General features: G+C 39.3%; 5 protein-coding genes across 12 annotated transcripts in view; 4 read left to right on the top strand and 1 right to left on the bottom strand.

Moving 5' to 3' along the window:
* DAB2 (DAB adaptor protein 2) overlaps nucleotides 1-17,450 on the top strand; it is a 24,193-nt gene extending 6,743 nt beyond the window's left edge. Inside the window, exons 1-15 of one of the 3 annotated variants that reach the window (XM_051643228.1) lie at nucleotides 2,893-2,911; nucleotides 4,829-4,948; nucleotides 6,085-6,224; nucleotides 6,903-7,001; nucleotides 7,293-7,424; nucleotides 8,346-8,429; nucleotides 8,674-8,697; nucleotides 8,965-9,012; nucleotides 9,193-9,255; nucleotides 11,062-11,697; nucleotides 12,546-12,699; nucleotides 13,300-13,827; nucleotides 14,319-14,404; nucleotides 15,222-15,289; nucleotides 16,010-17,450. In XM_051643228.1, coding sequence (XP_051499188.1) covers nucleotides 4,855-4,948; nucleotides 6,085-6,224; nucleotides 6,903-7,001; nucleotides 7,293-7,424; nucleotides 8,346-8,429; nucleotides 8,674-8,697; nucleotides 8,965-9,012; nucleotides 9,193-9,255; nucleotides 11,062-11,697; nucleotides 12,546-12,699; nucleotides 13,300-13,827; nucleotides 14,319-14,404; nucleotides 15,222-15,284 — 2,151 coding nt within the window. In that variant the 5' untranslated portion in view covers nucleotides 2,893-2,911; nucleotides 4,829-4,854 and the 3' untranslated portion in view covers nucleotides 15,285-15,289; nucleotides 16,010-17,450. Of the gene's footprint in view, nucleotides 1-2,892; nucleotides 2,912-4,828; nucleotides 4,949-6,084; nucleotides 6,225-6,902; nucleotides 7,002-7,292; nucleotides 7,425-8,345; nucleotides 8,430-8,673; nucleotides 8,698-8,964; nucleotides 9,013-9,192; nucleotides 9,256-11,061; nucleotides 11,698-12,545; nucleotides 12,700-13,299; nucleotides 13,828-14,318; nucleotides 14,405-15,221; nucleotides 15,290-16,009 lie in introns of those variants that run through there. The other 2 variants (XM_051643229.1, XM_051643226.1) reach the window with 2 other exon arrangements.
* Nucleotides 17,451-27,021: 9,571 nt separating this feature from the next.
* On the top strand, nucleotides 27,022-46,528 carry C9 (complement C9). 2 transcript variants are annotated; one of them, XM_051642995.1, is made up of 12 exons: nucleotides 27,022-27,143; nucleotides 32,748-32,865; nucleotides 33,449-33,596; nucleotides 36,215-36,362; nucleotides 38,055-38,193; nucleotides 39,312-39,530; nucleotides 41,409-41,649; nucleotides 42,989-43,117; nucleotides 43,576-43,754; nucleotides 43,960-44,188; nucleotides 45,020-45,199; nucleotides 46,376-46,528. In XM_051642995.1, exons 1-11 carry the CDS (start codon nucleotides 27,058-27,060, stop codon nucleotides 45,178-45,180), a joined length of 1,797 nt encoding a protein of 598 aa, XP_051498955.1. In that variant the 5' UTR covers nucleotides 27,022-27,057; the 3' UTR covers nucleotides 45,181-45,199; nucleotides 46,376-46,528. The 2 variants fall into 2 exon arrangements, with proteins under 2 accessions (XP_051498955.1, XP_051498956.1); XM_051642996.1 differs by lacking the exons at nucleotides 27,022-27,143; nucleotides 33,449-33,596 and adding an exon at nucleotides 31,743-31,857.
* Nucleotides 46,529-59,603: 13,075 nt separating this feature from the next.
* Nucleotides 59,604-107,355, top strand: FYB1 (FYN binding protein 1). Of its 2 annotated transcripts, XM_051643374.1 has the most exons (19): nucleotides 59,604-59,735; nucleotides 65,313-66,591; nucleotides 78,992-79,172; nucleotides 81,185-81,234; nucleotides 82,356-82,375; nucleotides 83,155-83,201; nucleotides 84,987-85,104; nucleotides 86,550-86,706; nucleotides 88,607-88,751; nucleotides 91,601-91,629; nucleotides 92,816-92,885; nucleotides 93,430-93,570; nucleotides 96,815-96,846; nucleotides 97,928-97,997; nucleotides 99,438-99,543; nucleotides 99,856-100,018; nucleotides 103,248-103,281; nucleotides 104,779-104,810; nucleotides 104,926-107,355. In XM_051643374.1, exons 2-19 carry the CDS (start codon nucleotides 65,340-65,342, stop codon nucleotides 104,946-104,948), a joined length of 2,670 nt encoding a protein of 889 aa, XP_051499334.1. In that variant the 5' UTR covers nucleotides 59,604-59,735; nucleotides 65,313-65,339; the 3' UTR covers nucleotides 104,949-107,355. The 2 variants fall into 2 exon arrangements, with proteins under 2 accessions (XP_051499334.1, XP_051499336.1); XM_051643376.1 differs by lacking the exon at nucleotides 93,430-93,570.
* Nucleotides 107,356-116,544: 9,189 nt separating this feature from the next.
* On the top strand, nucleotides 116,545-215,463 carry RICTOR (RPTOR independent companion of MTOR complex 2). 2 transcript variants are annotated; one of them, XM_051642372.1, is made up of 38 exons: nucleotides 116,545-116,615; nucleotides 116,780-116,827; nucleotides 135,413-135,510; nucleotides 146,004-146,068; nucleotides 150,945-151,076; nucleotides 152,191-152,254; nucleotides 156,545-156,671; nucleotides 157,622-157,791; nucleotides 158,040-158,107; nucleotides 159,306-159,373; nucleotides 161,659-161,741; nucleotides 162,409-162,496; nucleotides 163,446-163,536; nucleotides 163,673-163,739; nucleotides 163,852-163,932; nucleotides 173,488-173,588; nucleotides 176,004-176,166; nucleotides 176,555-176,656; nucleotides 179,030-179,076; nucleotides 181,204-181,339; nucleotides 181,913-182,112; nucleotides 183,135-183,261; nucleotides 190,062-190,226; nucleotides 190,682-190,758; nucleotides 190,869-190,947; nucleotides 191,778-191,887; nucleotides 194,271-194,358; nucleotides 195,136-195,228; nucleotides 196,129-196,235; nucleotides 196,891-197,120; nucleotides 197,560-198,592; nucleotides 201,928-202,105; nucleotides 205,198-205,282; nucleotides 205,742-205,963; nucleotides 206,607-206,759; nucleotides 209,222-209,345; nucleotides 210,257-210,395; nucleotides 210,567-215,463. In XM_051642372.1, the coding sequence occupies exons 1-38, from the start codon at nucleotides 116,567-116,569 to the stop codon at nucleotides 210,639-210,641; spliced, it is 5,133 nt and encodes a 1,710-aa protein (XP_051498332.1). In that variant the 5' UTR covers nucleotides 116,545-116,566; the 3' UTR covers nucleotides 210,642-215,463. The 2 variants fall into 2 exon arrangements, with proteins under 2 accessions (XP_051498332.1, XP_051498331.1); XM_051642371.1 differs by having other exon boundaries at nucleotides 205,730-205,963.
* Nucleotides 215,464-215,486: 23 nt separating this feature from the next.
* On the bottom strand, nucleotides 215,487-247,894 carry OSMR (oncostatin M receptor). Of its 3 annotated transcripts, XM_051642373.1 has the most exons (20): nucleotides 247,818-247,859; nucleotides 246,919-247,054; nucleotides 244,684-244,800; nucleotides 239,133-239,229; nucleotides 235,818-235,981; nucleotides 233,007-233,166; nucleotides 232,050-232,331; nucleotides 231,372-231,501; nucleotides 229,946-230,103; nucleotides 227,731-227,867; nucleotides 226,409-226,562; nucleotides 225,821-225,897; nucleotides 225,199-225,415; nucleotides 224,420-224,620; nucleotides 223,180-223,281; nucleotides 222,585-222,764; nucleotides 220,744-220,908; nucleotides 219,469-219,547; nucleotides 219,116-219,188; nucleotides 215,487-218,308 (listed from the first exon to the last, which is right to left on the bottom strand). In XM_051642373.1, the coding sequence occupies exons 4-20, from the start codon at nucleotides 239,203-239,205 to the stop codon at nucleotides 217,859-217,861; spliced, it is 2,802 nt and encodes a 933-aa protein (XP_051498333.1). In that variant the 5' UTR covers nucleotides 239,206-239,229; nucleotides 244,684-244,800; nucleotides 246,919-247,054; nucleotides 247,818-247,859; the 3' UTR covers nucleotides 215,487-217,858. The 3 variants fall into 3 exon arrangements, with proteins under 3 accessions (XP_051498333.1, XP_051498335.1, XP_051498336.1); XM_051642375.1 differs by lacking the exons at nucleotides 244,684-244,800; nucleotides 246,919-247,054 and having other exon boundaries at nucleotides 247,818-247,894; XM_051642376.1 differs by lacking the exons at nucleotides 239,133-239,229; nucleotides 244,684-244,800; nucleotides 246,919-247,054; nucleotides 247,818-247,859 and adding an exon at nucleotides 237,713-237,852.
* Nucleotides 247,895-288,358: the final 40,464 nt, after the last annotated feature.

The following is a 288,358-nucleotide window of genomic DNA, read 5'->3' as shown; positions in this document are numbered from 1 at the left end:
CATTATGCCAAGCAAGTGATCTCTTAACCGGAAATCATGTTTCTGGTTCAGGCTGTAGATAGTTAGACAGTTAAGGCTATTTGAACCTGAGCTGAAAATACTGGTCTTGATTTTCCTGCTATCAAAGAATTGCAGGAGCAGCTGAGTGATGGGAATATCACTACTGCAGACCTTACTGATAGAGGAAATTGCAGACAGCCTCACTTGTCAGGCAAGGTAGGTCAATATCCCTTTCAGTTGTATTTCTTACAAGACTAACCATGGGGCCTTGGGTTAGACTTAGTAGTATAAGAACCTGGATTTAGTCATCTTTCTGGCAAAGGATGCTGCTCTTGCATTCCAGACATGGCATGAAGTGGAAGGAAACAAATCCCAAGCTGTCTATGATCTCTTCTACCACTTGTCTTCAAGCAGGTACTTGTTATGTCTAAGTGTGAACAATACATGTCAGGCTTAATCTACCTGAAAGGCTAGTATTGTTAATGTGTTGTATACTAGTCACTGGCTATGCTAGCTCCTAACAGAGTAATTTTATTATTTTAATAGAGGAAACAAATATAATGCTTGCATCTGAACAAGCAGCTGGAATTTTCCATCTAAATCATAGTAATATTATGTCATGTTACAGAAGGTTTATTCAACCTGAACTCTTAGACACTGTCAGATGTTAGAGCAATGGGTGTTCTAGTAATGAACAAAATACTTATGATATTTTGTTTGACTACTCAGCATGAATGACCCTGTTTAAAAGGCAAAAGTCTGAATAGCACATTCATGTTTTTGATTTATTGACGCATGCCTAGTGCTTCTTAAAGCTACTTGGGGCTCTACTATTGCATCAGGAACTAGACAGAAAATGTGGTAGTCAGTTATGCACATGGAGCTTTGTTAGATGCAAAGGTAAATCAGTCATACAAGGGCTCACACAAATGCACTATTATACTTCCTATGTGGGTAGAATTCTGCTAGTCAAGATAATTCATTATTAGTAAATGTATCTGGCTTTACAGATTTGACTTGCTAGTCATATGTATTGCTGTTTAGCCTTTTCTATTTCCTCAGCCTGAAAAACTGAAGTCTTGAATTCACTCAAGTGGACAGCTTGTTTATCAGCCTTCTTTAGATAGCTCTCCTGTCATTAACTTGATGGCTAGAGAAAGTTCTAAGGATATGTTGTGCAGGTCCTAATACAACCTTCTAACCAGAAGGACTTGACTAACTCCTCAAGAAGGTGGGGGAGAGGGAACAACCTGCTTTGGAAGCATGTTCAGCACTTGAACTACAGCTGTGCTTCCGGTACTACTTCATCCTAGCAAGTTATATAGCACTTGACAATAAAAGCTTCTCTTGTCCTCTTCTGGCCTCTCAGATTCTAATTTGAGGTTAATATTTACATGCAGTAACCTTTCAAGCTGAATCACATAGTGCATTACCAAGGGACAAAGAAGGAGCACAAGCTGTGAAAAAGACAAGGTATTAAACTGCTGAGCAGGTGTTTAGTTTATTTGCTTTGCTGCTGAGTTTTTCAGTGTCACTAACCTCTTCTCAGACAAGCTTTCATCAACATTGAGGCATCTATCTTTATGTGAGGGGAAAAAGCCTGTCTGTTGGGTTAGGATTATTGTCCAGGCTTTAAATCCAATGACAGACTGCAGCCATAAGGAAGATTCTCAATGTTCTGTGCACAGGACAGAAATATAATCATTAAGGGTAGCTGTCATGTTGGCCCCACAATTATCCCACAAATAAGGGATAATTGTGAAAGCATCTCTTAAGGTAAATGAAATGTTTCTCAACAGAATTGTTTGGCATGTGCTTGAAGTCTTGCTAAGAAACAGGTATTTCAAGGGTGACTTATCACTACCAACAATTTTCCTTGTAGGGAGTTCAGAGAAGACATCAACAGCACAGTATGCACAAAGTCATAAGACTGACTTTCTCAGGGGACATGTGTGGAAATTAAGTATAATGCTTGAATGTAGAGCTGTCTGACTTGAGACAATAGGTAACAAGGCCTTACTTCAAGGCCTATGTGTGGAGGACATAAAATGGTGTGTATTTAGTGATACAGGCAAGCTTGGGACACTTGTTCCAGGATAGCAACGTCCATAAATCTGCAGTCTAAGATTTTTGAATAGTGCATGTAGCATAGTAGTTAAAATGGGCAGTACTATTGCATAGCAAGTAATTAAGCTGAGGTGATAGCAACAGACTTAGGTACATGGAGAAGATTCAAAAGCCATCACTTCAGTCTGCTGGCATATGTTGCTGTGGGAATTATCTTATTCCTCATTATGCAAGGCATGGTTGTCCTTGCATAAAAGCCCATGCATCTCTAACCCTGCCTTACTGCTGGCTGGCTCTTTTCAGATGAACTCAGAACTTGAGTGTAACAGAACAGTTCTAGTCTCATGTTGCCTTACTCCTGCAGTCTGAGTAAGGAAATACTAGAGGAATGAGTAATGTGAAAAAGAGCCTACAAGCAAGTGCAAGAACTACAAACAGAAGATTTTAGCTTCATTTTAGCTACTCGCATGTAGAGCACATCAGCACTTTCTGTTATAAACCAAACTGAAGTGTGACAAAGCCCTTATGCAGCTTTAACCTGGGTCTAAAGCACAGAATCCAAATTTAGTTGTGGATGAAACTCATGTATGCCAGATTAGATTACTGCTAGCTCAAACTGAATAATGTTGCTTACTCTTGCCCCAGTGAAATTGAAAGGAAAAGCTTGAGGTGGTTTTGTGCTAGTCATGTGGCTTAACTAAGATGTCAGGAAGTTAACTATATAAAATACAAACATGCATTCTTAGTCTCTCAAATTTTCTTTTTCCAGAGGTAGGATTCTCAAAGATGCTGAGCTCTCCAAAGATAGGATAAACAACTGTCATACACTGTGAACTCTCACCAGGTGAGCTGAGCTGTGCCAGACCTCAGATAGGACAGTATGTCCTGTAAACTGGCCAAAAAGCCCTCACTCACCTTCTCAAATTGCATTGCTAGCACTGAGAATGAGATTCTCCATAGTAAGACTGGTATTTGCAAGGATGCAGCCAGACTTGTGTGCATCCCTGCTCATCTTACTCCACCTTGGGATTTTGTGCTGTCAGTCTCTACAACTAAGTGATCTGGCTTCCATAGGATGGAAGTGCTTAATGTTTTCAACGGGCATGCCTCTTTTTAGCACTGGTGCAAATATCTGGCAAAATCCCTGTTGGCTTTAATAGTTTTCTCCCTTGCTCCTTTGGGCACTCAAGCCACTCTTCCCATGATAACACTTCCTAAATTACTATAGCTTGCTATAGCAACTCTAAGACCTAGTTTTACTCAGAACCACTTGACATTTTCATAGAGCACATTTGTTCCCTTGCATCGGGTGTTCCCTAGCTGTGGCCTGATAAATTGCTTACAGAGGAGAAAAGATGTAGTTGCCAGAGATATTTCCCATATTAACACTTTATTTTTTTATTTACTTGAGCGATGCTAAATGCAATTTACAATCCACCTGGTAAGTAGCTATATCTAACTTTTTGTGTACTAACAGTAAGTTCCCTAAAGCCCTCCCTGATGGCTGAATGGAAATAGAGGCCTTACGGGTGAAATTCTCTCTTAAAAACACAGGAATTTGTGTTCTTCCTAGGTTAAGAATCTGTGCGGCATTGATGTCCATTAGTCTGTTAGTGGCAGACTGGATGAGTCTGTCTTGTAGATATTGACTTAGTAACTGAGACAAGAGGGGAAGGCAGGATTGAAAGCAAAGCCTTGAAAGGAACTTCCAGGTATTGGATAAAGAATTAGGCAAATGCAAAATGGGCTTTTGAGAATTACAAGCTTCTATGGCCAGAGGATATGCAATGCTTCAGCACTTGTATCTGGGTACATGGTGTCTCAAATGGTGTGCTGGATAAAAGGGACTAACTGAAGCCACTGAAATATCTCAGACAGAAGATTCATAGAACAGTTTCTGTAGCAGATGTAAATGTCCAGTTCTTTCTGGCTGGGTATAGATCATCTTCAGAATGTAGGAGTCTCTCTGTTTGGGAAGAGCTTCAGCTGTGAAGGAACAAAATGTGGTGACTGCAGACTATTTTTTTTTTTAATGGATCTTGTATCTCAGAGGCAAAAGTGTTTCATGGCATAGGGTTAAGAGAGTTAAGTCATACTAGTCCATAGTTTCTGTTTATGTGCAGGTTTTCTTAAATGTAAAGTTACTTGATTACTGTTAAGGTAAGGGTGTGGGAGTTTTGTTGTCTTTTTCCTGGAGCAGTCTTATGTGCAGCCTAAAGAACTTGTTCACTTTTACCTGTTGGGTGGTATAACATCAGCCTTATGCTAATTATAGGAACCTGAAAAAAATCTGTCTTCTTTTGGGTATTCTGGTGTCTTCTTCATGGGTGTTTGGAACAGATCCTAGAAAAATAGTTCTTGCATTCTCTCTTTTGCTACTACAAAGACTCATCTGGTAGTGCTGAAGGAGAATGGAGCAAAATATCTGAAGTTCTATAAATAGCTTTAAAGGCTAAAAAGCTAACGGCTGACAGATTAAACAAGGTGATGCAAGTACAGCCTGTGGATATAGGTCAGTGTGATCTACTGATTAGGTATTACTGAGGTGATGATTCATCACCTAATGGCCATATCTTTGTAGCCTTAGAGGAATAATCAGGGAGTCAGACTTCTATATTATCACTACTAAAGCTTTCAGGCATTAGTGGGCTTTAGTGTTCCACAGAACAAAACTGGACTAACAGGTCAAATAAGAATATTTCTTCTTCAAGGTAAAGCTTTAAATCTGCCTACTAATTATTTGGATTTTTAAAAACCACAGCAAACATAGCTGGCCATCACCTCATCATGTCTACTGAAGATGAAACTAGTACTATCAACATCCCACCTGAGCAACACACTCCACCAAAAGCACAAAATTCAAAGAAAGAAAAAAAGAAAGGTAAGAAATGCTTACCTCCAAACCCCTCCTCTAGTCAGTGTCCTTTATCTTTTGCAGTTGCCTGAAACTAAGATCACTCTCACGGCATAGTTAAAATAACTGAGGTTTCAAGCTGACTGGAAGAGTGAGTAAATAAGCTAGAAGACAAGCTTTTAGCTTGAAAGATTTTTTTTTTCTAGCTTTAAGTTCTAAAGCTCTTAGTTTGCCTGTCAAGCTCAGCAAGTGAGACATTTAACAAGTTAGGAAAGCCCAGTGAAGTCAAAGCCTCCTGAGGAGGTGATCAGACCTAGGATGATCCAGGTAGCTCAGTCTGAACCTGAATTCACTTCTTCCCCTCCTTCCAGAGAGGGGGTGATGTGCTGGGCACAGATACAGATTCTAGTCCAGAGAAGCTAGAAAACTCACTTCATGAGAATTATTGTAGATGAGATAATAGAGTTTTTGATAGATTAGGTCATGTAAATGTAATCACCTTCTACAGAAATGCATGCCTTGGTATGCACTCAGTGTTGATCATGCAGAGAATAAAAGCAGTTCAGAGAAGCAGTGGCAACAGCAGAAATAGCAAATTCACTAAAATTCCAAATTATTACAGGAATAGACATACTAGGGCTTATTGTAGAAATGATGGTTCTGATAGAAAGTTTGAGCACAGGAAGGAGGAGATTATTACACAATAAGAAGAAATGTGATTGTACCAGAACTGGAGGCTAACCATCTGAAAGGCTTATTGGAAATAACGTATGGTCATGGGAAGGAAGTACCATTTCTGCTTGATGTTTTTTGCTTAGCACTTATATCTGCATGGTTGTTGCCTATAAATACGTCAGTATTTTATGTGGCAAACAGTTGTTTTGAAGTCCCCAAATATTAAGCATTGGGCTCTGCTCTTTGAACTGAGGCCAGATTCTGTAAGAACACTGTGACCTTAAAAGAATAACTATCTTGCAGTTCACACAGTATTGGAAAGACTAAGGGTTGTTAGTCAGCAATACTCAAGGGACAATTTTAATATGTACATACATGGTACAGTTTTTAAAAGGTTTCAAAGCCACTATGTAGATATTTCTAAAATAAAAAAAATAAATAAAAAAAAAAAATCCCACAAACCCCCCAAAAATTTTCTCTGTTTCCAGGACCCGAAAAGACTTATGAATCTCTCTTGGGCAGATTCAAAGGTGATGGTGTAAGATACAAAGCTAAACTGATTGGCATTGATGATGTACCAGAGGCAAGAGGAGACAAAATGAGTCAGGATTCGATGATGAAACTGAAGGTAAGGGCTTCAACTGGCACATCAGAAACAAATCTTGGGTACCCTTCAGAAAGAAGATCAAATGGTGATTTTGGCATAACCTGAAATACAGCTTCCTGGTAACAGTAATAACAGTTATAACTCTGTGGTCAAAGAAATGTGTTACCCAAATAACTTGGAACTACTCCTTCGGGTCTCTTTATATGCATTCAGTGTGGATGATATTAGTATGAGCTTGGGTTTTGAATGGGGAGAGGAGAGCTCTGTGCAATTGAACACTGACCTCAGAGCACAAGTTGGCATCCTTTGGCAATAGTAGCACCAAGAGATATAGATAATCTAAAGAACAAATGAGATCTTGCAGCAACAAAAATTATTCCATCTGGAACATTCATAAAGCTTCAATCAGGCCAGGAAAGCTGGTAAAGATGCTGCTACTTCAGCAGTTCTGTGAGCTAAGATAAGTTTGAAGCTCCAAAACAATTACAGAGGGAACACAGTCTAGTTCTGAGGTATCACTTCAAACCTACTCAGGCATATGTTGCAAGAGGAATGCTGCACTAGCTGCACAGTTGCACAGGAATAACTACGTTAGTGCTAGTACAGTCACAGCCATCAGTCCATGAGGAATGTAAGGAAATTATTTAAAGCTCAGTCTAGCAGAAATAACAATAATACTTTGGTATTAATAATTTTTAGGGAATGGCAGTGGCAGCTCGTTCCCAGGGTCATCACAAACAGAAGATCTGGGTGAACATCTCCCTCTCTGGTATCAAGATAGTAGATGAGAAAACTGGGGTAAGATACCATTTATTCTCTTACTGTGATTCTTAAAGCAAGTGAAGTGCTGGGAAGTTAGACCAATCTGAACTAGGTTACTTAATGGCATCATGCTCTCCTCCCACATATAAAAACTGGCTTGTGAAATGGGTTGTAATGTTGAAGCTTCTTGCCAGAAAGGTAACTACATCCTATTGCCATTAGTCAAAGGCAGCCTGCTAGCAGTCTCCATCATTCTACTACATCTACTACAGAGAACAGCAGCTATTGTGTCTCCAGCAATTTAAACCAATAGCTATTCTTTTCTAGGTCATAGAGCATGAACATTCAGTAAACAAAATCTCCTTTATTGCTCGGGATGTAACAGACAATCGTGCTTTTGGCTATATATGTGGAGGAGAAGGCCAGCACCAATTTTTCGCTATAAAAACAGCACAACAGGTATGGTTTAGACACCCTTTCCACTTGCTATGAGTAATGGTATTGTTTAAACACCTAACATGTGATACAAGGGTAGTGTTTTGCTGGTAGCCGTATGAGGCACAGGGAGTTACCAGTACCTTCCTCCTTGAGGAAGGCATTAGGAAGAGACTGTATCACCAAGGGCTTCTATCTTGTTCAGCTTCTCTGTAGTCCAGAATAAAAACATTCAAGTAGCCTTGCTTGCTATGATTAACCTTTCTTGACGTGTCGGTGCACCATGGAAGGTGTTAGTGAGCTGAACAGAGATATTATCATAGAATTGTTTTGGTTGAAGAAGACCTTTAAAATCAAGTCCAAGCATTAACATAGCATTACCAAGTCCAGCACTAAACCACATCCCTAAGCACCACATCTACACAGCCTTTAAATATCTCTTTGGGATGGTGACCACCTTCCTGTGCAGCCTGTTCCAGTGCCTGTCAATTGTTTCAGTGAAAAAAAATATCTTAATATCCAATCTAAACCTCCCCTTGCACAACCAGAGGCTGTTTCCTCTTGTTCTATTGCTTGTTACTTGGGAGAAGAGACCAACACTCACATTGTCATGGGCTTTCCTATACAGTGGCTATTTACTGTCAGTGAGAATGTTAATTATTTAGTCAAATATCCAGATCTTCATAAAACCACAGAATGGTTTGGGTTGGAATACAATCACTTTTCCTGTGGAGTTAACAACAGTTCTAAGGTGGTTGTGCCTCATTATCCTTGGAAACTCTATAAGCTCTCTTGTGTGAAGACTAGACAGTCCTTTAAACTCTTGCTTTTCTTAATATCTCAACTTCACTCATGCACCATTTAGGCAAGTTTGGCTTGCTGCACAGCTTCAGTAGAAGCCCAGGGAGCAGTAGTACGTGGCCTGAAATCAACATTGTTTTTCAGGCTGAGCCTCTAGTTGTTGATCTTAAGGACCTTTTTCAACTAATATATAATATGAAGAAGAAGGAAGAAGATGACAAGAAAAAGGTAAGAAAATTACAGAAACTGTATTTCTGTGTAGAAATATGGGTTGGTTAAGCTTTGGCTTGGCTTTTGGACTCCTTAAGACTTGACACTAAGGTGTGTCTCAGTATAGGATCATTTAAAGCTCTTGGTTGGTAGTTGTACCAGCAGTTTGATTACCTCCTAGATCTGGTCAGCTCTCCAAAGTGAGAGGCTTTGGATATTCTACATGATGTATAGCTACTAAAAGCCTTCTTTTCTTCCTTAGTGTGAAGAAGCAAGTAAGACTGAGGTAAGTCACACCGACTCGGCCTCCCTCGATTAGGTATACTGCTGCAACACAACTAGCTTTTACTTCCTTTATACTGCTAGCATTATGGAGACAATGTTAGGCGCCCAATTACAGTGGAAGTAAAAGGGGCCCAATAACTAGTACTGTGTAGTGAGTTCCCTTATGCTGCTGCTTTCCATCATTTCCTCTTTGAAGCCTGAAAGTCCCTTGCTTAAGGCAGGTTTTGACATTCCAATTATTGCTGACACTGCTATCCATCTATTACAGGAAGGTAGTGAAGCACTACCTGCTGATGAAGCTGACAAAATGAAACTGGTAGGTTACATTTTAAAATTTATGCTGATAGTAATAAGGATTGTATAACTGACTATCTCCACACATTGTGTGGAAAATGCAGTATTTATACATGTGCTTAGAGTATCGGCGTAATGCTTGATTCTTGATCTTGCAAGAACTCTAACAGGTATTAATTCTTTCAATATTTCTGGTTTCAAGGGAGTTGACCAGATGGAGTTGTTTGGGGATATGTCGACACCTCCTGATATGAGCAGTCCCACAGTAAGTAAAACTTAGCTGTCTTGGATCTTGCTTTGAGAACAAACTTAGTCTTAGTAATAAGATCTGGTTTTACTTTATTGGTTTCTGGTTTCACTGAGACATCTGTCCAGCTGTTACCAGTCTACTAGTGTCTTAGGGTTGTAATGGTATCTGTAGTAACTAGAGTAATGTCTTTCTTATCCAGCAGAGTTCACTTGAGACTGTGTGACAGAGATAATCCTGTATTGTTTGTCACAGAATCATAGAATGGTTTGGGTTGGAAGGGACCATAAAGATCATCTAGTTCCAACCTCCCTGCCATGGGCAGGGTCACTTTCCGCTAGACCAAGTTGCTCCAAGCCTCATCCAACCTGGCCTTGAACACTGCCAGGGAGGGAGCATCCACAGCTTCCCTGGGCAACCTCTTCCTATGTCTCACCACTGTCACAGTCAAGACCTTTTTTCCCAATATCTGATCTAAATCTACCCTCTTTCAGTTTAAAACCATTGCCCCTTTTCCTGTCACTACATTGTAAAAAATCCCTCCCCAGCTTTCCTGTAGGCCCTCTAAAAGTACTGGAAGGCCCCTATAAGTCTCCCTGGTGCCTTCTCTTTTTTGCTAAACAGCCCCAACTCTCTTAGACTATCCTCACAGGGGAAGTACTCTAGCTCCTTGATCATCCTTATGGCCCTCCTGTGGACCAACTCAAACAGGTCCATATCTTTCTTACGCTGGGGGCCACAGAACTGTACACAGTACTCCAGGTGGGGTCTCATGAGAGCAGAGTAAAGGGGGAGAATCACAAACTGTGATCTGCTGGCTACATTTCTTTAGATGCAGCCCAGGATGCAATTGGCTTTTCTGTGTGAATGCATCTTGCCAGTTAGTGTTTGGTTTTCCATCCACTATTACTTCCAAATGCTTGTCCACAGAGCTGCTCTCAATCCATTTTCCACCTAGCCCATACCCATGTTTGAGATTGCCATGACCTATGGGTAGGAACCTTGTACCTGGCTTTGTTGAACTTCATGAGGTTCACACCAACCCACCTCTATAGTCTGATGTCTTAGAAATGTCTCTGCTGCTGTGGGAGCTATTACCAAAACTCTGCTAAAGATCTTTAAAGCTGATACTCATTTTAGGGATAAGTGAATTCTTAAGTCCCTCAGAGTGGACTCCTGGCTGTTCTAAATGAGTAGCCCTAGCTCAAGGTGTGGCCTAACTCTGTAAAAGTGAGTGAAAAACATGTCATAGTTCAGTATAACTCAAAAAAAGCCTATGCACTTATTCTGGCACCATGAGCCACGATCAGCCACGATATAATCACTGCCTTCAGTCCATCTAATAACCATCTTATCTTACTGCCTGCTTGGTAGAGAGGTGACATGTTAATACCTTCCACCAGCATATAGCTCTCCAGTCTTACTCAGAAACTGGGACTGCAACTTTGAAGTCTCATTGATGTAATGTGGTTTCATAACTTCTCAAAACAAAAGACTAGAACTCAAACAGCCTAGGTGTAACTAGTGTTTTATGTCTGTAGTTTCTAGGCTGTAGAACAAGCATTTGACATTTAACAAATAAATCTTAAGTGCTTTTATCATTGAGTTTATGAAACTAAGTAGATGTGATTTGACCACAACTAGTAATGTTTGTCTTAATGGCTTATAAGATGAAGCTACAGTGCAACTTCACTGTGATGTTGAATACATTGAATTTTTATTAGTATAACATATTGGATACTAGGATCTCTTTGCATGAGCATGTAAGTTCTTGAGCATGTAAGTCTTACATAAAACTAACTTTTTTTCTTTCTGAACAAATAGGAAGCTAAAGAGATCCTGTTAGTGGATCTAAATTCTGAAATTGAGACCAAACAGACTTTTGTAAAAGAGGACCTCTTCTCGAATGACATCGCAACCTCTCTTCCACAACCAAAGCTGCAGACACCCTTCTTGTCTGAGGGTTCTTTCTCTGCCAGTCTCACCTTCTTTCCCACACCTAATCCAGACCCCTTCCGTGATGATCCTTTTGCACAGCCAGAGCAATCATCAACACCTTCATTTGATTCTCTGAAATCTGCTGATCAGAAGAAGGAAACTCTGAGTACCTTGGCATCGGTGGGTAATGGTACTTCAAATGGTGATATTGACTACTTTGGTAAACAGTTTGACCAGATTTCTAATAGAACTGGCAAACAAGAAGTACTGACAAGCCAGTGGCCACTTGAGAGTAAGTCTCCTGCAGCAAGAACGCTAAATGGGGTACCCGAGAGAGAACAGAATGGCTTTCTTAAAGGCCCATCAAACCTGTTTGTGGAAGGTCCTTCCAAAGAAGTATCTCTGCAGAATGGAGTAAAGCTGGATTCTGAAAGCAATTTCCAGCTCATGCCACATGAGTCTATAACAATTAGCCCACCACCACAAAGTACCAAGCCAGGAAGAGGAAGGAGGTCTGTCAAGGTGAACAATATTCAAGTAAATAATTAAAAAATCAAATAACATGCATGCTCTTATTTAGAGGAGCCGGGTGAAGGAAGCTTTTCTTTGTACTGTGTAGCTGGCTAAATAGCTTTACAACACATTCACTTCTACCTGCCTTGCTTGCTCTAACCTGTTTGCAGGCTTGGTACATTCTAACATTCATGAGTGCTTCACAGTAGCTATGTTTACTAAATTATATACTTTCTTCCTTAATGCTGCCATACTCTGTAAAGGTCTGGTAAGTATGCTGCTTTGCATATTGACACTTGATACAATGCCAGAACCTGTTATGATAGCTGTATGCCCATCAACCTGTGGTTTTGTAACAGCAAGGTAGTAGTGCTTACAGAAACCTACGTCGTTTCTCCGTACTTGCCTACTGCGGGCAATCTCACTGACTTGCTTGATTAGAAACAGGGTGGCTCTGTGTGAGATGCATTCATCCTGCATTCAAATGATTCAAAACTCTATTGCTGACCTTACCATAACTGCAGACATCACTGCAACTGAGCAGGAATGTTTAGGGGGGGTGGGGGGCATGGAGGTCAGAGGAGAAGCTCATTATAATAGCAAATAATTCAGTCACTAAGTCTTATTCTTCTGCTGTTGACTTGTGACTACTATGCATTGTACCTACTTAGTGCCATGCATCTGTGTAGACATGATTAAAATGGTGAGGCTAGAAACTCTTGATCTCTAAAGTATATAGCAAAGCACTCCGCTCTAACTCAAATGAAGGCTTGTAGCTCTGGGCTAAGGAGGCTTGATCATGCTAGCATGTGTTCTGCCATGCCATCTCACAAAGTGTTATGTTGTTTCTTTTCTAGACTGCATCAAATGATTTATTTAGCTCAGACTTCTTTGTGCCGACTGCAGAGAACCTTAGCTTGACCCCAGTGTCACAAACTGGATCTGTGTCTTCTAGTCCACTGGACCTCTTCAAAACAAATCCTACCGTAGCACCTCCATTGGCTGGTCTAGGTTAGTTCAAAAAGTGAAGGTCTTGCTCCAATCTAAGATATCTGGTGACACCAAAACAAGAAGTTTTAGTTTTCCTTTACTTCATGTGTACTGCCAGGCCCTTTAATCCATGTGTTGTCTGCCCTAAACTGTTAAGTTATGTGACTAGAGGTCTCAAATCTGCATTCCTTAACTGGAAAAGTTTTTTTTTGCTTAAACTTTGACACCAGATTGCTGCTTCAGGTTCACAAGATTCAAGTGAGCCAAGTACAACTCAGGAGGCAATGGTAACACTGCTACAGAATCTTAATAATAACTTACACACTAGTAACTATACAGCAAGTGCATCTGTCATTTCTGTGCTAAGACTAAGTATGTTCCTCCTTCTGTTATACGAACCTCAATTCTGTTCATTCAGGACTGAAATTGAGCAAATGAAAAAAAGTTAACTCCCTCATCTCCTCTTCCCCTCAATTGACGTGATTTTTAAGTGTAAATCAACAGATTTTTGCAAACAGTACATGAAAATTGTTTTGCTGGTATCCTCAGTGGAATTTATACACTTCTGCTTGAGGTCTTCATATCACTGAAGTGCTGTAACAAAAATCTCCCCCCTCCCAGGTGGCTTGTCAATAACTTCATCACCATGGAGTGTACAGACACCTGTCTTCACTCAGGCAGCATCAGTCTTTCCTGGGTCTATGATGCCTGCTCAGCCTACAGGATTTACTCAACCACTTGCCTTTGGCACTCAAGCAGCTCCAAGCTGGAACCAGCCTCCATCTTTTACTCCAGCAGTTACTCAGTCCTCTGGTCTCTGGGCACAGCCAGCACAAGTTCCATCTAGTCCATGGGCACAGCCACCCAGTGCTGGAAATCCCTTCCAGAGTAGTGTGTTCCCATCTTCAATGCTGCCTGCTCAGACACCATCTGTACTGCCCTCTGTGTCAACAACAGCTAGCCCACCTCAGCCACCACCTAGAACTGTACCTCAGAAAGAGCTCTCCAAGAAAGAGAGTGATGCTTTTATTGCTTTGGATCCACTTGGTGATAAAGAGATGAAGGATGTCAAGGAAATGTTCAAAGACTTCCAGCTGACAAAGCCACCTGCAGTACCAGCAAGAAGAGGAGAGCAGCAAAGCATTTCAGGTGCTTCTGGAGCTTTCAGCAGTTATTTTAGTAGTAAAGTTAGGCATTCCTCAAGATAGTACAGATTATGACAGGGAAGCTAGCAAGCTGTCTGCCAGAATGACTGGGAACATCTTTTTTTCTTTTGCTTGTATAGTTGCTCAGGGATTAGAGTAGCCAATCTCTAGTCTCTTCTGATAGAACTAAAAATTTTATTTAACGGTTACTGAAACAGAAGGTTGAAGGACTGTCTCCCTTAATGTTGTAGAACAGATCAGTGTCAGTGGGCAAACACTGACACCTAGTGCTTAAACGGCTTGGGGTAAACTAGGTGTGTTCAATCTTTGAAGTCCCATCTAGTGTCGTGAGAAACAAGCAGGAAATAAAAAGGTCACTCAGAGAAACTTGTGTAGGTTTTTTATCTAATGGGATGATCTTTGGCATTGCTATACAGGCAGAGCTGAGTAGTTGTTAAGCTGTTAAGTGGTTCTAACAGTGTGTCTTTTCCTCAGAACCGCCAAAGCCTGTTCCCCGAAAAAGTGTTTTGCCAGCTGATAGTCTGTTTGAAAGTGAGGCAGACAATTCCAATGACTCATCTGTAAGTAGTAATAAATAAGTAATTATAAAACCCAACAAAATAACAACAACAAAAAACCCACAAAAACCCAGCCTTTCTTCCTCCTTAACAGAGGTGCTTGTATTTGAGCGTGGCCTTAGTTCTGGCTTTAGAGGCCATGGAACAAAACTTCTTGCATATCTAAATTAAAATTTAATCCAACAGAGATAATTTGTTTTAAGAAGGCTGACAATATATGTTTCCATTTGGCTTGGGTCTATAGCCCAGTTCCCCAAGCTGCTAGCCCTAGTAGGAAGTTTTTCAGTATTGGCAGCTTCTACAAAAGAGTGTAAAATGTAGCTGCAGAAGTCTTCCACTTAGATTATACTCACTGTTCTGCGGAGCAGACTGGGTAGGGCAGACTGTGCATCTCTCTTGCTGAACAAATGGAGGCTCCCATGTTCAGTACCCCCTGAGAGAGGTTGTCATTCAATTTGGGACACAGCACTTGAAGTCCTTGGTGAAAAGCCTGGATGAATTCCAGAATACTGACTTAAGACATCTAGTGTTTGGCTAAAACAGATCTCATCATGACTACACTGGCTTGGCTCCAAATGAATATTCGGTAAGCACACATGGCTTTTCTGGAAGGTATCTTAGGCCTCAAGCTAGGATAACTGCTAACATGGCTTGAGAGCCCTTTTCTCTTATTAAAGCAGTAGTGTTAATGCATATTAAGTAGGGGCCCTGCAGTATTCTTTCCAGAAGGGGCTTGAAACAGGAACTAGGTGATACAGCCATGGAGCGTAAACCTGGTGAAACCTGGAAGCCCACTAACAGCCTGTGTCTCTTTCCCTAGAAGGAATCTCAGAAGCCACCTTATGATCCTTTTGGTGATCCTTTTGGCAACCCATTTGCATAGATCAGGTAAGTCCTCCACTAATAAGACAACCTACTTTATTGTCCAAAATGGATTTGGAAAACCTTTGGTAAAGAGCTGGCTAAAAACAACACTAGACTAATGCTTCTCTGAAGTATGGCAAATAGTCCCTAGAAGAACACTTTTGGTTAAGTACCTTTACTTAGGCTTGTACATAGCTGCATTCTGGCTAAGCCTAGCCAGCTTTACTTTCTTAGAAATAAAGATTTTATTCTTCCACAGACTTAAGTCTCAAGGCCATAATAGATCTACACTTCTTTTCCTTGAACAAAGTTAATGAGTATGTGCTGCAAAACTTAGAGGTGCTGACTATATTCCTTCAGATGTCTCTTCAGGAGAGTGCTAGCACACAATGACCTATACAACTTTCTGAAGTGTAATCCCCTAAATAGTTGTAAGTTGTACTCTGCAATAATTTGAGTAAAAACACAGTAAGTAAGGGTGGTTATGAGAGCTTTTGTTTTTAGAAATTATTGTAACTCAAATTTGCATACCATTGACCAGAGAACATGAACTGTCAAGCTAACAAATACATTCTTCTGCCAAACACTGTAGTCCTCTGAAATGCTGTCTGGTTTATAACCAAAGAAATGTGTCACTATTTATTGTTTTAGTTTTGTTCTCAGTTGGCTCTAAGCTAACTTATGCAAAAAAAAAACTAACTAACTTACAGCCATCCTGACCCTACGTCCTTTTTGTCATACTAGGCATAACCGGACAAGGACAACAAGAATAACTGGACCTCGTCTCAACGTGATTTTTCTGCATGTTTCACTTTGCTGTCTGCCCACTCTTGTTGCTGTTCTGTGATGTTTGTGATCTAAAACATATCCAGACAGATTTAAATATGAACCCTCAACATGATGTGAAGATAATTCAGGGCAAAGCGAGTAGTCCAATAGCATTGGACTTATGATGGAGACCCAAATTCAAACTGGTGGATGTTAACTTTACTTTAGTTCTTTGCAAGAATGGATTAGCAACACCATGTCATGCATCTTGTAAACACAGTCAGCACAATTTCACTTTGTGTAGCACTTGGCTGTCCTAAAATACAGGAACTCAATGTACCTGGGGAAGAAGTGTTACCTTCACATAAGGGAAATGAATTAGTAGCTGAAACTCCACACCTTAAACAACTAGGTCAGTTGCCTGTTATCAAAACAGCAGCCAGTTGTAAAGTTAAGTGGACACTACTCAGTTCTAATTGGTGACTGAAGATATTACTCGATGTCTGAGCCACAAAGATGTAAATTGTGATAAGGAGAAAAAAATTATAATAATCCAATACTTGTCTATTTAACTAAGGTAAAAGTATCATTCTGCCATAAATGTGTAATAACTGGAGTCTGTAATGGAACTGCTGGAGTCCTGAGTACTAGAGATCTACACTATAGGGTCTGAAACTGAAACACTTCCTGCAGAACATTGAGGTAGTCATGGACACTAACTGTTGTCTTGGTGCTCATAGGGCTTTTTTTTCCAGGGAGGGAAACCTACCAGGATTATTTTGCTGTTAGGGTGGCTTGGCAGATAAAGTGGAACAAGCAGATAAGTTTCTTGCATATATCTCAGTAAATATCACTGATGTTGCCCAGTTTGAGTTGTCACATGGTGTACTGTGGCATGTTTCCAGCATGCTATAAAAAAAAATGACAATCATGGCTTCACTCCATGCCTAGATTTCTTGAAGGGGATATAACACCTCTGTGCCATTAATGTGAGACAATCTTGAAAACTGTGCCTTTTTTAAAAGAACCTCTTTACTAACAGATCTTTAAATCAGTTGGTTATACCTGACTGTAACAGCTACATTCTTGGCCAGTGGTGATGACTGATGTGCCAGAGGTTTTTCTATTAATACTAAGTATAAACTTGAAGTAGTATCGTTAAATCAAATGTCTAAGCAATTGCTGAACTGGAGAGCTAAGAAAGTCAACTTGAAATCAGCTTTAGTACCCAATTCAGCCAGTAATGCAATTAGTTTTGTATATAAACCTCTTGCACTTTCTGTAATTCAAAAAAAGCTATGAATTTAAATATTTGTCTCAAACTGGAAATGTAGAAACTTATGGATGTTATATGAACTGTAGTATCTCAAGTGATGTTTCCTAATGACATTAAACAGAAGCAACTCTTCATGCCAAATGAACATCAATGTGGCGGTTGATTCTGTAGTGTATAAATCAATCTTGTGGACTAGTTGACACTAGGAGTTTCAGAGCCTGCTAAGAACTGTTTCTCACAAGTTCTTATTCTAGCTGTTCAATAGCTAGGTATTAAGTCTCTCTGTAGTTTCTTGCATCATGCCTGTTCAACAAATGCTGTCCCACAGTAGAAAAATAACATCCCCAGCTGACCTAGTAAATAGTCACTAGAAGCTCATCCCATTAACTGTTCAGCTGGACTTTCTCCTACTGAAGATACTCTTTTGCTCCCTTTCCCAAGGCCATGGAAGATGGGCACATAAATTGTATTATATTAAGAAGCTTCATTAATCACACAGAATCACACAGAATCTTATGGGTTGGAAGGGACCTTGAAAGATCATCTAGTCCAACCCCCCTGCCAGAGCAGGGTCACCTACAGCACATCACACAGGAAAGTGTTCAGGCAGGTTTTGAATGTCTCCAGCCAAGGAGACTCCACAACCTCTCTGGGCAGCCTGTTCCAGGGCTCTGTCACTCTGACAGAAATGAAGTTTTTTTTCTGATGTTCACATGGAACCTCCTGTGCTCCACTTTGCACCCATTGCCCCTTGTCCTATCACTAGACATCACTGAAAAAAGCCTGGCTCCATCCTCCTGACACTCACCCTTAACATATTTGTAAACATTAATGAGGTTACCCCTCAGTCTCCTCTTCTCCAAGCTCAAGAGACCCAGCTCCCTCAGCCTTTCCTCATAAGGGAGATGTTCCCCTCCCTTCAACATCTTTGTGGCTCTGTGCTGGACTCTTTCAAGCAGTTCCCTGTCCTTCTTGAACTGAGGGGCCCAGAACTGGACACAATATTCCAGATGCAGCCTCACCAAGGCAGAATGGAGGGGGAGGAGAACCTCTCTTGACCACCCCCTTTCTAATGCACCCCAGGATGCCATTGGCCTTCTTGGCCACAAGGCCACATTGCTGGCTCATGGTCATCCTCCTGTCTACCATGACCCCCAGGTCCCTTTCTCCTACACTGAGCTCCAGCAGGTCAGCCCCTAACCTGTACTGGGACATGGCGTTGTTCTTCCCCAGATGTAAGACTCTACACTTGCCCTTGTTGAATTTCATCAGGTTTCTCCCCACCCAACTCTCCAGCCTGTCCAGGTCTCACTGAATGGCAGCACAGCCTTCTGGTGTGTCAGCCACTCCTCCCAGTTCAGTGTCATCAGCAAACTTGCTGAGGGCACACTCTGTTCCCTCATCCAGGGTCGTTGACAAAAATATTGAATAGTACTGGTCCCAGTACTGACCCCTGAGGGACTCCACTAGTCACAGACCTCCAACTAGATTCTGTCCTGTTGACCACAACTCTCTGCCTTCTTCCTTTCAACCAGTTCATGATCCACCTCACTACCTGATCATCAAGACCACACTTCCTCAGCATATCTACGAGGATGCTGTGGGAGACAGTGTCAAATGCTCTACTGAAATCAAGACAAACCACATCTTCTGCCCTACCATCATCTATCCACCTAGTTACTTCCTCATAAAAGGCTATAAGGTTGGTCAAACATGACTTCCCCTTGGTAAAACCATGCTGACTGCTCTTAATGACCCCCTCATCCTTGATATGCCTAGAGATAGTGCCAAGAACAAGTTGTTCCATCACCTTTCCAGGGATGGAGATGAGGCTGACCAGTCTGTAGTTACCCAGGTCCTCCTTCTTGCCCTTCTTGTAGCCTGGAGTGACATTTGCTATCCTCCAGTCCTCAGGCACCTCTCCTGTTGCCCACAGCTTACCAAAGATGATGGAGAGTGGCCTAGCAATGACCTCCACCAGCTCCTTCAGCACCCACAGGTTCATTCCATCCGGATCCATCGATTTATGGATGTCCAGTTTGCTTAACTGATCCCTAACCCAATCCTCATCTACCAAAGCAAACTCCTCCTTCATCCTGACTTCTTCTGGGGCTTTAGGGATCTGGGGCTTCTGGGGACAGTATGCAGCAGTAAAGACCGAGGCAAAGAAGGCATTCAGTACCTCTGCCTTCTTTCTATCCTCTGTCACCAGGGCACCCACCTCACTCAGCAGTGGGCCTATGTTGCCTCCAGTGTTAGTTCTATCTGCAGTGTATTTGAAGAAGCCCTTTCTATTGTCTTTGAGCTCACTAGCAAGATTTAGTTCCAAGGAGGCCTTAGCTTTCCTAACTGCCTCCCTACATCCTCTGATAACAGTCCTATATTCCTCCCAAGTGGGCCAGCCCCTCCTTCCATGATCTATAGATTCTCTTTTTCCACTTGAGGTTTCCCAGCAGATCCTTGTTTAACCATGCAGGTCTCCTGGCTCCCTTACTTGATTTCCTACCCATTGGGATGCTCTGATCCTGAGCTTGCAAGAAGTGGTCCTTGAATGTTGACCAACTATCTTGAGCCCATTTACCATCTAGTACTCTGTCCCATGGGACTTCTCTTAACACCTGATTGAAGAGGCCAAAGTTGGCCCTGTGGAAGTCCAGGGATCTGGTCCTGCTAGGTATTCTGTTCCTCCCACACAGGATCCTGCACTCCACCATCTCGTGATCACTGCAGCCAAGGCTGCCATTGACCATCACCGCTCCAACCAGACCCTTCTTGTTGGTGAGCACAAGATCCAGCAGCACTCCTCTCCTAGTTTGTTTGTCCACCATTTGTATCACGAAGTTATCATTGATGCACTGAGGAACCTCCTAGATTGTGAATGGCTGGCTGTGTAGGCCTTCCAGCAAATACCTGGGTAGTTAAATTCCCCCATGAGGACCAAGGCCTGTAGTTGCAAGGCTGCCTTCAGCTGCCTGTAGAAAGCCTCAACTCCCTTGTCCTGATCAGGAGGTCTGTAATAGACCCCCACAGCTGTATCTCCCATGCCAGCCTGCCCCTTAATTCGTACCCACAGACTTTCCACTTGCTTCTCATCGGCCCCCGGACAGAGCTCAGTACATTCTGGTGGCTCTCTCACATAAAGAGCAACTCCACCACCTCGCTTCGCTGACCTGTCTTTCCTAAAGAAGACATAGCCATCCATGACCACATTCCAGTCATGTGAGCTGTCCCAACATGTCTCTGTAACGATAATAACCCTTAGAGCACACACAGACTTCTAACTCCTCCTGTTTGTTCCCCATGCTGCCTGCATGGGTGTGCAGGCATTTCAGGGAGCGAGCTGAGCACGCTGGTGGCACCCTTGGGAGGCGGGAGGCCTTCTGGTCTTCATTAATACTAGAACAATGCCCCACCAGTTCAAACCCAGCTACAACCCGCTCCCACTTTGAATCTAGTTTAAAGCTCTGTGAATGAGCCCTGCTAACTCCTGCCCTAGGACATTTGTCCCCTGCAGGACAGGGTCTTCCCATCCAATGCCAGCAGGCCTGGTGTCCTGGAAATCAAACCACCCAGCAGTTTTGTCCCCTACCCCCACCAAGTCTAGTTTAAAGCTCTCTCAATGGGCCCTGCTAACTCCTGGCAAAGAATCCTCTTCCCCCTTTTTGATAGCTCTATGCCATTGTTTGCTAGCAGACCTGGTAAACATGTAAACATCTCCATGAGCGAAAAACCCAAAGTTCATGGCACCAGCTTCTAAGCCATACATGAATCAGTTGTGTTTTCCTAGTCCTTTACTTTCAAGCCAGCAAAACTGGAGTGGCATCTTTTCTGATTTAGTCAAGGACAGACTGGAACAGGCCCCTTGCTCTACCATGTAAGTCCACAACAAGAAAAGAGCATAAGGGTTATGATACCCGGCAGAAAAACTGACAATATGTTAAAGATGCCTCTGACAGAGTATGTACCTGGACAACGTTAATCGGCTAATTTGAACAGTGGTACCTAATTCGAACAGTGATATCAGATCTATAAAAAGAGGGCAAGTTTTGCAGGCCCGGGGCTCTCTGCCTGCCCGGGAGGAGACCCTGCTGCAGCACCAGAAGCTGCCTGGAACCCAGCGCCGCTCCCTGCAGGAGCCGAGAGGGCAGGGAGGGCTGCCCGGCAGCCGCTGCCCGGAGAAGCCCAGGGGGGGGCTCCTGTGCCCTCTCCGCGGGGAGCCAGCCCGCTCCCGAGGGATCGCTGCTGCCCGGAGCCTGCCTGGCTGGAGCCTGTCCGGCTGGAGCTGCCCGAGCCGAGCACCGGAGCTGCAGCCAAACCGGACCGGAGCCCGCAGCTGCCCGCCCGGCCCGCCTGCCGCTCTGCCCCGGGACTGGAGCCCCCGCGGCTCACGGAGCAGCCGCGTCCGCCTGCCGGCCTGCCTGCTGCTGGGGGCCGGCCCCGGTACCGGGAAGCCCGACGGACGTGCCGCCCAGCCCTGCCGCCCAGCCCTGCCGCCCAGCCCTGCCCGCTGGAAAGAAGCTGCATCCCAGGAACCACACGCTACGGAAGGGGAAACGCGCGCGCGCACACACACACTCTTTACACCCGCGCACACACTCTTTACACACGCGTGTGCACACACACTCTTTACACACGCACATACTCTTTACACACGCACACTCACACTCACACACACTTTACACACACACACTCACACTCACATTCACACATTCTCTAACTTCCCTGCCGGGCTCAACTCCTACCATTTTATTCCATAGATTCCACACCTCTCCCTCGGACCGTACATTTAACAAGACCCATAATGCTTTTGAATTATTTCCCTGACATATCCCTAGCCAACCTTTCCTGAACCTTGGTCCCTCCGTTTGTGTTAACCCCTAATAAACCAGTTAATTCGTAAACTAAACATCGGCCTCAGTAGCAATTGGTGGCCGTGGTGAGGGCAGTGGTTCTAGTCTCCGCTCTCAGGTTCAGTCCCATAGCGATCGACCCTCTGCCCTCGGTTTGTTTTAAGGACCCCTCCACGCTGGGGGGGTGAGGGAAGTCGCGGAAGACCCTGACAGCCAGGAGCCTCTGTGACAGCATCGGACCGCCTCAGTCCCTCTGGGTGGCCTCCCTTCTCTCCAGTGTGTCAACCACACCACAAAGCTTGGTGTGGTCAGCAGACTTGGTGTGGGTGCACTCAATGCCACTGTACGTGTTCCTGAAAAAGATGTCAAACACCACCAATACCAGAAATGACCCCAGAGCAGCACCCCTTGTCACCAGTCTCTGTTTGGACATGGAGCCATTGACTACAATCCTTTGCATGCAGCCATCCAGCCAATTCCTTATCCACAGAGCGGTCCATCCATCAAATCAATATCTCCCCACTTTAGAGGTGAAGAAGTCATGTTTGGCACTGTTGAAGACTTCACGCAAGTCCAGATAGATAACATCAGTTGCTTTTCCCTTGTCCACTGACACTATGACCCCACCATAATAAGCCATCGAATTTGTGAGGCACAATTTGCCCTTGGTGAAGTCATGTTGGTTGCTACCAACCACCTCATGTTTTCCATAGCATAGTTTCCAGGAGTATCTGCTTCATGGTCTAGCTGGGTGTACAGGTGAGACTGATGTGACTGTAGTTCCCTAGGTCTTCTTTTTTAATCTTTTTTAAAATGGGGGTTATTTTTCCCCTTTTCCAGTCAGTGGGAACTTCACCAGACAGACACAACTTCTTACATAGGATGGATAACGGCTGAACAACTTCCTCCACCAGTTCCCTCGGGAACCATGGATTGATCTCATCAGGTCCCATGAATCTCTGCACTTTCAGGTTCATTAGATGGTGTACAACCTACTCTTCCACAGAGGATGGATCTTCCTTCTCCTAACCCCTGCCTTTGCCTTCCACAACATGGGTGGGGTGACTAGACCCCTTGCTGGTGAAGACTAACACAAAAAAGCTGTTGAGAAACTGAGCTGTCTCCTAGTTTCTTCTGGAGGGCACCCACAGTTTCCCTAGTCTTCCTTTTATCATTTGACTTACCTGTAGAAGCTTTTCTTGTTGCGCTAAATGTCCCCAGCCAGATTTAATTCCATCAGGGCTTTAGCTTTCAACTGATCCCTGGCTGCTTAGACTTCTTTGTACTCCTCCCAAGGTGCAAGTCCTTCCTTATACTCTCTGTAGACTTCCTTTTTACATCTTCTCTGTCTTCTCTGGCAAATGCTCCAGCCTCATCGCAAAGGCCACAGCAGGTGACAGAAGGGACTGGGAGACCAAAGCACCCCCCACTGTAGGAGAAGTAGAGGTTCATGAGCATCTAAAGAACCTGAAGGTGCACAAGTCTATGGGACCTGATGGGATTCAGCCACAGGTCCTGAGGGAGCTGACAGATGCAGTTGCTAAGCCTCTGTCCATCATATTTGAGAGGTCATGGTGGTCTGGTGAGGTTCCTGCTCACTGGAAAAAAGGGAACATAGCCCCTATTTTTAAGAAGGGGGGAAAAGAAAGACCTGGGGAACTACAGGCCAGTCAGTCTCACCTCTATGAGTCTCTCCTCTCAAGATTATGGCACAGATCCTCCTGGAAAATCTGCTAAGGCACTTGGAAAATAAGGAGGTGACTGGTGACAGCCAGCATGGCTTCACTAAGGGCAAGTCATGCCTGACCAATTTAGTGGCCTGCTATAACAAGACTACAGAGATGGTGGATGGTAGCAGAGCAACTGGTGTCATCTGCCTGGATTTGTGCAAGGCGTTTGACACTGTCCCACATGACATCCTGGTCTCCAAGCTGACAAGACATGGATTTGACAGATGGACCACTCAGTGGATAAGAGGTTGGCTGGATGGTCACACCCAGAGAGTTGTGGTCAATGGCTCAATGTCCAAATGGAGGCAGGTGGTGTCCCTCAGGGGTCAGTACTGGGACCAGGGCTGTTCAACATCCTTGTTGGAGACATGGACAGTGGGATTGACTGTATCCTCAGCAGGTTTGCTGATGATACCAAGCTGTGTGGTATGGTTGACACCTTGCAGGGAAGGGACACCATCCAGAGGAATCTTGACAGGCTGGAGAGGTGGGCCAGTGCCAACCTCATGAAGTTCAACAAGGCCAAGTGCAAGGTCCTGCACCTGGGCCAGTGCAACCCCAGGCACAAATACAGGCTGGGAGTAGAATGCCTGGAGAGCAGTCCTGAGGAGAAGGACTTGGGGGTGGTAGTAGATGAGCAGCTTGACATGAGCCACCAGTGTGTGCTGGAGCCCAGAGAGCCAAACACATTTTGGGCTGCGTCAAAAGAAGTGTGGCCAGCAGGGCCAGGGAGGTGATTCTGCCCCTCTACTCTTCTCTGGTCAGACCCCACCTGGAGTGCTGTGTACAGCTCTGGTGCCCTCAGCACAGGAAAGGCATGGAGTTCTTGGAAAGGATCCAGAGAAGGGCCATGAAGATGATCAAAGGGCTGGAGCACCTCTGCTATGGAGACAGGCTGAGGGAGTTGGAGCTGTTCGGCCTGGAGAAGGGAAGGCTCCAGGGAGACCTTGAGCACCTCCCAGAACCTGAAGGGGGCCTACAGGGAAGCTGGGGAGAAAGTTTTCACCAGAGACAATGGTGATAGGAAAAGTGGTAACGCTTTTAAACTGGAAGAGGATAAATTTAGGTTAGATATCAGGAAGAAATTCTTCACCATGAGGGTAGGAAGGCACTGGAATAGGTTGCCCAGGGAGGTTGTGGATGCCCCCTCCCTAGAGGTGTTCAAGGCCAGGATGAATGAGGCTTTGTGCAGTCTGGTCTAGTGTGAGCTGTCCCTCCTCATAGCTGGGCAGTTGGAAACTAATGATATTTAAGGTCCTTTCCAACCTTAACCATTCTGTGATTCTATGATCTAAGTGTGTCCAGGAGCTCCTTGTTCATCCATGCAGGCCTCCTGGAATTCTTGTCTGCCTTCCTCTTTGTCAGAACGCATTGCTCCTGAGCTTGAAGGATGTCATCCTTTAATATTAACCAGCATTCTTGGGCTCCTCTCCCCTCCAGGGCTTTATCCCCTGGTATCCTACCAAGCAGAGCCCTGAGGAGGTTGAACTCTGCTCTTCTGAAGTCCAAGGGCTGTGATCCTGCACATGATCCTGAACTCCACCATCTCATGGTCACTACAGCCAAGGTTGCCCCCAACCTCCATATCCTCAACCAGTCCCTCTTTATTTGTCAGTGCAAGGTACAAAATTACTCCTTTCGGTTTTGGGTCCTCCACCCCCTAAGTTATTGCCAGTGCACTGCAGGAACCTCCTGGACTGTGTGTGCCTGGCTGCGTAGCCTTTCCAGCAAATGTCAGGGTAATTGAAGCCTCCCATGAGAAACAGAGCCTGTGATTGTGAGCCTACTTTCAGCTGTCTGCAGAAGGGCTCGTCAGCTTCCTAATCCTGGTCAGGTGGCATGGCAACATGTAATTTAGTACTCAAAGATACCATTAGAACTTTAAAAAACAACAACAACCACAACAACAAAACTTTCTTGGTGCTTGAATGAAGGAACACCTTTACCAGCATTTGACTTAAGCATATAATGACCATTTTCAAGCTAAAATTAACAGTCCTACTTTGCCAAATTTTTGCTGTAGCTGTCAGAAAGATCATTAAGAGCTGGTTAGCAGGACCTCTTACAAGCTGGCCCAAGATGGTTGTTGATCTGCTAGTTTACTCTGATTTAGTGTCTATATTAATGAACTGTGAACTGTGGCGGTTTATATTGCATCAATTGAGAAAGGTTTTATGAAACAATTCAGATTACAACTCTCTGTGTTTTGTATTCTTGCTCAGCAAATGAGAATATTGCCACTGAACTCATTAACATGGACTGTGGCTGCATCAGATTTAAGTGTCTCTAAATTAAATTATCCCAAATTAAGGACTTAATAAGGGGAAAAAAAATGCCTGCCCTATTTCACACTCTCCCCTCTCACTGCCACAAAAGGAAATAACAGAAAAGCAAGTTTTTTACTTGCCCATGGTAATTTGGAATGTCCTTACACTAGATTAATATTTTAAGCTTGCATGCAGAAATACTTAATTCTGAACTGCTAATCAGCAGGTTATTGAAGACTTACTTCTGTCTTGTGACTGTGTCCAACACATGATGCCTCAAATTTGGGTTACAGCAAAGTATTGACCAGGAATGCCCTTCTAGCCTGTGGTTTGGTTTTTGGTGACAGAATGGAGGCTAGAAGAGATTTAGGCTCCTTCAAAACCACAAAGAATTGTGTGTTGTTCTTCCATATTGGCTGAGAAAGGAAGGAAAAGGAATCTTGGGACTTTATTCCTCCAAAACTCCAAAAGAGAATTCCGAGGATGTTAGACACTGAACTTGTAAACAGCACTGATTTAGGAACTCTTTGTTCTTTACATGAGTCACTGCTATGGCAGCTTTCTGTTGGGGATTTAATGGTTCTCTAATTAAATGGAAGATGTCTTTCCCATATTTAAAAGGCATTAGTAAACAAAAATGTTGGTTTTTTTTTAATCTTTAAACTACTTTATACTATTTCCCAATCTCCTTTCTGGAAAAAGTAGAATTTTCTGAAAAGTGGACTTTAGAGCACTTAACATAAGGCTGTTCTGGCCAGTAATTGGCCAGTACCTGGCCAGTAACCGGCATTCTGAAGTAAGCAACTGCTTTTTATTTGTTCTCTTGGTAATAAATAACAAATGGAACAAATAAATAAATTACAAATGTAGTCATGGCAATTCTTGTCTAGTAAGATACAAAATGAGGAATGTGCATGTTACTCTGCTGCTTATATCCATACTATGCAGTTTAGAGGTGGTTGCCTTGCTTTTGGGGAAAAGCAGAAGGTAAGTGTCCCTGGTCTTTTGCAGATGTCCATACTAATATTGTTTCTAACAGAGAGCATAAACATCCAAGGCAGACATTTCTAATTTTACCTTGCTCAGGTATCCAATTAAAAAAAAAATGCTTCTTGATGTATTTCCAGGAGCCAAATAGAAATGGTTTATCCATTTGTTTTGGTTGTATGTGGCACATAAAAGGGACTGGTAGGAGTTGACTGCAGCTCAAGAACCTGTTTTCTATTGCATGCTTAGTGTGAAAATCCAATGTAATCTCAGTCTGTTTCTTTCTGAAGTTGTACAGTTTTATGTTGACAGTACTTCTTTCCCTATTTGAAGACTCCTGGTCTGCCTACTTCTAATTCTTTGGACATATAGCCTTTGCTTTTTCACTGTAAGTATCACTAGAAAAAGAACTTTAGGCTTAGTCTCTACAAAAATATCATACAAAAAACAACTAAAGAGCTACAGTACCTAAAATAGAGCTACATAGTCTATTTATGAGAGTGGCCATTACTAAGTAGTGAAAGGATGTGAATTTTGTAATAGATATATGTACAGTAAGTATAAATTGTGATCCATCTCCTTTAAGACTTAAATTGCAGTATATGAAGCATTTTGTGATTACATGAATATGATCTGAACAGCAAGGTGTCGCATTGTGCACATGTCTAGGCCTAAGGGTAGCTGCAGCTGTTATTGCTTGAAATACCTGAACATATCTTGAAAAGCAGTCTTCAAAACTATACAGATTTCTCAGATTGCTACTTCCCTCTATTATTATTATTATTATTATTATTATTATTATTATTATTATTATTATTATTATTATTATTATTTCAGCATTCTGATCCAGTTAAAGCACAGTTTAATATATTCAGGAAGAAACACTCTGTCTAGAAGACATTATTACAGAGACTGTATAACAGGGAATGTGGGTCAGCTGCTTGATTTCACATCATACCAAAAACTGTAGCTTTATGAAGGTGCTACAGTTGGCAAAATCATGCCCTCATGTCGTGCTATCATGTCTTCAAATTCAAGAAATGCATGCCCTCTCTCTTGATCAGTGCTAATAGTCAAAGCAAGACTGTTTCTGGAGTCAGTTTTGTAACTGATTAACAGAACAGCTCTATGTTTTGATGTATGAATCAGTAACAAATTAGTGAAGTTGTGTGGCCTGAGCAATTCCAGACAACGTGCAAGCAATTTTGTGTAGTAATTCTGAAATGGCTTTTTCTTTCCAAAGAGCACTCTTCGGTCCCTCAAACCTCCCCAGTACTGGGTAACAGAGAAGGTGTTTCAAGTGTGATGCATTTCTCTGAAATTCTTGCTCCCAGCTGGTACCTTCAGTTACATTCTTTGCTATCTCCTGTTTCAGCATGGAGTTTCATGGATTTCGGTAACTCTTTCTCCCCAGATTTAGTATCAAAGAATCACAGAATAGTCATTGTTGGAAAGGACCTCTGAGATCACCGAGTCTTACCATAAAAAAAAACCCAAACAAAAAAAACACCATGAACCACACACCCCCCAAAAATCCAACAAACACAAAACCCACAATCTCAGAGCATGCAATGAAATTCCTCATCTACACATTTCTTGAATATATCTAAGGAAGATGACTGCACTAATTCCCTGGGCAGGCTGTTTCAGTGCCTGAACACTCTTTCAGTATGGAAATTCTTCCTAATATCCAATCTGAAGCGTCCTCTGGTCTGTCATTTATTCACTTGGTGAATGGGGGTGACAAGCTTGCCAGTTTTCCTAATGTATTTGTTTTTCTAAACAATTATACTGAATAAATCACTCCTTTCATATGTAAGCCTTTGAATTTCCAGATCAAGATGTATAGTGGATGCATTGTTGATGTTTCACAGTTTATGAGACTAATTTGCAATGAGCTTTTCCAGGTATTTTTCATCTTGTCTAACCTTCTCTAACTTTAACCAAGTAAACAAAATTCCCTAAAGCTAGGTCTACAGCAAATCACATCGACCTTCTACACTAACCTGAAGCAGGCCTGGGGTGAGGGATGTGTGTAAATAACTGAATTAATATTCTCACAGAAGTTGCTCAGTTGTGATTATCTGAAAGCCTGTGCCACTTGAAAGCTGGCTTAAAGGCTACCATCAATTGTGGTTACAAACAGTTGATGATACAACTTTCATCTCCATTGAAATGTTCAACTAAGCCTATTTTGTCTGGGATTTTTATTTTAGACTCAACAACTTTTAGGAACCTTTGGAAGACTCTTTGGGATCTGTCCTAGCTTGAGTTTCATTGTTCCTTTAGGCACTCCTCTTAGACACTGTGCTTCATTTTTCATTCTTACTACCTGCAAATAATTTTGGCTGCATTTTTTAAGTAATTATATAAAAGTTCAGAAATAGATTTCACTGTAAAATTCTACAGTACCAAAATACCTGATAATTGCTAGAAATAAGATTTCCATCTGCCTTCAGAAATCTGATTAGGTGCTTCAATATATCATTAAGGTCTAGTGTTTAATTGTTCCCACTCCTGCTGTCTTCATGGGCAACCTGTCAGTCTTCACCCAAGATGCCAAAATAGATGTTGTTACTCAGAATTTTACAGTCCTATATAAGTAAGGAGATGGAAAGGTCATATATGCAGCTAACTTTGCAGATACAGGAAGTAACAAGCTGATTCTCACCCATTTGCTAAACCAGTAGATTTTTATTTCTTTTCTCCATTGATGTTACTGTCATGCTGAGGAGTGGAAAAATACTTAATAGAATACTGTAAATCAACTTTTCAAATCAGTGCCTGTTTATTATGAAGTTACGGTAAATTGTAGTATTGCTAAAGTATTTGTAAGGTGAGCTAATTACAGAAGGAGCAATTGTTTTTGAAAAGATTGAAGAGCTACATCAAACTTCAAATATATTACAACTTTCTAGAATTTCACAGAACTGTAGAATACACTGAAAAATCTAGGTAGGAAAGGACCCTTGGAGATCTTTTAAAATGTTCTATTCAAAGCAGGATTTTAGATTAGGTTATCCAGGGGTCCTGACAAACATTTGTGAGTATTTTCTAGGAAGGACATTTTGTCATTTCCTTGGGTAACCTATTCCAATGTCTAACTGAAGAGCACCTTCAGGTGGAATTATAATTTTAAAAATCTCTATCAGTTTCCAGGGTGAAGTGTAATTCTGATGTATGTAAGCGTGCATGCTTTGTCAGTATTTGAAACACACACACCTCACAGAGTTTTTTGGGTTCTGTAAACATCAACAGCACTGGGGAAACACAGCTGGCCCTTTAGTGGGCATATGAAAGTAGACTAAAAGGGTCAGATTGAATAATAGAATCACAGAATGGTTTGGGTTGGAAGGGACGTTAAATATCATCTAGTTACAAGCCCCCTGCCATTGGCAAAGACACCTTCCACTAGATCAAGTTGCTCCAAGCCTCATCCAACCTGGTCTTGAACACTGCCAGGGAGAGGGCATCCACAGCTCCTCTGGGCAACCTGTTCCAGTGTCTCACCACCCTCATAGTGAAGAATTTCTTCCTAATGTCTAGACTAAATCTCCTCTCTTCAAATTTTAATCCATAATCCCTTCTTCTCTCTCTACAAGTCCTAGTAAAAAGTCACTAGTAAAAGTATTGTGATTAATCCAATCAGTATTTTTGAGTCAAAGAGACAGCTGATCCATTGCCTTATTCCTGATAGCAATCATTAAAGGATGCTCAGCGACATGTGTAAGAACAAGACAGGTATTCAATGCCATCTACCAAATTCCAAGTGCTTTCAGCTGTCAAACAGTGGCTGGATTTAGGTGCTCAGAATCCACCAGAGAATTAACAAAAATAAACTTTTCACAAGTTTGGCTCTGCATTCTTTATCAGGTACCCCAGTTCCTAGTGCCAAGCACACAGCAAAGCTTCACACTTCCCCACCAGCTAAGAGTTTGGGAGAACGGACAGAATTAATAAATTTTTATCTCATTTCTGCTGCGCATAGATATTGGGTATATTTGTGCTTTTAGCTGTTTCTTCTTTTTCAAAATCTTGCCTATTAAAAGCAGTATCTTCAGCCAAGTATCAGTTTACTGGAGGCCCTATCTTGAGGTCAGGAGACTTCTGGTAACAGAATTGTTTAGGAGCAGCAGGCAAGACAGTGGGAGTGCGTGGTAAAAATTATTCCAGCAGCAGCTGCGGTGTGTGTTTATCGCTGGTGTGTGTGTGACAGAGGAAAGTTTGAAGCATCAGAGCCAGCAGAGTCAGCTGGGTGTATAAAAGGTTTCCCAACAACCCTGTGATCCTTGAGCTGTTTAAGAATCAATAGCTGGGAAGAGACACAGGTCTTTATCAACTTATTACACATGTAACCCAAATGCACAATAAATGACACCAGAAAGCTGAACCAACTGGTATATCTGTCTTGTCCAAACTGCAGATTTCTCAATCTTGTGGAATCAGGTTGCATTTGTTTGGACTCCTGACATATTTGTATGGAGGAAGTGGGTCAAAGACTGGGGGGCAAGGTCAGCCCTGTCTGCAACAGAAGTATGCATCACACTGCAGGAGCTGCAGACCTGCCCACCAGCTGGGCTCAGGAAAGGCAGGCCCATGGTAGAGCAGAGGCAACATAATTAACCTGGAAATGTGCAGAGAGAAAATTGCTTCACAGGGGATGAATACTCAACATGTAAGGCCAAATTGGAATAAATGACAGAGAGCAAAACAGGTAAGTTAGACTTTAATGCTCCTCCATTCCTCTGCTTTCCAGCAGTTACCTCCAAAAACAAGGTCGCCAGTAAACTGTTGGCCTTGTTTGTTTTTGTGGGGTTTTTTTAATTAACAAGTCACCCCACAATGCCTCAGTGTTTAATGTCTAACTGTGAGTGCTTGGAAGAAATTTGATTTATATGTAGTGATGGCCTTTCACTTACTGAAAGCCAGGAGTTTCATGGTCTTTAAAACTGAACACCAAAATGAAGAGGCACTCTAGAAAACACAGGCCTAACTGGCAAAGTAGTCAACTTAGCAAGATAAAGAATACTTAGATAGCTAAATCATTTATTTTTTCTAACTATATGTTACCTTATTAGCAAATAATACCTTTATTTATGATCCTTCTTTTTCCTCAGGAAAGCATTCAAACTTTTACCTAGGCTTAAGGGCAACCCCAATAAAGTTAATAAGCTAAAAAATCACAAAGAAATGTATTGAAGTGCTGCATCAACTTGAGATGTGCTGCTGTGCCTTTGTCTTCAGCTGTAGGTATGGACAACACAGCCACTCTCTGAATAGAGGATTTGCAGGTGTTCTCTGTGCATTATTGTTTCTTTCTCTTCAACATGACCCACCAGAAGAGCATGAGTACACATGAAGATCTAAAAAGGGAAAAGAACTGGATTATTAAGTCTTCAAAGTTTTTTTAATGTAATTTTAAACCAGTAAAGAATTTAAAATTAGGCAGCTGATTATACATCTAAGTACCAAGTGCTGCTGTGAAACTGAAGTAGAAAACAGCCTGAAGATGCTTTCAAAACATTAGTCTATACTTTAAGTACAAACTCAAATGTGATTTTAGTGTACTGCCCATCACTGTACTGGAATGTTTTTTTTTGACAGCCTTTCAGAAAAAGCTTCCCACAGAGGAACCAGAGAACTGAATGCTCCACTTCCAATAGATTGCAAACTGAGCAGCTGGAGCGTGTGGGGGCCCTGTGACCCATGCACCTATCAAAGGGTAAGCTGTAAGTGGAAGTCTTGGTTCCAAAGCCACAACCAAAGGTACATTATCTGTCTGCCTTTTGGCTATAGGGAAATACCAGATTGCAACTCTTAATAGCATATGTTCATGATGTTCTCTTTAAAAATGTTTTTGTTGATAGATATTCCCTGGTTTTGCCACATGGATGTTATTAGAGAACATTATTTTTAAATACATTTTCCCTTTAAATTTTTTTTTTTCTAAAGCAGATTTTTATTTTCTTGGGGGAGTTCTTCTGACACTTCAAAAAAAAACTGAAGACTTGAAAGCATTTAGAATATATATGAGGCATTTCTTCCTTCAATTGAAAAAAAAAAAAACACAATATAATAGTGAAATAAACTATATAATTCAAACCACATATCTGCATATTTTCAAATATATTTTTATTCATTCAATGTTCCTGTACACCATGAGCTGTGCCTATGGATTTTCAACCAAAAATTCACTACAGAAAATGCTTCATTTTGAAAAGTTCTAAGTTCAGCTGGAAATCCCTCAGTTCTGGTAGTTTCCTTTACTCTGTAAGCAATATTAATAGTGTTACTTGTCTTTCAAGTTCCGCTCTAGAAGTATTGAAAGATTTGGACAGTTTGGTGGAAAACCATGCCTTGAGGCCTTAGGAGATACACAAAGCTGCAAAACCAGCCAAGTCTGTCCTGAAGAAACAGAACCAGATTGTGGTACTGACTTTCAATGCGATTCTGGTAGGTTTTGTTTTCTTGCCATAGCGAGTTATGCAATAACTCAGGAAAAAACATTTTACTTGTTCTGTACAGAATTGAAATCAGTTTCCATTGAAGTCAAAACACATAAACAACAAGAGAGAGATAATTCAGTGTTTTTTTAGTTATGGATGATTTTCTGGTGCAGTGCCTTGCTGCTGGGTTTAAACACAGTCCCTAGGATGTAGACAGGTGGGTTGCAAAGCCACAGTACCAAAACCACAACATGAACAATGCCAGCAAAGGGGCACATTTCTCTCATCTCCCATTATGATTTTAATCAAGTTTAAATTCTTCTATAATTTCTACTCCATGGTTAAAACAGGACTGCAAGATGAATGTCTTTTTTTTCTAGCATAACTACTTCACATTCTACACAATCACTATGTTTTATGAAAAATCAATCACAGAATCATAGGATGGTTTGGGTTGACCACTGAGGAATGGGACTCATCACTGATCTCCACTTGGACATCGAGCTGTTGACCACAACCCTTTGAGGGCAACCAGCACTGAATAGTCCATCCACCAACACCACTCATCTCCAATTTAGATTCAAGGATATTGTGCAGGGCAGTATCAAATACTTTGCACAAGTCCAGGCAGATGACGTCAATTTCTTTTCCCTTGTCCACTAACACTGTGACCTCATAATAAAAGGCCACCAAATATGTCAGGCGTGGTTTGCCCTCGGTGAAACCATGTTGGTTGCCGCCAACCACTTCCATGTGCCTTACAAGAGCCTTCAGAAGGATCTGCTCCATGATCTTGCTGGGCACAGAGGTGAAGCTGACTGGCCTGTAGTTATCTGGTCGAATTTTTTTTTCCCCTTTTTAAAAATGGGGATTATGTTTCCCCTCTTCCAGTCAGTGGGAACTTCACCAGACTGACTTGATTTCTTTAATAGGATGGATAGTGGCTCAGCAACTTCATCTGCCATTTCCCTTGGGACTCACAGGTGGATCTTGTCAGGTCCCATGGATTTGTGCACTTTCAGGTTCTTTAAATGGTCTCAAACCTGATCTACCCCTGCTTTGGGTGGTTCTTCATTCTCCCAGTCCCTGCCTTTGCCTTCCATGTCCTGGGCGATGTGGCTTGAGCCTTTGCTTGTGAAGACTGAGTCAATCAAATCATCGAGTACCTCAGCCTTCTCCATATTCCAGGTAACTTCATCCTAGTCTCCTTTGCCTGCCCTTTGAAAAGACTTTCCATTTGTATCCTTCCAACACTCCAGTCCCAGGAGTTATTCCACCATCTCTCACTGATGCAAGTAAGATCATAGCCCAGCAAACACGTGTGTGTAACTCCTCTTGTTTATTCCCCATACTACATGCTTTTGTACAGCGGCATTTAGCTGGGCCCTCAATGACACTGACTTACTGGCTGGAGTGGCTGAAATTCCTTCGTGTTACAATTCGAGTGCTCTTTGGCTGACCTGTGATCCTTATCCAGGCTCTTGGTATCTGTTGTTGGCACTTGCATCGAACTGATAAGAAGTAGGATGGATTGAGGTTCCACTCCCCCAACAACTTTCATTCAAAGCCCACTTCACCTGCTTGGCAAGCCTAAGACCAAAGATGCTCTTCCCCTTTCTGACAGATGAACCATCATCCCCCAGTAGATCCGGTTTCTCAAAGTCAGTCACTGGGAAGAACTACAACTGAAGGAATTTGAACAAAATGGATAGCGGGTTCTACTGACCAAAGTGGTATCATAGATGCTAGCTGGAGATCAGAATGCCTCTAGATCCAAAACAAGTTGTAGATTTGTAAAATGATATAAGTATGGCATATGAATGAGTGTAGCATTTGAAATTCATCATAAATCAAAATAAAACAGAAAAAGTTAATAGTAATAAAACTAGTGAAAACATAAAAGGAAAGATGGTAAGTTGATTTTGAGTCCCCAGCCATTGTCAGTATTGTCTTTATCTCACATACTGTGAAGTACACGTATAGAAAGAAAAGTTAGATAGTATGTGTTTAACAACTAGATCACAGCCATTGTGTGACACAGGTGAGACAGTAGATATCAATTGTTCTTTTATTACGCTAGGGCTAAATTCACCTCAAATATTTTAATCCTGTAGGAAAAAAAATCAGTCTTTTAAAACCTGTGATACACAACCTCAGGAGAATTACTGTTTTACTCTTGCTTTATAAGAGAAATCACTATAGTTGAGAATACTACAGTGCCCATAATATTCAAATAATATAGTTCAAATAGCAACAATTTAAATAATTTAGAAATAATTCTTGGTTTATACTGAATTAATATTTTCCTGTATTATTTCACTACTTCTTTTTTAAAAATCCACTAGTCGCTAAAGTTTAATATAGAAACAATCACAGGAGCTAACAAGTTTCTGCAAATGACAGCAGTCATGTCATTTTTCTTGGCCATACTAGTAAATTCCTAATTAAACACAGTAGCATGGGTGGGAGGAGGAACATTTGAAAGAGGCAAAGTGCAGGAATTTAATTATTTTTTACAATAATAGAAATAGATGAAGATCTCAAAATAGAGGAGCTGTAGGTGTTACTTAGAGTCCATCTTGGAAAAAAAATATGCACTCATTTCATGTTTTATTCATTGATTAGGTCGATGTATAAAGCGGCGACTTGTGTGTAATGTAGATAATGACTGTGGAGACTTTTCTGATGAAGATGCTTGTGAATCCGAACCAAAATCACCATGCCGTAACCATGATATTGATGTGTCTGAAATTGGAAGGGCTGCAGGCCAAGGGTATGTAATGAATAAAAAAATATTATTGGGCCTTTTGAAGAGTCTAGGACTGTCTCCAAAGGCAGCTGAAAACACTGGGGCACACCAACATTGCCAAAAGTGAAATATGAGTCATGTTCACATTTGTATTCAGAAATGGTACGTAGCTTTTGGAAGAACACCTAACATGTTTTATTTTGTATACTTAAGAAGGATAAAATATTTATACAGACAGTGTAAAGCAATCATTAAGTTAATACACAGAATCAAATACAGATGTTACATGAATTTACTCACAATACTTATTATTTAAATGTAAACTTATAGTTAGATAGGCATAGTGCACGTGTTATTTCATAATGAATCAGCCATCCCCAAGTACTTTACCAACATGCACGTGTAAAAGGGAGAAAATATATCCTGATAATTTATACAATGGCAATGCCTTACTGCAACACTCTGCCTGCAGCTTTTGTTATTGCATTCTTCATTTTCCAGATCTTTGTTGTTTACAGGAGTTTCTTCATTAATCTAAGTAAAAAAAATTACATTTCTATTCTTAGACCCTGCTGGATTTCTTTCTTTTCAAACAAAAAGAAAGTGTGACATACTGTTTTATCTACAAATGGAGTTAGAAAGCAGCCATCCAAGCAGCTATACCTGAACAGATGAAAATGATAGTGAACTACAGCACCACCTTATGTTTAAATGAGAAGGATGCAGCCTTTTAATTTGCTTTTGATTACAGTATTATTGCACAAGAGCAAAAAAGCTATCCTGGGGAAGCAAGCCATGCACTTAGGCATTTTTAGAACTGGCTTCTTTATTATTTCCATCTTAATCTATTACTAAAGTTTTCCATGAGAAAATATTGTATAGATTAATTGATAATAACTTTCTACACTCAGACAGGTACACAAACATGGATCAGACATAAATACTGGAAACACTGAAAATTCAACTCTATGAAACAGACTCAGAAGGGAAAAAAAAAATGTAGAATCCTCCAAGGAGCAGTTATTTTTTGAATTATCTCTTGTATATTGGTACCTATACACATAGAGATATACAGCCAATATGCCTTCTCTGGATTTGTAATGGTTCAAATTTCCTCTCTTCTGCTCCAGTGAATACTATTACTTCACCAGATCACACTCTAGGAGAAGAGAAAAGGATATGAGTAGCTGTATGTTCCTTCTACAGATTTGATGGATCTTGTAAACACTTGATACCTAAGTTTCTACCAGCATAAGTTAAGTTGTTGGATGGCATGGGGGGAGGTGGAACAAAAACAAACAAACAAACAAACAAAAACCAACAAACAAACAAAAAAACAGGTTCAAAATAGCTGTGGAGATGTCCCTTTTAAACCAAAAAGGAAAGCTTCCACACAAATACTTTTGTCAAAAATCAATGTTCCTTACCTCCTTTTATTCCTAAGGTTCTCACTGTGTTTGATGTCTGATATGTTTATTTCTTATACATGCCCCTGAAAGTGCTTTACAAAAGATGTATCCTCGCATTCATTAAACAGATGAGAGGACCACAAATGATGAGACAAGCTGCTGTGGATGAACCAGGATTCAGTTCAACAGATATAGTCTCCATCTCTTACAAAATCTGACTGTTCCCTTCATAATACCATTGTCTACAGGCTATGAGTGCTGATACCTCCTCTTTTTAAGCATAACCTCTCCTGAATTTATCTTCTAGAATCAATGCTTTAGGGATGCAGCCAATGGCCAGCCCATTTGACAATGAATTTTTCAACGGACTTTGTGAACGAGTGCGTGATGGAAACACACGGACATACTACCGCAAGCCGTGGAACGTGGCTGTTCTCATTTATGATGTGAGTCTGAGTCTTTCTGTGCAAACTAAGATGTATTTAACTAAATGCTGAATCTTGACATGCTTTTGCAAGACTCAACAGGTTGCCCAGGAAGTTATGAAAGCCTCACACCTAGAAGTGTTCAAGACCAGGTTGGATGGGGCCCTGAGCAACCTGATCTAGAGGGAGGGGTCCCTGCCCATGCAGGGGTGTTGAAACTACATGATCTTTTAAGTTCCCTTCCAACCCAAATCATTCTATGATTCTGTGATGAACACAATACCAAACTGTCACTGGGCAGAGCAGAAATCCAGATGCTTTTTCAAGGACACTCAAAAAACACTGATAAGAAGGCAGAAATAACATTATGATACTCCGGTCCTGTCTGGGTTTTCTAATCAGAGCTGACTTCCTCTGTTTCACTGAAAAAAAATACTAATAGGCTTTTGAGATTCAGACTGACATCCAGTAAGATTTGAGAAACAAAAATATTTATGATCATACAAACACCATTGCCAGGTGCCTATGAAATGTTTTGTCTATCACTGTTAAGTAGGAACTTCATAGAACAATTACAATTTCATTCATATCCTGCCCAAAAGGAGTAAATCAGAGATCATTAATCGTATTTGATTCTGATGCCTAACCATTTTCAGTTACTAAAACTCTATGTTCCACTTAAACACACAAAAATCAACACTGAAATTTGTATTCTGAATTAGCTATTGTCTGCTATAAGAAAATAAAGCAAAATCATAATTCTGATTCATTTCAGTTGTCAGGACCTATTAGCAAATCTTCTCCGCATTCTAGGAAGGAGATGGGGTCTGCTGTTCCTTACATGTTAAGGAACTGTTGACACATAAATTACTTCTACAGTGTTGCATGCTGAGATTTAACACTCACTGAAATACTTTCACTGCAGTTTTCTGTTCACTTTTTGAACCATTGAACTGATCCAGATGAAGTGGTTTGAGGAGGGAGTGGTATTTTTGTTTATTTCCTTTTAAAAGAAAATAGAGCTGTAAGAAAGTGTATTGCTGAGCTATGTAAAACATGCAACATTAAAGTCCTACATAGATTTTTCTATTACTGCTTGTTTTGTTTTCTCATACAACCTTTTCCTTATCTTTTCTAAGACAAAAGCAGACAAAAGCTTCACATCTGTGTACTACCATGACCGTGTCAAAATGTTACGAGAGGTTTACATAGAAAAACAAAAATACTTTAATGCTGATATGTCTCTCAAATACACACCTACTGAAGGAAGTAAAAAAAATTATTCAGGAGTAGACTTCAAGTATCACTATAACAAGAATTCAACCTTACATTCTTTCCTGAAAAGCTTCACAGAAAGGGTAAGTTTAATCAAGCCAAAGGTTTTGATGTAAGTATTTTAGAAACAAGAAAATTTAGACAGTGTTAGAATAACACAATATTAATCTAAGTATTTTAATTACCTTCTCCTTTTTTGTCATTTATTCACAGAAATGAAATACTGGCAATACTAGGGTTAAGATTTAGGATGTAGCTAAAGGGTAACCAAATGTAGCTTTGTTTCTCCACTGTTTACCCTTGACTACCCTTGACTAGCAACCACCCTCATCTTCAACAGAAGCTTGATGTTAGAAACCATCTCTGATCTCATTTCAATTAGTGAGCAGCTCTGCACCACGTGCAAGGTAAAATAGATCATCCTCAACTAATTAAACTTTTATAACTGATCAGTTAGAATAATACTGAAGAGAAATGTCTGTACCATAAAGAGAAGCTGACACACAACACTGACTTTGCATTGGCAAGAGTTTTCTTGGGATCGAAAAGCACCACTTAAATCTCAAATTCATCTCCACAGATTTAAAATACTAAGTTTTGTAGCTCAGGGTATATTACACGCTGCTCATCATCTAATGGCCTGTAATAAGAGTTTTGGCCTCAAATTCTTTTTGGAGATTTGTCTATCAGAAAATGAGTTGTGATCTGTCACTGACAGATGTCCGTCACCATTGCTGCAGGTTAGTGGAGTGGCAGTCGGTGGTGGAGAAACCCTCCAGGGCTCACCTGCAAGTTAAAGCCAGGAGCAGATCAAGGACAGTAAGAATTTTTGTACATGCTGAATGGCAGGAATGCTTGCACCCACAAAAATTTCCTCACAGACATCAAGATGACTGAAGATTTCTGTCAGTTCTAAGCAACATCTGAGTTAGAAGTTCAAGAACCTTTAATTGGTGCCAGCTAATGTGATGATCACTTGCTAGATCCCTTTTACCTACCTCCTGTTAGATGCTATTGTCAAGGGAGTCACATAAGTGCTGCAGATAACCATGGGGCTTGGAAGGCATGTGTTTGCTTAGAGTCTTAAGTGCAACTGTTTCACAAGGTGTCTTGTTTTACCAGAAGCACTATGTCCTACTTTAGTTCATTATATTAAACTATCTGCAGAGTAATTTATGAAAATATCAATCACTAACCTAGAGTCAAAATGTATGTATGGGTCTAATGCCTCAAAAGCATTTTTTTTCTGATTAATTTTCATTTTATTATGTTATTGTTTGTTGTTTTGTTGTGGTTTTTTTTGGAGCTGCACCCTTCTTTCTGACAGTCTGGGAATAATAGACAAGTTGTCGCTTATCCTTTCTTGTCCCGTACCACATCTGTTGTTTTGGTTTAAAGTTGTCCTTGAGAAGCAAGTCTGTTTTAGTTTGTAAGCTGGGAATAATCAGGAGAGGCCTTCGCTGGCTTAAAAGGCATTTTGTTTAGACTTATGTGGGGAAGAAAATAACAGTTTCCCACATCCAGGAAAAGAGAAAACTTAATTCTGCTCTGACTATAAACAAAAACAAACATTCATCTAACCTCAATGGGCAGCTTCTGTTTTCTAGTGAGCTATAAGGAATTACTTTTCAATGTTACTAAAGTCAGAAAGGCCCTTTCACTAGATACTGTACTTCAAGATCATGTTGTCAAGTAGATCACAAAGGTCTTGCTGATATTAGGTAGGGGGAATGTTCTGCAAAACTGGAAGAACTGAAATGATCTTAATCTACTGCTGCTTCCTCAGTTTACATTGGAGAACTTTCAGTTTTAATTAAAAAAGTTGTGCCTGTTCCAAAATGTTACATTGCATGCCATGTTTAAAGATTTTGTGGTTTCTTTATAAGTAAAATAGAACAGATCTTTCTGCTGTGCTGCATACCAGAATGGCACTCTCACCTGCATTGTCTCCCTTCATTCAGAACCAAACCTTTCTGCATGTAAAAGGGAAGATTCAGCTGGGAAGATTCCAAATGCGGAGTCGTGATCTTCGTTTCACAGATAGTTTCCTTGATGATCTAAACCTTCTGCCTGCTGAATATGATAAGGGGGAATATTTCAAATTCCTAGAAGATTATGGAACTCACTATGCAGTCTCTGCAACTGTAGGAGGAAAATACGAACTTGTGTATGTGCTGGATAACTACGCTATGTCTGAAATAGGTATGCTTTCTGTTGGCTTTGCTATGTTATGCAGATTATCACCAAGTCTCCAGTCATGCAAAGACAAGCACAAGGATATATTTGTGTATATGGAGCAGTACTGAAAACAGCACAGTTCAGTGAGTGCTGCTAGTGGCACACCAGTGATATTACAGAACTAGATGAGTTCAAAAGACATTAACCTCCAAAACTATTTGAAACCCTTTTTTTTCTCAGTCTGTAAGTGAGAAATAAAAATCTTAAAGAAACCTCTTCAAAATATTAGCAATGCTAATTGGTGTGACACGGTTTGCAGGAGATTTCCAACGCCTAGAAAATCTGCCCAAACCTTAAATCAAATTTGCTAGTTGGTACCTTCATGTGTTACAATCATTCTAACCTTATGGTGGTGGCAAAAAAAAATGAATAAATTTAAGAACTTCCTAGAAATCATACGGTGCGTTTGAGTGTGTTGAAACAGGTTTTGTAGACTTTAACATTAACACTGGGATTTTCCTTACCCTCCGTAAGATGTGGAAGTATCAAATTCATCCTCCCTTATGTGCACTTCAGATATATGTGGTTTTGTGATTGATTAAAGTGATCACTCTGGAATAGAGGTAGAAAAGGCAATTCTCATGCTGATTTTGTATATCAGAAAGTAAGTACCTGCTGCATGCAGCACCAATAAGAATATTGCTATAAGATGTTCAGACATGGGGCAAAAATGTCATTTAACTTATCCCACTATCACTGTTCAGCACCTGGAGATTGTGGTGCTGGATTGTTTTTTTAAGTATCCATCTTAAGCAAATCTCTTGCTGTACACAAAAGTGAGCTTCCAAATGATATATTTGAGTTTAATAAATAGAAAGGAGATGTAGGAGGCAGCAAAGTGTATAGGAGGATTAGAATTAATGGGAACAGAGTACTTGTAAGAGATTAATGTCCTTGTGTCCTTGATTATCTCAATGGGAAAAAGGAGCGGAGAAACATGTTTTGAGGCTGGGAAAGAGACACTGGGAGGTTGGAACAATTTAGCACATAAAAAAAGATCAAATTATAAACAGGTGAAAAAGATAAAATTCCAATAAGATATATGGAAAGAGGGGTCTCCAGAGGGACATCTGCTTTCAGTTAGATGAGAGAAAATAGAAATCAATTTTTGGAGGGATTTGGGCACTTCAAATACAACCATCCTCAAATCTATTTCATGGAAGAGGAAAAAGCAGAAGATAAATGTGAAGAATAAAGCCATAAAGATTTTCAATACCCCTGATTTTTTTTCTCCAAGAATAATTATATGACAGTATTTATGGTCATTCAGTCCCTCTAATCACCTAATTATTCCCACTTCCAGGTGTCACCGTAGAAGATGTGAAAAAATGCCTTGGCTACCACTTAGATGCTAATATTGCATACAAAAACTTAGGTGCTAATGTTAATATTGATGGTGGTAAATGTGAAAAGATTCATGCCAAGGACACCTGTAAGTATATCCCTATGATATACGTCTTGTCCTTAAGGAAAGATGGTACCAATTGCTTCCCCTTTTATGATCAATATAGCTATTGCTATTAGGGAACAGAGAAATCCAGTAGACCAGTAGAGGTGAGGCTGCTGTACTTCCACACTCCCAGGTCAAGCCAGGCTGAGCACGTGTTCCCAGTAGGCACACACAGAAACACACTTCTACAACACATGGATACATACACAAATTGCTGGCCACACAAATCAACATATACAAACATACAGCACTCAGATGTGCACATACAGCACCGATGCCCGAATCCTGTTCTCCTTTCCCTCTGATCAGGGTGAAAGTTCATCAAGTGAGAAATATTACAGAATCACACAATGGTTGAGGTAGTGCTAAAAGGACAATTGTTTTTTTTAATGCATGGGCATTAAACTTTATCCTTCATCCTCTCCTCTTTCTCTCTGCAGCAGAACTTGAGGATGATGCTGTAATTGATGATGTAATTTCCTTAGTTGATGGAGGGAAGATTGACTTTTCAGTTAAGATAAAAGAAAAGTTACTGCGAGGATCCAAAGTGGTTGATGTAGAGGATTACATAGAGTGGGCTAAGTCTTTGGTTGATGCTCCAGTAGTGATACATCAAAGGGTAAGTAAAACTTCTTCAAAGCTGTAATTCTTACAGTTTGAAAGCTTTGTTCTAAGATGGAGGTGAGACTTCAAGTTTACCATATACTGTCAGGTATTTTCTTCATTTTGACAGTTTGTTTAGAAGCTTACTCTAGTGATAGGCAAATCAAAAGGATTCAGAACTTCTGAAAAGTCTGTTATGCATCGGCCTTTTTCTTCCACAGCCTTCTCCAATACATACGCTTGTTCCAGTTAAGATGAGAAATGCATATTTAAAGAAACAAAACTTGGAAAGAGCAATCGAAGACTACATTACTGAATACAGTGTGTGCAAATGTGAACCCTGCAAAAATGGAGGTACCCTTGTGCTGGTAGATGGAGCCTGTACATGCATGTGCTCAAGCTACTTTAAGGGAATTGCTTGTCAGATTCCCAAATCTACATTTTTTAAAGGTTAGTAAACACTCCAGACAGATTAAAATGAGCATATTTGTTATTGTGAAGAGTATATTGACAAAATAAGCCTTCAGAAGGACAGAAGGATGACTGCCTTATACCTACTGCTGTCAAATATCATGGCCGTATGGTATGGAAGTTAGTATAAGTTACTGGATTCTTTCCACAAAGAGGGCACTCTAAATAAGCATTCATTGTCCTACATACATTGTCATGTCTTAGAACAATAGCCCAAGTTAATATAAGCAAGCAGGAGCGTTATTGAAGTACGGTGCAGTAATGGTAAACCAATTTCAGGCAAAAGCAATGTCAGTATGTCATATGCTGTTTTGTCTTCAGTTTCCTGCAAAAGCACTGTTTTTGCTAACACATTATCCCATTTCATAGTTATTGTGCTTTCTTAATACTAGGTTGGTCCACAAAGGCAAAGAGGGAGATGAATGTAGTTCTGCAACTGATGATGTAAAAAATATATTGTGCAGTAAATTCATTCTCTTTGGCCAAGTTTTTAAAGCACAGGTGCCCAAAATGGTCCTTAGAACTTGATATTCAGGAAGCTTCCTAGGGTGACAAAAAATGCTTAAGCCTCTGGGCTTTTGTCCAGTGCCATTGACTAGGGCATTGTCAAAAGACAAAGCTGTGTGACAGGTTGTATGCTGGAGGTTGCAATGACCTGCAGACTCACCGTAGCAGAATGTATAAATTTAATCATGGTCTACCTTGTCCACCCACAAAAGTGCCAAGTATAAAGCTCTAATTAATCTCTCTGTCAGTGCCCAGAAAACAGAGAGATGCTGAACTAATCCTAGTATGATGTTTCAATACCAGTTGTCACTGATGGAGGCTGGAGCTGTTGGAGTGCCTGGTCCACCTGCATCAATGGAGAAAGCACTCGAACTCGCCAGTGTAATAATCCTACACCAGAACCTGGTGGCAGACCATGCCAGGGAGAAAGCATTGAAAAACGGCCCTGTGGAGAAGCAAAATAGTTATGATGCTTAAAAACAGGTAAGCAGCCTCTCTAAGTACTAATGTGCTATTACTGCTCAGAATAAAAGGTGAGGCAGTATTTGGGGCTTTCCAGTGACACAACTGAAGAAATGATGGGTAAGACAACCTTCATTTAAACCTGTGACTTGATACAGCTTTAAAAAAGCCACCTTGTAACTTTAATTTGTGAATGGTTAGAGGTGTATTTGAATATCTTGACAAGTAATGTTATATCACAGAACTCCAGAGTAAAATGGAATTCTGGATAAGAACAGACTAAAAATCCACCTCTTAAAATCCAAGTTTCCTCTGCAGACAGACTCTCCATCAAAAAACTTAGGTCTTAGGGAGAGACATATTTTCCAGAAACAAAATACAATAGAATGCTTAAATCCAACAATGCTGCTGTTACAGCAGTTTAGAAAACTTTTGCTTGGAAAAAAAATAGTTTAATAAAATGTCTAGCTACATGGTTTGTTTTGGTTTTGTTGTTGTTTTGTTGTGGTTTTTTTTTCATAAACAAAATAAAGCAAAAAAAAAAAGCACAGTATTTTGAGGATGGGTGCTATGGTCCATAAAATGTCAAGGTCGTCTCAACTTCCTCCACCTGCTGAGAACAAGAAGCTTACGTGCCACTTGGATGTGACAGTGAGAGTTTTCACACCCAGGAGGAAGTGTTTGGGTTTTATGCTTAACTTGTTACCATAAATTCCTTCTCTTCTGGGAGGCCAGAAGAAGAAAAGAGGTGGCAAGATAGGGAAAGGATTTTGAATATTTCCCCACTGAAACACCTTGATGGTTAAGTCTTGCAACATGGCCCCTAACTGCACCACAAATACGTATCAGAAAATATCTTCTGTGCCTGCCCTCTCTCAGCCTCAGTAGAGCTCAGCTACATCTAATACTCTACTTGTGAAGTGCCCTGAAGAAAGCAGGGCCAGCAAGACATAACAGCACTCACAGGCCATCTAGCCCTACTTAGGGCAGTGATAAACTGCTTCCTCCAGCACTGCATCTCAGTCTCCAGCTGAGAGAAGAAAATGATACAGAGCTGGAAAACTGAGAGTAATATGAGGAAGTGAAACCATGTATTTGCTGAACCATAAGAGTCCTATTGCCCTTGAATTTTGACCAATATATGTATCATAACTACTATCTCCTATCCTTTCTTCACTATTTTTTCTCCTTTTTTAGAAAACAATCATGGATTCCAAGCCAATTCTACAAATCACAATTTCTGCTGCTGAGCAAGCTACCCAAGAATGTCCTGATTTAAAAGCATTTGTAGCTTGAATGATTGCTAATTAAAACCAAGTAATACACCAATAAACATCTTAACAGACATGAGCTGATGCAGTGGGTGTGGTCCATCTTTTATTTGTCTGTGGCCATCACTAGAGCATGAATTATCTTTGCTAGTCAACAGCATAAACATGTCCCCTTGTCAATGTTTTGTTTTGTTTTCCTAATTCTTGGTGGTATGTTTTCAAACTGATTTTCAAAATTTCAAAACCAGAATCATGTATATAACATCAGCTGACTGATGGTATATTGTTAGTAAAGAACCTGGGAGAGTAATTAACTTCAGGAAAATGCCCTTGTGGATTTCTTTCCAACCCCACATCTTACATTTGTTTCATGCCCTGAATCACTACTATGATTACGAAGACACGCAATTTTACTAGAGTTACTACTCTTGCTCCTCCTGACACTTGCTGAGTAGCCTGACATTGCATCTCATCTGTGTCAATCTGTTAAATATTTTTGTATTCAATCAGAAGGACATTACAAAAGAACACGAGTTGTGTTATATTATCAGCTATACTTTTAGCAAAACTTTCAAAGAAATGGGGCTGAGTCAATTGTGTTGTCATTGCACCTAACTGTCAGTTTTCCTCAGTGACTTTTGAATCTAACATACTGGAAAAATTGTTTGGGATGGAGAGGAAGGATAGTTCTCAAAGAAGCTGCACCAAAAAAAGGCAGCTAAGCTGAGGAAACAAAAATAAATTACTGTCCCTGTTGAGGAAAAAGTATTAATTTTAACTTAGTTATTCTACCAGGTACCAGAAGATCTACATGGAAGCAAGATACAACAGAACAGATTTATTTTAAAAAGTCAGCTATATGTGGGCTGTGTGATTTGGAAACACAGGAAGGGTAGAAGCTATCAGATCAATGAGACCAGTCCTTTGCAGACTTGCAGTCCAAGTCTGGAAGAGTCTCTAGGAACTTTCTTTTCTGGCCTCCTGCCCACCACAAGTGACTGAATATTCTAATTACCAAAGATCAAACATCACAAAAGAAAGCAGGAGAGAGAACTGCTCCCCAGACCCCTAAAGCATTCAAAATGTGGAAGTGTACTGATGACCAAAGAAGGTGAATCAAACCCTGTGTTACAAAGGCAGACCAAAGAAGGCTTTTCACTGGTTCCTGCCACCACAAACATTTCCCTTCACACTACAGAACTGTAAATAGGCTTCCACTAATTAACGTTCCCAAGTGAAAACAGGATTTTCTCAACCGATGAAGCACACATCCACCTAGCATTCCTGCAGTCTTCCTGAACTTAGCATTTATGTACTTTGCTGCACCGTGCACCTGGAATAAAGCTGCTCTTGGTGGAAGATGTGACGCTACTGCCTCCCTGTGAGAGCAGCAGGAATCTTCAAGAGCAGAGCGATCGTTTATCAAGAAATCCCTACCCGGCAGAGCAGCAGTTCCTCAGGAACGTTCCTGGTTAGATAAACAAAACAAAACAAAACCAAACTAAAATAAAATAAAAATAATAAAAATAATAATAATAATAAAAAAGAATCCTACCATAATTTGAGATTTAACCTTCAGTGTGACCAGACATGCTGACCAAGCATACCAGTAATGGCCCAGATGTTGAGCCAGATTCCCGACCCAAGTCAAGCAGGATCAGTTCCAGGATTTATGCCTGCAGCACACTGCTAGTAATCCCAGGCAAACAAAGGAATTCACCTTTCACTGGTAAACTGTTGCTGCTTAAGACAGCTCCTTATCTACCTTGCAGTATTTCTGGTAGGCCACATCCTTTCTTGATTCTCACTTTAAATTCAACAAAGCACATTATATTAAATACTGTCTTTAAATGCAAATAGATCAAGTTATGCCAGTTAAGCTTTGTAAAACAGGTACTAAGTGAACCATACCTTAAATGTAGCCACATATGCCTAATATAATCTATTTCAAGTTATTCTTTTAAGTCTGTTCTGAGTTCCCTAAAACTGTGTTCAAGCAAATAAGCCTCAGGCTGTCCTAGTAATTTTCTGCTTTTTATAAAATTGGTAAAATGTTTGCTAATTTGCAGTATATATGTTTATAGTGGTATTTGCTATTATCCATGTAATAGAAAATACTGATACATTGCATTGAAAGTTCAATTGAAAACCACTTAAAACAATTCAGTAATCATGTCAGTGCTCTAGTACTGAGACTGCTGGGAAATCCTGATTTCCTCACAGAATGCAGTTTAAGCCTTGCTTGTGGCACAGATATGGTATTCCCTGTTACACCACTATCATCTCTATTTGTCCCTCACTACTTCATACAGAGGAACTTGCTTACTGAGAACTCAAGTGATTTAGTAGTTGGGTATCACCCAAAATGTATCAGTGTGCCCCCTCCCCTGCATTTAGCATGTACTTCACTCATCTTCTTTCATCTCTCTTCATTAAGACTTCTGTTTTAACTTTTTTTGCTAGATCCAGCTCAGTGTATGGCCACATGGCCTTTCTTAATTCAATATTTGTGTGTAAGAAATCTGCAGCAGTCCAGAAGTTTTAATATCCTGTCAAACCAGAACAAATACATTTTTCTGATAATATCAGCTATGAAGAGGTGAATAGTCAAAAGTTAATTGACAGAAATATAGCTCAGCTTATTAGAGGAAGAAAATAACTTCAGATTTTAAACAACCATGAAAACCTGAGCCGGAAAGAGACATGAATGGGGCTGGTAGTGAAGCCCAAATACACAAAAATTCAGGAACCCCAAATATCAAAGACAAAAACTAAACACATTTGCCTTTTTAATTCAAAGATTAGTGAAAATGTAACTATACAATCTTCTCATCAGCATAAACCTGGTTGTCATTGTGAACTTGGAAGTGATAAAACAACTGTTTTGCATCATTCACAATGGTTCAGTGTGTTTCAATACAAATTCTGTTTAAGTGTTTGTTATGACTAGTAATTTGCAAAACAAGCTTCCCACTGGTATCTTTTCCAGTGAAGGCTGGGTAAACCACACACATAAAAAGGGCAACGCGCAGTGAAAGGTAAACACTTTTCCCACTCTATAATATAGGACATACTCTTTGGCAGACTTGTGGAGACTGACAGACCAGAACTATGGTAAGTGCAGAGCCCAAGTCATTCAGCTTTTATTAAATCGGTGCATAAGATTTAGTACTAAAAAGGCAGTGGACCTGACTATAAATCTTCTATTTGTTTTCAATTCAGTTCTCTGCAGCTAAATTCCTTCTTTTGAAGGCATGAAGAAATTTTTCTAGTTTTTATGCTCTCTCACCATGTGAACTTGCTTTACTGTACATGCCTTACTGATTCTAGCATTCAAAACTAACGAAAATAGCTTCTTTCAAGGCTAAACTGACAAATTAGTTTGAGGAATTCTGCAGTCAAGTGTCAACGTGACACCAAGTAAGAAACAGGAATGGGTAAAGCCTTCTAATTAGATTTCCAGAAAGTAATTGTAGTATCTTATTTTGATTCAGAAGTACTCAGTTAAAAAAAAAAAAAAAAAAAAAAAGGGGGCGGGGGGGTGAGATCTGTCATGGTACATAAGCCCTTTCCATGAAGGCAGTATTACTGGCTCTGTGACTTATGACTGGGAGCAGCAGCCCCTTAGCCTTGCGCTTCTCGCAGTGGTGCCGATAACTTTCAGATGTACTGTGAGACTCAAAAGAACTTTTGAGACATCGTTCATATTTTAAGTATTAAAAGTTATTACCTATGCGAACTTCAGATTCAGAAAGAATTCGACCATCATCTCAAACAGAGACAAAAATCAGCCAAAGCCCCAAAACTTCGGGAAGCATTCTCCCACGAGACCTGCATCCTGCATTCGATCCCATGCCACACCGCCGTTTTTCACCTCTGCAGCAGCACCCCCTTCGTGGAAAGGGGGATTTACCGGGACATACGTGCCATGATAGAAGTACGATGAGGTTTTGGTCCCTCTTCTCGCTCTCCAGCCGGGACGCAGAGCCTCTGCCGCCCACACTCTGGCCGGCAGGTGGCGCTGGCTAAACCCCCGCGCAGCCCCCCCCCCCTTTACCCCGCGCAGCCGCACCCCCACGTGCAACCGCACCCCCTTTACCCCGCGCAGCCCCCCTTTACCCCGCGCAGCCGCATCCTCCCCGCGCAGCCCCCCTTTACCCCGCGCAGCCGCATCCCCCCCGCGCAGCCTCCCCCTTTACCCCGCGCAGCCGCACCCCCACGCGCAGCCGCACCCCCTTTACCCGCTCAGCCGCCCCCCCTTTACCCCGCGCAGCCGCATCCTCCCCGCGCAGCCGCACCCCCTTTACCCCGCGCAGCCGCACCCCCGCGCGCAGCCCCCCCCCCTTTACCCCGCGCAGCCGCACCCCCGCGCAGCCCCCCCCCTTTATCCCGCGCACCCGCACCCCCCCCGCGCAGCCGCACCCCTTTACCCCGCGCAGCCGCATCCCCCCGCGCAGCCCCCCCCTTTATCCCGCGCAGCCGCACCCTCCCGCGCAGCCGCACCCCTTTACTCCGCGCAGCCGCATCCCCCCGCGCAGCCGCACCCCCCCGCGCAGCCCCCCCCACTTTACCCCGCGCAGCCGCACCCTCCCGCGCAGCCGCCCCCCCTTTATCCCGCGCAGCCCCGGCAGCGCCTCGGGCCTGCGGGGACGATCCGGAGGCTCCAGGGCGGGCAGCCGCGTCCTGCCCCGGGAGGCGGGAGCGCCAGCGCTCCGCTTCCTGCACATAAATCGACCCCAAAACAAACAAACAAAGCAGGCAAGCAAACGCAGTGCAACCGAAGCCGAGTCCAGCAAAGGTTCGGACTGGATATTCGGAAGAATTTCCTCACTGAAAGGGTTGTCCGGCACTGGAACAGGATGCCCAGGGACGTGGTGGAGTCAGCGTGCCTGGAGTCACTTAGAAAACACGTAGCTGTGGTGCCTAGGGACACCTCTTGTGGTGCACTTGGCAGGCGATCCTAAAAGTGACTTCCAACCAGAACGACTCAGTGATTCCATGACAGCTTTGCCCTGTGCAGACAAAAATCACAGAATCACTGAATGGTTAAGGTTGGAAGGGGCCTGAAAGATCATCAGGTTACAAGCCCACGGCTGCGTGCCCACTGATGCTTCTGGATTAACACAAGACACACTGCACTCAGAACATCCCAAATTCTGGCATCCTAGTTATCCTACTAGGATAGGAGTACCCTAGCACTGTCCTGCTGCCAAACGACTCCCATTACATTATTTCAATACATTGATAACAGCCTTATGACATCAGTAAGGAAAAGTACTGGGAAACGAGGACTTCCCTGTTTGTATTCAGCCCATTCACACTGAAACCAGGCACTGTCTCTGCCTATTAGTCTATTAAGAGGAATGGAATGAACTCCAACCTTCCCCACCCTGGTACTTGCAGAGGCAAAAACAGGCTTGCAGAGACCCCTAAAATTCAGAACACCACCTTTGCTGAACCTTCATAAGTCATTCATCCTTTAGGGGTTTTCCTGCTTTGGGAGAGAGGGAGCTGGGTGGGCGGGGGAGGGATAGCAGATAAGGAATTGTGTTAGTTATGTAGATTAGACAAAGACAAAAAAAAAAAAAAATTTTTTTTTTTAAAAAAAGTGAAGCTGAGGCTAATACAGAACATACCAAGTTATACCATATTTATTTCTTTATTTCACTCTAAGATACAAAATTCCAGCAGACGGAAAATTGATCCTGGTTTTCTGCTGTGATTGGCAGTGGCACAGATGAACACATTCTTATCTAACCTCACTTTCTATTTATTTAGTTTATGGTTTATATCACAGGTTAACCAGTCACTTGAAAGCCAGCACACTTTGTGATCAACCTGCTATCACCTGCTAAGGATCAGGGATCAGAACTTATTGATAGTAAAAAAAAAAAAAAAAAAAATCTTTAAAAGTCAGAAGGGTCAGGCCATAGAAAAGCACAGAAAGGTTGTTAGGCTTTATGCAAATCCTAAGCAGAAGGGCTTAGGAAAATTTTTGTTGAAATATTATTTTTAAAGATGTTTGGATTAAACTGGGTTTTCAATTTTAAACTTTATTGTCTTTGATTAAAACTTCCATGGGAACATTTCTGAGGCTACTTTGTGTTTTAAAGTTTTTATGTTGTGGGAGCATGTTCTTTGTTGTTGTTATTTAGGCCACATCATTGTCTTTGTTACTGATGACAGGAACTGTATTAAACTAAGAAATCACATAAAGGGCTGCATTTCTTTTTAATTTAACATCCTGGGTTGAACATTTTTCCAGATGCCTGATTTCAGGTCTGATAATCCTTGAAAATGTGTTGCTCGCATAAGAAAAGTCACACTAGAGAATGGGAGCTTGCTTACATGACAGCAGTTCAGAGGTTTGACCAGTTCTTCAACTGGTCAGATTACAGAGGAAGTGTGAAAAATAATTAAAGGCTCCTGTGGGAGACTTTGCAGTACAACACTGGCTGGGAGATGGACACAAGAAGGATTCTTCCCCATGTGTAGCACATGGAAAAGAATGTTTGTGTTTTGCCTGTTCTTCTCTAATAAACCAACCTGTCCCAAAGCTATGTTTGAAGGGCTATGTTCCTTCTCCTCCACTGCAACAGTAGTTCATGACTCCACAGGCTAGCACTCCTCTCATGCAGTTACTCTAACTCTGTGTTTCTTTGTATTCCAGGTATAAATGCTGTGTCCTGTTACCTCAACCAGTGAGATTACCTGGATTGAAAAGCATGTCTTATCCCATGCCCCAGTCCCTTTTCTCTCATTTTCTTTTTTTTTTTTCCCTGAATATTTTAAACCTGTGTTTTTTCAGGTACACATGATACAAAAGAGTCTTCAACTTCTTTAGCAGCAAACCTGAGGGGAGGTGGGTGAGGAACCTTTATAGACTGCAGTGAAAAATAGCAGAGGTCATCACACAGGCTTCTAGGGAAACAGTTTAAAAATGTAATTGTTAAGTGCCCCATGCACCCCAGCAACACTGAGAACTTTCTCAGAAGGTATAACTGTTCAAGATGACTGAACACCATGGCAGCATGGGCTCAGTTTTTCTGTTTTCCTCATTTTTTCTGAATTTTCCACTGAGGTGGTTAAATTGTTGACTTACAGGAAGAGTTGCAGAAATGGTGCATGGAATGTGTGGCAAACAGATGAATGATGGTTCATAAATAAGAAGAATGGGTCTGCAGCAAGAAAGAATGCATGCAAGGCCTACACAGGGTATTTCTAGACTCTGTTTGTACAGTGGCAGTAGCTGGACATAAAGTGTGTTCTCTTCCTTCCCCCAACTCCTACCATCAATCCACTACCTCTTCCAAAACCCAGACACTTATTCCACATCCTTATCCTCCTACCTGATACTGCACACAAACTGTAATCCAAATTTGTTCCCTACCTTCTTACAACACAGCTTTAGCTCTACAAAGAATAACCCTACCTGTATCCTGTCAGTATCCTGTTTCACTGTTTTGGCCTTGATCCTGCACTGTCAGCCAGTGCTCAGATTTTCTGCGCTGACTGAATTAATGGAACAGCCTGGGAAACAGGGAGCTGACAGTCCAGCTAGAGAGTACAGGAAGTTATCACCAGTAGCCTGGGCACTTCTGGTATGATTTGGTCAATAGCTACAAAATGTAGGTCTGATCTTCCACTTTTTAAGAGGAAAAGACTGAAGAGCTCTTGGTAAGAAGTCATATGACATTAACAGAGCCTAAATTGCTCTCATTTGAATTTTTTTCTTTAGAGGTTATTGGAGGAGATTTTGAAGGGCAGAGGTCCTTTGCTACCCACTCAACAGAGAAAGTTTATGATAACTGAGCTAGATGATACCTGAAGAGGCACAGTCATCAGCTGCAGGTCCTCATGCCCCCATAAGCTAGTGGAGAAGGGCAAACAGTGAGAGCAGGACCTTGCCTGGAGCTGGGATACTTTTTAGGAAACATGGGTTTCTGTTTTGCTTCTCTGCACTGAAAGTAGAGGAGACTTAAAGTGCTGAAAGGAGTTTACTGTGCAAGAGGACAGGAAATAAGGTTGTTAAGTCTGAGTGAGGAAGCATGAGGTGTCCAGAGGGATCTCTCACCCTCCCACACAGAGTTTGTACCACTCCTAGTGAGGTATTTGCATGTTCTTGCCTTTTTTTTTTTTTTTTTTTTCCCCCCCCTTCCTGGCAGAGGCACAGAAGGGCTTGTTGAGGAGAAAGGGAAGTCAGGAGTGTTCTGCTGAAGCTGTCTGTTCCTCTCTTGCTTCTGCACTTCCTCTTCTCCCTGATACAAGCAACTAAAAAGGGGGGAGCACTGAAGGGGAAGCTGGGTCAGTGGATAATACCCTGCCCACCATTTACATGAGGGTATATGGGAAGGAAACTGAAGCAGCTTCTTCCTTGAGAAAGTTGTCTCTTCCCTCTCTTCCTCTCCAGTCTCCCCTTCCTTCTCCCAGTGCAGGCTCCCTCTCCTCTCCAGGATGCTGCTGACAGCAGCTGCTAAGATGGCCATCCCCACACTCTCAGGTTTGCTCCAGTCAGCTCCAGGTCCCTCCATGACTGGCTGAGCCCCAGCAGGGAGACACAGGGTGAGTCCCATGAGGCTCCATGAGTTGCTTATAGGGGAGGGCAAGGCACAGGCATGGCCACTGCTGAGGGGCACAGGGGAAGGGGGCTGTGAGACAGTAACACCTTGAGGGCAGGCCAAAAGCTACCCACCCTCCCCAGCTGCCAGAGCTCCTTTCCTACACAGAATACTAATGCCCAGCTCCTTTCAGCCCTGCCATGCTCCTCATCCTCCCACCCACTCCAGTCTCTACTGATTTCCCCTTTACACAGAGCTTCTAGCATCTTCCCAGCCAGACAAATCAGTTCCTTGCTTGCCCATCTGCCTTGCCAAGATGGTCCCCAGGCCAGCCACCAAATCCTCTCCACATCCTCATTGCTTCAGGCCAGGAGCTGGTTCCTGGAAACTCAGCCGTCACAGCTACATGCACATCACCTGCAATTCAGCTCATTAAAACACCTAATCAACCTGCCACTGGTGGTCAGCTGTGGCCTTTAATGAGGCACGAGCTCTGGCTTGTGAGTGGCAATGGTGCTGCGGCAAAGCTCTGCAAGTTCTCCCAGCCTGTGCTTCATGAGGCTTTGTCTGTAGTCATCCAGGGCCTTGACCCCCAAGGTGAACTCTGTCCTTTCAAGAGGCATTTTTGGTGCCTGTGAAAGGTTTGGTGAAGGCCTGGTGTTCCCCTTTGGTCTGTCTGAAGCATTTTCTGCAGCCATACTTCTTTCAGTTCCCTCTGAACTCTTGCGGCTGACCCCAGGCAGACAGAACACAGGAGCACTGACACTGGCAAAAACTGCACAGCTTGAGGAGTAAAAAAGCCTAATTCAAAAGCTACTTAATCTGAGATCCCTGCAGAAGTGAACTTTGCAGCTAAAGGGGCAAGAAAGAGCCTGTGGCATGTAAGAGGGCCCTGAGAGGCAGCTCACAGGAAGAGTATAGGGGAGGGAACACTGGGCAGGGGAGATGAGTAATTTAGTGGAATGTGACACTTAATACCTGAATACAACTTTGTATTCAAAGAATGGCTTGAGATTTGATCCAACAGAGCACTTCTAACATCAAGTCACAAAAAATTAAGACCTTTGGATTTTTGCATGTAAGATTGTTACATTTGTTCTGTGCAGCAGCAGGTGCTCTGCATCAGCTTTACATGTCCACAGAAAGGACTGTGCTCTGGAAGGAGTGATTTATTACAGTGTGTACATGCATGCAGAAAACCAGGAGCTTAACATGCACCTGACTGGAACACTCTGGATTATTCCTGGCGTTTCTTTGTGACAAAAATAAGTCCCTCACAAAGCATAGTTGGGGTAAGGAGAGTTTACCATAATAATTTGCCTTCTTTCTTGAATTTGCCAGTTCTGCCTTTATCTGGTATAGAGAAATACAAATAGTGAAAACAGGTTCCTGCAATCCTTATTCAGAAAAATGCAGTAGTCAATGGCTATAAAATTACAGGATTGGATTATGACAATTCAAAAGAGCCACAGCATTGACCGGAGGAGCTTTCAAGGAATCCTGCATGTCAGCTGTCCACAAAAAGTATCTGGAAAGCCCAGTTGTTCCTTTAAGCATGACAGTGCATGTCAGCAGAAGAGAATACTACTAATGCACTCATGTCCACATCATACTTCTGTCAGAAATTGTAAAACCACCTTCAAATGGCAACCTAATGGAAATGCAGCAGCACATTTTTCAGGAAGTCTAGCCATGTCTGCACACATGCAGATAATGTAAGCTGCCACTAGCAGAAAAGTCTGTTCTCAAAGCATGTCATTGCAATTGCAGGTAGAAATTCCTACTAGTGTTCAGGAATATCAAGTTTTTACTCAAAGTCAGGTAGTATCCAAAGGGATGCTATAACAAGATTGCCACAATGGCAGGGTGGCACTTTTCCTCAGAGCTCCTGACTCTGGGGAATGGTGTGGCATTGTTAAGCAGGCCTGCTAACTCTTTGCCTTGCCATCTGGCAAGGTTCCTGTACTTGAAATTTTATCCCCCTCAAGCAGCATGAAGCCAGGCAGGCTGTAACTGTATCAGTACAATTATGTACACAGATATGATTGATGGAGAAGTATGTCGCTTCTGCTGCTGCTCCTGATCTGCCACTGGGAGGCAGAAGCCCCAGGAGGGTGAGGCAGGAAGAGAAGTTTCAGTGAAAAGCCATGCTAGGTTGGACTTTCTCTTACTGAGCACTCTGCATATTTGCATATGTATTCTTACTTAGGAAGGAGAATGTCAGACTTGCTTAAATTATATTAATACACCTGTCCAAAGGTGCTCACCCATGCACTTTTTTTACCTATATATACATTTCTATCTTTCTTCTCCCACTGTCACACACCACTAATTCTGTTATGTTGTCTCACCTGTTTTGGGATCATGTAATAGACTAAGATAAGTTAAATGGATTAGGTTGAAAATAACAGAGAAAGAAAAAACTGTTTATCTTTTCACTTCAGTTCACACCACCTCCAGCAATAGAACTGACACAGCTATGGATGTAACAAAATCTTAAATATTATATTCTTTGTGTATCCTAAACTGGAAAGCCAGAGGTGGTCAGATGGAGGTGCCTGACCTTTCAGACAACTTCAGAGCAGAGAACACCAGTAGGTGAAAGATACCTTAAAAAGATGGAGCAGAACTTACGTCAGTGAGGCTCTCTTTCTCTCCTTTTTTCTTTCCTTTGTTTTTGCAAAAAATAATTCTGAAGCAGCCACTTTTCCCAAAATTACATGGAAGCAAAAGACTGCTAAAAAGAAACACCTAAGGCTGAAATAATAAAGATTGCACCTGGGAACAGTAACACACCATTGCTATGCTAGAATTTAAATGCTGATCTTGGTCTACACAGAAAGCATGGTTATACACAAGAAGACATTCTAATTTTTTATATTCTTGTCCAGCTTGAAAATAATCTTTACATTTTGTTGCTGCTGCTGCTTTTTTGTGAAAAATAAAAAGGCAAAATGTCTGTAAGCTACTTTCAGGCTTGAGAGTCCTGCTCCTTAAAATGTTAATTCCTTCAGATTCTTTCTTCCTGTATAAATAGCTAATTCCCTTAAGTCATTCACAAACATTCCTCACAGGAGTAAGAGGGGAGAATAAAAAGAGAAAGGATCCAGGAAGCTGTTGCACCTGCAAGTGTCAAATGAAGAACATGGTAGACATTGCAGATGGGCAAATTTCACAGCAATTTCACATCATAAACCATTATTTTCATTGTGTTTATCACAGTTTATATTCTCAGCAGTGTTCTGTGAGTTAGGGCTGCATTTATTCCTGTGTATTGGATGCAAAAGTAGATGACAGGAACTGTCTAGCATTCAGAGTTGCAAAGATAAGCTTGTTCTTTGATCATGGCATGATTTGCCTAGCACTGATATTGTGACCAAACCTTTGCAGCTGTGTATTAACCACGCAAAATGGCTATATTGCTACAGCTAGCACCTTAGAGAAGTCAGGAAGATTACCAGATAGTGTAACAGGTCACAAGTCTAATCTGCCTTAATATTAATAATAAAAGCTTCATCATTGGTGGTGATTGTTTATTTTCACAAATAAACATGATTTTATAAACAAAACACAGAGCTTAGCAGAAAGACTAGCAGAAAGGACCGCATTTCTCCAACTGAGAAAAAAACAAACCAAATGAATATTGTGTTGAGTAAAAAAAATTAGCTATCATTGACAAGAGGCAAATATAAAGCATGTAGCCATGTTTTCAACTCAAATAAACTCCATCCAATGCTCTAAGTTTCTGAACTAGGTAAGACAGACTTGTTTTTGTAAAATTAGGCAGGAAATACCAAGTATTTCCAATGCTTTATTTTGTCACCCAAAAAATGTTTTGAAAACTACAAAGAAAGTTGTGCAGAAGAAGTGAAAACAACCTTTTATGAAGCTCAAAGACATAAAAATTTTCTCCTGCAATCTCATCCCCATGCAGAGCTCCAGCAACTTCACAGAGCTGTAACTAGTAGAGGGTTCCACCTTCATGGTTTGGGTTTACCTTCAGCACAAGCACTGGTTCAGAATTTCTTGCTAAGCTTATTTTCTCAATATTTGTTTTCCTATTTTGTCTCATCCTTCAAAGACTTTGATTTGTGTAATGAGCTCACAGGCAGAAAGACAGAATAAATATATGGTCATAGTTTTTGAAAAATATAATCTCCACATAGCAAAAGCTTGAAAAAAACAGTCTGTGCAATCTCTTGAGATCCTACTGGCAAAGGTGGGAGCAAGCAAACATGTTAGCTGACACCTCATGAGTGCAAAGGTATGCAGTGATTCTTGATGGTAGCAGGTGACTAGACTTGATGACCCAGAAGGGTTTTTACACTTCTAATTACCACATACATTTAATTAGCCATTATTCTGTAAAGGCTCAAGCTTCTATGCACCAATATAGCTCCACAAGACTCTGCAATATGGGGTAAATGCAATGCTTTTATGTATCACATGGTGTGTGCTGCTGATGGCAGCAGCGAAACAGTCTTGAAAACATTTTAGTTCCCGTTTCCCCCACCCCTTCTTGCCTAACATCCTGAGGAGAACAGTTTTCTCTACTGATCATGATCATGAAACCCACAAGCAGCATTCTTGTGCAAACTCTCACTGAGAAGCAGAACTCTTCTTAGCAAACAGACCAGGCTGTTAAGGTGATTAACCCGTGGATTGTCTCATTGAAGGAGCCAGTTTTTCTGCCTGTGTCAAAATATTGGAGAGCTTTGGGAAATCCAGGTAAATTGTTGTACATGTTTGTCTTAGAAATAAACTTGCAAAGTTCCAGGAGAAATAGAATTAGTACAAGGTATTACATACAGCCTTATATAACTGAAAATGTTAACAGTAAATTTCACTTAAAATTATATGTGGAGCAGAAAAGATGCCAAGCTGAGGAAACAGACTTTTCACTCCTAAATTTTTGTGTTTGGTTTCCTGAAATTTTATGAAGAGTAGTCATAATTGAAGTGACTTCTTCATTTTAAAGAATAATAGAAATAGTACCACTTAAAGGCAATTATTTTCTAGTAATTCCTTTCGCATTATTTGTGGCTGTTTGATGTGTGGGTGGGATATTTTTTGTATGCCGTGGATTGAGATACAAGCGTATGTATTTTCCTTGTAGTGGGTCATGGGAAGTACTTTTCTTTCCAGCAGTGAGTCAGAACGGTACTGAGTAGCTTAAAAGGGCAAAAAAAAATTCCTTTTAAGTTGTATAGGATCTTAAAATTCTAGAAATAAATGTAGGAACTTTTCAGTGACAGGAACTCCAGATTTTCTTCCTTGAGTCTTGGAGATGTTACATGAACTTTTGTGGAATAACCAGAGTCAAAACAAAGATGTCCAAAGGCACTGTATATGCTATATAAAAATAAGGTTCTGAGTGAAGATGAAACTTCTTTTCTGGGCACAGTCACTAGAAAATGTATGCTATTCTGAAAGGTGTTGATTAGAATTTGATAAAAATAATTTTAAAAGCCTAAAGTATCAAGTATGAAACTGTTTGTATAAAGTCATGCTAAAAATAATCATAATCATTTTTCAGGAAGGGATATTATTTAGTCTGGTTTTATTGGATATAATTTCTTGGTGGAAAATGGAAGTTCCCAGGCTTCTGTTTTTGATAACTGAGTTGCCAGTGACTGATAGTTTTTTACATAGACAGGTACCAAAAAGAAGCAAGAAAATAAAAGGGAAACTTTGTGTTACTTACTTAATACAACATAGGATGAATATCCATGTATATCCACCATGTGTGGATAGATGTCTTGGCCTTGTGCATAGCCTGTGACAGCAATAACTTAAGACAAAGCTAGTGTGTCATCTGGCTCTTCTGGTCAAGTTTAATGCCTTCACTAGTCCTGGTCTCAAACTGAGCTGGAGTGAATTATGTTGCCCTCTTATGTTCCTGCAATAGGATGTCTTTGGTCTTATGACTAGCTAAAAGATGAGAAAAACTAACAGGAGAGGGACAAAACAAGTGTAGAACGCACAACAGAAAAGTTACAGAACAGAGTGTGGTCAGACTGTAACTCTGTCTTTTCTGGTTTTGACACCCACATGTCCTCATGAGTGTTTTGATTTTGTCTTGCTGCTCTTAGAGAGATGTTTGAAACAATGCTCTTAGAGTAACACAGAGGCTGTCAGCCTCTCTGGAGAATCTCTCAGATTTCTGTCCATCCTCTCCATCCTTTCAAAAAAAACCCAGACAACGGAATAGTCTGCCTCTTCATTATTTAGTATCTGATAAGGCTAATTTCTCTTGTATACTAATCATTTTCTTAGCAAGTCTTTTTGTTTGTGTGTATGCTGTCTTTCTGCCTTTGTTCTATACTTAAACTGCTTGCATTCATAGATACAGAGTATTGCAACATCTTAGCTGCACTTCCCAGATACTGCATTCACTGTTAGACGGAGTCTTCTTTAACTAGGCATTATAACTTGACTCAAAGGGAAGAAAAGCAACCTAGAAATTACTTATCTCTTCTAGAAACAACGAAGTTGCATAAAGAGAATTCTGAAGACTCTGTCTCTGGAAAAGGAAATAGTCAATAAATAAATTATTATTAATTCAGAATGGTACTAGCATCTTGTGCAAGCAGCTATACTCCCTCAAATCCATTAACTTCAGTAGAAGTTAAGTAAGGCCTTTATGTTGCCAAGTAATTTTCAGGTCTGTATTATTCTATAGCTTTCATGTGTCATTTTCCTTTCCTTTTCTGCCCAGTTTCTCAGTCCTTATATCCTGTCCGTGGGTTAGAGCTTTATTCCTTTAGTGGTTACCAGCTTCTGTGGTTATTTCACTGTCACAGAATTTGTAAGTATACATATTTTTCTTCTTCAAATGATAGCTTTATAATCTTTACTTCATTAATTTCTAGCAAACTCATCAAGATCTGATTCTGTTTAAGATTATGAATTTTTAAAGGCTTGTTTATACCCTATCTATTAGGAATAAAAAGGAAGAACTTACAGGTGAGAAAAGGAAAGATGAGGCTTTTTCCTTTGTAAATCAGATCTGAATGCATTTTGAAGAACTGCTCAATTCCTTGTACAGTCAACTGTTACATATATTACTTTTGCTTAATTAAGGATCATATGCACATATATGCCATTCTCTTTGTTGACCCAGTGTTGCTGTTTGAAGAAAAGGCAACCACAACGGGAAGCTGAAGTGATCTTTTGGCTTCATCACAACTAGAAAGAAAATAATGAGAGCATATTTATGCCAAAACAAAACAAATGCTATTTGGTCAGGATGCCAACTGAGTCTGGAATATTCACAGTACATTCAGGAAGAACATAGTTGAAATATTTGTATTTCTTATGTCCTCATTGCAATGTATTTCTGTACAGAAATAAGCAGTTATATTGTAAATAATAGACAATTGCACTTGTTTACACTGAAGTGTAGTTAAGATCTACTTGTAGAAGAATTCTATACAAGTGTATCTTGATATAAGTGTGAGCCTCTCTTGAAGGCAGCAGAAGGCTGGGAAGGCACTGCATATACAAATCTTGATGATTCTATGGCATGGGAACTAAAACCTGGGAATTACTCTAGATCTGAGCAAACACATTTGAATAATGTAACCATCACATATCAAAGCAAATGTTGCTGCACACCTTATGTGCTGCTTCCAGTCCAAATCAGAAGCTAATAGCCAAAATGTCTTGCACTGAGTTTCCCAATAGTGTGCAAAGAGAAAGTACAGAGAATAACACAAGTACTTCTTGCCTGAGACTCCTCTGCCCCGCAAGAACTTTGCACTTTAGTGGGGGAGGGTAGGGTAAATATAATCTTACTTCAGAATCTTTTCAAATTCCTAATTAATTATTTACAACCTATTGTATGTGTAAATGGAATAGGTAACTTCTGACACTTCTGGGAAGGGAAACACAGAAAGTTACTTTATGAGCAGGGCTACGAATAAAAGATTCTCTCTTTTTCCCAGTTCCCGATGTGACTACCTGTCCAGTCAGGCTGTGCAAACTCTCTTCTGTTTTTTAGAATGTTACCTTTACTGCTTACTACTCACTGTAATTAAATGAGAGGCTACACTGCTGATAGTAAACCTTTCCACATGACCAGGAACTTTTTACACTTGAAGAGCTTGGAAATCTGAATGACTAGGGCAAGTTTGGTTCACAGTACTTGGAAAGGAATTCATTAAAATAAATTCGTTGACAGTACTAATATGGCAGTAATGAGTGTGCATGTGAAAGAGTTTAATTGACCTTTCTATTGCAAAGATGTAGAAAACTTCTCAGAAACCATATATCATAACAAGAAGAGTTTCTTCAAAGCTACATTTCCGGCTTCAAAAATGTCTACATGCTAAATGTCTGTTGTTCAGAACATTCATATTACTGTAGTTTTACAGGATACATTTTCTTAAATTTCATATGGAAGGAGTAGCAGAAGAATCAATTTATCGCTATAGCTTTCAAAAGAAATTAGCTTCTGAATTGGCCAAGGAGCTGATCAGATTGTCATTTATATGTTCTGAAGACTTCAGACAGTGATGTAAAGTTAGGCTTTCTCTGAAGGTTTAGATTTTGTTACAGAAGTTACAAAATCCAGCACTCATTATTACAAAATCAGAAGAGATCAGAGACAAAAGGCTTGTCTTTTCTCTCTGGCATTGCAGTTACTTTAACTTTCTGATTAAGTACGTAAAATCAGTGCTTTGCAAGGTATTGTGGGAAAAATCTTGAATGATTGCTGATACATATACATACCTCTGCAGTGTAATTGTGTGTGAGAGAGAGAGTGTGTATGCGTCAACAGGCAGTAGATGGCTTGAACCTGATAATCTCCATAGTAAATGTGAACTTCCTGCTTTCCCTATATGAGCAAAAAAGATAATAATATGGTGCTCTGGGGTTAAGCTTCATCTGTCTATCTTCTTTTTTGTAAATAACTTTTTGGTATAATACAAGCAGTTTGGAAAGACTGAATTTCTTGGTGAGATTGAAATAATGTGAAAGTTATTTTTAAGTTTCAGAAGTCATGAGTAAAACATGACAGGTAATTCATGTAATGTGGTACAATCAAAAGGAGCAAAACCCTAACTTAACAGCTTATGTCAATGAAGTAAAAAAAGAGTGAGCACCCACTGAACTGTACTGAGTGATGACACAGTTAATTCTTCAAACTCTTATTTTTTTTTCAGACCCCCATTTATTGTGCTTTGTAGTTACACTCTTTTGTTTCTCAACAAAATATTAGGTTATAACTTCCTAGTTATAACATCCCAGCCTTATACCACTAGTCTTACATTTCACCTTCCTCACACAAAGCAGATCACAATTCAGCAAGCTGTGAAATCAGATATGCCAGCATATCTGCCATAGCTGAACACTTACTGCCACTGATGGCTGGGAAAATGGTCCCTGCAACAGAGAGGGCTCCTAGAACCAAAAGCTGACACCAGCCCAGGGGAGTGGGAGAAGCTCACTTACCCCTGCCTCCATCCTTAACTGCACTGTGTTGTAATTATAATTAATTCAAATATATTGATCTTTTCCTCTCAATTCATATTAAAGACTGATCCTGAAAGGTATTGAACAGAGCTGACCATTTAAAATATTTTGAAATTAAGCTGGATTTTATCCACTTGGAATTGTTCAACTATTTTTTTTTCCTCAAGAATGTAAGGATCTTTGAAATTAGCTGGGTGTTTTGACTGTCATTTATACCTATTTTACTCCACATATTTTCATTTTCCATCCACACATGCACTGTTTTTTTGAGATATAAAATGGAGAAGAGAAACAAGGACTAACTGAGGGCGGGGGAGCAGCAGGGAAGAAAATTGCTGAGAAGGGAAAGAAAAACTGACACACACATCCCAAACCGGAATAATTTCTGTTTTCATAAAGGAACTTTCAGTTTTCCCAGTCTGGTACATAATTCAGGTTCTATTACAGTCTATGCTTCTCACAACAAGACACTCATATTTTTAGGGATACACTAACTTTATAGTAGTATATATTTTCTTATATTTATAAGGTGTTCAGTTCTCAACTCAAGAAATAAACAAAAATTATAATATGCCTAAAATTACCTGCATGACCACTCTCCAAAGTCAGTACCTGCCCTGAAAAGTTGAAAGATTATATAGGCACAGAAAGGATATAACATGTTCAGCTTCTCTAACCCTACAGGAAGATATGCTGCAATATCTCCACAGCCAATCAGCAGTACTGCAAGCCTCAACCAGGAAACTCTTTAAAGTACAGTATGTGTGGACATTGCAACAGGGACTTTCTCATTACTGCTCTTTCTTTTTCTCTTTTTTATACTTACAGTATCACAAAGTAGATGTGAAGTCACTGATGGCAAAATTTGAGAAGGCTAACCGCTCCACAGAGGATGTTTCTGGTAGCAGTCAACCTGCCAAAGTCCCAGAAGAACCTACCCTTACTGGATTACAGACAAGGAAGGCAGCACTGGAGAAATTTGAACGTCAAGGAAATGCAGCCTTGGCATCAGGACCGAGTACATTTCACAAACCTGTTCATCTTAGGCCTTCTCTGGGTGCCAAGCCTTCAGCTGATGATGAAGGAGAAAAGGATTCAGGCCCCCAATATTTGAAACCAGTGGCACAAAAGTTTGGGGTTCAGCTCAAAGCAACTAACAGAGAAAATGATGGAAAACCTGGTTGCGCTAAACCCCCTGCAAAAACCAGTGACTTGGAAAAAGAGCCAAAGCAAAATTATGGAAAGCTTAGATGCACTAAACCCCCCACCACAACCAGTGACTTAACCAAAGAAGAACCACAGCAATATGATGGAAAGCCTGGATGCACTAAAACCCTCACCAAAACCAGTGCAACGACAAAAGAAGAGCCAAGGTCCCTCCTGTATCCAAAACTTGCAGGAAACAAATTTCTCAACTCTGCTCCCCATGAGAAAGAAAAAAATTATCTGGGAGCAAAACCAAGCTCAAATTGTGCACCACAGGAGAGTGAGTCAAAGCCAGCATCTTCAAAAGTAACTGGACATACAAAAACATTGATGTCCGCAAAGCAAGAAAATGAGCCTAAGCCTCTCTTCTCCAAACCACCTCTTGCACAGAAACCTTCAATAAGCCATGAGGTCTCCCACAAAGATAATAAAAAAGTTTTTCTACAAAAAGGACTGTCAAGCGCTAGAACAACCATGCATTCATTTAAAGCAGCAGAGGAAATGCATGAAAATAGTAACAGTGTTGCAGAAGCTGCAGGCAGCCATTTTTCTAAGATGGCTCTGAAGCCTGCTGGCCACTGGTCCCAGTCATCCCAAGGCATCCCCAAAAATGCAGAGGAAAAGTCTGAGGAAACGGGAAAGAGACCCGCCAACATCTTTCGCAACAAAATCGCACGGGAAGAATCAGATTCTTCTTCTAAGATCTGTAAGACGAACACAGCACTTGCTGCAGGAGTGCTGTCAGGTGGATCACAAGAGAAAGAGGATGGGGACAGGAGCTCAGGAACACTCAAGCGGAAAAACTTGCCCCCACTATTCAAGCTGGGCCAGCCTCCAAAGAAGCCCAGCAGACCACCCATTGTGGACTTGGAAAAGTTCCAGAAGGTGATCCAAAGAGACAGTGAGTCCTCTCTGTTCTTGCTTTCTTGAGTATTGTCTCTTTATGCATTTACTACCCAATTTATTTCAGGTGAAATCCTCTGTTCTGTTCAGAAATAACAGGCGACCTGTGCATCAGACAACCCCTTAAAGCTTTAATCTATGCTTGTGTCTCTTCTGTACAGGTTAGAAATTAAGATGACATCCTCCCTCCTTCAGTGATAAGTCTAGGATTAATTCTTTCTGTATTTAGTTTATTTGTTTTTCAAAACTACTTAGATATAGGTATAGCTTATGTCGGAGAGTGTAAGTCTTTTTCTCAACAGGCATTTAAGTCAAGTGAGAGATGGATGCTTTGTGTCCCATTCTTGACAGTAGTTTCCTGGGCAAAGCTTGAAGGCCACCAAAATGATATGGTACAACCTGTAGTAACCTCACCTTTTTTGTTTCTTTCTTTCTTTCTTTCACAATGAGTAACCACAGCAAGGCCCTATAATTTGCTGTATTTAAAAGTTTGTTCAGAAATCTGAATGCTATGCAAAATTACAGAATCAATTGTTCCTGCATGGAGCCATGTTTGTGCCCAGAACTGAATCCAGACTCCAAAAACATCTCCTGGACTTAGTGTTTTCTGTTATGTTTGCATGACTTCAGTAGTGTGGCAGTTGGCAGCACCTGAGGCTCTGCCTCTGTATTTTTCTGGATAACCAAGCCTCTGAAACTTCTGACAGTCTCAATCCAGGCATGAATATTAAGGCTTGTCACTAGATTTCTGTAAAATGTGATATGGTCTTGTGTGTGATGAGAGCTTCTGTAGATACGTATGAAATATCTGGCAGAACAGAAATCCCTGTGAAAAAAAATAAAAATAAAATAAAATAAATTGCTGTGACTTCACCCCTGAAAAGAGTTGTGCTTCAACAGGTGCCTTTCACAGTATAAAACAAGTTGTAAAAGTGATATAAGCTGTTTCTGAGGCACTCAAAATATGCCCTTTAAAATCTCATGTAAAAATGTACTTTCCTGCAGTCAGACCCACATACCAACTGTTGCCTTCTTAAAGGAGAGATCAGTTTTGAAGAGGTTTAATTCTTCCTTACATTTCAAACTTTCAAGTTAAGGTTTTTCTCCAAAGTTTTTAGGCAGTCTTTGACAATTCTAAAGAAATTCAAATCAGCCACTCCAGTTGGTGTGGGTGATACCAATGTACACATTTCTAGTACAAGTTTTATAAGAACTGAAGGAAGCTTTTTCTCTTTCTTATAGTACCCTGTGCTAGGAACTATGATTGCATAAGAAATTACCATCACATTTAAAATCAATGTTTTAAGTTGTATGGGTCTAGAGGAAGGCTGTTCTTGATCTCAATACATGTGAGAAACAAGGACAGAAGTAAAAACTTATTACTGTGTTAAATATGTACGTTGTTTTGGGAGGCTTTTTCTTTGTTGTTTGTGCAGGTTTTGTGTTCGTTTTTTTCTTCCTTTATGAGCTACTGTCTGCATTGAGCTCAGGAAACAAAGATGATGTTCAAAGCTCACATATGTTTTTTTAGCACAAGTAATTTTAAAAGATGTGTCCTGCAACTGATTGTGCCAGGTGACATACAGAGCTAGGTAATTTCTGGTAGTGGGGGGCATTTCACCTATGTTGGTCTGCCTTAAGCATCTTTCTTAGATTTAATTAAACAGATCAAACTCAGACTCTTAAATTTTCAGTGTAGGAAAGGGAGATGCCCAATCGTGTGATTCAGAGCATTACAGTTAGATGACTAATGTAGCTTTATATAGATAGATAGATGTTCTGAATAACTTCACACTGTGCATGTGCATCAGGTACATTCATGTAATTTAATTAAAGCAAAATTTGTCCTTATGCCTTCCATATTTAGAATACAGGATGGCTTGTGCTTCAGCAGTTTTGAATTCACAAGACTGATCTTCCTGAAACAGAAAGCATTCAAAGTGGTTATTACTGGATGAAAAAGTTCAGAGCTGACTTTCTTTTAATAGAAAAGCCACACTAAAAACACTGTATGCATGCAACTGTATCAACTATATATTCTGTTATTATTAGTTGCACTGAAAAACTAGGAGCATATCAGTAATATAAAATGTGCTTTCTTGTCAGCTGCTACATTCTGATTTTCCTGTGTTATCATACAGTTACAGAAATGTTCTCACAAATCCATGATAAGAGCTAGATTCTCAAGTGATGTGAATTTGTGTCTCTCTGTAAAAGAAAAAATGCCAGTCTGAGCAGCTGCCCCTTCTCCATAGAGCACTGCTCAGAGTGACTGGCTTTACTTGAGCCCCCAGAGCAGTTTCAAAATGGAAAGGCAGCATTTTCAGCAACTGACACCAGGAAATGTTTTAATTAAACAAAAACAATAAGAACTTTGCTAGGTACAACATTGATAAATCCTAGAAAAGGCTGGAAACACAGTTTAAAAAAAAAATAAAGAAAAGAAAAAAAAATAGTTCATTTTTATGTAATTAATGAAGGAATAATTTTATTTCATTTTTTTATTCAATTATTTCAAATGTATTTTTTTTGTTCCCATATAGTTATAGACACAAACCATTTTTCATCTTCTTTTTAATACTGTGAGTGAAAAAACTTGTTGTGTGTGTTTAAAATTAATACCGTGAGCAGGGCTATAAAACCAGAACTTTTGCTGGAAGGAGAATCTCCAGTTGCCCCTAACCAGCGCTGATGTGACCACCAGCCTGAGTGAATCAGTCTGGGAATGCAGTTAAGGATGGAGCTTTCTAGAGTGGTGGCACAGGTTGTTCTTCCAACATGTTGCAAAATGCACACCCAACTAAGTAAAACTGAAGGGTCAGACATGACCTTCCCTGCATCACAGTCTCTGGGTCTGGGCAAGACTGAAATATTCAGAAACCGCATCAGTATGAAGCTGCTCTTGGTGGCCCCGAACTTCAGCCTTCCCCCGTTCCCCTGTTGGCTGGTATGTAGACCTTGATGTTCTGTATGGGTTTAATTAATGCAGCTAATTTGTCTGAGGCCAGAACTCTCCATAGAACAGTCCTGGTGGAGGGACCAGATGTTTTAGAGCGAATCCTTAGCAAACTGATTTTCAGCTCAGCAAAGTTATTAATCACTGCTGGGTTTCTTGGAATGTAAAACTTGAATGACAAAACCTTCAGAAAGGCAATTAAACTGATATTTTTTTGTTTTTTTTTACTGTAATTTCCAGAATCAAAGTCATGTCAGGAAGATGCCACCCCCACAGCATAATTTTTTCCTGCTCATTACTTTGTCCTCATAAACAGCAGCTTGTCGTAGTTGCTTAATGTGATGGTTTGATTCAGATGCTGAATAAAAAGAAAGAGCAGCAAATGGAAATAGTTCTCCCACCGAGCAAAACTCCCTGAGGTCTAGATTTTGCAGGTTTTGATCTGCACAAGGGCAAAAGTTAGTCTTTGTGTTGTTCCAGCCACACTTGTTTTAGGGGCATGTGTCTAAGGTGCAGAAAACCTCTTATTTCCTAATTTAAACAAGGAGTTTGAACTTACCTGTCTCAGAAGCATCAACTCACCTTTTTTTTTTTTCGGTTGTTATCGTCTCCCATGAAAGCTGGTTTACTTTTTTTTTTCATAATCAAGTATTTACTGAGCATGAAATAACTTTAAAAGTTAGAGGATAAAGGATTCACCTTAGATGCAGCAGTCTTATTCATGTATGGGAGGAGGATTTAAACAGTCCACCATGCTTCCACGAATAATAAAGGTTGCTGTTCTGGTGTTGGCCTAGCTTTGGATTAGAAATTTTCACCTTCTCTTGAATACCTTTTCTTGTTAAAACTTCTGCAGATACATGCTGAGGTAATTTTGACTATGGATGCACTACTATTTTCCAGTGAAGGCAGGCTCTAAGAAACGCCTGTCTGGACCTGTGAGTAAATGACACTTTGGAAAATTCCAGTCTTATGTCCCACTACAGCAATTTTTCCTCGAGAAGTGATCATACTTACATCAGCTCAGAATCAATGAGATGCGTGGGCTTTCTAGAGTCAGAAAATAATACTAAAAATACTGTTTTATAATAAACACCCAAAGTGCAAACAGGGCTTTGTTAGAAAAAAAAAGAAGTCATTTTGCTGACATCTTTCCATGTGAGGCCACAACCCAACTGTTTCTTTCAGAGAACTGCACCTGGGCTGACCTCAGTGGGATGGTGCATGCACAGGTGGCCATCCAAGTGAAGTCAGTGGAAGGCTCAGGGTATCTATCACTCTAAACACCTCTGAATGCCTTGGGACGATTCTGAGCTATGCTGGGAGAAACAAACTATACTGAACCTAGGAGAAGACATGTAAGAAAATACTCCTGATTTTTAATTTGGGCTATGGTTGTGTCTGCAGTCTTTGTTGAGGCTCTCTTCTGTGCTGGACTGTGTAGACACACAGTAGGAAGGCTATTTGAGCTGGGTACAACAACCAGAAAAAAAAGGAATTAAAATTTAAAGTACCTTGTCAAAGTTACCCCAACACTCTATTGGCAAAGTAATTAACAAGCAACCACCACTCTGGAGGACAGTGAATAACTGTATTTGCAAAGCCCCTTAGAACCAGGCAGTTAATGATTTTACATGAGGGCAGGATGAGACAGCATCTTCCAAAGTTAAAAAGAACAGGGTTGTTTTTTGTTTTTTGTTTTTTTTTAATCACAGGATGTCATGGCTGTTTACTGCAGAATCTGGACTTAAAAGGTCAATGTAGGTTTTATTTTTTACCTCAGTGCTAGACTGGATAAAGTTATGCAACAGCTCAGTATGTCTTTCTAGTATTTTCTTAGATTTTATTATTTTTATGCCTGTTATTATTGGTTCCCTGTACATTTACCTGAAAACTATGGAAGTGAAGCTGAAATTACAGCCACACAGAATGTTGTGTGGTCTGAGACTTAATATGTCATGCCCATGTCATTTTGAGAATAAAAAACACCAAATAGTTGTTAAATGCTATGTGAAATATCCTTGAGGTTATCTGTGCATCTGCTCTGGAAACAAGATTTCACAACTGAGATAAATTAGTAGTTCCACTTTAAAAAGGGCAAATTTTCCATCTGTTCTGATATTTTTTACAGAATCATCCTGGTTGGAAAAGACCTTGAAGATCATCAAGTCCAACCATAACCTAAATCCACCAACCATAACCTAGTCTACCTGATTTCCATGATGTATGGGCAAAAGTCAGCAAAATAGTCTTAAAATGGATGGAGTTTTATACTAGGTCTCCATTTTCCCCTTTTCCCTTCCTCCAAAATTCCCCTCGTTTTTTGGAAGAGGATTTCCTTTGTAGAAAGCTGAAAAAGCAGCCTTACCATTTAAGTGTAGAATCAGAAGAAGTGAGGAGAATAAAAGTAAATGAAGATAAGATTGTAGCTAGGCATTTCTTAAAGTGAGGTCTGGACTATAATAAATAACTTTGCCTTTGTTTTCAAGGTGTGAGCCCTATCTCAGATAATCCTTCTGTCTCTGCTGTTACGCTGTGTGTCAACAGCATAATCAAAAGCACTGAGCTTCAGTAATGTAAGTTTACCTAATTACTTTGAGAAGCTCCAAAGCAGCCTAAGTGTGAAACTTGAAATCATGGTTTGTATCTAAATGAATATGTACGTGAGGGAAACAGAGCAGAGAACAGCTCTCTGCAAGTTATGAATAAAGTAGGAAGTGGGTGATCAGTTGCTGCAGATGTTGCTGCAAGTTCTTAACAAACCCTCTGTAAAACCCAGAAAGCTTTCTTGCATCTCAAAATGGTGAAGTGTTTTGCAGTAAATCTGAAAACTGTTGTTACATTGGCAGAGTAGCTCAAAAACATTTTGTTTTATAAAAGGATGTTTCTTTCAAAATACAAAACTTTTGACTGTGTAATTACTTGGAAAACCCTTAAGTCTTTTTTTTATAAAAACTAAGTAAATTAATTAAGAAATCTAAAATTCCAGGCATTTAGTTTTTTCCTGCAGAATGTTTAGAGTCTCCTTGCAGTAGATAATTACTGTCAGGTTTTCTTTACATTAATAAGAGCAGAAAGGATCTACACCTCTTCAGTAGCTCACTGCATCAGGGGATAAAGGGATTAAGATCTTGCCAGAGGCCAAATTCTATGCCAAAGAAGGAAGGAGATTATCTGCTTTTTAGGATATTAGGTGAGTAAAGAGTTTTTATACTGTATGTGCAAGAGATTTGTTACAAAACAGATTTTCTTACATAAGTCTATTGCTATGTATATATAATGAAGTAAGTGTGATCAGAGTGAACTTGCAATGGGAGATAGTGTGATGTGCATTATTGTTCCAGTCCAGTTTTGTTTAGTATGCCATCTTGGACTAAAAATTTCTGGGTCAAAGCAATAGATGGCTTAGATGCTACAGCACAATACCCTAAACATAATTAAGAGTTAAGTCTTTGTGGTTAAGTCTTGACTGTGTAGAGACTGGAGACCCGGCTGATGTGTTTGCAAGAGAGTGTGTTGCTCATAGGATGCCATATAGCTGCATTGAGCTAACTGGAATTTTTAAAGTACTACTGACTTTGAGAGTAGGTATACATTATTGCTGTAGTCCAGCCAAGATGTGAAAAAATTATGAATAGCTGAAGCCAGACCACCCTCTGCCAGGATGGGATGGTTTCATACTTCACTGGAAATTCTAAAAAGTGTTATTTGTCATTGTTGCCAATTAAAAGCTGTGTGCCAAGTAACCACATTCTGTTGCAGTACAGCTTGAAATGATGATTGGGGTTTGTATCTTTGGCCAATGGACATTGAATTGCAAGTGTGAGTGTTAATTTATTTTTTTTTCTTTAAGTATTTCAGTTCAGCTCATGTTGGTACTTACTGTTCTTCATCTAGGTAGCCATCTCTCATCCAAGCAGTGAGATACCATGGTATTAAAGGAGGGAATAAATAGATACATGTCATTTCAGCTTTACCAGTACTTCCAAGAGTCCAGATTATCATACAGTTTTGAAAAGGACTGGAGAGACCTGGCCCTGGCCAAAGTATTCAGTCCCATCACATTCCTATCCCACAAAGTACTGTTTGTTGCATGTGTTCCTTCAATAAGGACTGCAGGAACTGGTGGGGTTTTCCTTCAGTTTGCCACTCTTTCTGGTATTAGCATCTCAGGACAGAGTAATACAGCGTCTCAGGACAGCAGTGAAAATTTCAGCAAGGTTAGAATGGATATCTTTTTCTAATCCAGCCCTTAATCTGGCTTTTGACTACACAGAGTACATGAGTTCAAAAGAGTGGGATTTATTTTGGGTTTTTTACTAGTTTGAGTTCACACAGGAGAGGCATGGAAATTATGGAGTAGTGTTATATGCAGGTTGATTTCTCCTGAGATGGCTGAACATAGAATATCTGGACATGAGGGGAAGATGGGTTCTTTCTCTAGATGTTACATTAGCTACCAAAGAAGTATCAATATTTCTCTTTCACAAGCCAGGAATGACAAGGATCAGATTCACAAGTTTTACATCAAGACAATTTCAGTGTCCTGAACTTCCTGATAAATAAATATTTTCCAATAATGTAGATGGCCTTTTGGTCCCTGCATTTATCAAAGTTGTTTGAGAAGGTTCTCCAAAACCAGAAGTTTTTTCCAGTGTTCTGTGCACAGTTCTGCTGTAAATGCTGAAATTATGGGTGTGACTAAAGAAGTTTAATACCACAAGCAGCAGTGTAATGGGATATTTGGTAGTTTCTATGGACAGTTTCTGGGGCAAGTTTCTCTTAGCTGCTATACAGCTGCAATGGTTTTGAGGAACTTGTTCCTTTAAACCTGTTATTTCATTTCTTTTTGGAGAGCTTCAGTTTCTGCATGTTTCTTCAGTGTAGCACAGCAGTGAAAAAGTTGAGAAGCATAAGAAGAGAGAAGAGATTATTCAGAAAGTGAGGTGCTAGTGGTCAAAGCTACCACAAAGAGATGACCCTTAACTCTGTTGCCTGTGATGAGTGCTTTGGCTGCATATGAAGCCGAGAGGTAGTTTCAATTTTATTTATTTTTATGAGTGTCTGGAGCTAAATTCAGTTTCACTGCTAGCATAGAGCCTTTTTGTGTACTTGGTACAGTGTACCAAGGGTCTCAGAGACACTAAAAGATGGAACTAGAGTCAAAATTAAATGTTCCATTAAAAAAGGAAACAAAACACTACTGAAACTGATAGCTTTGGTTCAGCAAGTCTTATTATAACAGCTTTTTCATACTGAATGTCACCTTCCTACCTAACTCATCCCATTATTTCAGTATTAGAATTAAAGCAGTTTACACCGACATTACCCTCAGCCCGTGTAAGTGCTTGTAATTACAGCTGTAAAGGCAGGGAAGAGTCAGATCTAATAGTAGAGAAAAGGAAAAGAGAAGAAAAGAGAAGAAAAGAAAAGAAAAGAAAGGAAAAGAAAAGAAAAGAAAAGAAAAGAAAAGAAAAGAAAAGAAAAGAAAAGAAAAGAAAAGAAAAGAAAAGAAAAGAAAAGAAAAGAAAAGAAAAGAAAAGAAAAGAAAAGAATTCATCTGATGACCATTCAGTTATTGGTAGATTGATATTGATATTGATAGATTCCAGCAATGTACATACATTAAAAGGGACATGCTGTTCAGCCATTATACTTTAAAATAAGCACTTAATCTAAAACTCATGTGTTGTCCTTTCCTGACTCAAGTTTCCTATTGCCTGGATTCAATCCTCAAGAGACATCAGATGAAAAAAGTATTATGCACAGACACTTGGGCAGAATTTTTACCCTCATCTTACAAGCTAATCACAATGAAGCAATGTTATATGATGACATGAAGCATGTATGCATGTTGTGCATATACACAACACTTAAGTAGAAACTCAGAAAAACTGCTATAGGGTTCTCTGTTAAAAACACAAAAATGTGAGAGTATAATTAATCCCAACTAACAAGGCTTTTATGGAAAAAAAAAGCCACCAAAACAAAAACAAACAAAACCTTTCTGGCTTCTTTATTTGGTTAGAATGTGCTTAAGAGAAGCCAAAAGCAGATATATGCTTAGATTGTCAATGCCATATATCTCTAGTAGGGATTTTAGAACTGTAAGAGATTACAGCTGACAAAATCTGTGGAAAAGTAAAGACCATGAAGAGTTAAAAGAAAACACATAATCCTCAGAGACTGAAGTACAACAAAAGCACAGTCATGTGTAATCCTGGCTCATTTAAACAAAGCTTGTCTTTACTCAAATGCAAATACATACACAAATGCAGAATGAAGCAATATAAACCATACCTGTGAAATGAGGTAATGTAATGCCTGAGGAAAAAATCTAGACATCATAAACAAGTCTACGGTTGAGTAAAGACAAAGATGTGACAGAAAAGTCCAATGAATGATAGTTTTCAGCCTGTAATTCTGAATTCTTGAAGTTTTACCCCTAAGGAATCTTCACATAGTTACAAAGTGTTTTAATAGAAGTCGTTTTCTAATACGCTTTAGCTGCTATTCAGATGTCTGCACTTCCAAAACAGGAGGGGGGATCACAATCAGAGAATATGCTGAAACCCTCTGATGCAACCAGTAGAGATATGGTGAAACAAAAATTTTGGAGCTTCCAAACCCCCTTGCTTTCTAACACTCCCCACCGAAGTGGAAGGCTGGTGTGGCTGGGTAAGGATTCCGAGATCAAGACCCAGTAACAACAAACAAGCTGTTATTGAGCAGGCATTCTTTATTGCAGCGCTGGGCAGCACTGGGGGTTCTCCACCATGAGTGCTCCAACGAGTCAGTGAAACACCCCAACTAATATACACCAAAAACATGCATATTCAGTTCCATGTTAATGAGTTCCCAGAATTCTTTTACGTAGTCATTTTATTTCCTGGAATTGGCTATCTTTGTAATTATGCGTGCTCGAGGGTCTCCTGTGGGGTTCTTTGTTGATTCTAGTCCTTTGTCGTCTTTGTCCTGGTCTCTCGTCCTGGTCCTGTCTCCAGTCTCCCGCTGGTAGATTGCCCAGGTGGGTCAGAATCCACATCACTGTGTCTGTAGGCGCCCAGGGTCTTAGAAGACTTGATGTCATCACAACCTTGGCGTAGTTGACTGATAGTTTCACAAAGCACCTTGTTTTAAAAGCAACCCTTAGTATAGCAAATTCATTATTTTAGTAAACTTTTATTAGGCTATACTTCTATTGAATTTACTAACGAATATCTTATGATGTATCAATGGCCAGATGAAAAATGACAAACTTTGTAGTGGTATATTCTTTCTCTTGTATTTTAACAAGTGGGACTTCTTTCTGGGAGACAAGTTTTAGTCAAAATGATATTATAGTAGATCTCTAGCTTTTGGCTTAATAAAAGAACAAACATTTGGAAAAGACAGGACACCAAACAAAGGATGTCATCATTGAATCAGAAGGGATTTAAAGAAGTTGTTTAGTCCAGCCCTATGTGTAGGGTAATAACAACTGTACTAGAACTTAGTTGTGCCATAAATTTATCACTCTTCTTCAACAGGGACCTCAAGCCATAGAAATTCCAACTTCATTATTAGAAAGTGCCTCCTAACAAGTATTGCTGCCCTTTAAACACATTATTTCTTGTCTTCTCCATCATGGAAATGAAGAAAAGAAAATAATGTGGGGCTTTTTTTTTCTTCTTTGTCAATGACTTAAGTATTCATTTTGGTCTCAGCCTTATCATGTTTCCCTAAATAACCATAAATTGTACAGTATCTCCAGGCATTCATGTTTTCTAGACCTCTGATCTTTCTCAGTCTCCTTATTTGTGCTCTCTCCAGTTGGTACACATTAACCCTGCTGTAGCCCGCTCAGTATTAAGTGAAAAGGTTATTTCACTCAACTTCTGGGCTATACTTTTGAATAAAATTGTAAAAAGATATGTGAATAAAAATGTATCTGATACCATACTACTTTAATCTTGGCATATGTTAAATTGTGTCTGCTTTTGCAAGATGAATGTTCCTTAACAAAAACATGAAAGAATTTACCTGTGTAAGCAGCAGTGTTGGGACTTTTAGTATTTTGCTGTTTAAGTAATGGAGGAACTTAAAAGGTTTCAAATACAATGTTTTTGACACGTGTTGACAAGTTGCTCCAAGCAGCCATGAAGCCAAATTAATCCAGTTATTTTTGAGTTCTTTTTTAGTAAGCAGAAGAACAGTCAAGATTTGGTGATTTCACTTTGATTTCTGTCTAGCACAGGAGAGGTCCTTTCAACAATTACAAATACCACTTCTGCTGACTACCCCAAAAACAGAATGTATTACTTCCAAGCAGCTAAAGAAAGCTCTTTAAGTAGTCTTTTGTAACTTTCACTGTTGATATTAAGCATTATTAAATATTTGTTGTTGTTCTGTGTTTACACCACCTTTTTCCAATGTGTTGAGTTTCTTTTCTTGACAAGATTTTAATCTCCACTATACAGTTGTGGAATCGAAGAAAAAATCCAGAGGTCCTGGAGGTTCTTTTTTATTGTAATCAGTTTTAACTGAACTATGAATTTGCTTTTTTTGTCTGCTGTCCAGTTCCTTATATATTATTGGACTTCCCTCAGTACAGCTGGGGCCAGTTCTTTCTGGGCACTTTCTAGTACACACATGATACATGCAATAAAATCCTGTGTTTAACTTCATGGCATCCAAACATGGTTGTGTTAAATAACTTCTTTCATCATGAACTCTCAAAGCAATAGTTACTATGGTTTTGTTGTGGCTTGTATAGGGAGCATGAATACAGTGCAGCACACATGCACACCAGCCCACTCCTGTAATTATGACTGCTGTGCCTACTGCACAGCACCATCTTGTTTTTAATGCTGCACCTGCTTGTTGAGGGTGTAGCTTCTGTGCAGATTCTCAACTGCCACTTTTCTTATATGGGCTGGCTGGAAAATTAAGTTCAGACTTTTACAACTTACGTTACAAACATAGTTGAAGATGTACAGAAACCTGTACACCTCTTAATCAATGCCATGATATCTTTCCATCCCTTGACACTCTGCCTCTGAGCAAGGAAAACTCCAGTAACACTGTATCAGTGCACATGTGAAACTCTGCAGCTGGTCTGGAATTTACTTTGAAAAGTAAATTGCAGAATTAAATGATAATTTTGTTTTAAAGTACAAGAGCTTATATACACAATGAACTGATACTTTTTTTTTTTTTTGTCTTGTTAATGTCTTGGCAAAATAATTTGCAAAGCCTTCTATACACAGTGCATTCCTCTAGGCAAAGCCTCTCTTCTCTGGTAAGATAAGGCACCAAGTAATTCTAAGAAGCAGGTTAAATAAAATGTATTTGCTCTGGGGTGTGTGCAGTACTGATATTTTATCCTAATATTTCATGCAAATATTGAGGTTCCTTCCTCAGCTGTTTGCTTGATAAATCAGCCTTTTCTGCTTTTTCTCAGACCCTGACTCTGAAGGTGTGAAACAGACAGCACCTTCTTCAGCAGGACTTTCACAACCTGTTCACCCACCGCACCCAGCTACACAGTTGCCACCTCCTCCACCAGCCTCTCACCCATCTCTGCAGTGGCCAGCAGCTCCCAGCCTGCCTCCCAGAAACATCAAGCCCAGCTCTGAAACAGTGTAAGTGAACATAAATGCCAACTTTTTTCTTCTTTTGCCTAGTTTACAAGGATGATTAAGGGACTGGAACACCTGCCTTACAAGGAAGGGGCTTTTCAGTCTAGAGAGGAGAAGACTGAGGGGGGATCTAATTAATGTCTATAAATACATCAAGAAGGCAGGGACAAGCTCTTTTCACTTGTGTCCTGTGATAGGACGAGGGGCAATGGGTTCAAACTGGAGTACAGGAAGTTCCACCTCAACATGAGGAAGAACTTTACTGTGAAGTTTACAGAGCACTGAAACAGGCTCCCCAGAGAGGTTGTGGAGTCTCCTTCTCTGGAGACTTTCAAGACCTGTATGGATGCCTTTCTGAGTGACCTGCCCTAGTTTTTTGGTCCTGTTCTGGCAGGAAGGTTGGACTCAATGATCTTCAGAGGTCCCTTCCAACCCCTACCATTCTGTGATTCTGTGATTTTTTTCTGCCTATTTGCTCAATGCAGCAGCAGATTAAGGCTGCAGGTGTTCCAAGTTTCTGAGGCAGTGAGGTCCCACACCACTCTCCTTGTCCAACCCTGTCCGTGGCCTGTTAGGAATGAGTTTTTGTTAGCTTAAACCCTACAGCAACATTTTTTTCTGCCTTGTGGGTAAGGGGACGGGACAGGGAACAGACACCCGGCTGGGGTTTTTAATCCAACAGGATTAAAAGACTGCATACCATGGTAGAAAATCAGTTGTATCAGTGACTGTAGCTTTCCCCTGCATTTTTCTGGGGGAAGAGGGCTAGGAGCACCAGGCCTATCAGTCAATCGCTGAGGAAGCAGCTTTTCAAGCCAGAGATACTGAGCTGGTTGAGCAACTGTGCCAGGAGCTGCATCATGACCTGTTGTGATAACACTCCGAAGCCTCTGTCGCATATGGGGCTCCTTTCTTTACCCTTCTTTGAAGAGCTGCAACACCTCCCAACCACAAAGAGTTAAAAGCGCTTCAGTCCGGTGCCAAAACTGCGCGAAAACAAGCTGAGCCTGAACACGGCGCTGCTCTCTGGCTGCGCAGAGCAGCACACGCCAGGCAGGGAGAACATGTGAGGCGTGACGAGAGCTGTGTGTCAGCACCCTGACGCCCTGTGCTGCGGTACTGCCGGCGTGACCCCGCCAGCCGGGCGCTGCGGGGCGCTGCGGGGGGAGGAGGGTCCCCCGGGCCGCCCCGGGGCTCCCCCGCGGCCACCGCCGCACGGAGCGGCTCTGCTGGGCACCGCTGCCGAGTGCCTGGGAGCCAAGGGTGTCCTCTCGGGCTCCAGGGACCTGCCATATTCACCTCCGTACTTCACCCTGTTTTCCTTCCCCCCTGTTTCAGTGCTTTCTCCAGCAAGCCAATCCTAAAAGATCACTTTCTGCTTTCAAGTCCTTTGGTTATGACTCTTCATGACTGTCAGCCCCAGTTTTCTTTTAAGTAGTATAAGGTATTATAAAGTTAAAATTCCCTGATGTTATTAGTTACAGTCTCAATCTCTTGCGTCTCTCAGTTTGACAGCACTTTTGAATCTAACAGCAGAGGCCTTTTACCTGACCTAACCTTATACCTTGTTTAGACTTTAGACTTAGAGTCAATGAGCAAATCTTACACCTATATTTAACACTGGGCGAAAGTCTGGCACTCTGCTTGTGCATTGTGCAATAATCCTGCACCTGCGAGGATGGTTAAGAAGCCCAACAGGTACTTACCATTCAGTCAGCCCATCTGCCTATTGTATTCTTCATACCACACTTGTCTCCATGGTATCTGAGAACCTTTGGCTCTTTTTTTCTTTTTTTCACTCTGGATCAAGGTGTCCCCATGAGAAAAACCAAGTCGCAGTTGGGAAAAGTAATTTAGGCAATATCTCATGGGTGCCTAAGTAGAATATGAGGCTCAATAGGCTGTCCAGCTGCTGTGTAAAACAGCTGAAAAAAGAACCAGAACAACAGTGAATGAAAATGCAATCAAAAAACCATCTTCATAGGTTTCACATGTCCACTTTTTCATATTTACAGAATTCCAGACAATGAAGAAAGTTATGATGATGTTGAATTTGTTTCACAAGGTAAGTTGCATATGTTTTAATTAATGGCAATTAAAGAAAGCTATCAGCATATTGCATTTATAAGATACGCAGAAGCATATTGTATTAATGAGTGACTTGTGTAACTTATTATGCTGGTTTGGCAGTTGTATGGGTGAAGATGTTTGTCTCATAACTGTTCCATAGTTAATATGACAGACTGAGGACCTGCTTTAAATACCTTTCTTCTCTCCCCCTTTTTTTTTTTTTTTTTTTAAATCATGTTTTCTTTAGAAATATGCTGGGATGGTAAATTATTAGGTTTTAAAATCTGAACCAAAATGAATGCTGCTCTTTCAGTGTTGAAGTTCTGTGCTCTGGTGAAGCAAGCATTGTTTTATACTCGATTTAAAAAAAATAAATAAATTGTTGACTGTGTTTTTAATGTCTCTTTGTGGTCTGCCTTTAACAAGAGGCAGTGAGTTGCTATGTTGTACCAGGAGCAGCCAGAGAAGCAGATTGTGATACAAAGAATTTCAGTCTGCCTTCTGATCTCTCCTCAAGAGGACTTGGTTTGTGCCAGGCACAGTACGCACTGTTTAGTGTGCTAGCCATCCCTGCTGTGCAGCAATGTGGGCTGAAACTGAGCCCAAACACTTTTCTTACCTAACTACCTGCAGAGTAAGGAAGAAGCAGAAGATTCAGTTTCTTGTCATGCAGCCAAGGGTAGATGCTGGCTTGGGAAAAGAGCTTTTGGCCTCATTCAGCTGTTGGGCTGGTGCAAGCAAGTTCTTTGAGGTCTGATTGGACTTGTAGGTTTTTAACAACTACTTTCTTGTATAAATAAGCGTTCTTGTAAACAAATGCCGTAGACGTGTTCATCAACGTCAAAAAAGAATCTTTAAAACAGATATTCCACTTTAACAAACACATAGAAAAACAGGCATTTTGTAGACATTTCTTGTTTACCTTGTGCTGCAAAAGCAAGCTGAAAAAAAGGCTCTGATTTTTGCATTCATACCTTCATTAAAAGCCAGAAGCCTGCATGTATTTCTAGTAAATATCACTCTTATCACTCAGTTTGTAAATAGTTAATAGTAGAATGAATTGTTTTCTGTACAGCAAAAAAAATAACACCCATGTCTTTATTTCTTATCATATAGGTCATGGAAATACGGAGGGGGTAAGTGTTATTCTCCAGGGTAAACCTAGCCTATTTAACATGAACTTATGAATTTACTAAAATCCCTTCAATGCATTAGAAAATTAATTGTAAAATTAATCTGGTACATTGACAGTAAATTGTAGAAGCATTTTTTTTATTATGAAGGACAGAAATAAAACTTGGGTAAGCAGAGCAAACTGGAACTAATCACTAAAGCTGGCTAGACACAAAAAATTTATTTAAAACAATACAAAAAACCCCACCCCTTCTATTTCCACTGACATTTCATTTCACTGAAACTTCCCCAAAATAAGGGCTCGGTTCTATTCTAGTAATAAAGCACTTTCTTCAGTTAAACATAGGTTTGTATTGTATCTGTAAGTAGCTGGCTGTATTAGGATTAAAACAGTCTCTAGGGTCCTAATCTGAGTCCTGTTTAGATCCCTAGAATTCCAGTTTAACTACTGCTAACACTGGTGCTTTCATCATGGCAGTGCAATCATCAATATAGGACTAACACTGCAAGTAAAACATCCACTTTGGATTAAGCAATGTGCTAGTGCCATTGTAACATTTTGGGACAATATAGTTGTGGGATCATAAAAAGAAAGCAAGAAGAAAAAAAATAGTGGTTTTGAATAACACAGTAACTTAGTTTGGGAAGATTAAATTGTTTTATATTTACATTTTGCTGTAAACATTTTTATACAGTTTGTATGAAGCTTATATACCAGGTCTATTTTCTTCATGCCTTTCCAAATGTATCTAAGCCCTTGAAAACTGATTTTTTCTTATAGGGCCAAGAAAGTGAGGGAGAGATGTATGAAGACATAAGTGACATGAGGTAGTAATTTTAAACTCTATAGCCTATTGTATCTTTATGAGTAAAACCTTGCCGTCAAAGGTATTTCATCCTGCACAAAAATGTGTTTCCGCTGCAATTTCTGCCAGGCATGATTGTGTTCATCCATTTCACCTAGAGAATGCCAGGTTGTTCACAGGTTCTTTCCTACCTAGACCTGCTGTGCCATGGGCTGGAAAAAATCCTGCAGTAATACCATGTGGTTACTGTGATCTAGATCAGGAAGTCTGATTTCTGATCTTTGGAGTATGTGTGAATCACTGTTTGGAATTACAGCCTATGAGGAAAAACAAGTACAACCTCTAGGTAATACGGTCTCAGACAGAGCTTTTGTTGTGGCTGTTTTCCTTGCATTTTAGATCAATGTACTTAGAACTCCTATGAGAAGCGGGATTTACAGTTCTGTAGCATAGCTACAGAGCCAGAATGTGAGCTCTGGTCCTTCTTCTGCCATTCAGCCCTTCACTTTCAGAAGTGTCTTGCTCTAATAGTGTCTAATTATATAGGATTCACAGTATGAAAATAGCCAAAGGAAAGGCCTGATTCCTTTGGAATAAGTAACAGCCTAAAGTTCCTACACAAAAATACCTTCTTTCAGATGTAGAATGATGTTCAGAAAAAAAAATAATGTTGAATTCCCTTTGAAAACAGATAATTCAAAAACTATATAACCAACAACATGATCCTCATTCCGTGATCCTTATTCCATCTTTATAGATATATATATTATAATTTGAGCATATGATTAAGGGAGTGGAACATCTCCCTTATGAGGAAAAGCTTAGGGAGCTGGATCTCTTTAGCTTGGAGAAGAGGAGACTGAGGGGTGACCTGATAAATGCTTACAAACATCAGAAAAAACTTCTTTCCTGTGAGAGTGACAGAGCACTGGAACAGGCTGCCCAGAGAGGTTGTGGAGTCTCCTTCTCTGGAGACATTCAAAACCCGCCTGAACATGTTCCTGTGTGATGTGCTCTAGCTGATCCTGCTCTGACAGGGGGGTTGGACTAGATGATCTTTCAAGGTCTCTTCCAACCCCTAAGATTCCGTGATTCTGTGATTCTGTATCAGTTCAGCAAACGTACTGAAAAGTGAAGAGGAGGGACTCGCATTCCATCAGCTCCATAGGATTTGTAAAGCATGGCTCTTCCAACCAGACTGTTGACAGCAAATGGCATAACTCTAGCTGTAGTCCCAATTACATCCCAGATCCCAGATCTCAGCACCATCCTCTACACGAAACACAGCAGGCAACAAACCTTAGTGTGACAGGCACATTTATGTTGAAGTGTAGAGGACCGAATATCATTTGTGGAGGCTCCTGGAATAGGTTGCAGTTAGATTTAAAACTGCAGACCACTGGTAGTAGCTCAGGCAGCGTCTGATGGCCTGGGTAAAGATTTAACAGCTACAGCCACTGCCACAACACCTAGACTGCTACTAGTTTCCAAGCTTGCTTGCCAAAATTAGCTGAGAGGTGCTTGTATGTGCAAATGTAGAGCCAGTCTCTTACCTGCAGAAAACCTTTTCTGGTGTACTGTACTCTTAAGGACAGACAATTAAAATCCTATTTGTAACATAAGAGAAAGGCCTGCTTACTCTATCTGTTGCAGCCACAATACGGTTTAGAATCTTGAGAGTCTTTAGCTTGGATTTTACTGTAAGAAGCCTTTTTCCATCACATGAAAGTCTCTGTTAGCCTTGGGTAAGAATGCTCTAGTGAGATCTGCTTCACTGCTGCATTCAGTCCTGGCACTGCACTTTCAGATCATCAAGGCGAAAAGAGAAGAAACAGTACAAGGGAGAAAAGAGAAAAACGGACCATGAGAAGAAGGAGCAAAAAGAGAAAGAAAAGAAAGAGCAGGAAATAAGGAAGAAGTTCAAAGTAAGTGTGGTTTTTTTTGTTGTTTTTAATCTGTCCAAAGACATATAAGAAACATTATTTAGCATTCTCGAGTTCTAAATACACTGTTCAGCTGGCTACAAAACTACTTGTTATGGTAAGTAGTTCAAGAACCTGGATAAATTCTTAATAAAGATTTAAGCTGCCCTTTTATTTTTGGCATGTACTTTACTTCAGGTTCTGTACTGAGTGGAAGACATATTTTCAGGGCTTATATAGGTCTTGGGTTTATTTTTTAAATCCCCTCTCCCTTTTCACATTATTTCTATGTAAAAAAGCCTTTAAAAAAATTCCTTTCACTTTTCTGTTCAAAAGGCATTTATGCCACTAGAATAGCATCAAAAGTCTTTAATAAAAGTGGGAGTTCAATCCCATATACTTAGTGTTTTTGCTTCACTGGAGTCAGATAAAACAGTACCCAGCCTTTAACAGATTTCACCATTATAACACATTACCCCTACCTTGGTCTGAAGGGATCTAAAGGAACTTCCAGCCTAAACAGGGAAGGGAATAGGGCACTTGTAAATGGGCAGCTACCATCACTTTCAAAAGGTAGGGGCTATATGATGAGACAGGTCTATCAGTTGTACATGGTGGTCAACATGCTACCACAGTTTACAGATCTACCAGTCATTTTGTGTTAATTAATGCCTGTTCACAGGGCTTCACTGTGTTTCTTCCAGTATCATTGTACATAGTGGGCAGCTTTGTTTTTCTTCCTGTTACACTCTGTAAACAGTAAAGCCACAGTGACTCTCTCCCATTATGGCCTTGATCTGCCGTGGAGGGACTGGCGTGAGTTGAGGACAAATATCAAAAGAAAATACTAATAGGTAATAATAGTGGGTTAGCTGGCCTTTGTCAGGCCCCGAGGTAATTTTTCAGACCAGTCCTGTTAAGTGCAGGTTTTAGTGCACTGATGCTCCCTTGCAACCATTAAATTATGTAATTATTCTTAAATGCAAAAAATATATTTTAGTGCATATTTTCTTTCCCATTTATTTGTTACCTGTACAGAATAGATATTCCTGATCTAGTCCATAATTGTCAGCAGCCACATGCCTCCTCTGTAAGATCACATATGTCCTAAAGCCATAGATGCTAAAACCCAGAGTAGTTTCTCCATAACCTATATTAAGGAACTCACAAAGAGAATCCTGAATTCCAGTAAACAGTGTGATCATCTCTTGTGAGTACTTGTAAGATCATTTACAGAGCAGAATTGTAAACACAGGTATTATGTGGTAGACTTATTTATGTTAATGAACATAGAGGAGTACATTTTTCTGTTTGTTTTCCTAAACTATTGTGAATGTCAATTAAATGAATAATAATAATTAAAACTATTCTCTATTTTATCTGAATATTTTGGGAAATAACTCAATTTTTCCACATTTGTGATTTATTTTATTGCTTCTTCTCTGCAGTTAACAGGACCCATCCAAGTTCTTCATCAGGCACGAGCTCGTGTTGACTGCAAGGGAGGGAAGAATGAGTTGACTGTCAAACAGGGGGATGAAATTGAAATAATTCGCCTCACAGACAACCCAGAAGGAAAGTGGCTGGGCAGGATAAAAGGATGTTGTGAGTTCTGTTTCTTCTCTGTTCTTGATGTTTTCACTGTATGGTAGCAAACGTGAGCATTACAACAACGAGTAGTCTTATCAAGGCTGAGTCACTGCCACCAAAGTAAACAATTACCACAATTCACCCTTCTGTCCTTAACTGGCATGAGAGGCTTAGTTCATAGCAGGAAGTTATCGTACAACATAATGTAACATATGCAGGCCCTGGACTAAGTTAGGAAGAATACCCTGGGTTCTTCATGGACCTATTGAGAGGTAATTCCATTTCTGCCTTCAACTAGCATTTGAACTTGGCTCCATGCAAGTAACAAGGATTGCATTTTTTCATGTCTTTGTTTTAGAAATAACGTGGGAGTTCCCAAAATAGAAGCAGAGAATATACAGTCCTATTTTAATTGTTTGTCATGTTCCTATTCCTATGAAAAGTTTCTGTTTTCTACAATTTATTTGATCTGAAAATCAAGATGTTTCTCTAATTGTATATCATCAGTGGATCTATGAGTGTAATAAGGGATTGATGATCTGGCTCCCGAGATATAGCAAAGACATTAAGAGACTGATCCATAAAATTAAGGAAAATTATTAAAAGCACTTTATTGATTTTTAAGGAGATTAATATGACAATAAATTGGGTATGACTGTTCAGCCCTGTAGAGCTGGACAATACCAACTGAAAACTTTGTAGCAGTGGATGTAAAAAGACACTGAAGAACTGGAGCATGTCTTATATGAGAAGAAGCTGAGAGAGCTGGGATTGTTCAGCCTGGTTAAGGGAAGGCTCAGGGAAGATCTTATAATTGTTCTGATAGGAGGATGTAAAGGAGGTGAAGCCAGGCTCTTTCGAGTGGTGCCCAGTCACAATGAAAGAGGTAACAGGCCCAGACTGAAACACATAACATTCTATCAGAACATCAGGAAGCACTTTTTTACTGTGAGGGTGGCCAAGCAAGGGAAGACGTTGCCCAAAGAGGTAGTGGAGTCTCCATCCATGGAGATCTTCAAAATCTGATAGGACATGGTCCTGGGTAACCTTCTCTAGTGGTTCCTGCTTGGGCAGGAGGATTGGCAAAGATGATCTCAGGAGGTAACTTCCAAGATCAGATTTTCTGTGATACTTTGAAGTTTTGTAATCAAGTCTTTTACATGGATCATTTTGTAGATAGGAAAAACAATCTTGGTGAGGGTTGGGAGGATGATATTTTCTTGAGCATGTGCAGTCAATTCATTAATTTACCCTTCATTACTTTACTTTTCATAAACCGATTCTTGCCTCAGCAAAACTGCAAGCTGTACAAGGCTTCTCATTGACAAGTGTTAGCAGTACAGCCCAACTTATTTCACCAGTGCTTCAGCCTTCAATGTTCACAAACCAGTGAGGAAGATCAAACAACAGACAAAAATCAGTTTTGATCATGTAAATAAAAGAAAAAAATCAATGTGTTAAAAATTTGAGGGAAAACTTGTGGAAAACTGGATTCACTCAGAACTAATTGTGTGGAGGATTTTCCATTTTCAAGAAATGCATGAGAATTTTTCACCAGAGAAAATCCATTCACACTCTCTAAAATTCCCCTCAGTGGAGGCAAAATTCTGAATCTCTTTCCTTTCTTAGGTGTGAAAGGGAGCTTGCCCCATGATTCCTTCAGTGTGCACAGAAAATTCTTTTGCTGTAGCTGAGAAGCAAATGTAGGTGATGTTGACTTGACACCACACAGATCTGAGATTTGTATTTGTGTTGGCAGATAGAGACTGAAGCTGAGGCTGCTTGAAATCAGATGGTTGTCTGAAAGTTTTCAGAAATCATACACAACAATTCAATACCTAACTCAGGACTTTTTGTTAACTAATCCCTTTTCCTTTAAAAATCTCTGCCTAATTACATGGTTTCCTTCACTTAGATGGATACATCAAAACAACTATAGTGGAGATTGATTATGATTCTTTAAGAAGAAAGCAACAACCATCTACCAGAGCTGCTGTGAAACACTCAGAGAGTGACCAAGAAGTGTATGATGATGTTGGAGAGCAAGACAGTATTACCAGGTATGTAAAAGGAATGCATGAAAAGAAACCAATGTGTCACCCCAGTCAGCATAGATAGGAGAAGTTTTACAACAAGAAAGCAGACTCTTGCCACAAAAGAACAATTAATATCAGAACATGGCACTGACCTATTGAAACTGAAGTAGTCAGAGGAACAAGACTGGATTCTGGAATCCAGCATCTGTAAGCACTCATTCAGGAGAAATCCATACTATTGGAAGAGGACCTGCAGCATTGTATTCCAAAAGAGAACAAAATGCAAAACATGCAGGATTATAGATCACCTGCAGGAAGTGCAATTCTCTTCCTTCCTTTTCCTCTTGTTCTGTCTGTAGAAGACACATACTGCCTTTTCTGACTTGCAAGAATAAAAGCAATGGAAACAATGCTGCACTGGGGAATTCCTGATAACCCTCACTGCTATCAAATAGCCTACTTAGAGGCTTTACTACCTCTTTCTTTTTCAAGAGAAGGGACTTGTGGAAGCATGACTAGGATGGCCTTTCAAAAAAGAATGCGGCTAATGTGTTTACTCCTGAATATAAGGTTTATAAAATCCCATGAGGTGGGTTTGAGCCATACTTTTTTGACTCCATCAGAAGCTTCTCACACGTACATGCAATGCAGTGCTATGTTGCAGACTCTCTAATTCAATATTTTTTCGTCAAGTAGACCTGCAGCTACAGAAGTTCCACCACCAGTGGTGTATCAAACTTGCTGACAGGGAAATACCCTAGTGATTTTGTGACAAAAGCCAAGACTAACACATGACCCACCATGACTGTTATACCCTCTGTTACCTGATCTCACATAAAAGTCTGTTCCCGTCATGTGACGAAACAACCCAGTGCTCGTTCTCCATTACATGTCCTGATTTGCAGAAGCACATAGCCTGGGATTCCAATAAGTAATCTGCATATGGGTGTAGAGGATTTCACTGTGTAGTACAACCATCCTGAAGCACTTAGTCATTACACCTGCTTTTACTGCTTCCCAGCAGCTTAACTTAGAAACCTGGCTTTAAAAAGAGAGAATGCAGCTGGCTGGCTGTTGGACACAGCTGATCCTTAGTTGCTAGAGCATCCCCCTGAGCTCCAGGAACAGCCCTTCAAAAGTTCTACCTTCAGGCTGGTGATCTGCAAGCAAACAATATAGTTTTGCATCTGATATTTTTCCAGTTTGCTCAGTATTGTTTTTCCTCCCTGCACATTTGTCTCATAGCATCATAACCTAGCCAGAATAGTTGCTTTAGTTGGTCTAGTTTTTAGGTAATCTGAGCATTAGGTACTTCATTTCAGAAGTATCTTTGGCCAATGCTTTCCACTACAGCAAGCTTTACAATTAACCACCTCAGTGCAAGGAATTTAGAAAATTACTGAATTCAAAAGCAAAACATAATACTTACACTGTTGCATATTAAAATAGCAGTGTAAGGAACTTCAAAGGATGAATGGCACAGATTTGTTAAATTTTTTTAATTATTTGTTGATATTTTTGTCTTCTCTAGTGATTAATATCATTTTGTTCAGAACATGAGCACAAATTGTTGGAAGGTTTGACATACATCAACATGTTTTGAAACTACCATGAGAATGCTATACTAAAAAAAACTTCTTGATAAGAGAGTAGTATCTCATTATGGGTAGTATGTTTAATATTCCAAAATTAATAAGTGAGTAGGGCAGTTGTATTTCAAGATTTCTTGGCACAGAGTTTAACAAGTATCTTGTTTTGATGTATAGATTTAAGTAAAGTTCTCACATGGAAATAATCTCAGCTACTGTAAAACTATCAGATTTTTTTCAGCTACTGTTAGAACAATCAGCTAATATGGAATCCTTGAAATGTTAGAAACATACAGGTAGAGGTTTGAAGCATCACCCAATGAAAGCTAGTTGAGAATAAATTAATTTTTTTTACCATTTAATCTCAAGAAAATCCACTTATAAGGGGTAAATCTAAAGAGTGCAGATGCACTTTCTAGTGTTCAGTGTATTTCCATCAAGTTTTACCTTCTTGAGATCCCTTCCAACATGAATTATAATATGCTCCTAGGTCTTATTTTGTGCTTTAGTTAAAAGATATCAACAGGAATATAAAATACATTATAAGTAAATAATTACAGTTGTAGATATCACTTTGTATTTCCTTGAAAATGACACTTTATTGGAACTTACTAGCAGTTGTTAACAATTACTAAGAATTGGGATCTGACATTATGCTTGTATAAAAAATGTGGACCTTCATTGGCTTGAAATATTTACGTGGGTTTATTGAAGATAGAATTTGCTTCACAGCTTTGCTGTCCTTTTTAAGCATTAACTAAAGTTGATCTTGGTAACTGTCTCTTTCATAACCCTTTGAATTAGTGTGAATGGTATTTTAAAAACTCTTTTCTGATTTGTGATTAATTATTTCCAAGGGAAAAAAACCCCACAAACCTGAGTAATTTTCATCACTTTACCTGAATCTACTAAAAGTTAACCTCTCCTAAGAGCTAGTTAATTTATTAATTAGGTGGTGTATTTTTGTTAGCATTAGTGAGAATCCAACCAATGTCTGACTGTAATAAATCAGTGTAAGTGTGATGAAAACAGAGAAAAAAAGAACCAGCACATTTAGTTATTGCCCATACAGAACTCACAAGCTTGTACCTGAGCTGGTGCTCAGGCAGAGCATCATGAGCCTGTGCTTGCAGCACAGAATTTGTAATGCTCAGCTGACAATGTAAAATAATGCCAAAGCCAAAAGGTTTAGAACTAATAACTACAAAAGTGATGTGTGATCATGGTGTTTTCTTTTTTAAAAGAACAAAACATCTCTAAAACATCTCTTGTTTGCTTTTCCAGCCAGAGTGGCGGTCAAAGTGGAGAAGGAAGTAAGTTCTACCTGTACCTTTTGGGGAGAGTTGTTGCTGTGTTTCTTACCTTCAAATCCAGACCTCTGTAGCTTCCAAATAATGCAGTAATTATCTATAAGAATGCTAAGTGGTAGATAACAGGCAATGAACAAGGAGGTATAGTGACCAAATTAACTTTCTCTTCACCTATTGAAATGTGAGTGAAAAGGTTGTTTCGTCTTCAGCTACCATGAATGTGAGGTATGCCAGTCCATGACAAAACTAGTTTTAACCTCTTTTTTGTTTTTTTTTGTTTTTTTTTGTATGTGAAGGTAAATCATCCCACAAAACATCACAGATATAATTGGCAAAATATTAACATGGCCAAGAGGTTTTGTGCAAGAGAAATCCAGTTCTGAAATAGCCAGTAACACAACCAAATAAAGCTGCATTTTGCTGACAGAGTTAAGGGGAACTTCCATTTCAGCAGTACTTTGGATTCCTTACCAGCATGACTGCTTGCAGTTTCACGCTGTCAAGAATACACGTTCAAATGCAGCTTCCCATTTACTAGCACATATGTATGTAGCATTCTATGCTGATCACAAGAGCACAGCTCATCTTCTCAACTTAGAGTTTAGATACTAGTCATGGCAGAAGCATCCCCTGGCAGCTCTGAATGAGGCTGCTGCCAGCTAAGTGCAGATTTCAGTGACTGCTCTGACCAGCAGCTAGTACTGTACATGGAAACTGAGCCACCTCTGCACTGAAGGAGGTGGGGCTCAAAAGTCACAGCTGAGACCAAAATGGGGAGTTTACAGTGCATTTGCCTCTGGCTCCTGTGGATGTACACAAGATGTCACTTGCTGAGGGTGCTGGCCTGATATCTACTTCAAAATATTTGGAAGTCATGAGTCATTGCAACAACTGGGCCAAAGTCAGCTGTTGGGAATTTCATAAAATACAGAGTAAATGCATTTGGTTTTAGTATTCATGCTCTTGTGATTGGCAGTGCCACATTTAAATGCTGTGGATGGCATTCCCCACTGGGATAAGTCTAAAACACTGTTTTAATAAGTAGGCTGTGCTGGTTTAGAGTGAGATTCCATTTGCAAGGATTTTGCACAAACACACACACATCTGACACATTTAGGAGGTCAGTAATGAAGACCCTATTCAGCAGCATTAAATATTAATAAATGTTTCACTGTTTTAACTGTTAAAGATAAGTTCCCACCTCCTCCTTCTGATCAAGAAATTTATGATGGGATTGATGATGAAGATACTGTAACTGGGTAAGTTTTATATAATTTAAATAATTTGCTTATTTTTACAGAGTGTTTTAATTAGTCTTAGTTTTTTACGTTTTTGTATTTTTTATTTAAGCATAGTAGTTATTTAGTATTAGGATGTTCAGCAAGTGAGTATAAATCAGGATAGGGTCATGATGCCAAAATAAGGTTTCTTTGGTCTTTTGGAAAAGTTTTGTTCTCCAAAAGCAGCTGCAATCATGAAAAACCCCAAATGCCCATCTAGACAAAATAACTTTGAAAGGAAAATAACAAACGAAAATGTTTGCTTGCCGAGAAACAAGATGAAAACAGTAAGACACTAGATAAATTTCTATACCTACAAATACAACTGAATATCTACAACTTACCTAACACACTATTTCTAGTTTAGCATTTTAGTATTAAGCATTTAGGTATGTGTCCTCACCTTGTGGTATTTACATTGATGCATTAATGACAAGTATGTGTATCAATGGAGAATTTAAACTGGACCTTTAAAAAAGAATGTTACATTTTACATTGTGATAATTGCATGCATACTCCCAAGGTCTATATCACAGGATGAAGAGAAGAATGGTATCTGGTCCTGGGGAATCTTGAAGAGGCTAAAGGCCAAAAATGACACAAAGAAAAGTGTACGAGAAAAAAACACCAAAGTCTATGGGGCAGAAGATAATGGAAATTTGTTGTAAGAGTCTGCCAGGAAATCACAATTTACATTAACTAATTCCAAAAAAGCACTGATCACATGCTACTAACATGGTCTTATAGCAGCTTAATGAATCATGCATCAAATTGCAGCTCAGGATGATACCTTTCTGTAAAAACACTGATCTCTTTTCTTTTCACCTGCATAATGTAATAACTCTCCTAACAAGCTGTATTTGTTGCATAAGTCTGATAATTAAAATATACCAAAAATTCCTTTTGGTGAAAAGCACCATAATAATCCATCATTTCTGTGCCACTCTGCTGACACAAGTTTGCTGTATCCTCATTTAAAATGTACTTTGCTCATCAGTACAATGCAGCTGAGATCAACTGGAAATCTAGTCCCATTAATCCAATTTTTTAGGAATAATATGCCAAGCAGAAAAATGCAAAGGTTGTCTTCTTCCCATCTTGCCTAGATGTTATATCAGCTAACGATACTTTTACCCCCTTCTCTAATTCAGTTCTGAATCAGTTTACCTTGATACACTTTAGTCCATGAGTGTTGTTGGTGTCAACGAAGCTTCAGAATGTCTGGAAATCACATGCTGACAGAATCACAGAATCACAGAAATATTGAGGCAGAAAAGGACTTCTGAGAACATCAAGTCCAGACAATAACCTAACAACACCACATCAGCTCAACCATGGCACTAAGCGCCACATCCAGTCTTTCCTTAAACACCTCCAGGATTGGTGACTCTACCACTTCCCTGGGCAGTCCATTCCAATGTCTAATCACCTTTCCCTTTATCCAGCCTAAACCTCCCCTGGAGCAGCTTCAGGCCATGCCCTCTCATCCTGTCACTAGTTGCCTGGAAAAAGAGCCCGACCCACACCTGACTACAACCTCCCTTCAGATGATTGTAGAGAGTGATAAGGTCCCCCCTGAAACTTCTCTTCTTCAGGCTACACTACCCCAGCTCCCTCAGCCAATTCTCGTAAGACCTTCCCTCTAGACCTTTCCCCAGCCTCGTTGCTCTCCTCTGGACCTCCTCCAGCTCCTTCTTGCAGTGAGGGGCCCAGAACTGCACACAGGACTCAAGGTGAGGCCTCACCAGTGCTGACTACAGGGAGAGAATCACATCCCTACTCCTGCTGGCCACACTATTCCTGATACAAGCCAGGATGCCATTGGCCTTCCAGGCCACCTGGGCACACTGCTGGCTCATGTTCAACCGGTTGTCAACCAGCACTCCCAGCTCCCTCTCTGCAGGGCTGCTCTCCAGCCACTCTTCCCCCAGCCTGTAGCTCTGCCTGGGGTTATTGTGGCCAAAGTGCAGGACCCTGCACTTGGCCTTGTTGAATTTCATGCCATTGGCCTCAGCCCATAGACCCAGCCTGTCCAGGTCCCTCTGCAGCTTCGTCCTGCCCTCCAGCAGATCGACACTCCCCCCCAGCTTGGTGTCATCTGTGAACCTGCTGAGAGTGGACTCAATCCTCACATCTGGGTCATCAATAAAGGTGTTGAATAGGACTGGGCCCAGCACTGATCCCTGGGGACACCTCTGGTCACTGGACTCCAGCTGGATGCAGCTCCATTCACCATCACACGCGGCCTGGTCATCCAACCAGTTTCTGACCCAATGAAGGGTGCACTTGTCCAAGCCATGAGCTTCCAGCTTTTCCAGGAAGATGCTGTGGGAGACTGTGTCAAAAGCTTTGCTGAAGTCTAGACCACACAGACAGACTTCCCCCCATCCACTAGGTGGGTCACCCAGCCATAGAAGGAGATGAAATTGGTCAGGCAGGACCTTCTTTTCCTAAATCCATGTTGACTGGGCCTGATTCCCTAGCTGTCTTGTACATGCTGCTTGATGACATTTAAGATGATCTGCTCCATAATCTTGCCAAGCACTGAGGTCAGGCTGACAGGCCTATATTTCTCTGGATCCTCCTTCTGGCCCTTCTTGTGGATGGGCATCACACTGGCCAGACTCCAGTCATCTGAGACCTCCCCAGTTAGCCAGGACCAGTGATAAATGATGGAGAACAGCTTATCCAGTAGTTCTGCTAGCTCCCTCAGCACCTAGGATGAATCCTGTCAGTCCCATTGACTTGTTAGGATCTGAGAGGCACAGCAGGTCACTAACTACTTCCTCCTGGATTACAGGAGGGGGATTCTGCTCCCCATCCCTGTCTACCTGCTCAGGAGCCCAGTTGCCCTGAGGATAACCAGTGTTTTTGTTAAAGCCTGAGGCACAGAATATGTTAAGTACCTCAGCCTTTTCCTTGTCTTTTGTGACTATGTTCCCTCTTTCATCAAATAAGGAATGGAGATTTTCCCTGGCCCTCCTTTTGTTATTATTCTACTCGTGAAAGCACTTTTTATCATCCTTAACTGAGATGGCCAGACCAAGTTCTAGCTGAGCTTTCACATCTCTGATTCTCTTTCTACAGACCTTACAATATCCTTAAATGTTTCCTGATTCACTTGCCCCTTTTTCCAAAGTTGATGCACTCTTTTATTCTTTCCTGAGTTCCTATGAAGGCTCCTTGCCCAACCAGGCCAGTCTTCTTACTGGCTGGCTCCTTTTTCAGCACAGCCTGCCCCTGCTCCGGAGCCTTTGTAACTGCATTCTTAAAATACACCCAGTCTTCCTGGCTCCTTTGTTTTTGAGGGCTGCTTCCCAAGAGACTCTCTGAATCAGTGTCCTGAAGAGAGCAAAGCCAGCCTTCTGGAAGTCCAAGGTAGAGGATTTGCTGACAACCCTCCAAACTTCACATATTGAAAATTCTGTCATATCATGGTTGCTGTGCCCAAGATGACCTCCTGCCACCACATCTGCCACCAGCTCTTCTCTGTTCTTAAACAGCAGGTCCAGTGGGGCACTACCCCTGGTAGGCTCACTGGCCAGCTGCAGGAGGAAGTTGTCATCCACACACTCCAGAAACCTCCTGTACTGCCCCTCTCTGCTGTGTTACACTTCCAGCAGACACTCAATAAGTTGAAATCACCCATGAGAACAAGGGCTAGTGAATGTGAGACATCTCCTAGTTGTTGAAATGATGTCTCATCAGTGTCTTTGTCCTGGTCGACTCCCACTAAGATGCCAGCCTCATTGGCCTCCCCTTTTCTCCTTGTGCACAAACATTCCACCTTCTGTTGCAAATTTAAAAAAGTATTTAAATTATGCAAAAGCCTATTAATATGATACAAATAAATACTTAATGAGGTTTTGGTTTTGTTTTTATTTTATTTTATTCTGTTTGTTTTACAGCATGTCTTCCTCAACAAAGCAGTCTGGAAAAGGTAATTAAGAACCTATTGTTCAGTCTCCATATTGACTCCTGATCCTTTTTCTGTATACATTACCCTGTATCATGCTAGTCATAAAAATAAATCCAATTAATTAAATCAGATTTCCCATTGTTTACCCCGTTCCAGCAAACAAGTTTCTGTGACTGATTTGGCTACAGATAAGGAGATATAAATATATCAGAAGTTCTCTAGAAAACAATCTAATATATATTTTTTTAAGATGTAATTCTTTTTCTATGTGAAATTTCCACTAGTTCATTTTATTTGACATTCACTATGAATAGATACACTTGGAAAGAAATATCTAAAGCAAGACTTCAAAAGTAAAAAGTTGTGCTTGTTATTTTTATAATTTGCAGTATCTTTGTAAGATAATGTGTTTTCATAAATATCAGCTCAGGGATGGAATAAAAAGCAAGTTCATATTCATTTTAGAGGCTGTTGCCTGAACTGAGTTCTAAACCTTTTATCTCCTACTATGATTTTTCTAGTGATTGGTTTGATGAATTGGATATTTGCTTTCTCTCTACAAATATACTGAATGTGATTCAAAGTATATCCTTTGGGTAATAATTCTTTTCACGGCTTTGGCATTGCAAGATGGCCTAGAAACTACCATACATGTGATTTATATCCACTTCTAAGTGACGTTGCATTGACCAGAGGGCTATAGATGTGCCTGAGTGTACATTAACATCAAACCCAAAAAATATGCTTTGACACAACACAGTGGGAAATGAACTAATTAAAATGAAGATTAAAGCCTATTGCATTAGCCAACATGTGCTAAAACTTGCTTCAGCTTAAGAAGATTAAAATATCAATGAATACCTGTTATTATTAATAAAGAGTCTTATTCTGAAAAGATTGGCTGGTGTTTGTTTTGCACAGTACACTCTGCAAAACAGAGAACCTGCAGTTACTATAGACTATAGATATTATAGATAAATGGCTAAAATACTTGCCACAGTTTCTGTCAATGTAGCTACTCTACCATAGATTGTAACAGAATGTATTTGCTACTCAAGGATCATATACTAATTTTCGATTCTTTTTAACACAATTGTTTCAGAGTGTGGAGACAATGACGTTTATGATGATGTAGATTCTTCAGACTTCCCTCCTCCATTGCCTGAACTCAAGTAAGTGAAGATGGGAATTACTCCATGGGGTTGGACTCGATGATCTTTAGAGGTCCCTTCCAACTCTTAACATTCTGTGATTCTGTGATTAGAAATCTGTATTACACAAGGGAACATTTTCAAAGTACTTATTAGAGGCAGATTGCTACTAATGTTTGCTTTATTTGGTGTTGTCCAATTTTGTAGTGCCCCTAACCTGACTGTTGACAATGGCAGTTGAATGCTTCCTGCTCCATTTCAGATGAAATAATAATTAGACTACAGAATAAATAAACATGCTTTGAATTTCAACAAATTCAGTCCCTGATGGACAAGAGGTAGAAATGAATGAATGAACCAAAAGGACTTCATTGTAGATTCTCTGCATGTAGTACTCTTCCTATCAAAATTTAGGAACTGTTGGGATGAGTACTTGATCCCAGCTGTTCTACTGTTTTAAGAGAAAAGGATGTATCTCTTTAAAAGTATGAAACACATCTGGAGGTTCAACTTGGAAAACTTTTTTTTCCCTGGACCAGGAAGTAACAGCCATCTCTGAAGCACAGGTGTGTTTTGAGCACAGATATATCTGTGAAAACGACTACATGTCACATTCCATTGTCACTAACTCCACAAGTGGAGCTACAGGGTCCCCTACAATGATCTAGTCTGGAGGTATTAAAACAGAGACACCTCCTTGAGCTGCATATCCAAAGGAAAAGATGTGGCCCTCCTAACCTAAATCTTGGCTAGTTCACACACACACATAGATTCATGAACAGCAAAACTGTCATCCACATCTCCTACAGAGGTCAAGAAGGACCAAAAAGTAGTCTAACTTTAAATTCCCAGGTAAAGGAATACACCAGGAATGGCAGTTAGAGCATGAAACCCCTCCATGCTCATTGGCACAAGTCAAAAGTACCAAAGATATGGTAAAACCAACAGAACTTTAAATGGGTCATGTAATGCAGATTTCTTTGTGTAGCAAGGTCTTCTATGGGTACACACGACTAACTTAGCTGTTGTATGAAAGGCTAAGATGTTCCAGCTACATCCACGATGAGATGTGTTATGCAATGTATTGCCCAGAGACATAGACTTCACAAATACTGCTCTTTGCCCAGAGATTACAAAGTGATAGCTATCATTTACCTATACTATTTTGGTAGATGCAAAATTCTCATTGCTGTAGCAGCTAAATACTTTTTTGAATAATTCTCCATATTCACTTACGTGATAAATATATTAACATCAAAACTCATTAAAAGAGAAAAGTAGGAAAGACAGCCTTATTTTTTTTTTTAATCAAACCTGCATTGTATCATCCATACTTCTTTTGTCGCACAACAAAACCATACTAAAGGCACGTGAATGTATTTTCACTAAAGTTATCAGAAAGGTTAACAATGCCTCAGATGTATTGCTAATTTTGGTTTTATCTGTAACCTCTTGTTTTAGTACATCAAAATCAGCATGCCTTGGAAAAGTTAAATCAGATGAAAGCGATGCACAAAAGTGTAAAAATATGGAAAGAGAAGAGAAAGAGTTCAGAAAAAAGTTTAAAGTAAGTTTTGTTTGAAGTTTTGTTCATATAAATACAGAGGTCAAAATATCCTTATGGTGCCCTCTACTTTGTATCCCCATAATTGTAAAGACTGAATTACTTTGCCTTTGAAAGGTCAAGTACTACTCCTTGTAAAAATAGTGATGTGAGCATTTCTAAATCCAAATGGCAAACATAACCACGTAGACAATTATTTGCCTAATTTTCAAAAATTTACTAATAAATGGGAATATATTGATCCAACAAAATACTATGGTAAGTTTTAAGTTGATGGGTTTTAACCAGTATCTCTTCGGGTTTTTTTTTTTGCAGTTTGAAGGTGAAATTAAAGTTCTTTACTCCACCACCACAGTCCTGAATTTGACCAAAAGAAGATGGGGACCAAAAGACCTGCAAGTGAAACCAGGGGAGACTCTTGAAGTTATAGAAAGTACAGATGACACCAAGGTCCTGTGCAGGAATGAAGAAGGAAAATGTAAGTTTTATTAAAAAGCTGTAGTACAAATCAAGTTATCTGAGAATCACTGAGTGAGGGAGGAAGTGTAAAAAACCCTCTTCCCTGTCATATTAAAGCACAGTCTGATACTTGTCTTTTTCCTTGCCTGCTGGTTGACAAGACGTAGATTGTTGTTATTACTGTGTTTTAAGATCCAAGGCATGTGTCCTCACTGGCATGCCTGCTTGTTTTGGGAGCTGTGTGAGGCCTTTCAGCAGTTCTTTGAAACCCTTGGACAGGTTGTGCACTGGCAGCAGTTCTCACTTTTTTGAGGAAGTCTGGACCATCTACTGTTGGTTTCAATTTCTTAATGTGCTTCCGTTACTATACTTTTCAAATCTCTCAATGAAAATTTACTTTGTGTAGGAACAGACAGTGTTCCAAATAGCACCATCCTTCTGCTCACTTTTACATTTTACCTCTGACTTACGTAGAAGACAGTCCAATGCTATAAACATCTGGAGAGGATTCAATCACTTTCCTTCTATTTTTTTCCCCTCTGTACGAAACTGTTAAGGTCTGGAGTATAGCCTTCTCCCTGGCAGGCCTACAGGATGAGGAAGAATTTCTTGCATAACATGTATGTTTTTCAAAATATCAATTGCACTAGTGTAGCCACTTCCCAAAGAGCAGCTTTCAGTGCTGCATTTTTTTAAACCAAGGTGGTGACAAAGTAGAAAGTAGTTCATGCAGTCTGTTTTCCACAGACAGTCTTCAAAGCGTTTCAGAGGGTGACAGGAGCTACTGCTTTTCTATGCACAGAAGAGCAAAACAAATAAAAACATCCTCCCTGAAAACCTCTGAATAGATCTCTGTCAATTTTCCCATTCATTAGTAAAGTTTGAATCCTACTTTAGTAAAGTGTGTGACAGTTTTGCTTGTTTGCTCTAGCTGCTCTATTTTGTCTTGTCTTGAAGGCATGATTTTAGTTTTTTGAAGACCAGATAGACTGAAAATCCAAAATTAGAGATTATTTTGTTATTTTTTTGCACATGAATTCTTCCATTTGATTGTTAACTTATGAAGAACTTCTATAGCTTCATTACTCTACTGGCAGTTAAACAAAATTACAAATTACATTATAATGTCCTCCCACCTTTTTAAGGAAGGGTCGGTGATCTTGGGAACATATTCTGCTGTCATTTTTTAAAATTGTTACGAAATTATTTTAACTTTCAAAAGTGAAACAAGAAACTGATAATCATTTACCTTCTTACTGTTGCCTTGGTCTGACTGACATACCTTTTGAAATACGCAAAAACCTTCAGTTAACTTCCATAGATTTTGCTTGAACATTAGGACATAAATGGACTTCAGTTAAGTCTTAAACAGAAGGTAAAGTAGATTAGTGTAAAATAAAATGCTATCACATGAAATTCATGACTTTTTTTGGCAACCTTCAGCTCAGGCACAAGACAGAATTTTACTTTACAAATTCAGGTATTTAAATGTATTATGGCCTTTACAGAGAAAATACTTTAGATATAGCAATTTCTACTGTATATTCTGGAAAAAACACAACTTATTTGCATTTGAAATTTGATATCTACCGTTTAAAAGTGGAAATACAGCAAGTTAAAACGAATTATGCAAATGTTTCTTTATGAAGAAAATATGTATATCAGAATTAGTTACTTATGTATATCAGAATCAGTTACTTACTACTCTTTGCAGGACTATTTGGGATATTAGTCTTGTCAGATAACTTTTCCAGTATTCCACATAAGAATCATAGGACATTTTTATATATCAAAACATTGGCCAGCTGAAGACTGATAATTCAGCAGCTTTTGGGAACAGTTCTAGGCTGTAATTTACATGGAAAAAATTTCTCCTATTAGGAAAGTTAGAGATCTTGAAAAGGAAAACTTCAGTTAGAATAAAATTACAGCTTGGATGTAAAAAAGGCTTAACACAAAACATGAGGTTCTTCAGCTGGACATTACGGTGCATTTAAAAAAAAAGAAAAATACTTTCATGTCTTGTGCACCAGAAATGAAAAATCCAGGTGAAGGAGGAAATTATTCCTAAAGGTAAACAGAAAGATCTGGGGATTCAGCCAGACAGGACTGAAGGATGGCCTCCAGAGCTACTAGCAGAAAACTGATACTTTCTGTACTATGGAATGGTTCCTTTAAGTACATGGAGCAATAGCAGTCTGAAGAATTCAAGGAACTTTTCAGGTCAAGATGATGTATTTATTGTATCGATTATTAATTGTGCATGAATTACTAAAACCCTGTCATTGTAGTGTGACCATTTAAGCCTCCTAATGAATAAAAAAAGGAAACTTATATAGCAATTTCAAATATAATAAAAAATTGCATTTCTCCTTTAGAACTGTCCTTATTTTGTATCAACATACTAATGTTTACCTACAAATACCTAATTATCGTTACAGCTTTCTCTTTGCTTGTATTTGTTATACTACTTGACAAGTATTTCAGTAGTATCTTTTACCAAAGACAGCAAGTAATTTTTTTCAAGAGATTAAATATATTGAAGAATATGTGTAGTTGTATCTGATTTCGTTAGTAATGCAACAAAGTAATAAAATAATTCAATAGTGAGTAGCTTTTCTAAGGTATTTGCATAATCTAAACAGTTTTTATCAATATGATGCAGTTATTTTTTTAAAATAATTACAGTTAATAATAATTAAATTATGTATATATTTTGAAAGGCATTATTAAATATTTTTATGTAGTTGTTATTATACCCCATTTTTGTGTTAAAATTTGTGAGCTGCACAATATTTTGTGTTAATACCTATTGTTTCACACCCTTCTCATGCAACCAGGAAACTAAAATATACAATGAAAACCTAATCTTGCATAACCTGTAGTACAGTTTTCTCCTTTCAGCACTAGTTTTGTATGCAATGGAAGCTATTGCAATCAAACAAGACAAATTACATTCTATGAATATGTAAAGTAACTGGCACAGTAGACATCTAACTAGTCTTGGAGCTAGTGTAGTGTTCTGATATGCTATCTAAGGCACCACATTATACTAAACAAACAGATAAGAGTAATTAAAACCAAAATAGGACATAGGAAAATTTTCCTTTAATATATATGCATTGTACATTGTTACACATTTATTATGTCTTTCTGCCTAAAACAAAAATGGCATTTCACTACTGCTAGCAGCAGAAAAACTGAATATTTAAATTTAACTTAAATACACATATATTTCAATTTTACAGATGGCTACGTTCTGAGAAGCAATTTAGTGGAGAAGTAAGTACAAAGTGATCTTTTTAAAAAAATTGGTTTAACATTCAATTATGTTCTAATCTGTTTGTTAAATAAAAGTGAAATGGTATAATTTTAGTGTGTCAGTCTAGCCAAATTGAGTTATTTTTATGGATTTTAGATTTCTCAATAATTAGTCACATACATCCAGGATGAAAATTTTACAGGACCCAATGCCTCATTGCTTAACCATAAATTCTGGTTTAAACTTTGAAAAATTACATAAATTAACATTTTTGATACTAGAATCTATTCCTGACCTGCACATTAATGTGATTAAGTGTGTTGATACCATTAAATAAGGACCAATTTTTCTTTAGGTTAGTTTTATTTCAGTCTTACTGGGACTGAGTATATTTGTCTGAGTGTTGTTTCAAATAATTGTGTGGAGATCAGCATTTAGGTTCTAACCCAAAACTCTGATCAGACAAAGCGTTTCCATTTCCTTTAACAAGCTTTATGTTAGATCCTTAAACATTAAATCAGATGTCACTTTTAGAACTTCAAACACTTATACATACATTTAACATATATATATATATATACACACATACACGTATATATGTATATCTGTACATATATATATATATATATATATAAATAGCCTTACTGGCGTACAAGGGCTTGTTCATGTATTTAAGTGACACTGAAAATTCCTATTCATGGAACATGTATCATTTATAGACATTACCTATATTCATTATCTAAAAAGCTGCTCCTCCAAAATCATTTTGGCATTGCCAATAAAGAAACAAGTAAGAATTTCAAGGGCATAATGATTTATTTTTTTTTACTCATCTTTTCTGGTTTTCATTTTAAAAAATCAGTAGGTATTTCATTTTATTATGGAAATATCATAGAGTCACAGGGTGGTTTGGATTGGAAGGGACCTTAAAGATCATCTAGATCCAACCCTCCTGCATGGGCAGGGACACCTCCCACTAGACCAGGTTGCTCCAAGCCCTATCCAACCTGGCTTTGAACACTTCCAGGTAGAGTTCATCCACAGATTCTCTGGACAACCTGTTCCAGTGTCTCACACCTCATAGAAAGGAATTTCTTCCTAATATCCACTCTAAATCCACCCTTTTTCAGCTTAAAACCATTACCTTTTATCCCATCACTCAATGCCACTGTAAAAAGTCCCCTCTAGCTTTCCTGTAGACATCCTAAGAGTCTATGAGCTTGTTACGTCTAGGAGTTTTTTACAATAGCTACTTTAAAAATTAATTAACACCCCAATGTTTTAATAAAGCAATCCTTTCATGTTAGAAAGAAATGTATCCAGCTCTAACCTCCACTGACCATCTTGCTCAACACTGTTGGGTTACCACAAAGGCTGTACTTTCCTAATTAGGAAATTATTTGCTTGATCACAGGCATGCACCATACTGCTACACCATTTTTATTTGCATGGAAATAGTCATATATATCTCAGGTCTTTTTAATACATTATTTTTTTTTCTTTGTTTTAACTCACAGTGATGCTGAGATTTACGATGACATCGGTGATGGTATGTTGAACATTTGAAACAATACAGTAACTATATTCAATTACAACAAATGACTTTATCCTTGAGTTGAAGGACTACACAATTCTAACATGTTTGAATTTTACTTCCATTTCAGACTGCATCTATGATAATGCCTGATGCAAAATTTTATGCAAGTAAGAGCTTCACTGAAGATCAAAATCTATTTCAGACTTCTTAATAGTGAAAGCGACAAAAGTCATTAGAGCTGAGTACAAGTTAATCAGTTGCACTCTTCTAAATGTATAAGTAACCATTTTTAAGATTTTGGGGTTTGGTCATCCAGTCCTTTGTATGATATTTGTATTGCCATCTATCTGAGCAATTAAAACTCAGGGAATATGATTTAAAGTTAAGGTTATAATTTTCCATTTCTTTTCCACATTTGCAAGAGTCCATGAAAAGCAGTTCTTCAATTCGATATACCCAGAGGCCAGTTCTTATCTGTGAAGGATACACAGCACAACAGAATCTGGGTACAGGTTTGACTATGGCTCTGGTGTATTAAACACCAGAAACTGCCACTCTGGGGAGGTCAGTATCCTGAAAAGAAATGCTTACTTTGGTGATAACATCCTGTTGTGAAAACAGGAAATCAAAAGCGGGCATCAGAGAAGATAACACATTGCTGATCTGCCATTCCAATGCAATAGCATTAGCTACGCTGACACACACAGCCATGTACCATTTCTGCTGAAGTTCCTTTTCCTACATTTTACTAATGATGGAATGCCATTTTCTAAAATTTGACAATTTTTTAAGTAATTTTTTACTAATAGTAAAAGAGTAGCAATATTATCTGGGCTACATACAGCACTCTGTGATATAAACCATAGAAAAGTCTACTTTATATTTTGCTCAAAATACATCCAGAACATTTGGGTTAAGATTTAATTTTTGTTTAGTTTGAAGATAGGCTGCTGTTGTCACTATAGTAAGTCAGGCGTTAAAATGGACATATGACACACTGGTTTGAAATAACTTCAAGATTTAATATGCATGTATATTTACCACACCATTTTGAGATCTTTTTCTTCCAAGCACTATATTTTACACTAGACTTGGCTAACTGAGAGTATAGAAATTTCCATGCTTACCCATTGTCAAAACAACATTTATTTGTTGGTGATGCTGTAACCTGAATGAGCAAGCAGCAAATCAAAGTGAAATGAACAGATGAATCATAATAATAAATAGAATAATTTTGCCCTTATATATTATAGACATTTACAGTGAACTCCCACTAAAGTGTGTGAGCATGTGCAGAAAATGAAACATGTATTTTTAGTGTGTGATTGTTTTGCTATTGCAAGATACAAAAAAAAAACAACAAGCAGTGTGGCTGGAACAGAGCAAGCAACTCTCCTTGATTATCAAGTCTCCTATAATCCTCGAGGAAAGTAAGGTTCCCTGTGCAAACAAATGTAATATAGCAAGCTCACAAGTTTGGCTTATGAAAGTAACAAAATTTTGTCTGTGCCTCAGTGAAGGAGTTTTGGTCTTACCTTCAGTGGATCTGAGATTTCGTCTTACACAAGTGCCTTTTATTGATGGTTCAAAAAACTGTAAATCTGTAAGGAGGTATGGGGATATCAAACATAAAAGTAACTGTAGAGATAATAGCCTATGAATGCTTTTTTTTTTTTTTTTTTACCATATTTAAAATAACTGATACTACATGGAAAAGCTATATGCGAACTTGAGTTTCTCGTTCTGTATTTGCTACTCAACCAACATCCAGGCATACAGATACCAATTTTTTGTGTAAACATCAGCACCAGCATGCAAATTTAAAACATTACTTCATTCATTAAGTACAATTAATACATCTGGCTATTTGACTATGGCATTGCTGGGGATTTATTTGTTTTTCAGGGGAATTCAAGAGAGTATTTACATCAAATTACTGATATGCCAAAGAACTGAGAGAGAACCCAGACATTTAGAAATAACAGCCACTTGTCAGTTAACAACAGGAGAAGTAGTTTCATGCTTTATACAATTAATTGTCTCAAAAAAAAATTGTGTTAAATATTAACATATATACTCAGTCTTGGTTTAGTTTTAACTGATATTGGAAGTTCATGTGGTGCAGTAAGACCAAAAAAGGAGCTTTGCTTTTGAATATAGTTTGTCTTATATTAAAGGATTTCAGCAGAACAAAAACCTCTTTTGTCCCCTAAAAAATAAGTGAATTTTATTCTTTGTGAGATTTTTTGGTCATATATTTTTAATAGCTTTTCCATGTCTTTAGCCTTGATGTGTAGTAGGTACTGTGTTTCCTTTACTGATTATACTGACTGAAGTGGTCTTAGGATAAATTAAGTCATAAAAAGAAAATAATCTTAAGATACTTCAAGCTAAAAATCCATGTGTTATTTGCAAAGATAAAACAGGCTGTTGAAACATATTTCTATGGTCCTACGCACTGGAAAATTACTAGTATTGTCTATCTTTTCATTATTTTACTAATGTTGTTCTCTGGATTGTTGTTTTTTTTTCTCCTAAATAAAGATGTGCTTACTGACAAGAATTGTGTGTACACCATCTTTTGCCAAAGTAGGACAACAGTAGCTGAAAAATATCATCTGAAAATTATCACTGATCAGATGACTAAAGAAAAATCAACTTTATTACTGCTGTGAAGGCAGCACAGTTACAGTGTGGCATTTGTTTATCAGTAATTACTATCCAGAAAGTGAAATATAAGCAAAAAATCTTATAAACAGGAAAATCTATACTGAGACAGTTTGATAAAAACTGTATTTTAAGGGTTTCTCACCTGTAATTTATTCTATAATCTTTTAAAAGTCATAAAGAAAGAAAAGAAAAGCACCTAATATTTTTCCCTCTCCAAACTCAGTCTACAATCCTGGAGTATCTGGATGTTCCTGCTAAAACATTAAGCAATGAAAACATAAAAATATTGACATAAAAATTAGACTTCAGCGTGAACACCCCAGCTAAGGTAAACAGAGCTGGTTTTCCATCTGTGTTGTACCTCTGCACTGTCCCAGTAAACAGGCTAAGCAAAACAAAAACTGGGAGGGCAAAAGAGACATCTCTAATTCAGGAGCTTTAAAGCATTTATCTGCTGTTACTGCAGGCTCTGGACTGCAGGAATGCAGCTGATCTCCTGTACATTCCTGTGTAAGAGGTTTATATTCTCGATCCACATAATTGCAGATCCCTTGGCTACCCCTCCCCCGGGGGCAACAAAACCCTTCTCTATGTGCAATCTTGTTGCATAATCTACCTCAACCGTGAAGCCCAATGCTTTAGCAAGGGCAAAGGAATTCAGTGGAGGCACTCGGATTCACTGTGTGAATTAGATTATCCCTTACACTGCATTATTTCATGACATACAGGTGCGTGTGTGTGTGTACGTGTGTGTGTGTGTACGTGTGTGCGTGTCTGTGTGTATATATTTTACATCAAATAAGACAACTTCTGAGGAAACCAATGTACCTGTAAAACCACAGATACCCTTTTGAGTTCTGTGTAGCATCCCCAGCCCAACCTATATGGAAAGGCTTTTGCATGTAGCTTCTCTACAGAGAGAAACATCAAGTGCTAGGAGGTACAAGAAATGAGTTTGAATTTGCAGAGCCACAGCTCTGCCTCCTTGCATGGATGTGTCTTTAACTGTGTGCACAGTGTGCATGATGGCTGAGTGTTTTTTTCCACAGGATCCCTGCCTCATTGGTGCATGGCCTGGATGAGAGTTAACAGAAAAGGCAGTTGTTCAGCCCTGTTCATTCAGTTTCTGGCCGCTCCTTTGCTTACTACAAATCTTCCCAAACCTATGCTGCACCCAGAATTATTAGTTTCTCATGACATCATCACAACAGTATCTCAGATTCCCATTTATCTTGTGGACAGGAAAATATTTTATCCCCATTTTTAATGTATAAAAGGGAGGCATAAACAGAGGAGAGTTTGTTGCACATATCCATTAATCCTGGATACAAAACCAAACTGTTGATGAAGCTAAATTAATTACATTTTTAGTACTTTCCTAGGTTAGGACTCTCAGTATTTAGTCTTCCACTACTTGTGGTTAAACACAAGGAGAAAAGAGAAAACACCTTGTGTTTAAAAAGGGTTAGCATCCAAAATGTGTATTTTAAGCACATGATATTTAGAGTAAGAGTTAAGTAATCTGCCCATGTTTAGGACAGATAGGGTATACATATGAAAATTGAATTTAAATAATAGTTTAGATTACATTTTGAAACTTAATAAAAACTGGGGAGAAATTCTAGACTTAAACGGTCTGCTTTATTATCTGCACTTGCTTGCACCATTTGCTGTCTTCCAGCTCCCATGTTGACAGCAAGTTTGTTGGAATGGTTATGAGTCAGGTTTACAGTTTTTGCCAGAATTAAACCCTTATGTGTATATCATGTACATGTTTATGATCTGGGGATATGCCAGGCTGAGACACCCAAACCACTTCTGGAAGAATTAACTTACTTATCAGAAGCCATTCACACAGAACAGTAGTGTATCTCTCCAAACCCTCCACCTTGACTACTTATCCTGACTAAGAAACAAGGTGTTAGTACAGCTGATGGGTCATCTTAAGCAGTTTCCAGCATCCTAGCCAGCTGGAACATATCTCTGTGTCACTCAGTTCTCCACTGCAACATGTCCCAGCCTTGTGCAGAGCAACAGTGTGGTAGCCTCAGGTTCCCTTCTTTGCTTGGGTGGAGCAAAATTACAATGATCTCACAAAGCCTTTCTTCTCTGTTTCATTCTAGATAGCTGGCTCCCTAACATACATATATTTCCTTAAATTATGTCTATTTACCTCTTTCTAGAGCACTTTGAAAGTGAAGGTTAAGCTGGTATTAAGTGTATAGATTTACTTGCTTGATGCTTTTTATATGTGGGCCTTTTTGAAAATAATATGGTAAACTGTATGTTTATTTTATTTTTTAACACACAGACACATAAATACTGCTTAAACTTAAAATGTGCGCTGTTAGGCAAGATGGAAGTATACAAAATGTCAACATGAATGTGAATGAAATGTGAATTAGATGGATACTAAGGGTTTTAAAAAACACTATACAATTTGCATTACTTCAGTAATATCACCAAATCCTGCAGCTCAAGCATCATAGGACAAAGAAACAAAACCCCAGCATTGGCTTTTTTTCCTGCCTTTTAATTCTTTTGTTGGCCTGATTCCTGATTTTCAAGTTCTTAGCAGGTCAAGCTGCCTGCTCCTTCATTTGCCTGTGGCTGCAGTTCGGGTGGAATATGTACACAAAGCACAGACATAGAATACGGGGCTCCCATCCCCTTTTCTTGCTGACAGAAGGGACACTCTGCCAAGCTCCCTTCCCTTCTCCTGCATCTCAGCTTGTTTTATGTTCTCCTGCCCTGGATGATGCCATCACATACCTCCCATCTCACACAGGTAAGCATAGTTTCTTCTTCTGCATTGATCCAAAGACACCCTTATTTTTTTCTTGTTACTGCCTCCTTTCACTACCTGAGACATTCTCTGTACTCTTCAACTTGCTTTCTCAATTACTTCCTGTTCCCTATAATTATTCCTCTTTTCCTTGATCCTTTGATCATGTCTCCTGTCCTTTTCTTTTCTGCTTCCTTGTTCCTTTCTCTTTTCATGCTTGTAAACTGTTCCCCTATGTCTGCATTCCTGTCCCTGGCACTTTCATTTTTATCCTCTTTAAAAGCTATTCTGTTCATATGCTCATTTTTTGTGCAGCTTTCCTAACTCTGTGGGTGACACCATCAGAGGTTTTATGACTCACCAACCACTGAGAACATCTTAAATACTTGTATTTTGCGTTCTATGTTGTTTAACCCATAACGTTTTAAATCAGGACAAACATACCTTTGTTCTGCCCTCAGTATTTGGGAGAATTTTATTCAGTACTTAAGTTAGGATGCTATATATAAGAAAAATCTTACTAATGCCATCTGAAATTACATTTTAAAAAAAAGCAAACACAAAACTCCACAAAAACAAACAAACAAACAGAAACAAAACAAAAAAACACAAACCACCAAAAAACCCCACAAACAACAAAGAAAAACAGCTTTTCAGACCCATACCCCTTTCTTCTCCTTTCTGTACTGCCAGGGATGTTCACAGCAAGCTACTTGCTACTATGCATATAAGAGACTGAAGCCTGTTCTTATGATAGCCACCAACTGCTGAGCATCTCAGATATCCAACCATTTCAGTGTGGATACCATGATGTACAACATCATTGCTATTTAAATGTTACTCAGCCTTTGTCAGCCGGTCCCCAAAGAAAATATTTATGGGCTTCTTCAGTTCACAAACACACACACACACCCCAACCAAAAAACAACAACAATAATCATGAAGACTTACACAAAATAGTTTGTGCTGCCCTAAGGATTTCAAATTAGATGATGGTAAATTACCCTTACACACAGCTTCAGCCTTACTAACAGAGTTTATTTGGACGGAATCACTTAACAACTGAGGAATTTTTAAGGTAGTTGTTGGTTTTTTCCTCAGGTCTAATTAATATGCCAACCATACCCAAATTCAACACCTGTTGCTTTTCACAGCTCCAACAGAATTATGCAGTTGAGAAGGCTGTGAAAAATCTTACATGAATGAATGCCTAAATGTGAGGTTGCACTAACTGACAATCTAGTTAGCAACCTGCCCAGTTAATCAGGAAGACTTGTTGCACCACTTGACATTCTGTTATTTTGCAGTTGGTTGCTGTTGCCTTAGTATGGTACCTATTGCTACTCTTGCATAAATTTCTGCTATGTGATGTACTTCTAACTTCTTCCATTTCTGGATACTGAAGAAATTGAAGTCGCAATTAATTCAGATTTTTATTAATAGTGTTTATTTCTAGCTGGAATTACGCATAATGTATTAATGAATTTACTTAGATTATGCTGTTTTACAAAATTGAACCTATTCCAAAAAAAAAAAAAAAAAGAAAATTAAAAAAAAAAAATAAAAGAAAAAGAGAAATAAAAGAGCTGAACATTTTGTGAGGAATTGTTTTTCCTTTAGCCAAAACATTTTGGTTTTGCAAACTGTACTAGTGATACTCAGAATATTATCTATACCTATAGAAATAGGTAGAAATACACCTATTGGATTGCATTTTAAAAGGCTAGCATAGGAATCTATCAGGAATATACCACACGAGCCAGGAAAGCAGTCACACCCCAAAAAGCATATCTAATGGAAACAGCTTTCTTGGGGAGCAAACTACAAGCTTCAAATTGTCCCTTGCTTCTTCTCCAAGCTACTTGGTGAACACAAGACCAAATAAAAAAACCAACAACACTTGGCTCAGAAGTTCAGCACTCTCCGTGTAGCACTCGGAGGTCTGAGAATATCAGGACATGGCTGCCCATGGTCCAGGCACTTCACAGGTCTGCTCTAGAACCTGTGTGTGACTTCAGACTGACAGCTGGTAATACAGAGCTGCCAATAACTTAATTTGGTAAGCATTTGGTCAGCTGCTAAAAATGCACCAATGAGCTGGATTTGATTGTCTCAAACTGTAGAACTTCTAAATAAAACACCCACCAGCACTTGTTCTGAACCTGACCCTGACCTGCTGCTGAGCCAGACATCTTCACAGTCTGAGGTTTTTTTTGCATAAGATGAACCTGGTAAAATGGTTACTGCAATACCAAATGGACAAATGAATATCTGCCTGTCCAAATATTGGTTCAATTGTCTCTGGTGCAGACTAGCTCATCTATCCTACTGGGTCATTGGTCAGCTTCTGAGATACTTCATTCAATCATTGATGGTTTCTTTATACCTTCTTTTTTTTTTACATCTCTGCTCCCAACACTCATAGAATCATAATAGTAGAATAACAGAATGTTTTGGTTTGGAACGGACATAAAAGATCATCTAGTTCCAACCTCTCTGCATGGGCAGGGACACCTTCCACTAGACCAGTTTGCTCTGAGCCCCATCCATCCTGGCCTTGAACACTTCCAGGCATGAGGCAGATACAACTTCTCTGGACAACCTGTGCCAGTGTCTCATCATCCTCACACTAAAGAATTTCCTCCTAATGTCTAACCTATATCTACCCTCTTCCAGGTTAAAACCTTTGGCCTGTTGCTGCATGCCCTTATAAACATATTTCTTGGCTGCAGAAAATAAAGCAATTTTTTAACCTTCTGATCTCATTCACTATATTTTTTCCTTTTCCTGTCTGTGCCCTCATCATTCAGGATATATGATCTACTTATAGTCAATTTTATGATATTGCAAACTAAGGAAGAGTGTTACAAATGCATCTGGATAAGATAAAATTCTCAACTACAAATCACTGTAGCTCAGGTAAATTCAATAGGTCAACTTCTTATCTGCATAGTTTGATTCAAGTTTATGTTTTCTCCACTTCTTCATGTATATAAAGGATGCGCTGCAGCTGCATATCCTTATTCATTTCCAAGTATTTTCAACAATTTTAGCTATTTAAGGCTCTGCCCCTAGCTTGTCCCTCATACCCATATTTTCTTCATTTGACCCTACACAATTGGAAAGCTCTGCTCTTTCATCTTTCAAATGGATTTTATATCTTGAAGATTTATAATTCACTCAGTAGCATCCTCTACAGAACAGTGCAAACCCCTATTAGCACATAAAAAGGCTGTCACTGGCAAAATCCCACATGTGAAGGGGCAAAAGGGACAATTTTTGGAGTGGAAAAAGGTGGAACAAAGCAGTTTCTTCATGAGTCCTTTACACGTACATGCAATAATGTAGCTCTAGCTTTAGAAGACCCTACTCACCACTGCATGTGTTGAAACATTTTAACACATTTCAAGATCAAGGTGCCTCTGCAAGTTACTTGCAAGTGGGAAAGGGTATGCCAGTAGCTCAAATGAAAGGTTGCTTTCACTCTGTGTTGCCATTTAGATTAATTTATCTACATAGAGAATTTTCATTCACAGAGAATTAAAAACTAAGATTTTACTAAGAAGAAAAATCACCTAGTCTGATTCCCTTTTGGCTATAAAAGCATCTTTTCTTCAATTTGTTTTATAGTGATTTAGACACTAGAAGGTAAAAATAATACATGAAAGAGGCTGTCTTAAGCTGGATCAACCATAATGCGTGACACAGATAAGCCATCATACCACTGAGATTCGTGTTTGTTTGGTGTGGGGTTATTGTGTTTTTGTTTGTTTGTTTGTGGGTTTTTTTTGTGTTTCTTTGTTTGTCTGAGGTTTTGTTTGTTTGTTTTTTATTTTGGTGGGGTTTTTTTCCTCCAAAATTGTGGCAAATATCAATTATACCTCAAACTACCTTCAATTTATCCTTTTGGGCTAACTATATTTGCCTATAACTGATGTTATGGCATTATTTTGAGTGTCATTATCAGAGACAACCTCAGTTTTGATTGCATAATTCAAATAAAATTAGGAAAAAAATGCAAACCAAGTAACCAACACCCCCCCAAACAAACAAACAAACCCAAAACAACAAAACAAATAAAAAACCCAAACCACCAACAACAACTCAAAAAAAAAAAAAAGGCAGAAAATGGGAACCCAGTTAGTGAAGTGAAATATTTTGACTATTAAAAGATGCCTGCAGGACCAAGGCTGCGAAGCTATAGACTGGATTTTAAACATTACTTGTTCGTTACTCTCCCTTGTTGCAAGAAGATGATCTTATTCTTTTACAATGTATCGTACCTCTCTGACTTTGTATCTACTAAGGAAAAAATAGATGGCACTGGTATTTAGCATGAGGTTCCAAAGCATTTTATGTACAGATTACAAGTTAAATCCAATACAGAAGTTTAATAGTGAGCCTGGTGGTGCCTCAAAGCTTCTGTGAAAGTAATTAGTCCCAGCAGAATTTGTAGTAAACAGGATACAACATTAAAACCACAAGTAGCAGTTAGTTTGGTGTTTTCAGGAAGCCAAGAGTTCCCTGGACACAGTATTTTAAAGAGCAGCCCTGAGGTATATTGATGAAACTATCTAAGGACTCATAGAATTGTAGTTTGATACGCTTTGGTCCTTTGTTACAGATGGGTAAGATTTTATTGCTTAGACCTTCTGAGAACCTCAGGTTCTTCAAGAACATTAGCTGCATGTTTAGTAAGCAAAAAATAAAAATAGAAAGGTTGCTGAAAATGTCATTTTAAATTAAATACACTTGACATAATCCTACTAAAACAAGATTCTTATATAAATGTCATGAACTGATACACCAGAAAGTTTTTCTGCTCTGGCTTTTCAAATAATTATTTCTATTATTCTAAAACAGTATTAATGTTTTAGACGTGCACCAATCAGCCTAAAGCCTAAATAATATTTTTTAAGAGGAAACTTAATGTTCACGAATACTTCATAAAACTAGATTTTTAGGAGTAATGAATGATCTGAATTGAAAGACCTCAAAAGAGAGAGAAATCTCAAAAATTAACTACAAAACAAGAAAATAACTACCCAAGCTTTCGACATGGCTGACACCCTCTACACTTCATTCAGTTATTGTTTGCTTGGGTTTTTTTCCCTGCGAAATTGGGAAGCCTGAGTGCAAGAACCTGCCTTGGCTAAGGCTGTCCAAGGTGTCAGGACACAATGTAAAGTGTCATCTGCTTATTTAAACTTTCACCTAGAAAGGACAACAGCAAATATATGTAAGGATACTGTTTCTTCAAAGGACTTCGACTAGGACTTCTAGTTCTTCTATATGAAAAAACAGATATACATGCACACTTTGCCAGGTAAGTTTACCAGGCATTAAGGTAATATGGAGATCAACACTTGAGAAAGCAGAAAGGTGCACTGGGAGTAAATGGAGGAAACAAGGAAAGGATGTATTTCTTTTTTCTTGTTTTTAATTACTCCACACATCACAAAGCAGAGCACAGAAAGCATCCGCTGTGCCAAGCCAATGGTCACGCCGTGTCCGCGTGAATTACCGTCTCATCACAAGGCAAGTGCAGCTTAAAAGAGGAAAACTATGAGGGGAAAACCCCCTAGAGACAAAACAAAACAAAAAAAAGTCATTTCACTGGCCAGAACAAAACCTTCCCATGGCGGCGACAAAGCAGTTACGCAGGAAGCCAGTTCCCAGCAGGGCAAGCTCTTCAGGAAAAGAAGGCATCTGGCCACGCTCTCCTGGCGCAGCGGGGAGATGCCCCAGGATGCCCCTTCCATTCCCGCCGCCCTCCTCTCTCCTCAGCCGCGGCCTCCCGGGTGCCGAGCGGCCCCAGAAGCCCCGCTCAGCGCGTCCGGCGCCCGAGCGAGGCGGAGGGCCGCGCACCAGCGGCTGGGCGGCCGCGTCCCAGCCGGCCTGCCTCCCCCGGCGCCCCCCGCCGCCGGCAGCGCGGCCCAGGCGTCGGCCCAGACAGGCGGAGGCCTCCGCCGCCGCCCCGGGGAGGATGAGGGGGCGGCCGCCCTTACCCGCCCTCTAAGTACTTGGGAGGCCCCGCCTCGGAGCCGCCGGGCAGCGCTCCGACCCGGGCGAGAAGCCGCGGCCGAGCAGCAGCAGCAGCAGGCGCAGCAGCTGCAGCAGGCGCAGCCCGCCGAGGCCCCGCCCGCCCCGCCTCGGCCGCCCCCGCGCTCCTCCCGCCGGCGCCGGGCCCGGGCAGCGGGCCGGGCCGGGCCGGGCCGGGCCGGGGGGGGCGGCGGCGGCCGCGGCGGCTCCGCGGGCCCCTCCTCGCGAGAGCGGGCGAGGCTTCCGGTGTTGTGACTGTGGGGCCGTAAACATGGCGGTGAGTCTCCGCGCCCGCTCGCTGAGGCACCTCCGCATCCGAGGTAAGGCAGCCCCGGCAGGCCGCGGCGCCGCGCTCTGGCCCCCGCGGCCGCTCTCCGCGCCGCTGGCCGGCCGCCCCCTCCCTTCCCTTCCTGGCTTTCTCCCTTCTCGGGTTCCTTCCTTCTCCGCCAGCCTAACGCGCTTCTCTCTTCCCTCGTCCCCGCAGGTCGGAACGACAGCGGCGAGGAGAACGTCCCCCTCGATCTCAGCCGAGGTAGGGGCCGTGGGCCGGCGGGGCGGGGGTCGCCGCCTGCCCCTCGGTGCGCGCCCGCGGCGGGGGGAGGCCGGCGGCGGCGAGAGGCCTGGTGTGCGGGGACGGCGGCGGGGGCTCCGTGGGCGGGGAGGTGAGGAGGGAGCGGGCTGCCAGCGCCCGGCGCCGGTGGGCAGCCCGGCGTCCTGTAGTGAGCGGAGCCGCCCGTAGGTGGAAGCCTCTCCTCAGTCCCCGCCGACCGCGGGGCAGCCGGGGCCTCCTCCGGCCGCGAGCGAGGGGAGCCCCTGCGTGTGTGCCGAGGCCCCTTGTCCGCTTCGGGGCGGTTTTGGGAGCAGGCCGTCGCTTGTGGCCGGGCTGCTGACAGCGTCGTTGGCGCACGGGTGGCCTGCGCTGCCGGGCTCCCCGCGGCCGCCGCTCCGCTCCGCTCCGCCCGGCGGGTCGGACCCTGCGCTGCTGGGGAGCGCCTCGGCAGGGGCGGCTTGTCCTGCCTCCCCGCTCGTGTGTCGCAGCCCGCTCTAGGCCGGCTGGCCGTTGTGCTTGCCGTGAGCTCGCTGCTGTGAGACCAGAAGGCGCTCATCTCCCGTTTGCTTGTTAAGTTGCTCTGTGCAGCCACCAGTGCCGTCAGATGCATGGGGGATACAAGAAGGAAGCAGCGCTAACGTCTGCTGTAGACTGACTAATTTTGTCTCAAATAGGAACTCGTTCCTTGCCCTAATGTGTAGTTAACCATGCCCTGCTGAGGGCTAAAGTGAGGCGCTCCCGGAGAGACGAATAAAATGCAGAAAACAAGCTGGCCCACTAGAAGCCATGATCTTCCCTGGGGCGGTAGCTTGGTCTGGGGAAGACAATAAAGTTGATGCTTGTAGTATAACTGTTCTGCTTCGGGAGATCCAGGACTGCGGCTATCCTGAATAGATACATTTTATGAGCAAGTGGGCAGGGAAGTGACAGAATCAATGAGATGAAAGAGAACTGTGTAGTGTAAAGGAAGTACAAATATTAGCAGCATTAATAAAACGTTCAGCTTAGTAAGAGGCTGTATCAAGAATTCTACCTCTTAATTCTTTTTTCCCTCGGTATGATCTTTATTTAGAATTTTTTTTATGTAAAGTTATATCATGGCTTGGAAGTTATCTTTGCATGTACATATAATATATACAAGTTTATTTTAGTTCTTGGGAAAAGCACTGAGGTTTTGTTAATTTAAAGAAACAAGCTCTTTTGTCTTCTCCCACCCTGTTTCCAAATGAACGTGATTGCTTTAGTGAGACACTGTGTTTAAAATTAAAACAAGTGAAACTTTCGTCAATAAAATGTAGGACAAAGGCCTTAACAGTTCAAACACATGACACAATTATTACAGTAGGCAGTGTTATCTGTTTATGCAATTTACAGAATCAGGATTTAAAAAATCCTATTAATGGGTTTAGTAACTTTTTTGTGTTGTATAGCATACTGGACTATTTTGATGTGAAAAAACATACACAACATTTAAATGATGGAATGGTAATTTTTAGGTGCTGTGTGTTTTAAATTTTTTACTCTGAATTTGATAGACAACTGTCATTATGATACTGGTTTTTGAAATGTGGTGTTTTCAGCCATCTACTGATTCCGTGAGACCTATAGTAGTAGCAGTATAGCTACTTCACATGTATTATATTGTGAAAGAGACTCTCAGGTAAGATGGAAAATAAATTTTTGTACAATGAAAAATTTATAGCTCTGTATAGCCCCTGTTTAAAAAAAACGTCAACCAAACAGAACATTGTTACAGTGGTTGCAGTTGAATAAAAACTGCTTTAAATTTAGTTGTGAACCCCTTACTGAAAAAGTGAAGGTTTCTGAGTTTTGTCAAGAGAAAGTACGACTGACTGATCAGTAATGATATACATGGTAAGTATTAACTGTATTAAAGAGAAAGCAAAAGTAAAAAGTTAAAAAGTCTCAGCAAGACATTAACTAAGCTAGATGATAACTTGATTTCCACACTGAGTGCAAGTGTTTGTTTTTCCAGCTGTTACAATAGTTATATAAGCAATTAGTTTAAGTATTTTAAATTGTTACCCTAATTCTGTACTAATAATACACTGTTTTGATTTACTGTGTTAAGTGAGTCCTATAGTTTTCTACAGGGCTCATGTTTTCAATAACTTGAATGAATATTCTAATATTTTTTTGTTTCCCTAGAGAACTGAACTATATTTTGATTAATGTGAAGTATATGACTTTGGCAAAGTAGAGAATCACCATGAACAGTGCCTCAGCCATAAACAGTGCCTCAGCTGTATGCTTCTAGTTACAGTGGCCTCTTTATTACAAACATGTGAAATTGTATTGGTATTGCCTTGTTTTAAACAGGTTCCTATTAGTGATGGCTTGACAAACATGACTTAGCATACAAGTCAGACTTTCACTAAGTCTAAACCTGTGGACTATAAACTATGCTGTTTCCACACGAGAGGCCAGTGCTGTTAAGTATTTCAAAGCTAATAGATGCAGGGAGGCTGTTAAGCCCTGTTTCTAATGCTTTGGGTCCTGCTTCCTGGCTTTTTCATCCAGCAAGGCTTGGGGAGTGCTTTGCTGCTTGTAGAGCTGGTCTGCCTTTCTCTGCTTGCTTTTTGTTTGGTCTTTGCTGCTGTAGTTTAAGAGTTGTTTGAAGCTTGCCCATGTTTTTCCAGAACACACCATGTTGTTCTCTTACATGTTTTTAGGATGGCTGGTACAGTAGGGTTTTAATCTATGGAGCTTTTGATGCTCTGCCTTTTTACAAATGATGCATAATAATGTTTGTGAAAGGCATTTTATATAAGTGCATTGTGTGTGTTTGTGAACTCTGTGCACAAGATTAACCTGGTTAAAGATGGTTATGAAAAGTCTGTGGCTTGCTGTTTCTGGGGTTTTTTGTTGTTGGTCTTGTTTGTTTTTAACTTCTGGGCTGCTCAGCCTGGCTGTACCCCATCTTCGAAGAGGATTCTGATCAATCTTTTAAGACAATAATTTTCTTTAGAAAACCAGCTTGGTGAAAGGATGATCAACTCTGGAAAAAGTGTCCCTGGTATGAATGTTGGGCACAATGTTAGTATAGTAAGAAAAAAACATGCAGGTGCAGGTTAGACTCGTTGCGTTTGTCTGCTTAAGGTCATATGTCATTCTTCTGTTGATTACAAAATTGTAATTAATAACTGGGATTCTGAGTACTCAGGTTTTGGCCTTATGTTATATTAGCTCAGAACAGGAAAGGAAAAGGAGAACAGGCTCACCACCCGTGCAACTCCCATTGCAGTCATCTGGAAGGAATTAGCAGTGGGATGAGGTGGATTGGTTTAATTAGACTACTGAAATCAAGCCTGTAACTTCTTAAGGCCAGACAGGACAATTGGACCAGGCTGGTGCATTTAAGTAGGAGTTCTTGCATTGAGTCCAGTCATGGCTGTGTATTAACTGTGATACAAGTATTGTGTGCCTTTAGCATAATTTATCTTTGTGTCTGACTATTTTACAGGTATTCCAAGCTGGATTACAGAAGCTCACATACCTCCCAAAGCTCTGGGCACTGTAAAAGGCTTCTATAATCCATGCTCTGTTTGCTACTAAGTTCTTTGCTTACCCCTGTAACTGGATTGCCTTATCCTCTTGGCTGTTGTGAAGGCCTAAGTAGTTCAGAACTTGCCTGGTTGAGAGCCACATCTCACAGTTCCTTATCTGTAGTCAGCTCCTTTTTATGTCCTTCCTTCAAGTGATGTGCATTTTCTTGGATTTCTGTAGCTCTGAGCCTGCAATGGCTATTAGGAGCTTTTCAGAGCTTGTTCACGTAAGTTTTGGGAAGATACAAAGGTGCCAGCTGTTGACGGTCAGGTGCTGTTCCAGTGTGTATGTCTTGATTTCCTTGTTCTTGAGGGTAGCAGTCTTCACTTTCCAATGCTGTACACTCTTTCATTAACTGAAATGTACCCGACTCCAACATTGGCACTTGTGTTTATTATTCATAAATGTGCATTACAAGATACAACTTTGATTTATTAGCTTTTCTGGTACAGCCAATTCTCTCTTATTTTGTAGATGTTGAGTCTTCTAGCTAAAACACGAGACAGATATGGATAAAGTAGCTGAGAAAACTAGCTTTTTTTCCTCTCTGAGAGTGAGTTTCACAACATTGGCTAGTATTACCTGAAAAAACACCCTTTTCCTTTTTTGCCTCCGCTGTCCATAATTTCCATCATGTAGGTAAAAATAAAAGAGAATTTCCATTTAACTTCACAAGATCGGAACTGTATTACTTTTCTTACTATGCTTGCATCACTTTAAACCATGTTATAGCTTATTCCGTGTGCCCACATGGCAAATCACAATGCATTGCATAGAGGGCAAACATCTCAGGATGCTATTTGCAGTTAGCAGCCCACAAAAATGTCAGGCATTTTTAAATGTTATTTGTGGGATAGTCAAAGGCTGGATGAATTTTGTTTCCAAATTCGGCTTGAGATTTGATGACCATGCTGTTTCCAGCTTTCTTCCATCAGTGTGGAAGAAGCACAGGGAGGGATGTGGCGCACCTTTCTCATACTAAGGGTTCAACTAGGGGGGAGGGAAAAAAATCCGTTTTGGTGTGCTTACATCAAGATAGCAGGGAACCACTGCAGGGATGGTAGCTGGTGTATACTTTTTTAGTGGCTCAGAGGCAGGTCTTCCACACTAATGGCAAGACTGTTACGGAAAGTCTTAAAGTTCTTCTTTGTGTACTTTTGCAATATGTGGTCTGTCTTGAATATATTAAGTGAGGCTCCACAGCGCTGTAAAAGCAGCATTGTAAAAATACTGAAATAAAAATATGTGGGCACCTTTCAACCTCTCTTTGCAGCATGCCCTCGTTGTGATGGGCAATTATAACGAGATGCTTGTGTTAGAGCAGATCACATAGAGCTATAGCTGTTTTTATTTTCTCCCTTGTTTATCTGAAACAGATGCCATAGTAGAAGCAAGAAGGTAATTAATAATATTTTTTTCCATTCTTCTGAAGTGGAGGGGCAACTTGAAAAACAGCTGGAGAGGGATCTTACTTGTCTTGCTGAGAAACTTTCTGTTGCATTATTAATATATATTGTTTTGCTGTGGTTTTGTGTTGTTTTTTTTTTTTTCATATAGGGACACCAAGGGGGAAGTGATCAATTATGGTAGCCTGCTAACATGTAGGACAACAGTAGCATTTTGGTAGTTTCAAAAGTAAGAGAGTTAGAGGTGCTGAGTATGTGCACTCCAAAATTAAGGCAAACGCGTAGCATTCCTGTCTGCACTTGTGCTTTAGTTGACTGTTGTTTTGGAATTGTGTAGTGTACTGAACTGATGGCCTTCTACAGCAAGACTACAGGGATGGTGGCAGAGCAACTGATGTCATCTACCTGGATTTGTGCAAGGCAGTTGACACTGTCCCACACAACATGCTGGTCTCCAAACTGATAAGACATGGATTTGCCAGATGGGCCACTTGGTAGATAAGTAATTGGCTGGATGGCCACACCCAGAGGGTTGTGGTCAGTAGTTCAGTGTCCAAGTGGAGGCACATAGTGTTCCTCAGAGGTCAGTAATGGGACCAGTGCTGTTTAACATCTTTGTTGGAGACATGGACAGTGGGATTAAGTGTATTCTCAGCAAGCTTGCTGACGAAACCAAGCTCTGTGGAGTAGTTCACAACCTAGAGGGAAGGGATGCCAAAGGGACCTTGACAGGCTGGAGAGGTGGGCTGATACCAACTTCATGAACTTCAACAAGGCCCAAGTGCAAGGTCACCTGGGTCAGTGCAACCCCAGGCACAAATACAGGCTGGGAGGAGAGTGGATAGAGTGCAGTCCTGAGGAGAAGGACCTGGGGGTGATGATAGATGAGAAACTTGACATGAGCCGCCAGTGTGCGCTGGAGCCCAGAGGGCCAACTGCCTCCTGGGCTGCATCACAAGAAGTGTGGCCAGCAGAGCGAGGGAGGTCATTCTGCTCCTCTGCTCTGGTGAGTCCTCACCTGGAATACTGTGTACAGCTCTGGAGCCCTCATCACAGGAAAGCCATGGTGCTGTTGCAGAGGGTTCAGAAGGGCCATGAAGACGATGACAGGCTGAGACAGTTGGGGCTGTTCAGCCTGGAGAAGAGAGGGCTCTGAGGAGACCTAATAGTGGCCTTCCAGTACCTGAAGGAGCTACAGGAAAACTGGAAAAGGGCTTTCCGCCAGAGAGGGTAGTGACAGGACAAGGGTTTTAAACTGAAAGAGTGGAAATTTAGATTAGACATCAGGAAGAAATTCTTTACCATGAGGGTAGGAAGGCTCTGTAATAGGTTGCCCAGGGAGGTTGTGGATGCCCCCTCCCTGGAGGTGTTCAAGGCCAGGTTGAATGGGGGTTTGTACATCCTGGTCTAGTGTGAGGTGTCCCTGCTCATGGCAGGGAGTTTGGAACCTGATGATCTTTAAGGTCCCTTCAACTTTAACCATTCTATGTTTCTATGAAATTAATAATGCTTGTGTAACTTTTGCTTTGCTTCCCAAGGTTTTACTGTTTTTACAGTCTTAAGATTTCTCAGAACTACTAAAATGCTGTGTGCTTTCAATATTTCGCTTTTCATTTCATGAAAACAGGAACAACATTTTTAATGAAGGAAAAATCTTAACAAAAGGCTATTTAGAAATTTATTATTTACTTACTTAACATTAAGGTATATGTAGGAGCTGGGCACTATTATTACTTTAAAGAACTTCATTCATATCTATCTTTAAGGTTTTTGTCTCCCGTATCTCTAAATTTGTTTTTGTGGGTGGGTTCTTTGTCTTTGCTGCTGTAGTTCAGATCGGTCAACGAATGTCAGCACATTTCTTCTACAGAGCAGTGAATAAAATTACTGCTTTAATATCTTGTGGTTTCTATTTATATTTGGCAACAGATTGTTCTTTCATTTGAGTTGGTATAAATAGCTTCTTAAGTGTTTAAGCAGTGCTGTGTTTCCACAACATTATAGTATTCTGCTTACCCCGTGCCCCTGTCATTTGACTTAGAAACTGTTGAAGCACCAAAATCTCTATCACCTTCTTGATACAAATGTTATAAGTCTTTGTCATAAATATTCTTTGGGTTTTTTACTTCCCTCACCACCATCCCCAACTCCTTTTGAGATTAATGCAATGCTTAGTTTCAGGATTTTTTTTTTTTAATTGTTTTTTTTTGGGAGGCTGTCCAGTGTAGATGCTGTGTGAAGAAACACACCTCTCATCGTAATTACAGTAAATAAGGAAGCTATGTCAACTGTAGCCTTCCCAGAAAGAACTACATCACTTATTTGCCCGATCTCATAATCTTCATGCATGCTATACCAATTACCTAGCAATCTCCAAAGTTTTCGCCAGTAACATAGAAGAGATGCTCGATACCAGGTAGAGTTTTTATCTTTAAGTGGGAAGAAGTGAAATAGAGTGAAAAGCTGCTGTTTTCCAACTGTTTATATCCATACAAACCCAAACACTGCGGAAAAGGATGTTGTTCAGGAGGATTACAGGATGGTTTGAGAATTGATGGCTGACTAGTCTGGGGGAACGTACAGAAGACTCATGTAAGTTTTTTATCTTTCATGTTGACCTTCTGCCCGAGACTTTTTTTAATAATAAATTATATGAAACAACTGCCTTAAAACTCACTAGCTTCTTACAACTAGAGCATAAGCATGTGACTTGAGGCTTTGATAACTACACAAGATTAGATAAAATACGAGGTTTGCTTTTTGTTGGAAGCTTTTTTAATGACAGGTAGGCTCATACCATAGTGCAGGTGAGCACTGATCAGATGCACTGAGCAGCACTCTTGTGGTGAGTTCTAATGCAGAAGGGAGGGTGCCACTGCTACACAAACTGCCTGACTTTTGACAAATTGTTTTATCTGGTGCACTTTTTACTTTCACTCTCAGAATGAAATGCATTTTGCTTTATTCTACTTTAAAAATCTTTGTTATTAGTATATGCGTGTATTCTGTGGAATTTCATTTTTTTTGGTCATTTTTCCACCATCTGTTGTGGTGATGGAAAATTTGGGTAGAATACATAGAGCATGATTAGTGGACTGCATTCACCAAATCCTTACATCTGGTGAAGAGGAGGAACTCTGGTAGATGCATAAGTGAGAAAATGGAGTAAAAAAGCCCAACACCCAAATTAAAGGAAAAAAAGCCTGAAACAGACAACCCCAAAGAACAGAAAATCCTACTTAGAGTTGTATTTTCTTACTTGTGTGAGTGTTTTTCTGTTAGCACGTATCTGAAAGCTCTATAGCACTTGCATTCCTGGGCTTCTATTCATCAGTGTAGCCAGCTGCATCTCAGTGGAGGCCCAGTTATGTTTGGGTAACAAAATATCATGAGGAAGTATCTTCTCACAAATTGTACCTGAACAGCAGTATCCCTGGAATCAACATTGTTCATTAATATCTTAGTCTGAGTGACAGAGCTTTTATGAGAGTTTTCCTAAAAGGAGAGATTTTGTTTCTAAACGTACGGATTTTATTCTTCACTATTTAGACTTCTCAAGACTACTTATTGGTGCTATTTTGGCTGCATCTGACCGTTTATTCACGTAGCTGCTCCTGGAACATGTCAGAAACCCACTTCTAAATGTTTTGAATGTACTTCTTTTGTAAACACTGAATACACTTGATTTTCTGAGATATGAAGTGAAAATAACAGATTCTGAGTTCCCTTTCAGTTGGAGAAATGGGTAGTTAACCAAATGTGTTCTTTTCATCAATGGTAAGTTGAGTAATCTCATGAGTTTTAAGACCAAAAAGATGGCAAAATGGTAGGGATTAGGACAGTTCTCGTATTTGAAATGGCTACTGTCATTTAGCAGTTGTTTGGGTAAAATGAAAGAAGTGCATCTCTATACTCCATTCAGGTAGATTTTATTAATTGTAAAATATGTTACAGCTGTTAATTTAAGACTATAGAATGATTAGTGGGAGATTCTTGTGCATAGAGGCAAGGTATTCAAAGCAAAACAATATGACCTTGATTTATGGAAAAAATAGACAACAATTGTAAAAGAGTAACATAGAATAATTTAATTTCTGCTTGTAAAAATGTGCGGTGAACAATACAGGGATTTTGTTTGGTTTTCTTTCCAGCTGCATAAGGGCTTGATTTCCTGCTTGAATTGTACACAGAATATTAGTAAAAAATAAAAAAAAATTAAAATAAATTAATGACTTCATAAAAATAAAGGCCTATCAAGAACAGCTGTTGCCTGAAAATTACTGTAATAAAAAAAAATTAAATCTGCAAGTCATCTTTCTCCTTTACCTCTGAGCATCAATGAAGTCAGAATTCAGATTTAGCAGCCTCATATCTACAGAATTTAGAATGTGTTAATCTCCTTTATGCAAACTTTGTGATTCTCATGAGTAGACTTACTGTTGTGCTTTTTTTTTTTCTCTTGAAATACAAAAATGAAATGGAAAAAAAAAAATGCTGTTTCCATAAATGTGATGTTTGCAATCATCAATTTTTTAGGTTAGTCTGTTATTTCAGTGGAACACGTTTTTTAAATTGAAGTTTACCAAAGAATTAAATGTCTTCTGTGTTTAAAGAATTGTTGTTACATCTTGTTAGATTTATAAATATGACACTCCCTGTCCCTTTTCTGAAAATGACCTTTACATGAGAAAGTGTAAAAGTCTTGAATGATCACAGTTAGAGATGAGACCTGTTCTGTCCCAAGTACAAGAGACTGGAGTTCCCTAGCATTATCAGTCTGTGCACTATTCTGAAATCCAGTTATAACATTTTAAGGGGGTTAGTTATCAGATCACCCATTTGCCACAGTTTAAAGGTTTCCTGCTGCAGTTAGTGCTGTTTGTGAATTAATAGTAGTTTCTAGTTGTGTACTTTTTAATGTTTGGAATCAAGGATGTTATTATTTCGCTCTTGTAGTATCTTGTCAGATGCTCTTCATGTTTTATCCTCAAAGTGGGTGATCATACACCTGCTAATGTTGCTCGGCTTTTTCTTCTTACATGACACCCTGTGTAACAGGGCATTTCTGGGGACAGTTGCTGTGTCCTGACAGCTTGGAGTTTATCAGTAAGAGGCATGTAACTGGACAACACTTACATTTTTGTATTCTTGAATAGATTAAAATGGTACAGAGAAGAATCATAATATCAATTGACAAAACAGATATATTTCTCCCTTAAACAAATTTTCTTCAGATGACAGTGGTATTATCAACTTGCTTGTCAGATTGGTAATATTCCAAGAAATACATGATCAGAATTCTTTTGACTACTTTTGAAAAAAGATTTGCCCAGTAAGCTTAGCAGATGGTAGTTGAATAATGTGAAGCAGTCACAGTGTATTTTTTGTTGTTGTTGTCCAAACAACTAAAAGTTGTGGCTGTCCTGAAACTTTTATTTTCTAGAATTGGTGGCAGAAAAGTGGAAGATGGCTTAGAGGAACTGAAGATAATTTTCTGAACTATTACAGTGAACTCATACCTACAAAATCATAGTTGATGTTCTGAGAAGTGTTAATTTGATTTGTATACCAACATAACCAATGTTGTGACTCTGGGAAAGACTTATCCTCCAGCCCTTTGTTGGCTTTTGAGCAGCTGCTTTGGGTCATGCCAGCCTTGTGTCCTGTCTTTGACAGTAGCTGATAATTGATGCAGAGGAGAGACTAGGACAGTGCAAACAAATACATAGTTGTGCTGCCATGGAGTGTTCCCCAGCCTCCAGCATTCTCTGCTTCTGTTTGTCTTCTTTTTTCCTTCCTTTTTCCTTTTGAACATCTAAACTTTTGCAAGTTTTTAGACCATGTTTACTAGAATTTAATTGTATGTTCTGTAATAGTTTACATTTCTGTTTTACAATGAAGTGGTAATGACTGAAATTTTTTAGGAGACCATAATCTCAGCTTGATTTTAGTCATCACAGTCGTTACACAGTAGTTACAGTTGTGGATCTGACATTATAGAAAGATGAGAGTATGTTTTTCATTACAAATGGGGGGAGGAATAAGACTATATACCAAGAATGCTTGCTAAGGTTCTTGGCATTAATATCACATCTTCCTGACTTTAATATTAATCTTCATAGTCAGTCTTTGAGGAAACTCAGGCAGAGCAGTATTTTGTGTACTGCTATAAAGTATTTAATAGTTTATCAGAAGCTATAGGTAATTTTCAGATCAGCATTGTAGCTATCCTTTGGAATGATACTTCATTTTTCTCTTGCAGTGTTCAAAGTTTAAAGGTATTTTGTTTGTGACAAAAATAATTTATGTGAGCAGTCCTTGTCTTTGTCCTGTGCATCTGTTTAAGTAGGATACTGTAGCTTTAGATGCTGTGAAAGTTAACGTTTCAGCTTTAAAACCTGTTTTTCAGAAGTTTTAGCAGTAAAGCAATGCTGTCTATAAAGCTGGTATACCAGTTCACACACTGGGGATAATGAATGTATTTCCAAGGATGGGGATCTAAGAATGGCTTTTCTATCATACAATCTCAGTGTCTTGATAGAAATAAGACAGTAATATGGAAAGTGGTTCATTTTTAACTGCTGTCATTGCCTCAAGCTGACTGCAACACCAATATGTGTTATTTCCTGCCACCTTTATCCCTACTTAGGAGTATTTTAAAATTTATCCTTTAACTTGAAATGTTTTGTGCACATCTGCAAAAGAGAAATCTATACTGTCACAGCAGGCATTTAAATTTTGCTTTCCTGTTTGCTTACAGAAAGTCATACGTGCAAGTCTAGATGAACAAAAGCTAAAGATGAAGGATTAGACTACTAAATATAATCCTGATAACAAGACGTTCTTTTTATCGGAGATTCTAGTGATTCCTGGATCCTACCATGGATATGCTCTGTTTTGCTTTGCTGTCTAGTTAATAGGCATTTTTCTAAATGTGACGGTTCATTTCTACCTGATTTGTGTAGGAATAAGAATGGTTCTTTTACTTTCTTTGCTGACTGCCATGAAAGAGTGGAGTTGTCCTTTTTCCCATATTACTGAGCCACTTTTGTCTATTCATAGCTTTCTTCAGCAGCAAGAGTGAAAATATTCTGAGTTCTTGGATTTTATTTTCATTCTGTTTTCATGAATATGAGTTACTGGAGCTTCTTCATTGTACTAAAAATAATGTGCTTTACGTATGGCTCACCTATAGGAATCAAGCAAAATAAATCTGCAGAAATTACTGGGTTTAGGCTCCTGTACTTTTCAGAACAGTTCTTAGTTAAGATTTGTTATATATTGTGTTTTTTAAATCTAAAATTGATGAGTTTTTTTTGCGAAATTCACACATCACGCTGTACTGGTGCAAAGTATTTTGCACCTTACTGATTCGAGTGTGGTAATAGAATTTTAACAGTGATCATGGAGGATGTTCATATGAGTTAGTATTCAGTACCTTTTCCAATATAATAGTAACTACCTAAATGTGGTATTACAAACAATTATTTTTATGTTTTTACCTTATAAATTGACACATTACTTCAGTCTAAACATATTACTGTTTTTTTGAAAATCAGAAGCTGAATGTAAACTGTTCGTGTACTCCACAAATGAAATGGAGTTGATGTGTCTATATAAATAATTCAGGACTGATCTGTGTGTCATGCAGCTTGCATTTTTTTATGTAGCTTTCTCTTCTTCCACTGTTCTCAGAATCTGGTTGTTTTTCTTCTGTGCAGTTTCCACATTTTCAGTTAGATGTAAATTAATTACTTCATATTATGAGAGATTACATAATTGTCCTGATTTTTTTTTCCCCATCAAGTTGATAATGGCAGGTTATGCTGCCTTCTTGTTTAATTTCATTATTGAAGGTGTTGATTAAAAATGTTTGAGCAGACTGGTCATCTGTCATCTAGGCTTATATGAACATCTTCAAGTACCTGATTTTGAATGTTTCATTGCTTTTAATAACTGCTAATTCATTTCTATTTCAGTGGAAATGGAGAACAGTGCATGAATGTTTCTAGCCGGTGTGTGTTTCACTGAACTTTGTTCGTTTTGACACCATGTAGTTTAAAAAGCCACTAGGAGCAGCTTTGCAGTATACAGTTGCATAGTACTTAGACTTAAAAAAATGAGTAACACAGTTAGTGGTGTATAGTAAGTTCACCAGGTTCATCTATTTATGTTGTGATACCTTCAGTAAGAGGAAGAGAGCTCTTGTGTTCTTAGTCAATTATTAAATGCTTAACTGTAGTGTATTATAACTTTATTCTTTAAGAGAAGTCTTTAGGGGTATTTGGTCTCGTATTTCATTTTTGGCACAATGATTCTAGTAGGTGTGATAGCAGCTGCTTGTGCAGTTTTTCACTTGAGTTTACTTGCTGTACACATGTTGGTCACTATGTACAGGTACTGTCCTAGCATCTATAAAGTGGTGCATATAAAATACATGCTTCTCAGTTTAACTCCCTATACCTGACTTCAGAGTTATCGAATTATTTGTGTACTAAAACCTACCATTCTTTTTGGTTTTTTATTCACATGTGCATACCAGAATAGCAAACTGGTGTTCTGCTAGCTTACTGAGTCAAACAATGTGCCGTCAAACAGTGCTGCTAAATCTGTCAGGGGAAAGGAGTTGTCACTTGTGCTAATACAGTTATTGCTGGTCCTGTTTCGTCCCTGCATTAGATGGAATGCTAGCTGTTTTGTGTAGTTAGAGCTCTGTGGTGTTCTTTCTGGAGAATAGGATCTGTCAGAATGCATCACAATTCTCACTGGAGAAAAACAATGTCACAGTCCTGAAGGGGTGAAAAAATGAGTCAAATGCTAAAAGGTCATGAGAGTTTAAAAACAAACAACAAAACAACTTTGAAGGTTTTTAACGTACGTGCATCTGTGAAATACTTCAAGTCATAGACAATCTTGGAATTCTTAAGGCTGGGGGTTTAAAAACACCAGTTTGCCTCTGTGCTAAACATTATAATTATATGTACTGGGTGTTATTCAGTGCAAACAGTTGTGAACGAAAAACCGTTTTTGCTACAACGTAAGTGCACAGAAAAAGATATCTGCTACTTCAAAGTACTTGTGGTCCAAAAAAAAAAAAAAAACATAGAAAACAATAACGTAATGATCAGCAAGCTCACCTGTTGTTGCATAACTAGAGTGTGCTGTTTTAAACATTTTGTATGTAGCAACAAGTTTTTAGAGATTTGAGTCAAAGTGGCTTGTGTACACTAATTGGAACAATTTGCCAAGTGTAAAAGTGCAAGCTAAAAGAAAAAGATAACCCGACTTTTTTCTTATTAATTCTGTCCTGCTTCCACCACTCTACTTGTGAATGGCTCCATGGCACAGACACTTCTGTGTGAATTTTTGTAAGACTTCAGTGTTCGGTTTAACTGTAGTACAGCAGAAAGCTCAACATAGCCAAAATAATTAAATGTATTCTGCTGAGTAAGTTAGCAGAATCATTTTAATGTGAAGTTAATGAGTGTTAAGAGTAATGTAAAGGATAGGTTGTATCATAGGGTAGGACAGGATAAAGGGAAGAAAAGGAATGAAAGGGGTCGTTCATCTTTTGGCACAAGAAAGCTGTAAGATCGGCTCAGTCATTTTGCACAGCTTCACCCGCAGCACCATGGGAAAGAATGTGAAGAGATTAGGTTGTAGCTATGGGCCAGCTCGAGATGAGTCAATATTTCAGTAATAAATTGGTAAGCCAGGAATAAATATTGAGAGGTCTTAAAATTGTAACAGGTAGCGTCTGTCTTTTTTCAGATAGAAAAGCGAGAACTTGGAGCTAGGGAGCATGGGTTGATCGGAACTAAGAAATCTCTGTAGCAGGAGAAGTAGGAACTGAGGTTCATAAAAACAAACAAAAAAAAAGGGCCTTGTTAACACAAATATGTTAATCTCAACAGTGAAATGTTAAGGCCGTGATATGGGAGATCAGTCTCTGATTTTGTGCCATGTTTTTTTCATTTCTGCATTAATCCATGTTGTTCGCTTGCATGAGATATTGTAACAGGAAGGCAATGCAGTGCTGGATCTGATCTTTGATTACAGAAAAGTCACATGGCTTAGTTGGTAGAATATGGAGTATATTTAGTCTGTCTTCAAGTACATTTTAATGTAAGGGACAGACTAGCAAGACATGAGATCTCCATTTGCAGTCACATTATTTTGTTTAAATGATTTTACATCTGCCACATGTGAAGTTCTGATAGGCCTGCCTACCTTTTGTATTGACTTTTTAAAAATAAAAATGAGTAACATAAGTAAATTTGCTAGTTATTTCTAATAAATTATGCATCTCTGTAAGAGGGAAAACAGGATAGCCGCTCTTTCCATTAAGTTAGAATGGCACAGTTCTTTTGTTAACATTTTTAGAAGAGATTATTATTTTTTTTTTTTGCAAGAAGTTTCTTCTGGAGTTTAAAACAAGCTTTGAATTGACAAGGCTTCACCAAAAAGGCTTCTGTAATCTTAGTTCTTTCTGAGGTATTATGCTATTAGAGGGTATTTATTTCTTTACTGCCTTGGTTTTTTTCCACAAGTTCTAGCATTGTTGATGTAATCAAAGTGTAAGCCAGCTAATTTGGTGTATTCATATAGTCAATTTGATAGTGGAAGGTTCTGTCATGTTCTCAGTGTTGTGGATCTGATACCACAGTCCCCACTTAGTTTCAAATTACTTACGTGCTAGTGAAGCTTCTGAGAAATACCTGTTTGCTCTAAGTACTACAATACGGTTTTCCTCAGACTTTTCCATCTCTCTAGAAATGAGTTTTTCTCAGCAGAAGGAGAACAATGAGAGGAAAAGTTGCTATAACTGTGTTTTTTTCATACACATAGGGAGTAAAATGGTTTTAGTCCACATTTTATTAGGCAGCCTTGTTATGAAAGTCTGCCATTGCTATGGAATTGTAACATGGGAAATGATAGCATAATTGTGTCCTGGTTTCTTCACATTCACGTTGGTTGCCTTTCTGCACAGCACACCTCACTTGCTTCTGAATTAGTGCCCACTCTGTCACAAAGCAGAATAGAAGTGTTCATTGCCAGTGGCGTACAAGGGGTTTCTTGGGCTAGTCTTGTGATCTTTTCTGTCCATATAATGAACCTGTTTAGTTAGAGGTTTACCTTGAGCATGTACAGGTCTACACTTTAGAGATTAAAACTTAAAATATTTTCAGTCATTTCGGAAAGTTACTGTTGGTTCCTGCTCTCGAGGGAACTGAAGCAGAATATTTAAAACATTCTGGAGAGCTCTAAGGCTGCTCACTTGGGATGTTTTCCAGGACTTTTCAAAGATGATGTAGAGCGGTCTAGTGATGACTTCTGCCAGCTCACTAAGCACACAAGGGTGCATCCCATCAGGGCCCTTTTAATTTGTAGGTGTCCAGTTTCCTTAATTTTAATATTTAACCCAGTCTGCTTCTACTTGTCTTCAGTGTTTCTTCTGTTGTCTTTTTTCTATGGCTTGTGCTGTTGCAAACCTCTGAAATTGACTTAAGCCCTGGAAAAATAAGCTACGTAAAGAAATCATAAACTTGGCATTAGTCTAAAAAGATTTTCAATATGTCTACCTGATTGTATCAAAGATTATGATTTTTTTTACTGGATTGGGATTGGTGTGTTTCAAAGAGATGCACGCAGATGTTGCAAGTTTAATTCAAAGATACTGGATGTTTGGTTTCATTGTGCACACTGTTTTGCATTGCAGAGTAGCTCTGTATGTACTTGTGGCTGTGTATCCAACAGCTGACTTGACTTATTGGTGGGACTTAGGTTTATGGGAAAGGATATTTCCAGTCAAGCTGGTGGTGAGTGAGATTGGTGCCCACATTTCAGAACCTGCCTTGTCTTCCCCAGATATCACTGATCTTTTGTCTGAAAAATATCAGTTACATGGTTTGGCAGTAACATGTCTGTACATTCACTAAAGTCTCATTATAAGAAGTGTAGTCAGTACAGCTGATTCACCTTACCCTTGAGTTAGACATCTTGCAGCTAGTCAGGTTAGTTGTTTTGCACTTAATTGGCTGATAGAAGAGATCTCCATTGGCTGCAGAAATTTTACATGTTTATGCTCCTTAATTCAGGTGCCTACCTGTAGATATCTTAATCTTTAAATACTGTCTTGTATTCCTGGTGGTAATGCAAGTACAGGATCATACCTTTCCAAATGCATTCTGGATATATCTGGATGAGATTGCTAGTTCTGTCTGCTTTTTCAAATTTGTTGCTTTTTAGTTTTTAACTACAGAAGTTAGTAAAAAACTCAAGTTGGTTTGAAGTGAGGTGGTGAAGAAGGTGCTTTCTTTACATCTGACATTTTTTATTTCCTTTGCATAATGAAAAATTCAGAAATGCCCTTTCAGGATGAAAAGGGAAGGAAAAGCCTATATATATATACAACCACAAATTCAGCTGTTCATAGTGCAGTAGCAAGCAAGTTACTTATACTGAAGTTAGTGTGGGGCACCACACACAAACTCCTTGTCTTTGCTGCTTTGCAGATGTCTCTTCTCTTCAGGTTTTTTCTAAAGACTTCATTTTATGTAATGCAATTTTTTCTTTTACATAATACTTTCTAACAGTTCACTTCTCCAGCACAGCCTTGGTATTTAATTTATTTCAAACTATAGTTGTTCTAGTGCCTATCACACAGTATTTAACCCAAGACTACGTAAGATCCTGCAGTCAAGCATTTTCCTTTGAAAACTGCCCTACCACAGTGCCACCACGCACAGAGCTTACTCCAGTGTCTGATACAGTAGTTCTGTGAGCAGCTTTCTGTGCCCAGCCTGCTCTGTGTTGCTTGTCCCATTGTACCTCAACTGCCAACCTTATTCCCTAATGCAGAGCAGTATTGTCCCTCTTCACCATGTTTAGTGGTCCTTTTCCATTCTTTCCCATTTCCCAGCAGAATGCAGGGTCATCAGTTGGTGTCTGAATCCTGGTTTGTGGGTTTTGAGGGGTTTTTTTGGGGGGATGATGGACCCTTAGGAAGAAAGAAAAAAAGTGTTCCTAGTCTGCCTGTTTACTTTGTAGTTCACTTCCCATGTCACTGGAAATTCCTAGCCCTCTAGTAGTTTAGGCTGACTGTGGGCAGAAATCAATATGAAAAGCAGAATCCCACCATTTTTCTGGAGAGAAAAAAGAAGTCATGTGGTGTGGCAGTAACATGCTATCATTTACTTTCATCTTTAGGTTTACTTCTTGCCTTTGCATTTCAAGGGGATTAGAGATAAAGCTGTTCAGTTAAAAATCTTAGGACTGGAGTTTCAGACACTAAATGGGTTTCTTTGTAATTGTAAATCTAAGATATTGATTAAAATCTGCTTTAAAGTAGGAGCCTCTCCACTATGGGTCTTAGCATTCATTCTAGAGCAATTGGATGTGCCTGGTTTTGGTTCTAAGCATAAGCCAAAGTGATGCTTCTGGAGACAAAAATTATCTGCATCCTTAATTAAAACCAGGAGAATACCTGTTATATTTAGGAAACTGCATGTTTAATGCATGTTTAGTTTTTTGTGTTGTTGTTTTGTTTTTTTTTTTCCAACTGTCTCTACTAATTACCTGTTTTCTTTTGCAGAACCCTGTGATAATATGAGGGAGATTCTCCAAAATGTGGCCAAATTACAAGGCGTTTCAAATATGAGAAAACTAGGTCACTTGAATAATTTTACTAAGGTAAGAGCTCAAATACCTGTCATAGAGCAAGTGATCATAGAGGCAAAACATTTTGTATGTACTCTATCAGACACTGGGAGATAGATGGAAGAGCTTAAGTATAATGGAACAGCACCTGGAATCTACATGCCGCGGGAAAGGAAAGGACCAACTAAAGACAAGTAAATACGTGCATACAGGGTTATGCTGAAGTTTGTTGACATGTCCTTACTGCATGAATTTTTGTAGTGTTTTAGGACTTAGAAGCCTGAAATATCTCCCACTTCATGGGTTGACTTGCACAAATAGACCTAAAAATTGGTTTCTGTTCCTCAGAATTGAATAAAAATGTGAAATGCCAGACTCTGGATATAAAGTGACAAAGTATGATGAGGGAGAGGACTGTATCAGTGGGCATGCATGATATGCAGTGGTTTTGGCAGTAATAGGATAGTAACCATCAAGTTTCATTGCTGTTTCATTAGAAAAAAGATGTCACAGATTTGAAGGGGCTGAGTTTTGAGGTGCTTTTTCCAAATATGTGCTTTAAAACATGGAACCAGCATTCCATTTGTTGAGGCAAGGGAAAAGCACATTGCAGTCAGTGAGCTAGGAGACATTGGTGCTTCACTGTGAGTGTTACCCAGTGGATAGACTGATGCTTAGAAGGAGCTGTTGTGCTGTACACCTTTCTGATTGAGCGCCGCATGTCTGAAGATGAAACCCAGTTTTCTGTGACAGAGAATACAATCAGCAGTAGCCAAGAAACAAGGTGGTAGTGCAGAATTTTGTGAGGAAAGTAAGATTTAAATTATTGCTGTTGTAGGTGAGTTGATCCTGGAGTCCTTGAGTGAGATAACAGTGAGGCTCTTTGACAGTTTTGAGACAATTATGTGAAAGAATGAATGTTCAAGGGCAGGTTTGCAGAACCAATTGATATGAGAAGGCCAAACATGCATGATAGTCATGCTTGTAGTAGTGGTCATATAGTCACTTCAAAGGAGTCATGCTTCTTGGCTGTTAAAAGCACTTCTTGTATGGCAGAACAGCACTTCAGCTGTAGCCTGTGAGGTTCAGTTAGAAGGAGGGTGAGTAATAATGAAATTACAGTAGCAAATAAATTTATATTCTAATGCATTAATAACAAATATATATATTCTCCTTCTCCTGAGTTGGTTCAGAGCACAAGTAGATGCATTACATTCACTGGAAAACTGACCTTGCACTGAAATATTTTCTTTGGATCATTGCCTTATTGTGCCTACCAGTTTGTCAGACATCCACCATTGACAAGATGCTGCTGTTTATACTGAGATTCCACAGTGTTGCAAGTAAGCTCCTTATTCTGTTAGAAAAGGCCAATACATAGCTGTGACTGCTTCCAAATTCTCTAGTCGCCCTAAAATGAAAGAGTTGGATTAGGGTTGCAGATGCGAGATTCCTAATGAAAAGTTAATATTTGAAAATATTTCTTAAAACAGTGTTGATTTTACTACTTAAGATTAGATGCTAAGCACCTATAGATGTAATAAATAGACATACTGTAATTAAAGGATGAACCCAAAAGTATTATTAAAATAGAATTTTGAAAAATTTAGCAATTCCATAATGAAATATTTTAAGAGTTTCCTCTGTGTCCTTGCCTGGTGTTAAAATGGGAAAATATTTACAAAAACACAAGGAAGGTTTTCATAAATTGGATATAAAACTAGCTAGAAATTATGAATTTGTGAAAAGTAACTCACTAAAATTAAACATGACTTTTGAAGACAGAGGCTGTAGTTCATAACCTGTTTTTGATCCTGAATCAGAGTGACACGGTATAAGGGAATTGTCCTACTCTATTTAACTTACTCCAGGGAGATGAAAATAAGAACATCTGCTTGTAGATTTGATTTTGAAAACTCTTCCTAATTTTGTTTGAATTGCAAATGCAATCATGAAAATAGAATGCAAGTTGCAAATTGTATTGTCTGCTTTGTAGCTGGAACAACTCTGTTTTTCATTCCATTGGTTAAAAATATAAGCCTGGAGCTTGTGGGAGATGGTTTTATTTCCTTTTTGTACTCTGGTCTTCTACCATCAGTTAACACACTCTCAGTTCCCCCTTTGTGAGACAGGAGTTGGGGGGGGGGGGGGGGGGGGGGGGAGAGGGGCGCGGGGAAAGACAGATGTGCTAAGAGATGAGGATGTTTTTATCCTGTCCTGGAATTACACTGAAGATGAACTTAATTTGTCTGTAAATTCTTGAAAGTTATGGTCAATTTTTGAAAGGCTGCTAGTTATCTAGGATGTTTGCCTCATGGGGAGTGAAAAGACCTTTTATATTTTTTAATAGAATATTTCTGATAAAACAGAAAATTAAAAAATTTAACTTTCCTGCTGGGAGCATTATTATACTTAAAAAAAAATATTTTTTTTTTTTTTTTTAAATATATATCTATATATCAGCACCATCGTAAGCAGTTGCTCCCCATTGCCCCAGAGTGTTCCTTCAAAGGCTATGCAGCTCCTACATTTAGAAGAAATCCTGTTACACTTTTTTCGTTAGGGGAAATAAAATGTTTGTAATCATGTGAAAACAAGTAATGTAAGTTTATGTGAACTCTCCTGACAGAGATCATGGTAGACATTACTTTTTGTATGGATTCCAAGATACCTGAGGTATGTTAGGCTGAGGTTTCTTCCCTTGTAGGAGGTCTAGATTTTTAAGGCAGGATTTCTTCCTTCCCTCCCTCCTGCCACCCTTTATTTAATCACCCTTTAGTTTAGTACTAGTCCAGTAATTTTTGGAGTTTTAAGACTTTTTGCAGAAGTTAAATACTTTAAATAAAGTTGATTTAAATTATGGTGGCCAGAAGTCAACAGGATTTGTAACTGTATCTGCAAGAATGGTAATATAAGGCAGATACTTTATATGAAGCTTACTTTCCTAAGAAATGTAGTTACCTATTGATTTGTCTTTCTTTTCAAGAGGTGTGTTAACTAGTGACATTCAAGTCCCTGTAACACTGCTACTTAATGTGCAAAGTATACTGTATACATGTTTTACAAAAGCTGCAATTTCATTAATCAAATTCAAACCCCCTAGTTTTTTCATTACTGATTCATAAAAAAAAAAACCCACAATCCTAGTAATCCTTACTAGTAAAAACCTTGATGTTCCTGTTGTGGCTCTTTGGCAGCAGAACATGAACTGTTCTTGCCCAACAGGCACTGTTAACAGGTATCTTACATTTTCTGCTCCAAGAATTTAACATTGCCACTCTGGTGGTACTCAGGCCTATGGAAAGGTATGTTTTTTTCTGAATTGCAGCAGTGGCAGGCTAAGAATTTTTTCTCTTCATTTCCTGCTTATCACTTAATAAATGAAGCTGAAGTTTTGTGGGCAAATAGGTTTATGAAGTACTGCATAAACTATGTTAGACAAAAATAATCTTGATCCTTTCAAACTAGCTATATCGCTATTTGAACTAACCTGAGTTTTGACCTGAAAACTGAGAATGTGACCTTTAGTAAATGATCAGTGACACTTTCAGTCATCACAGTAGGTTGCAAGCTCAAGTTGTGTGCCTTTGGCTTCAGTAAACTGAGCAGGATTACCCATCTTTCATTTATATGGCCAGCTATATAAGGCAAGCACCTTGAAGTTTCTCACCTTCTGCTGATTAATACCAGAACATAGTGGTTACTTTTTTAGGGTTTTCCCCACCCCCATGAGAAGTAGTAAGTGATAAATTACTGAAAACCAGAAGGAACTGTACAATTGCATTTACCTAGTGGAAAATATCTTTTGGATTTGAAGTATTCATTTAGCATTCTTGGTCAGAGAAGTTTTTTCCCACTGTTAGCTTCTGAGAGATCCTTCATAACTTTTATATCCTAACAGCATATTTAAATGATTAACAGAAGAAAGATCTACAGGTATTGTGATACGGATTTAAAGTTTTCATTCAAAAACAAAGGTGCTTCTTAAAGGACAAAATTAAACTCGGTTCATCTCAGCTTAAATTTGGCAATCAAATAACATCAGTGATATGGAAAATTATTTTTTCAATCTTAGAATCATAGAATCATACAATGTACTAGGCTGGAAGAGACCAATAAATGTCATGTAGTCCAACCCCTCTACAATAAGCAGGGACATATCCAAATAGACCAGATTGCTCAGAGCCCCATCAAGCCTGATCCTCTCAAAACCAATTCTGTCATTATTTAATGAAGTTCCACTGTTCTGCTCTACATATCTGCTAGCTTTTGACCATACTGTTAAATTTCACTAGGATACGGATTGAGTTTGGGGCTACAGGGGCTTTCACATACTTCATCTGTCTTGTTCATGTTTGGTCACTTTAGAGTCTCTGCTTTCCTCTGCAAAACCTAGATTATCTTAAGAGTCTGAATGCGGTGTTGACTGACTGTAACATTCATCCAAGTAGCTAAACCACTGTGGGCAATACTTGAAATCTCATGATGAATGAAGTATGTAGCACATAGGAACAGAACATCTGCTTATGGGCATTCAGCTGTGGAGCAAACCCGGAAAACTAATTAATCTAAATGCAGAGTCCCCAGTTTCAGTAGAGTCTTCTGTTAAGACTACCATCTACTAAATAGTCTCCTCATGAATATTACTGGTCACGGTTCAAACTGTATTTCCCAAATACAGTGTAATAATTACATATTTGAAGCATAGGATAGTATCATATTTTTACCTAGTGATTGCTGTGGCTATTCTGTTAAATATAAAATTGAATGGTCTCAGTGTTCACTGAACTTGTATGCTATTGACCTCCTGTGGTTTTGTTGTTTTGAGCTACTGTTTCCAAGACATGTTGATGTGTTACTCATATTGCTATGACTCATCCAAGTAGCCCGAAAAACTCATAGCTGACAGTAAACATGAAAAAAACCTTCACTGTAAGTTAGTCACTGTCTGGCCTAGATTAAGTACCATTTTGTCCTAATATTAAATCATACCCTCAGTTATTCTGTCCTCTTTCCATTCATTTACTATTATATAGAATCATTCAGTTTGGAAAAGACCTTTAAGGTCATTGACTCCTACTATTAACCTAGCTGTGCTAAGTCAACCACTAAACCATGTCCCAAAGTGCCACATCTACACCTCCTTTAAATACCTCCAGGGATGCTGATTCAGCCATTTCCCTGGGCAGCCTGTTCCAGTGGTTGATAATCCATTCAGTGAAGATATCTTCCCTAACTTTCAATCTAAACCTCACCTGGTACAACTTGGCAAAACTATGAAAAATTTTGGAGTTGACTTTCTGGCAGTTTTAATTAGGAAAGCATACTCTGTATATTTGTGTGAGTATGCATACACACACACAAATTTTGTAATGTATAGATAAAAGTATATACATTTAATATGAGATCCAGAATCTTAGGGAAGGGACCTCGAAAGATCATCTAGTCCAACCCCACTCCCAGAGCAGGATCACCTAGACCACATCACACAGGAACGTGTTCAGGCAGGTTTTGAATGTCTCCAGAGAAGCAGACTCCACAACCTCTCTGGGCAGCCCGTTCCAGTGCTCTGTCACTCTCACGGTAAAGTTTTTTCTGATGTTTACGTGGAACCTCCTATGTTCCAGTTTGCACCCATTGCCCCTTGTCCTGTCACTAGACATCACTGAAAAAAGCCTGGGTCTGTCCTCCAGACACTCGCCCTTAACATATTTGTAAGCACTGAGGAGGTTGCCCCTGAGTCTCCTCTTCTCCAAGCTAAAGACACCTAGCTCCCTCAGCCTTTCCTCATAAGGGAGATGTTCCACTCCTTTAAGCATCTTTGTGGCTCTGTGCTGGACTCTTTCAAGCAGTTCCCTGTCCTTCTTGAACTGAGGGGCCCAGAACTGGACACAATATTCCAGACGCAGCCTCACCAAGGCAGAATAGAGGGGGAGAAGAACCTCCCTTGACCTACTAACCACCCCCTTTCTAATGCACCCCAGGATGCCATTGACCTTCTTGGCCACAAGGGCACATTGCTGGCTCATGGTCATCCTCCTGTCCACCAGAACCCCCAAGGTCCCTTTCTCCTACACTGCTCTCCAGCAGGTCAGCCTCCAACCTGTACTGGGACATGGGGTTGTTCTTCCCCACATGCAAGACTCTACACTTGCCCTTATTGAATTTCATCAAGTTTCTCCTCGCCCAACTCTCCAGCCTGTCCAGGTCTCACTGAATGGCAGCACAGCCTTTGGTGTGTTAGCCACTCCTCCCAGTTCAGTGTCCTCAGCAAACTTGCTGAGGGCACACTCCGTTCCCTCATCCAGGGTCGTTGATGAAAATATTGAATAGTACTGGTCCCAATACTGACCCCTGAGGGACTCCACTAGTCACAGACCTCCAACTAGATTTTGTGCCATCGACCACAACTCTCTGCCTTCTTCCTTTCAACCAGTTCATGATCCACCTCACTACCTGACCATCAAGACCACACTTCCTCAGCATATCTACGAGGCTGCTGTGGGAGACAGTGTCAAATGCTCTACTGAAATCAAGACAAACCACATCTTCTGCCCTACCATCATCTATCCACCTAGTTACTTCCTCATAGAAGGCTATAAGGTTGGTCAAACATGACTTTCCCTTGGTAAAACCATGTTGACTGCTTTTACTGACCCCCTCATCCTTGATATGCCTAGAGATAGTGCCAAGAACAAGTTGTTCTATCACCTTTCCAGGGATGGAGCTTCTTGTAGCCTAGAGTGACATTTGCTATCCTCCAGTCCTCAGGCACCTCTCCTGTTGTCCACGACTTACCAAAGATGATGAAGAGTGGCCTAGCAATGACCTCTGCCAGCTCCCTCAGCACCCACAGGTGTATTCCATCCGGACCTATCAATTTATGGATGTCCAGATTGCTTAACTGATCCTTAACCCAATCCGCATCTACCAAAGCAAACTCCTCCTTCATCCTGACTTCTTCTGGGCTTTAGGGGTCTGGGACTCCTGGGGAGAGTCTGCAGCAGTAAAGACAGAGGCAAAGAAGACATTCAGTACCTCTGCCTTCTATCTATCCTCTGTCACCAGGGCACCCACCTCACTCAGCAGTGGGCCTATGTTGCCTCTAGTGTTAGTTCTATCTGCAATGTATTTGAAGAAGCCCTTTCTATTGTCCTTGACCTCACTAGCAAGGTTCAGTTCCAAGGAGGCCTTAGCTTTCCTTATTGCCTCCCTACATCCTCTGACAACATTCCTATATTCCTTCCAAGTGGCCAGCCCTTCTTCCATGATCCATAGATTCTCTTTTTCCACTTGAGTTTGCCCAGCAGATCCTTGTTTAACCATGCAGGTCTCCCGGCTCCCTTACTTGATTTCCTACCCATTGGGATGCTGAGCTTGCAAGAAGTGGTCCTTGAATGTTGACCAACTATCTTGAGCCCCTTTACCATCTAGTACTCTGTCCCATGGGACTTCTTAATAATTGGTCGAAGAGGCCGAAGTTGGCCCTGTGGAAGTCCAGGGATCTGGTCCTGCTAGGTATTCTGTTCCTCCCACACAGGATCCTGCACTCCGCCATCTTGTGATCATGATACGCAAGTACACTGATCAACGTATGCACGTGATCAAGGTATGCAAGTACACCTCATATTTTTCATATATGCAGTTCCAGCCATTTACCTGATATATAATCCATTACTACTTTAGTGAAATATGATACGTAGCCAGAAGCACATTTTTGTGTTCTAATACTGCTTTCCTAATACTTGAACTAGAATTTACTTGCATATTAATTGCTCAGTGATACAGTCAAACATATGACAGTTACTTGTCTTTATAGGAATTCAGCCATCTACAAAAATATATGCATTTGGGCTAGAATCATTGACCTGCTTGATGTTGTTTGAAGGTGAATTTAGAAGAAAGTTGCAAAGCTTTCTCTTTATTTTTAAGACCAGACAGTTTAAACCAAGCCAATACCCAAAGTACTGAGGCCAGCTGGACAGTATCTTCTTCTTTATAGCAGCATTCATGGGCGTATTTTGTAGCTGCCTTGTACATTTTTCTGTTACACTTTGCGCTTCGTCTGCTCTTAAATTGTGACATGCAAGATTGTTCTTTATGTAGTTTTGAAAGCAGCCGGTAAATTTGAAAAAATATCTCTTAATCTCAAACATAGTAAGTCCTATTAGTGTTTCCAAGGGTAAATTTCCTTTTTTGTTGTTATGATGTCACAGTAATTAATTCAGTTTGTAGTTTGCTACAACTTCTTAATCTTCCTTTTCTTTAGTTTTTTTTTTTTTTTCATTTAACATTCTGAATGTTTTCTGGGCATCTCATGTTTCTCTGCTGGACTCGGTTCAGTTTTTATGCACCTGGAAGTATGTGGTACCCTGAAGGATAAGATATACTGTTCTTTTTATGTAATTGACTTTGACCTTGAGTTTGGGTAGTCATTTCAAATCACTGGAACATTTTGAATTCTAATAGATTACATTGTATGTGTTGAGTGGTTACTGACAACTAGACTAGACCTGGTCAGGTGAACTTAATGTTCGTTGGAAATTGCAGCAAGGTAGGTGAGTTCCTGTAACACACAATCTGCTTTGGTTTCATCTTGGGACCACTTAAGGTGCGAACCAATGGTAATTGCAATGATAGGCAACTTCTGTCAGACATGCACAAAATAACAGCTTTCTCAGAAAAGTTTTTTCCGACATCAGAATTATAATTCTCTTTTTTTTCTAAAGTGGGAAAAATAACTGTTGAGAATAGTCTGGTGTATTAAATTAGGTTTTGTCATTTGTGTCTGGGGTGAAATGATGGGAAGAGGTTTTGATGTATGAATGATGAGCCTAAACAACTATTAATGTATTTGTCTGAAGCTGAACAATGGACTGTTTTTACTCACTATCTTCTCACACTATTTTGCTTACACTCTGTCAGCCAATTTTTACAGTTCACAAGATGTCAATAGAAATGCTAAAGCAGCAGTGGTGGCCTTAGGCACTCCAACAACATGGCATAAAACCAGATTGATGCTAGGAAGTGACATACCGTCATAACCAGTTAATGCACTGATTGTCTAGTCTTATCATCACTTAAATTTGAAAGCTGGGGGAAAAGAGGTTATATAAGCACTTTCCTTATGCTTTATAATCATCTTTTTTTATGGCCACTGAAGAAAAATGCAAAATCCAAAATACTTAATTTGAGTTAGATTATTTGAGCCCAAATGTGGAGCTGCTCTGGGCCAATTTATTAATGTCTCATTAACAACTTTAGATTTCAGCGTTATCATTATGCGTTTTTCTCACATTATGTACAATTTCTTAAAATGTAATGTGATCCTTGGAAGATTATGTACATATCAACTTAAGTGTTATTTGAATTTAAACCATCATGCTAATAAAATAGGTTTTTGTGTAATATGCTGTTATTTCAAGTGGAGGTGGACAGTGGAATTGGGAACATGTAAGTAGAAATGTATAACGTCTCAGTAGCCTTAATTTAGCTGTTTGTTTCCTTTATTATTAATTTCTTATTGCTAACATCAAATACCTATAAATAACTTGGTATGAGGTTTGATAAATTTTAATATTTTCAAAGCAGGGGTAGTCACTAGTTAACAGAATCACTTCCTGAATCCCTCACTGAGGAGAAGTTAATGTTAATACCATCCTGGATCAGAACTGAACACATGCCTGTTTCAAGAAGAAGGGGACACAGTGCAAAGCTATTGCAATCACTATTAGTAACGAGTTTTTTGGGAAAGTGCTTTGGGATTTGGATGTAATAATAAAGTATTTTACAGTTCTAGCTGGGAATAGTAAATGAATCATAAAATCACAGAATGGTTTGGGTTGGAAGGGATCATAAAGATCATCTAGTTCTAACCCGCCTGCCTTGTGCAGGGACACCTCCTACTAAACAGGGCTGCTCAGAGTCCCATCCAACCTGGCCTTGAACACATCCAGGGAGGGGCACCCAAGAACTTCTCTGGGCAACCTGTTCCAGTGTCTCACTACCCCATAGTGAAGAATTTCTTCCTAACGTCTAAGCTAAATCTCCCCTCTTCCAGTTTAAAACCATTACCCCTTGCCCTATCACTCAATGCCATTGTAAAAAGTCCTTCCCCAGCTTTCTTGTAGCCCCTCCAGATACTGGAAGGCTGATCTAAGATCTTCCCAGAGCCTTCTCTTATCTAGGCTGAACAGCCCCAACTCTTTCAGCCTGTCTGAATCAGATCCCTTCTCCAGCCCTTGGTTCATCTTTGTGGCCCTCCTCTGGACTCCCTTAAGCAGCTCCATGTCCTTTTTATAATGGAGGCTCCAGAAATGGACACAGTACACCAGGTGAAGTCTCATAAGAGTGGAGCAGAGGGGGTGAATCTCCTCCCTTGTCCTGCTGGCCATGGTACAGTCTGAAGTTAGTATGCTTTCACTTGCTGAGAATTAATTTCCTTAAGTTTCTTGCCAGAAATCTGCATTTTTATGTAGTCATTTTAAAAGAGTTACAAATAATAGATATTTTCTTTTTATTTTCAGCTTCTTTGTAATACTGGCCATGCTGAAGAAAAGTTAGGGTTTACATATGACAGCATCATAATATGGTAAGTAGCAAGGAGCACTAAAACAATACTGGGGTACCTTAATTATTATTAGTGCAATTAAATCAAATTTATTTGTAAATTTGTGCTAGTATTTTGTAATTCTGATGTGTTTGAAATTTCATAATGCGCACATATACGTGCAAATACTTTAATGAGTAAAATCAGAAATACTTAATTTGTTTTGAGGCAGAGAGAGGGAAAAATCATCCAAGTTAGAAGTTTGGATTTCTTTATTATATTCCTCCTAACATAAAAATACCTCAGTACTTGCACTTTTAGTAAAAATGTGCACCAAGAGCATACTCTTGATGTGGAATCAGGATTTAAAGATAAACATTTTATGTTAATTGGTGTGTATATATGTCTTTGTACAGTTGCTTTCCCTGCTATTAAAATGCTCTGTGTATGTACTTCCAAGTGAAATTTTTCTCTATTTTATTTTCATTTCTGACACTCAAAAGAAAGGCTCAGCACTGATAGCAGAAACAACTAAGATCTAGTATTTAGTATGATTTTACTTTAGTTTATCTAACTTAGGTAAGCGAGCTTATAAAAGTTCATCACTCTTTGAAATTTTGGGAAAACTTGTGTAATTTCTTGTGGAAATATTGTGAGTTGTTTTCTTAAACATATCTGATTCTTCTCTAAAACTAAAAAAATTAAAAATGTTATATATTTTGTGAATGAATATTTTGCTGTAACCTTTAACATGTTAATTTCTCATCTTACTATGTGATCTGTGCTTTATGGTGCAGCTAAGCATCACTTAGGAGTGTAGCTTCAAAATTCAGAGTTCTTTAACAAATATTTTTAAACACAAGTGTTCAAAGTTTGTGCAGATATTAGCATTTGGTTTTTTAGGAAGGAGTTTGTAGATAGATCCAGACACATCCGAAGATAACTGGTATTTTTTAAGGAAGAGGTAAAGGTGTTCTCTTAGAAAAATGCCAAAAATGGTTTCTCAAAAAAAAATAAAAATACATATAGCAAGTAAATTTTCTTAGTTAGTGTTGCTACTTTGGTCAGCCCACTGGTTTCCTAGTGTATGTATGTATGAGAAGCAAATTTTTTTATACTATATGTAGATTATTCAGCTATAGCGATAATTTTCAAATCAAGGATACAACTCAAGTACTCAGATTTAAGCAACCGTAATAACTGTGCTGATTGGTGGTTCTTCAGACATTTTTATAGATTGGACTTTTTTTAGAAAATGCAGATTTTTCAGGAAGTTTTAAAAATCTTGCTCTACAGAGTTATGACCATTCCGCAGTAATATTCTGTTTGCAGATAGTATTTTGCTATATAGCATACAGCCATTCTGAGTAACTTGCAGACTGAATAACTTGGTTAATTTTGGAAATGAGCTTCAGGTAGACTAAGCAACATGCAAGTCCTGTAATTTGCTCTGCTGATGTTGCCCACGTTATCTTAGATTTCATTATGGAAACCTTCTTGTTCTACAGAACAAACTTGCTTTCCTTTGAAAACATGAGAAGTTATTGGGATGCAAGAAGAACTTTCTGAATTTTTGTAAAGTATGGATGACTAACCTTAAAACACTAAACTATAAGGGAATCAGTGATTTCAAGAATAATTCTAGATTTCCTGTAAAGTTCTAGGTTTTGCAGTCAGTAACCTTGATAGAATGTTTACCCAAACCAGAGACAATTGCCATCTGCAAGAAGAAAAAAATGGGGTGTTGTTAGGCCTCAGAAACCTTTGGGGTCTTTTAGTGATGTGCCAAGAGGCTTTGGCTGTAAAAGCAAAAATCAGAATATTCACAATTACCTGGCTGTGGATCAAACAGAGATTTGTCAAAAACAATGCAGTGAGTGGATGTGATGCTGTAGAATGATCCTGTAATGGGTAGTGAATATCCTTTCTTATCACATCCTTTGTTAGGTCTTTCAGGCTTTTTATCAGCCTTAATGTTTATCAGCCTTAATGCCATCTTAGGAGGTTAGTAATGCAATACTACTACAAAGTAGTATTACACTTTTTCTGTTATACAGTCATGACATCTTTTTGGCAGTTTAAGCCACTTATTCATATGGAGTGTGCATATGCAAATTATTTTCTTGATCTGTTAGCTATTTTAGAATCACGTAGTATGAGTTTATAACACAGTTTTGGTCTTGATATGCATTAAGTAACATCTACTAGTCTTAAGTTTTCTTCACCATCTTATGAACTATGCATGCACGTAATAATTAAGTTCCCTTAAAGTTTCTCATAATGCCATCCTGTTCTCATTAATATAAATAACATTGTCCTCTCTATTTCTGCACACTGCCCCTCCCCCACCACCCTGCAAATCAGGAATGGTATTGTAACTACTGCCTACAAAAGGAGATTGTGAACCTGGATAAAATCAGGACAGAAAATTGTCAGGATAAGTCTTCCATTCACCTCTGCTCTTTGGATTCATGTTTGCAGATTTTGATTTCTGCAGCTACTTTGCATCAGTCTGTAATCTCTTTATATCCCTTAATGCAATCTTCAGCAACACCTTATGCCTTTTTAGATACTGTTGTAGTAACTCCTTTTAAGTATTTTTAAAGATTAGTAGAATACACTTGGTGTAAACTCTGCTGGGTGCTTCACATCACTAACCAGTTTTATTCTAAGGTGATTTTATTTTAGACCATAAACAGTCCTCTGAATGCCCTTTAGAATCGTTTTTGTATAAACCTGTTTATTATCTTTTCTCCGTCTTGGCCACTACTGTTTATACTACGGTGCTAGTGAATACATTAAGACAGTTTGTATTAATGTTCTTTCCAGACACTAAGATGTGAAGCTTGGTAGGTTGCTGGCAATATTTACTAGTGGATTTCTTCCAGTTCTTCTATCATTTTCACTTCTTAGCCTAACTCATATTTTGTATAATTAAAAAGGCTTTACAATAGGGATCTTCATGCATCTTTCTAAAGCAGTTACTGAGTATGAAGAAAATGTTCCTGTCATAGTTCTGACAGTCTTGTATTTACTTCACTCCTCCTTTTCCTTTTTGGTTATTCATTGGGTCCAATATAATCTTTCAGTTTTTCTCCTTGTGGCACAGATGAGAAGTGAGAACACACACATACAGACACATGCACATAGGTTTTCCTGCTTTTTTTTTTTTCTGCCTGCTGTAGCATATCTTAGTTTTCTATGTAAGCTCAAGATTCTCTCAGGTTTTTGTGGTTCAGTCATTGTTGGGTTTTTTTGTTTAGTTGGGTTTTTTAATTGAGAGATTTTTTTGTTCATCTTTGTGCACTTTTATATGTTTTTGCTTTCATTTGACCTGTATGTATGGATTTCTATGGCCTTTATTTTAGGTCTGTATCTTTCTGGCTAGCTGTGCATTTAGGTCTGTATCTTTCTGGCTAGCTGTGCGGTTTCATTGCATTCTCACTATTTAAAAGTAGTGGCATATCCATTTTTGGTCCTTTATGCTTTTGGATGCTGAATCTCATTATACTGTCATTCTATGTAATTGTTCAACTGCTGCTAATTCTGAAATTAACTTCTGCCTTCACATTGCGAATATCTTCCTCTTGTGAATTGTAGGACCAGCTTTCAAAGAATTAATTGCTTTTGAGAAACTATGTCAAAAGATTGTTTTGGTCTGCCTTTCAAGAAACATTTTTCTCTCAAATATAGAAGTAATGTGCTTTGCTTCATGGGACAGGAATCAAGATTCAGTACTTGGCTGCTGTAATTAAAAAGTCATGGATAGCAACAACACCCTTTGCATGAGCAATGGGTTACTTCTACCCTAAAATGCTGAAGTTTCTGCAGCTGGCATATGCAGACAAACTGCAAATTGTGATGTAGAAGTCCAAACAGGAAAATACCATTAAGTAGACCTGCTCATCCCTCAGACTTCCATCTCTGCAAAGCTGTGAAACTAGAAACAGAGCATGATTCATGATGTAAAGAATACCTGTTATCTATTCAGCATAATCAAAGAGTCTGCTTTTCTCAAATTACTTTGGAAATAAATCTCTCTCCTAGTTCAGTTGTTTTTAAGGAAGAATTTTTCTTAACCTCACGTTATTGAGAATGTTTCTCATTTTCTTCTAGCAGAGCTTAAAGTAAATAAATACAATTAGTGACGCTCTTTATGTGAAGGATCATATTTGATGTTGTAACAAATATGATCTTCCTGAAGTAATTCACTATGTGCTGAAAGTAATATTTTCAACTTTATTTGCATATGGTATTGCAGCCTTTCTACCTTGTCTAGATACCTCCTGGAAGTAGGTTCCTGTTGCAGTGACCTTTACTCAGATCGATTCATGTCCAGAAAGATTCAGAAGATTTTGACTGTGGAGTAGCTGGTCACCATGCATGACAATTCCAGAATAAAAAATAAAAAAATAATCCATTTGTGTAGGTAGACATTCAGCCTTACTGGCTGAAGTATTTAGATTCTTAGATGTCCACTGAAATAATCCAACTAAAGAATATCACAGGGAGGTTGGGTTTTTTTTCTCTTCCTGTGTAGTCAGGGAAAAGGGGCAAATCTTTTGAGGGCCTTCAAAAGGACAGTGTGCCACTTAATACGTTAAAACTCCATCTCTGAAGGTCTTCAGTATCTCACTTATTTTTAGCTAGATAGTGAATTTAGGAAATTACATTATAAGGACAGTTATGCTTAGGAAGAGCTCACTTCAGTGCAAGCAAAATGCTTTCAAAACCTGTCTAAGAGATGTGTTGATTGTACATTAAAATGAAACTATAATATGTGCCATGTGGCGCTGCTTAAGTTATGACTGCCATACTTAATGCAAACATAATGTGATGCTATAGTAGCTGCATGTCAGATAGTGAAGTCTACCTGCTTCTAAGTAACTGTTTGTCCCCCTTTTTTCCTTCACTGTAGTCTGCGGCTAGCTTTACTAAATGAAGCAAAAGAGGTGCGAGCAGCAGGATTGCGAGCGCTCCGCTATCTCATTCGAGACTCCAGTATACTCCAGAAGGTGCTAAAGCTGAAAGTGGATTACTTGATAGCCAGGTAATTTTTTTCATCTTTCTTGTTGTAAATGCATAGAATCATAAAATAGTTATGGTTGGAAAAGACCTGTAAGATCACCAACCATTAACCTAGCACTTTAAGCCCGTCACTAAACCATGTCCCTAAACACCACGTCTATAAACATAAATAACTTGCTTTTTCATGGTTGAGACAGGTCAGAAAAGATGTTTTTATATCCTCTTACTTTCTCGATACATGTAAAAAGAATATTAATATGTCCTTTAAAAATAGAAAGCTAATACATCATACCAGCTAATCCAAATAAAATGCTGTCCTAATATATTATATACTATGAGTAATCTAAAAAATGTCTTTCAATTATAAGTGCCACTAACCATAAATTCATCTGTAATGTTAATGAAGATTGAAACATCAGTAATTTTCATGTCTTAAGTTGTTTTTGTGAGTTTTTGTGATTCTTTCTATTATCATAGTGCTTCAGAGACTCTAGTGAAAAGATAGAGCTAAAAAATAGTTCATGCCCAAGAATTTGTAATCTAAGTATAACCCATAACACAACAGAAGAACACCAAAGGGGAAAATAATGATGAGAAGAAGATCAGATTGATTAGTAGATCTAAATATTAACATATCTAGGCTTTCTTTTGTTAAAATATTGTTTAATCTAGTATACTGATACAGAAGCAGGCATTTCTGTTTATAAATATTGTCACAAAGTCAGTTTTAGTGGGCTGTTTAATTTTCCTGGAGCGGAAGGACTTTTCTGATCTGAGAGAGAACATATAAAACATGTTGATGTGAAACATTACAAATGCTTTTTCAGTCTCATTTTAAGTGGCAGATGCAGCTAGCTCAGAAAGTATTAGTTGAAGCTGGTATACCTTACGCTGGTATGTTTGAGAATGTCCTAGTGATTTAATTATAATTAAGATAACTGAAAAATGATATAAACCAAAGATGATTGACCAATCATAATGGGTATGCTCGATGAAAGGCAGGATTCTTAAAACAATCAGTCATAATATTTTTTCTTTCTATTTATTCAGTTGCATAAATGTTAACACGAGATGTTAGTACTTAATGTGAAAGTTAGTGTTGTTATAAACAAAATGTCTTTTTTAACTTATTTTAGGTGCATTGACATACAACAAAGTAATGAAGTAGAAAGAACACAAGCACTTCGATTAGTCAGAAAGGTAAAATCTAACTTTATCTGGTCTTATGAGGTATACCAGTCAGCTATGCTGAATCCTGGTTTTCTCCATCAGCAGTGTCTTTCACATCGTCTTTTATACCTTACCTTTATCGTAAGAAATTATAGCTCATTATTCAAAAGAGAAAAGGGGGTTAGTGATGAGACCCGTTTTCATTTTATTCTTTTACCCCTGGGAAACTCTAGTGGGCTAGAAAAATCTTGCTAATTTTCCTTTGATAGAGATTATACTATACAAGATTTGGAGAAAAATTATAAAAATATGAAAACAAGGGTAATAACCATATTATTAAGTTCCTTGTAATTATTTATCATTATTATATAGTGTGTTTTAGCATCTGCCAATAAAGGATGGGAGATTTTGTGTGATTTAAGAAATGAGGCAAATTGCCATTGCGGGAATAACTAGCTGAAGGAATACTTCTAGCCTTATTGCTTGATCTGTAGAGCATGATACTATCCATAGCTCTTTTCTCAGATACACAATAAGACATAGTTAGTCTGTGATGATTACTGTACTGTGTACCTGTGGATATGAGATATTGGAAGCTGTGGTAGCTGCGCTTTCAAGTTTGTCTTAGACAAATTGGCATACACAGCTACCAAAGGTGTATTTTTCAAGCAACAAAGTATTCTGCCTTTGTACTGGACTTTTGTTCATCTGGACTATTCTTTATTGTGCTTATATTATTCTGCTGAGCATCTTAGGAAACACCACTGAAGACTCGAGTATTTTGAAGTAATTGGAAGAATTATTCTCCAGAAGCAATGCATGTGTTCAGTCTCTAATTAATATATGTATTTTCATATATTTATTTACATTGAAAATATGGAAGTTATCAAACTTTCTTCTCTTACAATGAGCTCACTTGGATTTTGTCTTAGAGAAGAGACAATATGCTTGATTAACAATTTTGCCAAAAAGAGGGTTATGAACACCACCATGGCTCCAAACCTAAACAACCAAAACCCACAACCATTCAGGATTGGATCCTTGAGGAAGTTGCAATTTATGAAAGTTCTTTGCTAATCTGCATTAAAAACAGAACTTCAGTGTAGAGTCAGAATAAGTTTAATCAGAAGATTGAATAGAAACATGTTTGTAATCACTTGGTTATATTTGGGTCAGAAATTTGTCATCATTATTCTTGGGCTTTTTTATTTATTTCCTGGTTGAGCAAAGAGTTCTGTCTTGTTTGAAAGCAGAAGAGGAAGCAAAAGAAATAAATACATTAGTTTGATTTGAAAAAAATATCCCGAAAAATAAACATTAAAAGAAATTATAGAGCTGACTACCGTTTAGTGTTAGGTTTTTTCTTCCTCCATCATTGTACAAGGATGCCGTGCATGGGATGTACCTGCATGGAATGTACGTGCTATAGAGGGATGCTGATGGTTCTTCCATGCTGGTAACTATATTGATGAAAGATGTTTCTGAACATCTTTTGCTACCTAGAAATCCTTGTCTCTTAAAAAGCAAGATCAAACAGAAAGAAACCCAAACAGGCTATCAGTAAAGTGAATGCCTTTTACATGTCCAGTCTGGACTACAGCAGTTAAACGTGCAGTGGTGTACACCTCTTTCTTACAAGCAATACTGTGAGACGCATCCTGAACGGCAAATTCTTTATTTTCACACTTGTCTTTTTGGTACCCTCTTCTTGCCATCTTTCCATCTCTCTTATTCTCCTTCAGCATCTCAGACTCAGTGATTTGATACCAGGATTCCTAAAGATTATATGAAGGTCTAGAAGATGAGAGTGAATGGCAAATTAAAAAGTTAATTCATTTGTGCAGGAGATAATCTGCTGTGAACCATAGAAGAGCTGATCTGGGTTTTACCAGCATCAGGGAACTATTGTTTTCAGTTTCAAAGTCTGTATGCAATTTTTTAACCTTGTATTTGATAGCAAAAATGCCTATTTAAGAATAGCATAGACATAAAATTTAAAAATGTAAACATTTGCTCACTTCTTTTCCATTTAATACAGTAGAAGAAAAAGTGGAAAATATTAGTCGTGTTTTATGAATTTATAAATGGCACTTCATCATAAACTTGATAAAAAAAAGAGGTTAAAGTAGAAGAAAAGAAGAACAGCATTACACTTTTTAAAGTTAGTTTCTCCTTTTTTTGAAGGCTTTGAGTGCTCACTGTGTCTTTTGACTTTTATCACATCTGCATTTCCTAGTAAGAGCTTAGGAGTTCAGCAGTGTCTTCAGGTGTGAAAAGGGTGGCATAAAGTTGCATTTTTCCACCTAATAGAAGTCAGTAAGACTATTTTTTAATTATTTAATAGGCAGGATGTTTTATTTTTAAAGCAGAAGTCAGGGGTAGATACAATACAAACCACCTTCTTCCTTTTTTTTTAAAGGAACCATTAAAGACCAAATTCACAGTCTGCTATTTATTTAATCATAGCTGCTTGTAAGTAGCCTTGCATTCCCTGTCCTAGGTCTTTAGCACTGCATTTCAATACCTAGAGCAGAATTAAAGCAATGGTTTCTGGAACCGATTGGCAAAAGTTTGTATTTATTCTATGCATTTGGATTTGAATGTTAGAAGAAAAAAAGCCTTTCCTTCTTATGTCTTAAAACCAAGGAAAACAATGTAGCAGAACAGCTTTAAGAGGCTGTGTGTATCCTCACATTAAGTATATGTCAGTATCAGTAGAAAAAAAGGTTATAATTTTGAAGAGTGGATTGGTGCACTCATTCTATTGCTAGTTCTTAGTACTTCATGCTATTGTAAAAGTGAAAGGCTGCGTGGGTGTGGAAGAGTTTTGTTTTTTCTTTATAGTGCTACCTTAAAGCTTCCTGTTTTGTGGGTGACAACGTTATGTATGACAAAAAGTTTCTCAAATGCACGTCTTTAAAATAAACTTGTTGAAGTGTTCAAATTATTTGTCATAATGGTCAATCTCTTCCCATTTTAACATCCTTTACAAAGAGGGTACAAAAAAAAAGTCCCCTTTGAACAAACACCTGTAAGACATCTGAGGGAGCTATAAAATGAATATAGGACAAAACAATTTTGGAAAAAAAGTTGTTTTTCTTGGAAAATAAAAGGGGTATTAAACAACAGCTTGGAAAGCTAGCCTTAAATTCTTAGGTGTTTATGGATATTGAGTGTTTTTTTTACATCTCACTTTTATTTCTTAGTAGAAAAAAAAGTGGGCTATAGCAAATTATATTGTTCCCTTTTAAGTGGTCAGAGAAAAAACCCATTTCCTCCTTAGTAATGTATGTGTTTAGTGATGTTCTTATTCAATAATATAGAAAACATGTATATTTAAATTTTGTGAACTATGAAGAAAATGTGAACATACGGCTACTCAGCCTTTGTAGTGAAAGGCTCATTTGGAGGAAGGCAAGGACTATTGGTATGGGTTGGGTTTCTCTGAGTGGATTTTTTTGCCTTTGTGTGCACAGGGTCTTGCACATTAATCTGGTGTAAATTCCTCTTGTCCTGAACTATCAGCTGAGGATTTCCATACTATGGGAGCTCTTAAAATAGCTCATTGACTATTAAAATCTGTTCTTCTATCTTAAATTTATGGCATTTTTTTTAATTGAAGAATGACTTGATTAATGGTCACAGATCTTGTTTTCATCTTTGCTTTTCAGTTTAACATTTTTAAGGTGTGTGTGTGGTTTTTGTGCCATAGCTGTATAAACCGATGAAGCTGAATTACGCTGCAGTTCTAGGAAGATCAGTTACTATGTAAGAGGATATAGGGGTGTTACTGACAGTTGCCTTCCAAAAACTACAGTAGCTTCTTCTGTTTACTGGCCTTTTTTGTAGATTGCAGCAGTCTAAGAATCTCCCTACAAAACAGGAGATTGTAATCTTGGCTAATTAAACAAGTAGATATTGAAGAATTTGCTGCAGTATGGACACTTCTAGAAGAATTTGTGATGTGTCATTGGATAGCACTCTTGGTTGATAAAGAAACTCTTAGGAAAAAAAAATATTAAATAGGAGCCATAGTTCTCTCTGCATCAGCCTTCTTTTTTTTTTTACCCCTTTCTTATTATGTTAAAATAATATAAAAATAAAAAACAGAAGCAGGAAGAGAATGATAAAGTAAAATGACAAACGAAGAATTTCTAGAAAAAAAAACAAGTAGTTTTGAGGATTTGTCAGGTACATGGGTGTAATATACAGAGTAGTCTGTCTAGTTGTATTTAGGAAACAGGATGCTGGTGAATCTTTGAGTGTATTTAGAGAAATATTGTGAAGAAACCAGAAGGCTTTTTCTTTCATTTTTGGCAGATGATCACTGTGAATGCATCATTGTTCCCCAGTTCTATTACTAATTCTTTGATAGCTGTTGGAAGTGATGGTCTTCAAGAAAGAGACAGAATGGTTCGAGCGTGTATAGCCATTATCTGTGAACTAGGTAAGACAACTGAAAGCTAATAAAGTCAGTTTTTTACACAATTCTAATCAGTTTTCTAAGGTATTATCTTCTGTGGGTTTAAATTAAACAGATTGTATTCAAATAATTAAGGGTATTCCTTGAACAGTGAATTAGATGTTAAGTGTTCTTAATGTCCATTCATGGACTTTAGTAATTGTTTTCAAGTAAAACAAAATCACTTCAACTTGAAATCAAAATAGCTTAAGTTCCTGAAGATTTCAGGGGTTATTTTTTCCTTTAAGACTTACCAATTTTTACATTACCTTAAAAATGTTTCCTTTCTGCAATTGATGTTTTTAAAACCAAATGGTTGTAAGTATGGGAAATCCCATACATGAGATACTGACAAATGCACAAGAGTTCAGAAAACTACAAAAATTCTCCTTGAAAAATTTTTACAGCGGGTGCTGTGCTTGGCTGGCTTCTGGAATTCAGTATTTGTCTCCATGTAAAGGCTGTCTGGACAGTGGTTTATACTAACTCCCTATACTTTCATGTGGATGCTGAGTTTCAGTTTTTCAAACTCAGTGGGAAATAACTTCAGCAGTTTTTTCAAGATACGGACTTCTGATACAGAGAAATGAACAATCTGTTGCTCTTTTATAGTCTAGTATAAATATTGTATCCATGTCAGTCCAGTAAAGAACCGAACCTTTTTGCAGAGAAATCCAGAAACTTCTGCATGAGAACTTGATTGGAAATAAGTTTAGAAATTGCTGCACAGTTGATGGCTTAACTGACTAGTATTTTTTTTCATGATAAATAAATCTAAAATCTCAATTACTAATGTTTGTCACTGTGCCTTAGCAGTGTTGAGGAAGAATAAGGTGTATGTGCTAAAGAGATTACAAGTTTGTCATACTTGAAGCCGTGAAATGTTTTCTTTCCCATTACTCATCAGAGTGACCTGTTTTTTTTTTTTTATTTAGCACTTCAGAATCCCGAGGTGGTGGCTCTTCGGGGTGGTTTAAGTACCATCTTGAAAAATGTGATTGATTGTCAACTAAGCCGAATAAATGAGGCTCTGATAACTACAGTTTTGCACCTCATTAATCATCCAAAGACCCGACAGTATGTGCGAGCAGATGTAGAATTAGAGGTGGGTTCAGTTTTACTTGTTTAGTGACAGAAGTTAAACTGTGGATTACTAATGAAAATGTTTAATTTTCATCTCCGATTTCACCCTCTGTGTTAGTGCAAAATGTTTGAAATACAACATTTTAGGCTAGAGCATAGTGATATATAAAGCAGGAGTAACATGACATATTGGAGTGGGACTGAGGAGAGGGCAAGACCCATTTAACTGTATTCTCATGTGAAAGTAATGCATGTCTTTTTTTTGTTTAGCGAATTTTAGCTCCTTACACAGATTTTCACTACAGGCATAATCCAGACACAGCAGAAGGACAACTCAAGTAAGTGTTAGTGCTGCTACATGTGCTACCAGTTGTGTTCATTGGAATTAAAATATTTTTCTTTCCAAAGTGAAAATGAAGCAATCAGCTAATACTAAACTACTTGAATACAGTGGGTTAGAATGCAGCTTCTTAAGAGACTATTAAATAATTTAATAGGGCTTGTTTAGCCTGGAACCTGTCCACCCCTCCACCCTGGAATAGCAGTCTTTCTGATACCTATAAAGACTATTAAGAGATGTATCCATGGCCCTTCATGATGGTGAATGGTGGAAGGACAAGAAGCAATAATGAAAAATTGAAACAAGTGAGGTTCCAAGTTCATATACAGGTGGAGAGAGTTTTGCAGTTTTCTGCAAAACCAGTCAAGTGTTGGAACAGGAGAGGTCCTGCAGCTTTCATCCTTGAGAGTTTCCAAAGGCCTAGCTAGATCAAGCCTTGAGTATAAACTGATCTCGTAACTGACAAATTGTGCCTGAGTTTGGACTACTACTCCTGAGATTGATTCCCACTTTAATTATTCAGGTTTTTCTAATTACCAAGTGGCATTAGAAGGGCATGTTTTGATAGGACAAGAGAGAACAGCATCAAGCTCAAAACTATATTTAGATATTAGGAAGAATTTTTATACTGTGAGGGTAGTGAGACACTGGCACAGGTCGCCCAGAGAAACTTTGGCTGCCCCTCCCTGTAAGTGTTTAAGGCCAGCTTGGATAGGGCTTTGAGCAGCTGGTCTAGTGGGAGGTGTCCCTTCCCATGGCAGGAGTGTTGAAACTAGGTGATCTTTAAGGTCCCTTCCTGCCCAAACTATTCTGTGATTCTGTGAGTAGATGCTTAGATCTGGGTAACTGAATAAGGTCCAAATCCCTGGCCATACAGTCACTGTCAGTGGAGGTGCATAGTGATGCATCTGACCACATATAGCTGTTTAATTCAGGATGATACCCTTCTGCCATGGTAATTCCCCATAAAAAGGAAAAGTAACAATACTTAAAAATTACACTCTTTGTGAATGTATATATGTATTACATAAATACATATATACACACACATATTTGCATATGTAAAATATTTTTCTTACTCTGGGTTTTGTCCCCCATCTAAAATTTCAGTTAACTACTTTTTACTTGCTATTTTAGTAATGCTATTTGTTTTACGGTCATTGATTGTATTGTGACATTTGTTGTTTTAATGACAGGGAGGACAGAGAGGCACGGTTCCTAGCTAGTAAAATGGGAATAGTGGCAGCATTTCGATCATGGGCAGGTAAGGGTTTTTTGGTGGTTTTTTGCATTTTACATTCTAGTAAAGAGAGTGGTTTCTTTAAACACAGAATCTGTCTCATTTGCTGTGCCTGATTTTTATCAGTACCTTTCTACGATGGTACTAAAATGTGTTGAGATATTAAATTGGAGGATGTGTATGTAGTTTTCTTTGACTAACTCTACTGACAAGACACAGCTCTTCTTATCCCTCTTAGACAATACCTTAGATCTGTCTTGATGGTACTTGGCGTGTAATGGGTGAGAGGATGTTGAAAATAACAACATAAGAATTTCCCTATGAGATGCTTCTGCCACTGTAAATAAGAAATGTTCTTGTCTATATGAAGAGATACTAACAGCATTGTTTTGTTAACACTAGCTTTTAGCAGGTGCTACAGCTGAAGAGAAATTGCAATGGATGTTATTTTGGGTTTCTCATGTGAAAGACAATGTCTTAAAAATTACTAATGCAATCATTTACCAAAATTTTGGGTCGGATTTTTACAGGCTGTACATGGGAAAGATTCACACTATACAGAAAGCCTTTTTCATTGTAAGACTTTGCTTTATTTTGTAATGCTCTTAAAATTATCAGTAAGCTTAATTTAATATCCAGATATCCTTCAAAAGTTTCTCCATTTGGGAAATAAGCTTGGAAAGTTTTTGATAGCTTTGAAGCTTTTAGGAAGCAGTGTCAGATAGGAGTGTTGCTGCACCTTCCCTTACTCAGACATGTAGCACTGATAGCATGTGCCTTAAAGCTCATGACTGTAGAAACAATTGCGTTGTAAATGTTACTTGCAGTGGCATTTTAGTGGTTACGTGTTTCGTTTCTTTTTTCATACTACTGCCAGTGTTGGAGACTAATATCTTAAATGTTTTTATTGCAAAATATCGTTACCCTGTCAGTCTTCCCAAAAGACACGTAGCTAAACGAGACTTGAGCGTGTTCTTGGGTTTTGTTCTGGATTTTTAGGTGGGTTTTTGCCCATCTGTACTGTCTGCTGTGCTTGCTAGTCTGCTTTTCTGATTTTTCAGACTGGGTTATTCTTCAGAATGGATGGTTGCAGTGTCTTTGATCCTTGTGTGCAGTCATGTCCTTAAAGATAAAATTGAGGCATGCAGCAGTGACTGCGTGCACCCAAATCTATTCCTGCATTGCCACTGGGATGTGGTCACTATATGCTTTTGGAAAAAAAATGTCCTTGGAGGTGCACTGTGGAACACACTTAAATGCTGTTCATATGCCTGAGGCCAACATGTGCTTGTCTAAGCTTTTGTGACATGAAAGCTTTGAAGTTGAAGACTTTCTTCAAGTTCATATAAAGCGGTTAAAAGTATTAGTGAAAATAATTGGATGAGTAGGTGATCTTTTTCATCTTTCAGTAATTTTTAAAGAATGGAGCGTTGTAAATTTATAATACATGAGATAAAGGTGTGCATACCTGGATTCTCTTCGTTCATTTGAAGTTGCACTTTGGAGAAATTTGTTTGTTTTCTGGATAGCACATCTCTCTAAATTTTAATCTATTCTCTGAAGTATGAAGAGAATGACCAAGGAATTGAGCAAGGTTACTGTCTTTGCAGCCACATTTTACTGAAGAGACAGTATAAATTGAGGCTGAGAAACAGTGTGACCTTCAGGTGGTATTCTGTAATATTTAGAAACAATTTCAAGATACTGAAATACTACAGTAATTGCATAAAAATACAGTGCAAACAGACCAAATTGTAAGAGGCTCTGACATTTAACGTGAAGTTAAATTTACTGTGTTGAAACTTCTGGAGATGAGCACTGTTTTTTTGCGGAAGTTGCTTTAAAATGGTGAACAGACAGTGTTATGCCAGATATGTTTAAACTTGCTGTTTAGAATTCACGTGAGATTGTAAAGGAACTGAACAATTTGTTTGGTTAAAATACAGCCTTTGATAGAGAAACTGCTCTCAATTCTGCCAAGCTGATTAAAATTTTTCAGGTTCTATTTTGACAGCTTTGTCTCTCTGCACCTTATTCCATGTAAATGATGTTCCATAGTTTGAAACTAATGTTCATAGTGGAAAGGGCAAAAAAAGTTATAATTTTTAATGACGAATCAAAGTTTTGTGATGAGAAAGTTTTGCTAAATATTACTGGTTGGAAAGGATTTGCATTATAAAAGTGAAAATGCTTTTGATTAGTAATTTTTTCACCTGTGCTTATACTCAAACTGGAAATAGGATTTAAAAATACATCATACTTTTTTTTTTTTTTAGAAGGAGTGTTTTAATGTATTTAATGTTTTCTAGGTATTATCAGCCTGTGCAAACCTGGGAATTCTGGGATTCAGTCTCTTATTGGGGTACTATGTATACCAAATATGGAAATACGGGTAGGTGGTAAATATATAGTACTTATGTAGGAGTAATATTGGATGTTCTAATTAATACATTCTTAAAATTTTGAATAATTTAGTGGTTTAAACGCAGACTCCAGTTATGAGACTTAAGTTTTTGTCCCCCAACTTCAAGTCTATAATTCCATCATAGAACTTCTGTGAGAATGGAATCACACCCTGTATGTCTGAGAGGAGGGAATGGCAGAGAAAAAAGTACAAAATTCATTTTTACTCTGGTCACAAGTCAAAGCAAGTTCACAGTAGCTGCAGTTACCAGTTTAAAACATAATATTGAGACCTGAATCTGAGGTAAAGTAAAATGTTTCTTTCCAGTTATCTGTTGCACTGATAAGTGCATGGTGGCAGCAGTAACTATTCTAAAAATCAGCAATCCGAGTAGCTGAAGCTTCTGCAGAATTCATAGTGCAAAAAAGGCACAGTTCTAAGTTTAAAAAACCTCTTCCTTTCTTTTCTATATTACTTCAGTTTATGAAAATAAGCATGTTATAAAAAAAAGGTACACTGAAACAAAACCACCAGTTTCAGTACTCTGTTAAAATTTCAACTTCACCATTAATAGTAAAAAAAAGGACATTTTTTGTAAATCTGTAAAATATATGTTGTGGTGAGTTTGTGGGGTTTTTTTGTTGTTTTTTTGTAGCGAGGTCTTCTGGAAGTTCTCTATGATATATTTCGCCTTCCTCTCCCTGTTATCGCAGAAGAATTTATTGAGGCACTTCTCAGTGTAGGTGAGTATTTAGAACTAATTCACGTAAGAATTCTGTTAAGCTCTTGTACACAGTTGAACTCTTCACTGTTTATATTTTAAATAATGTCACTATTGTTTTGTCACTTTGGCTACTCTGAAGTTCTGTTTAAAATGCTTAATTGACTGTTAAGTGTTGTAAGTTTGATAAATGAGCAGCAGTGGAGCATAGTGAAGCATTTACACAGATTGTAAACGCATGACGACAAATTAGACTTCTTTGAAGCATTAGAAATGTAGCAGCATTGGTGCACATTACAAAAAAGTTACTAAAAAGTCTTCTATATATTGTGTATCTGTAGGATATCTCCACTGCACTTTAGCAGACTTTCAACTTTTTCTAGGGAAAGTGTATGCTTTTTCATGTTTTTATATTTAGCAGATTTAATATTTTATCTTTAGAATTACACATTTGTAAACCCAGGAGTATCCTTTGCTTTGTGTCCTTTCCTTTGGCAAAAGTATGAGACCAAAAGGAACAAGTTGCAGCCTCTTAATATTCCAGCAATTCTCTTCCTCAAACTCTGGTCATAAATGTTTTGTCATGCAGTTGATTATGAAGGCTTAATCCTTTTTCTGCATTGATAAGTAAATAAGTCATTCTTTATTTGTGACATATGGATGTACATTTCAAAATTGTTATGATTGTTTCTGTTAAATAAGTTTAATCTGTTTATGGATTGGAAATGTTATTATTTTGATTAATACCTTGCTACATACAATCTTTGTCCTAACTTTGAAGTTAGCCCTGTTTTGCTCAGGACTGTGGATTAGATGACTTACTAAAGATCCCTTCTGAGGGAATTTTATATAATTTAAAACCTGAAATAACATTAGTTGGCAAGAACTATTATTTACGTGTTGACAACCATTAAAATAACATTGTGAAATCCAATATTGTAATTACTGTTGTCCATATTTTCTCATTTCAGATCCAAGCAGGTTTCAGGACTGTTGGAGGCTTTCTGATGGCTTTGTAGCTGCTGAAGCTAAAACAATATTACCCCATCGAGCCAGGTCAAGGTGAGCATTTTAGGAACTTAGTATAGGCCCTTCTTTTTGATTTGTGGAGTTGCTGAGAAAACATTTTTTGTTTTCTTGTAGATACACTTAAGAAATGAGCTTTCTAAACTGTTTCCATATTTTTTTTTCTCCTTAGGCCTGATCTCATGGATAATTATTTGGCTTTAGTGCTTTCAGCTTTTATCACCAATGGACTTCTGGAGGTAACTAATGACTTCAAGTTTGAATAGATGCTTGTTACTTTTATTTCCTATAAACATTAAAATAAGATGCTATACATTAAATGTTGTAATATTTTTTTTAAACTTTTTTAAGGGTCTGGTTGAAGTGATCACAAGTAGTGATGATCATGTATCTGTTAGAGCAACTATCCTTTTAGGAGAACTTTTGCACATGGTAAGTAAAACTTTTTGCTGAGAATAAGTTGTATTAGTAGCTAGTTGTAAATAGATATTTTATGTTACAGCTTTGAATTTATGTTATGAACATGGAATATCTACTTTTTGTCAGAATAACAGGTTAATTTACATTACATCTTTTGGCACTTTATGGAGTAATAACAGTATGAATCAACAGGAAGGCCATTTGGAAAGTACTGAAAGTGCGAGAGCTTCTTCTCCAAGGATAATTCCCAGCTCTCAAAACTGTCACCAGTACACTTACTTGCCTCAGTAGCCAGTTGTATTTTTAAGCTAGTGTCCAGCAAATTCACCCATCAGTTAACTGCATTTGGCAAAAGGACTACAGCCAATTTTTCATTTCTTAGAATGATGGTGGTCTTCTGGCATTTGTCACAAATGGAGTGAGAGATGCACTTAAGGCATAGGAGAGAAGCAGCAGTGTACTTTGTTGATATAAAACAAGGGTTAACAAAGTTGGATAATAAATACAACAGTGGTTTAACATGATACAATGGCAAGGTATGCTTGATTATTTACTGTATAGAGGACAAGGGATAGTCTTCTGTCAGGGAAACCCTCCCATTGAGTCATAAGGTTCAGAAAGGACTCTCTTTCTAAACTCCTCAGAGAGGAATTTAGGTGTGACTGGATCCAGTCCAAGTCACAGACTTGATAGTTTATGTCTGAAAGATTACATGTGTGTAATCAATCCTTTTTATCACTTAGTTAATGTTTCTGAGTGTTGGTTCTTCTTCCCAATTCACTTACTGAATATCTGACACAATAAGGATTCTTTCAACCTTGAGGAGTAACCTTGAGAGATGTTCCTAATCAAGGGGAGATCCTGGTGTGAAGCCCACTTTTTTTTTCAGGAGAGCTTAGTGTGCCCTGGGCTGTCTGCTGTTTTAAAGGGTGTGATAATTGATGTATAGATATATCTGCATACCAGCAAGAAATTTGCCATCACTTTTCCAGACAGCTCTTGGCTACTGTGTTGCCATCTATCCCCCAACGTCCAGGGTAAGCTCCTTGCAGGCATCACAACCTCTACTAGTGGGTATGGCTTAAGCAAGGCTGAGGGGTCATACTGACATACTCCACCCTGTGACCGTACTCACTTTATCTTGCCTTAACAGAATAATGGTACAGGCACCTCTTGCCTTAGTGCCATAAGCAATATATTAATAGTTGTGTGCTTTTAGATCTGTGGTAAATAGATAGTGAAGTACTACTATTCGTTGTGTGTTAGTTTTTGTTTTGGGATAGTTGAAGTTGGGTTATTTGTTTTATCATGTACCAACCCTTTATATGCAACTTAATTACAAGCCATAAACATATTAAAGTTAAGAGCTGGCAAAGTCACAACTTGGTGAAGCATAGAATTAAACAGTCCTCTTGCTGACCCTCCAAGAAGAGTTTCTCACCAGTGGTGTTATCCATCGTCACTCTTTCCAAGACATGGCCCAACACTTCTGTATAATGATGAATGGCAATTAGAGGGTTTTGTCCATTATTTCATAGAATCATAGAATCATAGAATCATAGAATCATAGGGGTTGGAAGGGACCTCGAAAGATCATCTAGTCCAACCCCCCTGCCAGAGCAGGGTCACCTAGAGTACATCACACAGGAAGGCATCTAGGCGGGTTTTGAATGTCTCCAGCGAAGGAGACTCCACAACCTCTCTGGGCAGCCTGTTCCAGTGCTCTGTCACTCTTACAGTAAAAAAATTTTTCCTGATATTCATCTTAAACCTCCTATGCTCCAACTTGTATCCATTACCCCTTGTCCTATCACTGGTCTTCACTGAAAAAAGCTTAACTCCATCGTCTTGACACTCACCCTTTACATATTTGTAAACATTGATGAGGTCCCCCCTCAGTCTCCTTTTCTCCAAACTAAAGAGACCCAGCTCCCTCAGCCTTTCCTCATAAGGGAGATGTTCCACTCCCTTAATCATCCTTGTGGCTCTGCGCTGGACTCTTTCAAGCACTTCCCTGTCCTTCTTGAACTGAGGGGCCCAGAACTGGACACAATATTCCAGATGTGGCCTCACCAATGCAGAATAGAGGGGGAGGAGAACCTCTCTTGACCTACTAACCACACCCTTTCTAATACACCCCAGGATGCCATTGGCCTTCTTAGCCACAAGGGCACACTGCTGACTCATGGTCATCCTCCTGTCTACCATGACCCCCAGGTCCCTTTCACCTACACTGCTCTCCAGCAGGTCAGCCCCCAACCTGTACTGGTGCATGGCGTTTTTCTTCCCCAAATGCAAAACTCTACACTTGCTCTTGTTAAACTTCATCAGGTTTTTCCCCGCCCAATTCCAGATTTCAGATGTGTTCTAGTAGCTGACAAAGGTCCTTGTGTTGTAATAGTTTCTTCAACACTGTAATATTAATTCTGATGGAAGTAGGCTATAAGTCTTGACTCAGTGTGTAATTAGATTGTAACAATTGTTAAGACATAACAGGAGCTGGATAATTAGTCACATTGCATACCTTTAGTAAAGTCACAAACACTTGAATGATGGCATGTATGTGCAGTAATGTTATCTGTGAGTGTAAAACCACAGAGGATTCAGATACAGACACATCCTTTTCTAATATATTTGAGGGGTTTCATCAGGATGTGTTTCAGAATGACAGACATTTTACTCCATATCAAGACAAATGTCTAGGGCTTTGATGGCATTACTCTCACAAATCTTTGTTGTTCCCGTGCAGTGGATGCATGTGTTAAGATCAATAGTTTGCCTTTTGTTTTTGTTGGGCCCATATTCTGTGTTCAAATGGACAGAGTATAGATAGCTCAAGTGTGATTTAATCCTAACAGAATGATTTGGTTTATGAACTGAAGTATCCTGTATTGTTAAGACAAATGCAGTGGCTGTATTGTTTATGAGATCATAAGTAAAACTGAGTACCACCAAGATTGTAGTTCTTTTACAATTTTAGTTACGTTATCCCAAATTACCTTTTGAATTTCAGTGGGTCAGTTGCCCTCTTCTTTTATTGCTGCACAAAGTGCATCTGCAGTCAACTGATGCTCTCTTTCATTAATTCTTTCCCACTGAGGCAGTGTATCAGATAAAAGCCTTTGGTTGCTTCCCAATGCTAATAGAGAAGATGGCAGTGAGTGTTCTAATTTAAATTAATTGTGGTGCTCAGTCTATTTATGAATACTTCAGCATCTCCACTGTTTAAGTCTCCCAGTCCTGTCTCCTTGGTTGCCTTGGAGAGGTGAAGGTTCACCCATGTAACCATGCTAATTATCCTGCATAGGATATACTTAGGAATTTGGTGAACAGGTTGGTTTGGTTGTTGACGTATTAATTTACATCAATAGTTCGGTTCTTTTAAGAAACCATGATGGATTAAATAACTACATTTTTGGCCTGTATTTTTAATTGCTTACATTCCAGCTACAAAATTTGTGGGAATAGAGTTTTCTTATCCTTTACAATTGGGACAGATGTTGTTGTACTAGGGTCAGTAATGTTTATTTTAAATTTGAATTATAGTCCCCACTGTGGTGTTCCCAGAGGCAGACTACAAAAACAGTACTAAGGTAAAATTGAGCCAAAAATCCAGTCCTTGTTTCTCTAAAGTGGGGATCAGTTTGCTTCCAAATTCAAGGTTTCCCATTGACAGAGCCACTGTGTGGCACCAGCCCACACAGCACAGGAGTCTGTCTGTATTATTTTTGCTCCATTCTTTGCTGCTAAAACAAGTGCCCTTATGTTTTCTGCTTGTGCACTGCCTTCACCTTCTGTTGTTACTTGTTTGCCAGTGGTAATACCTTCTGCAATGGCCTTATACTGCTATTTAGTCTTTACGTTCTTTGCTGAAGAATTTGTAAAACCAAATGTGTTTTCTGTTGGTGTACCTGCACAGAGGGGCAGTACATCCAGAATAGGTGAAGGTTTAAAAGGCTGTTGTAACACTGAAGGGTCTGTGTTTATGGACATCTGCAATTTGGAAATGTTAGTGTGTCCTTCAGGTAACTGCATTTTCTGCATCTCCTGTTAGGTAGGCATACAATTTTCTGATAGCGAGGTTTTGTGCAACTCCTAAGGGAGCAGTCCCCTTTAGAATCATAGACTCATAGAGTAGTTTGGGTTAGAAGGGACCTTAAAGAGAATCTAGTTCCAACCCCCCTGCATGGTCAGGGGCACTTGCTGCTAGACCAAGTTGGTCAAAGTCCTATCCAACGTGCCCTTGAACACTTCCAGGGGTGGGGCTGCCACAGCTTCCCTAGGCAACCTGTTTTAGTATCTTACCACCCTCATTGTGAAGAATTTCTTTGTAATGTCTGATTTAAATCTCCCCTCTTCCAGTTTTAATTCATTAGTCCTTGTCTTCTTGCTACAAGCCCTAGTAAAAAGTCCCTCCCCAGCTTTCCTGTAGCCTCTTCAGGTACTGGAAGTCCACCATGAGGTCTCTCCAGAGTTTTCTCTTCTCCAGGCTGAACAGCCTCAACTCTCAGCTTGTCTTCATAGGAGGGGTGCACCAGATCAGTTTGAAGCAGCTGATAGTAAGTGGTAATAGAGTTGTGGGTTGTACTGAGCCCAGTTAGTATTATGGTTTTAATTCTTTGGAGTTTTGACTGCCTATCATGGTTTGACTTAAACCAGAACACCACCTTTTTATGTTCTGGTTTCCACTCCCAGGGTTTGCCTTTCTGTAAGAGTGAGTTTAATGGTTGGGAGATGATGGAAAATCCAGGTACATGCTTCCTCCAATATTCTCTAGTTCCCATTAACTGTTGTAACTCCTTCCTTGATTGGGGCATTTGCAGTTCTTCAGCTTTTCTTAAGCTTATCTGGAGGAATCACTGCACTGCCTACTCCTCACCAAGTAACTAAAAATTGTACTTCTTTACTTGGTCCCTGACATTTTCCTGTTAGAATCTTGATTTCTGTTTATTTAGTGCTTGCCATACTGCTGCTGCTACTTCCTTCACCTTGTCAGAGGAAGTTCCTCCCAACAAGAATATCATCTATATATATTGGTACAGTTTCACATCCTGGGGAAGTGACACTGTAAAAGTTCAGCAGCGTTGTAGGTATCTGTTAAAGGTATATTGTAATCCCTCCCAAGTGAAAGCAAACTTACCTTTATCCTGCTCCCTCAAGGGAACCATAAAGAACGTATCTTTTACACCTAGCACTGCCATCTGCTTGCAATATAGTTTGCAAAATTTGTGACAGCAGCTGTTAGAGGGGCAGTATTAGCATTCAGGCATGATAATCGTGACACGCCACCTCCTGTCCGGTTTCAGAACTGGCCAGGCCAGGTGAGTTACACAGAATTGGCCTCTGGAGATAAGTTGTTTCTTCAAATCAGCTGTGACTTCAGAAATCCGATTTTGTGCCGCAGCAGAAATCAGGTATTGCTTGCAGTATGTTAGTGATTTTTGAATCAGGGGGTGAGGAGCTGCATGAAGTGATGATCTCATTGGCATTACTGAGACCTGGTGGGATGGCTGCTATGACTGGTGTGTCAGAATGGAGGGTTTATAAACTCTATAGGAAGGACAGATGGGATGGGGGTGTTGCCATCTATGTCAAAGAGCAACTGGAGTGCATGGAGCTCTCCCTGGGGATGGATGAGTAGCCAACAGAGAGCTTATAGGTTAAAATTAAGGGGACGAAAGGCCAAGGTGACATCACAGTGGGGATTTGCTGCAGGTCACCTGAGCAGGAGGATAATACAGACGAGGCACTATATAGACAGATAGGAGCAGCTTCACATTCGCAACCCATGGTCCTCATGGAAGACTTCAACCGCCCTGACATTTGTTGGAAGAACAACTCTGCTAAATGCAGACAATCCAGGAGGTTCCTAGAGTGCAAGGATGATAACTTCCTTCTCCAAGTAATCGAGGAACCTTGTCCTCACCAATGAGGAGAGGCTGTTGAGGGATGTTAAGCTCAAGGGCAGCCTAGTTTGTAGTGACCATGAAGTGGTGGAGTTCAAGATCCTTAGGGCAGCAAGGAGGGCTCACAGCAAGCTTACTACTCTTGACTTCAGGAGGGCAGATTTCAGCCTTTTCAGGGATCTGCTCAAGAGAGTGTCTAGGGATAACATCCTGGAGGGTAGAAAGGGCCCATGAAAGCTGGTTGATATTTAAGGATCACCTTCTCCAGGCCCAAGAGTGTTGCATCCCAACTAAGAGGAGGTCAAGTAGAAACTCCAGGAGGGCAGCATGGATGAGTAAGCAGCTTCTAGAAAAGCTCAAGCTTCAGAAGGAAGCATACAGGGAGTGGAAGCTAGGGCAGGTATCCTGGGAGGATTACAAAGAGGTGGTCTGAGCAGCTAGGGATCAGGTCAGGAGAGCCAAATCCCTGCTAGAATTAAATCTCACCAGGGGTGTTAAGAACAACAAGAAAAGCTTCTTTAGGTATGTTGAGGAGAAAAGGACATCCAAGGAGAGTGTAGGCCTTCTCCTGAAGGAAACGGGCAAGGTATCAACACAGGATATTGAGAAGGCTCCATGACTTCTTTGCATCAGTCTTCTCTAGCAAGTGCTCCAGCCTCAACACAAAGGCCACAGCAGGTGAAAGCAGAGACTGGAAGAGTGAATTACTCCCCACTATAGGAGTAGAGCAGGTTCGTGACCATCTAAAGAACCTGAAGGTGCATAAACGTATGGGACCTGATGGGATTCAGCCGCGGGTCCTGAGGGAGCTGGCAGATGCAGTTGCTAAGCCTCTGTCCATCATATTTGAGAGGTCATGGCAGTCTGGTGAGGTTCCCACTGGTTGGGAAGAAGGGAACATAGCCCCTCTTTTTAAAAAAGGGGAAATAAAAAGACCCAAGGAACTACATGCCAGTCAGTCTCACCTCTGTGGCCTGCAAGATCATGGAGCAGATCCTCCTGAAATGTCTGCTAAGGGACATGGAAAATAAGGAAGTGACTCGTGACAGCCAGCATGGCTTTGCTAAGGGCAAGTCATGCCTGACCAATTTAGTGACCTTCTATAACAAGACTACAGAGATGGTGGATGGTAGCAGAGCAACTGATGTCAGCTGCCTGGATTTGTGCAAGACATTTGACACTGTCCCACATGACATCCTGGTCTCCAAACTGACAAGGCATGGATTTGACAGATGGACCACTTGGTGGATAAGAGATTGGCTGGATTGTCACACCCAGAGTGTTGTGGTCAATGGCTCAGTGTCCAAATGGAGGCAGGTGACGAGTGGTGTCCCTCAGGGGTCAGTACTGGGACCAGGGCTGTTTAACATCTTTGTTGGAGACATGGACAGTGGAATTGAGTGTATCCTCAGCAGGTTTGCTGATGATACCAAGCTGTGTGGTGTGGTTGACACCCAAGAGGGAAGTGATGCCCTCCAGAGGGACCTTGACAGGCTGGAGAGGTGGGCCAGTGCCAACCTCATGAAGTTCAACAAGGCCAAGTGCAAGGTCCTGCACCTGGGCCAGTGCAACCCCAGGCAGAAATACGGGCTGGGGGAAGAATGGCATGAGAGCAGTCCTGAGGAAAAGGACTTTGAGGTGGTAGTGGATGAGGAGCTCAACATGAGCCACCAGTGTGTGCTGGAGCCCAGAGAGCCAAACACATTTTGGGCTGCATCAAAAGAAGTGTGGCCAGCAGGGTGATTCTGCCCCTCTCCTCTGGTGAGACCCCACCTGGAGTACTGTGTGCAGATCTGGTGCCCTCAGCACAGGAAAGGCATGGAGTTCTTGGAAAGGATTTGGAGGAGGGCCATGAAGATGATCAGAGAGCTGGAGCACCTCTGCTGTGGAGACAGGCTGACGGAGTTGGGGCTGTTGAGCCTGGAGAAGAGAAGGCTCCAGGGAGACCTTATAATGGCCTTCCAGTACTTGAAGGGGGCCTACAGGAAAGCTGGGGAAGCTTCATCAGAGAAGATAGTGATAGGACGAGGGGTAATGGTTTTAAACTGCAAGAGGGGAGATGTAGGTTAGATATTAGGAAGAAATTCTTCACTGTATTGTTTGTGAGGAACTGGAATGGGTTGCCCAGGGAGATTATTAATGCCCCCTCCCTGGAGGTGGTTAAGGCCAGGTTGGACGAGGTTTTGTGCAACCTGGTCTAGTGGTAGGGTTCCCTGCTCATGGCAGGGGGGTTGGAAGTTGATGATCTTTATGGTCCCTTCCAACCTTAATGTTTCTGTGATTCTAAGTACACACACTGTAGCCTGCTGATTCGGGCCAGGGCTGGGATTGATTGATTGATGTCTGAGCTAAGGGAACACACAATGTCATTTTGCAGAAGGCACCAGGTTCATTTGTTTACAACACAGAAACCTAAAATATTTTCATTATGATCTTTAACTGCAAAGCAGGTAGTTGACCTGTGCTTCTTGCCTGGGAGCCATAAATTGACCTTGGCAGTTTGACACACAACACTCACTCCATTCACACTTGTAATCTCAACTCTTTTTTTTTCACATCCTCTTGATTACAAGAACAGCATATGTAGCACAGCACTTTTCAATCCGTTTTCTTGTGGGGTTTTAGGTTTGGTTTTTTTTGTGGTTTTGTTGGGGTTTTTTGTTCGAATAGACTGCGTTATAAGAGATGGTAAAATGGTGAAATACAACTTTGTCATACAAAAATTGGAATATGAATGATCAGCCATAGTCTGCATCTTCAGACTATCATCTCATTTCAGTGCTGCTTAGCGCTCAAAAAAACAAGATTACAATGTTCAGATATAGGTTTGTGTATTGCTATGGTGATTTATAACATTTCCACTCAGCAGCATGTGTCACAACCACAAAAAATCTGTCCTTTTGTTTCTTCAGGGATTTCTCTTAAAATTGGCAGAAATTCTTGAATATTCAGTCAGCCATGTTTAAAAAGAAGAATATAACAACATATGTTATTTTTACTGATACTTGGGTATGCTGCGAAGTTTAGGTATTTTTCAGTTTTCTGAAGAGATGGCTGTTTACAAATACTTGTGAAGTTTTTTGACACTTATGTAGGTCTAAGAGATTGAAGTATTTTTTTTAATCTTTGTTGTTCCTTAGTTTCCAAAAATATTTGCAGAACTAGCTATGTTTTAAAAATAAAAGCAATTAAAGGTCTAATTACTTGAGATGTTATTTTAGTTCATTAGGTTTGGGAGACAGGGAACAGAAATATTGGTAGTAAAAAGTCTCTAGTAGAAATTATCAGCTGAAATTGTATTTCTGATTTTAAATTTTTTAGTACTTTTATACATATGACATAAAGGTACCTGATTCTGTGTGGTTTTGCACATTACCGCTTTAAAAACCGCTAATGAAAACAATACAAATAAGAAGGGTCTGAAATCTGTAATTGTCTTAAGTTGCTTTCAGTTCTGTTCCAGATTGATTAGTTAGATCAAATATTCAAAGTGGAATGTGTAATTATTGCTCTTATGTTAGGAAAAAGGTAGTTTTGTTGTCATGCATTTGTGAAGGTCTTGTGAAAAGTGGTGTATGTTTCAAATGTTGATCCTAAAGAGGTGGACAAAAATGTTGTAATTAGTTATTCTAACTGGTCTTTTACTGTTGTGTTTTTTTAGGCAAACACAATTCTTCCTCATTCTCACAGCCATCACTTGCATTGCTTACCAACGCTAATGAATATGGCAGCATCTTTTGACATCATGAAAGAGAAAAGACTGTAAGAATTCTTTATTACACTTAAAAGCAAAAATACTGACATCTCATTTTGTCCTTACAATTGAGTGAAAGCTGACGTTGAAAGTCTTCTGGTGCCTGAAATGAGTGCTGTTTTTATTTGAAAGCAAGCAAACATGCATATAGAAGTGGTCTGTCACATTTACAGGGCAGTACTTTTCAGTGGATAGTTCCAGAGGTGTTTACAGTAACAATTGAGAAATTTGGAAAGAAAGTTTTGACAGTAGATTTCAGACACTTTTTGCATATATCGCAAGATTTTTACACAGAATATTTTATAAAATAACTGTAAGGCACTGTATGACTAAGCAGCGTCCAAGAAATGTTCTGTTTAATCTTTCTGTTATTTCACACTTACCATTTGGCATTTTGATAAAATTAAGCTTTCACAATTAAAAAAGCCTGCACCATTGTTTTTTCTTCTGTTTTTGTTTATGGCTAAATGGTGAGTCATCATTAGTGTGAGCAAGAACAGAAGATGTAATACTCTCATCAAGTTGGTTTTAGATATTTTTTTAAAAATAACTTTTTTCTTCCAAAGAAAATGGTAGTGGTAGCAGTTGTAATAATGTTAAAATGTTCTGTGGCTTTTGGTCAAAGTTTGCACTAGTATTTTTTCCGTTCCCTTAATTTCCATGTAAGTATAAAGATGTTTGAACAGTAATTTTAAATTTTGTGCAGCATTCTCAATGACATGTAGTTAAACAGTACTAGTGATCTGTTTGAAACTTGTACCAATCAATTTAGATATATTTAGGCATCTGACTGGAAAAAGATGTTTATAGAAGCTTTGTATTTCTCTTTAAATTAGAAGTACTTGAACTTTGAGATTTAAAAAAACAATGGGCTCTTTTAGTTTACCTATATTTTTAGAATTTGTGTGTACATCTACTAATCTTGGAATGCAACCTCTGCAGTGCTCTGTCATACCATCTCCTGGGCACTTCATGCAATTTAAACCTCCAGAGAAAAGAATTCAAATAGTTTGATATATCTGCGTGTCTTTAAAGTGTTTCTGTATCTCAGTGTTCTTACTTCCGTATCTCTGTAGAAGACAATTAAAATTGATTGTGATTTGTTTTTTTTTTGTTTTCTAATAGTAAATGATAGGAAGTATTTTCATTAATTACTTTTGCCATTCCTGATCTGCCTAGTCTGATCATTATTTTGATAAATACATTTTAACTTCATATTTTGTCTTGCATTTACTTGTCAGTGATTTATTACTGAGTCTTTCTGAGCTGCTGCTCTGAAAAGATAAATGCTCTTTGTACAATGCTTCCAAGAAACACAGTACTCTTTTGCTTTTTAGTTTTGAAGATTTCTTCTATGTCAGTAGAAGATTTTGATGCATGACAACACAGTTTTTCTTCAAAAAAGGCGTATCTGAAACTCCATCACAGGGTATTTCACTATGTCAAAGCTGTGGGAGGAGAGGAAAGATGAAGTGTAGAAGGGATATGTTTGTGGATTTCTTGCAGTTATTTTGATTTTTTGGCGTTTGTGTATGTAACTGATAGAATCGTGAGAAGTCCCATTTCCGTGGGAAGACAGTTATTTTTTAGGACTAGCAGTCTTAGTTTTGGGATGTTGGTTCTGGCCAACACTGTATTGTTTCGTATTCTGAAAAACTGTAAACCCCATTGGGATTACATATATGCAATTTACGTGACCAAATCCAAAGGTATTTGTTTGAAGATAATATAAAATAAAAATGCTCTCCTACCCTATGAGAATTTTTGTTTATGGAGAAGAAGGGTAGACTTTCCTTCTCATTTCTAGACTGTCTTATTATATTTGCTCAGCAGGCTGGGTTTTTTTTCTGCTACCACTATTTTTAATTAACTATTTCAGCCCTCGTCAAACGTAGTTTCTATTACTTCCTGTCTTTTCCCGTAAAACTTCTTACATGCACTTGCCTGAACTGTTTACATGAAAAGAGCAGGAAACACAGTACTGATACTCGTTTCACCCTCTGGGTAAAGAAGAAAAAGAGAGTTTACAGAAAATACTTCGTTAGTTAAAGCTGAAGCTGGCCCCCTCAACTCTCAACTTCACAGCAGAGTGTCTATTATGGTGACATCTCACAGTATTTTGTCAGCTTTATGGTATGTTCTGTGAGCTACAATAGACACCACTAATGGCAGAGTAGAAGAAAAGGTATCAATAAGGCTCATTCTTCACTGCTAGAAAGTGTGAAAGATAAGATTCTTTATAATTTCAACACAAAACAGGGACCTATGGAAGTAAAAGAACTTGTATCGCGGAAATATTTTTTTCTTCAGAATTGTCAGACAACTCTTTCTTTTGCTATGTTTATTTACTTAGGATATAGCAGTAGCAGGCTTTGGTTGGATAACAGTTGACGAATACTGATTATAGTATTTTTTTCTATTAGACGAGCAAGTGCCGCACTCAACTGCTTAAAACGTTTTCATGAGATGAAGAAAAGGGGACCTAAACCTTACAGCCTCCATTTAGATCATATTATTCAGAAAGCAATCTCAACCCACCAAAAACGGGATCAGTACCGCGTGCAGAAAGACATCTTTATTTTGAAGGTATTCCCATGAATTATTTTTCAAAATTGTATTTCTGTTTTGGAGACCTGGAATCTCGCCCCACAAGCTCAACTCTCTGTAATTCAAAGCCATTTATGTAACTACTTCATAGTAATTTTTTGCATTTCATTTGTCTTCTAGGTACTTGTGCATTTCTAGAAACTGAGGAGTGAAATTACAATAATTTTTAATGCTTTTTTAGGATAAATTGTAATATCTTACCATAAGAGTCTTGAAGCAGTACTGAAACCATGCAGTTTACTTTCAAAACAAATTACTTTGGAGCATAGCCTTTTTAATGATGGATACACAAACAGTTGGTACATCAGGTGACAAGACTGAAAAAAATTATGCAGGGAAACTTATTCTGGTTTTTTGTCTGTTGCAGGATACAGAAGAAGCACTTGTAATGAATCTTCGAGACAGCCAGGTTCTCAATCACAAAGAGAACCTCGACTGGAATTGGAATCTAATAGGGACCATACTGAAGGTGAGCTTAAAAAGGGCATGATACTATTTTTGTGAAACTGTTCAGAAGAAAAATCTCCATTTCACATGTAAGCTTTGACTTCGTAATATTAATTCCATACTGCAGTCCAGAATCTGTTTTATTTCAGAAAATGAGAATCTCATGGGTATAATCAGCACTGATACACTCTCTGTGTACACAATCCTTAAACGAGATGCAAAAATACTTTCCTGTTAAATTCAGAAATTTCTTAATAAGTATGTATTAAACTTTATGTAACTATTTGTATAGAAATAGACTTTCTGGAATTTGCTATAATGACTTTTAAATTGCTAATACTTACACTTTAGTCCAAACTACTAAGTGATACTACCTCATTCAGTTTCATAGCGGATTTTTTCTTATATAATGTGAGCTGAAGGTTAAGGCTGGAGCTGGGTCGTAGATGAAAACTCAGATGCTTAGATTGAGCCTCATACTAAGACTTTAGTGGTATGCAATCTTGGTTTGTTTTGACTAATAAAAATATGCCCATAGCATCAAGTTAATTACAAAATTGATTTGTTTTTGCAAAATAAAGTAAATATCTCTGACAGGGAGAGACGATACTTATTTTGGTTAAGGAAATTTCCTGAGTTCTCAGTATAGTCTGCAAAAGAAAACAGTTCCTGTCATTCTGTTCATCAAAGCCATCCTTCTGTTGTTACCCCTAATGAAGGTTTTCTTACTGTCTTATTACTGTGTTATTATGAAGATCATGAAAGTACAAAAAGGGATTAATGGTAATAATCATAATTAAAAAACATTTTTATTTATTTCTTTTAAAGAAACTAAATATTTTTGTGCCTTTTTTCAGGGACTGGTAAACTTGAGAGAGCAAGACTCTGTCTGGTATAAATACCTGAATATGTATATGAAAGTAGCTTTGCTCCACCAAATGTCACTGTTTGCAGGCCTTTTACTGCAATCACTAGATGTACTAGATTACTGGATATGTAAGATTATTAATCATAGATATTTTTACTGTTGATTTGGTATAAAGATATTATTGAGAAATTGTTTTTCAGAATCTCTCTGTTGATTAGTTTGTGTCAGACTTTGACAATGAAGCTTTGTGTAGTTGACCACTAGGGTGTTTTGGTTTTCTACCTGAAATTTATGTCAAACTGTCAGTTTCCTCATTGCCTCAGACCTCCCCATCAGTATGTTTTCCAAACAGTGGCTAATGTCTCAAAATCAGGGAATTCTGTCTTTCAGAATAAGAAATACATGTTTTCTGTTTTAAGTCTAACCACTTCCATTCCTGTTAAGCTGCACAGTAGCAGCATAAGCTATCTGAATATTATCAGAGTGGTCTTTCTTCAGTCCTGGAATGAGCAGGATCCAGATTCCAGTGTTTGGACTTCCTGTCTCCTTTGGCTACTGAACTCCCTCGTGTCTCTGTCAAAGCCTTTCAGCTGTGGAGCGTCAGCTTTTTAACAGCCTAGCTACTTGCATTTCATGTGGTCCGTTACTGCCTTTTTTACTTGCTCATCTTGCTTCTAAAAGAGCAGCAGAAGTGCCAGCGTTTAGAATGGAGGAATTGTGTGCTTGTCATTGACAGCAGAGCTTCATACTTTGTTGTGCTGTGGGTTCAATGTTATTAGTGTAGTCTGTTTTACGATCATTAACTAGTGCACTATATGGCTTAACGCTAGTATACCAGTTAGGAATGTTGAAGTGTGTCACTTATGTAAGGAAAAATGTTTGATGCACGTCTTCTTATGCCTTCCAAGAAGATACTAGTAGCAGCCAAAATAAATCTGAGACCACAGAGACAACAGATGGCTGTAAAACCAGAGGAAAACTTAATAGGAAAAAAGGATGTGAGCAGAGGAGGCTACTGCAACTTCATGTGATCCTTTTTTAAACATCTTACAAAGTATCAACAGAGGCATTTAAATACCATTTAAATAACCAGTATTTAAGCGAGATATAACAAAATCATGATTATTTTTAAAACAAATCTGAATAATAGTTAAAACAACAACAAAAAAATACTTCCCTGTTGTGCATAGCAACATTTTATTTTGTTGTTCACAGAAAAGAAACTAAGCAAAATTGTCTATTTTTCATTAGCATGTTTGCTGTTTCCATTACAATTGTGGATTTGTACACATAGCATGTGCCTGACATTCCCTGTCCTTCTGTAGAACAAAGTTGAACAGTTCTTGGAGCAAGAAGTGTGGGCTTTTCAATAAAATAAAGCTTTTTTATAGATAATATAAGATGCAAGAAAACTTACACTTCTAATGATTAGGTAAATACAACTATAATAGAAATGAGTAAGTTTTAGTAACTAATTAAGGATTGATGTACAAGTTTCATGTAATGCTATATTTGCTGTTTTTCTAGTGGCCAAATGTAAATCTAAGGAACTATAAAGATGAACAATTGCACAGGTATGTAAAAGTTATGTAGAATTTCTTTAAAGAAAGTAATTTGGGAAAACTGTTTTTTAATATTGCAATAAACTATTCCTTGGATATGTCACGTTGCTAAAACTCGATCTGTAGATAAGCAGCCAAAAAAATTGTAAATGTAGATAAATAGGTTGGAATATTTGCTTTAAAGTAAACAAGTCTTTAAGCTTTAGTGGTTTATTTTCTATGCACAGATACTTCATATGTTTATTCCCTTAACAAGAATCATACCAGCTTTGCAAACACCCTATTTAATTTTAAATCTTGGAAGTACTACCTGTTAGATATTTCATGCTTTAGGGTTTGATGTCATCACTTGACAAATTTTGACAGACTAGGTCTACAGTGGTACAGTTTATTAGTGGCAAGGGAAGCATGTGTGATACAGGAAAAAAACAAAAGCCAGTACAGCTCTGGTTCCTTTCATGTCTCCTGGAATTAGGACATTTTTATTAGTTTTGTCTGTGTGATAACAGTAATTAGTTCTGGATGTCCCTATTAACGTGTTTTAGAAATTGATTTGATTAAACTATTTTGAAGAATAGTTCTGTATTTGTAGGCATAGAAAGCCACTTCTATGTGAATTTGAGGAAAAAAAACTAAAGCTAACATATATCCTGAAAGGCTCACGCTGCTCCATTTTAAATTTTTGCTAAAAAGTAATCAGTCTACTTTTATATAGCATTCCCAGCATAAGTCGTAGCCCCATTGTAATCATAGCCATAATTTAATTTTGCATTTGTTTTTTTTTCTGTTTTTTTTTTGTTTATTTTTCTCTGCCAAACATGAATTGTTAATCTCTACCTGGCTGTGACACCCACATCCACCCTTCTATTTCCCTACCTGGGACAGTGTTCTGGTTCCTTGGTTTTGTGCTGCACTCAAGCATTGTTCAGTGCCTAAGTAACTTAAACTCCAAATAATAAGAAAATCTAAGATTAAGTTGGTGTAAAACTTCTGCAGTTGGTTGATTCTTCCCTCAGGATTGTGTGTTAGATGGTTTAATGGCTTTAAAATGCTGTTGCTCTTGTTTAATTATAACTAGTTAAGCCCTAAATCCCTAGTTTCACTGCTGATCATAAATTTTCAGCCACCTTCATTTTGAAGTGTACAGTACATCTATTTGTCCTTCCATAAGTAGATTTTTTTTTTTCTGGTAATGTTACTGTTCTTGTGATGATCTTACAGTTGTAAAGTGGAATTCCAGATATTTTTTGACATAGATTCCTTAATTTCATAGAGATACAGTTAATTCAGTGTGTGCATTCACGTATACATATATACACATGCATACACAGACACTGAAGTGTGCTTGTGTATATTTATTGCTAATAACCCAGAAAAAAAAATCATTTGAAAAAATTTAAATTTTCTTTATAATAGGTCCTGTGTTTGGAGTTGAGGATAATGGCTTACTCGCACTTTTTTAACTAAAGCTGCAGTTCTTTGCTTAAGGTTTCTTAATGCTTGATGTATCTACCTTCAGACAGAATGTTTTGTTCCTTTAAAGCACAAATGTGTGTTTATTTTTTGACTAAGAATTAGCAGTGGGAAGCTATTTTCTGAAGACTTATTCCTGCAATGCAAAACTCAAGCTGTATTGCTCTCCATTTGCAATCACTGTGTTACGCTTCAAAAATGCTTGAGTGAGGTGAATGAAAATACTGTTGCTGAATAAATACAGCCTTTTCCTGGTAGAACACAAAAAAAGTGTTTTTCACAGTAGTATAAACTATCATAGCTGCCAAAAACTCATGTCACAGGTTCTTATTTAGCTCTTTGTAAGTCTAGATATTGTAGTCTCTGAAACTCACCACAGGATAAATTACAGCAGAATATAGGTATGACAATGAGAAGGAAGCTATGGCTTGTAAAAGCAGAGAGTTCCTTTGCTCACCTTTATAAAACAAAAGTATAGCTGCATCTCTGAAATTGTGTCTGGATAGACTCATTACTGCTACCTGGTTCTCTTCTAATAACTTTTGAAAATGTGAAACTTTGAAAAGCTAATTTAGTGATAACATTTTTTTACTAGCATCATTTTATACAGTGAGACTGTCCTTGTCATACTGAAAAATAGCAAATTCTTTTTTTTACTTTCCATAGGTTTGTAAGGAGATTGCTATATTTTTACAAGCCTAGCAGTAAACTGTATGCCAACCTGGATCTGGACTATGCCAAGGCAAAGCAGCTCACTGTGGTGGGTTGTCAGTTTACTGAATTTCTTCTTGAATCAGAAGAGGTGAGACATTTTCTGCTTCAAGACTAGAGGTAGAATGAGTAGTGCTGCCGTATGCCACTTACACAACAATACCTTAATGTTTGTAAGGTATACTGTAGAATCTTGAGTGTTAAATCTAAAGTGATCAGTGTAATAAAGAAATGTAACTTAAACTGTTGCATTGTCCAGATGAAGCATGGAGGAAGACAAGTAAATACATCTTTATTAAATGCAACTGAAGTTTTGGAGGGTTTTTTTAAATTTTCTGTGTATATCCTCTCTATCTCCTTTCTTTTTGTGTGCTAAGACTTTTATGCTTCAGGCCAGAGGAAAGAGTCATAGATCAGTTGTTTTCTTGGAAATGTTAGAATTGATCCTGATTTGTCTCCAAGCTGAACTTTTATTCGCCTTGAATTTTTTTCTTTCATCTGAATTATTTGTCAACCAGCATTTCTGTTTTGTGGCTTTATTGTGTGGTTATTTTTGTAGTTTATTGGTTTTGTACATTTAAAGAAATTTAAAATTACAGATTTCAGTAAAGAAGAGAGACTCAGTTCTCTTACTAGTCAATGCTATTACTCTTTATTTTGTTAGGATGGACAAGGTTACCTGGAGGAATTGGTTAAAGATATTGTACATTGGCTCAACGCTTCGTCAGGAATGAAACCTGAACGTAGTCTTCAAAATAATGGATTACTAAATACGCTTAGCCAGCACTACTTTCTGTTTTTTGGTACTCTCTCTTGTCACCCTCATGGAGTGAAAATGCTTGAAAAATGTAATGTGTTTCAGTGGTGAGTGTGTTTGTTCTGTTTGAATAGTGCTTATGGTTGTAATAGTTAAACTGGGTGAGGACCATGGTCTGTAAAGCTTAAAACTTTCAAGTTCTGAGTTCTTTCATCTCTCATTATTGAACAGATAAAGGTGATGGTGTCACAAAATTTCATATTAGGAAGGATGATAATTTTTAAAATTCCATATTGGAATGATAACTGAATAGACAGGGCTGGGGGGAGTGGCTTGGGGAGGTGTTACAGAAAAACAACAACAACAAAACCAAGTCTAACCACACAAAAATCTGGGAGAGCAGGGAGAAAAGCCCCATCCAAACTGAAAAACACATAAGCCATCAAAAACTGGAAAACTGGCACGTATCATGCTGTTTGTGAACTGTGATGATACATGTACCTAAACTTCAGTGCAGTACGTTTGAATGTACTCATGAAGTTGAAAATTTTGTGAAGGTAAAATAAACTTACCTTCCTTTGAGAGTAAATTGGCTAGTGGCTAATACCTGTTTATTTTAAATATAGTAAACTTTAAGTAACAATTCAGTTGTTTTGATATACTCTTTTTTTATTGTTTTAATTGATTATTTGAATGCAAGTTTTTTACTGTCTTCAGAAAACTGTTCACAATAAAATCTACACAGTTAAAACGACTGACCTTATGATAGGCAAGCTTATATGCAGAATGTTTTACAATGAGGAATTATTTACAGAGCTTTAGGAAAACTGATTTTTCTACTCATAATCACTAATTATAGGGTGCAGACAAAATTATTACGGAGCAATTATAAAAAATGGTATGGGTTTTTTTCCCTTGGAGTTTAGTGGATTATTTGGTCCCCATTTGACTCTTAATAGCTATACAGTTTGAAGTGAGTCCATTTCATATGAGAATTTTCTTTGTATTCTGCTTTGTAGAAATGGAAGTCTAATTCAAAGTACTTAAGCTGAAAGTATTTTTTTAATAAGTAAATGGGTTTGAGTGCATTCAAATACTAATTTTTTTCTTCTCCCTCTTCCACCCCCAGTCTTCTTAATCTTTGCTCTTTGAAGAACCAGGATCACTTGTTAAAGTTGACTGTATCTAGTTTGGATTACAGCAGAGATGGGTTAGCAAGAGTCATCCTTTCTAAAATCCTGACAGCAGCTGCTGATGTAAGTTCTGTTCAATTTATGTTCCATTTCTGTTTGCCACTATACATTTATTTTGTTGTTCAAGGTGTATGGTTTTATTTTTAAGATAATCCTGTCTAGGTCAGTGGACATCCTAAATCAATCATGAAGGCATTGTTTGAACACAGATGTGTACTTCTAGCAGTAATAAGCATGCAATCTTCCAGTGGTATATACTGTTTTGCTAATGATTGAGGTTACTGTGTTGAAACTGAGTAGAAGCTATAGCTGCTGGAACAACGGTGTAGTTTAGAAATAGGTATTAGAATTTGAACTTCTGAATCCAAGAATGAGTGGAAATAAAACACAGACTTACATAGACTTTGGAAAAGAAGCTCTTGAACTTTTGAGAAAAGGTGTAACGTAGTAGACAAGCAAGCACTGATGTTAGGAAATGACAACAGGCTGAAATCTAACTAGGGCAGAACCTTAATTACTTCAGAGAGAGGTATTCCTCTGCCATCTGGACAAGGAAGAGCATATTCTAGAGTTGATACAAGAGAGAGTAAGGTAGATGATAGCTGGAAATATTTTGTATTTTGGAAGGGGAGAGGGAAAGAAGGAATTTGAGGGTATTTCTCTGAGACTATCAAAGTGGCAGTGATTCTTACAGGTAAAGAATGAAGTAATGGAGATACTTGGGGCTGAAGGAATGACTTATTGAAAGAAGCAGGTGAAGCTGCCTACGGAATGGTTTTAAAGTAGTCTATCAATGAAGTGATGACTTTGATATCCTTTTTCCAAAGTTGTTTGGTGCCTAGTCTCAGCAAGAAAATGGAAATTAATGTTGGCTCAGAAATCCAACTGTATTCTGGGCTGCATCAAAAGAAACATGACCAGAGAGAGTTGAGGGAGGTGATACTCCTGCTCTACTCAACTCTTGCGAGACTCCATCTGGAGTACTGTGTCCAGTTCTGGAGTCCTCAGCATAAGAAGCACATGGAGCTGTTGAAGCAAATCCAGAGGAGGGCCAAGAAGATGATCGGAGGACTGGAGCACCTCTGCTATAAAGACAGGCTGAGAGAGTTGGGATTGTTCAGTCTGGAGAAGAGAAGGCTCCAGGGAGACTAGAGCAAGGAGAAACAGTTTTAATCTGAAAAAGCATAGATTTACATGACATATTAGGAGGAGATTTTTCCTGTGAGGAAATGAGATACTGGCATGGGTTGCCCAGAGAAGCTGTTGATGCCCTGCCCTGAAAGTGTTCAGTGCTAGGCTGGACATGGCTTTGAACAACCTGGTCTAGTGAAAGGTGAACCAGCTCATGCAGGGGAGTTGGAACTAAATGATCTCTAAGGTCCCTTCCTGCCCAAAGCATTCTGTGAGTCTAAGCTGTGAGCACCCATGTCCATGTCTTTATTAGGCTTCTAAGCCCCTGTTATAAGACTGATAGTTAAAAGCAATTTAGGCAGTGGTACTTCATTTACTGTTTCTATTAAAAATTTCTGTCAGTGGTACTGCCCTCTCAACCACCTCCCAGCTATTTTTACCTTATTAAAAGGGCCATACATGGGGGAAGAGCACTCCAGCATTTCATTTTCATCCGAATGCAGCTAGTTAACAACTATAAAAAAGTCCAAGCATGCAACACAATCTCCTCAACAAAGTATACAGTCAAACTAATAGTTTGAGGCATTTTATTATGAATTAGTGTTTATAGTTTAGATTTTGGGAAGGATTCTTGATTCAGATATGAAGACTTGAATTCTGTTTTAAGAAAGATGCTTCCAAATGTTTTCAGGCATCCAGTTACACTAGAAGCTTTGTGTACGTAGGGATGTGTTGATCTCCTTCCAGATGTTCTGTGAAGATCTACTTTCCAAGTTTTTTTTATCCTAGCAGGGGAAAAAAAACCCACCAAAACCAAGCAGAATGTGTTCAACTCTGGTACAGGAATCACAAGCTCTCAGGAGACTGGCTCTGAAGTGAGGTGCAGATACTGTCTGAACATACTGTCCCAAGCATGTGCAAAGCCTGAAAGCGGGTAGAGCTACTTCTGCTCTTAGTGATAAGTAGATACAGTTTCTACCTATTTGTAATTCAGTTTAATGAACAATAGGTAGTAAACACTTCTTGTACTTCAAACATGGATAGCCTAGGCATCACTCTGCAGCAGCTTAGAAATTAAGAAAGCTTGTAGAGCCCCCAAGTTTAGCTGTTTCACTTCTAGTCAGTTTGACATGGTGAAAAGGAGTAGAGATGATGATCTGGCTGCTGTGTCCAGTTATTGCTAGACTGTGACAGATTACAAAGTTGAACCCTTTGGAGAAAGCCAAGAGACGTTCTACAGGCTCAGAAACTTAAGAACTCCAATTTTGAAGCCGAAACCTAAATAATTAAAGTTAGATCTTTCTTGCCAGATACACTGATACCTGTTTTAAGGTTTCAGCCTATGTTAGTAGCCTATGGGTACTGAATTATAGTGCTCCCATTTCCCAGTCTCACACTGATGCCTGGATCTAGCAGTATTGTCTAGGGAAACAGCAGAAATTAAGTTACTATCTGTTTTTGGCAGTCTTCTGAAACATAAAAGAATAGAAAGTATTGGAATATATATTTTAATTGCCAAGAACTGACTTACTCTATAAGTGAAAGTGTAACCTTAGTCATGTGGGCATAAAATGGGTCAGTTGTCCTTAATATCAGAGTTGGGTGTGCATTCAGGTATAGCACGTCTCTCACCATAGTGATCTCCAGCCTAGTTCATAGCTGAGATGTGTTGTGACTTAAATTACGAGTTCAGTGTTGCAGTACACTCATTTTTGTACACTGCAATGCCATGATAACCCCTTTAAAGTTTTAGTTTTGTTAGGTTTTTTAATAAATAATTTATACTAGCACATTTAAGAAATATGAGAAATTAGACCTTGTCTGTTCACCACAAATGTTAAGTGAATCTTTTACTATCCAGATACTAAAAAAGAAAGATGTACTGTTTTAGCCTCATTAATAGAGCATGACTTCTTTTGCGAAACACATTGAACCCTGAGAGATGAATAAAACTATGTCAGGGTGTTCTGTTTCCTGAATTAGTTGACCTTCGAATTCCTACATTTCATAGGAAAGTATTTCTTCTAAAAGAGGAAAATCACAAAAAAGAATGGACTGTCTCAGCCAGCAGAAAGGGGTTTTTGAAGAGAAAATTTCTTTACATGACATAAAGGCAAAATGTTGACCTGTCAAAGAATGCTTTGGCAGTGCTTGGTGTACACAATATCACCAACATCATGTCTTAGAAAAAATGCTTGTCTTCAGTACTTCTGGTGTTTATGCTCTAAATAGAAGATCAAAGTGTAAAAAGCTAATTGAAGGGATAAAATCTTTTTATTATTCTGGTATTAACTGTATCCATAGTGATATAAATAGTATTTTGAATAACTGCAATTGGTGAAACTGTGTCTCTTCCAGAAATTAAAACAGTTATGTGAGGTGGAAGTATTTTTCGATTTCAAGAGGATAACATACCTGAAAGAATACTGAACTGACAAGATAATTTACAATGACAGTTTTGTTGACTGGAAGTACCTCTGTTTAGGTGTTAGGGGAAGGTATCTGCCATTTTCTGAGGTTTATGGTCCAGAATTCTGAAACAGCAGCATTGTCAACAGCAAAAGAAAATTTACTCCTTTGTATTTAGCAAGCATGACAGGAAGAAAATGAAACTTGGCACATTTTGTAGCACTTCTCTGTCCCGTAAGGAGACTGTATTTTTAAATACTACCAGTACTGACATTGTGTCACCTTGGACAAGTGAATCCTGAGATGATAAATTAAAATGAAGTTCAGTTCAAATAACACACTTAAAAGCCCTTCCACATTCCCTTTTGAAGGACTTTGATGAGGGCCTCATAGGATGAGGGGAGCCTCTGTTCTAAGCCTCTGAAAGGGTTTGTATTAATTCATAATCCAGAAGACATAAACTGTGATTTTGATTCTGTATGCTGCCTATAGCTTCTAAATTGGGTTTTAAAATATTAAAATGAATGGAACTGGACACAGTTTCTGAAAAGCTCTGTTTGTGAGGGAGAAAGATAGTCTCCAGTAAGGCTTCTTCTCTTCAGAAATGTTAACTCCCTGAGACATTTGTTAATGAAATACCTTACCTGTTTATTTCAAATGCTGAATATGTTCTTTTTCTTACGTTAACTGAAGTTACAGCCTCCTACATCTTTTAAAGATACCCAGAGCTGTGAAGCAGGTTTGTTAGCCATTTGCTAGGAAAAATTTCTGAAACGGGAAAAAGCTTAGCATTAAGAGGAGAGAGTAGCGTTTTGGGGGTAACTATATACAACAAAAACATTGTCAGAATAGTATCTTTGCAGCTCAGTGAAGCAGAAGTACAGCTTAACCTACTTCCAGATGTGCTTTGGTCATTCATGCTAAACCAAATTACTACCTCTGCTGCCTTTCTGCCAGTTTATGGTAGAAACATTAGAGTCCTCAAGAGCTGCTACCTTCATGTATGGCTAAGGAGTAGACTTAATCCTATGTCTACTGGCATCTGTGTTGAGCTGTATGTAATAAGCTGAACACAGTGACCTCTGCCTTGCTCCTTCACATCTAAGAGTCTCAAAGTGCTTTAATAGTAAAAGTAAGAATCTTCTGGCAGATCTAGTACTGGCTTTTATCTATATTTTTCATATAGATCATGCATGAGGGCAAGAGAAGAATGTCTTTTTCCTCAGATGTCATGGAATGTGAAAACATTACATGATTTTGCTTCATCTGAAAAAACAATGCTGGGCTTTGCCCCTCTGTTCTGGGAAATGCATGCAGGTGGTCTTACTGCACAAAGTTTCTGGTCAAGGTTGAAGACTTTAGAACGGTTGGAAGTTCATGTAATGTTTTGCAGTGCTAGATCTGAGATTTGAACATCTTGGTCTGCTGTGTCATTCCTTGTTGTAAGACCCTTTTCCAGACAGACTTGAACTACGTGACACTGAAATCTAGTTTCATATTATCGTGTTATTCTGTAAGCATAACATCTAGATCAAGTGATCATTCTGGCATAATAGCTTTTGTTCTCATCTTTCATAAATATGCTTCTAGTTGTCTATTCCACATACAAGGCATGCCACTCATGGGCTGGAAGCCGTTTCAAAATGGTTGTGCAGACTAGGTTAGGTTGTGAATTACTGTTCCACGCTCTTCCTTGGGATGTGTGTTATGTCATTCCGGCCTCCCCACCCCCCCAGAAAAAAATAAGCCTCTGTATATTTAGTAAGTAGAAATGTTCATATGGTATTTGAAGTTGAAATAATGGGAAAAGGTTTTTCAAACGTACTGTGCACATTGATGTTTCCCACTCTCATTTTCTTTTAAGTCTTGCCAAGTATTTCTGGTGGAAAGAGAACAATCTAGAAGATACTTTTAACCTAGGTAGTGCTGTCCAACTGGGACTAATTCACCTGTCTCTTAGAGTAGAGATAGGCATGTACATCCCAACATAAATAATTCATATTTTAATGTGTAGAAAATTTACTTGGTTATAGCTATCATAGCAATAAAAATGTAGGGACTGAAGACTTGAAGAAAGATTTGGGCACCTGATTTTGGCTTTTCCAGCTGTGTTTTTCTAAGCATAGCTAACATCTTCCAAGCTGGTGAAAGGTCTGGAGAATAAGTCCTATGAGGAGAGGCTGAGGCTGATGGAACTGGGATTGTTTAGTTTGAAGTAGAGGAGGTTGAGGGCAGACTCATTACTCTCTGCAACTACCTGAAAGGTGGTTGTAGGGAGGTGGGAGTTGGGCTCTTCTCTCAAGTAACTAATGACAGGACAAGAGGAAATGGCCTGAAACTGCGCCAGGGAGGTTTAGACTGGATATTAGAAAGAATTTCTTTCCCGAAGTAGTGGTTGGACAGTGGAACAAGCTGCCCAGGGAGATGATGGAGTCACGTTCCCTGGAAATGCTTAAAAGAAATGCAAATGTGGTGCTTAGGGACATGATTTAAGCACTGAATGGTTAGATTAAGTTATGGTTGATAGATTTAGGTTATGCTTGGACTTGATGATCTTCAAGGTCTTTTCCAACCAGGATGATTATGTGATTCTGTGACTTTTCCTAATAAACATACATTGTCACAGTTGGTCTGTGCTTACTCCAGAATGCTGCCATTCTTATAGATTAAGACTGACTGATTCTATTCTGTGTGCATATTTTTTAATAGAAAATGGTGTTAATCAGTTTATGCTGTTTATTCAGCAAGTTTTGAACAGCAGTACAGGAACTAACAAGGTACTTATTACCTCAGTCTGATTTTTTTGAGAAATCTGTAGTAGTAAACTAGGTGTTGCAAATTGTCTTATTACAGAAAATTAACATTTTTCTATTTGAAACATTTTCTGAGGCATTTTGAAGATCAGATATTTGGGAAACAAAAATCTATTAACATTTATTAAAATAAATCCCTCAGAGGTTCTAGTATTTACTAGTTAAAATTTGTTTGCAAAGTATTGCGTACCTGAAAGTATATGCAATTGCACTGGCCATTTACAAGGTATTTTTCCTGTGAATCCTGAGAATTTTGTGTGGTTCTATCCTGGTGCATGACTAATTGCTAAATGCTTTCCAAAGAGACTTGCAATGACCAGATTCCTTCTCAGACTCAAATTTCCCATTTGATAAGATGGAAATAGCTCTCTAATAGACTGTAATTTTAATGCGTAAGGTGCGCATCACAGCTACTTGCTGTAAAATATTGTGATTGAAATGCATGGTACGTCATTAATGACATTAGATATTTTTCTTCCATTCAAAAAAGCTTTTTCCATACTTTTGCAGAGCTGCAGGTTGTATGCAACAAAACACTTACGAGTATTGCTAAGAGCAAATGTAGAGTTCTTCAGCAACTGGGGGATTGAGTTACTGGTGACCCAGTTACATGATAAAAATAAAACTATTTCTTCTGAGGCACTTGATATTCTAGATGAGGCATGTGAAGACAAGGTGAGCATCCTTTCACTTTTCAACCTGTTTTTGGTATTCTACTCTGTAAGCTGTTCCCCACCCCTTCCTCCAGCAGCAAAGTAAAAGTATTCCAGAAGCTACTGATAGTTTCTGTTCTTGATTGTCATTGATGGACTTCCTAGTAGTTCATAGACCGAACCCCTTGCAGAAAATACTGCTGTTCTAATGAGAGAAAGTGGACACTTCTTGTTTATGCCTACTTTTGTGTATGAATTCAGAATAATTCAGCTATTTTGATCATTACACTTTTTGTAAAGTAATATTTAATGGCAGAGGGTACCTAAAGTGGACAATATTAGTATGATCTTAGTGCTGTTTGATACTTTCTTTTGTGAAAAACTTGCTGCTTCGTTGTTGGTATATGGTGGTAATTGTTGTAGTTTTCAGAATTGTAGAGTGCTCAGATACTCTCTATGCATTTTTAATTATTTTAGGCCAATCTTCATGCCCTTATCCAAATGAAACCAGCTCTTTCTCATCTTGGAGACAAGGGCTTGCTTCTACTCTTGAGGTAAATATGCTGTTTGCCTTTATACTGTGGAAACAAACAAGTATTGGGTTTTTTTCAAATTAAGTGATTTGTTTCAAGGGCAATACTAACTGTCTGCTGTTACTTTACAGATTTCTGTCCATCCCAAAGGGGTTTTCATATCTAAATGAAAGAGGTTATGTAACAAAACAAATGGAAAAGTGGCAAAAGGTAATGCCAAGAGTAAAAGGTGTACTTGATATTAGGAGGAGGAGGGGTGTGAATATGCAAGTTTAGAAGGTGAAAGATTCTTAAAAATAATCCTTCTTCATATATGTGTCTTGCTAATGCCAGTAAACATACTGCCTCAGTGACTTAGAAATTGCTGAAAAGGTTTGTCAGTGCCATAGCTCCTCCAAATGCATGCATTTGATTTACCCAGGCCTTTTATATAATTTTGATATTTCAGCAAATATTTCAGGAGTCACTTTCTAAAGTAAGTTGTTTTGTAAGAGCTTAGAGAAGTGAATAAAGGAGTACTACTTTTCAAGATACCCTTTACCTCTGTTTGTTGCTAATTAAAGTTAAATCTAGAGCTCGTGAAGATAGAATTAGCTTAAGCTGCTAGGAAGTAAATAGGAACACAAGACCATTAATAAAAATGCAGCATTGTCACGACTAGAATAAAACTCTTCATAGGTTATTTTGTTTTCATTATTTATTGTAAGTGCTTCTTCTCATTCATGTTGGCAGGTTTTTTAAATGACTTTTAAGCTGTCAGTTCTCTAGGAATATTGAAATATGCAGTGGTATGTTGAGATTGCTCAGGTTCAAGTCAAGTGTTAAGTATTTCCTTCTTTTTTTCATTTTTTAACAAATTTACTTAAGTGATTTTGAAGTAATTTTTGTAAGCCCCACCTTCATATCCTAAAGAAATTCAGCCTTCCTTAAGGAGCACTTCATTTAATCCATCTTGATGAAGTACCATACTATAAAAACATAAACCACTATAAAAACATAAATAAATAAATGTATTGTGTTAACCTTTTTCCTCTTTTTAGGAATATAACTTAAAGTATGTTGAATTGATTGAAGAACAACTTAATGAAGCACTTACAACATACCGCAAACCTGTTGATGGTGATAACTATGTTCGTCGGAGCAACCAAAGGTAAATTTGGGAAAATGTCTCTGGGCATAAGCTGGTGGGTCTGATCGAGGGAGCTTAAAACTACAATTGATGGAAGACGGGGATATCAACAGGATTGCAGTAGGTGAGCCACAGGTTGGCTGGCATGGCATGGCATTGTCTGAAGCTGACAATGCCAGTGGGAATATGTACACTGCTCCTGGGAGCACAGGGAGGGCTCAGGATCATATCTGAAATACTTGTACACCAACCCATACAGCATGAGACACAAAGATGAACTGGAAGAGCTGGTCAGTTCCCAAAACTGTGATATCATTGGTATTAGTGAGACTTGGTGGACTGAGTACCACAATTGCAGTGTTGCATTGGTGGGCTGCAGGCTGTTCAGGAGGGGTAGGCAGGGCACGTAGGGTGGAGGAGTCACATAGGGCAGGTACTTGTTGAAGATAGTCATCTGACTAATAGGGATGAAGAAAAAACAGAAGCATTCAATGCTTTTTTTTCTCAGTCCTTAATAGTATTGATAGACATTGTTCTGCCTGGTCCCATGGGTCTGAGGACCACAGGTGTTGGAATAGTGACTTTCCATTTGTGGACAGTGAAATTGTAAGGGGCCATCTGTATCATCTGAATGTTCACAAATCCATGGGGCCTGATGGGATTCATAACAGAGTACTGAAGGAGCTACTGGAGGTGGTTAAAGCCAGGCTCAATGAGGCTTTGTGCAGCCTGGCCTAGTATGAGATGGGTCCTGGTGATCTGTCCCTGCTTATAGCAGGGAGGTTGGGTCTTGGTAATCTTTAGGGTTCCTTCCAACCTTAACCATTCTGTGATTCTATGATTCTGTGTGTGGCAGGATCCCGCTTGGTTATCTAAAAAAGTGTTGGGAGTCTGAGGAGGTCTTTGTTGACTGGAGAATAGCCACTGTTATTACAAGCTACAAAAAGGGTGTGAGAGAAGACCCAGGGAACTACAGACTTGTTAGTCTAACATCAGTTCTTGGAAAAATTATGATTATACCTTGTTCTATTGAAAGGCATTTAAATAATAATGCAGTTACTGGGCACAGTCATCATGGATTCACAAAGGGAAAGTCCTGTTTAAGTAATTTGATATCTTTCTGTGATAAGGCCACCTGTCTAGCTGACAAAGGGAAGCTGGTGGGTATAGTTCTGGATTAATTAAGGCTTTTACTACTGTCCCTCACAGCATATTCTGGACATACCCAGCTGTGGGATGAGCAGGTTCACATTTCTCTGGGTAAAGAACTGGCTGAAGAGCAGGACACAAAGGGTTGTAGTGAATGGGGCTACATCTGGCTGATGACCGATCACAAGTGGAGTTTCTCAGGACTGAATTCTAGGGCCAAGTCTGTTCAGTTAATTTATCAGTGATCTGAATGCAGGACTTGACTGCTCCATTACCAGATACCAAACTGAGAGGTGCTGTTGACTCTCATGGGGGACAGGAGGCCTTCCACAGGGATCTGGATAAATTGAAGCATTGGGCTATGATTAATGGGATGAAATTTCACAAGTCAAAATGTCAGAGTCTGGAGCTGGGCAGAGTAATGCTGGCACAAGTATAAACAAGGAGAGGAGAGGCTGGAGAGCAGCCCTGCAGAAAGAGATCTGGGGGTGCTGGTGGGCACCAGTAGGCTCAAGGGGAGCCAGCAGTGTGCCCTGGCAACCAAGAGGGCAGACCCCATCCTAGGGAGCATCAAACACAGCATGACTATTAAAAGAGGTGATTGTCCAGCTGTATTCAGGACTGGTGCAGCTTCACCTCAAGTACTGTGTGCAGATCTGAGCACTGCAGTTTACAAAGGATGTGAAGGTCCAAAGGAGGGCAACACAGCTGGTAAAAGGGCTGGAAGGAGTGTCGTGTGAGGAGTAGTTGAGGATTTTGGACTTGTCTGGTTTGGAGAAAAGGAGGATGAGCGGGCAGTGCCATGGCTCTCTACAGCTTCCCAAGGAGAAAATGTAGAGAGGAAGCTGCTGAGCTCTTCTCCCTGTTATCAAGTGACAGGACACATGGAAGTGTTTCAAAGCTGCACCAGAAAAGGTTTAGAGTGGATGTTAGGAAGTGTTTCTTTACCAAGAAGGTGGTCAGATGCTGGAACAGGCTTCTTAGACAGATGTAGGTGTACCAAGCTTGTCAGTGTTTAAGAAGCATTTGTGCAGTGCTCTTAATAACATCCTTTAACTTTCGGTCAGCCCTGAAGTGGTTCAAACAGTTGCACTAGATGTTCATCGTAGGTCTCTTCCAACTGAAATGTTAATTCTGAAGATTCCTCTTCCTCTGAAAAAATTCAAGTGACTCATTTCATTACACTGAAGCGTAATTTATGTTAGAAGAAAATGTTGGAATTGTTGAGAAAACATGTAGTTTCTCTTTCTGCCAGATTACAGCGACCACATGTCTACCTGCCAGTTCACCTTTATGGCCAGCTGGTGCACCATAAAACAGGCTGCCATTTATTGGAGTCTCAGGTGAGGAAAATAACTATAAGTTGAATGTTTTTAAAATAGTACTGTACCCTTTTAAAATATGTTTCAAAAGAAATTACATTTAAACAGTCATTGCAAAATAAGTTGATTCTGAAAGTCTTCAGTTATGTGGGAACAAAATGTTTTAAAGGCAATCTTTGTCGTCTAGTGTTATGTAAAATTCCTTCCTGACTCTGAAATATCAGAGAAATACCTTGCAACATTTTTCTTAAAATGGTTAGTAAAATCTTAGAATGGAAAGCAACTTGGCAATAGAAATAATTTTTCGGTCTGTATATGAGTGAATTGTATATTGACAATTGAAACTGTTTCTGTCCTTTTATGCACACAGAAACATGGACATAAGGGAATTAAAATCTGCTTTCTAATACCATGAAAAGCTAAGAAACTAAACCCTAAGCCAGGTCATAGTTCTAAGTGAATTAATTTTCAATATGGATTTACAAGATGATGTCATTAATTTAGTATGATACTTGAGAAGTTTAAGAGAGCTTATATATTGCAGCGTGTTAGTCTGGTTAATCTGTTATCTTTATAAAATCTGAATTAACTTGATGTAATCAGTGGTTACATTAAAATGTTCTACTTGTACTACCATTGCTGTTAATCTATGCATATTATTCCAGAACTATTTTCATTTTCGGGTGCATACTTTAAATTAGCATTTTACCTTTTAATAAAAGTACAGGAGAACCTGTTTGACTGAGGTACCCTTTTTATTTTCAGCTGAGTCTTTTTTTCTTCTGTTTTCTCCTTCAGAGTATTGTTACAGACCTAAGTTATACTGTTCGTTCCCCAATGCTGGATAAGTGGGAAGGAATTAAGCAGCTGAAAGCAGCCCTTTGGGCCTTGGTTAGTAATAAATTTAGAAACTTATTGTGCTTGCTTTTAGTTCTGTTACGACTTTTTGAGTCTGAAATAACTAAATACTTTCCCATTAAATCATTTATTAGGGGTTTTGTCATAAAATGTGTGTTTATTTCCAGGTTTGCTTTCCAAGTTGTACCCTAGCTGGACTTCAGTTAAAAATGTCTCAGTGCACCTTTTTTGTTCTGAGCTTTCTAATAGTCAGTTTTTCTTATTTAAGAAATAAAAATAACAATGCCACACGTAGCAACAATACTAGTATGGAACCAGTAGTTAGAAGTCATTGCAGTCTGATTTTAATGCATTTACTGAGGTGATGCAAAATTCAGTGCTTCTGGAAGAAAGCTGGCTGCCACTGTTGATACGTATGAGTGTGCATATAGTAGTGACACCCCTGTTTCTTGGGACTGGTGAAAAATTAGTATTTGTGCCTATAGTGTCTACACTATTCATTTGCTTTGCCACCTCAGCTGTTTGTCTGCTTCTTTCCAGTCTTCCCCAAAGTTTATTTTGGAACATTTCTCCAAGGTGACTATTAGTGGAAGGTATTGTAGGTTTGTAATAAAGTGGCTGTGTAAGAGGAATGTAAAATGAGTAAACCAAGATCACAGTGCTGGCTGTGGTAGGCATGATAACATGAGGAATACGTAGTATTTAACAATGAGCAGTTTTAGGTATTACACATAGTGTATTGAGTACCTCTTGGATTTTCATTAGTAGGAAATGCCAAAAAGGGTGCTCAAATCTCTTAACTGCTTTGAGAAGATGTGGCTTGAAACTGTACTACTATCAAACAAAAATGTTGAAAGCTTTACACAGATAGTGCTGATATTCTGGTGTGACTGATGGTCACATCAAAACTTACTTGACAAACTTGTATTCCAGGGCAACATTGGATCATCAAATTGGGGTCTTAACCTGCTTCAAGAGGAGAATGTGATTCCTGATATACTGGCACTTGCCCAACATTGTGAGGTTCTCTCTGTTAGAGGGTATGTGTATCTGATTTATACATAAAATTTATAGATTGTAGTTGCCATAGGTTTTCAAATATCTAATTTACATTAATATAGTTGTGCACTTAGTTGGAAGTCTGCTTTTTAAGGTCATTGATGACTGAATATCAATCTATGTCCTATACAATCGTAACATCGCATAGGAACTATGAAAAAACGTACACTAAGCAAACAAAACATGAAAAAAGATGCATACTTCCTATCTCCCTTAAAACAAAACCAATTAAAATATCTCTGTTGGAAACAGTTTATTATGCCACTATTTTTATTAATTATCTATTTTGACTCTTAAAATAATTGGTTCTTTGCTTGATACTGCTACTGCATTAATGTTCAATCCTTTTTTTTTCCCTTTTATTTAAAAAGGTTCTTTCTCTACTTTATGTAATCAGGTCCTTGGAATTATTAGTTGTGCTTTTTTTCTTAATAGTGTATTGTTCTCAGATATTTTAGTGCATTTTTAAAGCTTCTATGAATTTGCAGTTAAAAATGAACAAAAAGCTACTTGGCAATTTTGCAAAGTTTCTGCTGAATTGTTTTGAAGTTGTTTTCTTGCAAAAGAGAAATAAGAGTGTGGTTAAATTAGATGCTATTATTGTTGCTCTTTTTTCTATATATACATTAAATACAGAACCTGTGTCTACGTGCTTGGTCTAATTGCCAAAACTAAACAAGGATGTGACATTTTGAAGCACCACAACTGGGATGCAGTGAGACACAGTCGTAGACAGCCTTGGCCGGTGGTCCCTGATGACATGGAGCAGCTCTGCAATGAACTTTCTTCTATACCCAGCACTCTTAGCTTGAACTCTGAGTCCACCAGTTCTAGGCATAACAGTGAAAGTGAATCTGCTCCTTCCAGTAAGTAACAACAACAAAAGAAAAAAAAACCCAAAACAGAATTTTTACGTTCGTATGAACTTTTTGACAGGATGAGGTTCAGACAAAGGTGCTATTGCAGGGAAGTGCAAGCAAGGGGACAGAGTTACGTGCATTCAGGGAGATGTGAGAGGGAAGAGAACAGTGTCTTGGGTTTATATTTGGTGTAGATGTAAAAAATTTTAACATCAGGTTAAGTGACTAGTTTTTACGTCAAGTTAGGGGAGTTTGCTGTAATAATACCCTGCAGAAATCTGCATGCTTAGATACAACAACCATTTACTTGGTCTTGGTGGTCTTCAAAAGAATATTCTGTAATATAAATCACATTATCTCACTTGGCTTCTATAGAATTACTTTGTCACTGAAAATTGACATTTCTTCAAAGTGTATGTCCTGAAAAAGTCTCATATGATTTCAGGTATGTTCATCATGGAAGATGACCGTTTTGGTAGTACTTCCACTAGTACGTTCTTCTTAGATATTACTGAAGATGCAGAACAAATATTTTATGACAGACCTGGACCTTCAAAGGACAAAGACCGCAGTCCTTTTCCTTTTTTTGTTTCTAGCAGACTTGTGAAAAATCGTATTCTAAACTCTCTTACTCTGCCTAATAAAAAACACAGAAGTAGCAGTGATCCAAAAGGAGTAGGAAAGCTGTCATCATCTGACAGTAAATCAGCCCTGAGGAGAAATCGTACAGTAACAGAACCTTCCAGTAGCATAGAGTTCCCTGCTGGGGAGGAACTCAACACTGTTTTCAGAGTTCCTAAAATCCAGACTTTACGATTAGAAACTTCTTTTGTTGGAAGTAAGCACATGGAAGATACTGATAGTACCCCAAGTATTGGAGAAAATGATCTGAAACTGCCAAAAGGTCTTGGAAATGAAATTCACCGGGAAAACACAAGCAGAGAAAGATTAATAGGAGATGGTACGACACAAACACATTTCAAGAGTCGTAGCTTAAGTTTTAATACAGATACCACAACAAGTGGCATAAGCTCAATGAGCTCTAGCCCTTCAAGGGAGACTGTAGGTGCGGACACTACAAATGTAGATACTGACTGTGGAAGTTTGAGTACTGTGGTAAGCACAAAAACAGTTAAACCAAGTCACTGTTCAACACCACAGTCTAACCACCTGCCTCTCTCAAAATCCAACTCTGTATCCCTGGTACCACCAGGGTCTTCTCATACACTTCCTCGAAGAGCCCAGTCTCTTAAAGCTCCTTCTCTTGCTACAATAAAAAGTCTTGCTGACTATAACTTTAGCTACACAAGTTCTCGAGATGCCTTTGGCTATGCTACACTAAAGCGCTTACAACAGCAGAGAATGCATCCTTCACTGTCTCACTCAGAAGCCCTGGCATCTCCAGCAAAGGACGTGCTGTTCACTGACACTATTACTATGAAGTCTGGCAGCCTGGATTCTCGGCTAACCCCAAGCCGGTAAGAGGTTGTTAAATGCTTGTTTCTTCTTACTTTAGAGCTGTAAGAGCAATTAAATAAGAAAATTATCTTTCTAGTATTTTTTTCCAGCTTCACCTAAAAGTGACTGTTGTTGCAGAATGATTCGTAAGTTCTCTGAAAACAGTATCAATATTAGAAGATTTGGTTAGGGGAATAGAATAGAATAGAGCAGAATTTCTCAACTTAAAAGTGCTGTCAGAGAAGCCCAGCTGTGCTAGCCGTCCTTTAATGCTCTTTGTGATAGAAGAAAAATGCTTCCTTTTATCACACTTGCTTACTGTATAACTTTTTAGTATTTAAATGTAATCATGCTGCTGACATTATTAAAGTTGCTACCACACAGAATTGCCCATGTAGTCAGAGATGTATTTCAGAAGAGAATTTTCTCGGTGTAACTTGGTGAGATTTTAGGACAGGGACTCATGCCAATATGCTGTATCTGTGTTCACTGTGGCATTGAGGCCAATAGTGAGATGCTGGTACCACTAATATGAATGTGAGTTTGGCTTTCCAGCTGCAACAGAGCTAAGATTTTATTCATAGCATTTATTTTTAGATGGCAGTGTCACCTCTTTATTTTTGAGTAATATTAGATGTTCTGAAGACTAATTGGATAGTTACATAAAATATCTAGCTTATGACATTGACACTGTTCCCAGCATCTGCAGTCAGGGTTTAACAACTTTCTCCTTAAAACTCTTCTACCAAATGTCTCCTTTCAAATAATCTCATAGCTGTTGCATTGGATTTTCATGTTAGTATTGAAAGGGAAAAAAAACTTTCTACCTCTGTTCTTACCTAAACATCCTCTCTCAAATGAGAGAAGAGAAAGAAGCTGCCAATACATAACTCATCTGCTTACTGCGCAGAACATCAAATGCCCAGTCCCTGAGCTGCACTCCATATGCTCACTTGAGGGTATGCAGAGCTTGTTTATTGCTATGCTATTTTCTCCTGGTGAAGTTTACCACTCATTTGTTGGGATTTTCATGTGATTCTGCAAAGATCCCAAAAAAGCTAAGTTTTGTTCCCTTTTTGCAGTTAAGTTAGAACTAGACTGAGTGTGCTGATTAAAGTAAGGATGATTCAGTAGTTAAGCTGTGCCATCCTGGAATTCAGAAGTGCTGTTCCTTGCTCTGTCACTGGCTTCCTCTGCTGATGCAGGAACAAGACAGTGTCATTTCAGTGACAATACAGGTTACATTGTGGCTGTAGTAATGTTATACTGTTCCTTGCAGTCATGCCCTTGATAAGCAAAGCTGCCTTGCTGCAGTGGACTTCAGCCCAGAGATCCAGCATGCAATGTAATGCTAACAGTATTCCTGGTGCTTAGCTGTTCATGATCTCTTACGTCAGTGGTTAGGCTCAAGGATTTGAACTGACCTGTTTAAGGTTGAACTTAAATGACTGGAGTGCTTGTGTTTTGGAGAAGGTTAAAATATTGCAGATGTACATATTACAAGAGATTTTCAGGTGGTATTGGTGACTAGTGCAATTGTTTGGAAGACTAATGTAGCTAGTACACTATTTTCTTACTGGTTGCAGCTGAGTGTCTGCACTGAATAATTGTAGTCCTTTTAACACCACAGTATATTACTACTTCCAGCTAAATATTGTCCTTAACTCCTCTTTAAGTTATAAATTACAAAGAAACATTTTGTCCTTTTTTGTGTGCCAAGGCTATTTTTCTGTCAGTCTTCAGAATAAAATTATTTGATTCATGCTTTGTTGACATATTCATGTGTTTAGAGAAACAAGCAGCTGAAAGTTGATTTTACTATGTTTCTAGTTGTTCTTTTCATTCAAAAGGTTGAAAAGTTTACTTTGCAGAAATTATTTTGTGAGGCTCAATTTTTCACATCTGTCTTTGAAGACCAACAAAAAATGTGAATGTGCATGTCTGAAATCCTGATTGTGTCACTGACCCTGTCACGTGCAGACATGCTTTTATGAAAATGTGTTGGTGTTTATCACTACTGATGATATATCTGTTAGCTTTTCCAACAAAAACAGGGACAAATGTTTAGGATTAATACTCCTATCTTTAATTTCATGTTTAGAGTAACTGCAGAGTGCTTTATTACGAAGTAACTAATGCAGTTGGTAAGGTTTTGCATTTTGAAGTGTGGCTTGACTTTTATTGTAAGCCAACTGCTACTGAAATTATTAGCATTGATCAAAATTAGTATCAGGAAAACTACTGATATCCTGTAATTTGTATTCTGCACATTCCCATTGCATAATATTGTCTTCAACATCGCATGAACAAACCTTGATAATTTATCTCAGCATAAATCTGTTAAACTTCTAGGGGTAAGAAGACATTTTAGTTGTCCATCTCAAACAAAAAAAAAATCTAGAAAATTATTTCTAAGACAAAGTCAATAAATGAAATATTTGCTGTACTTCACCTCTCAATATATAGTAATTTGCAGTAATACAATACAAAAATTACTGTTCCTGAGATGTCTCGTTTTACTAGGAGGCTTTAATCCACTACGTATAAACAGTCTATGTAGGTTGATGAGCAGAAAACATTTTTAGTTTGTTATTTTCAGTGGGAAGTAGAGTAACAGATGCCTAAATGTGAAATTTCCATCATGAGGACTCTGATGAGCACTGAGGACTTGCTCTCCAGCCTCCTCTCTCCTGTTTTTTGTTTTTCCAAACTTTTTGTTCTTCAGGCTGCTTGTCAGTCAGCTCTGCTCACTGTACAGGTTCAAGCTTGTTCTTTGTGCGTTCCTCCATGCTTGGGTGACCTTATGGGTGGGTTCCTCTAGAGTGCAGGAAAACGAGTTTACTTGCTTACAATACTGGTACCCTAAGCAGGGTCAGTCAAGCTTAGTGTTTGCAGGAATGTCCCTGCTCAGAGTTTGTGAATGTGCAGGGAAGTACATTCAGTATGTATGTACATTTCAAACTATACATACATTTTAGCCATTTAAAAGCTTAAAATCTTCACTGACTACGTCTGGTCTGTAATTCTTTGAAGCCGGGTAAGTTGTGGAAGATTTGTGAGTTTGCAGGGTTGACAGCTCCTCAAGCAGAAGTTGCATCCTCCTGTCTTCCAAGTGCAGTCCTGTGACTTTGAAAGTAAAAAAAAAATTACCTGAGAAACGGCTAAAACCATGCAATACGACTGAGACAGAAGAAAGCCAAGTCTACTGTAGCGGTAATTTGACAGAATGAAAAGCTCTGGATCTACAACATGAAGAGGAGGGATAGTCTTTGTGTCAGCAATTCTTACTTTTAATGCACAGGAATAAGAGGTTTACCAAGTTGGTGGTTTATGTTTTTTTATTTCAATGTTACAGGTTCATGAAAGCTTTAAGTTATGCTTCATTAGATAAAGAAGATTTACTAAGTCCTATTAACCAAAACACACTTCAGCGTTCCTCTTCTGTTCGCTCCATGGTTTCTAATGCTACATATGGTAGCTCTGATGATTATATTGGCCTTGCTCTCCCAGTGGATATCAATGAGATATTTCAGGTATGTATGTGATAATTTGGTGGGTTCATTTATGCTTTCATTTTGAAAGATATTCAACTGCTGCATTTTAATCAGAGTATATAAGATCTAGAGAAAGGAGAAACGGGTATTTTACTTTCAAGGAAGGCATTTTGGAGAACAGGTTTCTTTTCTAACTATTTAGAGAAAATCCCAGTCTGTTTTGTATTATTACACAAATAATGACACAGACTAGGTTAGAAGAGTGTTAAACAGTGGTAGCATAGATACTGTGTTACAAGATGTTAATTGCTATCTAGCTTTAATTCTAGTATGAACATAGTCTGTGGACATTTGTTAATACTTTTCTGACCTACTCACTGATATGTTCATTGGTCAGCCATACGTGATGTGCATATTTGTACAGTTAACTTCCTGCCGCCATGATCTTGATTAAATATTATGTTATATATATCATCAAGGATATAATTTATTTTGTCTTTAGTTACCCTTATAGATACATGTATTTAAGTTTTAAAAAAATTATTTTAAAATTTCTTTAAAGAAAGGTTATCTGAGCAGCTACGGATTAGGTTTAAATCTCACCAGGGATGTTAAGAACAATAAGAAAAGCTTCTTTAGGTATGTTTGGGAGAAAAGGACATCCAAGGAGAGTGTAGGCCTTCTCCTGAAGGAAACGGGCAAGGTATCAACACAGGATATTGAGAAGACTGAGGTCTTCAATGACTTCTTTGCATCAGTCTTCTCTAGCAAGTGCTCCAGCCTCAACACAAAGGCCACAGCAGGTGAAAGCAGAGACTGGAAGAGTGAATTACTCCCCACCATAGGAGTAAAGCAGGTTCGTGACCATCTAAAGAACCTGAAGGTGCATAAATGTATGGGACCTGATGGGATTCAGCCGCGGGTCCTGAGGGAGCTGGCAGATGCATTTGCTAAGCCTCTGTCCATCATATTTCAGAGATCATGGCAGTCTGGTGAGGTTCCCACTGGTTGGAAAAAAAGGGAACATAGCCTCTCTTTTTAAAAAAGGGGAAGAAAAAAGACCCAGGGAACTACATGCCAGTCAGTCTCACCTCTGTGGCCGGCAAGATCATGGAGCAGATCCTCCTGAAATGTCTGCTAAGGCACGTGGAGAATAAGGAAGTGATTGGTGACAGCCAATATGGCTTCACTATGGGCAAATCATGCCTGACCAGTCTGGTGGCCTTCTACAACAAGGCTACAGAGATGGTGGATAATAGCAGAGCAACTGATGTCAGCTGCCTGGATTTGTGCAAGACGTTTGACACTGTCCCACATGACATCCTGGTCTCCAAACTGACAAGGCATGGATTTGACAGATGGACCACTTGGTGGATAAGAGATTGGCTGGATGGTCACACCCAGAGTGTTGTGGTCAATAGCTCAGTGTCCAAATGGAGGCAGGTGACGAGTGGTGTCCCTCAGGGGTCGGTACTGGGACCAGGGCTGTTCAACATCCTTGTTGGAGACATGGACAGTGGAATTGAGTGTATCCTCAGCAGGTTTGCTGATGATACCAAGCTGTGTGGTGTGGTTGACACCCAACAGGGAAGTGATGCCCTCCAGAGGGACCTTGACAGGCTGGAGAGGTGGGCCAGTGCCAACCTCATGAAGTTTGACAAGGCCAAGTGCAAGGTCCTGCACTTGGGTCAGTGCAACCCCAGGCAGAAATACAGGCTGGGGAGAAAATCGCTGGAGAGCAGTCCTGAGGAAAAGGACTTTGAGGTGGTAGTTGATGAGAAGCTCGACGTGAGCCACCAGTGTGTGCTGGAGCCCAGAGAGCCAATTGTTTCCTGGGCTGCATCAAAAGAAGTGTGGCCAGCAGGGCCAGAGAGGTGATTCTTCTCTGGTGAGACCCCACCTGGAGTGCTGTGTGCAGCTCTGGTGCCCTCAGCACAGGAAAGGCATGGAGTTCTTGGAAAGGATCTGGAGAAGGACCATGAAGATGATCAAAGGGCTGGAGCACCTCTGCCACAGAGACAGGATGAGGGAGTTGGGGCTGTTGAGCCTGGAGAAGAGAAGGCTCCAGGGAGACCTTATAACACCTCCCAGTACCCGAAGGGGCTACAGAAAAGCTGGGGAAGGGCTTTTCACCAGAGAGGGTGGTGATAGGACAAGGGGTAATCCTGGAAGAGGATTGATTTAATTTAGACATCAGGAAGAAATTCTTCACTGTGAGGGTAGGAAGGCACTGGAATAGGTTGCCCAGGGATGTTGTGGAAGCCGTCTCCCTGGAGGTGTTCAGGGCCAGGTTAGATGAGGTTTTGTGTAACTTGGTCTAATGGTAGAGTTCCCTGCTCATGGCAGGGGGGTTGGAACTTGATGATCTTTAAGGTCCCTTCCAACCTTAATGATTCTGTGATTCTTATCAATTACCTTCCTCTTTCTACTTTTTTAAAGCACATTCATATAGAACAAACTGATGCACCGCGAATTTTAATATTCTTTTACTTAATTATCAAAAACAGGACATGATCTATGTCAGAAGTAAATCAGTGGGTTCTTTTTCTTCAGTTTACTTAGTCTTTGCCTTCTAAACCTAAATTACTTTCAAAGAATTACTAAAGTTAGAGCAAAGGCAAGATTTTCCATGATGCCTGCTTCTACTCCCCCTTTATGAAATGGCTGCTTTTTCTCTCTCCTTCACAGCCTTTGTGGCACATTTATGTTGCCTAACTACTTCTCTCTTGTCTCTTTTTCTACTTGACTCCACAACATCTTAGAGTCAATATTTTGGGTGTCTTGGGTGGGTTTGCACTGCTCTCCCAAAATATCCAGTGTTGTAAAGTCACCATGGAGAGATCACTAACAGCCACTTCTGGGTCACTGGTTTCCTTACAGACTGTCACCACTGTGTTTTAACATTTACTGACTGTTCGTAAACCTTGCTTAGTAAGTGTTCATTCATAAAACTGTTTTTCTCATTGTCTTTTATTTAGTACTCAGGAACCTATTATCTGATTTCCTCTTCTAATTAGATCTCTTTCCTGAATTAAAGAATGAACGACATCTTATTTCCTCGTGAAATCTATTTTTCCTTTGCATATCATTATCACCTATGCTAATTTTAATTTTCACTTTCAATACTCCAGGTAAAGGAAACTCCGTATTTCCAGAAGAAAACCTCACCTCCATTTGATGACCGTGGGGCTAGGGTCTTTGCACCTGATGCAGGAGGTAGCAGTTTTCTTCCTCTCCTGTACCTTTCTGTTGTTTGTTCGTACATTGGGTGTAGTGTTGGCTTATTTGTTGATTTTTCTTTATGGAAAAGGTTATTTTTAGCTGATAAGTTTTGAGAGCTGTATTCTGGACTCAGGATATCAGGCCACTAGTTTGCTGTTTATTTTAGTCTGAGATAATGTGGTGTTTCTTCCAAGTGATGGAAGTTTGTTCCTGCTCTAATAAATTAATGAGGAAAGTGTGTGTATCCTTGATTATAATACAAGTTAATGCTAATCAACATTGGTAGTGCTAGTAAGTAACAAAATTTAAGCTAAGATAGAATATGTATGTCACATGTATATTGGGCTTTTACATTTTTACTTCTCTTTGATTACACGTGAATTTATAGGAACCAATACATGTGTTAGGTGTTGTTTCTGATGTCTAGTTGCTCATCTACAGGTCTTCCATCAGGTTCAAGTGATGTTGTCAAAAGCCCTTTTCAGATGCTCCGACAGCAGATCAGTCTCACAGAAATAATGAATACCAGCCGTTCAGATGCCTCTCAGTTTCTAGAAAATACAGAGGATACAGGACTACAGGAGCACACGGATGAGAACTGCCTTTACTGTGTCTGTATTCAAATATTGGGTTATCAGCCTAACAACAAAGTGAACTCTTCTTATAGTCGTACAGGTTGGTGTTCCTTGTGGGGAAGTGTGAAAATAATGAATTTTGTTCATCTTTAAAATTGGTTAATCTGTAAGGTGTTTGGTTTTTGTTTTTTCTTACTAATTACTGACCTTTAAATTAATTATGTTTAATAAGCTCACTGTGAAATCAATGGTATTTCTATGGTCATTTCCATCAAGACGAGATGGCAAGTAAAATCCCAGTTGTAGTCTTCAAAGAGCATAAGAGGATTACAGGTGCAGCAAAACCAGGCTCCTGTCAAAGGCACACAGCCAAAGAGCAGAAGGCCACGAACACGTGGTGTAGGAATAGAAATTCCAGCTGAAAGTAAGAGGAAGCTTTGCAGTGTAACCTGATCTCATTTTGAGGTGAGCCCTTCTTTGACCAAGGGTTGAATTAGGTGATCTGTGGAAGCCAGAGTTGATAATTTTCAGTCGAGTATTTTAAGATTAAAAAAAACTTTTTTTTTTTTTTAGACCTTTTGAGTAGTATTTGTCCAAAATTCAAAATCTAGTTTCAGCTGGTTTACATGCACAGTACTTAGTGCAACAGTGTCTTGCGTGCTTACTGGTGTTGAAAAATAAGAAAAGCATTTGAAGTGAGGAGAACTGTCAATAACAAATATCCAATATCTTGTTTATGTCAGATTTTTCAGACATTCCTTACACTGACTGGTGCGGGCAGACTATCCACAATCACTTAGATGTGCATTCCTCCAAATTTTCTGGAATTTCAGGCTGCAGTGATGCAGTCTCCCATGGTTCAGCCAGCAGCACCAAGAGTACAGAGCTTGTATTGGGTAAGTTTGAAAGCCTTATTATTATTAGAAACTTACACTCTTAAAATATTTTTTAGATATAGTGGAAATATAATTTTTCATTTATACATACCAAATAATGCTCATTATTTAAAAAAAATGAGACAAAAACAAATAACAAAAGAACAAGAATAAAAACAACATCTAAAGAAAATCCCTTTCAATGGTTTGTTATCCAGGAAGACAGTTGAATTGTCATGGCAATGGCAGATGGGAGAATGTACTTCAAAACTCTTCTCCTGCTCTGCAGCATTTCTGCAGGTTATTAAATATATATATATATATTTTTAAAAATACTAAATTTCTATAAAGAGAAATGAATTTCTATTTTAGGCTTGTATTTTATGTTTTGAACTATCATGTCTTACCATAACTAACTTCTCCAGAGTCTGATAGAAACAGAGCAGGTAATCACTTGCCCATTTTACTACATGATTTAGTGGTAGGAACAATACTGTAATTGAATCCTGCAGATTTTCCATTTATTACATGGTAGTTTACCTTTTTAAAATATTTCTGTGTTAAAATTCCTGAGAATAGGGGAGGGTTAAATGCTAATTTAAATGGAAATAGTTGATGGTAGTTCAGAATACATGGAATCATAGAATGATTTGGGCTGGAAGGGACCTTAAAGATCATCTAGCTCCAACCCCTCTGCCATGGGCAGGGACACCTCCCACTAGACCTGGTTGCTTAAAGCCCCATCCAACCTGGCCTTGAACACTTCCAGGGAGAGGGCATCCAGAGCTTCCTTGGGCAACCTGTTCCAGTGCCTCACCACCCTCACAGAAAAGATTTCTTCCTAATAGTAGCCAATCTAAAATTACCCTCTTTCAGATTAAAACTGTTCCTCCATGTCCTGTCACTACATGCCCTAGTCAAAAGCCCCTCCCCAGTTTTCCTGTAGCCCCTTCAGGTACTGGAAGGCCACTCGGAGATCTCCCCAGAGCCTTCTCTTCTCCAGGCTGAACAGCCCCAACTCTCTCAGCCTGTCTTCATAGCAGAGGGGCTCCAGCCCTTTTATCATCTTTGTGGCCTTCCTCTGGATTAGCTCCTCCAGCTAGCTCCATGTCCTTCTCATGCTGGGGGCCCCAGAACTGGACACAGTACTCCAGGTGGGGTCTCACAAGAGCAGAGTAAAGAGGGATAGTCACCTCCCTTGACCTGCTGACCACACTTCTTTTGATGCAGCCCAGGACACGGTGGCTTTCTGGGATGCAAGCACATATTGCCAGCTTGTGTTGAGCTTCTTGTCATCCAACACACCCAAATTCTTCTCCTCAGGGCTGTTTTCAATCCGTTTTCTCCCCAGTTTACGTTTGTGCTTGGGATTGCCCCAACCTATGTGGAGGACCTTGCATTTGGCCTGGTTGAACTTTATGCAGCTTGCACAGGGCCACCTCTCAAGCCTGTCATTGTCCCTCTGGAGGGCCTTCCTTCCCTCCAGAGTGTCAACCACACCACACAGCTTGGTATTGTCAGCAAACTTGCTGAGGGTGCACTCAATGCCACTGTCCATGTTACTAGCAAAGATGTCAAGCATCTTTGTCAAGCAGCACCTGTCCCAGTGATGACCTCTGAGGAATTACTGGTCATTACACTCATTACTGGTCTCCATCTGGACATTGAACCATTGGTCACTGCTTTCTGAGTGCAACTATTCAGCCAATTCCTTATCCACTGAGTGGTCCATCTGTCAAGTCTATGTCCTTCCAATTTAGAAGCAAGGATATAATGCAGAGCATTATCAGATGCTTTGCTCAAGTCCAGGTGGATGACATCATTTGCACTTCCCTTATCCACCAGCTCTTTAATCCTCTGATAGAAGGCCACTAGATTTGTCAGGTAGGATTTGCCCTTACTGAATCCATGTTGGCTGTTACCAGCATAGTTTCCAGGGGAATCTGCTTTATGATCTTGCCAGGCACAGACGTGAAACTGACATGCCTGTAGTTCCTTGGGTCTTCCTCTTTTCCCTTTTTAAAAATGGAAGTTATGTTTCCACTTTCCCAGTTAATGGGAACTTCACTGGACTGCCATGATTTCTTTCATATCATAGATAGTGGCCTAGCAATTTCATCTGCCATTTCCCTCAGGACCCACTGGTCCTCTGGACTTGTGCACCTTCAGGTTCCTTAGATGATCTTGATCCTGATCTGCCCCTACCATGGGTGATTCCTCATTCTTCCAGTTCCTGCCTTTACCTTCTGTGACTTGGGCTTGAGCCCTTGGTGGAGAAGACTGAGGCAGAAAAGTTACCAAGTACCTCAGCCTTCTCCATATCCCAAGTAACCAGGTCTCCCATTCCCCTCCAGAGAGGGCCCACTTACATAGATACATGTGCGTGTGTGAGAGTTTATGGAATGCTGAAACAGACTTACGCAGCATAAGATTAGAAAATAATCTTCTATTTGAACTCCATGCTGTTTAATTTGTTTTTCCAGGAGTAAAATCGATCCCGGATGATACACCGGTGTGCAGAATACTTCTGCGGAAGGAAGTCTTACGCTTAGTAATCAATTTGAGTAGCTCAGTAGGAACTAAGGGCCATGAAACCGGACTCCTGACGTAAGTTCAATGCATTTCAGATGTTTTAGAAACATCTAGTTGTATGTATTCTTTTAGATATCTGGGATAATAATTAACCTTTTTTCTGACCTTTCAAAAAATGGTCAGGCAGGTATGACTGAACAATTGAACTTAACATAAAAGCTAAGCAAAGAATGTTCCTTTTAATATGCTTTGTCTGTCTTTAGTTTCTTACTCTTAACCAATCTTTTTAAAATCAGTAATTCAACTGTAGTGATACGTCATTGCAAACCCTGTATATCATGGATCTTTTAGAATCACTCATTCTTTTTTATTATTTATACCAAATAATGTGTAGCAGAGAAGCAGAATAACAAACTGGAAGTAACTGGAAGAAACACAAATCTGATTTGAGCAAGAGTAGAATTACTGGAGTTAGCTGATAGATAAAATTATGTTAAAACATAGGAATATAAATCCAGGGACCAAATGTTATAAAACCTGTAGGTTTCAGGGCTAGTAACTTTGGAAACTGACAGTCAGCTGCTAAAAGAAAGTGTAGATTGCTCATTTCAACTTTAAAATACTTTACAGGTGATTAAATTAGCTCTTCCGTGTTTGTTTATTACTGCTGTATGTGTGGATGCCAGTTCTTTCTCTTTCTACATGTATTATTTGAAGACTAGGTAATGTCAACAATTCTGTACAAATTTCAAGTTAAATATTCTGTTTCATCTCATTAATACAGATTCCTTCCAGTTTGGTACAAAATAATGTTGTCTGTCTTGATTTTCTTGCTTCGTCACATCCAGAGTATATAATTCCTATTACTGAGGAGTTCTGTTTTGTTAATGATGACAATCATAATCTAGTTGAACAGTGTCTTAATACATGATAGAAATGTGTTCAAGGCTTACAAAATCAAGGGTTTTTTCTTTTTTTATTTTCAGAATTAAGGAGAAGTATCCCCAAGCGTTTGATGACATATGCCTTTACTCGGAGGTGTCCTACTTGCTAGCGCACTGTACTTTTCGACTTCCATCCCGGAGGTTCATCCAGGAGCTATTTCAGGATGTACAGTTCTTACAAGTAAGCAGAGGGCTGGAATGCACTGAATGCACCAAAATGTGCCAGCCCAGCACAGGTTGCCTGTTCTGAATAAAAGATGCTTTCAGATATGTCCAACTGGAAGCCATTTTGTGTTATGTGTCTGGTAAAAGCTCTAGTAACATTAATACTTCATCTGTCCTTATCTTTCAGATGCATGATGAAGCAGAGGCTATTTTAGCAACACCAACTACACAACCAGTAATTGATCCATCAGCTGACTCCTGACCTCTGTCTCACGCGATGCATTGCATATAGACTCTCTGAAATGCTCAGACAACCGCTGACTGGATAAAAAGCTTGGAGCATCATCTTCTAGACCGTTCCAGAAGCTACTGGTACCTGAAGACTGAAGTGAAAACTTTTTCTTCCTCAACGAATTACTGCCCCAGTCTTCTGAGCCTTTTGGGGAGTTATTAAACATTAGCATAGTTTTAATAATAGTAATTACCAGTATATGCAAGAGCCGAGCACTGAACACCTCCACAAGTTTTCATTTCATTTTCTACCATAAAGTAAAAAAAAAAAAGGAAGAAAAAAAAAAAAAAGTAGGACAACACAAAGAGACATTTTTTTAATTGACTTCCGATTCTGTTCCAGAGAAGCAGAACAATGCCTTGCTTTTTAACCCCTGGATACCAGGAATCGGAGCTATGAGTGTGCATTCCATTTCCAGCAACGGGGAGCCGTGCTGTAATCGTGGATGCTAGGGGATTAATGTTAGCTCTTCTCTCTTGGTTTTTGTACTGTTTATAACACTACTTGGGGGTTTGTAACTTCAGACAGAAAGAAAAACCTCTCTGAATCTGAGGTTTCATTTAAGTTATTTTAATATTACTATAGCTGTAAATCATTTTATTAGCAGTCTTTCCAATTTCATTACATTTACGTACATGTATCTTATCTGAACCAGTTAAGGATTTTCACTACAGTTTGATTTTAAAACATTTAAACTAAAATGCTCAAATTGGATTGTTTTCCCTGAATGTTATGCATGTGTTTGCAGTTTCTACACTCACGCTCATATAGTACGAATGTTGGTCTTACTCTTAGATAAAATCCTTCAAAAAGCATGATTTGTATCAGATAAATGAATATTGTATAAACTAAACTTGAAGACATTTAATCATTGCTGCTTTTGTGAGAAGACATAATATGATTGTTTTCCAAGTTCCATGGAAACAGCCTTTTATAAAAACAAAGGTTTATTTAAATTTTCAGTGGATGAGTGATCAAGCATCAAATAGTACTAATAATTGTAGTGAAAAGCCTTAAGTACCAAATTTTGGAGCAGCAGTAGTACTTATAGTTTTATATTGGTATTTAAGACTTGTTGCAGAAATTACAAGATACAGTGACTGTTAATGACTGAAATAGTTGCTTCTGTCACGTTACTAGTGAGGTTTCTAAATTAATGAGTGCTAGGTTAAAAAAAAAAAAGTAAGAATCCCTGTCACCTTTATCATGGATCTAAGGATTCAGAAGCCTATATACAAATAATAAATATATGCAAATGTGTATATACAGCAGCATGGCCACCTTTGTTAGAATGCCTGTGATAGAAGGGTTTACCCTTTGATTTTGATATAGGTCAATAATTCAGCTGGACTGTACTGAGTAGAACATATTTTTATCCATTCACTTTTACCATTTTTTATGATTGTCAAATTAGTACTTAAGATAAGTGAAATTTACCCTGATGCTCATAACTGTTTTTGTTTGGTATGCTAAACGAGATTTCAGTAAGTAGCCCTGTGAACAGTAAAACAGGATTCCTAGTGAACTGTAGAATTTATTCACTCTTACTGGAAATTTCATCTTGCCACATAAGCACCACTTCACAGCTGTCACTTCACTTAGTTCTTACATGCACTGCATACCATCAGGTTCTGGTAAAGCAGATTTTAAGCTGCTGCTCATAGTCAAATTTAGTTTCTAATATTATCTTTTCATGAGTTCCCACTGAAAGAGCAAAAAGAAACAGATTCAACCCTTCTGTGGTCAGTGACACAAATAATACATCTGTGTGTCAGGGGATGTTTGAAATGCTCTGAAAATGTACCACACCAGTAACTATTGGACTTCTCTGGTCATAAGAAGCAAGTGCTTCTGTAAAACCAAAATGTCAGTCACAGTAGACCAAATAGTGGTATAAACTCCAAAGGAAATAATGTAGTTTTCCCTAAAATGGGGCTAGCATATCTTAAACAGTAGTTTCAAACACTACCTCAGTTAGACTGGAGTATGAGAGATATGTTTTAATAACTAGATGGGGTTACATCAAACAACTCCATCTTATTTTTCTGCAGTTAAGGCAAAATAACTTTATCACTTGTATTTTAAAAAAAACACCTTTGTTCCTTTGTTACCAGTTTAACCATAGCACTTAAAGTAGAAAGTGCCATAGAAAAGCCTCTGATTATAAAAAGATAAACAAAAGTGGTGTCAATATGCTTCTGAAAGTGTCTCCATCCTGAAATCCTTTTGTGTTCTCAAGTACTCACTTGTATGGGGATCCGTGGCAGCAGAAACTTGGTGTACAAATTATAGCTGCAAATTTAGTTATGACTTTTTTTTCTTAAAGTGTATGAGTGTCAGTAGATTTCAACAGGTGTGCATCAAGGATGTGAAGTCTGTACTGTACATAACAACCAGCATTTCTAGAATGAATTTATGTATTTACCTTAAGCTCACATTAATGCTTCATTTTAATTGGCAAATGAAGGGATGCTGTTATTGAAGGAATTTGGTATTGGCCTAGTTATAAACTGTGAATTTCTAATTCTATAAATTTCTCTTTTTTTTTTTTTTTTTAAATATCCCTTTCAAAGTTGTTATTTTGAGGTTTTATTTGCTTAGTGATAAAACTTCAAAAGAAAACAGTAGTAAATAAAAACTGTGCTTATATAAACCCTAATCAAGAATCCTTCTACTTCTCCTAGAAATGTTTGCAAGGGAAGCTGACAGACCACCTGCTTTATGTTTTTCTAATCCAAATGATCTGGGGATATTGTTGAATAAATGTTAAAGCAGACAGCATTCACTTGCACTGTTTTTAAGTATGGGTTGGTTGCTGTGGCGAAGAGAGCTCCTGAATCGTTCAACATGCTGACACAAAGTATTCAGCTCTGGGGAAAAAGCCTTTGTGGGAGGGAGGGGCTGAGTGTGAAACCAATCACATTTGGTCTGCTACATTTTTTGGCTAATTTTTCCTAGCCTCCTGGTCCTTTCCATGGGGCTCGCAGTTACTTCCTAAAGGCTTCTCTCTCTCCCCTGAGTGGGGAGGAGGGCAAAGCTGGGTTCTGCGAGTGTCTTTCTGGGGGGAGAGACCTTTCTTTTCAGCTGTGTGAAATTCAGAGGTGCTGAAGGCTCCCAGCTGTTAATGATGTCATTTGGAGCTGGATACAGTCAGGCTTTGAGGTTGCCTAACTTGTATGTTCAGCCCTTGGCATGTTGTGCTTGAAACAGTTGCTTATCCTTATCTGACAGTTCTTGTCTGACCTGACAACCATACCGTCAATGGCCTCTCATGGAGCTTTGTTGCTTTCACCCAAAACACCATGGAGTGCTGAAGTATTCAGTCATGTAGGGCGCAGTGCCTTGGCACTCTGAGGTAAAGTGCCCTCATAAATGTGCAAGAAGGCAGCAAGTACTGCTTGCTGAAACATATGTAGTGGTGCTGAACAAGAGAACTGTAGTTTGCAGTGAGAGGCTTAAAAATCCTATTACACCATTACTAGTTGTGTGAAGTGAAAGGTTTGTAGAAATATTGGAGAAAATATTTCTATTGGAGTTTAAATAGGTAGTGATCAAAGCCTAGTGAGAGGTGAAAGAGTTGTTGCTATTTGGTCTGTGTTCTGGTCTTGGTATTTGGCATTTTGGGCTGCAGGAAGCTGGTGTTAACCTTGTGAGTTTGAGTTCAAGTTGAGCGATCATAGTGGAAACATTCTTGCCAAGCTTCAGAGCATCTCCAGGGTTTCTGCTCGCTTCTGGACAGGGCTGCACAGGAGTCCTCTTAGAGCTTCACCAAAGCCAGTTGAAGACAGGTCCCATAACATGGTACTGAAGTTACACTTCTGTTACCATGTGCTTAATAAAGGGATACTTGGTCAGGCTAAAATCTGAGAACTCTAGAAGATCCTTGGGAACATGCTAGAAAGCGTGTTCATTATCTTGCTAGAGGCCTCTTGTTTCATTGTTTTTTTTGTTTAATTCCTGATTCTGGTTCCCGGTATAGTTTTGTTGTCAACAGATTTGTATGTTCAGTGAAGAAGGTCGATTTTCTTTAGACTATTTTTGTAACATAGATGGATAGCAATGCCACAGCATGCAGAAATTGCACATTTTGCTTGAGTTGCTATTGTAAAATACACTATTTTATTTGAGAAATGTAATTTATGCCAAAAAGTGTAACTTGCCATTTCACCACTGAGTAGGATATTTTAGCACAAGATACAATGTCTTAGGGGATAAAATGAAGACATTTTGTAAATTTAATTGAAAAATTATTCCAATACTAGGCTGTCAGCATCCCTAAAGCTGTATTACAAGATAATATCTAAATTAATCAAGCTGAGGAGGGAAGGGATCAAGAAGATTCTCAATACTTATTCTCCCTTTGCTGTGTGGTCTTTTCTTTTATTTAGTAATACGCTGCTACATATTTGGAGGTTCTAGTGTTTGTAGGTCACTGAGCAGACATGGAAATCTGATTTATATTGTATACCTGTAACATAGAAAGAAAAAGTATTTCTATATTTTCCGTAAGAATATTACATTGAGCTGTGTATAATTTAAACAGAGGCTTGTCCCAAAATGGTATTGCCCACCTTGATTTTTTTTTTTTTTTTCTTGGTGTGGTTTTCTTTCTGTTGTGGTTGTTCGGGTTTTGTTTTTATTTTTTGCTTTTCCTTTTTTTTTTTCTCCTTTTTTTTTTTGTTTGTTTTTGTTGCTGTATAGTGTGTACAGTTCATGTCAACGGGCATTAGAAGCCTCCTGAAGCGTAATCTTATCAAAGGGATGCATTGTTAATAAAATGTACTTAAACTTCTTCTACTTGTTCTGGTCTCAACTGTATCTCTCAGCACTCAAAGTGGGTTGGAATTTTATTTATATTTGTAAGTTACTAATTAAGTAGAACCACCTGAAGCCTTCCAAATAAACATTTGTCAAAATATATTTTACATCATCGCTTTGTAAGATGTCCTGGGATGCACCATAGTCTTTACACCATTTTTATTTTAAAAATTTAGCGTAATGATGCTGAGAATTAATAATTTTCCATTATGTGATGACAGATAGATGTCTTAGAAAATATAAAAACTATACACACCTCCCCACCCATGCAAAAATACCTTTTTAATCTTTATTTCTAGTTCTCATGCCTGGATTGTACCCTCTGACTGGCACAAAACCATTATCCTCCTTGGAATCCTGCTTATGTGCTTAGAAGCAGAGGTCGTTTCATGAAGGAGGGCCAGGGAGCAGAAAGGTTTGTAGATAAAGGAGCTCATCACATCGCCAAGCAACCTGGCACCTGGGACATGTTTCCTTGCTTCCAGATAATGAAACTTCTCCCAAGAAAGACCATTGGAGCCGAGGTGAGAGCTCTGAACAGGCCATGGTGTCTCACCTACCATCAGGAAGGCAGGGCTGGCTCCACTGCCTGCACACCCTCCACTTGCTCCCTGGGCAGTTACCACAGCCAAGCCCCGGAGACACAGCGTGTCCAAAGCAGGAATGTGTGCAGTGTTACAGCTGTCCTCTGCATGAGGAACTGCAGCATGTTGGAATTCACAGCATTTCATGGGATAGCCTGACCTTTTTTTACTGACTTCTGTATCAGAGGTCCTTAGATGTGTAACTCCTGATTTAGGATACCTTTCAAACCTTTTTAAATAAGCAGGCCTTTTTAATTTATTTATTTATTTGTTTGTTTGTTTATTTTCAATGCACTGCTAGAAGATTAATTTGGGTAGTGGCCTTTTTTCTACCAGTACAGCTTATAAACTCAAGGTAAACTCTTTTATTTGTGAAAGATTCCATACGGCAGTACAATGAGGCAAAACCAAAGGTTCCTTGTGCACTAAGGAGGTTAATCTGATCAGACTTTAAGACAAAATTCCAACTATTCTGCTTCATTACAAACACACAGTTTTTTTTAAAACCAAAATGGAATACCAAATTCACTGCTTCCTACTGTAGGGATTCTGAGCATTAGAATAAAAAACTTTTTTTTGATACATGCAAAAGTAATCCTGAAAGATATAGATAATATGTGGCCTGAATATGATGTTCCTCAGCAATGGGATTCACAGACAGTGTGCACCTGGCTACCATGTCTGCTTACCTGGTTGGTTGGGGCTTGCTACCTCCATGCAGCTGTTAAGGCCAAAAGCAGTTAAGTTCATGTGCACAAGCAGAGACAGTGTCATAGTGACACCTGTGCAAACAGCTGTCGTGCCAGAAAAACATTTCCTTCCCACTTAACTCCTGACATTGCTTTATTTAGTTAAGAAGTTTTTGTTTAGGATTTTAAAGGGTCATTCTTCCAAGCAGAGGAAGCAGAGACCTGAAATAGGAGTGGCAGCCCTATAATAGGGGCCTGTACTAATAAATTCTGTTCTCTGTGCTTGCTCCCACCAGTTGTAATTGTGCAACAGGTGAAGAAAAAGCAGAAAAACACTGGATTTTGGTGCACAGGGTAGCTGGGAAGGGACAACTCTCTGCCAGGACACCAGCACAGCCCTTTGTTATCTGCAGATCCCATGAAGAGCTGTCCAGGCAGAGAGCTGTCCCACAGAGGAGAGTAGTCTTAGACCTCAGGGTAGCACTCCTAGAGAAGTCCAAGTATCTTTCAGTAATGCACCACTTTGAATGCAGGTAACCCTTCTAGGTTGACTCCTTATGCTATTTGAGAGAGGGAAAATACATATCACCGTTGGTCCCACCCCTGTGCTGGGGCAGACCCCTGGTAACGCTCCATGCACAGCTGCACAACTCACAGTGGCTAGGGGTGGCCAGGGAACACAGTAAGTCTGCACAGAATGCTGCAAGAGAAATACACTCCTTGAGCACAGCAGCCTATCTGTCTAACTTGCCCCTCTACTTTCTGAATACATCTTTAATCTCTGAAAAATAATGGTAGTTTTTTGTACCAGGCTGTGAGAAATGGCTGTGATCAAACCTTCTACACAGCACAGACCACAAAAATCTTATAAATCTTATGTAATGACTATACCTTGTGATGAAACAATAGCACACATAATTCCCATGCAAAAGTCAGTATTTTTAAACTAGTTCCAAAGCAAGAGCTTTGCAGCATTAACAAAAGTAGGGCAGTTACATTTGTGAATGCCTTTATCAAAAGGAGAAGTTGTGATTTTAGGAATTCTTATTTATATTTTGTAACTAGACACTGAACAGCTTCAATGGAAGGTAGGACATCAAAGTCTTCTCCCTATGCAGTGCACCGCTGTTCGTGAAATGTATCTGAGAGAGGCCTTTCTGCCAGTTGTTTCTTGGGGTGTTGAGGCAGCATCTTCATTACAAATGTTGAAGTAGTGATGTGGCTGGTACAGCACAACAGGTAGTTCTGGTTTGCTTGTTTCTAGTGTCTCCGATATTTGGTAGGGGTTAGATTCAACTGCAAGATGAGAAGAATAGGCAAAATTTTCAAAACAAATAGGAGTCTGAGGTGCATATGTGGATGTAAATTCTCTCTCTTTATTTTCCTTAGGGTAAGTCCAGGAAGAGTCATGACCATCAATCTTCTCTTCTTGTGGTGTTGAAGACAACTGGCTCCATGGATGTGATTTCTGGGCTTCAGCCTTACTGTCCACTGCTAGTATGTCAGGATTGGAGCTGCTTATCTTCAGTACTCTCTCAGAACCAATCTACAAGAGAATCATGAAAAAAAAATATTATTCTATGAAAGAAGCCCAGAGTAAAGGAAATGGAGTGATTACTTCAAGCACTCCTACTATTGTCTTACAAATATTTAGTTTGAGTTATTTTTCAGGGGTTTTGGTATGTGCAGTTTTTAGTGTGAAGCACAACCAGACAGCAGCAGCATGGGCCAGTTGGTTGCACAGGGTCCTCCCTCTGGAGCTGGTGTCTAGGGAACACCAGCAGCAAAACCAGCAGCAGCCCCACCAGCACACAGAATGGGAGCAGCAGCTCTGGGTTCAAAGGGCCCTGCAGAAGAAGCTGGCAGCCCTTTTGCTACTTCCTTCCTCCCGGGCAGACCTGGCAGAACCCCCCGGTCCTCCCCAGGGCCAGCAAGTGCCTCTCTCTGCTGTGCCTGGCAGCAGACAAACCTGTGAGGCAGGAGAGGTGGGTAGGTGCAGTTCACAGGCTGTAGGAAAGTGCAGAATCATCCGATCTGTTGTGTTCAGATAGTGCTGGGTTCTGAGCAGCAACACTGAAAGAACTGCCTACTGTATCGAATAATTCATTTATTCTCCAATTATGCTTTCACTTTTGGCAGTAGCAGACTACAGAATGTGAACTGATCACTGCAGAACCACATGAACATCAAAAGGACAATTTTCACTAAATTATTATATTAAATTATGTTAATTTGTGTATAATTAGTATCACTCATTTCTAAATGTAGTTAACACAAGAAAAATATTTTTCTGAAACTTTACTAATCAAAGAATGCAAATACATAAATAAATTAGATTTTTCAGTGATCTTACCTTAAACCCTTTGAATGACAGCACTTTACTCTTGCTGGGACTAGGTATTACAGGACAGCAGCACTCCTGCACCCTGGAAACAAGACAACAAAACAAACAAGGTTTTTGTACTCTCATCAAAGCATATTCTATAAGCAGAAGCAACACATGACTGTGTACAGAAACAGCAGCAGACAATTCTTTCTCAGAGAGGCCACAAGCCAAATATTTGCAACATCAACACAGGTGGACACCCAAAGGAAAAAATTAATGAGGCCTTACAACAGGCTGGAAGCAACAAGGTGCACCTGTGGCTGTGAGTTACACTGGTGAGATTGTCTGTCTACAACATAAAAATGTCTTTTATAACTTACCATTTCATCTTCCAGCGGCATATAGCTGCTACTAGTGATGGGACAGTCACCAGCAGAACTAAAAGGTACAGTATATTTGCTACAAAAGAAAAATACATTAATGTTTTTCAACTTCATACCTGTTAAAGTCAATTTAGCCTGAGTTTCTAGGACAAAACGTAACACCAAGCCTGTGTGTGTGACATCTGCCACCTACTCAGCAGTAAAACTGTGTGATCTGTGTTGGCAAGATAGTTTGGCTGGAAGTTCTGGGATACAACTGCAAATCTTTGGATTTCTGTTTCCTTTACCAGAATTGAATTATTACTAAATGGCTTTAAATTCACCCTCATGTTGGGATCTTAACTTAGGGGTAAATTTCAAAAAGTTAAGACAGTGACAGCCTCACTCAGCTATTTGTTTTAGGCTTTCTCTCAGATCCCTCAAGAAGACAAGGTTTTTACTATAAGACATTGAAAGGACATCTTTAACTCCAGTATGGATGGACTGTGGAAAGACAGACACTACACAAGTGCTCAAGCTCTCCTAGGATTTATGCTGACACAAGAATCTAAGATTTATTTCTAGCTGGAAGAAGAGCCTTGGGCTATGCTTTTTGCAAACAGTTGAGGCTACAATAAATAAGCAGCACAAAGGGGAGCACAAATTAGTGCTAGCCCTCCTTCCTGCCCTCAAAGTTTGTGTTTCCTGATCACACAACACAGCAGGGAAGGGACACATGTTACATGTTCCTTTTATCTTTCCATGGTTAAGCCCCTATTTGATTCTCTGTGTGGCTGTACGAATGTCTGTGCTGCCACAAGAGAAGGCTGGAGCTTGGAAGCTGGAACACCAGTGTAAGAGGCAGAACTGTCTCCCATGAGGATACCATGAAGCTGGAGACACTGTCAGAGTCCATACAGAAACTACCTGTTTGCACATAATTCAGTAGTTTTTACCACATTAGAAAAGTAGTTACATTGAAATTGCCATTCTTCAGTGCTTTTTAGGAAACAGGACTCGCTAATAATGCAAATGTGCATATATTTTTTCCCAGAAAGATGTACACCTTAAGTAAGAACATAAAATTATTTTCATTCTAAAATAACAAAAAAACATAACTACATCAAAATGTCATGTGGCTATGCACATTTCTTTTCTCAGTTGGAGCCTTTTTCAAGTGCATGATACAGTGAATACAGGAGGTGTTTTCTCTTGAGAAAGGAAGATTATTCTAACTTTTTAAGTAATCCCATCTTTCTGTTAGAACACAAATATTCCACAGGCAATACTCACAGTTAAATGGTGTATCTATGTATCTAAAGTTAACAATGGGAGTCTCTCCTCCACCTGTAAATGCTTTAACCACTAGTTGGTATTTTGTGTTTGACAAGAGATGTTTCACGGTGTATCTCTTTTCTTCCGGGTTTTCAATTGTGTATTTACATAGCACTGAATTATCTAAAATGAAACAGATAAGACAGAATCAAAGAATCAATCAGAGGATCATAGCTTGGAATGGAAGGGACCTTTAAATGTCATCTTATCAGCCTTGTGCAGTGAGCAGGGTCATCTTCAACTAGATCAAGGCTGGTCAGAGTCCAACATGCGCTTGAACATTCCCAAGGATGGGACATTTTCCACCTGTTTGGGCAACCTGTTCCAGTGTTTCACCTCCCTCATCGTATTTTTTTTTCCTTATATCTAATCTAAATATACACTCCTTTAGTTTAAAACCATTATCCCCTGTCCTAAAGCCCTGGTAAAGTCTCACTCAATCTCTTTTACAAGGCCTCTTTAAGGTTGCAATAAGGTCTCTCCAAAATGTTATAAAACCACCAAAATAACAGCAATCCACCTTCTTTGTAATTTGCACGCATTCTCTGGAAGGATGATGCATCCTGACTCATTGCCACTAGGATGAATTCATATCCCTTCTAACTACACTGTCCACAGCATTGCACATCCTCTGGCATTAATAACTTGCTGTCAAAAGCTGTAACTGTTTAATTCCCTTGTACTAGAACTTTTTAACAGAATGATTTGGATTTCACCATTTCTATTTTCACCAGAATCCTGTAGCCCTTAATCTTAGGTCAAGTTCTTTGAAGACAATCAAAGTAAGGAGTCTCTGCCTGAAAAATAATAAATAATCTTTTGCCTCCCTGTCGTGCAACTCCAAAACCCCAGGGAGAAAAGGGTTAGCTTATTCCTCCTCTTCACAGTCACACCCCTTGCCTGCTAGGGGGTTCCAAATTCCCAGAAAAACGGGGAAGCAGGAAATTTTTTATTTAAACATTTTACATCCTAATTGAGATTATTTGCAGAATTATGGTACTTCTACAGTTATTTTCATTCCAACATGAACTCCTACATAAGTCTTCAGTTCAAACTAAGCTTGTCAGCCTGGTAGTAGTCTCATCAGCAGAAGGATGTGGTACATGACATGACCCAACTGGAAGAAGAGGCAAGGGAAAAAAAACATCTTTGAGCATGTTGGAAGCATCTGAAAATTATAATGGAGTTAAGTCATCTGGAGCAGTTTTGTGTGGAGCAGGAAGACCAGATATAAAAATTTAAACATGGCTTTGTGCCATCCCAAAACTCAGTTTTGCTGAAGGAACTCCACTGTACAGCACAGCCACAAATACTTTCACTGTAAAAGAATTTAAATGGGGAATTTACACAGTGCTCCAATTCTCAAGAACATAAATTGTATCCCATCTGTTCCTAAAATACCTCAAATTCTAGTAAAACTAACATGTTTCTTATGACTCTCATCCAAGCAAACCACAAACAGATGTTTGGGAAACTGACCCAGAACTCAGACCACAAGAGGCAGTAACTTGACTCCTCCTACTGTACTGCAAGAATCCTTTCTAGAGTTCCCACTGGAGTTAAAAGGAGCAATAGACAGGGGCTATAAATCTGTATAAAGTCACAACCCACTTCTCCCCACTAGTACTGCAAGAGTTAGGGAAGAATCAAAACCAGCAGGTGTTGAAATCTGTGTCTTGCCTTATGAGCCAAATTGCCTGCCCAGTGTGAACTTCCTAAGAGGTGACAACACTGGCAACAGCCACAAGTCTTTTGCCTGTATCAGTGACACAACGTCCTAAATCCCAGAGCTCATTTACCTGGAAGAACATGTTTTTCGGATCCTTTTAAACTGCAGTCCTCTTGTAAAGGTGACACATAGACATGGTATCCCCTTACAAAACCAGGCTGTGACTCATTTGTGGGATAAGAATCCCAGTATAGTGTTACTGCATTGGAAGTCAGTTCGATGTTTTCCACAACAGGGTCAAGCAGAGGAGCTGGAAGGAAGGAAATTCAAGTTAATCTTGCCATTACTCTTCCAGAAAGTTTATCTTCTCACTTGAAAAACATCTAAATTCCCATGTGGTATTTATGTTTCTATCTTACTTGTACTTAAAAGCTGAACAAATACAAAGCACTCCACAAAAATTGTCAACTTCACAGAGCCTTCAAGTCCACATTATACACAAAGAAGTGACTGCTAATCACAACTTTGCTTAGCTATTCTAATTAACATGGTACTTGGTAACTGCACTAGTTTAATATCCTTGATGCAGGGCTGTGCATGTTTTTGTACAATTTTTAACAGCAAATACATTTTTAGCCAGTTGCAAGAGGAAGGCTATGGAATTCTTCTGTTTGTGAGAGGTGAATTTAGCAAATACACAAACCCTAAATATGTTGCCAACTTACGTAGCTCCTTGAGATAACCAGTCTTCTTCTCCAGTAAGGAGGCTTTGTCAGCAACAGATCCATAAATGCGGAAGTTGTACCTCACTCCTGGAGCAAAAGCAGCTAGAAAATAGTGGAACTGATTACAAAAGCAGGGTATGGTTTGTCTTTTGGTTTTGCTTTTACTTAACTGCTTTTTACAGGGATCTGTTAGAATCATTAGAAATCTTTGTGCTCTATTAAAGCAACTGAAGGAGACACAGAGTAAACCAGTTCTTAGTGTGCACATTCTGTCTGAGAAAACTGAGGGAGGGCGTTTAATATATTTTTGTTGCCCTAGAGTAGTCAAGATGAGGTGCACAACAGACTCCAAATGCCACAAAGAGCAAGATAATTTCAATTCTGTTTCTGGCACAGGCAAAGATCATGTTTTGCACTGTGTAATGTAGACACATATCCATGCATCAGGATTCCCTGTTACCCTCACTGACATCTGCTCCCATTTGGATTAACAAAGTACAACCCACTGAACTGGACAATACTTTTTCCATGTGTTACCAGACTGTTTCCAGGAAGGATACAGCCTTCCATGTGTTTGTATGGACTGAAGTGCAGTTTCTTTATCGTTTATTGGAATGTGTTCAGTCAAATTCTGTGCCAAGGCGTCACTCCAAAGTGAACTCCGGGCTTGAGAGACTCCATGAAGGTTATATTGTTGCAGCTGTGGAAGTGTATCAGAGCAACCTTCACACAGACAGAAAGGATTTAAGAGCCACCATTGGAATGGAAAACACATATGTCCTAAGCTGGACTGGTGCTGAGACACATTATTTGTGACACACTGACAGCATTAGACATCTCACAATGTAGTGGGTGTTAAATTGCCCAAGTCTAAACTTCAGTCCCACATTACAGATAAGGCAGAGCTCCATTTTGCATCTCTCCTGCTAAAAGATTTTTAATTCTTTCATTAACCTCACCACTCTCCTTCAGGATGTTACTACAAGCTACTAAGAAGAGTTTTTCTAAGATACTATGCTGACATTTCTAAAATACTGTGCTGACTTCCAAGGCTTAATGGTGCTGGCAGTTTGTGGTCTAATTAATCTGCAAGGCAAAACATGCCAGACGCCTTTGAAGAACTACACCGGTAGACTTCAATATGCCACAGGATTGTTTCCTAAATTCAGTTAATGCCCACAGCATAGAAGATATCAGATATCTGCACAGATATCAGAAAGAAAAATTGTCTGGCTTTTACCTGAGTAGATCAGAGCACTGGAAGTGTTTGGCCCAAATCTTTTCCACTGCAAATCACAAGGCTGCAACATTGGAAAATTACACCAGTCGACAATGTAACTGTCATATATATATCTGGGCTCCCAGGAAATAAAAATGCCATCATCTGTACCAGTAACCTGCTCTTCTTTAAGCTCTGAACCACTGAGCTCTTCTTTAGTGCCTATAAATTAACAAAACAGACCCTATTACTTTCCTGCATGAGACCTCAGATTCACAAATGAACATCAACATTGTTTCTATGTTAAGCTGTTAAAATAATAATAAAATAGTTGTATTCCTTCACTATCAGATGTCTGGGCTCTTTTTTGTATGCTGAAAGCTGACAGCTCGAAAAACATCCAATAATTATTACTATATATTCATAAAAAGAACCCAACTGCAGGAACCTGGAGTCATAACTAAAAGTCACAGAAGGTTATTAAACACAAAGAGTTCCCTACAAGGCACTGGCTGCACCTTCATGGTACCTGCTGCAAGCCCGAGGCTCTAGTTTAAGGCTAAATCAGAGAAGATTGCCAGTCAAAAGCAGACTTTCTGCTGTAAGACATGGATCAAGGCACTTGACATTAATGTACATAATGTACATAATGTACAGACAAAATACAATAATAATTTCCATAATGCAGTGATGTAAGTTAATAGGCCAGATTAATTTGTTTTCCCAAGATGGGAAGTTATCACTTAACACAGGTGGAAAAAAAACTCTCATAATGGGCAACTAAGTTTAACCAAAAATACCTGTAGCTCTAGGGATGATCAATATTGAAGGAAGTGAATAATTAACATTGTTCTTTGCCATGATACTGATTCTGTAGGAATGGTCATCAATGGAAATCCTTGTGCTATTGTAGACAGATGTAAAGGATATGCTTTCAGGCTTAGAGTCATCTTCTACTTTTTCCCAGGTTACTTCATATGAAATAATTTTTCCATTACCTTGAAAATTTGGTGTTTCCTGTAGAAAAATTTATGTGGGTAGACAACAATTACTTGGTAAATTTTGCCAAAAACATTCAAGAGGAACACTTAGAACTTTAAATAACTAATTGGACATATTGTTTCTGTAAAAATATAAACATTTCTTTCCATACATCCATACATTTGCTGGTTGAAACAGAAAGGCATAAATCTCAGTAGTGGAATTTGTGTTTGTTTCAATACCTAGAAAAACACAAGTAAATATCTGAAATGCCAGGTAGCACAGCAACATACAGGTACATACATTCTGAAATATGTTACACCTCATATTTTTCTTACATTCTTTACAGACTGAATTGTTATTAAGAACTTCTGAAAGTTCATAGAAGTTTCCAACCCCTTTTTGAAAGATTTTGTTTCCATTTCTGTACTCATGTCTCACCTTCCAGAACAAGGTCACATTCCGCCCACCTAGAACTGGAGTAATTTCTCTCCAGATGTCCAGTTTCCCTGATGGAGCTGCAATAAAAACAGCAAAACAGATGCTCTAGGTGCAGAAAGGATGAACTGTTTAACTGCTTCCTCTCATTTGAAGAAATTCCAGCCCCAAAAGCTCTTTCTCCATCACTCACAGGTCTTGCCAAAGTATCTTTTTATTTCTTTCTCTCTTTCTGAATGAAGGTCTGGTTCATTTCCCTAGAAACATATTTCTTTGCTTGCAGTCCTCATGTGCTTGCTCCCATCACTGCACAGTCCCTCCATCCCTAACAGAACCCTGTAACCCAGTCTGCCAGTCCTCCCAGCCTTCTGGACTTCCCACTGCCTGCACTGGATGAAATGGCAGAGACTGGCAGGTAGCGTGAGAGTTGTTTCAGAAGCCACCTTTATGAAGTTTGCTTGATGTGCTTCTACTTCTATGCATGCAACAAGCCCCTGTTTTAGCTACACAGCAGAAGAGTAGCAAATAGCAAGCAGTGGTGGCTAGAGAAGCACATCCTCTTGGCTTTCCTTCTCAACAGGCTGGACATACTTGCTTCCTTTGTTCTGATGGTTCGGGCTTCACTCCATTCACTCCACCTCCAGAAGTGCTTTGCTGCCCCACAGTGTACTCTGGCTGTGTACTCCGTGTAGGGCTGCAGTCCACCCAGGGTGACATACTGGGGATCCATGGCTGAACTGTTATGCTGACAGACAGAAAAACCAAAGAGTCAGAGCTCAGTTCAGATTCATCAGCATGAGGCTTTTGTCTGAAAAAAATAATTCTTCCTCTAGGTCCTATAACAGTCAGGTAAACTTGGAAAATATTATCATGAACCAATAGTGATCCAAGGACTGGGAGATCCAAAAAGAGGTCTGCAAGCTATCTCTGTAACTGAGTAGGAATCATTCACAACCTTTACTACTCTTTACATCAAGGAGGGAATTCAGTGAGATCTTATCCTCACCCAGTCTCAGTCTTTTACTCAGTTCATATAGGTAGGATGCTGTTCTAGCTCCACAGAGCATCTACATTGGCCTTTTCCTTCCATTTTTTCCTGACCTTTTCCCCTACTCCCTCCTGGGACACGGGAAGCTCTGCTAAGAATGCAGGGGATGCTTTTAAGCCTCACCTCCAAACTGTCTCCTGCAATGGTCAACTGCAGCAGCCACTTGATCTAACAGCTCTTGAGCATTACTTAAGACAGAATACAGCTTGCTCCTGATCTTTGTAATGCCTTTTGCTATGATAGAGGCAAGGCAGCCTTGGAAGAAAAGGACTGCAGAGAAGCCACACTGTGTATGCAGTGAGTCAATCAGCCTCACTTTTTATGAGAGGTGGAACAAGACCAGGAGAACATAGAAAGGGATGGGAAGAAAAACAGTCCTGGTGTTCCCTTACTAGACAGCAGAAACACTATCACCAATTACTGCCAACAGGAGTACACAGAAAGCTCCTGGACTAATATAAACACCCCTATCCACCATTTATGTGTAAGATGGCATGAACCATAAAACATGACAAATCAAGGTCAGGTATATCTAACAGCAATAATAAGGTCTGTATGTTTTTTCCTGTATATCAACAAACCTCAGAGCCCATCCAGCAGAGGACAGAGCCACACACACAGACCAGTCACACCGTACACTGCAGCCGGCAGTATAGGAAGTGTTAGCAGTACAGATTAGTGCCAGCGATGGCCACCCATGTAGACACACCATTAGTGCAGACCTTGGGAGCAAACAAATCCAGAAAACAGACATAACATGCTCACAAGGTTTAGAGTGCATTCATATTGCTGGGAAATTATTTTTTTAATCTCAAGTCAAAAAGTTACTTGTTGCATTTTTGCTTATGAAATTCAGGTTCCGTACCACTTCTACATTTCCATCAGGATGGAGCACTTCAGTCTGACAAAATAGTTTGATTCCTATGTTTTGATATTTCCAATATAATGTGATTTCTGTATCTGTGCATTCTTCCCACAGCTGGAAAGGTGCAACGGGATAAACTGCCAATAGAAAAATCCGAGTTAGCTCCTGTAAAACAAAGTATATTCAAAAGTATTTTAAGGTATTTTAGCTGAGCAGTAAAAGCAAATAAGAAACACAGTGGTCTTTTTCTGCCAGTCTAGGAGAAGCAGATATAAATTAATAAAATTAATTTCAAAATTTAAATGCAAGTAAATGTTACACAGGATTTAAGAAAACCCTTGATCTAACTTGGAACTATTTTTGATCATCAAGAGCAAAATAGAGTGAGAGACTTTTACTGTAAATGCAGTAACATTCTCTAATCCAGGGCCCAGCAGACACTTCTGATGTAGCATAGTGAGTAAAATTTGCCAGATTTCTACACCTCAGAATCTAGCCTCTTCATCAGAAATCCTACTCACAACTCTTACACTGACTCCTACCAGTAGTTAGCCTCTGGTGAACAGGGCGAGTGCTACTTCTGAAAGATTTCTGAGATCCTTTACTGCTATGTAAGCAGTAGTCACTGAGAGCAGCAGATCTCTCAGATCCTCCCATATTAGCAATTCAGTTGTATGGAATAAGGCATGACAATGTCAAATGACTGGTATGTTTACAGCTTTGGCCATTATCGTAGGACTTCTTGGACCATGAACAACAATTTGAAGACTTCCAGACTCAGAGGAGCTTGTGCTTGATACAGAATGTCCCAGCTACCATAAGCAGAACAGAAAACAAAATACTTCAGTTTTCCTGTATTTTCTGATATCCTTTAAGCAAGGAAAATTCCACTGTAAATATGTCCAAAATCAGAGTAAACATAAAGGACTTTACAGCAATCACCAACTAAATAGTCAACACATCATATATATTATATGTAATTTCTTTAACTTGTAACAATCACTAGAACTGGATAAATTGTAATAAATGTTTAATGTACTTAGCACATTGAATGTAACCTATTTTGGCCTGGATTTCCATGATAATTTATAATACTTTGTTGCCTCACTACAGCCTGCCACTTTACTCCTTCACATTCTTTCTGCTCTGTTGCTTCTACCCTCAAATAATCAACTTTTAGGTCTCTCATGCCTCTCTAAGACAAATCTAACAGAAACAATCATTTAACATATGTTCCTGCAGGTCATATGAAAAAGCGCATCTAGCAAAACTGTAATTGGTGTCTACATAGGAAGGAAGAACTGCCAGATCTCATTAGTTACACCAGCAGCCTTCCCACCCAGCAGCTGGTCAGATTCAGAACTAAGTTAAGTACAGGTTGCCTCCTGCTTCTTCGAAGAGCTAAGGCAGCCACAGGACCTTGGGAACACTGAGGTGGATGGGGTGGGGCTGGACGACATGGAGAGAACTGGAAATACTGGTTCAGACATGGGAAATACCCAGGTGGTTTGAGGCAGGAGTAGGTAGAAACTTGCAAGATGTGGGGCACACTGTGAGATGACATAACCAACAGGGAAGAAGGAACCACAGCCATCAGTCACTACCCATGGAATATCCTGTTTTATTTCACCAGTGATGAACCACTCTCCCACTCTTAAAGTAGAACAGCCAATGTTACTGTTCCATATTAGCACCAAAACGTGTTAGTACTACTACCTCTCTCCTGGCAAAATCTGCTTACATCTGAATTAAAACTCTTTTGGAGATGTGTTAGTAATTTTTCAAAATGTGCATCTCCATTTTAATTTGGAAATACATTAGCATCAACAATAATATCTTGTAGAAGGGACTGAATTCCCAAGCAACCTACACAGTGCAGGAAACAACATGATGCAGAGTTATACAATAGGGAGTTCAAGAAAATATCTATGTACCAGCTTCAGCAAAGCAGCAGATTTTGAAGCATTAAGGGGTAATTTCCATAGCCAATTCTGACCTTTAGAGTGAAGGTATTTTCTAACATAAAGATAACTTTGCAAAGCTGAAACTGAAGAGACAGCAGATAACTGTATCTGTAACAGAGACAGATAATTAATGAAAACTGTGAAGACAAAATTCAAGGGTTTTCATATTTTAAAATGGGGCACCCAAGATCAGAAGGAGGACAAGGTTTGCAACAGAACAACTTCAACAAAGACACAGAAAAAGACCTTACTTCTGTGAGTTACATTAAAAACATCCGTGGCAGTTTTCTTTCCCAGTGGGTTTTCCACAGTCACTGTGATATTACAGATCCTCTGCTGGCCTATATCCCAAGAACACGAACACTGCTCAGAACAACTTGCTGTGCATGGAACTGGTTTTTGGGAAAACCTATTAAAAAAGGAGCAGAGAAGAGGAAAAAGAGAGAAAGACATTTTTTCATAAAGTAGAAACAGCATAGATGTAAAAATGTTTTATACTAAACTAGAATACAGCATCATGAAAAATGAGGCTGAGGGGGAATATAAGAAGCCACCTCTAGCCCTATTTCTTTCCCCTAGCCTGAAGCAGGATGAATAAAGGTATTCTTACCATTAGAATAATGGTTTCTTCAGAGTCTGAGTTTACTTTACCCTTTTAAGATGCAGCTAAATTGTTATCCTTTTAAGATACAGCCAAGCTTGCTTTATCCTTTTAAGATACAGATAAATTGCTTTTAGTGATTTCCTCACATAAATTCTAAACTCGGGATTTAATTGCCAAGAATTAAACCATTCACACACGTACTATTATGCTTTGAAATGAAGCTGTAATTTAAAGTATATCTTTTAGCCTTCCATTTCTAAATCACCATCATAATAGAAGTGAATGATGCAGAGACCATGAAGGCATAAACAGCAATGACCTGCCTTCTGCTGAGACCTTTTGATAAAAGTTTGTCGTGATGATGAGGCACCTGTCCTGTTAAAGCTCCTCTCCTCCCTGTTTAGATGCCTCTGTAGCAAGGAGCCAAAGGTCAGGTCTCATATGCCTCAGCTGTGTAACCTTGAGCCAGACTGCCAAGAAAAGCTGTGAGAAAGTCTGCAGAGACATTACAGACAGAAGTAGCATTTTTGACATAGGATTTTCAAGGACTCAAGAAGGAAAGCACTAGAATGTAAATTTACAAAATCCTAAAGAAAAATAACTAGGAAGGCTTTTCAGGCTAACTAAGGTTGGCTGGGAATCATCAGTTTGAGTCAGCATTACTGTCAATGGATTGTGAACACATTAATAGCCTACCAGCTGATTAGATCCTAGTTGTCTGCTGTGTGTGTTACCCACTAGTTACATTAAACTTTAAAGTTATCTACATCCTGACTGCAGGATATCTACAAAAATACTGACATATCTAAAACAAAACAAACAACAAAAGAATGTAGTAGCAAGTTTTATCAAGCAGAACCTGGTCTGATGTACCTGCAACCTTGTTACAGGTAGTCTAACGGGGAGCAGTCTGCACTGCTCAAACTTTGCTAAAGAAGCTGATCAGAAAGCAGGAAAGAGGCAGGCAGCTAATTGTAATAAGGATAAAAAACTTTTCCACAGATTTTAAAGGAAAGAACAAGACTGTTCTGTACAGTATAGGCCAGAGTTAATGTAAAGATGAGAAGACTTACTCCTCAAACAAGGTGTAATTTGGTGAATGGCGTCCGTAAAGATAAGTGTCTCCTCCTTGGCTCCAAGTACATGTTACTATTCTCATGTCTTGAGTTTGGCAGGAAAAATCATTAGGTGTATCAGGTGGTTCTTACCAGAGGGAATAACCAAAAAAACATCAACAGTGTGGCAGTCAAGGCAGAAGCAATCAGTTTTTACTAGATTAACAAACTTAAAACAATGGATATGTTCAAAGTCTAGTTCACTACAGATGTTATTCTTTCAAATATAGGTTTGTTGTGGTTTTGTTGTTGTTGTTGAATGAATACATTCCTGTGTTTTTTTCTATCTGTAAAAATTGCTACTAGCCTTCAAGAGGGAGACTGTGCTGAATTCTTGTCACATGCACACAGACAATGTAGCTGAACTACTAAATGAGTAGGTATATATAAAATCAGCCACCTGTCCTGGGATCAATTAATGAGATAAATCTGAACACATTTAATGCTATTCTTTAAAGCATATTCTTGTATGCAAGTGGAGAGATATGAAGTCAAACATTAAACTGAATTCTGCTGGACATCCCAGGAAAATAAAAGCTAAAAGAAAGGTTATTTTTGTTTCTTTCCCCATTTCGCACAGTGTTTCTTGACTTCATGACAACAGGAAAACAGAACTGTAATAAAGCATTCACTTACTACCCAGAAAAAACCCTGCATGACCATAGCACTGCTTTTCTTTGCAAGACTCTTCACAGTAGACTGTGATGTAAGACACTTCTTGATGTGGAACATTTTTCACAGTGAGAAGTCCAACTTGACTGTTTGTGTGATTGAAAGCATGGATAGCTGGGTCTAGAAAGAATCCCTTAATGGTTTGACCTTTCCTTCCAATGCAACAAAGATTGATGTCAGAGCCTTCCTCTACAAATTTTTCATTTGGAAATATTTGTGGTCCACTGTTATTCGAAGTGTCCAGGCCTGCAAATTAATACATAAAAAACCACTTCAGAATCTGATCATGGCAGCAGCCTTCAACCAGAACAGATAACTGAGTATTTACACAAAGATCTACTAATATTACATTATACATTCATGGACTTCTATTAAGTATTCTTCCCCATACAGAGATGAACTTCGCAATGAATAATAACTATATTTCGCTTAAACCCATAAACATCTTATGTAGTTCAACAAACTACATAAGAGACTAAATCCATCTCACTGTCTTTCACTTAAGGGAAAAAAAATAATACCCGTGCCTTTAAGAACTAGCTTTAGAAAAGAACACTACTTCCTGCACCTAGGAACAGGCTGATGCTTGCCCCAGACAAGCACAACACATGCATCAGGTGATGTCACCATAGCTATGCACTTCCTCTCCTCTCCCTCAGTCTGGGCTAGGGCTGTGTCTGATGAGATGCCATGTCACTCCTTGCACTGCATTGGTTTAATGTGTGAGTGAGAAAAGCTCTAAAACTGTTGGGTTTCTAGCTTAGGAAGACAGTCTGCAAATTAAAACAATGTCTTAAGCACTATTTAAAAAAATGCCATCTCTCCTGACTTGGACTTTAGCATTAAAGTCACCTGTGAACAACAATCTAGCATTGTACAGGAAAAAATAGAAACAACACTGCAAAGTCTTCTTTTGCTTACCCAGGACAGTCTCCCACCGACTCCACTGACTCCAGATTTTTGATGCGTCTGCTTTACTCCTGATTCTCACTGAATGTGACATACACTCCAGAGGGAAGTCTGAATCCCATATCCAATTAAGAGGCTTTCCTGATTTATCAAGTGTGACGTTATGAAACTCCTAGAAACAAAGGCCAGTAAAGCAAGTACTGAAGAGACAGCAACATGTAGGCACTTTGGAAGCACAATCAAAAGCAGAGAGGAAGAGAGAAAGCTTAAAGGAGGAAAATGCTTTTGAAAAATGAACCTCTGAAATCCCAGTTGCTACACATGACCCAACATTAAGTAACCAGTAAGCTAAGAAAGTGCTTATAAGCTGGAGTAATTGATGTGCTGGCAAGACTGCTTGATTCCGACATAGTTGTGAGTCAGGCCCTGCTTCTCATGAAATGGGTTCTCTCTCAGAGACTTTCAGAGGGTTATTTGTGCCTGCTAATACATGAGTAATAACATGCACAGATGCTGCTGCCTGCAAGTGCATCTTGTCTAATGCCTTGTGTTACTTATCCCTGACTCTGAATTACAGCAGAAACCTGCACTGGCCAGTATGGATTTATGCAGATGATATTTCATTGAAATGCTGAGACACAGCATCTGAGGACAGTACTACCATCACTGAGAGGCAGAGTAGGAAAAGATCTGCTCATTTCCTCAAAATGCTTGACTGCTGCAATACACACACACACACAAGAAACATGAAAAAATATTCAAAACTGTTAGAGCTCCATAAAGGGAACAGAGGAAGGAGAGCCTAAAACATAAAAAAAAAAATATTCAAAAATCATGGGAGCTAAATGTTCTGTAATTTGGCAAACATTATTATATTGAATTATGTAAATGCAAACAGTGAAAAATACAAAATGTTCTGCTGCTTTCTAAGATTTCCTGCAAAGTCCTCGCAGCATGTCCCTGTTAAGACCCACCTGTGCACAAAATGAGCAGCACCAATACACAGCATAGCAATTCAAGCTAACTAGGGCAAACTAACCATGTAGTCACACAGACAGACACAAGCAAGTTAACCCAAGAGTGAATCTCCCCTGGTATGACAGCCTGTAAGAAGCAGGAAAAATTGCTCAAAAAAGATATCTATTAATTACTTGTAATTACAAATACATTTTAGAACAGTAGATATGCTTCAGTACTTCTTAAGGCAGCCATACCAGATTCTCAGCATACAGATCCATGCTGTTCAGATGAGCTATAACAATCCTGGCTCACATTGACAGAAAACTGCTCTCCATTACTGCTTTCCATCAGCAACACCTGCACTTTCATAATATCACCACTCTGAGAAATGTAATGCAATCAGTTTACAATTTAATTTCTCTGTTATAGCCCTGAGGAATGTAGTCAGTGCTTTGGAAGTTATATCGACCATCTGTGATTTATATGAGCAGACTCACAGAGTTTCTTTGGTGGTACATATAGTCTTCAATAAACTGCAAAGCAAACACATTCATGTATGGTAGTGACATAAAAAAATACCTTGTTTATTTTTCTTGTCACGTTTACTATGAATACAGAATGGACTATGTCCCTGGAAAGAGTCCCTGGAGGACTCTTTCATTCCTCCAGCAAGTTCACAAGAGTTTGGTGGAAGAATAGTCAAAAAACACACTTAATTGTTTGTAGTTATACAGCCCAGTCTCTGACTCCAGGGTTACACCTATTCATGGGGTGTTGAAAATCTTACTGCAATATCAAAGTGGTCACAATCTTCTGAACACTACAGAACTCCTCTGCACTGAAGGTGTGGTCCTTCAAACTCAGAAACAAAATACTACCAACATGGCTGATCAGAGTGAGTTGTGGTACTTAAGAGTACCCATCCTATTTTATTGACTTCCGGGTTTAGAAAAACAAGCTCTTCTGCACTTCTGTGCTTTCTCACAAATAGCAGCTGTAAATGAGCAGTTTTCCAGTTTACTAAGTTTTAACATATGCATTTCATATATTTCCACCGTTCAATCAACAGATGACTTGTAACAGGTTATAAAACATGCCTTTAAATCCCAAAAGATTTTGTTAGCTCCAAAGAAGAGAACATTTTCTTTGGAGGCAAAAGTTCTCACACTAAAGTCACAAACTGGAGCAAGCATTAGGAACAGTCCTAAGCCTATGACTTGGGTTATCTCTACCTCTTCAGAAAATTTAGCTTGCTTTGGTGTTAAAGAATACTAGCAGGATAGGACCTTTGCAAAAGACACATCACTACTTCTTCCTTAGTTGGAAGCAGTGGGTATAAAGTAATAGCTAACAGAGCCAAGCACAGGACTTAAAAGGCTTCACTCACACTGGAACTATCATCTGGTTCATAAAGTGAGAAAAGCTGCAACAACATGACTCATTGTCCCTAGTGAAGGGCAGTAATAATGCCACAAAAAAGCAATGGAAGGGGTATTTTGGCAGGCTGCTTAGAGGACCTGCACCTTGAAAGTGAAACAGAGGCCTTTAAAATCAGATCTCTTAGGCTGCCCTTTGCAATGCTCCAGTAAGGGTATTCAAAGCATAACTACATGCGGCACAAGTGGAAATGTTACTTCATCTAAGCCAATATTTCTGCACAAAATCTGGACAGAACATTAGAGTAAGTCTGGCATCTAGTGAAATATGGAGGTATTTCTAATAGAGTTTTGTAAATACTAGGTTGTAAATAGCAGTAAAGCCAAACAGCAAAGCTATCTGCATATGTATCTGAAAACTGGATTTTCCTTTAGCTTCCTTTATATTGTGAATAATTAGTACACTTTTTTTAAAAAATACACTTACTGTCCACACAGTAGTTTTTACACCCGTTCGATGGACTTGTATTTCAAAAGACATTGCCAGCTCAGCATCATGTGCTGCCTTGCCAACATCCCATTCCACCAGCAACTGCTGAAGAGCCAAATCCTTGGAAACGTTAAGATACGTTACTGGAAACACAATGGATTCTAGGACCACAAAAAGGACACAAAAATAGTCATGTTTATGTATGCTTTAGTTCTTCAAATATGGCCAAGTTTCAAAGCAATTCTCAAACGGCAATAGTTAAGAGATTTCATACCAGACAGTTCTGAAGGAAAAAAAAAGTGATCAAGGCTCATGTTGTTGACATCAAATGCAAAGATAATCTTTAATCTTAAGGCATCAGCAGGCAAGAATGAAGTCCCTGAATCTACTCAATAGCCCTCAACTACGACATTGGGTATGTTATTTAATTTCTTTATGATCTCAATTTACCAGCTACTTTATGAGAATATTGATCCATCCATTTTTAATTTTATGAAGAGGAAAAACATAATGTATTAATTAATGACAATCAAGTATTTGAACAGGATAGGGTAAGATTTTCCCTCCACTAGCTAGCTCAATGATAGCCTAATATTAGGCACATTCCTGGTTGCTCTACACAGAGCTTAAGTACATTAGTTAGGATTGTAGATTGTTCTACTAGAATTAAACACCTAGTTATAATGGCTGAAGCTAATTCCCAGAACAAAATAAAGTTTAATAGTCAGACTGAAGACCCTTTTGTTGTTATAAAAGGAAAGGCCCCTTAAGAAGACAAGCCTGCTGAAACCTACAGATCATCCTATGAGTGGTCCTTCTTTTTAAATGTCTGCACTGTCACTCCTCCCAAAAAAAACCCTAACTCTTGGAAGAGACTGAAGATACTGCTCTGAAGATACTGATCTGTATCTTCTCTCCTTCCTGAAAAAAAAAACCCCACAAAAAACAACAAAACAAAAAAACCCCAAAACTAAGCAAAGCAACAAATAAAAAAACCCCAAAAAACAGAAGACAACAAAACAAAAACAAACAAACCCAAACAAAACCCAAACCCAAACAACAACCCCCCCGAAAAAAAACCCAAAACCCACCCAGCCCTAAAGCTGATCTGGTTGTTGATGACGCCAAAGAACTGAAGTAGAGAAGTAACTAGAATTTTTTTTTGCCAGTGTTGCTTTCCAAGATCCCTCTGCTTGTTAAAAATGACAGGGTCAGAATGCTGATTCAGACCAGGACACAGAAAAGAAATCATACTTCACCTCCTCACATTCCACAAACTTTCACCATCAAAACAAGATGAAGGCAGTTAAAATTATTTATGCTGAGGAACTGACTGTAATTTTGTTCCTCTCCAGCGTATATTATTAGAGGCTCATTTTCTGATCAACCTTACTTGTATGTTACCTGAAATACCATGTACCAAGTCTCTGAGGGGATGTTATTTCACATATGCAAATAGGTGGCTGATCTAGAGCTCTGGACCCTTGCCATTCTATGTGTTCTTTCAGCAGTGCTGAAGAAACTGGGCGAGACAAATGGGCCCAGCACAAATAAGCAAATCTAAAGGAAGGGACCTGGCTGGGTCAATGAGCTAGGCTCTAAATGGAATTTACAGGCACAAAGATTCCCAGGGAAAGGAAACAAATAAGCCTGAAAGATAACCCAGCTAGTTGGCAGGAACCCCTTCATTTTCAGGGTGCAACATTACAAGAAACCCCTGTCTATCTTCTGAATTTCCCTATCCTCTTTTCTGCTCCTTCTCTAGCCAGTTCTAATTGCCAGTATCACTACTATGCTTATTGCGCTGAGGAGGAGCTTGCTTCTTTTCTCTACATCTGTGTCTTTTTGTTCAAGCTAAAATCCCTTTTCTCACCATGGAGAATATTTTTTACCTGCCAAGGTTAATTAACTTAACAAAAAAAATCCACAAAGGTCTCTTCAGTTTCTTTTTTTTTCTTTTGTCTCCATCTGTACGAGTGTCTTTCCACTATGTCCTTTTTTTTAGATGTCTTTTCACTTCAGACCTCTCACGATTTTGTTCTCCTCAGAGCCTGGCATAAGAGAGTCTAGGTCACCAATCATGGCTTATACACTGTACAAACAGAATAAACAATATAGCTAAGGCTGCATCTAAGATCTTGAAGACCACTGAGTTACAGTGTGTGGCTTGAAAATTTTTGTTGTAAAATTTACACATGAAGAAATACTTGTAGCTTTCACAGTTATAATTTTCCTCTCCTAGCAATGTTAAATAACCAAGGCATTTTAAGACTTGTTTTAACTTGAAAGCTAACTCAAGACTGTATTAATAGCTTTACAACTAACAACAGAGATTAATTTTATTCCTGAACAACTGCATGTTAAAACAAGTGACCAAGTTACTGTCATGCAGTAACTGTTTGGACTTGCCTACATTACAAAGTTTTATCACTCTAGGGTTATTGGTAATAGCCTCAAAACTGAGGAACTGGCACATAGAGTGTGAACACTTGAATTTCGAGGTTGGAGAGAGGCAAAAAAGTCAGAAACAGACATATTATCCCCTTGAGTATGACAACAAGTACATTTATACAAAAAACCCACCTGTTTCCCTCCCTTTCAAACTTACTGGAGGCAGTACAGCTTCTATAATACATACTACAGTCTGGTAAATTCTGGTAATGGTGGACACAGAAAATCCAATTAAAAATATTAATTAATTAATTAATTAATTAATTAATGGAGTAATGGCCAATGCTAATGCCAGCAGGAAGTGTGCAAACAGTATTTTACCTTTAAATACTGCTGGAAAGTTATCCTTATATTTAACTTTGTTCCCTCCAAATATACATATTTGCTTTTTTCTTTGTAGTGGATATGTATGTCAGGTGCTAGAAATAAAAATCTGGTCCTGGAATCTTGTGGCACTAACAGAAAAGAGTCAACAGAAGTGCTGAAGTTTTCATAGATGAAACAAGCAAGAAAGAGAAAGTGAAGGGAAGAAATAGAAAAGCACAAAAGTTATCAAAAGAGGAAATAAATTATTTGAAGACAACAGAGCACAGATCAAAAACATTTGAGACAGAGGGAAAACAAATAAATAAATACACTCCGGGCTCACATAATTTCAAGTTATTGATTTAACAGGCAATTTTGCATGATGGAGTTACAAAAGGTAATTATACAAGCTGCTTCATCACCTTACCAAAGAGAATAATTTTATTAATTATTTAACATGTTGCTTAATCAGATGAGACTTACAAACAAGTGAGGCAAAAGCTTCAGTTGTTGTAGACTGTTTCCAAATAAAAAAGCAAATGTTCAGACATTTACCTTGCTGTGGGTATGTATTGGAACAAGTCCTCAGGGTGAGCAATACCACCAGAACTGTGAAGAGATTCATCATTCATCTGCCTTTTCCTGCATGAGACTTATCAGGAAAGAAGTTAGGAGAAATGCATGCCAGATATTAGTCCAGATAGTATTACCATATTCAAGAATTAATAAACAAAAACCCAGGCACACACTCCAGGCAGTTTAAGAGAAATTCAGGAAGAATGGACATAGAAACATAAGGAATGGAAAAAAATGTCTTATTTTTAGGACCTGGCTACAGCATAGGGAAAAATTAATGACAGTCAAAAAGTTTAATTTAATCTAAACCAATAAAATATACAATATCTTTAAAGTTTTCCCTCCAGGTATTTCTAAGGAATATTAAAACACATATTTGTCCTGATAGAATTTTGGCTTTCCTCTTGCACAAATAAAAATATATCCATCCTAACAAGGAAAAAAAAAAAAAAAAAAAAGCATCAAAGGTGCAAAAGAGCTTCTGGTTTCCACTCCGCCTAGAGCCTGATCGATTACTTTGGCAAGTACTGTCTTGCCCGTTGTCAGCACCCAGGACACTTTATGGAGGGTTTTATTAGACTGGAGTTGAAATACATGTATCAAAGTCTTTGCAAGTCCCATTCCTGAAGGTCTGACATCTCAAGCAGCACATAGCTCTATCTAGCATTCTTTTCACAGCTTTCATGCTGTGATTGTGAAGGGATAAAATGCTGACTTGCACTGCCCAGTCCTGAGGGACCGATCATAAGTCAGATCTCACAAGTCATGAGTCACCTGCAAACTCCCTCATGTAGAAGGGAGAAGTAAACATTCAGCAGCAGTACAGTTAATTGCACTTCGGCACAGAGGGCACAAAAGTCCAAACAACAGGAACAGGACTACGGATACAGCTATCTTTAACATTTTATTTCCATATTTTACATTTCAGGAGCTGTGCAGAATACTGATAAAGAGAATCTTCTACCGCTGCTTCCACAACAGAAATTCAGACTGCTTAGCAGGACAAATAACCAGAATGACCTATTGTCCCCACTAAAGCCAAGAAAAGAACATTTCAGAAGGGTCAGGAATTCACTCTAGAATTTCTTCCTACTAGAAAACTCCCAGTTTAACACCTCAGAGATACAGACACTTCAGTTTAATGACCCTGCCTTAGATTAATTGGTTTTGATCTTAATTTCTCCAAAGGATCAAAATAAAGTTTCAACCTTTTTTTCTTTTCACCTTTCTAAAGGTCACATGGAAATTGCAGACGAGGGCTGCACACAGCACTGCAATACAGGGCACAGGGCTCATGAGCAGCACTCTTGCTGCTCTGTGCCCCAGCTTCTTCCTTGTGAGCACAAATAATTCACATGGAGGCCCCAATATTTAAAAGGTGAGCATTGTCTTGCCTACTTTTTGATCTTCACCATTTTTTGCCTTTATACCAATATCCTCAGAAGTATGTGGACAACACTAAAATCAACATGAATAAAGAATCCAAATGTTTTTAGGAAACTAGGCCTAATTCACACCCAACATGAACTGACGTAAGGGAAATCTGCTTTATATATTTTCTAATTTTAGTCTTTTTGTGTCACCTGATCAAATTTAGTATCTAAAAGGGAAAATATTTTTTATGTTTTGCATAAACGTGACAGAATGGCTTTTTGTTATAGAGCAGTGAGTGGCAAGTAATTGACACAAAATTAAGTCTTTCCAAAGCAGATTATGTTAAGACTTCTGGTAACTCTTTGGTGGATTGTTATTCTTTTGAATGATATTAAATTGAGACACAAAATATTCCATGCCTTTTTTCAGAAATAAGTGAAAATAAAACTGCTTTTAAAGTCAAGGGAGTTCACTCTCTGCTCTAAGATTAGTTAGCCTCAGCAGCCTAACTCCTGACTTAGCTGCATCAGCATGATGAAAACCTGGCCCCACAAAACTTCTGATATTGTAAGCATCTTTGGGGTTGGACACAAAGCTATTTGTCCTATTTCTCATGTATCTCTGAACTTCAACATTGAATCCAGTAAGAAAGTTTTGTGGAACTCATGACATATTAGACTGTTTAAATTACTTCCTACTTGGAAAACAAATCCAAACCCTTTTCTGCTCATAAGAGGCATTCTCATTGCCCAGTTTAACGATCTCTCTGCAGTTATTTACACTGCCAGTTCACTAATAATACAGTCTAGATCACTCTTATTCATTTATTTTTAGCCATATGATACTAAAGGGCAGCCTAATACAATAAAAGACCATCAGAATTTAAACATATTTTGGACAGCTACAATGCTTTTCACTATTCAGTATGTTAATAACCTAGTTTAGTACTGTATAACAAATTGAAATAATATGTGCAATTTTTTGCATCAAACCAGCTTTTATGGGAAAAGCTCTGGACTGCTCTAACAGAAGAGAATACAAACTAAATTTAAATAAATGAAATACTGCTCAAGAATAAAGAAATACAGTCCTTAATGTAGAGGAGTATTTTTACTTAAATAATCTTTCTGCAGAAACTTCTGTCTGTGACTAACAAATTAATCACATACAGTAATTAATACCAACTAATGCCAAGTACTTATTGTGTATTATCAATAATTAAATACTTGTATAAAATAATCAGTTAAAAATCTGTGCCTTGGCTAGAAAGATTAAAAGAGAATCAAAACAGTTGTACAAAACACATTATCGATTTCACTTAAAAATACTCCATGAAGATAATTTGAGGAGAGGAGGACACTGAGGAAAGGAGAGGTATCAGGAGTAGCTAATATGGGTACACCAAGGAGAAGTCATGCTTGACCAGCACGATAGACTTGTGTGATGGCACAACTAGATGGACAGATGAGGGGAGGGCAGCTGACATGGTCTACCTTGACCTCAGCAAAACTGTTGACAGTGTCTCCCATGGCATCCTTACAACCAAACTTGACAAGTCTGGATGGCATGATTGGGTAGTGAGATGGATGAGAACTGGCTGAAGGACAGTGCCCAGAGCGTTGTGGTCAGTGAGGTTGAGTCCAAATGGAGGCCCTCAACTAGTGGTGTCCCCCAGGGGTCAGTACTGGGTCCAGCCCTGTTCAATACATTAATCATTGACCCTGACAAATGGATAGAGTGTATCATTAGCTAGTTTGCTGATGATACAAAACTGGAAGGGGTGGCTGAAGTCTGGGCTGCCATCCAGCCTGACACTGACAGGCTGAGGAGGCAGGCAGGGAGAAACTAATGAAGTTCATTAAAGGTAAGTGTAGAGTACTGCACCTGGGGAAGAACAACCCTATACACCAGTACAGGTTGGGGGCTGACCTGCTGGAAAGTAGCTCTGGGGAAAAAGACCTGGGAGTCCTGGAGGGCAACAAGCTGACTATGAACCAACAATGTGCCCTGGAAGACAAGAGGGCCAATGCCATCCTGGGGTGCATAAGAAGAGTACAGCCAGCAGGTCAAGGGAGGTTCTCCTCCCCCTCTCCTCTGCCCTGGTGAGGCCTCACCTGCAGTACTGTGTGCAGTTCTGGGCTTCCCAGTTCAAGAAGGACCAGTAACTATTGGGAAGAGTCCAGCACAGGGCCTCTAGGATGGTTAAGGGATTGGAGCATCTAACATATGAGGAAAGGCTGAGAGAGCTGGGTCTGTTCAGCTCAGAGAAAAGGAGGCTGAGGGGGGAATCTCATCAATGTTTATAATTATCTAAAGGGAGGTGTCAGGAGGATGGGGCCAGACTCTCTCAGTGGTGCCCAGTGACTGAACAGGAGTCAATGGTCACAAAGTGGTACACAGGAGATTTAAGCTGAATTTGAGAAAACACTTCTTTACTTTGCAGGGAACAGAGCACTGGAACAAGCTGCTCAGGGAGGCTGTTGGGTCTCCATCCCTGGAGACATTGAAAACCCACCTGGATATGTTCCTGTGTAATCTGTTCTAGGGAATCCTGCTCCGGTGGGACTGTTGGACCAAATGATTTCCAGAGGTCCCTACCACAACCCCTGTGATTCTGTGATAATAGATCAAATACATCCTTGCCAAAAGTAAGATAATTGCACACCACAGGGAATGAAGACAGGAAACCAGGGAAGGTTTCATCACCCTGAAAGAGGCAAAGTACTACCTCTGACTAATCGTGTGCAACTACCAAATGCCACAAGAAAACTGACAATCACAACCATTGTTCTGGATAACAGTTGGGTTCATATTTGCCAGTCTGAAAAGATATGAATGGCGCAATAGCATACCACAGTTCCTCATTGGAGAATGAATCACTGCTGTTTGGGGTTTTTTTAAGCTTAAGAGAAAGTCATGTTTTGTCACCATGGTCTGACGTGGAACGCCTTAGTTTCCATGAATTGCAGGTCAAGAACAAGAAGCTCTTATGCCAGTGATTTTTAATATGGACTACAGAGACGTAATTTGAACACTTTTCCCTTTCTAGTTACTTTTGTCATTGAGATTTTGCAATGGCATTTCTCTACCTTATCACAGAATCACAGAGCAGTTTGTCCAACTGAGTTTCAAAGAATTCCAAGGATGGAGCTTCCACAACTTCCCTAGGCAACTTATTCTAGGGCTTAACCACCCTCACTGTGAAGGTTTTTCTTCCTTATATTCTCCTTCTATTAACATATTCATTTTTCTCCTTTTCTTTTTCTCCTTGTATTTTTCTTGTTACAATTTGTGCCCATTTTCACTTGCTCTTTTGCTGTACACCTCTGCAAAGAGCTTAGCTCTGTCTCCCCTCAGTAACTCCTCCTAAGTTAGGTAAGGACTGCAGTAAGAGCTGTCCTTACCTTTCTCTTCTCAGGGCTAAGCAAACTCAGATCCTTCAGTGACCCCTATGTGTGCTTCAGCCTTTAAAGCCTCCTGGTGCTTCTTTGCTGGACTCAGTCCAGTCTGTCAGTCTTCTTTGTACTGCGAGCCCAAAACTGGACATAGTAGTTTAGATATGGCCTCAAAAATGCCAAACAAAAGGAAATAATCCCACCCCTGAGCTCTAATTCTTTTCCAGTCTCAGCAACAGTAGTTTCAGTTCTAATTTCTGTGATGATTTGTTTATTTGGACACACTGTGAAATTATCTATTAAATGGGGGATAATACTAAGCCATAAATTGAGGATAGCTGGGCACAAAATGATCTGTCAGAGCTATAGCAGTTAGCTAGGTGAGAATTTTTTCATTTTATCCTACATTCTTTCCTCTTCTAAAAATTCAACATCTGTGGGGTAAATAAAGCAGTGTTCCTTTGTCTTGTCAGTCTGCAGCCTGAATCACTGATTTTTTTTAAAATTAATGAATATATCATCTACTTGTAATTCTTCCCATTGCAAAAATGTAACATTGGATGTGACAAAACAGCTAAAAATTTATTCAGGACTCCCAAGCCTAACTTGAAAATAAACAGTACTGACAGATACATCAATAGAACCATTTTGGACACCTGGTGGCAACTGCAATAATAACCAGCAACATTAAGAATTATTTAGAGACCTGATGATTAAAGAGCAATCACCCAAGAAGTGGAGACAGCACAGGAGTGAATTACCTTGGGAAGAGATGAAATCTCCTTATGTAGGTAGTCTGCAAATAGTCTAAATAAGTATCTCCAGACAAATAATTTCTCTTTCAGAGCAAAATGCAGGCTTAGATGATCCCTGAAGTCCTGTTCAGGCCAGTGCATTTGTGATGGATGGATGAAAGGAAAATCAAATTCCCATTATTCATCTAGTAAAGGTGGCAAGATAAATGTTTCATCAAACCTCTCTCCAAAGGTATTAAAGCACCAAAATTCAACTGAAAGTTCCCAAGATCAGGGTCATAGTACTCAGGAGTCATTGCCTGGTATTTGGAGCTATACGGTGCACACACTGCTGCAGCACCTGCAATACCCTTGTGCAAAAGACAGGAAGCCCCCCTGTGAACATCTGGTATTAGCTGACCACAGAGTCAACCTGTCTTGTATCAATTTTCCTAGAACGGTGTATTTCAAATCATACTTCATACAACTTTCCTTTCTTAGTGCCTTTTGCTTTGCATGTTTAAAGCAACTGCCAATTGCAACCCATGCCGTTAAATGGACCAGAGCCTGTTCACAGGCTGGGAAATGTTCTCAGCTGGTAGGCTCCAGAAAACTTTATCCATGTAAAGGACAGTATTAGGTAAAAACACCAGATCATAAACACTATTGATTGGACAAATTTTCCTAGACCAGAGGTAGAATAGAACTGTCAGCGATGCAAATGCAGTATTAATACTACTCTGAACTTATATAATGCTTTTTATCCTATATTCTGATTTCCTCTGCTTCAAAAAAAGACCTATTGAGGCTAAGAATCACAACTCAAATTCATGCCATGCAGTACAATGTCACTAACATAACTGATGTGTTTAATGCCAAAACCTAATGAGCTCCTTCTGTAGCATCCAAAGAGGGAAACAGGCTCCCCTAGAAAGTACACCAGATCGTTAAGTAGACTAATTCATCCTCAGGAGTGGTATTTTTGACTGAAACAGACTAGGTAAGTGCCAAAATGAGCTAGAATGCCCTACGTACAAAGGCTCTGCACTGAAGTGTGCCTTTGCTCTCCGGATTCCTGCAATTCCCAGTAAGATATCTCTTGTAAAATGAACAGTGCAGAGCTGACATCCAACTGAGACAGCTCTTCTTCAAACAGGGAGCAGTGTCAAGCCGTCAGAAACCTACTAAGTGTGGGCAAAGTAGCAGCTGCCACAACATCCTACAACTAAATAGACTCCTCTTCAAAGTAAACATCACATTGTTTATAGAATATTTAATTTGCAACAATTCTGAATTATGAAAAAAATGAATAGCCAAGATACCAGATTCTAAAGTGTGTGAACCCTTCCTTTAGTCTTTGTACTCAGGCTTTCTTCTCCCAGTTTTAAGGATAGTTTCGATTACACTTAGCACAAAAAATACATATGTGTGTAAGACACTGAAAGCTCCTAATAAGCCTTTGTGATCTAATCAGTAAGCAACAACAACAACAAAAAACCTACCAAAAAAAGCCACACATGGATGGAAGAAACTAATTTCTGCAAGTAAGGTCTGATAGGCATATAATCATTTGATCACTTAGAGATAGGCTTATCTCCAGGGTTTTTTGATAAAAATAGGAAGCTCTTTGATGAACACTGCTGGTTTTCTGAAGAGCAAACCAGGAAAACATTATGTGTTTTATGGTCCCATGAAGGCGGAAATCCAAGCAAGAAAGTAATTAAATAGAAAAAAAAAAAAAAAGCACAAAAAAGCACAAAAAACCAAACCAAAACAAACTAAAAAAAACAACAACATAAGGTGTTCCAGAAACTAAGGCTACTCTTGCCCAATCCTGCCCCACTGCCAACAATTGCAGGGAAGGAATGGCATAATATGGAGGCATGACTCATACCAACAGGAAGAATAATTTTACCATGTTCTCAGGCATGATCTACTTGTAATTTTGTTAGAATCTGGTTTACTTTGCTGGAGCGGCCCAGTCATGCAAAATTTAGGAAAAAAAAGAGAGAGAAAAATGTTAGGCCAAAAAAAAAAAACCCAGTCAAGCTCCCAAGAATGCAGGAAGCACACTGGAATTTATGCTGTTTTCTCATTTACTCCAGTGGTTGAGAGATTAAACAACAGATTTTAGCTGCTTAAAGTGGGAGTAACACTTTTCCTCTGTATCATGCTAGATTTAAAGGTCTGGGCTTGCATTTCTAAGCAAGTCAAAACCTTCTTCACCTAGTAGGAATAGATGTTAAAACCAAACCAAATCACCTGGCAGGAGCAACATCCTCGTCCACGATGTACGTTACCTCAGGTTTGTTGTTTTTTTTTTTGCTTAGGTCGAAGCAGCAGCCTCTGTGCTGGAGCTAAGCACTGACATCTTGAAAGCAGAGAAGTGTAGTGGACCCTAAAACGCGCGGAATTCCAGGGTCAGGGCTGGTGGCCCCGGGGGAAAGGGCGAAGGAGCCGCACAAGGACGGGTTGGAGCTCCCCCGCAGCCGCACTGCCGAGAGGATGCTTGGAAAAACGGGGTTTAAAGGGCAGGCAAAGGGCAAAGAGTGCTTAACGGGCTCCAGGAGGACTAAATTCCAAAGTAAAAACTTCACAGGGCGTTTCAAAAAAAGAAAAAAAAAAAAAAAGAAAAAAAAGAAGAGAAAAGGAAAGGAAAGAAAAGAAAAGAAAAGAAAAGAAAAGAAAAGAAAAGAAAAGAAAAGAAAAGAAAAGAAAAGAAAAGAAAAGAAAAGAAAAGAAAAGAAAAGAAAAGAAAAGAAAAGAAAAGAGAAAAGAAAAAAAGGAAAGAAAAGAAAAAAAAGAAAGAAAAGAAAAGAAAAGAAAAGAAAAGAAAAGAAAAGAAAAGAAAAGAAAAGAAAAGAAAAGAAAAGAAAAGAAAAGAAAAGAAAAGAAAAGAAAAGAAAAGAAAAGAAAAGAAAGAAAAGAAAGAAAAGAAAAGAAAAGAAAAGAAAAGAAAAGAAAAGAAAAGAAAAGAAAAGAAAAGAAAAGAAAAGAAAAGAAAAGAAAAGAAAAGAAAAAGGCGCCGAGGGGAAGGAGATGGATCTTGCACAGGCGGAGCGGCCAGGAGCTCCTCTCAGAGAGGGCGGCCGGGCACCCTCGGCGGGGATTACTGGGGGAACGAGGAGCTGCCGCGACAGGGAGAGACGGGCACAACTCACCTGCAGCCGAGCAGCTCCCTCAGGAACGGCGGGAAGCAGGACCCCGCCTGGTGTCCAGCGGGAAGCTCCGGCCCCTGCGGTCAGTGCCGGGAAGAGCAAGAGCGCGGCCGTCCCTCCTCCGGGCAAGGCGGTGCCTCTTCCCACCTCGCGGAGGACGGGAATTTCGTCGCCGAGTTCGGGAAGCGTGGCTGGTTCCCTTGGCTGCCCTCCCGAAGGCAGGGAGCGGGGGCTCTCGCCTCCCTTCCGCAGTGCCCTCCCCCATCTGCACGTCCTCCAGGAGCGGGGAGAGGAGGACAGGCTGGCTTCTTCTGAGAAGACCGTGATGTGGAGAGAACAGACACTTGGCTCAGACGAACACTTTCCTGATCCTCCCAGTCCCGAACTGGTCAGAAACCACACGTAGGAGTGATACCTCCAAGACGCTGCCTCCTGGGTCTGGCTCTCAGGGATGGGGGCAGCCACTCTGGCCACCAAGGCAACTGGGGGTGAGGAGGTGGTCTGGGGCTTGCAGGTAGAGCTCAGCAGAGTGCAGAGCTCAGAACTGGCCTGGTGCTGCACCACATGCAGCTGCCCGACGAAATCCCACTCAGAACCACATCTAGGAAGGTTATGGCTCACAAAGTGGAGCTCTGCTCACAAAATCAAAGGTCCATGAGGCTGGAAGGGCCATCAGGAGCAGACCACGTTAAGAGTTTCACCTCAAGTGCTGTGTTCAATTTTTGGGGCCCCCACTACAAAAAAGACACTGAGGTGCTGTAGGGAGTCCAAAAGAGGACAAGGAAGCTGGTGAAAGGTCTAGAGAAGTCTTAGGAGGAGTGGCTGAGGGAACCGGAGTTGTTTGGTCTGGAGAGAGGGAGGTTGAAGGGAGACCTTACCACTCTCTACGACTGCCTGAAAGGAGGTTGTGCAGGTCAGTCTCCCTAATAATGAGTGATAGGACCAGAGGAAATTAACTCAATTTGCAACAGGGGAAGTTTAGATCGTGGATTAGAAGAAGCTTGTTCACCAAAGCGGTCGTTAAGTATTGGAACTAGCTGCTCAGGGAAGTGGTTGAATCACCATCCCTGTAAGTAAGTATTTAAAAGATATGTAGATGTGGTGCTTAGGGTCATGATTTAGCACTGGACTTGGTAGAGTTAGGTTAATGGTTGGACTTAGTGATTTTAAAGATGTTTCCGATGTGGTGCTTAGGGTCATGATTTAGCACTGGACTTGGTAGAGTTAGGTTAATGGTTGGACTTAGTGATTTTAAAGATGTTTCCGATGTGGTGCTTAGGGTCATGATTTAGCACTGGACTTGGTAGAGTTAGGTTAATGGTTGGACTTAGTGATTTTAAAGATGTTTCCCAACCAAAATGATTATGTGATTCTATGACCTAACCAGCCTGGGGAAGGCATTCAGAGAGGTTTGTTGTGCCACAGCCTGCCAGGGTCACTGCTTCCATCAGAAGATACAGCCATGAGAAAATTTTGTTTAAACCTGTTACTCATCCTTTCAAGGGTGTTCATGGTGAAGTTTTCTCCAGTTTGTAGCTCTTTTACATAAAGTAGGTCTTCTGTCTCTTCTTTTCTTTTACGTAAGGTACCTTTATACATTAAAAATAATGCACCTATTAAGGCACTGTTTTTCTTGTTCTCCTTTGGATTGTCTCAAATTCTCAAAGCTTGGTTGATTTTCCTGAGAAGAATGTGGTCCAGGAGGTGTTCTGCCTTACAGACTGTATTACTTTTTATACCTCCTGATTTTTGCCTTTTTTTTTTTTTTTTTTTTGTAACAGCATAGTGCTGCCAGTTTAAACCTTGCAGGTGATCCACTTCAGCACCTTAATCCTTTCTTCTGAGCTGTTGTCTAGCCTGTTGTTCCTTGCCTCTTTGCATTGCAGTGCTATCTTGCGATTCCCTCTGTTAACACCCTGCTTCTTCAGTCAGGTTTTCCTTTTTCTTGTGAAGCTTTTGCATTCTACTCAAGCAAGTGATTCCACACAATAGTTTTATTCTTCACAATTTTAGTCTGAAGAATCATATCTATTTCTTCAACAGTTCCTGTGCAAGCTGTGTGAGTCATATAAACTGAACTTTTCAGTAGTTACTCATTTTTCATTGCCCACATGCCAATGTTTGGAGACAGTAGAACCAGACATTTACTGTTGTATCAGAACTCAGAGGACTATGTTCATGAAAGGTCATCTAACTGCTTAGTTTTAGTGAAAATTCAAATCACAGATGTCTAAAATTAAATGCCAAAATTTTGGCTCTTTCTTCCCTGCCTTTTCCCATGCACTTATTAACAAATCCATAATATGTTAATAAGTTATTTCCTCTGACATTTTAGACAGTAGGGTTAGAAAAGCTTACTGGAAAGTTATCAGTTCTACATTTGAAAGCTGAATTTGAATACTATGCAAATAAAACACGGGAATTTTTTACATTAAGGGATCTTATGGGAAAAATAGCATCTCATCATATAATGGAAACTAAAGGGAATAAATTAAAACAGCTTAGTTCTAGGATTTTTTAAATTCTGAATGGCTGTTAACGCTCTCCTTTTTACCCTTAAATGTAGGAGTGGAAAAAAAAAATTACATACTCTTTTATAGATAATATATTAATAATTTTTCTGCTTTGAGCCAACTCACCTGTGTCTGAAAATGTTTCTTCTTTTAGTTTTCTACTGGAGTTACCTGTTAAAATCTGTCAGTATATTTAACATTTTCTGAATAATTTAAACTCTTCTTGATTATATATGTTCAGTTCCCTCTTGCCTCTCCGTTTGGGTAGCAGCAGTAACCTTTGCATTTGAACACTGATTTGCCTAATCCAGAAGTTCCAGAATTAACAATGTAGTAGCTTATCCTTTGAATGCTCCAGACTTACAAACATATGAACTCACTGCTATCTAGAAATAACTTTCAAGGTACTAACTATTACCCAAAAACCTAGCAAGTTGTTTCATAATTTCTACAAGGAATTTTTATGTCTAGTGAAAAAGCATTTCAAAAAGCAAGTTATCAGATTTCTCATGATTGAGGTGGGAAAACTGAAAAAGAAATAAAACAACAAAAATAAATACACAGAAGAACTTGGCACTGTAATGTGTCAAGTGTTACAGTGCCTACAGAGTTTAAAGTGCCAAAGCTCTTTGTATACCAAATCATAGTTAAGTAGCTTGGAAAGGCCCAGAAGAAGACATCTAATCCAACCTGAGACCCTCTTTCTCTGAAATCACAGCTCTGAATTTCATTCTGCCTGAATGTCCTAGGTGCTTAGTTGCCTTTGAATATGTATCCAAGACACAGCTCTGATACAGCTTAGTTGCAAGACCTTCATCTAGACTGCTGTGAGACCAACTGTAGAGAGACAAGAAGGCTGAAAGTAAAGACTAATTAAAGTAAGGCTATTGACATGAGATTGTTGATAGTTCAAGGATTTCAGGGGGAAAGTACCAGCATGAAAAGGTATAAGATCCTAAAGGGAAAAATCACCTGGGGAAGCCTGGTCAAGCTAGCCAGTGGGATGTGACCCTTCTGCTTTCAACTCATGCCTACCCATAAAAGATTTATTAGGTAGCTTAACATGAGTTACTAATGCTTAGTATACTAATGCGTAGCCTAGTAGCTGATTAACCTTAGCTAGCTTTTGTGTGTGCTAGTCAATAACTGACTGCTTTATTTTGAATTATGGATATCCTTCTTGCAAAGTCTCTGCTCCTGGATAAAAATACCTGAGCAAACTGACCAAGTGTGGTGGATACATTCAACTACTTAACCAAACTAACAATAGCTTGGTATAGGTTCCAAAGGATGTATAGGCATAAGCCATTAACAGGCCAAGAGCTTCTCCAGTTCCAGTCTGTTCTCTGAAACCCCACAAAGCAACACAGTGCCATGGTGAGCATCAATGCATGTGGGCTTGGAACACTGATCATACAATTAACACATGGATAGCAAGTGGTTCTTCCAAGACTCAATTATCAAGGAACAAAGAAAGTTGTGGGTACAAGGAGTCTAATGCATACCTTTCCCATCACATGCAATTTGACTACAAGCCAGCCACATTATTCCATAAATATGACAGCCTGCTTGAGATTTCCTTGAGCTCTCCTTGTAAAGCAGCACGTGGCATGGCAATGATCTTCCTTTGATCTGAGACACCTCTCAAGCTTGCTCCTTGAGACAGAGAGATCTCCCACCAACTGCAGACCTTTGGTAAATGACTGATACCACAGGTTACCTGGTATTATAGGGCACCAAGATTTTTTTATTGGCAACTCTGATTCTGTCTCAGTAACTTTGAATTGTTGTGTCCTTTGTGCAGTTAAGTAACCTTGCCATCAAATGTTGCACTTGTACAACATATTTATTGAATTAATCCTCTTTTGCTGAAAACTTTGGCCAAGATTCTTTAAAAGCAGTCTAAATTGCCCATCCACTAGAGGGGCCACAATAGATTTCCTATTCAAAGCAGGACTTCACCTGTCTGGTAAGTCTTGAAAGCCTCCAAGAAAGACAATCTCAGAACCTTCCTAGGTGACTTGTAGTAGTGCTGCACTTTCTTCTTAGGGGCACAGTTTTCCTAAAATCCAACCTGATCATCCCAAACCGCATTTTGTGACTGTTGCCTCTTACTATCTTGTGCAATCTGCCACAACCAAGAGAAGCTGCTGGCCCACTTCGTAACTACCTTCAGATGGCTTGCCTTTAGATGGTCCCTTAGCTTCCTGTTTCAGAAATTACCCAGGCTTCTAGTTCATGTTCTCTAAGCCAGTAACAATCTGGGTACTCCTCTGCTGTATCTTCTATTTCTCAACATCTCCTTTGAAATGGGGTGCCCAAAACTAGACACATACAATGTTTGTCTCCTTGCTGCTATTTAAAGGCAGTATCATAGCCCCATACCAGCACACAGGGCTTTCTAATGCTTTCCATTTGTTCATTAGCATAGCATCACCTCAGGTAGGCACCTGAGTGTGATATTTCCCCGCAAAGTATGAGAGAGTTCCCCATAATGCTGTCCTTTCAGCTTCCTTGTGTGCATAAGCTTGGGGTCAGCACCCTTTGATTATCAGCCCAGTCCTGCACTTCATTGCCAGTCATCATCTTTCTCTTCATAATTCCTAGTTTAAAGCTCTTGTTAGTATGGCCAACCTGTTGGCACAGATTTCTTTGCCCCACTTAATCTGGTTGCTCTCATGTCCTCCTAGCATTCCTCAGTGCTCAGCAAGTGTCCCTGGGTCATAAAACCTGATTCTTTACTCTGGACACCAGATGTGCAGACATGTATTGATCCACAGAATTCTTCACTCACTGAAAGCACATTTTCCCTTCCCTGGTGTGGAAATGGACAATTGTGTGCCACCAACAATCTGCTGCCAACTGGCCGCCAGATGCTTCTGCATCACCAAATTCCACCAGGACAAATGTACACAAACAGGCAGGTGGCACTTGTCCAGCAATGTGAACAGAGTCTCAGGGAGCTGGCAGCTCTGCTCATGGTGCTCTGATTTTCGCAAGGAATCTCTGTACATACAGAGAAGCTCAAATGTATAAGTCACACCATTTGTAACATGTTCCAGCCAATTAATCTCATGCCTTCGTTCTGCTCAGCCATCAGTGGTGCCCACCTTGCCCTGCAACTTTCTTTGTTTTATCACCTGATTAAACAAAGGCAACTCAATAAAATATGAGAAACAAAAAATTAATTATGAAATAAAGGCAACTCAAAGTTGAGATATTTTCTAAAAATGTTAAACAAATGAAATACACTATTAATACTGTTCTAAAAAGTGGCATTAAAAACAGAACTATAAACCAACCAAAAACATCTCCTAAAAGTAATGCTAAACAAATGCCACTAAAAAAACAATAAATATATTACAAAATTTAAAAAATTAAAGTGATGGTCAGGACTGCAGCATGAAACTAGCTTTATAATGCACTTGATTGGGTTGCCTTCATCTCATTAATAAATATTTTAGTGTCATCTGTACATAAAAGAGTATTTCTCTTTTCACACATCAAGTTTTTGTAGCCTCTTAGAATCTAAAACTATTTTTTCTCTATTGAGATCTGTGCTCAACAATGTGCTTGTTGTGTTTCATAATCTGGGCTCCCCAGTTCAAGAAGGATAGGGATATACTGGAAGGAGTCCAAAAAGAGAGCTATGAGGATGATTAAGGCACTGGAACATCTCTCATATGAGGAAAGGCTAAGAGACCTGGGACTGGTTAGTCTTGAGAAGAAAAGACTAAGAGGGGACCTTATTCATGTCTATAAATATCAGTAGGATGGATTTCAAGAATGGGCCAGTCTCTTCGCAGTGGTGCCCTGTGATAGGACAAGGGGAAACAGCACCAAGTTCCAACACAGGAAGTTCCACCTCAACATGAGGAAAAACTTCTCTACTGTGAGGATGATGTAGCTCTGAAACAGGCTGCCTGGAGAGGCTGACAGTCTCATTCTCTGGAGACTTTCAAGACCTGTTCGGATGATCGGCCCTGAGTATTCCTGCTGCAGGAGGGGGCTTGGACTCAATGATCTTCAGAGGTACCTTCCAACCCCTATGATTCTATGATTCTGTGATCTACTTCCAGCATGCCACACAGACTCTCCTGTTAAGGGAGTCTGCTGCCTCCATGGGGCCCAGGTTAAGGAGATCATTAGGAAACTTCTGAGCCTGGTGTGGCCTTTGGACTATCAGCCATTATTGGTCTTCCATGTGGGTGGCAATGAAGCTGTAACATGTAAACCTAGGCAATAAAAAAATATTTTAGGACCTTGTGATGGTTGGTGAGGGAATCTGAGACACAGATTTTTTTTCCTTCTCTCCTTTCAGTTACAGGCAGCAACACTGGAAGAAACAGATAGACACAGCCCATAATACAATGGGAAGGGAATTGGATTCAGGAACACATGTATTCAGGAATGCACAGAGCTGGATTAAAGGCAGAAGAACAAACTAACTCCTTCCAAGACATCAGCGATAGATGAAGACAGCTTGACCTTCGTGATCCCTCAGATTTGTACTGAGTATGACATGTATGGGATGGAATACTTAATTTGGTCAGTTTTGGGTCACCTGTCTGATCTGCTCCTCCATGACAAGAGGGTTGCAGGTGTGACCCCTTTTCTTCCCTTTTGTTTCAGGTGCACAAGATGTTTACCACAACTAAGGAGTGACCTTAGTTCTGCACACCATTCTCCAGCAATAACTTTAAACATAGAGTGTTATCAGTTCTAGAAGCAGTCACTGACTGAAAAAAAACCATTCCATTAATTTCAGAAAGTGCAGTTACTTAGAAGAGACTTAACTGAAAATTAAAACTACTAAAAAGAAAATGGGTTCTTTCCTGACAGAAACCAGAACATTGGTGCAGTAAATGTGCCCCTTATGAGTAATAAACAGATAATTTTCTGATTGCTCTGTCCTTCAGGAAGAAAGTAAGCCATTGGAAAAATGCTGCCTACATTAACAATATCTTTTAAGAGGAAAAAAATCTGCAAACAGAATGTACAAAGGAGAATTCCCTTTGCCATACACTGAGTCAAAGAGCTGGAACAAAGGAGTAGTTTGGAAGTTCTCCATTAACGAATGCAGTGAAAGACTTTACTATGTTATTCAAAGTAGAAGCAGAAATAGTAGTCTATAGTTCAAGAGTTTTGAATTCCAGTTATTTAGTAATAAAATAATAGAATCATAGAATGTCTTGGGTTGGAAAGGGAGCTAAAAGGTCATCTAGCCCAAACCCCCGACAATAAGCAGGTACACTAGAACAGATTGCTCAGAGCCCCATTAAGCCTGGCCTTGAATGTCTCCAGGGATGGGCTCTCCACCACTTCTCTAGGCAACTTGTTCCAGTGATCCACCAGCCTCCAAATAATTTTTTCCTAATGTCCAATGTAAATCTACACTTCTCTAGCTTGAAACCATTACCTCTTGTCCTACCATTACATGCCCTTGGGAACAGCTCTTCCCCAGCCTTCTTACAGGCCCGTTTCAGGTACTGGAAGGTCTTTATAAGGTCCCCTCAGAGTCTTTTCTTCAGGCTGAACAACCCCAACTCCCTCAGTCTGTCTTCATAGGAGAGGTGCTCCATACACAGTTTACTAGGTATGTTGACTCTTTTATTAAAAGCCAGTAATTTGTATGAAAAAGCCTGAAGTCCTTTCATTTGTAAATTTATATTTAACACAGTGTGAAAGTGGCCATCCTTAGCCCCAAAGCTGAATGACTCACACCCATATCCTTATTCTCAGATTTTCTTTCTTAAGAACTTCCACTGCCATACACTCCACTGCTTTCCAAGGCAGTCTCTGGCAAGGGCCTAACTTGTCCATAGTGGGTAGAAAGTTCTTTCATATGTAAACCAAAAATGCTTACTACCTCTTTATATCAGCAACTGTCTGCCTACAAACTAATAGAGACTGAATAATGATTTTCTGTTCTGCAGCAGCCTTTGAAATACTGAAGACTATTAGCAGGACCCCTTCAGCCCACTCCAGGCTAAAGAAATCTCTTCAGTGGTTTCAGGAACACTGACCATGATCACTGCTATTCACATCTCTCTTGGAAATCCATCTTGGAGTCTGAAAGGAGAAGAGGACATTGCACTCCCAACAGGGAGTTAAAATGTACGAGTCACACAATTCCTAACACATGCTAGCCAGTTAATATAATTCTTCCGTTATACTCAGCCATCGGCTCCAAAAGGAGCCTTATCAACACTGCATTAACTTAGAGGTGACACTTCTGTTCCTACTTGTCTATTTGCTCTTTCCTAAGAAGCAGAATGTTGTGTATTTAAGATCCACCTGTGACGTTCTGCAAGCCACAGATAATTTTATTTTTTGCAAATTTTTCTCTTTCCAGCTGGTTCAATTCTTTCTGCTTAAGACTACAACCTTGCACTTTGAGATACCATTTCTCTAATTTGTCAAAATACTTTTGAATCTTAATCCTGTTTTCTGATGTGCTTGTGATAGCTTTAGATAGCATAGGATTTGGAAATCCTAGGCATTTTCTGTTTTATTAGGCAGACAATTGACTGCTGACAGCCAGGACAGATCTTTCCAGCTTCATTCAAGACGTTGTTTCTTCTTAACAAAGAGACACTGCTAAGTGCTTTCTGACTGTACAGTGGCAATTCCACAACCAAATTAAAGGAAACCATTATTTTCCATAGACTTTGTTCCTCAGGCAAGATTTAATTTCCAGCCAGAAACAATTTTTACATAGAGTCCGTAGTTGCAGAAGTTCTTTTTCAGAGCCAAGGACAGTGTAGCATTCTTAAGCTTGAACTGCCCTGAACTGAGCAGTTTCAGGTGTCCTTTTTAGTGTAGCCAGAATGAAAGAGGTTCTCAGCAGTGTACATGGAGCTCCTCTGGGATTAATTTTGGTCCTCCCACAGCTACAGAGGAAAATAATTGAAACTGTATCACCATGTTAGTGTTGGACTGAGCTAATATTCTTTGTTTCCCAATAGGCTTCTCAGCTCGGAGTCAAGCTAGGATGCCTTGCTGCCAATCTGAATTGTCTCATGAGACATGGGAGGGAGGAACGGCCTGATTGTCTGCACTTGTTTTGCAGGTGCATCATTTGTGTCCTACACAAATAACCTTTGAACTTTCCTTTGTGCCTTTCATAGGTTGCTGCAAAAGCCAAGTCCTGAGCCTGTATTTAACTGCAGTGTATTGTACACAAACCTATGTGGTTCCAGCAACAATCTCTCCTCCAGGCATATCTCTTTGATCAAGTGATAATTGTGGTTCCTAACAAAGGACAGTGCAGGTGTTACACATGTATAATCTGATATAATCTCAGCTAATATATAATAAATGTAGGTTTATTCTAAAATATAAAAAACCACAATAGCATAAATAAGTTACAGGATTACTGAAGGAAATCTGATCAGTTATTTGCCATTACCTAATAATGGCAGAAAAATACCCATGTTAAATAATTGTTACGAAGATGAAAAGCAGTGACATGCTTTTCATAATTAGAATTAATATATCATTTAAAGTAACTTTAAAAAGTATATACACAGCTGTATAGTGCCTACTTATTCCAGTTCTGGTTTTATTCACAAGATCCATTTCCTCAGTGAATACATGAAGTTCACTTATTTTGTAGATCTTCCATATTCATTTTCTTCCAATTGGCAAAGCTGCAGCTTAGTTCTTCTGCAATATTCAAACCCAGCTCAGAATCTAAAAGGAAAATAATAAAAAATAATATCTAAAAATTTTTGTTTATAATTCTTACCTGTGATGTCTTGGAATAGAAATTTATGTACATCAATTTAATCACAGAATAATAGAATCACAGAACTATTCAGGCTGGAAAAGACCCTTGGGATCACCAAGTCCAACCATCATCCCTACTCTGCAAAGTTCTCCCCTAAACCATATCCACCAATGGCACATCCAAACAACCCTTAAACACATCCAAGGATGGTGACCCAACCACCTCCCTGGGCAGCCTATTCCAGTGTATAACCACTCTTTCTGTGATTTTTCCTAATGTCCAGTCTAAACCTACCCTGTTGCAGCTTGAAGCCATTCCCTCTTGTTCTGTCGCTAATTACCTGTGAGAGCAGACCAGCACCAACCCCTCTACAATGAACTTTCAGGTAGTTGTAGAGACTAATGAGGTCTCCACTCAATCTTCTCTTCTTCAAATTAAACATTCCCAGCTCCTTCAGGTGTTCTTGATAAGATTTATTCTCTAGGCCCTTCACCAGCTTTGTTGCCCTCCTCTGTACTTGCTCCAGCACCTCGAGATCTCTCTTGGATTGAGGTGCCCAAAACTGGACACAACACTCCAGGTGTGGCCTCACCAGTGCTGAGTACAGGGGGACAATCACCTCTCTCCTTCTGCTGGTCACACTAATACAAGCCAGGATGCCATTGGCTTTCTTGGCCACCTGGGCACACTGCTGGCTCATATTCAGCTGCTTGTCAAATAGAACCCCCAGGTAATTTCCTGCCAGACACTTTCCAGCCACACTTCCCCAGGCCTGTAGTGTTGCCTGGGCTTGTTGTGGCCCAAGAGCAGGACACAGCACTTGGCCTTGTTGAAGCCTAGACCATTAGCATTAGCCCAACAATCTAATCTATCCAGGTCTCATGCAGATCAACACTCCTGCCCAGCTTGGTGTCATCTGCAAACTTATTGATAATTCACTCTGTGTCCTTATCAAGATCATCAATAAAGATGTAAAGAGAAAGGGTCCCAACACTGAGCCCTGAGGAACCCCACTTGTGACTGGCCACCAGCTGGACTTGACTCCACTGACCACCACTCTTTGGGCCTCGCTGTCCAGCCAGTACTTGACCCAACAGTGCTCAACCAGGCCATGAGCAACCAGTTTTTTTATGAGAGTTCTATGGGGAATCCTGTCAAATGCTTTTTGGAGGTCTAATCACAGTCTCCCATCTTTTCCTGAGCTACCCTAATTGGAAACTATAGATGACAAATCTACCAAAATTTTCTAGTGGTAATAGAAGGGCAGCTGGGTTCAGCTAAGCACAGTAGTAAACTCATCACTAACTAATGAGTATTTACATCATTTAGACACTTATTTACCCCTGAGGTTGTTTGGTATCCAGAGAACAGCATCTTCCAAGTATCTTTAAAAGTCCTAGTTTCTAGTCTGAATAAATTCCAGCTGCTCACCTCCCAGAACTATTCTTTCACCTAGAACACTGTGTCCAGCTCTGGTGCCCCCAGCAGAAGAAAGATGTGGACGTGTTGGGACGTGTCCAGAGAAGGGCCACAAAAATGATCCGAGGGCTGGAGCACCTCTCTTATGAGGACAGGATGAGGGAGTTGGGGCTGTTCAGCCTGAAGAAGAGAAGGCTCTGGGGGGACCTCATAGTGGCCTTGCAGTATCTGAAGGGGCTACAGGAAAGCTGAGGAGGGTCTTTTTACAGGGGCTTGCAGTGAGAGGACAAAGGGTGATGGTTATAAACTGAAATAAGAGAGATTTAGGTTAGAGATCAGGCAGAAATTCTTCAGGATAAGGGTGGTGAGACACTGGAACTGGCTGCCCAGAGATGTTGTGGGGGCTCCATCCCTGGCGGTGTTCAAGGGCAGGTTGGATGGGGCTCTGAGCAGCCTGTTCTAGTGGCAGGTGTCCCTGTCCATTCAGGGGAGTTGGAACTTGATGATCTTCAAAGTCCCTTCCAACTCCAATTCTGTGATTCTTTGATTCTGTGAGGCACAAGTAGGCTTCCCCTCCAACTCCATGAGTCCCTGTGTCTTTCTGTACAATGACATAACCTTAAGTGGAGGCCAGTGGCTGTCTCCATTCACACCATCCTTAAATCTGTGCCTTTAGTAATTCTTTGGGGTTGTTCCAAGCTTCAAGTATTTGAACTTCTTTTAACTGAAGAGAGAACTGAATTCTTCTTTCAGGTTGAGCACTCAGTAGGCTATTCTAAAAGGACTTGTGTCCTGTGAGGGACAAATATGTGCTATAAACTATAGTCATACCCTGAGAAATTAACTTCCTGGGAATTCTCTCCCACCTAGTTGTTGACCTGAGAAGCATTTGTGCAGGCTGTATGCTCCTCACACTGAAACAATTCTAGGCATATGAACTCTAGGTGCATGTGGAATTTGAATGGAGAGATGTCAAGTGAATTCAGACTTTCAAGTTAATTTATAGCTAGATGGGATTCCAGAGGGGGAATTAGCTTCTGCCAAAGAACGTCTTTAGGTGACTGTGTGGTTTACTGGCTCATCCCAAAGACATTAAGCTGAAAAGCGTCCGCCCTATGAGTCCCAAACTTGAGACACACACGTCTCATTTTCAGATTAGTTTTTCTAAGGCGAAACTCTCTGCTACCATCTTGTGGTAAACCAGAGGAAGAGACATCAGGAGCAAACTACTTTCGTGGGAGTCACAGGTTAAAATTCGTCCCGTATTTCGAGTTTTGGACTACTAAAATATCGAGAGCATGATAGGGCATTCCTGGATAGGAGAGTAAACAGCACAGTGTTCTGGAGCAAAGCTGTAGTTCTGCTATTATATAATGACACTGTGTATAAATATTCTGGATACATATCAAATATGATAAAGTTTGATATGTGACCCTTATGGCTACATTAGACTGCACTTATTCAGGTCATATATACAACACTGTCTCTTATGTCCAGATACAACAGCCTATTTTGAGTGATTGTATAAGGCAGTTGTCCATATCCAGAAAGAGGAGAAGAAGGTTCCCTGTGGGTTCTTGCTATGCTACAGACCTTCACTCTGATGTAAGAACAGATTTGCAGTTGTACTCAGTATCTGATGGAGAAATCATGAGTATTTCTCACTGAGGCTAATAACAGTACATAAGCTCTAGTTGATACCCATTATTACTCATCACAGATGAAAGTGGGGTAACTAGAGGAGGACCAGGCAAGGTCATGGAGCAAGAAGGCACTAATGGAGTAGGAGGAGATACCTTTTTGCCCAGCATTTGTAGAGCAAAAGTCAAGGATATAAGAATGAACTCTGGGGCTGTACCAGTGTATGAACAATAAGGGTTCCAGATGCAAAATTCAAAATTCTAGTTGGAGATAGCAGATAGCAAGAGATGACATATAGGTGACTCGTCTGTAAAAGTCCCCCTGGTAGCATGGGAGTAGCCTAAGGTAATTTCTGAGTTCTGGGACACAGCAAGCCACTGACAGGACACCACAAAGTACAGGCATTCTTCCCTGCCAGATAGCTACACAAATGAGACTGAGGCAAAGGACTATTTCACACAGGGTGAGTGTTGGCTTGCTACAAAAAAAAAAAAAAAAAGTTATTTCCACAGGTGTTCTATGTTCCCAAATCCATACTATGCTATTTTAAACCACAATAAAGTTATTTGGTTTATACACAGTTTCAGGGTATATCTACTGTAACTGAGGAATCTGAACAAGCAGGCTAACAGTGCTTGCTGGAGCCAGATTCTTGCAGGCCTCTGTGCTAGTTATTTAAAATCAGTGCGGGGATTTCCACTCTAACAAGAACTGGGAGTAGTGGAACAGCTCCAAACAGTCTTCATATTTCCTTTAAACGTCATTCTCAGAAAATTGTAAGTTGTTTGGACTGAAGTTTAAAAAAAAAACACAGCATCTTATGACAAACAACTGACATAGAAAATTCCAGCCCAACTGAGTTTTTCAAACTAATGAACAATTGAAAGCAGCAATGGGTAACTCTGCCTTTATATACTTTTTTATACGTCAGTTCACAATAGTCAATAAAATTATTTGGAAACGGGCTTTCTAAACCTTTTGGTGATATAAATGGCTGGGGGGGGGAGGGAAATTGTTTTGTCCCAAATATTGGCTTTGGGTTGATGCATTCAGCAGTCTTGCTCCTGGAAGGTCTTGGCCAGTGCAAAGTTCATGGGAAGCAAAATCAAGCCCCTAGAGGAAGAAGTAAGCTTTCTCAGCTACTGTGTAGCTCGAAATACCACAGCAACAGAGACCTTTCTTTATAAGCTGTTGAGACATCCTGGATGACAAGCCTAATGCATTTAATGGAAAAATGAATAGTGCTGGGTGTCATCTGGATGTGCCAGAAGGAGAATCCCAAACTCCCACCACTGAGAATCAATGAGTTATCGCTTTCCTAAAAAAAACCCAACAAATTGGAGTGCAGAAAGTCAGATTCTCAGATATTTAAATTATACACCATGAATTGTGCTGTCACTGACTGAAACTTGAATATGTATTTAGTGAATGAATAAGAATTAGAAGTAGAAAGTCAATTAGAAAGTCATAATAGATTCACTATAGAAGATGATAAAATGTGAATGCATGATGTAATGTATAAAATATTGAATATATTATTTAAAGATAATTGCTTGATCCTTTGGATGGTTAGGGTCAGCGGTTTAATGGCTGATGTTTAGTGCAGTGTTTCTTATCTGCCATGCTGAATAAAAGAATCTCTGTGCCAAAGCCAGTGTTGCTCTGAACAGTGCATCTAGATGAGGGTGAGGAAGTCTACCTTACGGAAGAGAAGGCATTAGGAGTACATCCTGAAGTATTTGACTGAGCACCAAGTAATCAGACACTGTGGAGTGCCAGGAGCTGGGATCTGTGTGGCTGATAGTTCCAGTTAATGACCTTTAATTTGGGAGGAGTCAGACTTGGGGAGTAACAGCCGGAAGAGTATGTCATTAGAGCTGTTTGTGAGCATATTCACAAGTATTGTCAATGATTTGGCGGATTATGGGCATTCCTACACCAGCTATTCCAGCCTTAGTGGTGTATCAGAAAGCTTCTGCTCATGATACAACTTACATAATTATAGAATAAACTTGGTTAAAAAAGACCTTTAAGATTATTAAGTCCAACCATTAACTTAGCACTGCCGAGTCCACCACTAAACCACATCCCTCAGCACCACATCTACATGTCTGTTAAATACCTCCGCGAATGGTGACTCCACTACTTCCCTGGGCAGCCTATTCCAGTGCCTGACAACCTTTTCAGTGAAGAAACTTTTCTTAATAACCAATCTAAATCTCCCCTGGCACAAGTTGGGACAACTTCATCTTGTCCTATCATGTTTTACTTGGGAAAAGAGATCAACCCCCACTTCACTACAACCTCCTTTCAGGCATTTGTACAGAGTCATAAGGTCTCCCCTCATCCTCCTTTTCACCAGACCAAACAACCCGAGAGTTCCCTCAGCCACTCCTCATAAGACTTGTGTTCTAGACCCTTTACCACCTTCATTGGCCTTCTCTGGACTTGCTCTAGTTCCTCAGTGTCCTTCTTGTAGTGAGGAGCTCAAAATTGAACACAGGATTCAAGGTGCAGCCTTACTAGCGCAGAGTACAGGGGGACAATCACTGTCCTAGTCCTGCTGGCCACACTATTGCTGATACAAGCCAGGATGCTGTTGGTCTTCTTGGCCACCTCGGCACTCTGCTGGCTCATATTCAGCCACTGTTCACCAGCAGCCCCAGGTCCTTTTCCTGTGGGCAGCTTTCCAGCCACTCTTCCCCAAGCCTGTAGCATTGCCTGGGGTGGCTGTGACCCCAGTGCTGTACCCAGCACTTGGCCTTGTTGAACCTCATACAATTGGCCTTGGCCCATTGACCCAGCCTGTCCAGGTCTCTCTGTAGGGTCTTCCAACCCTCAAACAGATCAACACTTCTGCCTACTTTGATGTCATCTGCAAACTTACTGAGGGTACACTTGATCCTTTCATCCAGATAATTAATAAAGACATTAAACAGAACTGGCCCCAGTATTGAGCCTTATAATAGAGGAAAGTTCTGTTTTCTTCACTGTCTGCACTGCTACCCTGAGAAAAATAAGTGCTGCCAACTGGTGGTTTTTCTGCTGGCAGAAGGTGTGTTTGCACAGGGCTGTAGGCCGCAGACAAGGCTGGATTTGTATCATTTAGCAGTATCATGTTTTTTTCTATGCTGACATATGTATGGCAGCTTGCCGGTGCTTTTCTGCTTTTCGTTTTCTGCTTTTCTGATTTAGATATAAAGCTTTCCAAGGAAAAAGACAATCTAGAAAAATATCACCCTCATATTAGAACTATTACAAGTATTTAGGCGTGTACTCAGCATCTAAGTACACTTCTTGACTGGACACTGTTCCAACAGATTTCAGTGGAAATTGCCCTCCGAGCAAGGCTAGGTGGCGCAGTAGCTTAATGCCTTAAAGTTTTTCAGACACTTCAAGTTCTGCAAATTCCTGTAAATTTCCATAGCCTCATATGTTTATTGACACATCGATTCATTGATTAATGTGGGAGAACTTAACTGCTTTTTGTAGCTTTTCTTATTCATAATTTTTCATACCCATCCAAGAAAAAATCCACATAGAAATATTCCAAGGTACTTTCTGGACAAAAAATCAATACTTTTCTCAGTTCTTGTACAGTGCCCTCGAAGCAGAAGTGTAGCTGAGGGTAAACTGAGTTTCACCGCTTCTAATTTAGGAAAATTAGAGTTTGTTGCATTCTTACTGCCCTCTTGAATACCACAAGGGTGTGTTTATAGATGTTTTGTATGCCAATAAACCACTGTCTCCAAATACCAAACATTCAAGAAATCCTCAGTGTCAGCTTTTTCCTCCACAGAAAAGGAAAAAATTCTGAAAATACATTATTAGTGTGCCCTCAATACTTTTTCCATCTACCATAAAAAAAAGAAAGCTAAGTCTAGTTGTGAAAAAAATTGCTATTTTGCTTGGAAAACCTCAGAAGAACTACCTGGACAGTTTTGTAAAGATTTTTAGTAAGCCTTAAATAGAATTATTCTTTGTTGCCAAATTGCGTTGTAGCTGACCACTACTTTCTCATACAAAGGCTATTGTTTACATAAAAAGCTCAAGGTAAGTCTTTGTCTCATGTATTGTTATTTGCAGAAGATAACTAAGTGATGATTAATGAGTTATTCATATTCTTTAGAAGATGTCAGGAGAGGAGTTATCAGTATTTAAGCAGCTGAATGTGGCATTGGAAATAACCCCAATTATCAAAAGGTTGAGGGTAGCAGATGGTTAATGTACTGAGCATTTAACATCTGCTCCTGTGAGGTGTCAAGTGCCTTTGCAAGGCATTGAGTGCACTCAAATTACATTAAAATAATGAGGGAACTTGCTTCCTTCCAGGAGATTCTCAGCCACTGGCAGGATAAAGCTATTAGCATCCAGGCAGTAATGGATACAGGAAAAATCAATTTCCTTCCTCCCTTTATTTATTTATTTATTTATTTATTTATTTATTTATTTATTTATGTGTGTTGGGTTTTTTTAGATTTCTACTCCTCAAAGGGCTTCCAGGAGTTACCAATGCTCTGTAAACACCAGACTGAGAGCTGAACGCCTGCAAGAAAAACATCTCTTGTCTGCTCTGAAACACAGAGTAAACACAAGAGCTGAAGACAACAGAGAGAAACTGAGGAGAGTGAGAGACCATGCAAACGTTTATGTGGTAGAGACCCTTCACTGCAATCTATTTCTATAAATTAGTACATCTTCAGGCACCTCAGTATGATGTGGCATACTCCTTTGTGTGCAGAAGGATTGGTATGAGCTCTCTGCTGCCAGGCTTTGCTCTCAGCCAGAAGTGCAATCGCTCAACACGCTAATTCTGCACAAATCCCAAGAATCCCAGCACACACCTCATATCAGCATACGCAGCTCATAGTTGTAACTTGTTCCACAATAATCAGCTTGTTCCATTACAGGGTTAAGGAAGGAGCTTGTTTAGTTCCACTTTGGTAGCATTCTGTTAGGGTTCCTACTCTTAAAATTGCCAGAGCTATGCCAGCTTTTTTGAGATGTCTTGAATCTACACAACTGTTTCTTGCAGGCTTGCGCTAGAAGGAAGTTAACAGCAGTATACTGCAGGAGAGCAACAGCAACTGCTGCTGGAGAAACTGGGTGGATATAGAAATCTGAACCAAGATGCTGCTGCTTTAGAAGAGCAAATTCCTACTACTTAGGCATCTTTATTAAGCCACTTTTGCTGAGCCAGTACCCACACACTTTGTGCAGTGTAATCATCAGGGATACATGCAGAAAGCTGCATGTAAGTGGTAAGGCATGCTGATGAATAAGCCAGTAAGAGGTGTTTAAACTACTGAGAAAGCTTTTTCCTGGAGCTTCACTCTTCTCTGCACCAGGCCCTGCACAAATATTGAACAAAAGAAGTGTAAACTCAAAACAGCTGTGGAAATTTAAAGTAAAAGACAGCTGATTATTATATGCAGCTTTAAGTAGCTGTAGCAGAATAGTATGAAAGTCTAGCTATGGCTGAAATTTCAACAACCTTATGATATTGGGTGTGAAGGTGCTCTGGGGAGGCAAACACGTGCATTTATCAAGTTTTCAAGAGTGGCTTCCATTCTAGGTCTACATCCTGTCACCAGGACTGGGCTGGAACAGGTGCCTGAGTATTTCCAGCTCTCTTCTGTGGGATAAAGTAAGCCAGCAAGGGTTTCTGAAGCTGGAGCTGTGAGATAATGCTAGGACTCAGCTTATCCTCAACCCACAGACAGAATTGTGGGTCTCCTAGGGAGCCACTGTCATCTTTGTAGAACTGTACTCTGAGGAATATGGTGGGTGTCCTGTGGTTCCTAGCCCTCTAGTTTAAGGGTCAGCATTTGATATCATGAAGAAGGAAGCCAGTGACATGGTACAGAAAGAAACGTAACCAGTGAAAATGAAAGACAGAGACAAAATACTGGCAATAGCAGACTGGATAGATATGAACAGGTCCAGCTGGGCAAGGCACAAGAGGGAAAATTCTTAGTGTCTAACATGGGAGACAGCAGTCTTCAGAAGAGTTTTATCTATATAGATAGAAGAGGATAAGTTGTAGAAATATGTGGAAAAGCTGCTTAAAATTTATACCTAACCTGTAGGTAAAGACATGGGATGGTGCAGTCAATTATAACCCCTAGATTACTGATTTGAGAAACTAGGTGGTGTTATCTCAGAATATGAGAGTGTGGAAAGTGTAGTGGATTTCTGAGAAAGTTAGAGTTCCATCAGATTTACAAGCAAATGGTTTAAGGTTGGAAAAGTCTATAAGGACTATATAATATCCTCTCCATTTTAATTCTGTTTCCACCTTTTCACCTTTTTCTCTCCTTCCTTAAAGGTACTGATCACTTTCGTTCTCTTTGCAACTCCATGTGATTTTTTGATCTGCTAGGGCAATACTTTGTGTATTGTCACTGATCCACTGCCTAACTATCTATTTCTGTCTTTTGTCCCAGACACTAAATTACTTTTCAATTACCAGCTTATAAGTTTCTATGTATAATAGTTTTTATTGCTAGCAGACATAGAGAAGAAGTCAAGAAGTGCCTGCAAATTACATCATTGAAAGAGAAAACTTTTGCATTAAAAATACATTTATTTTGTTTAGTCATGCTTGTGAGGCATTATCCCAGAAGAAGAAATACGAACTTCTTCATTTGATCAATCCACATAGAAGGGAAGTACGGCTCAGCAAACCTGTGTGTTCTAGTTTCTGACCATAATGCCACTTCATCTTTTTTCTCACCAATTCTATTCACTAAAAAAACTTTTGAAAAGGATGCACTAACTCTGCATGAAAATACATGAATGACAACTTGATTATATCAGGTTTTCTGTTTTGGTCTCACTGAATGTTGTCTTGTAGCTATCCCGAACATCCTATGTGGGAGGAGAAAAGGAATAGTGAGAGACAAGTTATTTCTTTCTTGTGAAGCTGACATTGCTAATCTGTAGAGTATCTGGCGAATGCTTAGATGTATTTTGAAGAGGTTGTGGTTACACTGACTTTGGCTCATTTTGACTCACAGGAAGGGATCAGAGGATCACGATAACTCTGTTGTGGTTGCCCATAGCTGCACATTTTCTTTGTGGTAACATGTGGTAATAAAATGCCTTGAAAGCTGCTCTGAAATTTGCCCAAACGCGTACCTGATGGTGGATATTTCACCATACAGCAGTGAAAGTGGAGTCAAGTTATGTGAATGTTGGGCAAGGAGGAAACCACATATGAGAGACAGGAGAAAATAAAGATGTTATGACAACAGTGGGAACATCTGGGTATTTGAATTAACTTTTTTAAGGAGATTCATTTTATGCAGAAAGTTTTTGATCTGCAGCATTACACTCAAACTTTACAATCTGTATAGCCTGGTGGGTTAAAAACTCTTAAAATCCTTCACTTTTTGTGATTGAGGTTTCATTGATGCAAGATTTGTATTTTGGCTAAAATATGTCTTCATCTATCACAGTCACCAGTCACAATCTAAGAATATAAAAGCTCTTATCTGTACTCCTTTTCCTGTGTCATTTGAATCCCCTTCAGGTTAGTACAGTGTGAATAAGCCATTAGGTTATTGTTACTACCATGGGTAAATGGCTTGCAGTTTACAATCAAATCCTTTAGGAGCAAGAGGTGAGTGGATCCCTGTTCTGAGCTCCCTACAAAAGTGTAAAAACTCCCTCCATATGAAGTACTTCCACCACCAGTCAAAGACTTTTTGAGGTACTTGTCTATAGTCTGTCAGCTCCTCATATTATCTTGAATATTTATTGTTTAGACATCGATCACAGCAGTTTACTCCTAGAGGCAATACTACTATTTCCTGCACCTTCTAACACAGCACACATCTCTTAACCATTAAAACAGTTTCTTACTAAGTTAAATGTTTACAAAGTGTTCCATTGTAATTTTCCAGGACGGGTACTTCTTATGTACCTTCGCTAGTATCACCTGTGGGGTTATATTCCTGAACCGATTCATACGCGTATTCCTTGTTGTGTGAGATTTCAGTAATTCCTGAACTCTTCTGCACAAGCCTTTTGCATTGGTCTTACCAGTTACAGAGTGGTTTTACATTTGAGTCGTACAAATTAACAATGGAGACTGGATTGTTTCTTCTCATCCAGGAGAATGTCAGTTCCTGTTTATTAGTTACCTGGAGTTCCTGCTTAAGCATGTGAGTAACTAGGAGTTTTCTTTATACCATTTGCCACATAGATTGTGTTTCTCTATTAAATACATGTTTAAGCTGACAGCACTTGATCCCCTTTCACCATTCTCTGTATCTCTGCCCTTCTCAGCCCTGACCAAATGTATTCATTTGGATAAGAAGGATTTCTAAGTATCACAATGGAAAAGGCAGCTGTGTTTGCATTTCACTGAGGGCACTTTGAACATTCAAGCATAGAGAAGCCAGGTTCTGCCTATAACTATAAACTGAAGCACAAATAAATAAATAAATACATGTACACAGTCAAAACCTTATCAACAATGGTCTGATTGTACTGTATGATATTAGAGATGACAAACTGATAGAAACACTGCATTTTCTTCATTGTAGTACACAGATGTAGTGACAATGCCAGCAGAGCTTTCAGGGGATCGTATTGTGCTTCAACACATAGGCAGCTTCCTAATAGTGAAGGAAAGGGATATTAGAGCTGATCAGCTTTCTTCAAGAGTTCAAAACCCAAACCTATGCTGAGAGCATCTTGGTTGTGCTTCTCATGTGAGACATTAATTTGAACTTCAATAACCACAGCTCTGTCTCCACAGAGCAGCACTGCAAGCACTTAATAACTGCAGGCTAAAGCGGCAAGTGTTGCATCAATTCATTTGCTAGAGTAGGGTTGAAGGAAGTGTAGTGGGTCACCTGCAGATCTTCTGAGAGGTTAGGAATGGTAAGGCCTGCCAGGAATGATTGAGTTTTTAACCTGCAGTAAAACTCCCCTGCACAAATGTCAAGTCACATCTATATCTGTGGATGCATGTACAAGCAGGAGAGATTAAAATTAATTTAAAGATGCTAAAAGATATGACTGTCTATGGCAAAATTGAAAACGTTGAGAGAAGAGCAGTGCTGCCAGAAGTTGTGGATCTTGTGTGACATTTGTATACTCAGCAGACCTGTCGCAAGTTGTCCAGTCTCAGCAGAATTCCTGTCCATCTGACCAAGCTTCTGAAGACTTCTGACACTTGTGTCCAGGTCTTCATCTCAGTCCAGAATGGACAGCACAGCCTTTTTCTCCATTTAGCTAAGAAAAATGCCACTAAATGCAGTCACATAAAAACCAAGAACAGGCAGGAATGGCTTCCTTGCCCTCTGCAATAAGATTGACTTAATAACTATCATACTTTGCACTTGCATAGGAGCTCTTTGGCTACCTAGCTCAGTGTCCACACAAATTTAGGATTTCAGTGTTATGAGAAAATGCATTTGTACACATGAAATCACAGTTTCTTATGTCAGGCAGCACAAAACTCTCCAGCACAGACAAAAGCCTCCATAATTTTTCTCTACAAGGTTCAGTCATGGAAAGCCAGAGGCAGAAAGCCTAAGTGAGATGTGAAAGACCTATCTACTATTATCTGTCTTCAGCACAAGAATAAATCATGTCAGCCCCTTTCTACACGCTCACATCCTGCTAGCTCAGGGGGTAGCTAGGGTGGAACAGGGATAAATTGCCCAAGTTTTCAAAGTTGCATGTGGCATAGACACAATTTCATCTTGTGCTTAATTGGTCCAATCTTTCTGCTTCAAAAACAGGTTTGAAAATTATTATTTTTGTGAAGTCTTTTTTCACTATAGTACCTGGAACTCTCTTTTAGGAGCACATGGAGGAGAAGCGCATGTAATGTTTGGAACTTGTGTGTCAGATCTGAGAATGGAGTGGGGCAAAGTCTTCTTACAGCCTGGTTCTAATGTCATCATTACAGCTGCTGTGCTTGCTTTTCCATCTAAGCATGTTGTGCACTAAAAATGCAGGATTTCTTGCCATACGGAATTGTGTCATCACACCATTTCTGTCTTTTCTGTGGGTGAGCTAAGAATGGACATTTTTTCTAGCATGAAGCAATGCCACTTTTAGAGAAATGCAGCCTGTCTTTTGTAGTGTCCTTTGTTGTAAAACAGGCTGTCTTTGGAAAAACAGATCTCAAGGCCATAAAACCTTAGCTGCTTTTGTTTAGTTAGTCACAAAATCCTTATGGTACCTACTCTCCCCACTGGCCGTACAATAGAAAGGATTTATGATTCTATGAACCTCTTAAAACTTGCTAAAATAGCAGATTCACTATTTTTAAAGAAAAAAAAAGGAAGTCTTTAGAGCCTCAGACCCTACTAGAATGAGTGAATTTCCTGTTTTCACACTGGTACATGTAAGCCAATCATAAGTATGAACTCCTGAAAGGCAGCATGTGGGCTCCCAGCTAGGAGACTCAGGACTAGTCTATAGGGCGTGAATGAGAAAAGTGGAAACATACTGGAGTCAAGAGTTTTCTCCTCTCCTTTCCTCTTCTATTTCCATCTCCATTTCCAATTTTTTTCCTTTTTTTAAGGAAAAGCTGGAAAATGAATATAGAAAATGTTTTCATTTATAGCAGGAGGAAAAAAGTAGGGTAATTTTTAAATGATACTGACAGCATTTGCTTCCTGTAAGAAATGGATTTTAAGTTTATGTCTAATTTTACAGTTTTCTATTTCTATGCAATAAGGGCTACATATTATGTAGAGTCATGTAGCTTTCTCTTCCCATTATAGAAATACACATATCGCTGCCATGTTTATTTTCCTTCTTTTTTTTTTCCTCAGAAACTTGAGTTCCTTTTGTATCTTCATTCTAAAACCAGTTATCTCCTAATTTATTTTTGACCCTACAGATACAACTTTTTTTTGTTAGTCTGCTGTACTAAAACTTGCGATTTTCCTAGGCCTTAATTTTCTTGAAAATAATAAAATACTAATTTTTCATTAAAAGAACACGCTTGAGGATGCAGCACAAATCTATCTGCAGTGGAATTGTGGACTTCAATCACCAGATAATTCTATCTATGCCTTTAATGTACCTATTAACACTTTTTGCGTGCTGGCTGCTATACACAATATCTTTCTGGTATTTGAATAAGCAAATATGGTCTAATTTCAGTTACCTCTTTGCAGATATTTTGATTTCCTCACCACTGGCTGTGTTTTCTTATGGATAGAGGTAGAAATCAGGGTTATATTTAAGGATCAGCCATTTTTTTATTTGCTTCACTCTAATTAGGTGACACAGGTTTTCTTTCTCACATCACATGAAAGTTGCTGTCCCATTCAATTTTAATCTTTGTAGATAAGAAGTCTTTTAAAATGTAGTCCTTGCCTACAAAATGTCTATAAAGTATTTAGGGCTGTGGAACCTGAAGGTTCTTGGAAAACAATTTTGACACCAAATCTGACAATTATTGCATTGTAGGTTTTATGGCAAGACCTGATATTGAGCTTCCATCTGATTAACATCTCTGACAGCTCTGCTTTGTTCATCATTCCTCCACTGGCTTGCTGTGTTATGAACATGAAGGCTCAGTCATGCTCTTCCCAGCATGAGAAATGTTTATTTTTGCCCTGATAAATAACCTCCAGTTTCTGATTCTTAGGAATTTACAAATTAATTTTCTATTTATATCCAAGAAACTTTGGTACACTGGAGCAGCCAGGATTTAGAAATGTTCTAAATGTCTAACTTAAGCCTTTTGATTTTTGCAGTCAAATTGACTGGAAAAGAGATTAAATTACTTTGAAAAGGTTGCAAATAAAGTTATTGATTGATCTGGAGTGATGTCCTCACTTTTTATTTTTTTCTGTGCCTTTTCTCTGATCAAGTTTTCTCTGATCAAGTTTTCTCCCTCCTGTAGTAAGGTTTATCTGAAAATGGCTGTGGTTATTAAGTTCTGAAGTGTTTAAATCTTTTGCAATACCAGAAAAAAAACAATAGTGACTTTTATACCAGTGTGTAATTTGTTTTGGCAACACAGCACAAACCCACATTCCAGCAGCTTAACTGTATCTCAAGGATAAACTCCTTAATGGAACTGTTTTGCTGTAGTCTTGCCAATTTACTCTTGATATAATGACCACCATCCAGTTTACTGGAGCTGGGTAGATTTACTCATACTGTGTCACAGTTCTGTTTTTCTCAAATTGTTAGGTGAAAGAGATGGCCTTCATTAGTCACCAGCGTGATTTGGGCGGGGGAGGTGGGGGGGGAAGTGAGAACAGCTTTATATGGATATAAACTTTCTGTGGGATAGTAAAATTACTCCCATTGTCCAAAGACATGATCAGGAGAAACCAAATTGAAATAAATTAGATTCTTGAATTTCTTGGGCTTTTGAAAGATCTTTTGTAACATTCAGAACATCTAAACAATGTAATGAAAACAAAGTTTATAGAAAGATCCTGACAAAATAGCTTTTCACAGTCACTCTGATAGTGACTGATACTGAAGCAAACACTCTCAGTTCAGACTGATTGTAAGTAACCAGCACTCTCTTGAAAAGTAGCCTACAAGGCCCAAAGGACAAAGAGTCAATGAAATTCAGAGGCAGCAGCATAGATCCTAGTACTTCCTGATCCTAACAATATTTTCTGCTTTTTTGCAAGAGAGTTTGTGGGAAAAGTCTGGATTGAAGGAAAAAAAATACAAGAAAATTGTTCAGAGAAAAGCCAAATTGTGGCTTAATTGAAATGGAAGTTGACACTCTGATAAGAAACCATAGGGAGAGACGAGGCCTGACGAATGTATTACAAGGACTGAAAGCAGGAGGGCACTCAGTCGTAGGGAGGACAAAACAAAATAGCTTAAGGAGGTATTCAAGTTAGAAGAGATTAAGAAAGAAGAAATTTAAGAAATGCCTGACCCAAAATTAATTCCTTGTTCCTTGCCTGTGAAGGCAGCATGAAAGGTACTTGCATGGGAGTAGCCAAATGCCTATAAAAATGTTGAAAAAAGACATTTGAAGTAAAATTTAATAATCCTTTATAACAATCCTTTACAACAGAATCTTCTTTCTAGAACAGACTCTTGTGTTCATTCATCCCTTTTTCCCTGAGTTCTTTCCTTCTAATACAGCTTTATTTTTTCTAATATGGCTTTTATTTTGCTGCTGAAGTGAATCACAGACAGTGGTTTCAAAAAGTTTTGGATTTTTAATTCTAGATCTGGATTTAGTAGCATTTGTTCCTCAGATCATCATCTGAGCTGATATAGGTACTTGCTAAGTGTTGTTGCTGTCAACAATTCAGAAACAGGGACAATGGCTTGGTTAAAACCCAGCTGTCATTAGAAAAACCTTTCTGAAAAGATCTCTGTGGGATTTTAATTCTATCTGCCCTTCTTCATTACTTCAAAAATACCAGTATTTCTAAAAGCCAAGTTAAGTTCCTTCTAGGCCAGTCATGATCTCCAGGGACAAAAGTCAAAAAGAGAAACTAGATGATGGCTTTATTGATGATACATGAGGCAGAACAGAATTCTTTTTTGTTTTATATAGCTGTGTTAACTATACATTGCTGACAATTAAACTAATTTTCAGCAGTGAAGTAAGCTAACATTATAGTTATGGGTGATTTTGTATTCCTTGAAAAGCTATCCTGTACTGGTGAAGAGTAATCACAGCGCATGAGGACCAAGTGGCCTTGAAAAAAGGATTTGCAGGGAGGTTAAAGGAATAGACTTGCATGGTTGCATGCATAAGCTCAGAACACTCGTCTGAAAATTGAACAAGAGATATGGAGACTGGTATTTCAAACTAGTAATCTTTTAGATTGTGAAGAAGGGATAATAAATAAGGTAGGATGCCTTTGGAGTGAAGAGAAACAGTTTACTGTCCCACAAGAGAAAAGTAGGGAACCGGTGGAACAAATGTATGGAAGGGGATGGGATGGGAGGGGATGGGATGGCCAGAATCCTGGCTGCAACTAAACAGAGCTAAAAACACTTCCTCATACTGGAGGCAGATCTCTATACAGGTAGTTAGAAAGTGATGACTGGGGAGAGATGATAAAATTCCACTGGATTCCCTGGGAAAGGAGTGAGGAGGCTCCCCTGAGCAAGGGCTGTATGTGGGGTGTGTAGTTTCTCCAGGACCTGGGAACAGTCTCCTTGTACTCTTTGCTTGTACAGCAAATAGCTAGGGTAGAAAAGGGAGTTCTCTAAGTGTCATTTCTGCCTGTGGTTAGTGGGATTCCTGTTACTGACTCTGAGTTATTAGCTAGTCAGAAACAGGACATACATCATTTCCATAGGGTCTTAGCTGAATGGCAGTAAAGATGCCACACTTCAGATCTTAGAAGCTCAGTCTGTGTGCAGTGAAGCAATGCTGCTTCAAATACCCAGTCCTACTGATATTCTCTGAAGATGGCATGTTTTCAATTGAAGAGTATTGAATGGGACATGATATGCAAAGCGTAATGGGGGAACAGGATCTAGAAGATACAATAGCTAAGTTCTGATGCTTAAGCTGGGCTCCAAGTTATACTGAGCAGTTCATTTTTGCAAGCAGTAAGATGATTCATCATTTGGCTTTGACAGGCAGAAATTTTCTTGACCATAAAGACAAGAATTCTCTTTAATTGTGTAAAATTCATTTAGTGTTGAATAAGATAATCCTTTTCTTTGTCTTTTGATGGAAGCTGTGGCTGCCTTACTTGGTGATTGAGACAGCAACATCAGCCTCAAAGCTGTGAATGAGAGCAGGCATGACAAGGGTTTAGGGCACCGTCATCCAGTGGTTCGATCTTTAAACTTTAGACTGGGCCTTCGCAAGGGGATAATATTTCAATTTAAGTTTTCAGTGTAAAATTACACTATTGTTCTATTTCAAAATTGATTAAGCATTTGTGGGTAAGCATGATACACTATCCTATAAAAAAACCCAAACAAACAAAAAGCCAAACAAAACCAACCAACCAAACAAATAAAACCAAAACAAAATAAAACAAGAAACCAACCTAAAAACCCAACCTGTTAAATGTCAGGAGCTTTACTAGGTTTTCCCAAGAAGACCAGAGAGAGATGAGAAGGGAGTTTTCTGACTGTGGTGCCTTGTGAAATCCCTCAGATGCTTTTGGGCTAATCATGACTTGCTTTAAAGGGAGTTATACAGTGCAGCTATGTGATTTATGTCCCCAGCTGGATAGAGAAGGTGGAGTTCAGGCTTTTAACATAAGATTTAAGATTTTTTTGATCCCTGGTCCTCATTTAGAGCTTTGAAGACACTTGCACTTCCATTACCTCAAGTTTATACAGTTGATATCCATTGATGCCTATCTGAATTACAGAAGCCCTCCCATATAAATAGAGGGAATTAATGTCATCAGTGAGGATGCTACAGAACATTTTATGGATTGGTTGCTACTCAATGCACACATGGGATTTCTGTGGGCTTTCAGCAGCTCCACAATTTTTTGGACCACATTGTAGAAATATCTATGTGAATTATTTCTGAAATCTGTTGGCTTTTTTCCTGCACAGAACTGCAAAGACTGCTGTTAACAGCCTGGATATATCAACTACTGAAGCTGTATTGATAAATCATATCCAAAGTCTTTGCTAAAACAAGCCTTGTGGTCTGTATTTCTCTTTGTTTCAGAGCTAAACCAAGTCTTTTGTTTTTGCTAGTGGCTTAGAAATACTTTCTGCCTTCCCACATGATGTTTCTAGAGACAGAGTCCTTTTTATATTCTCGTAGGAAGGAAACCAGATATCCAAGGTCATGATTGCTATCTTAGTGCTCAGTGTTGATTGGACACCAATACCTTGCCATGCAGCTTACCTTCCAAAGCTCCTAACAGCTTGGCTCATGACTTTTTAGTTGCTGTACTAAACAGCAATTCTGGGTCTCTGTTTTCCAGGTCTCCTGAGTTATGGCTAACCAGCACAATCCAGGGAAGAAACTGAACAGAGACTGATAAACTTCTGAGAGACTGATAAACACTTTCAGGAGTCTTAGGAGGCTCTAAAGGATCCATTGTTTCACTGCCATGAGTAATGGCTATGCTACTGTTCACACAATGAAATAACAGTGCCTAATCTCCCTCTAAATGTTTGATGCAAGAAGGGGAACTTTCAATTTGCCAAATGACAGTTTCATAATGCAAAGTTTAGGGATAACCAGTTCCATCTTTCAAACATCTGAGGTGTAATTAGACAAAACTTAAGTTCTTCTGAGCACTCTGTTCCAAGATGACAGCCCTGATCCCATGTTAGAACACAACTGGTGCAAGTCTCTACATATTGTCCTTGAAAAGTGAAAGAGGTTGCCAAAACATCAAATAATGATACTTATCTCTTGGAGCACTTTTTGGCTGCAGATAATCAGAGGCTCTTCAAGTGTTGTTGCAGCATATTAAACTACAGCAGATAAGTGCAGGTACCCTGCACTTACCCTCTTTTTCTTACTGCTCTGGCACTAACATTTACTGACTCATCCCAGGAAATCTGTCACAACAAGCAATCAAAGTCCCTTGTCTTTGCTGGGAAATGGTTTTGTTGAAAGGACTTTTTTTATTTTAAAAAAGTTTGGAGCTAACGATATCTCCCTCTAGGGAGACACACAGAACAGAGTCTGTTTTGTCTTCTGTTGGATTCCACTTTTCATCCTAGTCCAAGGATAGAAGAGAATCCACAGGCTAGCTAATACTTGTGATGTTAGTCTTAATGAAAATTCAGGGAACAGGTATCATTAGGACCACATCCTCAATTGCATGTAGTCATCTGCATAGTTTTTGTCCCTACAGGTGTCTCTCTGTGCCAGAAAACATCCAGGTGCAGTTCAAGGTTTCTGAGAAAATCCTGCAGTAGAGCAGTATTTCATGGTTCCTCCAAGGCATATCAGAGCCCTCCTTCACCTACTAAGAGAGGTTTCATTTCTTTGTCCTGGTGTTTTCAGCAAGCCATATTTCTTGGGTTTTTTCCTACTCAACAGGTAAAGACAAAGGGGTTGATTCTCAGACACATTTTTTTTTCCTATAGACTCTGAGGAGTAAGAGAGCAGGAAACTACATGGGAAAATAAAAGTTAATCCTGAAATATTTCCATTTTTAATTGTAGAAGTAAATATATATATTAGATTCCAACAATTTCCAGTATGATTTCTCTAGCTCTACTTGATTCCTGATCTATTTCTCTCTTTTGCTTTTTTTCGCAAATGGAATTTCTGTCAGCATCATTTTCTTGGTCCCACTCAAACATAAAATTTAGCACTTCTGACCATAACCAAGAGAGTCAGTACATGGGATCAGTAACTCCCAGAAAAAGCCTATCTTGCCCTTAAAAAGCTTCAGAAAAGTTCGAAAATTTCAGATAACTAAAAAGTTATTCAAAATTCCTTCAATTCCTTTAGCATATTTCTCCATCCGAAAGTACAAAGCTTTAGGTGTCTTCCTAGACATGCAGAACTGTTCTCAGGTACAATTGTCAGAGACGTCACACAGTAAAGCTAGGACAAGCTTTGCCTGTGAGATATCTAGAGCTTTTTAACACGATATCCTTTCTCTGAAAAGGCCAGAAACATAGGTTGTTCTTCTTCTGAGAAATTCAGAATGACTCATAAAACAGTGAGTATTTTCTGTCATACAGAGACTTCACAATATATTATTAGGTATATTTAACATGGTGTATCCACCATGTGGAAACACCTTCATTTGCCTTTAGGGTAACTAGAGTTTCATACAAATTTGTTCTGCATCTGGACTAGCAGAGAACTGAATTTGAGGGTTCAAGTAGTGTCACCTTTAGAAGCTAATTTACCTTTTTGAAAGCCCAATAGTAGTAATTTTCTTTGAAATTCCAAGATAAATCAAGTGAAAATCATGAGTAAAGGAGAGCTGTAAGAGAGAAGAAAGCTTGTGAGAAGATCTCCTGGGAAAGACTTGTTTCAACCAGTGAAAGCAAACACTGCTTTAAGTTGTAATAACATGTTTCCTTTCCTTTGGTCTGGCTTCCCTCTAGAAAATGTTACAGTGCAGCTGAGTGGTAAGAAAAAGAAGCTGAATCAGAGTAGTTTTACTTGGCTTTCTATTGCAGTTATGTATTGAACCACAGAAGTACACAAGTAAGATGTCACCTGTGCAACAGAGGTGAAAAGACCTTCTGTTCACCTGCCCTTCCAGTGATCTCATATTTTTCCACCACTGCAGTCAGGAGAAGCTTTCCCATTCTCTGAATGCACAAACAGCCTAAGATACATGAATCAGAAGGTGGTGCTTGAAACAACCAAAAGACTTCACCTGTCTTGGTCCTGGTTCTACTCTCAGTAAGCAATAGTTTCTATTAATTGTTCTGTTAGTGCAGCCAAAGGGCTAAATCAAACATCCCCCACAAATCCACTAGTTTTGATATCACACAGCACTACCTATGCTTCATCCTCATAATTCTTCATCCCCTTGAACTCATTTTTTGCATGACTCTAACTACCTAACACAGACAGCAGTGATCAACTCTGATCTCTATCCATAGCAGAAAATTTCATTTCATAGGGCATACCAAAAGGACAAGGATTGCAGGAAAAGCTGTTGAACTTGACAAGCTACACCAGTGAGATTAATGGGAAGATATGAGGGAGAAATTACAAGGATTCTTCAATTAGCTTTTCTACCTGGCTGCTGCTGAGCATTTTCACACAGTGTAAGAATCAAGGTCCATCAGAGGTCAGGACATACTTGGTACCTGTCAGGCCTGCAAAGTGTTTCTGCTGTGATTCTGAGTGCTATTAGGTGCCTACACAAAGGACCATGGGAAGTCCCAGTAGGACAAATTATTAAAACAAACTGACAGGCTGGGGATGAGGAATCAGCAGCACATGAGGATAGTTTTAACCTGATGACTAGCTGCTTCCACTGGGCAACCTGCCTAACCTTGGTCTATCTGAGTTGCATAGTTTCAGGGAATTTTGTCCTTCAGTGAGTACTGCAATACAGTTAGAGGTCAAAAGGTCTGAAACATGACCTGTTAGATGGAAAGAGAGGTGGTTGTTTAGTCTGGAGGAGAAAAACTGTGGACAGGCATAGTACATCTTCAAATCTGGAGAAAAGAGTAGAGGAATAAAATGCTACAGAAAGACAGGAAGTAGTGGGTATGAATTGCAACAACAGAGATTCATGCTAAAAGTGTTAGGTAAAGTTTAGTTCCAGAAGCACTGAATCATTCTGGTTGGAAAAGACCTTTAATGGATCCAGCTGGATTTAACTCCCTTCAGCACAACTCTCTGGGCCCAGCCTGCCGGACGGTTTTTTTTACCCAGCAAAGAGTTCACCAGTCTAAGTTGTAAGTAGCCAGTTTCTCCAGAAGAATACTCTGAGATACAGTGTCAAAAGTTTTACAAGGTTTTACAAGGCTAAAGTCCAGGTAATCAAAATCCACAGCCTTTTCCTCATCCACTAAGCAGGTCATCTTGTCATAGAAGGAGACCAGGTTCATCAAACAGGACCTGCCTTTTGTGAACCCATGCTGACTGGGCCTAATCCCCTGGTTATCCTGAACATGCTATATAATGGCACTCACGATTATCTGCTCCATAACCTTCCCTGCCACCAAGGTCAGCCCGACAGGCCTGTAGTTCCCCAAACACTCCTTCTGGCCCTTCTTGTAGATGGAGGTCACATTTGCCAATCTCCAATCAATTGGGACATCCTCAGTGAGACAGGACTGTTGATAGATGATGGGAAGTGGTTTGGTGGGCACTTTGCCAGCACCCTCAGTACCCGTGGGTGTATCCTATCTGAACCCATAGTTAGTTTGTCTCTGGATGTTCTTTGGCATGTTGTGGAATGCCCATCACTGAAGCTAAGAACGAATTAGACAGGTATCATTGATAGTGACGCTAATACTGTAGATGGGCAGAGAGATGACCTCATGCTTTCTTCTGGCAGTAGTTTCAGTATTTTTTGTGGTAGCTATGTGTATATAAAATACAGAGAAGGCTGTGTATTTTAGAAGTTGTTCATGAAGGGCCTTTACTAATCTTTAGGGTTTTTTAGTCTTTAGGTTTTAGAGAGCTGCATTGAACATTTTTTGCAGGAAAACATCTCCTTCTTGAGCTGTTTTCAACATCCCTTATTTGAGGGGAGTATAGGCAGCTCTTTGCAATTTTAATACTCATGTGATAGAAGAGGTTTCCCTCCCTGTGTTTGCAGTCTCTTCAGTTTGTTTTGCTAACCTGCATTGTCACCAGATTCAAAATAAATGGTGTGACTTTTATCTTAAGAATAAGGCTCCCTGCCAGCTCTGATTAGCAGAAATGCTTGAAGGCATTCAACAGGCTGGTGCTTGTGCAGAAATTCAGGCAGCAGTAATCAAAGGGTACAAATACAATGCAGTGCCACTCAGAGACATTGGACTGGGATGCAAATAACCATGTTTCTACGGCACTACATTGCATTCATATCTAGCTCGGGTGTTCCTAAACTTTCCTATAAATGGTATTTCTATTAATTTGTGATTTAACCAGTTGTATAAATATTTTCATGCAAGCAATGCAAGGTAACACATTCTCAAATTGTCCCACTATTATATTGTAAGTTTTAGTAAAAATCTTGCAGTTTTGGAAATGAATTCTTAAATGTAATACAATCTGTTTTCTTCTTTTGAAAAATAAATGCATGTAATAGTACCATTAATATTAATACAGCCAGGTATCTTGTTTATGGTCAGTATCATTTAAGATCTTTATTTCACTGAGAAAAGACAACGATGAATCAATTGATTTCTGGTTCTTAAAAAGCTAGTAACTCTTAGCTTGCAGTTTGTATCTCGCTCCACTGAAAAATAAGCTTTGAACGTGGTATGACCTTTGCATTTCTTGTAACAGCCAGGCAATTTGAAGTTATTAATAATGAAGTATTTGGAAGTGTTGTTCTAGTTCTGGGCTGACAAGTGGCATGCACTGTGTTATCAGCTGGCTCTCTTGTGCATACCTTCTTAGGGAGGTAAATAGCTGGCACATTTGGAGACCTCTAGTTAAGATAATCTGGTGACAAGAGCAGCAGAGATGGAGGTGACAGGCATGGTATCTGGCAAATATCTGGCTGCACTAGTTGTGTTTCTAAACTTTGCTTTATATTTCTCCCAAATCGTTAGCCTTGTTAAGAATTTTTTATTAAAAGTTTACAGTTAAAAAGTTAAACTTTCATAGCTGGTAATTCTAAAATGTAAAGCAACATCTACAGTGGTGTGACTCAGAGGGAAGAAAAGAGAAAGTAAACCAAAAGGAAACTGTCATTTGCTGCTAGACTCTTAGAATGCACAAGAATTGGATCATGGTAGATGCTTTCAGTTCATGGTCTTCTGAAAAATACAGAAGACCATGATAGTAAGTAACCAAAATGTTTTTTAAAATCTAGCCCCAGTTCCTTCCATTTTAGGTGCACTCTGCAGGATCAAGGCTATCCAGTCCCATCAAGGACACAGCTGTTTGTCCCCTAGCTACAGAAACATACATGGGTTTTATACAATTGAATCTCATAGAACTGAGCTTAGCACTGCAGCTGCTCTCCTGCTCCACACACCAGATGCAGCTGGGTGGCCTCATTTGTAATCCCTTAACCAATGGTATCTGCATATATCGCCCTGAGAGGGATAATGGTCATTCCACAGTGTTGCAGCCAGGACAAGATGGGAGAACCTGTCTCGTAGTATTTCCTTAGAAATTAAAGAGCCCTGTTATAGGGATTCTCCAGAACTGCAGCCAGTCTCTGTCCCAACACCTTGACTCCTGTTTTTCAAGGAAATACTCCCCATCATGTGTCCTGGCAGGCCCCCACCTGTCAATATCAAAGAGAAAGTCACATCGAGGTCTTCAAATGTCATATGCTGAACAGCTGATTTTGTTAAACTTTGAGTCCTTCTTTTCTTCTCTCAAACAGTTTACAGTAAGACCAGTCTCTGACTTTGCAAACTCAATTGTATATTGGACTAAGTTCCCATATTAAGTATGAGCTTCACAGGCCATGTCAGCTACAAGTTTTACTTGTGACTCCTATGCAGCTAAAGCAGTTCAACTACCCTATGAAGAATAAATAAACTTCAACTTGCTCTGCTGTAGGTTTTCTTAAGCCTGTATTGGAAAAATTACTATAAATTTATAGTCATATGGCACTTTGGGTGGATCTTATGTCTTCTCTTTTTTTCACATTAAAAGAAAAAAACAGGTCCAAAAAATATGGATTATCTCTGCATAAAAATAAATTCACACACAAGCTGAAAGATGATTTTATGCACACTTTCCTGCTGTGCCTCTGTACCAAGTAAATATCATAGAATCATTCAATAACTGTGTACAAGTGAAAAATGATGACAGGTAATTTAGTGTATTTTGCTTTTGAGCAGGGATTATCTGTAAAATACTATTTTCTAAATCTGAGCCATCCTTTGTATGCAAAACAGCTTGAAATAATAAGATTGTAACAGAGAATTTAAGATTATAGCTTTCCTGTGTTTTCCTATTTCTTCCAAAGAAGGTAGTGTTTATAAATACGTGAAGATCTCCAGAATGTACCTGATACTAAGACTACATCTAAATTTGGTATCCTATAAGTGAAATGGGGAGCCAAGGTTTCCCAAGACAGAGAACCTCTTTGGTATTCTGCTACCCAAAAATAACATGGTAGGCAAGATGAAAAATGTATTTTCCCCTTCTTCCTCCTCTCTGGAAGGTCAAATCGTTACTGTGACAAATTAATAAGAACTGTTATGCTGACAGGCCTGTTAAGTAGACAGGATCTCTTGCCCAGTGTCCTGTATCTGACAGGGACTGGTAACAGATGCCTAGAACAACATGACTTGCTGCCTGGTATACTATACTATTCTAGCTGTTGTTCATTGGCAGCTTAATTACTTCCTGAGCCTCTGGTTGCATCTGGACAGTGCCTGACAGCCACAGACAGATTCAGCATAATGTTCTTGAATCCTCCACTGAGCCTGCAGGGGTTGCAGCTCACTGTGTCTGCTTTGTGCATTCTTCTGGGAAAGCAGCTGAGGTAACAGAGAGGATGTCTGCTTTTGATGCCCCTGCCTTGCAGAGCACCTGAGTGTGCTTACCAGGAGCTGGACAGAAGAAAAGCACAAAGGCTGTATTTCTGTTTTTTAAAATCTGTTACAATTTTGGCCTGTGCAGCACCCTCTGAAACACTGCCTGAGTGTGGTTCAGGGGATAGCATGTGCCAGGCTACTCCCAACAGGCACTTATATACAGAAGCCCTATCCTACGTGAACACAGCCTTTTTTTCTATTATTAGACATCTTAAATTGAAAGAAAAAACATGCAAAAAAATGTTTTGGAGCTGCATAATCACCATATGGAAAACAAAGGCAACCCAGAGCCAGCTCTGTACAGTGCGGACACTGGCATTTGGCCCAGGGCATGGGGACAGTCCCTGCCATTGTGTCACTAAGCAGAATGAATGGATCCAGAGAGACCGGGAAGCTAATGAGAACAGCAGGAAGTACATCCCCAGTCAGACTTCGGAGGCCGCAGAGAGCAAGCTTTTTCTATGAACCTGAGGAGCTGTGTGGAACTGATTTCATGTCAGAAATCCCCTACGCTGCTGGAGTAAGAATATGACAATCCAACATCAAGATAATAAGGAGGCTTGTAAAACTTCTTAATATCTATTCTGTCTCAATATGATCTTCTTTACTTTAAAACAAGTTTTTTTTCACCTAGTTTCTATACCTTCATGTAAAAAATATTAAAGTTTAACGAAACTCAAACTACAGAAGTCTTCCTTCACAAAGGCATCCTGAAGTCTCCATTAGACCCATGCTCTGACACACTAATAAAACACTGGCTTAAACTGTACCTTTCAGCTAGTCTGAACAGGACATTTGCCATGTTCCACAGAAAAATAATGAAAAAAAACAACCAGTAGAATTTTACAGTCACACTTCTGTGTAAGTTGCCATCTACATTATTTTAGTCAACATTAAACTTCTATAGCATGGTACTCAGAAGTAGGGCCTGTGTCACACAACCTCGGTAATGGAGTCTTGAAAGGCTGATGGACAAGAGATATAAGTAACTGTTTTCCTTATTAACAGGTATAGCTACCATAAAGGGGCTCACATAAATTTCTCCTCAAAAGGGCACTGGTCTTCCAAATTATCTCTTGTTGTAATCTTGATTCAACCAAGCTGTGCCAAGCACCATTTTTGGACAACTCAGTCTGACACACTGAATTTAACTACATCTCTTCCAGACTGTTCCCATTGGCTAGCACTAGCTACACGTGGTTAAAATTACGTTGTTTCTTTCCGTTTCTTGTTTTCAGAAATCTGAATATGTTTTCTCTGAAAATGGAAAACTTATCTTGCAGCAGACTGTAAAAAAGTCCTGTAACAATATAATATTCTGTCATTGAATTAACATATTTTGTTTCATAACTGATCTCACAGAAGTTGATTTCTCAGCTCTTTAAACAGAAATATTCAGAGCAGAAAGAAAAACAAGAAACATAAAAGCATTTAAAAGGACAGGGAACATTTGCTGAAAGCACTACATTTAGGGCATATATATAAAAGAAATAAGCACTCTTTCTCATTCATCTTCTCAGCAGCCACTTCATTCCTACAAAGAATATAAGAAGACAGCTAGGACAAAGACAGATATGCAACATGAGAAAAACAAGAAAACTTGATGGTGCTAAATATAGTCACCCTATAAATCACTTTGGATGCCTCTTTCTCTGAATCCACAACCCTGTCAGAATGCTTTCCAACACATCATCAATTCATTGTGGAGAATGAAATGGAATGCTAACTTGGGAGGGTTCCTTTTTTCCATTGGCATCTTCTGGTGCCAGTAAATCAGTAGCCCCTTAGGCTGTCACAGCTGAGAAGTCAATATATCGAACTTAGCTAGACAAACTGGGGCCTGATTTGAAGTGTTCAGCTGAGCTCTTATTCCACATGGGGAATATTCATAGAGAGAACATTAATAAAAATTAATGAGGATGATAATAAAAGGCAAAAAAGAAATCTTGAGTAAAAAACAAAAGGGATAAAATAAGTATTTTCTTCTTGACTGATTTCCTGGATCAGAATGGTTAAGAACACACAGATTTTTTTTCTCTGCTACAAATGGCATTTGCTAACATACAGGTCAAAGTTGATTGGCAGTAATAACATATGATCCTAGGAACAAGATTTTAGATGTTAAGTGCCCATAATATAGTGAATTCAGTGTTTTCATTCTTTTCCACCATGCACCTTCAGGACCATAAATGCATTCTTCACAGAGCAGTTGATGCAGAAGGATATCACATCATGATACTACTTAAACTTAATGAAAGTTCAGCAGCTGAATTCCCATACGCCCTCAACTGAAAATGTACCTCTAATGGTGTTTGAGTTGTTTTTCTCTGTAAGTTTTTATCTATAATTATTTTTTACTTTTTATGCCTTTAAGAATCACAACACAATTTGCATGTTTTGCAGTCAGTATATCTGTATGTTCTAATCACGTGTTTTCCCTCAACAGCTGAATTTCAGCAGAATTAGTCTGCGTGCTGTGATAGATTTGGTAGAAAGTGTCGACATGCTGCTTTGTTCTCCACTGGCGTCTCCACCCACCAAATTGGATCCTGACTTTGCTCATTTGTGGCAGGTTCTGTTAATTTACTTACTACCTTCACTTTTTCTGATCATGTTTTGCACAAGTTTTTTGTAAGTGCTTTTCTTTTCCCTACTTTCTACCTATGATCTTTATTTTCTTCTCAACTGTGTAATCCAGAGAGAGTATTTTCTCATTATATATTAATGGCCTGCATGTTTCCAAAGCTTTTATCAGATCTTTTTGCCTGAAAAAAAAACCTGTGGGGAAGGCACATCACAGGTCTTTAAAACAGAGCTGTTACATTTTATTTTATCGGTGGCATACTCTCTGTTCATTTGATAATAGGATTATATACTATTCTGGACAAATTTTGGCTTCATTTAGGTATCATTATGTACAGGAGACCTTAAGGAAATTCCTCCGTTTTTACAATGCAGATGCTGAGACTGCAGTTTGTCCTGATGCATTGCATAGAAATGTTCAAAAATCTGGCTCTGTTTTTTGTATGTCAAGGAGCAGAAAAAGCAGGCTACTCTACAAACCAAGACAAATTATGAGCAACCACAGCACAGACTGTGTTCTCAATAGAGTACAGTCCCATCACAGCTGAACAGGCTGAGCTGCTGATAACTAGTTCCATCAACAGCTTCACACAGGCAAGGTGGTGAGAGCTCCAGAGTCCATCCAGGAAGTCTAATCAAGAGAAGCAGGAGATGGGACCAGAGACTGTAAACCAGGCTACAGGACAAGTACAAGAGCCATCGAGGAGGAAGGACAGAAGGCAGGCACCCTAACAAGGTCCAGGTCTGAGCTTACATGGAGCTTGTGGGCAAAGGATGGAGGTGCCAGATGAGGCTGGTCAGAGCAAGTAAGATCTACCAGTACAGTCACAGACCTGACCAAGTGTGGTCTTGAATGAACTTCTTAGCGCCAGGTTTTTTGGCTGTTTCATCTAATTCCTGCCTACTTCAAAATTAGAATAAAATGAGCTGTTTCAATATCTTTAGAAACCTGGCTGTAAGTGCAAATGATACTTAGCTGTTAGACACCTAAGAAGCTTTCAAGCACCTCACTGAGGTCAGGAAGGCCATTTATTTGGTCGGCAAATGTCTGCATTGCATTTTAGCTTTAATCCATCTGTCTCATAGCTTTGTTGTCTTTAAAATGGAATTCTCATTAGGATTATTTAGTTCACATCTGTATTGAATGCAAAGAGTAAGAATTTCCACACGCTACAATCTATTATTCTAAGGGTTACTTTACATGCTAATCCTAATATTAGAGTATATATTCACACCATCTATGCTGAATGATAGAGGAGATCCAGTAGAACCCATTCAGACTTCTCCATGTGCTTGTGCTTTAGCCAGTTTGTTCTGTTCTAACAAACACGTGGAAAGTCAAAACCAGAGAAGTTTCCTTATGGTGCTTTAATAGGTGAGATAGAGGAGAAATGGCAAGAAAGCATGAATCTCAGATGTGTGAAGCCTGACAGATCAGTAGTTTTTTGTAATAAATAGCCTGATACCCCACAGTACCTAATGAACCATCTGGGAGAGTCATCACAGAGTGCGTGAGAGCCCAAGCATGAGATGAGACTAAGTTCAGCTTGAATGCACTTTGTAGAAGAGACTGGTTGTCAACGTCCAGGGAATGGAAC

This window comes from Apus apus, chromosome Z (assembly GCF_020740795.1).
Source record: "Apus apus isolate bApuApu2 chromosome Z, bApuApu2.pri.cur, whole genome shotgun sequence".
Classification (NCBI taxonomy): Eukaryota; Metazoa; Chordata; class Aves; order Apodiformes; family Apodidae; genus Apus; species Apus apus.
The sequence above is the reverse complement of the archived record's forward strand: the minus strand, read 5'-3'. Positions and strand labels throughout refer to the sequence as shown.

Bases quoted from the DNA above. Each gene is read 5' to 3' on its own strand.
- OSMR (XM_051642375.1), bottom strand. From the start codon at position 239,205: ATGATGAATCTCTTCACAGTTCTGGTGGTATTGCTCACCCTGAGGACT. The intron at 220,909-222,584 runs GTAAATGAGCTC...GTTTCATTTTAG, and splicing joins CGAAAAACATGTTCTTCCAG to ATAATTCAGTGCTATGTAAA. The intron at 218,309-219,115 runs GTAAGATCACTG...ATTCTCTTGTAG, and splicing joins TGTCATTCAAAGGGTTTAAG to ATTGGTTCTGAGAGAGTACT.
- RICTOR (XM_051642371.1), top strand. From the start codon at position 116,567: ATGGCGGTGAGTCTCCGCGCCCGCTCGCTGAGGCACCTCCGCATCCGA. The intron at 179,077-181,203 runs GTATGTAAAAGT...TACTTTCCATAG, and splicing joins AAAGATGAACAATTGCACAG to GTTTGTAAGGAGATTGCTAT. The intron at 202,106-205,197 runs GTATGTATGTGA...TCAATACTCCAG, and splicing joins ATATCAATGAGATATTTCAG to GTAAAGGAAACTCCGTATTT.
- FYB1 (XM_051643374.1), top strand. From the start codon at position 65,340: ATGGCAAAATTTGAGAAGGCTAACCGCTCCACAGAGGATGTTTCTGGT. The intron at 82,376-83,154 runs GTAAGTGTTATT...TTTTTCTTATAG, and splicing joins GTCATGGAAATACGGAGGGG to GGCCAAGAAAGTGAGGGAGA. The intron at 104,811-104,925 runs GTATGTTGAACA...CTTCCATTTCAG, and splicing joins TTACGATGACATCGGTGATG to ACTGCATCTATGATAATGCC.
- C9 (XM_051642995.1), top strand. From the start codon at position 27,058: ATGAGGAATGTGCATGTTACTCTGCTGCTTATATCCATACTATGCAGT. The intron at 36,363-38,054 runs GTATGTAATGAA...TTTATCTTCTAG, and splicing joins GGAAGGGCTGCAGGCCAAGG to AATCAATGCTTTAGGGATGC. The intron at 43,118-43,575 runs GTAAGTATATCC...TTCTCTCTGCAG, and splicing joins GATTCATGCCAAGGACACCT to CAGAACTTGAGGATGATGCT.